The following is a 275,608-nucleotide window of genomic DNA, read 5'->3' on the forward strand; positions in this document are numbered from 1 at the left end:
CATCAATGGCCAGTTTCATAGCTGCTGGTTGTGTAGACAACTTATTTGTTAACAAGTTCGGTTTGCCAAAAGGTGATAAGATGCCAGCATTGTGTTCACATTCTACGGCCCTCTAATGGCCAAGAAATAATTGCAGGTTTACGTAGTGACATCTTGTGCTTTGTGAGCAGTCCCCTGAGTGGTGACAATTGTAGGTGCTACTGGACTGGATCAACTGGAGAATGGGAGAAACAGCAGCCAAATAAAGGAAATTAGACAGGAGTTTAAATGTCAACCATCTGGTAATCTCTTCGTGGTTATATGCTGTGGCCATTGTAATTCTTGGTGAGCCTATAGCCCCATCCTAGCTCCGCCTCTGACAGGAGCTGAGTTACAGCACACTGGTCTGGACAGGCATATGGGGGAATGTAAAGAAAGGGACACTGCTGTTATCTTGCTCTGCGTAGACTCATTACCATTAATTAGTGCCATGGTGAGGCACCGTATCAAGAGTTCAACATGCTTGCAAAATCAAAACATGAATTGAAATGCCAGGGAAAATCTGGCCCTCGTTGCAATCCCCGGTTAATCAGCAGTGATAATGTTTTGCTTAACTATCATCTCGTCTGTGAATATTAATAAGTGCTCTGAGGGATCTCAGCCGAGCGATGAGGGAACGCTGGTGGCTCCGGTCGAAAAAATGGCCAAACCATCGAGACAGATTGTTAAACCACTCAGCTCTCTCTTTGGCCGCCTGTGTTTCCCTCAGTGGCTCTCCAGTGTGAAAGCAGTACGTGGCTGTGTTTCAGTAACAGCAGAGAGTTTTTGTCAACAAACCGCCATTTTGCTCGCAACGCCCACACTGACACACACACACACACACTGACACACACACAGGCACGATTGAACACAATAAAATGGCATGCATGAGATTAGAGAGTGTACCCCTCTGCACAGTGATGCCTTTTCTTCGAACACGTTTGAGCATCCCAGGATGATTAGGAGTGATATCTCTGAAGGGCATCAGGAATGTTTACAGCCCACGTAGCCTTTGAGAATCGATAATGACATGAAGACCCTGGGCAGGTTAATGGTGTGTGAAGAGACTGTTATGTATAAAATCCAGATTGTTGCTTGTAGAAATGGTGCATGCATCACATCAGAGTATTGAAGTCTGACTGCTGCGGCTGATCTCAGCCTGGCCTGTGACCCTCGTAGAGATGCACGTCAAATAAGCAGAATCAATCACAGAGACAGTGTTCAGCCATTACAGGCCGAATGAGATGACCAACGCAGTCAGCCCTGTGGGTTTGCTTTGATTTAACAACATATTATAAACACATTGATGACAGTGGCGGATGAGTGTAGATGCCTCTGAAAGCACAGTCCCAGGTTAAGCAATCATAACAATAAACCACAATAGAAAAAAGGGTAAAAGCACCCTGAGATCAGCGCCGAGGGGCAATTGCAGAGTGCTTCTTGTGGCTAACCAACTATGGTTTGGTATCCGATGGGGGCATCCCCGGCTGATGGGACATGCAACCCCTTGGAGGTGAAATTTATTGGTATGGATTTTGTGCTGCTACTGGTGCATTGAATCAGTGTGACCAAACAGGCGGGCAGAGGGAAATGGGGCTGTTCAGAGAGTGAATTATACGCAGTCACACACTCAATTTACCCCTGCAAACCTAGTTAGGGAGGGAGCAGACATGGAGGCATACACATGCTGTGGGGTGGCATGTATGTACGCTGACATGCATGCATCTGTAAATATATGCACTCCACATTAGTTAACGGGATTAAAGTCATTAAATCAAGACAAAAATTAAATCCAATTTCTTATCTGTGCAATAAATTGAATAAATTATAAGGCAATGACTTGAAATATTTCAGCATTGAATGAAAATGTGTTCAAAACAAAATGAAACATAAAAAGGAGCATGTTCAAATGAAATAAAATATAGGTATCAGTCAGCATTTGTCATTAATTTGCAGTAAGAACAAATACTCCTCATGCATATTAAACCTCAACTCTACGCCAGCCCACCATATAATTGACCGTGTTACAGCCAGCAGCCTCGCAGACAGACAGTGGAGAACTGGGTTGCCAGGCTGTTGTGTTTGATCTGGATGACTGTGTTGAAACCTCTTAATGCCAGTTTATATAAAATATTCATCTTCATTTCGCAGGCCATGAATCATCAAGGTGTTTCTGGCCCTCCGCCCCTGCTCCTGTCCTGTGGCGGAGCAGACAGCTGTTTGAAATTAGACACCAGATTGTGTTACTTAAACCGCTAGCAGGAGTGATGCTGATCGCTCCCTAACCCAGCAAGCAATCTGTTAGCATGCTGAATCGTGGGAATGTGATCATGAGTGTGCGCTTGTAGTATTTAAAGCCTGGCGTCGCTCCCAAACCAAGACTTGCTTGAAAATATACAAATAGTGATGCTGCTGTAACCCACTGGAGAGAATAAACACGCTAAATAATGAAACTGACATTTTATACACACCTAAAAGAGGGAAGATGTGGCTTTTTTCAACAGCAGTCTTGGGCAAAATGATCACAGTTTTACTGCTTAATGACACTTTGTTGCCTCATCTATCCATTAATGAGATGAATGAATCTGCAGCCATGGTAGCAGCTCAGTCGGGCTGCACTTTGGCACAGCAGTGCTTAGAGCTAAATGCAAATGTCAGCATGCTAACATGCTCACAGTGACTATGCTAACATGCTGATGTGCAGCAGGTGCAATGCTTACCATGCAAAACATCTTGATTTGCTCTGCTATCATGATAATATTTGCTAATTAGCACTATACGCAAGAACAGCTGAGTCCCATTAGTTAACCAAAGCTCATTAATAAACCAAAGTGTTGGAAAAGTTAAAATTCTGACCCGATGGTACAAACCCCTTATGATTCACGATCAGGGCGACAAGCCTTGTTGAGGATATTTCACTGAAAAACCACGACTGTGAATCTGTTTGTGGTGCTACAGAAATAGCTGCTGCTGCACCAAAGTCATTGGGATTCATCCTCAGGGGACCAATGTCAAAATTTCATGGCAATCCATCAAATGGCTATATTGGAACCCACTGGCTAACGTCTGACGATGATAAAGCTTCTGGTTATCCGCTTAACCAGCATATATCCAGATAATGTTAATAACGAATATCCAGGCCAACAACAACAACAATTTTTCCTAAACCATCTTCAAACGACAGCTAATGAGTTCCAAGACTGCATTTCGACCGTTTGGTCAATACTACTCTCACAAATGGAAACCAGAACACTTCTGATACCAAACTCTCGTCCTTTGCCTGCAGATTCTGTGTTCATATGAAGATATCTGTGTATACAGATTACCAAAGTGGTTGTCAGACTGTCACTGCCCCTTGAGCCAACAATACTAGCTCATTGTTTTGGCTTTGTCTGCCTCCGAGTATCCTCATTCCAAACCAATACAAGCGTTAGTAGATACTTAAAATCACGAATTAGCATTTATAAGAGTGCATCAAGCAACTCAGAAATCTATAAAGTATACTATGATATTGACTAATTGGTGGGTTACTTCTCTGTTTTCTCTACTATTATATCCAAATTATACTGCAGTATTTTCTGCCTATATTTATTTTAATATTTACTGTATCTGTTTCCTATATTTTCTCAATTCGTCCTTACTCTGTAATGCTCAAAGATTTTAATTATTTAAATTAAACTAAATATGGCCACCAATTGAGTTGTGACCCCTTGAATGGTGATATAATATGCTGCCCATTACATCCATATGCTATTATTATTAATTCTTTACTATTTACATTTTACTTGATCCTGGACCTGGGCTCTTATTTTTTATTGATGCTGACTGCTGCTAACACAAGTCAATGCATGTCAACATCAGCGTTAAAAAAAAATAAAATCAGCGAGTCATTTATAAAGGGAAATAAACCTTAAACTCCATAGTCTCATGTTAAAGAAATGTCCTTAATGAAGGACCACGAGTTTATGTCATAAACTATTGTCCGCTTCTCTTATTTGAACCTCTCTTAGTGAGAAAAAATATTGATTATTTTGCGTTGCCCATCTAATCTCTTGGTTATTACTTTTCTGTTTCTTTTTTCTTTTTTTTACTTTCATTTGTATTCTAAGGATATTGACATTTTAATCATGATTTTATCAATTATTGACACGGTAATTATCCCAAGTTTTTGTGATTTTGGCCCTCATTTGTTTTGCTGTGGCTTTTTTTCCTATATGGAGATGTTATTGATGTTTTATATTGTGCATCTGATACCTGACAAAGGTCAATGAGCATAACATTGTATCGATTATGAACTCGGTGCTGTCAGTGTGCAGGAATTCAACCATTTCTTTTGCCTGACTTTTCCCCTTACTGTTTACTTTATGAACCATTAATAAAGCAGTTATTTACAAATTTAAAGTGTTTTAATAAGAATAATTGATTCTAAAAGTGGCACCCTGTCTCCAAACTATCAACAATTTTTAGCTTAATCTGCGCTTCAGATGAGGCTCATTGATCTTCTGCTCTTTTCGTCCACCAATTATCACTGATGACTGAGGTATTGTTGCTCATTCCTTCAATACTTGCTTTGACTATGGGTTAGCATTCGTCAATACTGTGCAATTACACGCAGGATATGATGCCAAATGATAATCCCCAGTCGCTGTCTTGTAAAATCAATCAGACCATTGAAGCCCAGAGACAATAGTTGTGAGATGACTAGTGAATGCTGTGGTGTAGTCAGGACGAGTGGAGGCTTTGATAGATGGTCGTATTCTCTGAAGCAGGCAGGGAACAGATTGTGATTAATTCTCTAACAGAGTGATTGGCCGGAAGTAGTGAAAAAAATTGCTGCTGTGTGTGCGTGCGTGTGTGCGTGCGTGCAACCACAGTATGCGCCTTAATGCATCTTTTCATTTTCTGCACACAGAGCCGAGCAGTTGTAATGCAAATCACAAAGCCACTTGCTCAGTCCGGCCTTCTTATCATTTTAGTGATCCTCTCATAATGACGTTTAAGAAGAAAATGAATAAGTGTCCCACACTGACAGCCAGTTTGGAAAGCATTTATTCATAACAGATGAAAGGGATCGAAATGACACATGAGCTAATCAAAACTGGATATTAAGTATTGAATTGAAGCAGGCCTCTCTCGACAGTCAGTTCTTATAAAGCTCTTTAATGTTTGGTTACTTGAATCAAACCCATATTAACCTTCAGCCCTGTTTCTCTTCCCTGCATTCACGGCTCACCCTGATTGTCACAGAACCCGCAAGCTGTGTTTTACGTCTAAATGTGTGCAAAACAGACAGCATTTTAGTATTGGTAAATGTGGCTTGTTTATCCTTCAAAAGAAACCATTAGTCAAACACACAAAGAGCGGTATGTGAGCAGACGTTACTGGCAGAAGCATTAAAATCCACTGCAACTCTCTGCCAGGTTAGTAATTGCTCTTTTTATGGTGGTAATTATTTCCTCTAAGGTGCGCACTGTTGCACACTGCAATTATACATGTGCTGCTATCTGTGAGGAAGGGAATGTGGGTGGAGAGATGTGGGAAGTATTCTGAAAAATTGTACGTTTCATGAGTGTGTGTGTGAGCGTGCGTGGGTGTGGGTGCTTGTGCGCGGGGATGTTCAGTCAGAAAGAAAAGAAAAACCGACGCCGCTGAGATCTGAATTGATGCACATTTTCAACCACGACAACAAAACAACAAAAATCAAACAGCGGTGTGATGTGGCTCCATTTTTTGGATCTATTTTGTGTATTCCCGCCTTCAGTTAAGTCTACGCTTCAGTAACACAACCCTGCTGAAAGGCATCGTACAGAAAAGGCAGCATGTAAGCATGATAAGGCCAATAACCCACTATTCATATTTCTGTTTGCTTTGTCCCCCCTGCCCTCTCTCTTTCTCAGTTGTTTTTGTCTCTGTTTGCTCCAGACAGTGTGACCTGCAGGACCAGGCTGCAAAACGCCATTACACAAACACCTCTCACAGATAAGGTCTCCACTGGGGAACGGTGCAGACAGCGTTTCCTGATGTTTCTCAGATGCTGCGAGGACGCAGGTGCCTCTGAGCAGGAGAACAGAGGGCAGGAATTCATATGGATGATTCTGTGAAAATGCAGCGACGGCAGTGCTCAGCGGTTTCAGCTGATCTAAGGAGAAGAAGTCCTATTTGCATATTATTCATTGAAATTTCTATCTGCACCTTAGTGCCACCTGAGTGAACAGCACAAGTGTCCAGGTGAGTTTCTGGTTTCTGTGACACCATTTATTTATTAATAAGCGACCATATCAAAAATACTGCAGTGTCCTACTCAAGTGCGGCCTGTACTGTGAGTGAAAGACTTCTGTCCCAGCTGGACAACATTCAAAGTAAAGTGCACAAGCAACTGTGTGTTGTGCTTATGGAGAGTTTAGATCATTTTTGCCCTTAATGGATGTAAATTCAGCAGTGGTGAAACACACAACTGCCTAATTTACGTAGACACATTTATCACAAACACACTGGTGTCAGCCAATAAGGGACCGTAAACTGCGGTACGGACCTGCCAAAGATAATGTATGTTTGAGGAAATTTAAAAACACTAGCATGGTTACATATTTTATCCACCAGGCAGCAATAAGAAGTTTATTTCTCAAATGTAATGTGTCCCGCTCAGAGCTTATTGTGGTCATGATTCTTTATTAACCAAATCAAAGGGTCCCTAATCAGAAATGTCTGTTGATTATGTGTTAATTCTGGAGGAGGAGAATGTTTTTTAACATCTGTCTCTAAGATCCGGGACCTTATGTTTTACAAGCTAATGTCAAAATGCCAAACCAATCAGCAGAATAAATGTTGGCATTGAGCATTTCAACAAACCACAGATATGTTGAAACTTAATGTTTCTTTACCATTGTTAGGTTTAGGGTGAGGAGAGGGTCAGGTTTAAAAGAGATGGTCTGTTGCTTGGCGGTCGCTTAGCTGTCATGCCACCATCCCCTCCTCCTCTTCCTCCTCCTCCTCCTCCTCCTCCTCCCCCTGATGACATACTCATACATGTAACATTGAAATGTTGATATGATAATTATGAAACAGAAGGTATATGTGGTTTGTAGAAAAGCACAATGCCAACATTTTATTCTGGTGCTGCTGTGCTATTAAGCCACAACAAGGCTATTTTCATATTTTCTTACATTTGTTTTACCCAATAACAGTTATGTTTTTAAGCTTAGATGCTCGTGTTGGTGTCAAATGTTCGGCTGAACACCAGAGTCAGTTGATGTTTTAATAAGTGCTGTAACTTATGACCATCTAAAGACAATATTTAAATAATAACTTAATAAATCTCTCAAAATGTGCCTTAATATGTGAGTACATGTACTTTATGTATCTTCCCCTGGCTTCAAAAATACTGAAAACAGCACAAGAATTACTGTGACATTACTTTGCATTTCACCCTTGACTTTGTCTGATCCAGGTGACGACAGTCTGAGCCCACAGGGCGTCTTATCAATCACTCACCGTGGTTGGATGGGAGGAGCTGTGATAATTGTCCCTTCTTCTATCTAGTACGGTATCATAACCTAATTTGGAGAGATACTGTCTCCTGGGAGGACTCTTTATGTCGTCACACTGCTCCACATTCCCATTCAGCTGAACTGGAAGCTATATTTATCCTACCCGCCCCTCCGTGTTAACATTTGGAGGATTTGTAATCATCATGCAACCTGAGATTTGCTGAGCAGCTGCCAATTAACCTGACTCCCCTCTCTCTTTGACCTCATCAGCATGCCATTAAGCTCACACGGTCACCAGGGCCCTGTGCTGTATCACAAAACTGTGCAGACAGAAAGAGACTGAGGTTAAGAAGGTAAATCTGAGCCCAAATCTTTTGTTTTATCCCTCGTGTGAAGGAACATGTTGGATTTGTGCTTCAGTTTTCCAGTGAGTGCATGTGTGCGTGCGTGTGTCTAAGTGTATTACTCATGTTGTGGAGACATAATCTGTTTTCACAGTCACATTGTGTGGACTCATCTGTCTTATGGGGACATGACACAAGTCCCCATAAGGTAAATCATTACAGTTTAGGCTGAAGACTTGGATTATGGTTCATGTTAGTGTCAAGGGGAAAAAAAAGTAAGTCAAAATAATGCCCTCTGAAGTGATGCAAGCACGACTGCGCGTGTGTGAGGTAGTGCAATTGAGTTGAACGAGGTCTCGAGGTAATTCAGCCTTCACTTGACTTTATTCTTCAGTGTATCTAAATTCTGTCCAACCTCTGTCCACCTCGCTCCAGAGACCTCTGTCTCTCTGATGTGTTGAATCTCATTACAGTGTGTGTGTGTGTGTGTGTACGTGTGCACATCTGCATATGCGTGTCTGCTGCATGTGTGTCTGTGGATTGTAATGCATTAGCTCGCTCTTCCCAGCGGAGTGCCAGTCTAAACTAAGCAGCACGATGATGATGCTCTCTGTGAGCTGACACAACCCATTTGGCCAAGAGGAGCTGATCTACACCAGCGCTGCTCATTTACAGTATGGGAGGGGGGATGGAGGAGGGACAGGGGAGGGGGGGTCTGTCTCTATCTGCCTCGCCCTCTTGTCCTTGTCTGGCTGTGAGCGGCGCTGGTGGAGAGCGAGAGAACGAGGACGCTACTTGAGCAGCATCTGTTGAACATCAACATTTAACCTCAAAGGAGACTGTTTCACTGTCGTTGAATAGAGACACATAAACCAGCCTGAAGTACTTTTCAGCCTTCAGACACTGAAGTCTTTTCTTGTCATGCCATGTTCCACCTCTACTCCACTGCATTTTAGAGAAAAATATTGTGCTTTTCAGTTCACTACTATCGTTTGACAGCTTTCATCACTTCAGATCAAGATTTTTGCACACAAAACAAACAAAGAGCCGATGAAATTTGATGTTTAAGTTAAACTACACAATTGTGATTGTGGAAAGCTGAAAAGTTCCATCTATTAATCATTTAGTTGATCAAATCAAACAGATTAGACAGAAGAAAATTAGTTGGTTTGATAATCTATGAAAGTCATTTTTGTTCCAGCTTCTCAAAAATGAGGATTTGATGCTTTTCCTTTAAATAATTTGAATTATTTTGTAATAATTTAGAGGTTTGGACTGCTGGTTGGACAATGAACATTGTGAAGGTATCACTTTGATCTCAGGGGTACTATTTCAGGTTTCATCACAAACCCAAACAATCGATTAATCACAAAAATAATCAGCAGATTAATCCATAAGGAAATGTAGTCATTGTTTGCAGTCCTATACAAAATAATAATAAAATAACTCAATTAACATCTCAACCAACTACAACACTAAAATCCTGCTTTATATTGATGCACGAGCAATAATAACCAGATGCATTTTTCTGTACTTTTACTTTTGATACTTTAAGTGCACTTTCCTGATTATACTTACGTAACTTTACTTTATGTTCTCAATGTAGGACTTTTACTTGTAACAGAGTATTTTTACAGTGTGGTTTTAGTACTTTTATTCCTCCACCACTGCGAGCAGGGACAATTGTTGAAGACTCCTCACACCCTTCACATTACCTGATGTAGCTTCTCCCCTCTGATTTATGCTATAGAGCAAAACAACTGGACACAAGAACTTCTCCTTTATGATAAGATAAGATAAGATAAGATAAGATAAGATAAGATAAGATAAGATAAGACTTTATTGATCCCACACCGGGGAAATTCAGTTGTTACAGCAAGCAGAATAACACACACACACACACACACACACACACACACACACACACACACACACACACACACACACACACACACACACACACACATTCACACACACCATCACATCTCATAAACTCGTTAAATCAGCCATGTCTGACCACAATCCCATGTCTATATATCAAAGTGTTATGCACTAATGTACATATTATGCATTTATTGGCTTTATGTACACTCAGTGGCCACTTTATTAGGTACACCTGTAGCATCTAATGCGACCCAATACAACAGCCCTGCCACAAGATCTTTGCGGTCAGTTTCTGATGATGGAAATGTGTAAATTGAAGTACAGGTTTATTATTGAGGTTATGGTTTAAGGTGGTGATGTGTTGATGTGTCTATTTTTAGTCCTTTCTATTTACATACACGAGGGATCAGAATATTACAGACCCCTCTGAAAGTAATGCAGTCCAATTAAACACCAATCTTAACTATGACATTGGTGCAAAAATATATGATTTATTCAGAACCTCTCTGACAATTTCAACAATAATTGAATATTATAGGCATCGTAAAAGAGGACTTTATAGCAGAGCTGTTGTGGATAGACTCTACAGGTGAACAATAAAAAGTGGACACTGAGTGGAAATCTATTCATCAGTCAACACAGATAAACACCTCTGTGCCTCACGAAATATAACCCTCCAATAAATACAATGTCTGGTTTTTAATATCCTTTTTGTTGTCGCTCTACAGTTCATTGAATGCTCAGCAACGTTTTCTTTTTTCTTATTCAGTGAAAAGTTTAACCCACCAAACAAACCCCTCCAAGAAAGATAAACTTAAGAAAAGAGAAGTAGTAGAGGTAGAAAAAATACAGATGTTTTGGGAAAGTATACTCAAAGATATATGAAGAATTATTACATTTCAATTCTGTGTTCATCCTGACTTTGTACTTTTGAAGAGAAAAAGAGGAGACATGTAGCAGCAAAAAGCGCATGTGAAACATGAAGGGTAACGTGTGTGAATGAAAAAAATGGCGAATGAAATGAAATAAATTATGTTTAATCGAAGCATACCATCAGACTGAAATTTGTCCTGTTCAGTTTTTGTTGCCACTTTGTCCAAAAGATGTCAATTCAAAAGCTTTAGCATCATCAGAGCTGAGACCCGATGTTTTATTTAATCATGTAAAGCTATTTTATGTATTTGTGTTGTGTTATCTAAGTCAATAAACTAACTAATTAACTGTCCTCACAATGTAAATAACTGTTAAGATGGACCACTGAAGCTGCTGTTTACTTGCTAAGTTGCAATGATTGTCATTATCGCTGCCACTATAAAGTGACTCTGTTTATTTGTGTAATGAGTCACATTAAACATCCAACCAAGCAAACTACAGTCTTAATGAGCCAATATCGTTTAGGAATCACGATCAGTGGCCCTGGAACCGTCTCTGCCTCCATATCCCACCACATTGTTACAGGAACAAGATAAAGACAGAGATGCAGAAAAACAATGCTGGGCTGGCCTCAGCTCAAGCAGGAAGAAAGCCTCGCGTTTGCACTGCCGAGATAAAATCCAGGTGGTGAAATTGCATTACCAAAGGTGGATGTGTGCATCATCTGCACAGAGCAGTTGCCAGCCAACACAGCTCAGGACTGCAGTTTACTATTTTAGTCTTTTATGCCTCATGAAGGTGCAGTAGACAGAAGACAGGGTGATATATTAGTAATGCTTTTATATAAAGGTCTGTAAATTCCTTAATAATTCCTCTGAAGTTTTGTGGAAAATAAATGCACAGAATATATAATATATATATATCATGAAATATATCATTATATGTTATTTGACACTAGTTATGAGAAAAACATGAGACAATTACTCAGTTCTGATTAATTGGTCAGCTTATGTAACTTCAACTCTTTTGTTCTTCTATTTAGTATCACGTCATTCTTCGCAGGAAACACGTGCAAAAGAAAATGTTAAAAAATCAATCTTAAAGGTGCTCTGTGGAGAAAAAAAAAAATTGTGTTTACTTTCAGCGTCACTCACCAAAACACACCATGTGTCTCCTTGAGGTCTAACAAGCATGTTGAATGCGTTTCATTTGCAAAGCCGTCCTCGTCGTCCTGGTGCCTGCTTCTTGGTTGTGTTGTTTCTGCTTCTGCCTGCCTGTGCATGTGAATGACAGCAAACAAAATGGGGATCCACTCTTAAAAATACTGCACCATAGCGCTACTAGTGGTCAGAAACTCCACAGAGGGCCTTTAAGTAATGACAGACAAGCAAGAGGGCTTGAATGACAATCTGAAAAAGAAGAAACTGGTGTTAGAGGGAGAAAACTGGTTCACCACAGAACAGATTTTATTTATGATCTTTTTTATTTTCATGAGCACAATGACTTAAAATAAAATAAATAACTAGATGAGAGACAGTATGTTCAACCACAAACTCCTTGTTCAACAGCTTCACAATAACAGCATTAAATAGCTTTTTTCCAACTTGTCGCCATGCGCACAGATTGAACTTCACGTCTTCATAGCCTGGATTAAACAGGCCCCTATAAACTCCCACTGCAGCCACCTTTACCAAATCAGCACACTGCTTCATTGTGCTCATAATTGTAATCCCTTGGACCAATGAAAGGGGCGAACTATGCTGGTTAATTAAAACTGCAATCAAATTTACCCCTTAAACTGGCTGCAAAAAGGGACCTCATTCAATTAAATCATGCATCGCTTTCTTTTCAATAACACACAAACAAACAAAGTGAGGGGGATGGAGTCGCGTAAATCCACACGCGTGTTGATTGCCTTCTACAGCTGGGATTTTTTTTTAATTTGGTAAACAGTGGCTGAGGTGGCGCTTGAGGTGCCGTGGAGGAGAGTCCGGGGATCAAAGGGGATTAAAGGTCCTTCCACTGCCCTTCTTCTGGCACTTGTCATGTGCTTAATTTGATGCTCTAATTAACTTTGGAAATCTCAAGGCATTCTGAAGCATGTGTACATGGGATTCTTTGCAGATAAATGCCGAGCGGAGGCTGATAGCACTGAGTAGCTGACGGCTGCAGAAAGCATTTCCTGTTTATCTCTTCCCACTACACGAAGGAGCATGATCCCGGGGCCCTCTGAAGGCCAAATGTTATGCATCCACATTGTGAGTGTGTGTGTGAGTGTGCTCATGTGCATTTATGTGAAAGTAATTATATTGATGGAATACCTTGTGTTTGCAGTGTTTTTTCCTTCCATTTGGTGCCTCTCTTTGCACAGCAGATGTTGTCCACCTGCTACTTGGTATCTGCCTGCTTGACTGAAAGAATATAAAACAGTCAAGGACCTACTTGGATGCAGTCAAGGGTATAAGGTATTTTTGTACTTATATACACAGACGCACGCACTGCACAGTGTGTGAACAAACACAGCACTCACACGCACACAAGGACACGCACGCATCTAGACACACACGCTCACACAGGTAAATCAATTCGTGCGGAAGTCCACAAGGGTTTAACAGAACAGAAAGCAGGCGACTTTTTCATGTGGGCCAGCCAATCACGCGATAATTGCTTTGAAATTAAGTACCTTTTGTATTTGAATGCTAATTAACTGATGAAAGAAAATACTCAATAAGTCATTAAGAGAGACCTAAAAGAAATGTTGACCAAGTAAGTGCTTGAAAAAATGTGATGTTCTTTTTCATTTTTAAGCACAGACGGCAGATAGATTAACTGTTTAAATGAGAGTAGCTAATGAATTGCCATTGACCTTGATACACAGTCATTATAGCACAATTCAATCAAATGCTGCCCTGTTGGTTATTTACTGTAGGTGGCTGTAGATTCAGTTTATCTCAGAATCCCATTGTTACTGTTAAAACTTTCAGCCTAAAATAAGACTGTATAATGTATTTGAACAAGTCTGGCTTGTAATTAATCCTTATGGAAAGGTTTTGGCCCTTCAGTGTTGCAAAAGTACAGTATTTGGATGGTTAATTTCACATTTCAACCCCGCTGCCCTCTGCCCCCTGCACTCCGTTGCTGAGGTCTGTGGGTTGCTGAAAATTGTCAGGCTTCCCTCTTTTTGCAGCCTCGAGATAAGAACGCATTGTGTTCTGGGCACATTCAGCCTCTCCCAAAAGTAATATGCATTTCTTAGAAAAGCATAAAATAAAACGCTGAATATCATTTGAATATCTTCTCGAGAAAATCATTCTGTAAAATGCATGGAAAGCACCCTGTTGAACTGTTGAGATGTGAGCAAGGGCAAAGCGACGTGACAACAGCAAGATAAATAGTCTCTGCTCAGTCTGTGCATTTCGATGTGTGTGTTATATTGACTTGCACATAAAAAACATGTCAAACTAGCAGTGGAGGAAAACACATTTACTCAAGTTATGATGTTAAATACAATTTCTCGTTATTTGTACTTTACTTTTTCTATGTCTTTCCTCCTCTACACCGCTACATTTCCTTCACTGACAGCGGTAGTTCCTGGCTAGTTTTCAGGTTAATATTTTGCATAAAGAAACACATAATAAGCTTCTAAAGCACAAGTGCTGCTAAAGATCAAAGCAGCTGTTTCCAACATTTTTGGACTGCGACCTCTCACAAATGAATAGTGTCGTGTCTAAGTTTCAGATGGTTTCAAATAAATGTTTGCTCAAATTATTCAAAAATCAAAGACCAAAGTTCAAAAAATGAATAGAAATTCGTGTAGCAGAATTTTGTTTTTCATCTTTCCCACCACATTAATCATCTCACAACCCTTCAGATTTATCTTGTGACTGTTTGGAGCAACTTGACCCCACTGGACTAAACTGCATGCTTGCATTAGTTCCACTTTAATGAGCCACAACAGAGAAATTCTGCTTACGCATTGGTGCATCTGTATTAATGATCTAATAATGTCATATATCAGTCGTCAGGAGGCCTTTTTCTGCAAATTTGAAAAAATTTGTTGATAGGAGCAAGTAGCTTTTGTGCATAGTGTTTTTACATTTGCATCACATTTTACATTTTACATTTTACTTTTTCTTTAAAGTTAACAGATCTGAGCTCTTCCACCACTCTAAATCAGGTACTGAGAGCTTATTGGTTTTATATTATTCTAATAGACAGTGTTTGTAAGTGTGGCGGTGTCGCTTCAGTTTACAAATGTGTGTGCGTGGCTGTGTTTAAGATGACTGTTATGTCCCCTCCTGATGCTCTTTGGCCCAGTCATTAACCTGGGATTAGCCTGGCAGAGATGGATGTCAAGGGTCAGGGAGTAAGTGAGTCGCCCTGCTGCACAGTCTGGTTTCCAAGCCCTGAATTGAAACTTAATGCTTCCCTCTTGGAGAAAGAAAAAAAAGCTCTCTTTACCTCAAGGGTATTTGTGAGGACGTGCATCAGTGCATCAAATTTGCTTAAGTGGATAGTAGGTATTTCTTGAAGTTGTTTGCTTCCTTTTAATCTTCACCATTTCTTTTTGTGATGCTCATAACAATATATGTGTAAAAAGTGCTGGAGAGTTGCACAACATGCTCAAAGTTTAAAGTGAGTTGTGGCTATTTGGCCGCCGTGGAGATATGTGGGTGTTGGGGGAGGAGGAGGGGGGGCACGTTTGGCTGAAGCTTCTGAAGGGGGCAGAATTTGTTTTATGAGGGTAATTGATGCTTTGCTGCAGGAGAAGAGGGCAAAGCAGGCATGAAATTGTGCAGGGGATCAGATCCGTATCGGAGCATACGGGAGAGCTGAGGGAGAACAACGGAGCCTGGCAGCCCGGGGTGGCTGGATTAGGGTGCCGCTCAGCACTGAGGTACAGTTAAGAGCCAATTTTATTCTCTAGCAACCCAATCAGTGGAAAAGCCCTGTATCCTATTAGATTCAAGTTTAGGGAGGAGAAGCAGAGCTGCTGGAGAACAGCCTATAAGACATTCATATAGCCATCAGAACAGAGTGGGAAAAGCAAGGTGGACTGAAATGAGAAAATTGTAAATATATTTTGAAGAAGCAACTTCACTCAAGTAACTTATCTACAAGTAAGTTCATCATCTCGATATCTTGAAACTAAAGCAGAGAGTGAGGATGCTTACATTCAGGGGGTCATCCAGCACTAAAGGCTAAGAAAATGAGGATCTGAGCAAGCGGTCGGTTGGTCATTTTACACCTGAATAACCAGCTGATCTCTCATTGTGCACAGGTTTACACCGTATGAGTGCTGAACAGGGTCATCGGCCCAATTCCCCCTGTGTATTCTTGTAGCGGTGCAGTGTTATTGTGTTTGCAGGCAGCGTGAAGCTCGGCGTTGACAAATGCATAGAGGGCACAGCTCATCAGGATTCCCGAGCTGTCCGTCTGTGAATAAGAAGAGGGAATTGGCTGTCAATCCCTAATTAATAAACTCTGCTCCTCTCCCCCCACTCTGCACAGAGTTGTCTGATCAATAACCATTGTGCGCTGCCTCAGATGGAAGCCATTCAGATTTATCTGCTAATATCCTGGGTGATAGCCAGAGCTAGACTGGAGATGACAGTAGGCTCAAAGCCCATTACCTCCTTATTTACTGTTTTAAATTCTGCTATAGTCACAGCCAGTTGCTGTCTCTCGAGTAACAAATAGGGGAAAATCTCCTCTCTCTTCCTGGGACAAGTCAAGGACAAAGCAGATAGAAAACGTATGGGTGTCTCTTCATTTTACCTCATTTTCTGGGCGGGGAAATGTTTGTAAACACATGTGCATGTAGAGACGAAGACACATTTCAGTGCTCTTAACAACATATGTACAAGTTGCAATGCAAAGATTTTATGGCCATCAAACCGCTCCCTGCTGCCTCTTTTCCAACCTGAAATCAATGCCCCATCTCCTCTTAAAATGACACCCCATTTCAAAACAAGCTGGTTAATTTCAAATTTCTCATCCTGTTATAAATCCTGCTGTTTCCTTCCCTTTATCTTCAGCCCAGTCAGCACCAGTCGCTGTCCTGTCCACATCCTGTTCATCTGTCTGCCAAGTTTGACAGTAGGACAGATATTCTCGTTATTCACAGTGATCTACAGTCGGTGAATAAAACCATGCGTACTTAGCAGAAGCACAAGCTCAGAAACACAGACGGAGAGCCTCACATTTAAGAGCAGCACCGGGCCTGACAACAGTGTCATGTCGAGAGCTTGAGAGTGGATTAATGAGTCCGAGCCCTCGCTCTGCAGTCCAGTGTTTATTTGAATTAAAAATGACTTCCTGGTTGTACCTACTCAGCACTGGGGTCACTATTCTCTACAGTCCTCCTTATGTTATTTGCACAGTGAAGGAAACCTGAACATGTTTAAACTATGAGTCTGATCTGATTATAATATAGTTTTGCTCTGTAAATGCGGTTGTATGCATTCTGTTTCTGCTCCAGTCAGCCAAAGGGGCGCTCCATCAATTTTACACTTGAAGTTCAGTTTACTTTTCATTAGGAGAACTACTCAGCCTGTGAAAACAGTTGTAAATGTCTTCTGTGGCTCGGGAGAGAGATTTCCAAGCTTTGAAAAACAGCCCTGATGACGTCTCTTTTGAGTCATCCAACTTTGTGGAACCGCAATGCTAAATCACAGGAGGAAAGTTCCACTTCTTATTTGTCTCATTGTCTTAGTTACCATGTGTCCCCTGTTCCTATGATGGTGGTAATAACAACACTGTACTCACCATGTTGTTTCCTGAGATCTGGGAATGTGTTAACGCTGTCAGAAAGAAGTCAAACAGGGCAAGAAACAGAATGTGAGGTGATATTAAACAGTCTTTCAGGTTTGCTAAACCTTCTTTGGAAGAGAAAACAAAAGCAAACAGTGAAATGCTCACAGACTGACTTCCAGGTTCAACTTGTATATATCATACTTGTGCATGCACACAATTTCCCTTTGCAGTGAGCGATTATTACTGACACTTTGGGTTCACTCACCTTTGGTTTCACCTCCAAATAAAGTGGTTTCGATAATCAAGCCCAAAGGACCACTATGTAATGTGGTGGAAATTCTTGTGAGCTGAAGGAGGGAGTTCATCAGGAGACTTCAGATGTGTTATGCAGAGGTATTCATTGCAGGCTTGATGCATCAAGGAGAAGGTGATGAGCAACACAATGTCCACAAGTGAACCAAGGTAGTGCCACACCAAATTCTGAAGATATTCGTTCTAATGGGGTGTATTAATACCCCCAATGTCACATGTTTTCCCTTTTACTCCTTGAACTATTTCCCTATTATGGATATTCTGTACCCTCTTTCTACATTTCTGGTACTCTATTGGACAGTCAAATCCATACAATAGCTCATACCATACTTACGTATGCCCTGACATCCATCCCTCTAACTGAGGACACTTTTGACCTAATTCTCTTAAAATGTCACCTCGAGCATTCCTCCTTGAATTGGTCCAGTATCAGTCAATACAGTTTATCTGTAAGACCTTGGCTACTTCACGAGGAGAAACTTCCTATCTACTGTCTGCTAGAATGGCCTCCAAATATTATGTTAATGTGTCTCTGTCTGAGGCCTCTGTGTTGTCCAACCCTGAGACTTTTGGGCGCCTAACCGTACAGAAGGCCTGTGATAGAAAATTCCCTCACATGTAGGATTTAATGGCATCTAACCGTGAGGCTGCACATTGCAGCCAACTGAATACCCCTCGCCTCACCCCTCCCTTTCCAAGTTTGTAGGGGAACCTGCCTTTGCTGCACTAATGAAAACATACTTACAAATATAAACTTTAAATCTTACATCCTGGTCCTTTAATTGCTTGCTGTTTTGATATTAGATCTGATCATCTGACTGCTTATTTTGTTATTTTCCTACTGGGCTTTACAGGAAGTGCCCCCAGGTTATCAGATCTCAACAGTGACTTTGGTGAGAGACATGGCATCATGACCTGTGAAACATTAATAAATAAATAAAACTGCTTAAAAATAAGACCAAAGTTGTACGTTAATCTTTAAGGACGGACTTTAAAGACAGGCTGGTATTACTCTATCATCATAATTGCATGCGCAGTCATTTGCAGGGCGGAGGATTTTTCCGAGGCTGGAGTCTCCTTGTTCATTGTAGCCCAGGACATGCTTCAGGTGGTCGAGACAGAGGAGGTTTTGATAAGCACTCTTCCTCAATCATTATTCTTGTTCAATGGAGTTGAACTGAATTATCACAACATCCAAGGAGGGATTTGAATTCGAGGTGTGCCTTTGTTTATGCTCTATCACCCAATTTCGTTGGCAAACTTGTTAGTGCCGTCCTGCAGAGCGAGCTCTCCTTGATGTTATCTCCGCTGATCACTTGGGCATGATTACAGAGGCTGGTCTGCGATACCACGACGCACAAATTCTGAGTGATGAAGAGAGGATTGAGGCACCCAGGAGACGTCTGCTGAGGGATGACATGTTAGTGCCCGCAACAATCACTTTTTACATTGTTGCTGCAATGTTTTAAAGTATCTGCAGGATCACAGCCTGGAGGATTATTCTGCATCTGCTTTGAAAGCTTCAATGTGACATTTTGGCAGAGTGTGTGATGTGTGTGACTTGTAGAAGTCGTCGCTTGTGTGTTTTTAATCACCAGCTCAGATATTGCAACTAGCAATAAAGTGCATATGGCGTTTACATAAACATGTTTGTTCAATTAGATGAGCTGTGGTGGTTAAGAGCACATGCACATACACCTCCAAAAACACACACTCGCCTACCCACCCACCAACACACAAATACAAACACACACAGGCCCATTAATCTGCTTTTTGATTCAGGTCTTAATCTCCTGTCTGCTACTCCACTGGCAGGTCCCGCCTCCCAGCTTAGTGGTAACAAAGAGGCTGGAGATTCGTGAAGAGGCTCAAACAGGCAGCATGCATCATAAAACCTGTTTATCTCTGTTGTAACCTTGGTGCTCATGCATGTGTGTAAAGGGACGGGTGTTAAAAACATGTTGAGCTTCAGGTTTGGTGGTAGGTTTACTCATTATGCAGAGTACTTCACCGATAAACATTGCATTGCACACTCACTATGGACATCTTAAAGAAAGTATTCAAATCAATGTAACAGAACCAGAGATATTACTCTTATTATCAAATGGGTTTGTTCCGCACATTCGTCTTCCTTGTCACGAACATGGGGCCTACATTACCCACAATGCAACTCAACTGCTGATGGTTTGGTGGGAGACTCAAATGTGTTGTGCCGGTAGCGGCTAATGTAGCCTCGAACTGCTAGCCTCAAGCAGACATGAGCAGCGGCAGAGCTGCAGAGATCAGGTAAGTTCACGTCACGCCCAAACTTTTTCAAACTTGAAGTCTTCAGCCCCCTTTCTGGAGCCACTTCACAGTGGTACTCCTTAAAACCTGTAAACAGACTTTGATGTGTAAAATCTGTGAAGTTCCACTTGAAGACAACTGTGAAATGTCTCAGGTTTGCTTGATTTCAGTTTACAGAGCATGTGCTGTGTTAATAAATGAATATTGCTGGTTAGATTTGGCTTACTGCTTTTTGGACTTTGCGGTATTGAGCAAATAAACCGGAGTTTGATGTTGATCCAAAATGTAAAAGCCTGATGATTTGCTACTAATAACCATGAAGGGATTGCCAAGGCCTGTTTACTTGTGTGCAGATGTCTTGATTACCGAGCCATTAGATTAATAGAGATAAGCTTTACCATGTTGCTCATAGATCCTGAATATCCCCTACACAAATAATCAGCGTTTAGTGGTGCAAGGTTAATACAACATTCGGTAGAGGCCGGTGAAAGCTGACAGCCCAGCAGTCCAGAGGCAACTCCAGAGGTGAAAGAAGACACCCGCCATAAAAACTGCAGTGAATCATGTCTGCAGCCTCACGGGACCAGCGGACCATGTCCTGGCACTGATGGTTTGACAGATGATACATCACCATCAACCACAAGATCTATTGTTATGACAGCAGGAAAGATGGTATCATACTGCAGCAATATCCACAATCTGACAAACACAAACACACAGATGTGCACAGACGCACACACCAGCATACTGTAACTGCAAATACGCACAAGCTCTGGAACAAATGATAAATTCACTTTTTCCCCCATTAAAATAGTTTCTGGCAGATCACAGATTAAATAAAGTTTTGTTTTCATTGTTTAAAAATACAATAAGTCACAGTTTGCAAGGCTGATTTTTATCGTTGTTATTGAAGTGCTGCACATTTGCCACTAGATGTCTCACTCCGTGCTTATTTTTTAGGCCACACTTGCAGCACACACACACGGTCACATGCAGGGTGCACATGGTGTGTTTAATATGACCAGCCTAGCCACTCTCCACATGTGTTGCAGTCTCCTCTGGGAGGACAGGAAAGCATCTGCCTCCCTCTGTCTGTCTAACACATTTCTGGGAAAATAGCCCAAACCTGCAGCTCAGGAGGAGGGAGAGAAAACACACACACACACAAGCACAGGCACAAATGCACATGCACACCGACACACACACAAACAGTTATACACCTACATGTCTGAACAAAAACAACAATGTTTTGTTCAAGTATATATTTGCACACTAATTTTCATTGTATATTATGGAGAATTAGATTGCACTGAATGAACATAATGCTGCTTATTGCCACATGCTGGAAGTGATGCAATAATGATACTGATAATAGTGATTTCTGTGCTTCTCTAAGGATAAAATAACCATATAAACAAACCATTAGGTGTAATAAGAGAAGACCCTGCTGGCTGCATTAGGTGCTCAGAAGGAGCATCCCCAATAAGAGTCCAGCTCTCTGTTTCACCTGGTTGGTTAGTTTTCTGATTGTGGTGTTTTGTATTTTCATTGTGTTATGCTGTGGGGAATAGGTGCCCTTTGGATCATGGAAGCCTGCATGAAGGCAATGTGTGCTTTAGAACAGACAGTACAGTAAAAAATCATGAGCCAGCTCCAGGTTTATTTCCAGGAAGAAGATTAATGGATGCATGAATAAAATTCTATTGAAGGATTTAAAACAGAGTTCTAACAGCACTGTGCTGTCAATATCAGAGCTGGAAAAAAATCAGTGGGTGAATTGATTGACAGAAAAATAATCAACAACAATTTTGCTAATCAATTAACTGTCATTTATCCACTCAAACTGACTCAGATGTGAAGATCTACTGCTTTTCTCTGTTTGATCGTATGTAAATTGAATATATTTGTGTTGTGGACTGTTGGTCAGACAAAAACAAGCAACCTGAAAATGTCTCAATGGGCTCAGGGAAACTACGATGGATATTTTTCACAATTTTCTGGGAACGTTATGGACTAAACAATTAATAGATTTGTTTCAAAAAGAGTCATCAGATTAACCAATAATGAAGATAATCCTCTGTTGCAATACACCAGATAAACCTCACCTGTGGTCTTCATTTTTACTGCAAATGTTGGACACACGTCTGTCCACAACTTAGATTTTGAACTGCACATTCTGCGGCGCGCGCTGCCACGCATGCACCGTGCACTTTGCCACACCTTGATGCCCCTCGTGTAGCTTGTGTGTGCCGACTAAAACCTTCTGCACATACAACAACAATAAAACCAGGGATCACGGCTAAACTGAGGCGGCTTTATCAGGCAAAGGAACAGGCCTGCAGAAGCGGGGACAGTCTCCTGTATAACCAAGCCAGAAACACACGGACAAAGAAGATTAAAGTAGCAAAGAGGTGCTACACCCAAAAGCTGGAGGACAGATTTTCAGCTAACAACCTTTCATCAGTGTGGAGGAGCAACCACCAACCGGTGGACGACCTGAATACGTTTTACTGCAGGTTTGATAGACGCCAACACCCATCACCAAGGCCGGCTCGGACATCAAACAGCCATTCACACCCTCTGCACCACTCTTACCGCTCCCCACGGAGCCCCCACCAACACTCAGTATTTGTGAACAGGATGTGTGTCACCTCCTGTGTGTCAGGAAGGCGTCAGGCCCAGGTGGAGTGTCCTCCTCCCGTCTGTAAGGCTGTGCCGATCAGCTGACACACATCTTCACACAGATTTTTAACAAATTGCTGGAGCTGTGTGAAGTCACCTCGTGCTTAAATTGCTCCATAATAACTGCGGTACCAAAAAAAAAAAAAAAAAAAATCCTCCATTGAATTAAAAAACTACAGACCTGTCGCCCCGACGTCTGTGGTCATGAAATTCTTTGAGAGACTGGTGTTGAAGAAATCTCAGGCCCCCTGCTGGACCTGCCTTACGGGCAAACAGGTTGGTGGAGGATGCAGTCAACATGGGACTGGAACCACATTCTGCAACACCTATTCAACACGGTCATCCCAGAAATCCTCCACTCAGAACTCACCCAGCTCACTGTGCCAGCCTCCACCTGTCAGTGCACAACAAACTTCCTGACAGACAGGAAGCAGCAGGTGAGGAGGGGGAAAATCACACCCAGCACCTGGACCATCAGCCCAGGAGCCCCCCAGGGATGTGTGCTCTCCCCCCTGGTCTTCTCCCCTGTACGACAATGGCTGCACCTCAGGCGATCTCCTGAAGTTTGCAAGTCACACAATAATTTATCTGTTGAAATGAAATATATCGATAAAGTGATGAAAACTAGGCGTGAATTCCAAATCCACATTTTCAAATCCAGATGAATGGGATGTAAAACAGCAGATAATAAGCCTGCACACACATTATTGAAGAAAGTATATCCCCGTGTTACTAAATTAACAGCCAAAATAATAAAGATATCCTACAGTGAAGAATAGTTCAACCACAACTACCACAGCCTGAATTGTGTAATGATGCAAACTGTCATTGTTATGCATCACTTAAAATTAATAAGCAGCATTTCTAATAACATTAATAATAACCAGCTCTGACTGTGAATTTAACAGCCCTTTATTTTCATTCAGTGGTCATTTTTACAGTTATTTTGATACATTCACAAGCTGACCAGATATGTACTGCAGCATCTATAGCAAAAGTGTAGATGTGACTTTCACAGCTTCTGACCTCTTGTGTAGGATTTGATGGACTGCAGTGCTGCTTGGAGAAGGTGTAATTGTTGAGCTGTGTCTGCTGGAAGAGACTTTATTTCTACCACTCTTTGACTTCCCCAGTAATTTTTCTGTGAAGCCAAACTTAGTTTTGGTGTGGCTCATTTTTTGCCATTTTATATGGAAGACTTCAACAGGGATAAAATGATTAATTGTTGGACTTATTTCGATCATTGTCCCTGATGTTATCAAAGTCCATTAACCTTTATCAAGAGCGAGTCATTCTACAAGACAGGGTTGCACAATGAAATGTAAATTGTAGTCCCTTTATGCTCCAGGAGGAGAATTATTTATCATGGTGGAGTATGGAGGATGAATTGAGGAAAGAGGCTGTTCTGTAGTCGTGCAGTACTCCTGTACTGCTTGCCAGATGGCAGCAGGGTGAACAGACTGTGGCTGGGGTGGGTGCTGTCTTTTAGTATCCTTTGGGCTCTGTGCAGACACCTCATCTCATTTCACTGATATCACTGATGCTCCGTACCAAAGATGTTCTGGGTGATTTTAATCAGATCCCTCCTGTCCTGGGCCGTGAACAAATCCTGTCAGTTAGTGATGTTTCCAGTTAATGTTCCCAGTCAGGATGCTTTCTGTTGCTCCTCTGTAAATGTTGATAAGAACTCTGGAATTTTGCTCTCTAAAGTTTCCTTAGGAAATACAGTCGTTTCTGAGCTCTCCTTACCAGGCCAGAGATGTGAGATGATCATGACAGGTTCCCTGTGATTCCCAGGGAGCTAAAACTGTTCACCTGCTCCACCTCAGCTCCACTGAATCTACTAAAATCTACAAAGAGCTCCTTGGTTTTGTTGATGTTGAGCAGTAAACTGTTCTCTGAGCACCACCCCGCAAGATGGTTGATTTCCTTGTTGGTAATCTGGCCGATGATGGTGGTGTCATCTGTAAACTCCACAACAAAGTTGTCTCCATGTCTGAGGTTGCAGACATGGGCGTACAGCATGAACAAGAGGGGGCTGAGCACACAGCCCCGGGGGCACTCTCACCTCCTGAAAAAAAAAAATCTGACACTGTCGGAAGTGAACAATCTTTGACTTCATTAGAAACTGCATAACTGTTGAACTGAACATCTAAGTCAAAATAATGAATATCTAAATAAATATTTAAATCTGGAACTGAACATCAAACTAAGTGTAAAAAGTAGGTGGAGTGATTTTAATTCTTTGAGCTATTATTTTTCCCTCAAAGTAATTTGAGTTGAGAAGCCTGATATCATAATAGAGGAAACAGCTCCAGAAAGGCTTCTCCACTCGTCATATAGGTTCCCAACCTTGCTGAACACTCGTTCACTCAGTCACTTCTGTAGCTGGTGGAGGCTGCGCAGCTATCAGCCACTGTCGTAGTCAAGTTACGGCGATAACAATATAAAACATCCCACTGCTGCCGATTAGTCACCCAAACTGATTAATCAGTCCTGTAAAGACTGAGTGGAGGGTAGTGGAGATGGCATCCTCTGTGAATCTGGTGGTTCTGGATGCAAACTGGTGTGTTTTTCTTGTTTTCTGCGTCCCTTGTTTTCAGTTTCTGAGTTTTGGCAAGGAGATGTTATGTTGGTCAGACTGTTTTCCATCCATACTTTGATCGATGTAGCTAGCATAATGTTTGCAGAAGAGTGCTGTTCTATATTTTTTTTTTTTGTCATTAGAGCATATTCAGATGGTGTTGTGTTTACAAGGTTCTGGGCTGACCGTGGTGAAGCAGCAGGTGGTCAGTCGGACTGATTGTGTTATTCACACATTTATTTATTTGTTACAAATGTTTGTTGAGTGGCACCTCCTTGATATTTCCCATCATATTCAGTTGATTTCCTATATTTTCTACCAGGAAGGCTTCTGTGAATGTGTTGTGTTGGGAAAAGGTTACCCCTGAACCATTTGACCACGTTGTGCTGTCATGTTGCCTACCTGGAAAAAAAAGAAGTATTTTTTGTGGATCGCTCTGGTGTTGTGAATTCAGTTCTCAAGTTGCTTTTCTAAGTTTGTGTAGAAGGAAGGGAAGGTTAAAAAAAGTGCTTTGTTCTGTTTTCATGTCATTGTTTCCAGCTACATGGGAAAAATGTGTCTTAATTACCAGAATATATGGCATCCTGTGTTGTGCAGCCTGTAAATTAATTGCTGCTCCAAAGTCCTCTGGTATGTACTATGTCACATTTACACAACCTAGTACACCACATCTCCTCTTTTAAGTATACCAAAACAACACAGTGTCTACGATGGTGTAGTCAGAACTATTAGTCCTTGCTTTTTCCAGGCCGATGAACAAACATTTCCTGTACGCAAAAAGCCTATTTATCGTTTTCTCACAACACAATACCATAATGCAGTTTTTCATTGTTCCTGTACTGCATATTTTCTTACACTCAGTTTGTATCATAAAATATTAAAATAAAATGAAATAATTCTGAATGTTTGTATATTATTTTTTAGTGGAAAATTTTTCTGCATCAATATTTGTTTCAGTACCAGTACAACTTTTTCCAATGCAAGTGTTCCACTGACAGTGTTTCCTTTTTAAATGCCATATTTTATTTTTGATGCCAGAATTTACAGCCAGTGTTTTATCCTGACACACGTTTGGGTGCAGGCGTCTGACTGTCCTGTGTGCTCTGGGGTCTGTCCACAGGGATAAGGTGATGGCTGTCCCTGCAAACTGTTCCATGAGGCATGTCCACCAAGTATGAACATGGTGCTGAGTGTTAACAGTTCTGATTTCTTTTGCCTCACCCATATTTGTTCCCAAGGTGTTGAAGCCTTTTTAATCTGTACTGCTCTCCTTTTCCTTTGAAATGCCAGCTGTTTTGGATATCTTGCCAATGCAAGTGTTTTTATTTTAATTTATCATATATATTTTACTGTGATAGGTGTTGCCAAAAAATAGTGCTCCCATAGTATTTGGATAGGCCAGGAAGTTTGATAGCTGCCAACTAAAGGTTAGAGTTCCTATAATTTTCAAACAGATCATACATTTTGATAACTGTGACAGCTCACATGTAGTCTATTGGTCTTTCTGTAAAGCAGCACTAAATATTTGGTCTACAGTTTGTTAATAATACTCTTAGAATGGAACAGAATCTACCGGGTAACTGACTTTCGCCTAAACGTCAGCACGTGAGAAACGTCTCGTCTACGTGGAACCTGATTGGACATGTCCCGTTAACCAATCCGTAACTAGTACTAACCCGTAGTAGCGAACGTTAGCGGTATGATACAGTTAGCTAGCAAATGTAGCACGAAAACATTACGTTGAACGTGCGTTAGTCAGTGTTTTTTATATCAACGCTGAATGAAATGACTGTAAAAAGAATCGCTTGTCGAGATGAAATGAGTGAAAATCATTGCCCAGCTCAGCAGAGTTGATGGAGACCAAAGTTATATTCTTCAGGTGACCGGAAACGACATGCTGCTTTCAACGTCTGCTGAATTTGTAAGTAGCTAGCAAGTTGTTTTGCTAACACATCCGCTTGAAGAGTTTTGTAAGTTAATAATATGTCAATAATATAATAATAATATGTCTGTGTCTACTTGTGTCTACTTGTTTTGGCTTCTGTCACTCCAGGTGATAAACATCAATTAATTGTGGTCTAGGTTTATATGCTAAGTTGTACTGCATCAAACAAATAAATGCTTAACACGGACAAACTGCTAACATTGGCCACAAGTAAACCAAAAAGATCGTGATGGGATGATTTTAAACGGAACACAGGATTATAGTAGTTTAATTGTTTTCATAATTGATTAATATACTGAATGTTTGAGTTGAACTTTGATTAGCCAGCTTAAATCTGAGAAAATAGTGATTCACAATTTCTTAAAGCTCAGGACTGTGTTGTTTAAGAAAAGCTGGAACTAGGTGATTCTTGAAAAATAGTTAATTGATGTAGTAATTGTCCAAATGGTTTCTGACTTATCATTTGACCTCTATTTTATTGTGTCAGTGTGTGTTATGTATTTTTTCATATGTGTTTTCAGCTGAGTTGTGTGTGTCTGTATAAAGGTCTATAGGGGCTGTTATCGCATACCAGTTTAGGCTATAAATACTATGGTCTGTCGCGCTGATCCATTCTATATATGAACTTCACTTTATCAAGATAAACTGTTAGCGAGTGAATAACCCAATAGGGATACGAGTGATATACAAAATGCACTCTCTATAAACTCCTTTTTCATGTCATGTTTACCTTGAAACGATATCACTATCAAATAAAAAAACCTGTTTAACAGCTCAGAGTGATGGCAGTGCATACCATCCCACACAAGCCAAAAGCTCCAGCTGCACAGCCTGAGAAGGTTAGCTGTTGTCATGCAAGGTGATGTGATGTATTAGAGGCTTTCAGTCTTGGTCCTGCCTCTCGCTACAGGCCACCCATTTCCCCATGAATTCTTCCTTCACTCTGTCTGTGGTTGTAAAATCTGCCAGTTTGAGTACAGCTGTGTGTGTTTATGTGTCTGTCAGAGTGTGACTGTGGAGAATAAGCTCCAGAATGTGTGTTATCTATTAATTCCTTCATTAAGCGCTTATCACCAGTTTTAATGCCAATTAAGATGCGCTTTAATGTGACGGCAGGGCGGGCAAGCGACTGTGCACTTCTCACTCCACAGTAACAAGAGGAGTAGACCACGTTCAGAGAGGACCACCCGCTCGCCTTATCAAGCCACTAAGGCGCCATAGGCCTGTTAGTTTTGCCTCTTCAACCCTGCACTGTTTCATATGCTCTTTAAGGCGCCACCTAATATTTAACTCACTGCAAATGTATTGAAGGCCAATTTGATGTTGACGTGCCACTGTAGAGAAGCTTGAAGTAACTCCTGCTTCATTTTTTACCCATATTCAATCCTTTTCGGATCGATTTATCCCATCTCATTTTTGAAAGAAACACATTTGAAAAATAGGTGTACTGAGTCTTGCTTGAACTAGGGGATGAAATCATTGCGAGGGGCAGAATTCACATGCTCTACTGCATGGTGTAGGACATGTAGAGGTCACTGCTTTCTCTGAATGTGGTTGAGCAGTGCTGTGCTGTATTTACTCACAGGAGAGAGGCCACATATAGAAAGATAGAATAATACATGCTCACATAGCCTACATACAGACAGGTGGTCACCTTCTGTGCACCTAACATATAGACAGAACTTTTGCAAATGCAGTCAGGGTCACAGTGAACAGTTTTGTGTGAATTATAATTAAGTAGCATTGACAGAGCTGCAATATGCAGACTAAGCAGATGGCTCATGGACAGTGAGGAGAGGCGGAGGTGTTGTGTGGCAATGGACTACAGGTCTCTTGTTATAGCAGCTGGCTGACAACTGGGATACTGTGTGTCAGCAAGGAGAAAGAAAGAAGAGAGATGGATGTAGAGTGAATGAAAAGGAACAAAGAACTAGAGGAGGGGATTTTTACACTAATGACAAACGGCTCAAACAATTTAGTGATTGTGAAATTTTCACATTAATTTCTGTCGATTGACTAATCAGTTAATTGATTAATCATTTTAGCCCAATCATGGGGGGGGGGGGGTAAACTGGATGAATCATTGGGGAAATATGAAAATAAGACAAGTATTATTTGAAATCTTTTGGTGATGTCAAAATGTTGTCTATACACAGGGAGGCATATAAGAACTTTTTGAAATAAAGTATTCTATAATTGGCAAAATTATCATTAATTTAGTAAATATCTGACCAAAGAATCAGTAAACAAGACTGCAAACCTGACGAGACACTCTCGATACCCAGCCCTGTTTTTACAGTGCAATTACAACATTAGTGTAGCATGCTGATTATTTAAGTCAAAAATATGTTGAATTGACCTTGCCATGAAAATCCTAACAAAAAAAAAAAAACTCCTGTAAGACCTTCCTTTTAACATGGTAACTTCTCATCTCCTCTATCCTCTCGCTGTGTGGTGCTGATGTCTCTTTCCTCCCCTCTATTTTCCTCGCTCTATCCTTCTCAATCCCAGCTTTGATGTATGCATGAGGGAGGATTTCCTGAAGACCAAAGAGGCCATTACCCAGGGGCCATTAGGCCTCTAGTAGAGCATGTCAATGAGTGCTGAGTCTTGCTCTGTTTTCACATGCAGCCACTTTTCTACGTGGGTACGGTGGGTGGGAATTCTCTGGGGGTGATAAAATGTCGCCTTAAAGTATATATTTCTATCATAAATATCTGTGTTTTATCAGAATAGCTCTGTGTGCCCCACTGTAGCATTTGATATAGTGGTTGTTTTCCTACTGTTGCACGTGAGGAGGTTGGGTCATTAATTGGTGCTGTTGTTCTTTCATGCAGACTAAGAGCGAGGGGAGTGAGTCATCATCATCAGGATGAAACGCTCTGACATTTGAGCATGAAAGTCCCAGAGTGCCTTGCGGCCCAACATCGCTGGGTATGTTTGTATTTTACAGTAAAGGAGGTATGCAGAGCGCTGCAGTCTGAATGAGATTTTTTTTTTTTTTTTTTTTGCGTTGATATTAGCCAAGCGTTGAGGTCATGCAGGTAACAACCACATTACAGAGCAAAGCAAGTAATGAGGGATGCGGGATATACAAATATTTATGTAAACATGGAGGTCTGTGTGTTATTCAGATGGGATCTTTCTGTTGTGGTGAGTAGATGAAACTAAATGGGATGATATGCTGTGAGGTGAACAGGGAGTAAGCTGAAAGGGACACAGAGGGAAGATAACCTTGATTGCTGGAATCACTCTGCCGATCTCTTCAGTATATCCCCGTAGAGGACAAGGACACACCGACTCTGCTGTGGTTTAAAGAAAAAAAAAAAAAAAAAAGCCCTCAAAGAAAGTGTGTGGCAAATGAGTGACAGTATATCATGCTCCTGTTTTTACAGAGAGCACTTGAGAGGATCATTGAAGTTTGCTGAGAGCGTCGGGACTCTCTCTCAAGGGCAGCTGGCTCTATCATCTGTGGTGAATGCGACGCGCAGTCCTTCTCTAATCAGAAATATAAAATCTTAGCATTCAGCATGCTGACTAGACTAGGTTTTACAGAGTATGAAGCCTCACTTTTCTGTCCAGCGCAGCAGAACATCAGCATACAGGCCACAGAGAGAGAGACAGAGGAGGAGGTTAGGGAGGGAGAGAAAGATGGATAAGGTAGAGGAAAAAAAAAGATAAGAGGCCTGTTTGTGTGTGTGGATGTGTGAATGTGTGGGCTGCGCCTTTACTGGTGACTTCCCTGAGGCCTGGAGACAGGGGAAACAAGGAGTGATTAATTTTACTCCAACCTACTTGGCCTTCGTCTGGGGGAGCGTTCCCCAGAAAGTCCGATACGAAACAACCAGGCCTGTCTCCTTCCGCTCAACTCCCTGGATCAATAACAGATTGGCGGGTCAATCTCTTCAGGAGAAACTGCACGGCCAATGAGAGGAGGCCCTGAGCAGCTGAGACCCGCCTCGTGTCTGCCTTCCTCACCATTTGGTGGATCAGCAGAGCTTGAGGTCATTGATCTGTGTGTTTTCATTGAGCGGATCCCTTAGTCGGCCTGATCGATCAGCTCTAATAAAGAGTGGATTCTCTATATGCGTCGCAGCATGTTCAATGAGATCCAAGGCCCCAGGGTGGCAATCACCTCTTTTATCTGTCATTCTTCCACCCACAACCACCACCACTGAGCACATATTCAGGCAGATGAAATTTAATTTGCATTTAAGGTATCGGGGTGATGAAGTCGAGTGTGACAAAGCCATACATCAGAAATTATTGCCTAAATTGGTTGCTAATCCCACCAACCGCACAATACCTGGAGGCATCTTATCCATCCAGAGACATCTCTACCCCCTGATGTTTTGTTTGCACAGATAAAACCCTTCTCCACTCTGGACAGCTCTTTCCGTGAGAGAAAACTACATTTTTGTGCATTAACTCAAAAAATGAATTTACATTTTTTTTCCTCCAGGCACCACGAGACAGGTAAATTGAGATAAGTTTGCTAATGTATGTTTGAATGGAGGGAGAAAACAAGGGGTGCCTGTGAGTCAGCAGAAATGTTCAGTGTGAGTCAGCCAACCTACATCACTCTACCAGTATCTGTTTGTTGTTATCATTAATGTCATGATGGCAAGTGCGGTACAGTAAATTAATGTGCAAGAGTGGCCATCAATTAAGGTTATTTTTCCCTGCAAAGGAAATAATAATAAATCAACACGACTGTCCTGCTTCTCTGCCACAGATTTGTTTGGAGGGGTGGATCAGAGGGAGTCGCTTGCTCAATATGTCTCAGAAATTAGTAGCTCCGGGGAATAAAAGCAGATATTCTTTCCACTTCCTCTGGAACAAGCCTAGATATTTGTTCTGACTGAATGATCTGTGACATCTATGCACATGAGTGGGGGACCGTTGTTGTAGCTCTTCATCCCTGCCATCAGGTGGGTTTTTCCCCTCCTGCTGAGGTCTTTACCCCGCAGTGTGTCCTCTCTACCAAAACAGCCCGTCTTCCCTGTCAGTGAAGAGACATAAAAGCTGCGTCGCAACCCTGCCGGCTGCCGTGTGGCTTTCTCTAGCAGAGCACCTGCATGTCCCCTGCTGACTGGCTGAGCCAAGGACAACGCTGCCACAAGACCGGCTGTCTCTCCCCGTGGCAAGCAAATAAACTGAGGAGATCTAAAAGCAGCTGAGATTACTGAGCATCCTGTACCTGGGCTTTAACTGGGAAACAGCTGGAAAAAACCTAAAGCATTGCACACCTTTACCCCTAGTCTGCGTTTTGGAAAGGACTACGTTGCCTTTCCCTAATAATGGGGACAGAAACACACCTGGGACACCTTAGGTACAGAGCTATACATCTTTATTGTTTGTTCTCCATCACATGGGCAAAATGTGAAAAATGTGTTTAGGTGCAAATGTGGTGCGCCCACTGTGTCCTCCAGTTGAAATAGAAAGATCAGAAAACAAACAGCAGTGCAGGAAGAAGACAGGTAGAGGTGCACACGCATATGCGCACAGCCCAACACACACACACACACACACACACACACACACACACACACACACACACACACACACACACACACACACACACCTGATATAGAGAGATATTCACATCTCCAGGGGGTAACTTCATGCTGAATTAGATCTACTCTGAGGTTTCAGTGCACCCCTCCTCCTTGTTTACCAGTAAAATGAACAGTATCTGACTTATGTCCAGAGGAAAACTTGCTCCTCTAAAATATACCTTATTAACAAGCTTATGATTATGCAGAGGCTCCCAGTTATGAGAAACAAGGAGACATGCCCTTCCCCTTCTGTAAAGTTACAGTTTAAACATTTAAAGCCGCCCTGGTCTAAATAGCCAGTGACTGCGTGAAACAATAGCCAGATACAGTATTTCCAACATGAGGTTATTAATTCTCCTTGCATTCATTTAAATGTTCATCCACTGGACCAGATGCGCTAATAAGTAGAACAAATGTAGTCGGAGAGCAGCCCCAAGGTGATTGCTGAATGTTTACACTCCAGTTAATACAATCCGCCCCTCTAGAGTCATGTCGCTAATTACCAAAATAAAGCCTTGATTTCTGCTTATAATCCCGAGTTTGAGGAGGACACAGTGCATAGAGAGTGGACATGAGGAGGAAGAGGAGGTGGCCTGATGCGCGCCCCCGTCTGTCGCCCAGGAATAGGCGATTTCAACAGAGGACGGACCGCTTGTGCCAGCGGCTAAGTCAAGTGCCACAGATAGACTGAATAAATGCAGGAAGTCGGGCGATTGGACCTTCAAAATAAAAATTATTCACGCAATGAAAGCCCTCTAACGAATACTCCAATGTTGTGCCGAGCCCGTGCGCTCAAATGAAGGTATTTTACAACAGCAGCCACTTTCCAAATCGCCTTGCATTTATATTCTCTGAAAATAAGAGCACTACCTGTGATCACCCTAGGCTACTACCATGAGCAAGCACTGCGTTCCTATTAAGGCTTTTAAACTGGAAATGCAACAGTTAAATCTGATATCGGGCAAATGTGTCGCTGCACTCTTCTGCCATGATAATGTCGTATTGGCCTAAAAAAAACAGAAATTGTTTTATTTTGAAAGCCGGGGTGGGAATACCACCTTGTTGTCGTGGCTAGCTTGACTCTGTATGGTCGTTACATTGGAGAGAGTGGGAGAGAAAAGGAGCAAATGTGCGCGGCGGCGGACAGGGAGGGGGGACAGCGAGTGCGCAAATAGGCAGCCAGGCACATCAGCAGCAGCGGCAGAGCATCTTCCTGATCCTGATCTCCCGTGTCTTCAGCTGCCAATCCTCTGTGCGTCTCTGATTGAGATTTCACTGCCGGCTGAAGTGTCCAGAAGCCTCCGCCAACCATCACCTCCCACAACACACTTTCTCTGGAGCTCGGTTATTCTTAGCTCAGCTGCGAGAGACTGTCCTTCCGGTCCTTCTCTTATTTATCCCAGTTTCTTGAATATTTAATGGAAAATGGCGATCTGCGCGCAGTCGTACGGTGTTTTCTGCCTCCTCACAATCCAAACTGTACTTATCATATGCGTCTCCACGCCGACAGACGGGACCCACCTCTTCCCCCAGCACTACACGTAAGTACCCTGCACCGTTTGGGGGCTAAACCGGGGTGCGGAGCGCGGAACTAGGACAGGTGGCCCCGACAAGCCCGCACATGCTGCGCCGTTTACCTTGGTGCGCTGCTGTCCCTGATGTTCACACACAGACGCAGTTTCCGTCTCTGATGCTGCGTTATGAGCTTCGCTCGCAAAAGCCTGTATTGTTGTTTTCGGTGTTGGGGGCAGTGGCATTTAATACCCAAAGCCTTATTCAATTTGTCATAGTCAACATGCAAAGAGGCTACGGGGAGCGTGCACAGGTGCCAGTGGCGAGCCAAGCAGAAATGTATTAGAACATCCACAGAGATGAAAATAAAATGATAGTAGTCGATGTGTTGTTTTGCTGTCACTGCATGGGGGGAAGAATATCCCATTTACGCATGATGGATACGCTGAACCACAGCGAGGCCAGTCTTTAAAGTCCTCCACTGGATACTCAACACGCACCGTGAAAATCATCATCTCATCCCGCTGCGGGGCACACTGACGGTTGTAACTGGATGGTTTTGATTCAGAGACAAAACCAATTAGATCATATCTCAGAGACACGTTTTCAAAGCTTCAGGTGAAGTCCCCGCATCTCTCACCTCAACTCCAAAACTATTTGCTTTAGACTCTGTTCGGGGAGGAACAGCCCAGTGGCCTTCAGATTCATATCTGATCATTTTTGCAGTCATCAGAGATATTTATAGTAGAATTTAAGACTCGCCTACGGCCAGTATCAGGGTTGCTTTATCTAAGTGACCGCAGGTGGAGAAAGTAAGCGAGCATGCAGCTGTGTGGAAACTATGTCTGGACTTTTTCAGCGTACACCTGTTGGGAAATTGATTTGCAGCAACATTTGAAATCAGTTTCTTCTAAGATGCGAGCACTGCAGCAGTTTCACCTTGAATGACACGCGGAGGCAGACTGAAACACGTGTCCGCATGCAGACGCTATTCAAAACGAGACTGACAATAATTAGTGAGAAATACTTTTTTTTTTTTTTTTTTTTTGCTGGAAAGTGATCGTTCCTCCGCTCGACATTTCCACACTGTGCAACAGTTACCCGCTCCTGAGTGCGTGATGACGCGCTGATGTGTAGCCTGTAGTGATGATTAAAATGACGAGAATCTAAAAGCTCCCTGATGCATCCATCCGATGATCGCTTTGAAATCTGGAGGGCTTTGTTGTTCCCGGTGGCCAAGGTGACTTTGAAAGGAAAATCACTCGTATTACTGATTGACGCAAAACTACAATTAGCTGCGTCGTTGATTTGATGGCTTTAGAGCACCATGAAGAAAAGCCATGTGGAAAATGTTGCTTCATGTGGACGTTAAATTTTTTACTGCATTTGAATTTCTCCTGTAGATATTGTTATAAACTTGCAGCATCATCTCCTCCACTTTTCCCTCCGAATACACCTCATGTTGTTTCAAAAGTACTCTGATTATTTCGTTAATTATGCTGGATTACAGTTACTATTTTTAGGCAGTGTTAATCTCATTACTTCTTATTGTTAAAGTGCGCCAGCTCCTTATTTAAGCAGATAAAAATAAGATTAATAGTCTGGCAATGTAGTCTATATTCAGACATCTCTTGGGTTTTAAAAACTGGGTTTTGTGTCACCCTCATCACTGTGCTATTTGGCAGAATTTGACAGATACCTAATTGGGGAGACGCTGTGGCTGTTTATCAGGTGTATAGGCCTGACACACACACATGCACACACACATACACCGGGTGGAGCTTGTGTGTGTTGGAGGTCTAGCTGAAGAGATGTGTCCGTAAGAAAGGGCATAATGTCCTCTTGTTTACAGCAATATTTGACAGGGAAAAGTCATTTTTCTACAGCTTGACACTTAGAAGGCTGGTCTAATTTCTATGTGGTTGCTGTATTTCAGTGTTGTTTGTGCGTATTGTACTCTGTGTGTGCATGTGTGTGTGCAGGTAGAGGAAGAAGGTGAAATTATTTCCACATTTCTAAATTATGTGGAGGAAACCTATTTCGACAAACGCTCTCTGAATGGACAGATGCACAATCTCCTCTAGGAATGTAAAATATCGTCACTTACCTCGGCCGGAATGAAACTCAGAGCAATCTCCCTCAAATTTTGTTGTTTCCACACGTACGAAAATAGCCCACCTTTTGCCCTCAAAGATATTTCAGCGTCGCACTTGGAGGGACGAGATCCATTGCAGCAGAATGAACGCGGTGACGGTGTGTGGCTGACACGCAGGTCGTCCATCCAAACTCATTTCATCACATTTTCTGCTTTTCCACAACCTAACATAAATCATAATACATGGGGGAAAAGCCATCAACAACGCAGGTGCCAAATAGCAAGTTTTAATACTACACAAGACTACAAAGAGCATCAGACAGCTTTGTGGTCCACAATGACAACTTCTGTGTTTTTATGAGAGATCACAGCTTTCTCAACACAGAAGGACTGAACACTGCGCCTCAGTAGTACATATAATTTACCCAACATGCATCGTCTGATATCTCTTTGTTGTTACTGAATGGAGAGCTGTGCATATTTGGGACTGTAAAATATTTCTCCTTTGATCTACTATTAGTCCAACATGAATCTGGAGCCATCGTGTAGCATTTCATCGAAGTGCATCGTGCCTTTAGATGACGTCAGGTCAGCTTCATGTGATCTTGCCTGAGGCAGGTCACTCGTGTTAAAGCTCCATGGTTGACTTTTGCTGCCCGTCACTGCATCATGGATGTCAGTCTGCACATTTCAGTGTGTCATTGATTAATACTTGACGTGTCCAATGTAATGAAATAGATTTAGAAACTGAAAGTGCCAGAAGGGAGGAGAGACGAGGCTAATGTGCACAGGTGCATCTGTAGAGCTTCTTGATGGTATTTAAGAAATCGTGCTGTAGCAGTTTTTGTGAACTCTGTGAAAAAACATATCTCCATATGAGGATTGTGTCACTATTATGCCATTGAACTATTGCCATATTATCCATCCGAGTGAACCATGTGATAGACAAAATCATTCATCCCTAGTTTAGATGAAATATTGCATGAAATTACCAAGAGAAATGCCAAAATTATCATAATCTGTATCAAATCTTGATTGGATGTTGATTGGATCAACATTGTGATGCTTGACCTCACTAAGACCGCCCAGCTTTATGGTGTGTGTGTCTTATATATATATATAGTAAGACATAACGTAGGACCCTCTCAGTGCATGTCATTCTGTCAACGCTGTGTGTATGTGTGTGTGTACAATGTAGACTAATGAAGTTGCGTAAGAAGTCTGCCTGGCTTGGGGCAGAGGTATTGTCCCTCACTGTTAGTATCACTGCATCCTGCTCGGCTCTGCTCTCACTGTAAGCTTGTTTTCATTTCATATCGAGGTGACCTTTTCATAGTCAGCGGCCTCTCCCCAGCGGTCCCGCTCTGCACAGTCCTTTTGGAGGCCCTCTTGCTTCCTCTTAATCTTGTCCCTGCGAACGCAGTGCGCACGCTCGCCTTGGCTCCGCTGTTGCTCTCCCGAAGAGGCCCACTCTCGGCGATTATGGCGAACGTCGGCGCTGCCTGGCAGATTTTGTGCAGTTTAATAAATCTGTCTTCCCTCTTGTCTCCTGAGCAAATCTGACATTTAAAGATGACATTTGTTTCTGTCATCATATTAAAAGACAAACGACTCTGTTGTGTTGTGCTGTTGATGCTAGTGATTAGCTATCTGCAGGCTGCTGAAAGGAAAAGGTTGGCCTCCAAAACCACATGACAGAATTTATTCATCTGATTGCTGAAAGAGTTCTTTAGTGAGGATTTCTTGTTGGCCATGCGTGTGGATTGTTCAGTGTGTATCCAGGTTGGCAGGTTAGCCCCTGCTGCTGCTTTAAAATGATCTAGTGAAAATCTTGATCCATTAAGTCATTTGTTGCTTGCTGGGAGATATACAGTGATGAGCTCGAGCCGTTTGATCTCTTAATTCCAAACTTGGCTCCGTCTAACCGGAGATCAGCTCCTGCTTAGGGTGCATTTCTGTCAGACCTGAGCAGTTTTATTGCAGAGCCGCTGATCCCAGCCGAGCCAAGACGGGCACGTTCACCGCCAGTCTTGCCAGGGCCGACCAGATATTTGCAAAGATGTGATCAGGGGGGAGAAGGTGCTGATGCCTAACCCAGACTAACATTAGGAGAGGGAAGACAGAGATACTTCCAGACATGGATCTGGATAGGGGGACAGTTGGCAGGTTGACAACAGCAACAAACAGAAACACACTCACATGCAGCGGCAGAGAAACAAACGCTCGTGTGATGATATACTCAGGTGATATTATCAAGTGATGCAGACTGAAGATGTCTGATTTTACTTTCCAGAATGATTCACTGGGCTGGACGCATTGAGAAGGAGCTGGAAAAGGTCCTGCAGCACGTCACCGGAACTCAGCAGATGAGATCGGTAAGTCGACGTCACGCTCAAACGTGACGCGCCACATTTTCCTGCATTTTTAATCAGTACAATTTCACTGGGCGAGGTTGGGCAATGTAAGCTGTCACGCTTGTGTGTGTGTGTGTGTATGAGCACTGCAGAAGTGTTGATATTTTAGTTGTCATTAATTAATGGATTTTTAAATGCACAGTCTTCCAGTGGAAATCAAGTTTGAAAAAAATAAATAAATATTATTTCCTTGAGTGAAATCTCACTCCTGATACTTCTGAACTTTGTGAAATCTGTGTTTTAAAGTGAAGATACCCTGGAAAAAAAGTGAAAGGCCCTAAGCAATGTAACATTGTTTTAAGGAGTATAAGATTTTAAAGTCATAACACCAAATGACGTGTTGAGACGAACACATTTGGCAGAATATAGCGTAGGCTGCTTGTGTCTGCATCCTTGTATGAGGCCGTGGGTAACACGTGTCTGTCTTGTGGTAGAACAGATGGTTGAGCAGAGTGTGATTGACACCGTTTCATTGTATTTCTGCCATGTGCGCATGTTCACCGTGCTTCCAGGGTTTGTAATGCACCCTGAGATAAATGCTTCATCATTGCTGTATGGGTGAGTGTGATTCATCCAGCCGGTACGCTGCCTGTGGCAGCTTTAATGCTAGCAGGAACAGTGGTTAGTGTGATGGCTGTTGGTATGGTGGCGACATTGATGGATCCCAGAGAGGAGGAAGTGAGTTGACGGGAATCGTGCTGGTTTAAAGGTTAATGACCATTAGTGAATATCAGGCAGACGCTCAGACTGCGTGATAGAGATGGGTTGATTTTAAGCACATCCAGTGTAAACAAACCTAAACTGAGACTGTTCATCCATCCAAATATCTGCCTTTTGCAGTTTGTGCAAGTATTTTTTTTCAGTATTCCCACTGAGCATTGAGCGCTGAGATTTCCAAACAGCAGTCGACTTCTAAAATTATGTTACGTACGGTTTAAAGGTGAAAGCATGTTGTTGCTGTCTGAGAAACAAATCTGTATCCCCAAAATGTCGTTATTTCACAAACTGTGAAAAACTTGCTTGCTTTAAGTTGGTGGCAGTGAGTTTTTGAGGTAACCCAAAGAATTTCTGAAAGGGGTTTAAGAGCCAAAGAGGAAAGAGAATTTTCATCCTTCAACTTCTCTGAAACTTCAATAAAATCACTGCACTCAAAGACACATTGTTTCCAACAGAAAGTCCCAATATGTCTCCTGTTCACGTCTACTTTTTCAACCACTTTTTAACTTTCCACCGGATATATGATACAACCCATTGCATGTGCAGCCTTCGGTAATGATTATCTTTAATATTATCTATATCTATATATTTAAGTGCTGCAACTGATGTTTATTTTCCCCCTTTTCATTCATCTGCTGATTATTTTTCTTAAATAAATTGATTTGACTGATTTAACCATCACATAAGTTGAAGAAAATTAGCAAATCCTCACAAAGGTGAAGCTGGAATTGGAGAAAAGTTGATAATTAATTTAATTCCTGCCAGTCGCCTAATCGATTAAATGAATAATTGTTTCAGCGCTATGGTTTTTAGAGGGATACATAATAGAGACATGTTTTAAATATTTTATGGTGTCTCTTGACTGCTTGTTATAAAACTTGTGTGTGCACAGCTGAATAATCTTGAGCTTAATGAGACCTCAAGCTGAGATGTGACGTTGACATGACGTTAAGTGCTCAGTGGGCTTTAAGTTATGTGGGTTTAAACTAATTTACACGTTGCTGAAGTTTCCTCTGTGGGCCAAACTCAGCAAAGCCGGTCTCTCTCTCTCAAAAAAAAAATATTCCATCCATCCCTGTTATGTCTCGTGTAGGGTGTCCACATGGCTGTGTGCATGTGTGTGCTGGCCTGACAGTGTGCGCAGAGCGGGTGTGAAAGAACATTTATCACGGCCCCAAACAGGAGTCGTCACAGGGTGTGCTAAATGGCCCAGCATGCCTAGAAAAGCCATTTTCTAAATGGATGCCTCTCTCTATACGTGTGTCTGATAGAAATCTTCCCAGGGCTATGCTGGCTGGTAACAAGATTGCCTCCCTCTGCGCCCCTTCCTCTTCATGCGCAGTTTATTCTCATAGACAAAAAAAAAAATAAAAAATGTTAAGTGTGTGCAAATTACTTTAGAGTTTGTCTTACATCGAAAGAGACAAGGAAGTAAGTTGAATATAATAAGGTGGTCTTTTCAGCTCCTCTCTGTCGAGATTTTATTTTTTCTGACAAGCAAGAGAGAGAGAGAGAGAGAGAGAGAGAGAGAGAGAGAGAGAGGCCAAGACAGGGCAGCAGAGAAATAGCTGAATATGTTCTGAATTGCTCGACTTACAAAACAACACAGAGATATGCACTGTTTTGTAAAACTCAAGTTATTTCCATGTTTAAAATCAAATTCTAATATATTCTGCCCAGGTTTGGTCAAGATGTTATTCTCCCCTGGGGGGGGGAGTGGAAGGAAGATAGAGGGTGAGTGATGTGTCGGAGGAGTTGGAAGTTTGGAATGGAGGAGTGTGGAGCACGGATAGACAAGGAGAGTGGGCGGCTTTTAGAGCGCGGGGGGTGGGGTGGGGGGGTCGGAGAGAGAAAGGATGAAGAATGGCTTGACAATTGAGATGGATGTTCAGGCGGGTTTGCGTGTATATTTATAGTCAAACTACTTAAGATGGATGAAATGATAGAAGGGAAGGATGAGAATTGGTAAATTTAAATGTGAGCAGACGGATGCTGTTTATAGTCCTTATCCTCCTCATTATCCTGCGTGCTGCTGTGTTTGATGTGTTACAGTATGTGGTGATGAGAGGCGGCAGTGGACTCCGGCATTGTTTCCATATCCTCAGGCTTATTCAGAACGGTTTTAATATGGCACATATGAGCAGTGCGCCGTCACCCACGTAATGTCATTACCGTGATTTGATGGTTTATCAGACACACACACAGACATTATTATTATTATTATTATTTTTGTGATGTACATATTCGGACATCAGGTGGACACACGTTTGCTGTATTTGCTCATACACCTGTGATGGAAGAAGTATTCAGGCAATAGTAGCAGATCTTACTTAAGTAAAAGTACTATCAGCTAAATGTACAACCCTGATTCCAAAAAACTTGGGATGTTATGATTTGTTATGTTTTTGACAAATACTCAACTGAAAAAAGTGCAAAGACAATATATTTAATGTTTGACCTTCATTGATTTTCGTAAATATATCTTTATTCTGAATTTGATGCAGCAACACATTTCAATCAAGGTGAGACAGGAGCAACTAAAGACTGGGAAAGATGTGGAATACTCCAAAAACACCTGTTTGGAACATTCCACAAGTAAAATGGCTCACTGGTTACAGGTGAGATGATTGGGTATGAAAGGGGCGTCCTGGAAAGCCTCAGAAGGGAGGTTCACCACTTTGTGAACACATGACTGTATGAAGGATTTTACTACATGGGCTATGTTTTACACAGTCAAAAGTAAGTAAAAGTACTCATTCTGCAGCAGAATACCTCCAGTGACTGATGTACTATCACATATGACATTATTAGATAGTAGTAGCATTTTATGTTTGTAGCTGGTGGAAGTGGAGCTAGTTTTCACCACTTTTCTATATAAAGTTTAGTAGTTAGTCCAATGGTTCCCAGCCTAGAACTCAGGCTGAATCTGAAGGGTCAGGGCAAGATTAATAGGCTAGGATTCATTTTTTGGTCTTTTCTCTAATCTTTGTTTTTTTTGTCAACTATTTGACCTCTTTGGGCCTTGAGCTGTTAATTTGAATGAAACCATCTGAGACGTTTAAAGGGGAAATCTCATTACGGTGGAACTACTGAAAACTCAGACATCTGAAACGTGACAAGGAGCCCCAATTCACTGCTGCTTTTTTGGTAAGGAGTCGTAGGCCAAAGAGGTTGGCACCCACTGGTTTAATATTTAATGATACTTTGTATTTTACAACTTTATTAAATGATTTGTAAGTAAAATCTCGAATTGTAAAGTAACCAGTAACTAGCTGTTAAATAAATGTAGTGGAGTAAAAATTGCAGTAGTTCCCTTCCCTAAGTACAAGTACCTCAACTTTGCTCAAGTGCAAGACTTGATGTATTTTCCTTCACTGCCTTTTATTGGACACATACATGCACATAAAGTAACTGCAGTTCCCACCGCTTCAACTCAGCTAGCCTCTTGCATGGCGATGCCGTGCAACATATGTTGAACTCTCTCCAATTCATTTCAATAAGAAGACTCTAATCAGCATGAATAATTTAGCCCGGCTCACATGACTGCTCCCGAACCCCTCGGTTCAGCCTGGCCCTAGCCTTTACAACCGTGCACTGAGGATCCGTCCGCCCGCTCCACGCCCACTCCTCTTGCTGTGTGCTGCTCTTGATTACTGGAAACCCGAGAACAATGCAGGTCCAGATCAATACACCGACATGTGGAAGCAAGGCAAAAAGACTTTTAATGTGTGTTGGATTCATCCAGATCTCAGATGATCTTAAATTTTATATCTGACCAAGTGTGTTTTTGGCTCTCTTTGCTTCACTTTAGCTCTTCACTCTGTGTGTCTCTGTGTGTGCTGTGTGGTCAACACTACATCAGAAGGCCCGCTGACCACATGCTGGCTGCAGGTTTATCTCAGTTCAACACAGACCTTCTTGCCTCTAGTGCTTCCAGTGTGTGTGTGCATGACTCTGTGTGTCTGTATGGAAAAAGTCTTCTCCTCCGTCGGTAACATCATTGAAGCCTCTGGTTCAATTTGATGTGCACAGGTATGTTTTTATGACTCGAGGGAGATGTCGTATGCAGGCTGAACACAATTCCAAATGTCTCTCGTACTTTTCCAAACCTCCCTCCTGCTTCCTCGAAAAAGAAGGTTGCTCAAGGCCAAGACAGCCGGCCCCAACAAACAGATATCTCTATAAAGTGCACTGGTGGATTTACTCACTATCGCTGACTACAGAAATTTCCAATAATCTGTCTCAAATGCCCAGCGCTATACTAGACATCACCCCTGCTCTCACTCCACAACCCCCACTCCTCACTTTCTACAGCTGATGTCAGCTTCACCTCTCCTCCCAACCCCCGCCCCCCCCTCAATATGCTGATCCATCAGTGGACGATGATGTGAGGGCTGATCAGCGCCATTTGTTTCTTGATTTAATAGCTCCTTACGCCTGTAGGCAGTTTACAGGAAGACTTTAAGGTCCCTCCTCCCACCGTGAGCGAGCAGTTGCCTTTAAAGGAGAGAGAGAGAGAGAAAGAGTGCTCAGGCCTCCTCTCTCAGCTTGCCTCTCCTCCCCTTCCCTTCCCCTTCCCCTTCCCCTCCATCTTCTGGCCTGGACCTTACACAACAGCAGCTTGTTATCTGGCTGTGTGAAACATCACAGGCTATTTCTGCAGGATAGATAGTTTACTCCCTGGCTCCGGTTTTCTCTCTTGCCGGCTTGTCTTAAGTATCCCTGAGTCATTGTGCAACACGTATCAATACACACCTCAGTTTACTCTTACTGAGGTCTTTAATTTAAAATTAATGAGCAAATAATGACTGCTATTTTAGCACATCTACAGCAGCAGCAGACCTTGGACAGTTTTGGCAGCTGGAGGTAAAGTTTCTCCAAAACAGACAATGATGCGTTTGAGGAACGTTTTCATAATCTGATTCATTTTGAACTCCAACACTAAGCTGAGTTGCTTGTCTCTACTGTACTTATCGCTGTAGTTTTTTTTGTTTGTTTCTTAAAATAATATATGCATGTGTCTCCTTTTTCCATCAGGACCCACTGGTGTCAACACCTTTTCTCAGTTCTTGACCATATGCACTGGAAGCACTTGATATACACTCTTGAAAGCACACTTCAGGTATAACAGATAAAGGCTGGGCATTGACAAACTTTTTGGATTCCAAACTTTGAGAAGTGCAAAACATTTTTCTACAGAACTTTGCTCAAATGAAAACTGTCAAAATGCACCATCTTAAACTGGCAAAATGTAGATTTATATTTGGAGCTATCTTGTCAATGAATGAGCAGACGAGATCTCACCAGACATTTGATGCCAGCTTTCAGCACTTGACAGTCTTCAATACTCAGTGCTAAGTGGGTGTTCTGACCGAAAGCAGCCCTGCGTCAGAACACAGCGAGAGCTGCGTTGGTGGGGGTGGGTTGCTTCAGGTATTGCTGAGACAATAAAAAGTTGAGCAACAGATGAATGTATTTGTAAGCTTAGAGACCAAAACACTGAGAGAACTCAATATTATGATAAAGAGTTTTATTGCTCCCTAAAATTTCCAATCACCAAATCCTGAGGATACACACAGCCTTTGTTATCTATCCATTTGTCCTCATGGATCTACTGTCCAATAATTAAACCTGGCCGTGTTCCCATTCAGGCATCCCAGTTGCCATTCCCAGGAGGGGGAGGGGGGGGGGGGGGGCATTAGGGTTGTGAGAGCTTAGGCATGGTCTGTTAGTGGACCACTCTTTATTTAGTTTGAAACCCTTGTGTAACCTGCCTTTCTGTGGTGGTGTGCTAACGCTGGCATTTCCCATGAATTTACCCCAAACAAAAACAAAATCAAACACACAACAAAAGAACTGTGGACATTTGAGGCACATAAAACCAGTGGCAAGTATGTGTAAGCAGTGTGTGAGCTGGTCAGCACCATTACTCCCAGCCTTAGACTCCCCTGGGCTGACAGCAGAACTGAAGGGCACACAAACACAATGTATTCATTTTTCTGCCTTTTTATTGGTTTTCTGACACTGGGGAAGGTTACAAGGATTCCTCAGCTCCCCGGCTTGATGGCCTGGCACTGGTTGCCGGTGTTTATATAAATGAAAATACATATATCTGCAGAGTGCAGCCCTGCATGCAGATATCCCCGGGTTGGTGTTAGAAGGAATTACTTGAAATGGCTTTGCAATAAAAATGTGACAGTTTAGAAAAACTCGAACCAGATTATACAGTGTCAGTGCCCTGTCTCCAGTTTCATAATCTGTTTTTTTATTTTGTTATTTTGTAACCGTGAATGCTGCTGATATTTTGCCCAACATGTAGATAAAGTTTTTCCTTTTTGTGCTGAACTACTGCAAAACCTCCAGAATTGTAACATATTTAACTTGCATTTAAACTGAGAATGAACCCTGTAATGATATGTATTTAAAATTAATGGATTGTGATGATTAGGTAATACTGTATATTATGCCAGCAGATTTGTCAGTTCCAAAATATCGCTGCCTTGAAACCAAAGTGTTATGTTTTTTGTATTTATTTTTTTAATAAGCTTCTTCAGGTTTTAACTGCTCAGCATCAAAGTAGAGCCAGCTGAATGAAATCAGTAATGCAGGCTATTAAAGACGCAGTGCAACATGGTGCATGCTGCTTGTGCAGGGTTTTACATCATTTCTGGACACATTTTCGAACACGTCCATGGTGCGGTATGTTACTGTGCACGTGCTTGTTGATTCTAGTGCAGTGAATTACTGGGTTGGAGCTGTAAAGGTCCACCGGGAGGAAACAACTCCTTAAGTGTCGCCACAGAAGACACAGAAATGGTGTCTGAATCTCACTGATGTTCCCTGTGGTGCATTTGGGGACTGTATTTGTGCAGCTAATTGTTGCTGGATGAATTCAAGGAAAACAAAAAGTGGATGCATTCATGCTACCAGTGGCTTTTGGGGGAGAAAAGAAGGCCTTGCACTTGTTTAAATGAAGACAATGTGGCATTATGTGTCAAAATAGGATTAGAGGTCTGCTAAAGCTCCAGCCCTGTCAGAGGAAGATGCTTTATTTTGCCTATGCTGCAAATCTTTTCTCCTTGTCTCCATCTAGCTACACTATTATTTGCAGAGTGTGTGTGCGCATGCTTGTGTAATTTTCAGCCGTCTTCTGTTTGATGTTTCAGAGAGGGCATTACCTGTCTTTGGTACTATCTGTGCTTGACAGAGAGAAAAAAAACTGGTTACAGTTCCCTGAGTGGGTTGCAGTGGTAATGTAGAGTGGCGTGATGCCCTAGAAAATTCCAGGTGTGAAGTGCTTTATTCATTCCACTGCAGAGGGAGTGCTTCTCTGTGTGAAGTGGTTGGTGTGACGTTTATTTTCCATTGTGAACAAAACGTATTTTGTTTTTGTGTTGTTGTTTTTTTTCTTCTTCAGGGCTGTTTGTGTGTGCATGTGAGAGAGGCTGGGCGTGCGCTGAAGTCTCAGAGGTTTTGTCCTCCTCTTCTTCTCTTCCTCCTCCACCTGCACTGGTCGGTGATTGATTGGTCACAGTTCTGAATAACTTTAATTGGCTTGCCTCAGCAGTGGGTGGTTCTCAAACGCCGAACTACTGTGGAAGTCCCAGAAAAGCGTTTTAATTTTTGATCATGTAGGCAGTAAGGACTCTCTACTGCCATCTGAGCGAGGTCTTCAGAAGTGCTACCTACATCTTTTTAATTCTGCAGATCGTAGAGCCGTCTGCCTCACTCTCTCTCTCTTTCTCTGCAAAATCTGGAAGAGAAGCTCCCCCCTCCCTCCACAATCCGTCCGCCCCCTTCTTTGGCTTCGAACTGGACTCCCTCTCATCTCCGCCTCTGGCCCTTTTCCCAGGGCGCCGTTGTTTGATGGGATTTGTGCTCCACCACTACAATGGCTGCGTTACACATATACGCAGGCATGTGCATGCATGTGCACATATACTTGCAAACACAAACATTTCACTCGTACAGTAGACCAACCCTGTCTCCTGGAAATGACATTTACATGGCACTAATTTTCAACAGCAAGCACATTTAGAGAAAAACCTATTGCCACCCGAATTAAGATTTTATCGACATAATGAGGAAATTAAACTATCTACTGTATCCTGTTGCAAAATGTTCACACTGAGCTTATCTGTAAAATGTATTGCAGCAGCTGAGGCATGATAAATGTTTTCATGGTAACATTTAGCCATGCATTACTTTTATATTGCCAGTGAACTTATAGTAAACCAGGCAGCAACTAGATTTCCCTGAAACATTTGGCAAAGCAAATCAGCTGTGTATGATTTCACTTAAATCTATAAATGTACATCAAATAGTTTGCCCCATATATCGCCATATTGCTTTTACTAATACAGTCACAGCTATGCTTCTTGAAACAGGGACATGGTAGTGCACTGTTGCTCTTTTTTGACCATCAAAACCAGCAGACCTTAAAGAGTCTCATTGATGCTCGTAAGTATAAAATATTGATGGAGCTCAGAGCAGGATGTAGTAAAAGGCCTGAAACTCACCATCACACATTAGACTGATTAGAGACAGAGAACATCATTACCTCCCTGTATGTGTTATTTCACAGTAAAATTGAAAGCTAATGAAAAACGTTTCCAATCCACCAACCAACATTACCCTTTATTTTTCCAGACTGAAGGTGTTTATTACTTGTATGTGTACCAATACAACATGCTGTTAATGCTGCTGTGTTTTGCGTTATATTAGCAATAGCTGCACTTTCAAACGGGTTCAAAAGTGTGCTACCTCAAAACCAAATCAGCTATTAATTCTTACATAAGCTTATTGTTTAGATGCATGGACACAGCAGTTGGCTGTATAACCCAACAGCTTGTCCAGTAAACTGAAACCCATGCTCAGAGTTTGTTTATTCGTAATTCTGGCATTCAGACTTACTTTTTATTTATTCTTTTCTCTTGCCAGTGTAGATGTGTCATTCCATTGTTACTGTTGAATATGGCATTTTCATTTAGAGTGGCGTCACTGCTGTGATTACCATCTCTCAGCATATATTTGTAAATGACACAGTCGGTCTAATTGAATTCCAGTATAGGTGTAATTATACGCTCTATAGGTCTAACTTTGAAGGCTGCAGATCTGTGGGGAGAGCAGAAATCAATCATACAAGCGTTTGAAGGAAAAAAACTAATATTTGATGAAAAGGTATATTTTGTACATGAGAGTTAAAATTTTATTCTATTATTGCTGTGTAGCTGCAGTTTTACATAAGCATTGTGTGTGTGTAAGCCAGTAGTCTGTTTTTGCCTACAGGCAGCTTAGCTCCCATTGTCATGTGGATGTGGATGGCACGTGAGTGAATGTTTGGGATGCTCAAGAGTTAAATCCTGAAAAGTGCAATGGAGAAAGACTCCCTGACACCGTAAAATTGAGCCTTCATTGGTGTTTTGGTGCCGTACAGTATGTTATATGAGCTGAGGCATTTCCTTTGTGTTTGGATTCATGTGTCTACACGAGTGGTCTCTTGAGTTGTTTTTTTCTGTGTGATGATTACAACACGTGTATATTCGTGCACGCCCGTGTACATGTGCGTGCTGGCGCGTGTTTGTGCGAACTCTGGACCACCAGCTCATTTCACACACAGACAGACATCAAAGGCGGTTTGAATTAACCCTGCGTGTCGGGGCCGCTCTGCATGCCATCCGCAATTTCACATCTCTGCCGCTCCAGCAGCACCAAACTTACATGGCCCATTCATATTGAAATGAACAGATGGAGTTTTGCCATGCACCGAATCGCCATCCTTCACTGAGAGAAGATAAAACTTCAAAAGAACAGAGATACATTCGGATCTGTTTGCAGGTGGTTCGTCTGTGTGTCGTCGCCGCTGAAGTGAAGGTGTTCTGTGTCTCTGTGAAAGTGTGGGCAAAGTGCAGGTATCTTGTTTTTCTTATTAAAGCAGGTCAATTGTGTTTCCATTACAGCCCTCTTGCAAAAGCTGGGTCCCTTTCTCCTTGATTAGACACTGCAGAAATGATATCATGGTCACACACGCACACATGCGCACGCACACACACAGGTACACACATCAAAGCATATGTGCTTCACCTCTTTTAACTTGCTTTTAAATCCAAAACAGGAAGCTGTGGCCTCACCATATTGTTTGCTTGCCTGTCCAAATTGTGTTTTTGATTGTTTTGACTGGATAGCGTTACCTCTCCCTTCGCCTCCAAACACTCATTTTCACATTTTCACCCCATCATGGCAGCTAATTTAATTTTATATTGTATTTATTGATCTGGCCAACTTCAATTTCCTGCAGTGGCGTGGTGATTCTGTTGCACGATGAATGCGATAATGTAGATGAACAGGTGACGATGGCGGGGATGGAAATGGTGATGAAGAGTGTGATGATGATAATTTCTGTGGGTGATTGTGATTGCAATGAGTTGTATGCTGATTAGAGCAGTGTCTGAAGATGGCTGGGGTCGCTGCTGTATAGGTGAAGCCATCAGCTCCACTATGTAGTTTTTAATATCCCCCGGCCGTCAGTAGGATGCATGACAGCTATTCAGTAAACACATTCATATTTCATTACTCTGGCCTCTGCCCTCTCCTCCCCCTGGTGGCCTCTTATTGTCTCCTCCAGAGGTTGTTCAGTAATCCACTGAGACCTTACCTCATCCTACTGTGTTACCTGCACCCACATGCATACGCACTCAGATCTAAGTGCTCTAGGAGGAAGTCTTTTGTCATGGTTATTTAGCATACACTTACCGGGTCTATGATGGTTAAATTTAACAGTGCATAGGGCCGCTGTTAACACAAACACACCCACATACTGTGTGCATGCACCCCTGCACTTGAATTTAGTGTTACCTGTAAGCACACTGACACAGAGGTGTTAATGCCGCTGACACACCAACACAAGCAAATAGCTGAAACTATGTAAAACAAGTGGGAAAAAACTTTTCAAACAAAATCTCCCATAATGTTTGATAGCTGCCTTTTTCACATTGAACATCTGGAGCGATGTAATGTGTTTGTCATGAGTGGAATGTGTTCGGGCGTTTTCTTTTAACTTACTTACCCATGCACAGTTTCACCAGTGCTTCTCAAGCCAGAAGACAACCATTTAATGAAATGGCATCACACAACTGGCCTGACTGGCCCCCGAAGTGCAGACTGAATGAGGGACTTTGTGGTTGACAGTTCATTGTTGACCTTGGAAACAACGTTTGACAAAGTAATCTCAACTCAGGGTCCACTTTTTTACTTGCTTGGCCCGGAGACACTCCTTAAAAGACTTACAATGTGTCTTAAAATCAGTGTCCCATACTGACATCTGTTGATGAAGACTATTTGTCATGTGAGGAGAAAAATGAAGTTGAGCTGATATAGGCTTTGAGATTGTTTTGACAACTGAATTAATGATATTTGAAGGACAGGTATTCTGAAGTTTGTACACATCTGAAATCAGACCGTCACTTAATAGCCTATGGATCTACTTCCATTTTGAATCTTTAAACACAGGTGTTGTTTCCCAAAAGCTCATTTGTATTTTCGCCTACCCACAGCAAACCTACTGCACTCAATTGGAGACAGTATTTAAAAATAGTACATAATCTGTTCCTACTGGATAAAGAGAATGGCTGCCAGTAACCAATAGATATACGCAAGCTTTGCACTTAGTCACCCAAGTGATTAAGCTAATGAAACATCTGAGTACAAATCATGTTGAGTCCTTTTATGCAAATAAAATTTAAACTTAACCCACGATTTGGCACTAATGGTCCATTACCAACCATCATTCAAGATTTAAAGATCATTCTGATATCTGAAGGAGGACATGACCTACCGCATAGAGACTCGTCACTCGGAGGCAGTTTATAAAGTTTGGCACTTGTGTCAGGACCTTTACTGTATATGTCAAATGGCATCCATCAGTTAAGGGAACTCATGTGTTGTGCTGTTTTCAGAGTCATGCAGAAAGCAATTATAGGCTTGCAGAGTTAATTTCAGAGTAATTTCTAGTGTAATTTATTTATGCATGTCAATAAAATGGTAATGAGTCATTGCTTATAGGGTGGCATTTTAGTTAAGGCCCGTGCCACAGTTCTCGTACCCTATTGAACACACATTTGTCTCAGCTCATAATGAAGGCTGGCTGTAAATTTTTACTCATATGAATTATTCAGTTGCACTCAGCTGAACTGATCTAGGTGCGTTTGTACATTGTGTGCGCGTGTGTGTTTGTTGCTGTTCCAGATAAAGATGACGTTACTGGTCTGCAGAGCAGGAAAAGGGATAAAGCTGTTTGTGTTGGATAGGATTTAGCGTCAAATAAGGAGGATAAATAGTCCATCCAGGACTGATTGAGCTTCATAATGTAATACGGACGCGAAGATACAACAGTGTAGCGAGGGGTATGTGTGTGTGCCTGTGTGGAGCTTAGGTGCATGTTTGTGTGCTTGAGAAAAAGATTCAGTTACAGTTGTATCACAAGGAAGGAGACATACAGTATGTATTGTGGCAGCGAAATCCCTTTTTTGCTTGCCAGTGTGGCGTATTTGTGAAGAGATTTTGGCACTGAAGGTGGCTCAGGAATATGTTTGTATGTATTGGGGGTTGGGAACAGTCTCATCTACCAATGATGTTAAACCCTGCATAGCCTCCAGGGTCTGCAATGTTAAATTCACTGTTAAATGTGTGGAGTTGTAAAGCCTTCTGCTGGGACTCCTCTCAGCACCTCGGCTCCACCAACAAGACCGGCCGACATTAGCTCACGACACACAGACATACAAACGGCACAGTGACTCTGTGAGCCATACTCACTCCAGAGTTGATTCACTCTACTTCTGCTGCCCTTATTACCTTTTTATAACTATGTCTACACGTCTATTTTCAAACTGGCTGCTAGTCACTTGCTCTTCTATGGCTCTTAAGCCGTTAAGATACGGTTGACTATTGTCTCAAAAGGCATGTGTCTAACGCAGTTAGAGTCTCTCTGTATCTAGTGGACTGCTGCACTCAAATTAGCAGCTTTTAGTCACAGCTCTCTGTGTGACTCAACAGCCTCTGTGTGAGTTGATAGCCAAGGCTGAGGTCAACTGTGCACTTCTCGCTCTGTATATAACGACATGCTTTAATATAACTCGCGCTGCAGAGATGCCAAAAGAATGCATTAGTTTGTCAGCGGACTGTTTTTTGTCTTGTTGTTTGGAATAATGTGGGGACCCGTTCGGAATCCAATTCAAATCCAATTTGAAGTACTTAAGTTTCTTGCATGGATATCAGTCATAACGTCACCACTGTTCTTTTGCACTTGCAAGTTGAATCCAAGCACGGCTAATGCAACAGCCAGGCCGAAGGCTGTACAATAAGAAGTGTATGGATTGTGCAGAAAAATATACACTTGGGAAATGGGGAAATTTTAAAACCTGCAAATTATGTACAGTATAGATGCTATATATGAAGCCTACATATATAAAAGTCCATTGGTACGTCTTTTGATAGGCCAGTTTCCTGGATAAGAATCCAGGAAAACAGGACAGTTGGCAGCTATGCCAGCACTTGTCCTCCACATGACTGGGAAAGTACCACGCACTCATAAAGAGAGTGTGGTCACTGTTACAGTGAATGAGCATGGTTTAGTTTATAAAAAAAAAGAAAAAAAAAAAAGAGTTCAGTTCTGTATTGGCTTTCTGCTGCAGATGTAGATCAGGCAAACCACAAGCACCAACACTAATAGACAAGTTGCACACAAAATGATCATTACAACAACTATATAAATCTGACACTATCATTATATAAATCATTTTACATCATAATAACAGTATATATCACAGTGCAGTTCTTGTTCTGTAGATTCAATTAACAAATGGTTTAAAATAACCACACCATAATATACTTCATCCTATTTGATTATTTTCTTCTTTTATTTGCAACTTCCCTCGCACGAGACACCACTTGTGTTTAAAACCAAAACACTCAGAGCAGTTAAACTAACTTATTTTGGGAAAATGGAAGCTTTAAGGTCCAAATGAGTCCAACAGAAATGCAATCGAAATGCATTATAGCCACCAACTGTCGCTCTCATGTCACGTGGCAAGTAAGCCTGCTGCCCGAATCATGTGACCTTGCAAGGCAGCTGGACTGCTATATTGCGCTGCCTGCCCCGAATATAAAACAGGAACATTAAAGCTGTTTTCTCAAATGAACTCTGGACAATGTCTGCAGAATCAGGTCTGGACATTGTTCAGAGCTGCCCTTTCACACATGTAGCACGTTTGTTTATGTCACATTCATTCTCAGTGACTGGAAATACTCTGTTTGGTTTAGGCGAGTTTTGGCGCCTGGGCAGAGCGTGCAAGAGGACGACTCATCTGTTATGACGGCTGTTTTTGCGTTGATATCAATATATATGTTTGGACGTACCTGCAATATCAATGAAAGAGTTGAAAAGCAATATACAGTCTAAGGGACAGGTAGATACTTCTCAGTTATTTGCTCTTGATTGTGTGAATGCACTAGCTGAGATGCAGCTGAAGTCTTGTAAAAGTGCACATTAGCCTGCAACTGGAGACCAATTGAAACTGGTTGATATTACCTCAGTCTTCGTTGTGTTTAAATGGCCACATTCTGCTTCCCATTATCCCTGCAGTTTGCGAGAAATGATCTAATATTTGAGAAGAAAATATGCAACTCGGGTATAAAAGCCATGGTCAGACTTTTGTGTCTGCCTTTTTCTTTTCCTCGCAGACATAAAGAGACCACAGTGACAGACTCACCAAAGTGGAAAGTGAAACTTACAGCTTGAAGAATGAGAATTTTATGAAACATTTTCCTTTGTACTGTAGCTTTACAAATTTATGCACCAAAGCGTAAACTTTCTGGCTCTAAAGAGGATCATTCTTTTCAGCCATCAGTCAGGCTGGTTCACAGTCCCTCTGCTTCAAATATTTCTGACACACACAAACACTCGAGCATACGTTTGAGACATGAATGATGAGGCAGGGACATCTTTCATCAGTACCTCTCTGCCACTCTCCAATATACTGTACATTAACTAGAACCAAGGGCAATGTTAGTTTCTATCAAAATGTCTGATTCTTGTCCTCATGCTTGATCTTTTTTGTTGATATTTTCTTGATGATATACACTCTGATAAATGTTCTGTCACAAGGGTTTTTATTGGGTGACCCACATATTTGAAACATCTTGTGGCTTTGTATGATCCAAAACCAAAATGTTACAGGCTGCAGTGCAGGTTTATGTAAGGTACTCTTGCACAGATGTTTTATTTAAATTGCCTTGATTATCCTCCACTAGGGAGTAAGGGAAGCTTTGGCAACCTGAGGATTATTTTGACATTGGAACACTTTCGGGAACCTTTTCATTCTCCCCAAATCTAACTGTGGGTTTTGTGAAAAATTGTTTGATAAATTGAACATTACAGCACTCATATTGTGAAATAAAAGCCTCTCCAGGCGTGACATTGTAGGTACTGTATAGAACCACATGCTCATTACTCAGACTCACCGCCTTGATTGTGAGAGGTTGTGTTAAATGTGTCTTTGTCTGGTTTTTACAAGTAGAAAGAAGTTGTTCGCACTTGGCATGCATGTATGTATGTTGTATGATAACATAGTAAGCAAGGCCCAGCATTGATCTCTATTTTAATAGTGTGTTTGTAGAGCTTTTCAAAGAGCAGCCTGCATGTTCAAGGCATTGATTGTTGCACACTTTGTACAAATGCTGATTGACAGCTCTTTCTTGAATGTTGTCTTCTTTATGCCACACAACTTTGAGGGATTGAAGCCGTCTCTCTGCCACTGTGAATTTGTTGTTGTAAACCGTCTCTCATCAAAACTGAGGATCTGTTGAAAAGAATATGGCGAGCAATGTTGGCTCATAAAACGAGAGGTTTTTGGTGTAGTGTCAGTATTGTCAGCCTAACAAAGGCAACTAAAAGCTTGAGATGTTACGTCTCATATCTGTTCTCCTACGAAGGACTTCAAATGCCATATTTGTCCTGCTCAGCCCTGATTGGTCAACTCTTGAATTTCCACTTGTGCACAATTTTTATAAGAAATCAAAACAATTTTTTTTTTATAATATTGTTAGAGAACCTCTAGTAATTTTTTTTTTCCTCCATTGATTCTTCAGTTTCATAAACCTGTATTGTTATGCATGTGAGTGTGGAGTGCAATGAAAATGTGGATATATTCTAACCAATTTACAATGTCCTCAAAGTAAAGCTTAAGTTTGGTTTTGTATGCCAAAAGTGTGGCACTGGTATTAGGAGGCCAGTGAAACAGGAAGACAGATGTACAAAACACAAAAGCATGTTTTTACTGGAAGGCTGTTGGATGGAGGCTGGAGGAGGAGATCATCATTACCCATTTAATGTTAGGGCACAGAAAGCTCAATTACACAGTTCATAAAACAGGTAGACACCCAACACGAATACACACACACTGTAATCAGTTACAATCACTTAAACCTGTCTTATTGGAAAGAAGTGGAGGAAACTAGTATTATCTCTGAGGGAAGCAAAATATAAGTAGAAAGTATCTTTGGAAAGGCATAATTTAAAACATACTGTCATTAAATGAGCTTCTTAAAAGAAACAGCTCCAGACGGCAGCTCAGCAGGTGGTGGTAATACACGTATAGGCTGCTTTTCCAAATGCCAAAAATTGCAAAAAAAAGAAAAGAAAAGTGCAAGCTTGTAGATACTTAAGCAGTAGAAGGGTGTCAGTTTCTCAATCTGTGTTGTGATTGATGCTGTGTGGCATCAGCCTTTCTATGCTTAGTTTTATTAGGCTTCAAAGCTGCTGTATATAAGTTAATAAGACTGCTGCAGTATATTAACTTTAGCTCATTATCTCATTTTGCCCTCTTTAATGAGCAAGAATAATTGCTTTGGTTGACATGGTTCTGCTAGTTTGAGGCAAAGGCCCTCTGTTAACATGCATATTTCAAGAAATAAAGCCAAGGATGTTAAAACTAAGAGCATTAAAGCTGCATTTTATTTATACATTAACAGCATTTGTTGGGTCCCGTTCAACCTGTAGTTTAAACTTTTACTGTTACATGACATTCAATGGGCCTCATTGATTTGGGTCAATTAATTGTCACTGTTTTCAACATTCTGCAAGGAAATCAAAAAAATGTGGTGTATTTTTTTTAGGTTGTTTATATATATATGTATATATATATGAGATGAATCATGACTCATCATATGCAGTCCAGAAATGTGCAATTCAACTTTTTCCCATGACCTAGAGTTAAGAAATCTTACAAAAATTGCAGTAAATTTTAATATTGAATCGAGATACTTTTAGAATCGCAATACCGAAGAATTGCAATACATGTCGAATCTGCACCCAAGTATCGTATCAAATCGGGAGAGAAGTCCCAGACCGAGAGCTTCAGTAAATAACCTGAACCATGTGACCACTTCTGTTGATCCCAGTTTTTTTTTTTATTTGTACGTTCAATGCATGTGTAATTGCTTGCTTTATGAATAATCAGATCAGCATGCAAAGAGCAGTGAAATTGTGGGCTTTCAACAGCCAAGTGGCATGCTGGTTCTGATGAGAGGGATCAGACCCAGTTATGTGGAAACCGGCGTCAGAGCTCCACAGTGAGACATCAAAGCACACTGTTTGTGCGTTTGCTCCTCTCTGATTCTTGATCACACAGGGCATTTTACCTCTGACCTGCAGTCTGTAGAGTGAGGGCTTGACGCGCTGCACACAACTGTCCTGTTGTGTCAAATATTTAAATGTTAACGTCAGACCCAGAGGGATCAGTAGCCTGGACTGTCAAGGGTAAAGCCTTGGATAGGCTTATCATATGGGTTATTTTGATTTACAGTTTTGTCCGGCCCAGAGTTTAGTCCCTCAATGGGAGAAGCTTTTATTTTGATGTAGATGTAGATGCTGTTAAATCATTTGTTTCCATCTGGTTCTTGTGAATTGCCATTATGGGAATGTATAGAGAAGAAACTTCGGACAACACAAAGATAGTTTTCTAATCACTACATTATGCAAAGAAACAGATTTTCGATGTCCTGTTGTTTTGTCACTCCCAAACAGTAAGTTTGCCATTAAATTAAATGCACAGTAAGCTCTACAAACGTATTGTCTTGAAGCCTTCAGACAGATCAGACTCAGTGAACTAGTGTCCTTGCACAGTGGATATGATCTTTAAAGTGCTCAGTTTTCCCCTGTGGTTATGGTTTGCAGAGCTGTGGGATTGTATTTTATACATTTTATACTGTCAGTTGTTCCTGTTATTTTGTCCGCTGGATGGAGAAATAACAGGCTTCCTCCCAATGGAAAATAAATATATCAGAAAGGCATTACTATTTGCTTGTATTTTATTTATTGTATTATGCCTGGATGGCAATAGATGTCAGACCTGGGCATAAAAGCAGTTTGAAGTATGTGATTTATTGTATATCGTCAGTCAAATGCTCAGTTTAAGTGTTGAAATAAGTATCCACAGGTAGTTGCCACAGCCTGAAGGTATTATTTTATTGTATGTATTTTTGATTGTTGATTTGATTTAAATTGGTTGAGTTGTAATATATGTTGTGCTGCTGAAAAGCGCCTTCTTTCCATCCAGTTATGGGTGTTGGTGTGGTCTAAGCTCTGTATTTTATTAAGGCCGTGGCCGCTGTTGCGGGCGTGCCCATTGAAATGGTTAAGCTCTGGCTCTCTTTCTACGGTGCAGAATGGGTAGGCATTAATCTGGCCCAGCTGGACAGAGGGAAATTAATGATCATTTACACTGACGACATAATCAGGCTTCACGCTGTCCTCCGATACTAAATTGCTTCTTTTGTTCCACAAGATCTCCGTCTTTCTCTCTCCATCTCCCTCTGTCATTGTCTTTGTCTCTCGCTCTCAACACTCTCTCTTTTTTTTTTTTTTCTCCCAGGTCGTTCTCAGTTATCGGTCATTAAGTGCTCCGTTTCCATGGAAACAGCCAGTTTGGCAGGAATTGGCATGCTATAAAAGCGTCCCTGTGATGTTCAATATGGAGAACTCTCTTCCTTCCACTGAGAGCTTGTCCAGTTTAGTATGCCGTCGCAAACCTGTTAGGGCTGCGAGTCGCGCTGCAGTGCCCGGACATTTTCGGAGACAAAGAACAAGGACGGAGCCGACGTCTCTCAGCAGGGGTAGATATGGAAGGTTGTTGAGGGCGGACCACCACCCACACAAAGCGTACACATGGCAAGCTGAAGATGTCCCTTATCTGTCAACCAGGGTTTGTGTAGCTGTTCCCTTAATGCCGTCACTTCTAAGAGCGGTGACCCTGTTGGCAGGTGACACGGGGGCCGTCTGTGTGTAATTAGGCTGTGCTCTGTATGTAATGACTTAGCATGGAGCTGCTCTCTATCAGGCCCAGCAGACGGCCACTGTTAGTGTCAGACGGCGGTGGAGAAGAGAGGAAGGGGGCTCGGCCATCACCAAGGGCAAGCCTATAGGACGTTTCGGCAGCCTCATCTCTCAGAGGGGAGGTTAAATTGAGTTCCTGAATCAGTGGAAATCCCCCTATCGCTTATCGAAAGGCAAGAGGGTTAAATATTCAGTCTGGGAGGTTTGAAATGTAATCTGCACTGTGAGTTTAAATTGTCTTTGGATTCCTCTCTCTCTGCTCTGTTTCGCCTGTGGTAAGACAGAGATAAGTGGGACAGAACAAAATGGCTGTCATAGTGGCTGTCACTCAGGTATGTGCTGGACCGGCGCAGTCGGACATAAAACTCAACTTGCCAAGTATGTGTTGTGCTTGAATCCCTTTTTAAATAATAATAAAAAAAAGTTAAATTTGGGAGCTACTTCAAAGCCAACATATACAGACTGTGTGATTCAGTGTTGTGAATGTGTTCACCGCAGAAATAAATAAACTAAAAATCAAGCCAAGATAATTAATCTCAGACTCAGCCATCCACGTGAAATGACTTCAGATGACGTAATGCTGTTTGTTCCTAGGGTAAACTAAGCTAAGGTGAATGTGCCAGATTGCTGCTTATTCTGGTGGTTGTATCAGTTGCCAAATTCCCGCGTGTTCAAGTGTCCTTGAGTGACACTAAACCCAAATTGCATAAAAACATATGAATTGCAATGTAATTTAGAATCCTAAAACGTACACTGATTCTTGATAAATTAGAAGAATTAAAGTTAATTTGGATTGACGGTTTTTAAGACATGGACTTTTTCCCGCATTGAGCTGTGCTAAACAAAGTCTGTATGTTTGGATAATGAGCTCCGTATTCCACTGCTGTGCATCCTAAGCACGTTATTTTTGCCCATTTGAATTATATAATAGCACTCCATTGACCTCTGCTGCTCTAATACCTCTATGAAGTCTCTTCTCCAAATTATAGCTGCTCCACGCTCGACTGTGCAAGTTGCTTCCCCTCAGCTCATTATCCATTTCATATTTACTGATTTCTTTTATTTTAGGGGACTTAACAGTGAAAATTTAAGAGATGATCTTTTTAATAAAATTCAACAGAGTGAAAACAGAATCGTTTAGGGTTCAAACCTGGTTGTAAAGCTTGGCAGAGATGGTCAGAGATGTGCGGAGCAGCGGTATTCACCGTGTGGGAAAGATGATATGAGCTTTAGGATAGGACAGACAGACAGATGGTGTGGAAGAGCAGCAGTGTCTACTGCGTAGTTTCTGGCACGGATGACCCAGGACCAACATTATGAGAGCGAGCAGTGAGCTGCAAACGAAAAATAATGCAATTGGACATTGATTATCTGAAAACATAATGAACCAAAAACATTGCCTTTGCTTTAATATTATCAAGACGCTGAAATGTTTTTGAAAGAGCTGGCTTTTGCATTGAACTTTAAATATTAGGAGAGAGCCCAGGATGAGACTGTGTTTAGCTAGCAATTTGTATCAATAGACTGAAACAAGCCAAGCTCACACTTAGACTGATGGACAGGTGCCAGGCTTCATCAGTGGCGTGGAAGTGGTGCAGTAATTAGTCAAATGAGGAGGAAGTGGAGGAGATGCTACAGAGAGAGAAACCCCCCGGGGATCTGTCTCCTCAGCAGGAGGACCTCCACGGCCCACTCAAATACACACAGAGAAAAGCACAACCATGCAAACACAAAGTCACGCACATACCAAAACATAATGTGCACAGCTTCACACATTAGAAGTCTTTGAGGGAGAGAAACAAGCAGCAAGTGTGCCACAAGGAATAATGTACACTCCCAAAAACACACAGATAGACGCACGCTCATCCCATCCTATTTTGCTACTGCGGTGACTTAATGCGATGGGATGGAAGATGAAATTTGGATGATTGTATGTTTGATATATGGCAGCCCGGCCTGAGACATTACTATGGCAATATGTAGGCAGCTTTAGAGCCAGTATTGAATAGGGGCTGGGGATGTGGGAGGGTGTTGAGGAAGTCAAGAAAATAAGAGAAATAGTGGAGGGAAGAATTATGGGGAGGATATTTGTGCGGCTGTCTATTTGAGAAAACCTAGTGGATGGGGAAAAACAATTCCCCACCATCAGCAAGTTAATAAAAAGGCTGCAGTTTATCTCTGTCTAAAAGACAAATACCCTGACTGAGGATGGAAGGGAGGAGAGGAGCAGGGGGGGAGGCTGCCCCACATTTCCCCTCGTCCTTCCCCGATCCAACAAGTCACTTACTATGAATCCTTCTGTCTGATTGTTGCCAACTGGCTGGCTGGTTTTCAGCAGGCCAGTCCTGTTGAATCCTGCCATCTCACACCACTTCTGCATGACCCTTTGGTTCTGCTGACAGGGCTAATTAATGAATAGCTACAAAACCGGGTAGTTAAAAGATCGCTGTGGGCTCCATCTGTCCAGCTGGTCCTGTTTGCCTGTTGGTTTGCACCGTCTGTGGCTTGGCATAGCGAATATCCCCTCGCACACTGTCGTACTGGCATGCTCTATCTGTTTCAGCTAGATTTTTATTTTTTAATTTTTTTTATTGGTTTTAAAGTTTGCTGTGCTCAAGGATCTTGATTATCTCTTGGTCAGTTGTGCCGGACGACTGCGATGAATCAGTTATTGACTCCGTGATTGGAATCTCCGAGTCATGGCAATCACTAAAACTAGAATTACAAGCGCTTTCAACAGCCTCTAGATCTCGTATAATGTGACACAAGAGAGCTCTGGATGAAGATGATAATCGCATCACTTAGGATGTTGGTAAGATGCAGTGAAGCAGTGAAGACAGCAAGTTTAAATACACTGATTACATTTGAATGAGACCACACAGTTCCTGCAGGTGAATATGCGATTTCAGCGTGGAGATTAGAGGAGGCTGAGTGTATTCAAACTTCTGTCTCTCTGGGGTGTTTGTTCACGTGTGTGTGGTGGTTGCGGTCGTGTGTGTGTAAATGTTTTTCTTTGTTCAGACCGGCTTGTATCACCAGTTGACAATCCCTCTGATAATGTTACAGAAGCCAACCCACCCTCACCACCCCCCATGTCATCTTTCTATTTCTTTCTCTCTCTAATCTCAAACACTCCCTAAGGGGTGTATGTAAATATTTAGCCCAGCCTTTGTTTCCTATGATGAGTGCCCGGATGCAGCTAGCTCTGAGTAACTTGGCTGGCACTGTCACGCTGTGTTGCCTCTGAGGCTGCCTTACAATCATGTTTCTTTTGCATGTGCTGTTACATCACTGGCTTTCTATTAAAATTTGGTCATTTATGCATCCTTTATAATAAGTAGACGCTAGGTCTTGGGTAGTTCTTGTAAATAGCTATCATTTCACAATTAATAGGATGTACTACCTTTGGTCTAGCTGGGATGGTTGTGTGTGAGTATGAATTAACTGGTCATTAAGCCCTATCCCCCCATGGTTACTGTTGCATGTCAGGCTTTCCCTTCTGGCCCTGCACAAGCCACATACTGCACGCAGGTTACACTGATAATGGTGCCAGATTTATCACTCAGACTCAGTAAATTGTGAAACACTGGGCCCTTGATTTCACATAGACGCAGACACAAGCAAACTCGTCATTGCTAACTGTAGCTAGCTATCAAATTGAAAATGCCATATCTTGCTGACTGGCTAATATTTCCAGCATTTGATACACTTGATGTGCAGATTGCATACTGCGTACGTGCAGAGTCAGTTTCTGTTTTCGGGTGGTCCATATATCCGTCTGTCTGTACGTACCTCCATCCCTCCATGCACCTTGAGGTATTTCAGTAAATCTGGCACAAACGTCAGCTTGGATTCAAGGATGAACTGATTAGAATTTGGTGGTCAAAGGTCACTGTGACCTCAAAAAACACGTTTTGGCCGTAACTCAAGAATTATGACAAAACGTCAGATAAAATCATGAAGCGATGACATTTTATATCCCAAAGGTCAAAGGTCAGCTTGACTGTGACATCATAGCGTTCTGCAAAAACACTTTAGAGGCCATTATTCAACAACATAGCTCGGGAACAGAAGGGGAGACTGTGACCATCTTTCACATTTGTTCAGATACTGAATTGGTGACACTAATCTTGGGTGCCCACCTTGAAACTATCCTGTTTGTTTAGATCTTCTGTGCTGCTGGGTTGAAGATGTGTGTGAAGCATCCATGTTTTACAATTTGTAGCATTTTTTCAGCAACATCCATATGTGAAGCATTACTGTCTACTAAAACTTTGTGCTCTATCACAATGAGCTTTATTAGCTATTCAATTCCTCCAGTCTTCACTATATATGAGTCTGGACAGACATGGATGTGAACTGCGACTTGATCGATTGGCGGAGGCATACAACCGCAAGGCAGTAATTCTAGTTTTCTGTTGCAGTGATGATGCAGTGCCAAGCCCTGGTACGCTGTGAGGAGTATATGCCATCAAAGCAGGTGGCAGATTAGCTGTATACATGTTGTCTGCTGCTGACACACTCATTTGTCTTTTTTCCTCCCTTGTCTCATTGGGACAGAAAACCTCTCTGAGACACTAGCTTCACAATAGCAGTCAATGCTTGTGCTTTTTCTCCGTCTGACTGGACTCCTCTGGAGGCTTCCAGTCCTATTGAACTGCGAGAGGCTTCTGGTGTGTTCTGTCTTATCGAGTTCCTCTGAGGGACTGCTGCTCCCTATGCGTTCTCTCTTATTGAACTCTTCCTGGGGCCTGTGGAAGCTGGGTCTGCTCGGCAGAGCCCACTAATATTCCTTAATGATGTGGCATCTGTCTCTGTCAACCTCCGCGCTGCAGCAGCCAGACGCGGCCTATTGTGGCTGACTTCACGGAGAGATAAGCAGTCCTGTCTCTTAGACACAGATGAAGGGACAATAACATCAACACTACCAAAGAACATCAGTTCTACCGGCAAACACGGCGAAAAAGTCAACAAATAAGTCTTTAACAGAGTGCCGTAAGAAGACAGAAATCTTTTTCATTTATTATCACTTTTGCAGTTTTGACTTTGCTCTGCTGTGTCCATGACAGGAGGAACATTTTGAAAAGTCCAAGGTTTTTTGCCATCATGAGCGCTTTTTTAAACTTTTACGCAGCAAGTTTTTTTTTTGTTTTTTTTTGTTCAATGCTCCTGAAGTTAAGGAGTACAGGGATGGACTTGCAAAACAGTGGACATCTTAGATGAGTTTTGGGAGCCAGCTGAATCTGCATACCACTTTTTAACAGTAATTTTCTGGAGCCTTGCCACCCTCTGTCTTCCCATCTGTGTGTTTACAGTGACACTCAGAGCTTGGCACTCTGGAACCAGTCATCATGGCTAATGATGAGAATGTGAGTATGTGTGACATGTGTGAGCTACACAGAGGGCGTGAATGTGAGTTTGCGCATGCTTGCGTTTGCATGTCTCACTGTGTGTGTGCGCGCGTGTGTGTGTGATTGTCAGTGTGTACTTGACAATCCTGACTGCCAGAGAAAACATATTGGTGGCGATTGGCATAGTTACTTCTGTTGTATCCTGTGTGAGCGTTAGCAGCAGAAGGTTCGATTGGCCGTCAGTGGCGCTCTGCAGAGCCACCTCTCCTCTTTTCCTGTGAGAATGACAGGCCTACACAGAATGCTGTCCAGGCGTCACAGCCTTGAGCCAACAGCATAACTGATTAACACTGCTAATTTGCTCCACAGCCTTTCCATTCCATGAATTATCATTCCTCTTCACAAAAGGATGGACACCACAAAACAGTCACATCCATTTTATTTTTTTTTCTTTTTGAGTATGTTATTTTTGTTGTGCTGAAAAATGCTGCTTAGAGCTGGCATGTCTGCATAAAGAGACTTAACGGTGCCCATAATCTTCCACAGGAAAAAAAAAAAACATGAATCATCAACATGCTTTAAAGTAAATACATGAATAAATTAGTGGGTATTTGTTCCCTTTAGCTTGTGTGCTCACATTATGGGGATGTACACTGCAAACGCAGTACTATACACAGTGATGGAAAGTAACATCGTACATTTACTCAAGTACTGTGCTTAAAAATTACAGTACTTTCTGCCTCTTTATTCTTCTGCTCCAGCAAATTTCAGAGGGAAATATTGTACTCCAGCTCCATTAAATGTATTTAACAGCTATTGTTAGTAGTTACTTTTCAGATTGAAATTTTTCATACAAAACTTTATAAAATCTTAAGTCTTATCTTATCTTATCTTATCGTCTTATCTTATCTCATCTCCCTTAACCAACAGTAAAGTGCTTCTTCAATGTTAATGCATCAGTAAAAATAGAATAATATAACACAGACAGAAGTTTTCTGTATAACGAACACTTTTCTTTGAATACTCTGAACACATTTTATTGCCAGTACCTTTGCGCTTCTACTTGAGGACCTATGTCTATTATGGAGTACTTTCATGGTGATGTATCACTGCTTTGCATTGGTAAATGACCAGAATATTATTTCCCCAGCTAACAGCTCTTTTTCATATTTGACATTGTATACATTGCAGTAGGCTAAAGCAAATCAAGCCACGGCTGGAGGCATTATGTTTTCAGGGGGTCCATCCGTTTGTCTGTGTCTCGCAAGTTGGTAATTCCACTTTTCCTTTTTACAGAACTCTGTTGTTTATTTTTTACAAGTACCCACAAGTGGTTTGCCTCGGCTCAAACGCTGCATATGATTAACAGTAAAGTTGCCTGCCACGGCGCTTGGTTTTTCTCCTGTTGCTGCCCCATTACCTGTGAGTGAGTCAAGCTCTAAAGCCCTCAAATATAATTTCAGGCGGGCTGATGTGCTTAGGGTCCTTCAGCGATGATGGTCACTCATCTTCAACCTCTAGCTGAAGGGGATTTAAAGCTCCTCAGGCCTGTCGTGGCCGGCATTAACATGTGCTGTCAGTCTGCACCCAGTGCTCCTCCAACCTGTTCATTGGCCGGCTGCTTCTCTCTTGGCTGGAGCTCTGTCCGGTTGACAGCACCGCTCAGTCTTCTTTCAGAATGGACAGGGACCTCATTTGCCTGTTACAGGAGCTTGTAATGGCCAACCTGTCAGAGAGATGAGCATCCTACAGTACTATCTGTCTTTGTCTCTCTTTGTATTTTTAATAGTCCATGTAGAGTGAAAAAGAATAAAACCGACTTCGCTCAGGAAAACATCCATGGTCACACACAAAAGGCATAGAAACTGATCCCAGTGCAGTATATATGGTAGTACGTAGTGTACAAAAGACACAGGTCACTGGAGAGGGGGACAAATTGTGTAGGTGGATACAATACACTGATGCCATGCCCATTTACTCTTAGGGAGGACATGCCAGCTCAGTTATATGATACCAATCTATCATCTCTTACATCTGTTTTTAGTACAACAGAACCACTTACTTAATAACATGCGGTAACAGATTGTGATTAAATTGAACTTGTTATGCATTTAGACATCAGGACTATTAACCACAGTATTATACACAAAGGTATGTGCTGATGATCAGTGGTAATATTGATTTATTGTGCAGCCCTGTATGGTTTTATTTTTGTCCCTTGGCAAACAGCAGACAAGGGTATTTCTAACAGAATCCATTTATGTCAATGGGCAATAAGCTGCAATCTGTAGTTTCTTTCTGGACCAACTATTGATATTAAATGAATCAATTTAATAGTTGCCCTCGTTGTGGACGTGTGTTGCAGCAGGTAATTTTCATACATTCTGGACCACAAAGACAGTGGTTGACTTAATTTCTCAATGGTTTGCTGGCTCTGTGCTTTGAGGAGGTAATTAAGCAGTGCATTTTCCAATGAGGCTGTTTGATGATTGTAGTAGCGGAGACTGCACAATTACGCAGTACACTGGAATCATTTTAAATCCCTAAATACAGAAGCAGAGTGCAGGACAAGTAATGCAAGTTGCATTGGAAAGTTTTTTTTTTTTCTTCCTGAAGAATACTCCCTCAGCCCCTTATTTTCTGAAAAGTGTTCACAAAAAGAAAAAGTGGACCTTACTGCCTATGATAACAAATAAAAAATATTTTGGAATCCCCACCAGCAGTATGAGTCTTATTGATCTCTGTCTTTGCCTTTTGTTTTTTGTTTCTATGCTCAGAGGCAAGAAGACTCTGCCTGTAATGTCCCAGTGACTGCCATGAATCTTCCAGAGAGAGGCAGACCCAAAGAGCACTACCACACATTAAGGGAATGAATATTGATTTAAAAACAAATTTGACATGGTTTTTAAATCGACTTGAAAAATGCAGTGGTTTAAAGAGTCAGGGGTTTGTAGTCTGTCAATGGAGCGGAGAAAACTTCGCTCTTGTTTTATGGTTTAATAAGATTCCATTAATGGCTTCTTCCACCTTGACAAAAAGCCCTCTGAAATGGTGTGTCACTGTGTATGTGCAAATGTGTGTGTATGTTCATGTGTGTAAATACTCACATGGTTATTGGTCTCAGGTCTGAGGACAGTCTCATTGAGAACTGAGGGGTAATGACGAATAATTCCTTTGTGTGTGCGCGTGTGTGCTCGCATGGACTGTTGAAGTGCAGACTAATGACTTTTTCAGGATGAGCAGCTGAGGGACGAAATGAAAGAAACACAACTCAAAGAACTGAAGCACCTGTTTTGCTCATCAAAACACATTTAAAAAGTTTTTTTTTTTTTTTTGTGCGAGTATGCAGATTTCACCTTCACGTTTCACTTTGAGAAGTGGTTTAAAGTGTTGTTTGAAACTAAGCAGGATCCCTGATCCCTCAGAGGGCGGCCAAAATAAGACACCAGGCAATCTCGTCAGAGTGCTTGGCTGGCATGGTCTGAGATTCTGGGACCAGGTTTGCCTGCTCAGTGGGCCAGTGGAAGGAAACTGCCTCTGGCTGCCTGCCCAGCTTTCAGCTCGACAGAGACGGATCATATAGACGCCAGTGTTTTCCTTCCCTAATTGCTGCACATCAACACATCAATCCCACAGACACGATATTTCATAAGAGGCCAATAGATCCTCTCTTTGGTAGTTTTCAAAGAAATACGAGAATATTTGCTCTGTAAACAATCAATCATGAGACTTCAGAATCAGGTGATGTGCTGATTTTAATCATGGTTAATCTAATTGATGTGTGTGGGGCTCAGCAGTTGACTCTCCAGGTAGTCACAGAAAGCTAAAGCCACAATAGCCTCGTTAATTGCTTCATAACCTTAATCACATGATAAACACAAACAATGACTTGCTTATTGTGAACAGAGCCAACTGATCTGCCCACAAATAGCAGTGTTACTGCAGGGGACTGGCAGGCAATGCCTACCCCCACTTTGTTTTACATGTACAGACCACGCTCCACCTGTTTTCAGGTGTATTTTCCCCTCCATCATTTTCTTTGTTTTCAGTGCACGATAATGTGCACAAGCTCAGGTAATTAAATGCTCCTGCCAGCTTTCATGTTTATTTTTTCATGATCTGGGGTCTATGACCTGAGGTATGTGGTGCTGGTACTTTGTTGTCAGATTGTGCAGACTGTGTCTCAATCAGTGACTGAAGGAGACATTGGATAAAATAAGAAATAAGTATAGTGTGACTCAATTGTTACTGGTTGTTTAATCACACATAAGAAAGCACTGTTGCACAGATAGATTTTGGCTTTTGTTGTAATTAAGCTCACACTAGACCAATAAAAACAACTATGGATGCAGATAGTCAGTTTCGGTTTATCTCACTGCAGACTCCGTCCTCATTTACGTGCGGTGGTTTCTCTAATTGGAATAGAAGTCATACTTCAGGACCTTTCCAATTGCTGGAATGGAAATGGTTACGTCAGGCTGAAATAAAATGAAATGAAAGCTAGCCACATCAGGCAGTATGGGGCAAACAAAATAAACCGTTGCTCCTCAACATTTAAACAAAACAGCATATTCCAGAATGATGTGTCATGCACACTAATGGAAAGCATAAAGTTGTTAAACTGTTGACAGTTTAAAAAAAAAAAGCTCTTTATTTGATAGGGCTAACCATTACACCTTTTTCCTGGAGACAGCCTTGCTCACAAAGTGTGATTGTATCAGTTCTCAGGGCAGTTTCTCATTACAGAGTTATTTTCTGTGTGTGTCGTGCTGTAAGGCTCAGTAAGCATCATCCATGAGCATGACATTACATTTCATTGCTGTGCAGATGACACAGTTTTGCATATATGTTTTGCTAAACAATGTTGGGCTCCTTCTTGAGCTAAATCTGTGATGTTAATCTGCTGTGCGTTTGGCGTATTACTCAGGCCTGAAAAGAACTTTGGTGATTTAATTAAAGTGGATAAATAGATTTTAATACTCCCATGATTTAAACTGCACATAAGGATCAAACAAAAAAAACATTTGGCCACCTGAGAAACGCTGTAAAGGTCAGGATGTTTGTCAGATGTAGGCTGAAAAACCAACATGCTTTCATCAACAGACTGCTGCTGATGAAAGCACCAATCACAGGTCTTGCTGAGAACACAACAGGAACCTGAAATCAGCCTCTCATACATTCTTAATTGGACCTAAGAAATAGCATTTAAATTCCTTTACTGGCTGACTGTTAGTTGTAGTAAATAGATCAAGATTTTCTCATAAATTTTGAAAATGTCTCTATTATCTTTCTTTGCTTTTTAGAGTATGTTCAACACTGATTCTGAAAAAGTTGGGACGCTCACCTGTTACCCATGAAGCTGTTTACCTGTGGAATGATCCAAACAGGTGTTTTTGGAGCATTCCACATCTTTCCCAGTCTTTTGTTGCTCCTGTCCCAGCTTGTTTGAAACGTGCTGCTGCATCAAATTCAGAATAAGCATATATTTACAAAAATGAAGTTGATGAGGTCAAACAATAAATATATTGTCTTTGTTCTGTTTTCAATTGAGTATATGTCAACAGTATGTTTTTCACAGCATCCCAACTTTTTTCGATTTGGGGTTGCAATGACACGACTCCTAAATATCCTCCCACCAAAGCATCTTAACATCAACCGGTCTCAATCATTAACTACTTCATGCAGAATAGACAGTTGGGAGTCTTTACGATCCTCAACATCAGTTCTACATGCTAGCATACACGATCTTTCCTCCTATATGCTTACATGCAATGGAAAAAAAAAGAGAATTGGAAAGGGATTTTTCATTTTCTGTCTGGAGTCCGGCACATTTCTGGCTCCTGCAAAGCTTAACACTGGAACCGACCTGTTACCTGCAATGATCTCAAAATCAATTCCGGACCCGACCTGGCCTGACACGTTGATATACTGCAAGACTTGTGAGCTGACCAGTAGGCTAATCAAATCCTCTCAGAGCTGGCTGCTGAGTGGTACAGGCAAACACTGTTGGGGCACACAACAAGGAGCTAAAATAAAAAGCCACCTGACTTTTGACTCAACACATTGATTTCTCAGGACAGACACTCGTACCTCTGCAAAACTATACGTATTGTTGCACACAACTGGCACAGCTTGGATACCTTTATTAATTACTTGAATATTCCGATGCAACGTCGGCATTTAATTGTTGACCTTGCTTGCTTTTCTGATGCGCGGCGAGAGATCTTTTTAGAATAGCAGCAGGCTACTAAATCTCCCAAAAAGGATCTGCAAATCCCATGTTTTATTCTTGTTATCATTTTCAGATTTAAGACCTGTTGATGAAGTTTTCGGTGCAAGATAAATAAGATCATAATAAATAAATTAGGCTTTGAGGACGAGCAGAACTGAGGTCAGAATATGAATTATCTTATGTTTACTGTATAATTTGCAGATTTATAATTGGTGTCAGTATCTTTATCACCACTATAGGCTATTAGCTGCCTGTCAGTCACATTTTCTTTGCTTATCCACACCTCAATACTTAAACATGAAAATACATTTTACAGCATAGATACATAGACAATAATTATGTATGAAAGGATAAATATAATGTGTGTATAATCGAGTGAATGATTGATTGCGGACGTGAGTTTATACTACCTCAAACTAAGGGTAATTACCTTGACAGACAACCAGAGTAAATGCAGCATTTCAGCCTCGCATTGAAGATTTAAAAAGACACTAATTGCTTTCAAATATTCAACAACAGGCTTTTCTTGGGTTTTTTTTTTTTTTTTTTGGAAGAACTATACAAAATGGTTTTGTGGTGTGGAAGTGGGTCTTGCAGTGTCTTAGGGCAGCAAGATAAGTGGTAATCCCTCGGGTGGTGCTCTGTTGTACACTACAGATCCTATAGAGAGGCTGGGCCGCTGAGTCAGCCTTCACAATTCTTCCAGGGGGAGCAGACTAATCTCCCAAGTACCTTCCTCTGTCAGCGGTCCAAGAATCTGTCGTCCTGCCTCTGGATGACTCTCCTTTCCAAGCATCCCCGTCTCTTCTGGCATCCAAAACCCATTTCTCTTACATGTTTTTATGGTTTGCAGAGTCTGTGTCTGTTAAATGGGTCTTGAGTGATTTTATTCTGGTAATGCACGAGTAAGAGTGCTTTGTAAATCGCTGTTTGAGGGAAAACGTTGTAATACTTACTTCAACTATGAGATTATGGTCCTTCACAGGTTGAAAAAGTTTTGCAGTCTGTTTAGCTTCAGCTAGTCTTCAGTAACCCATTGGATTAAGTCACAAATACAGTGTCTTGTCACCAAGCTGTAAATAAGGCTGCTTGTTTTACTTCCAAAGAAATTAACAATGTGAAGATGCGAGGTGTTCACCCAGCAGTGAGTATCTGCTGGAGTGTTTATTTAATTTGATCCTGACTGCCAGACTGCAGCTGGCTAGCTAAGTGCTTTACCATTAGGGCTCTGTTCTGTCTTTAATTCTGCTACAGTGCTGAGGCTTATGGGTATAATGGCAGGCTGCATACTGCCTGCTCTACAGTAAATGTTTACCATCTTGTGTGCTACCTTGAGAATAAGCAAACAGCTCCTCTGCGATCTTCTTAATTAAACCAATGGCTCGGCTAACCTGATCTTTGTTTCCCTGTGTTCTCCATCTGCAGATTTATAATGAGAAGAAGAGCCAGTTTGAAATCAAGAGAAACAACCCCAAGGACTTGGTGGAGAGAGTGGCACGGGACATCTCCAAGCTGCTCAACAGTAAGAGGAAAGCCCTGGAGGTAAGAGGATGATGCTGCATATATAAGAAAACGTTCAAACACACACTGTAACCGAGTGCACAGATACACACATACATGGTGGATTGTTTGACCTTGTGTTTATTACTCGATATATGAAACGCAGCGCCTGACATTTCAAAACAAATAGCTCTGATTTGGTGCACTTTATTTTCCTCGGCTTCTCAAAGAAATATTTCCTAAACTCTTCTGCTTATGGACTAATTCGCCAGTGTTACTTGAGGTCTTGGCCATAAATTATGCAGGACGAGTTTTGTTTGAGACCATAAATAATCAAAATAACACCAAACAAATGGCAGGCACGTTTTTTTTTTTTGTCACAGCCTCATCATCTATAATTGAACTCGCGCTTGTCTGACGGTTTTCTACACGCTCTGAATCGGCCTTCACCTCATAGCTTTTATTTTGCAGTCCTCCTGTCTTTCTCTACTCAGTGTAGCCTTCTTTCGATGTGGGCACACAATTGGGTGGTGGAAGGAGATCAACTTTATTCCTTCAATCTGAACTCTCGTTGAAAGCAGTGTAATTCCTTTTTATAGTTGAAATACAATTTTAAGCCGATTATATTTTGTCCATGACAAAAAAACGGAGATAATCATCTTTATCATTTTTTTACCCAGTGCTCGTTTTGATTTTTTTTTTTTTTTTTAATGTGTATGTGTGTGTGTTGGTGTCTGTTAAATAGAGTATATTCTGAAAGATAGTTTGGGTGGTGCATGAGAAGACGGGTTATTTCAGAGGTTATCATTTCAATGTCCTGCATTTTGGGATATAATTATTACCACTGTTATGCTCAGACAGTCCTGTGATTAGTTAGAAATTTGTTTTGCTCTCACAGTGGGGAACCTCTAACCCCTGAGAGAGGAAGAGAGGGGAGGGGGGTACAGAGGCAGGGAAGATGAGTGACAAGGAGAGAAATGAGAAAAGCATACACAATTAATTTTTTTTATTTCTTTAAGGCGGAGATAAAGTAAAGTAGCATTTGTGCTAATCCTGAAAATGTGTATTTTAAAGTCAAACTGTTGTCTTCTGTGTAGTAGTCTAACACAGCACAAGTAACTTTTGTGCAAATCATCCTCACACATGAGATCACCGGACGTGACGAGAGCATATAATTCCCAAATCACCTGATTAGAATTTGTGTTTATTGCTATTTAAAGCTAAATTTGTTCTTTTTTTCTACAATGGAGGTGAGACTCTCCTTTTAATCAGTCTGAGGATTCTCATTACCTCCACTCACATATACACGCACAGCTATGCACACATCTACACACAAACACTAGTTCATTTCAATCACTGTGATCATGCATGAGCTCCACACATACCATGAAACCGCTGAGGCTGTAATGTGCTTTAAGACATGTCAGCTTTACCCTGCTTTTAAATATGGATATTTTCAATTTAACATGGAGGACATAGAAATTAGAGCAGCTGTGCAGTCATGTTTTTTGTGTGTAATGGTCTCATCGGTGTGTGTTGAGTACATGCAAGGTATAATTTCAGCCTCACAGCACCTTATATAAGGATGAGGCGATTGAGGGACTGTCCACTGTCCTTCCCTCTGTTTCTGGCCAGATATAGTCACTCAAAGCGAAAGCATTGACATTTTTTAACACCGTTGAAGCCTTACGGGGCAGGAGTGTATATCTTTTAAATGCATGAGGTCTTGCGGGATGAGGCACATTCATGCCAAGGAGCAGAAGTCTCTCCGAGGTACGGTTAATTCTACAGCTTGGATCCTAAAAGGGAAGAAGGCGTTGCTGTACATCTCCTGTGGTCATGTGTAGGATTGGATTTGGAATGGCACTGACCCTCCACCCCCGTTTTTTGGATGAGAGGGAGGCTGTACAATACCCTCACCTTCACCCCCTCCGCCTCGCTCAAACACACGCACACATACACACACCACAACCCCCCCCCCCCAACCTCCACGGGCCACACTGTCACCTCACATCCTGTCTGGGAGATTCACTCAGGAGGGAGGAAATGAGGTGAAAAAAGAGAAGGGCTGGAATGAGAATGTCTCCCTGGGGCGTGGAAAAATCAAGAAAATGATGTTCAGAAATTCATAGATTTAAAAATGAGCAGCAAGCGGGAGGGAAGGAGAGAGGCAGCAGAAGGGGTCGGGGGGGTGGAGGGAGAGGAAGAGTTTGGTGAAGAAATTCAAAAGAGGACAGCAGACAGGAGAGGAAACGAGAGTCAGATGATAGAATTGCAAAAGGGAACGAGCAGAGCAAAGAAATGAGGAGTCATTATGTCATTATGGAATACAAACCTTAAGAAAAAGTACGCAACGAGTTAATATGTTTCATTTAGGCAGGTGAGGATTTATTTTTTTCCACTAAAACTAAAAATTCAAGACTGTAGGCGAAAGAAATTCATGTGGACTTATTATTCATACAGGGAGAAAAGTGAAAGCCATGTCTTAATGCAGTCTGTAGATAAGAAGGTCTCAAACTCGGCTCAGCACAGTATTGACAGCGTTTTATATTCCAGCCTGTTTCTTCCCCCTGTAATGGTTATTTAGTCCCAAATATTCCCTGCCAAACATTTAAAAAAGAGGATCTGTGTGTGTCTGTGTTTGTGTGTGTGCGTGTGCGCAGGCATGCAAGAAGAAATTATTCTCCTGCAACCTATTTAAATACTGCTCGGGGTGATTCGTTGTAATTCATGTTTATGTTACTAATGAGAAAATACACATTGACTCTAAATACTCAGTTACTGATATAAAGTGGGGAGGGAAGCATTTGTCAGTGCTCTGGATTTAGTTGCTTTAGCCTTAATTCCTAAATTAGCAGCAAATTTTAATAATTTAAATGCTGCTCTTGTATAGTTCAGAAAGGGGTGGGGAAGGAAAGCACAAATCCAGTAGGTAAGTGTTTATTTATTTACCCGCCTGGGCTCACTCTGTAGCTGGGGTTATTACTGCAGTGAACAAGATGCAGTTTGTGGCGTGCAACAGTTGGAAAAGAGTCTTTTTTTTGTCCTGCATTTCAGCCACAGGATCCACATTTGGATTTTATGCCAACTAATGCAGCAATGTACACTTTTGCCTATTGAAATATCTATCCATGACATTGAATGCGGAGTGCAGTGAACTTAATGTTCCCCTCACCCTGAAAGTAGAAACCGCATAAGCTTACTTAACTTTCTGTCAAAAGCCTCCCCCCCTCCCTTTTCTTTAATCTCCTCCACTCCATGTTCCTGTCTGCTCCTCTTTTCTTGCCTCTGGCTTCAGCCGTCTTTTCAAACAACGATCTGATTCTACGGTTGGTGCCAAAATTAAAATGTAACACAAACTCTGGTCGGCTGACAGGTTTGCATGTTGCCACTGGACACTTTATAAATCTCTTTGTTTTCTGAGGCAGGTTGAAATATGACTCAGGAGTGCTTCCTCTGATGTTTGAATTTTGGCTTGTTGAATTGTAGCTGACACCTGGACTCGTTTTTCATTTGAGGGTAGATGAGCTGACTTTGCAGCCGATCAACTTACTGTGTATCCCTGAGGTTGTCTGCTTGCTGATGTTTTCTGTTCTGTGCAACTTCCATTATAAGCATCTTTTCCTCAGGACACATTCAAGCAGGAAATGAAGATAATCTTCTTCTGGTCATAACCTCTCGACATTCATTTTTTTTCTTGAGGGCTTATTGGTAAAAGTTTATTTTCCATAATTTTAGATAATATGCCAATGATTTCCAAGAAGTTTCCTGGAAAAAAAAATATGCTGGGGAATTCATGACAAGGAGAATAGATGCGTTCTAGAGAGTGTTCCATTCAGTTTGTTCCAATCGAATGCTACCATCTTTCATTTGGCCCACAGCAGATCAGCAGAACATGCAAACATGAAATTAGTCATACAGTTCGGTATGTATGGAGAATAAAGTCTTAAATGAATAATAAATTAAAATTTACTAAATACATATTATGTTTGTTTTCTTGTAAACTATGTAGGAAATTGTTTGGACATTATGGACTTGTAAAATAAAGCCAACTTTTTATTTCTCTCCTAAGAAAATGTCTGTCAGACTACTATTTCTGCCTCTTAATCCTGTAATATCTCAGGAAGCAAACTGCTATCTAAGAATCAATGCTATCTACGAGCCCCTGAATAATCCTTAAACGTAAATAGGTATCACTTCCCCTTTAGCCACAGTGTGAAATAATGTAATAATAAATACTGGAATATACTGGCGCCAACTGTTTGAGGTTGTGTTAGTTGAGAAGTTACAACATGCTGTTCAGCGAGTGACTGTTTCTATATGCACATTGCATGCGCTAGTCTGCGTACTTTCATTGTGTCTTCCTGCGTGTGTGTGTGTATGTGTTATCAGAGCAACAGGCTCACACCTGAGCGATGCTACAAGAGTGTCTGTCTGACAGGCCTTTTAACCCAGAGCAGCCAGAGAGAACACAGCCCTCCGTGTAACCTGTCATGTGTATAAAGCCAAACAGGTGTGATAGACCTCCTAGTCTGATCTGAGCCCCCATCCATTCCCGTGCTCCTCTTTGTGTTGCTCCATATGATCGCCACAGAGGCCGAGATCAGTTGGGCCCCTCCGAACCATCAGAGGGTGCACAGCATCCCGTACGCTGTCAGTCAAAGGCAGGCAGAGTCGAGCTGTCAGTCAGACCGCTGCTGGGATTTTCCAGCCTCTGGGAGGGAAGATGAGGCCACAAGCTACAGACAGAGATCATGTTACATTCCCATCAGCTGCTGCACAGCAAAACTACCATTGTCAAAGCTCTTAAGTTATGATTTCACAGAGGGGACTGGTGAAATAGAGAGGGGACTAAGGTTGGTCTAATCCAATTACACAGATCTCAATACTATCCCAATACCACTTACAGGCTGAAGGATGGCTGCCTCTGGGCTGCTCGCTGCCTGATGGATACACACCCAGCACTCTACTGGGTTGGTTATTGAAATGGTTGCAGGGTGAAACCATGGAGATGAAGCAAGAGGGTGAAGGGATGAGGCTTGGTTTAATATTCTTACAAAGTGCAGCCAAGGAAATGTACTGACAAGCAGCACAAGTTAGTGAAGAAACCTCAGCAGCGGACGTACAGATACAATGGAAAGGAAAAAAAACACTGCACGCACTGGGGCCTCTTAGTTAAACAAGTGTGCGTGCTGAGATCTGCGGTTCACTCCACCGTTATGGGAAAAAAAAAGTTTGACCCATATAAATAGATATGATTCACTCTGAGGTTTGTGTGCAACACAGCGACAGCAGATGTGCAGCAAATACCTTTAGACTAGAAGGGGAACTGATGTGCAGTGTAGTCGCACCTGGGATGTTTACACCTGAGGTGTATTTGTACCTGGTAGAGCAGCTTCCCTCGTGTCTTCTTAAAATGTACTGCACACAGTAGCCGAACGTTTATCCTTTAATATTGTCTGTCTTGAAACAATATGGCTAATACTTTATAGCTCAGTATATTTTCCCACATAACTTGATACTTCCCTCTTGTTCTCTGTCCCATCATCTGCTGGTCCGTTGTTTTATGAACAACAATAGTAAAGACACTCTGTAAGCAATTTGATCCAGTACCTTTACAGTGTTTACCACCATTTAGACCGTTTAGACTTGGTTAAGTGTAGAAGTATACACATCAAAATTGGGTTAGGCAATGCACTTAAATTTTCCCACTTGTCAGTGTGAGCCCAACACGTGGGGCGTCACCAATAGCCATTTGTCCAATTGCCCAGCGCTAGTTGTCATGAAAGTGCCTCACTGAGTTTTATGCCACTAAGTGGACCTTGAGTTGAGTCAGATTTGTCAGATTTTTCTGGTTCAGAACTAACAGTGTACATATTATATCATGTGTATCAGAAAAGAATTTGAGTTTAAAGGTTAATTTTTCCAAAGTACACTGAGCTTCCTCTGTAGTCACAGTAAACAAACCGGGGTTGGTGTTACGCTGTTTGGAAGTCAGACAATTTTAAAAATACAAATGGGACGTGACAGTAGGCCTGTTTGGTTGAAAAGCAATATAAAGTAAATTGAAGAAAATGGTGGATGGTGGGCGGGTTCACTTCCAGGAGTGACGGAGATGTTCTGTGACTTTGCAGTCATGCTGATCGTGATTGCGAGAGATTGCAGGAGAGCTCGGACCGGACACTGTGCAGGGACAGCAAAAGTGTGCTTGACAGAATTAATCAATCAGACTGCGTGGGCCTCCGTCTCCTCCTGACCGTGGAAACCAAGACGACACAGCCGGGTCAGGGATGGGGAGGGACGGGCCGCTCTGAGTCATCTGTCATCACGTTACATCCATTAATAATTCACTGAGACAGACTCCCGCGCGTGACACGCACGGCCGACACGCATGCTGAAAGGGTTTGAGCATGTGCGTTGGCACAGGTGTGAACATTTGGATCTACTCACCTGTGAAGTTTGCGACCTGTTCACACTGAGCTCACCTGCCAGATGACATCTGAAAATACCCACCAGAAAGTGAGGGAATTGGAGCTGACATTGAACAGTTATCAAACCGCAGCAGGCTGTCGGTTATGCACTTACTTTGCTTGCTCGTGGCCTCGTTTTCAAGTCAGTCATTCTGACAGCTTCGTACACTTTGCTATCACAGAGAACACAACAAAATAGTATTTTGGGGGGAAAACCCTCAATGTTTGTAACTCAGCAACCACCAGTTTACACCTCTAATAGTTTTGATCTCTGAATGACCACCTCAGAGCTGTACCAGCTTCGTGAGCGGACACAAAACTCTGTGAAGGATTGTCACAGAACATACAACCCTTGCAAACACTGGAAGAATGGCTGTGCAGTGTGAGGAAACTTCCATGGGGGAAATGTAGCTTTAAAGAAGTGGGGTGAAAACACACACCCGTTTGATGAGGTACTGTCTTGCTAGGATGTAGACCAATGTTTCACCTTCACTGCCTTCATCAGAAAAATACAGCTTCGATGATTTAGTGCTTTGATAGTTTGATAGCATTTTGATAAGTCATGCTTCACACACTTATGTGTAAATGGTGGCCCAAAAAACAACAAGAAAACAACAGTTTAATTATTATTACTTGCCGTAACACTGGGAATTAAACCACCTCCTTGGAGTGTGTGGTTGATGACTTGAGTCGTCATCCCAGCGAGATCTCAGACGCCTCAGTGACTGGCTTTAATTGAACAGGCATCCGGCACAAATAACCAATTTATAACAGCTAAATTTAGCCCTCATTCTTTTAAAGGGCCCCCAACCCTAAAAATGAGGCTCCCGCCATCACAGCACTGTGAAGTGCGAGATGTCACTCGGATCTGGATTGGCCCTCAGTGGTGGAGTGTACTAGAGCTGGAGGATTACTGAAGCGAAGCTCTGTCTTTGTCGAATGTGGCTCTGGTTACTGATTTTAATACCATTTGTTTCAATCAGTGCTGTGCTGTGTCGTATGTTGCCTGCTGTGCCAGTAAATCAACAAATACTGTATGCATACTTTAAAGGAGATCTTTAAAAATATTGCCAAGCTTTCTAAATCACTTGAATTCTAAGTTTCTGTCATTCCCAACAGCAGCAGCGGGGCAGCAGCTGGTGTGCACACAATGAATTACACCACCGGCAGCAAGTGATTATGTCCCTCCTGTTGGCGTGAAGTGATGACAAATGAAGGAGTTGTCTCTCACTTTGAGAGGGAGCGAGTTTTCCCTGCAGCCTCGCTCCCCTCACACCTCCGTTTGGGGTGCCATTGATGTTAATTTTTGACGAATATGTGGAAGTGTATGCTATGATCATTATTACCATCAGTACTGAAGCAGTCTTCTTGCCTAGAAGTTCATTTTATTGCAGGTGTATGTGTATCATTTAATATATTTTACAATACGCACTCAATGTTCCACAAAATCTGCATGGACACAAAGTATATCTAACGTCCAACCGTGCCCTCATCATAGCATTAGACCTTGAACCACACACTTACTATTAACCTCCCGGAGGCCTAGCGGTGCCTCTCAGTAATAGTGTGCACCCCTCTGTATGGCTTGTGTTCATTTAGGGAGCTTAATGAATTACAAGGGTCTCGTAATGAGTGTGTCTGAGCAGTGCTGTGGGAAGGTCAAGTGGTTTGAATAACTAATGAACCCAATCACCAGTCAGAACTTTAACATGCGTGGAACATTTTGTATATGCTGTTGTAGAAGACATAGCTACATATTACAACCCCAGCCCTCCCACCACCACCACAACAGTGAGAACCTAACAAAGTAATTTGGCTTCCATTTCCTGTAGGCCTTTGGAGAGGCAGTTATAACTCTCAGGTCCCATCAGGGAAGAACAGGAGAAGTAGGCCGAGCTCTACTTGGGTAAAAATAGAAGAGAAAACTTTACAACTTTGCAGTGTGCACTGATTGGCAAAAGCATATCAAATTTCTGTCAGCATAGTTCAGAGAGAATCCATCATGTTCCTGTGGACATACACCATTTATGGTATCTTTTACGTATGCCTTTAGGCTCCTGGACTGTGCTGTCAAAGAATGATGTTTTGGCATTTTTTGGCACAAGTGCAAAGTGTTTGAAAACTGTTATATAATATCATTCAGATGCAATATTGTAGCAAACGACAATTTTTGACATTTGAAATGTCTCTGCAGTGTTTTCAGTACACATGACAATTATTGAAACGTAGCAAACATAGCAGGAGGACTGTCTTTGTTGTCTGTTCTTATATCATCAGTCATCATCTGTTGTTTTAGTGTCTCTGCAAATCATACAAAGCAATTGCTAGATCAGATTTCTCTCTTGAGAACTACCTGAGAATGTCAGCAGAAGTGACAGTTCCAGTTTTAGTGACAGACAGACAGACAGACAGACAGACAGACAGACAGACAGACAGACAGACAGACAGACAGACAGACAGACAGACAGACAGACAGACAGACAGACAGACAGACAGACAGACAGACAGATATTGTTCCCTAAAGCTACACCTCTAATTTAGCTACAAACTTCTGTTTAACATTTATCTTCCTTTACCCAAGGACAGAAAAACATCAGTTGGTCTACTTTCTTAGGCATATACACACTAATTGTGCATGTGTACAGAAAGGCAGACACACTCCAACACACGCACGCACACACACACACACACACACATACATACGTGCACTGAATCACACATCCCTTCCAATAATCTCCTCCCCAATCCCCTGGCCCCTGTCATTCAGATCTATGAACTTCCATTAGCAACCATCTGTTACAACCTGCAGCAAAGCCATTACACGTCAAACACACACGCTCACACACACGCACACACACACACATATATGAATGGACACACTTACCTCACTCAACGTATGGCTGACTAACTTCTTCGCGGCCTTGAGAGAATTTGCTGAAGCATCGGCTGTTTAACCTTCAAAGGAGAAGTCACCTGTACACAAACACCTGCTGTAGCATCACCTGGCTGCTGCCCACATCAGGTGCGTGAGAAGGTCAGCAACACGCATGCTCGCACTCACAAACAGAGTGGGAGGTCATTACAAACACACACAGGGATTGGTCACAGCATCATGTTGTAAAAACAGATTGTTGTGTCTCTCGTTTATTCTATCTATAGTATTAGGTCATTCTGTCACCCCCACTGATAAAGGTCACAACATCCCACCCACTGCTCCTTGGCAGAATTTCACATTCGGCAAAATGTCAGAACCTGATCTGTTTCGTGGCAGCACGCTGCCTCCAGCACTTTTCTTCACATCTTCAATGCACACATTTATTTTAGCTCTGAATGTACCATTTTCAGCCCCATTTGAATGCTCTGCTTTCCCTTTTTTTTCCCTCCTAAACAAATGTCAGTGTACGGATTTAAATTTTTTTGCCGTGTTCCTGCCTCACACAAAATCATTCATTTGAGTGACAATATGGGTTCTAGGCAGGAAGTGGGGGGGTTGATTCAGCATCTAATTATCCAACTTCTTCTTGAAAGGAAAAAAATGCTCTCTGTGTTTAAGCAACTTGTTCACGTAGCAATAGCATCTGCTTCACTCCTTCATTTCCCCGTCAGCGAGAGACAAATGAATAGAAATGACTGCTTTGTGCTTTTATGCAGCCGTCTCTCCAAGCTGCATAAAACATATATTTCTAGTCTCCCATGTGCGATTTTGTATCTGCAGCGAGGGAAGAGAAAAGGAGGGATAGAGACACTTGAATCAGGAATAGCGGTGCTAAAACGCAGACGTTCTTCTTTTTGTTGTTTCTTTTTTTCAATTGCAAGGCAGTGCTCTTGTCTGCTCGTTGTTTTCTTTCCTAGAGGGCACAATTGAAAAAGATCATTTAAGGGGCTTTTGAAAAACGCCTCAGCAATCAAATATAAAATATGTTATACTGCTGCGGTGAAAAAAAATGAAATAAGCACTGCACAAAAATAGTGCCTTGTTCGAATAGAAAATTGTATTTTCAATGACAAAACGGCGCAGTGTGGTCATCTCCTTCTCCAAATGAGACCCTTTTGGAGAGTGGCAAAATGATTTTTTTATAAAATGTCATTATGGTTCGCTGTTTTAAGCAGGGCACAATCCACCCCACCTCCAATCCCCCAGCCCTCCACCCTATCAGACCCCTCCACCTCTGCTATCTCCTCTTCGTCCCGGCGATTATCCGCCAGCTCCCTCTTATCAGCATCATCAGCTGAGAGGCCATATAGCAAAATGGTTCCCATGGGAGGAAGTCGACGTGCAAACTTTTGTGGATACGGACCACAGAGATGGAGAAATAAGGCTCTTTTGCCTCCCATGTTTAATTAATCTTGTATTATCTGTTTAATTGCCTGAGTGGTTCTTTGCAAAAAAATCTATGTTGCAGTGAAATTGCACATTACCTGTATAAATTGGGATTTTCTTAAGTTCATTTGGGGTCAATAACAGAAGTGTTTGTGCTGTTTGTTGATGAGACGGTATTTCTTTCGCGAGTGGGAGGCCGGATGTTGTTTGTCGGCAAAGAAGCTGTTGGTGGTGAGGTAAATAATCCCTGTCTGAATGTTGGCCTGGTATCCATAGCCTGCTTCTGACCCCAGGAAGCTTAATTCCAGTGAGATGGAGAGTTGGGTTCTGCTTGAGTGAGCCCCTTCTTTCCTTCTTTCTTTGTGCAATGGACAAGGCAAATAAAGGCCTTGTGTCATGAAAAGGAGCTGTTATTTCCTGACAGACCGTTGATCAGAAGAACAGGGGCTGTTTTCACAGTATGGTGCTCTTACATAACCAGCTACACACATGCACACACACTTGAAGTAACACCAAATTTATGCAAATCTATGAACAAAACAGATTTTTTTTTAAATTTTGGCCACAGAAATTACATCTAACAATGTTTTCTTTCTGTTCTACAGAGCATTCAGAGACACAGGGTAATCAATGCTATTTCACTGAGGTTTGAAGCTTCTGAGAGTATCAGCCCCACAGCAGAGTAGCCTGCATCCTGAATGAAGGAACATCATTTATTACATTAGCATGCACACAAGAAACAAGTTACTGGGCGAAATCAGGTTATGGAAATAAATTAGAGACTATGTTTATGTACAGTGCAGTACAGTACCCTAATTACTGTAATACGGCTGTTTACATGCAACTGTTAAGTTCTATCTATATTGTACCATATTTTTTTAACCATGCAACCATTTGACTGTCATCGAATGTAATTACTTTGATATGAAGATGCATCGCCTCATGTCTTACTGTACATATGGCCAAAATAATTAGGTTTCACCAGCAGAAATCTGTATGTGTTAATCTGGATTCTCTGATCCCATATCTAAATTACAGAAACTGAAACATACAGTAGTGACAGCTTTTACTTAAGTGTGTGTAAACACAGTTTCAATTTGAGAAGATTCTCAATCTATTTTTTCATTCCAGAGAATAAAGACAGTCAGCTGTTGGTTTGATGATAATAGCACAAATCACTGCTAGTTAATCTTTTCAACCATGTAGAGGAATGGTCTTGTGGTTATTGCATTATGGGTCTTTTCCAAATGATTGAAAGTCAGAAGCAGGGTTGTGCTCTATAAAGAGGAGTGGCTATTCACGTAAAAATGGAGAAACCGTCTCTCAGCAGAGGTCGACTACACCGCTTCTCCCCCACCTACAGTACAGTGGTATCCTTTTCATCCCTTCCCAGGACATTCAGTCCTCATTGACAACACACACAACAGCTGTCATTTGCACTTGACCTCTGATGTTCCAAGTGGCCCAAGTGGTGCCAAAGTCTTTGATAATGATCCCACAGAGGTTAAATACCTGGGACCCCCCACCAGTCTGTTAGAACTGAAGAAGCCCCTCGCATAAGAGACCAAATGTTTTTTCTACAGAGAAATCCATTTACCCTTGACTCAACCCTCCTTGGATAACCATAACCTGGATGACTGAGAATCTTCACAGACATCGTACTGTATTCCACTGACAAATCCATCACACAAAGGGGAAAAAAAATCCCTAAAAACTTGCTTGAGCTGCCAATGTTGGTGTTCTTCTGTGGCAGTGAAGAAAAAAAGAGCCTGGGGTAATAGGACAGATCCATTCTTTGCAGAGCTAACAGAGCTTCAGACTTGAGCTCAACTACACTGGAATGATCCAAAAAATCATCTTCACCGGACTGCTGTAGATCATGCAGAACAGCTTGGTTTCACCAAGAAAGCTCCATCTTATTGTAACGTCCGTGCTTTAGCAACTGGATGGGCTTAGACAATGAGAAGTGATCTTCAGAGAAACTGCAGGTGTGCCCACCAAGGCTATTGTATAAGCATTATTAAGTATTATTGCAGTGTAGGACTGCGGGAAATGAAAAGTTTGACTGTGTGTGAAAGACAAAAAGGATGAGTTTGAAAGGATGTGAGAGGTCATGCAGCTCATATTGCTCACAGGAGGAATGACATTAGTTTCTTTCTGCCTGAGCTGGTGTTGTTTAAACATTCTCATCATGGTTAATGTACACAGTCCCCACCACTTGTCCCCGAACAGTAAGGACACTCACGCAGAGAGGCCAAGGGAATCAGAGGTCGGCTTGCCTTTATTTTGCTCTTCCATCAGAGCAAGCAGTTAATCTTTGCTCGGCCCCAGCTTATCTGGGCGCCTGCCACCCTAGCCCTGCCCAGGGAGAAAGGCATCACACGCCTCAGCCCTCTCTCCTCCTACTCCTCCCTCCCCTCGCCTTCCCCTCAGCTCAGTTCTCCTTGGCTGACTGGAGGAGGTGGCTGCAGATTGAATTATTCTCTCCGTTCCATTTCTCCCAAGTTTGCATTCATTTGCGGTGTGCTGTCACTTCTCTTCTGTTGTGTTTGTTTCTTAAGTGGAAGCCGTTCAGAGTCTGTCTTAGCTCGTTGGATCGTCTCATATCAGTTGTGGCATTGGACTGCAGTCGTGGTTATGCAAAAAAAAAAAAAAAAAAAAAAAAGAAACTGGCCTTTTATTGGTGTTAGAGCACATTTGCAGAGGCAAATGCCCAGAGCATCCCCAGCGGCACTGTTTTACACTTGCTGTGTGTGTGCGTGTGTGTGTGTGCGTGTGTGTGTGTGTGTGTGTGCGTGTGTGTGTGCGCCTGTATATGTGCCTGTGTGTGTCTTGGAAGGCAGATTACCCTCAAATGAGTAAATTCAGTTCAATCACATCTATTTAAGTTTTGGATCTAGTCACAGAATTGATATAATCTATGTATTTATGTTGCTTAAGATGATGCATGATGATGATGATGATCTCTGTGGCAAAAACTTTATTTATATATATATTTGTAGCCACACCCACTTTGGAGTGAAAGTGAAAGACTCCTTGACTGAAAGTGTCTTCATCTCTTGTGGACTCCAGAGTTCACGCTGTCAAACTGTGGTTCACCTGCCTCTCCTTTTCAGCCCATTGCCCCTCCTCTTCTTCCTCCTCCTCTTCCTCATCCCTGACTTCTGCCCCACTGTCTTGAGCTTTGACAGCCTGTCATACCATAATGACCTAACACTTTTCGTGATTGGCAGGTGTTTTTCCTTACAGGCCAATGAAGTAGTGGCTGGGAGATGTGGTTTTGATGCCCAGTTACCTTGTTTCCTTCACTGACTGACAGGTGGCTCCCCAGAATACACAGAAAGGAGGCCTGTTTGTTTGTTTATCGCCCATTTAATTCCGCCTGTGTTTGAAAAGCCATACGGCAGCTGTCGGCTGTATCTTTGGCTCATTCGAGGCAGTGACCAGGGGGATGGGACACAGCCTTCCTCTGCTGAATGACTGACAGGGAAAAGGTGTTGCAATGGGAGAAGAAGGGAAGGCAAGATAGGAGTTTGCCTGGAGGCAGCGGTGTAGAGAGGAGGTGATGAAGGGTGGGGTTGGGGGTGGCAGGGAGGGTTATGCTTCGGAGAGACAGTTGAGGAGAATCTCAAATATTGACCTTGGAAAACCACCTCTATGATAATAATTATCTCACTCTGTCCCCCTCTCGTCTCCCCCCTTCTCTCCCCCACTCTACTCTCTTGCCTCTTTCCTGTCTCTCCTCATGTCTGTCTCTTCTCTTTCTCCCTCTCTTTTTCATGTGTGTCCTTTGCTCCTGTAATCTTAGCGACCTCAGATAAAAGCAACCTGGCTCTTTTTCTTCTCTTTGATACACATTAATCCCCATCATTGATTGCAAACTTACAAGCTAAGGTTCAGCTTATCACAATAAGCCTCTACCATTTGACCCCCCCACCCCCACCCCTCTGCTTCCCATACTGTACAGTTTGTATTACTGAATGCTGAACATTACAGACATACACTCAAGGGTGTAGGTTTGTTTTCACAGGTTGAGGGTGGAGCATTCAGTCAGTATTTGCGGTATTACACGATTGTCAATTAAGATCAGTTTTGTTTACTCCTCTGTATGATAAATAATATATATCTTTACTACAAAGAGCACTGCCACATACTGCATTAGCATCTTTTTAGCAGAATATTGACTGCAAACAATACATAGATTCAATTTTTATTTATTTTTTTACTTGGAAAAAGTCCAACGAGTCAAAGATATTTTTTTTTTTTAGCCTAGAGTCTTGCCTGGAGTCCCCCTCCCGGGGCCTCAGCTACAACCATCCACCAATCAGAGGGAAAGGTAGAAGATTCTTTGTTGCCTGAGAGAAACTCCTTAAAACACTCACTTGTGCTTGTAGTGTTAAGTGGCTGTGGGCGCAGGAATAACTGAAATCAAATAACATAAGCATAGCAATATTTTTATCACCTCTGCTGATATATTTTTGATAAGTGATGCCCACTGGAAATCATGCTGTGTGTATATGCAGTAGAGCATGCCTGAAACACTTCTGAAAGGTAAAATGGTAATTTTCCAGTCAGGCCTGCATAGAATAAAAGGTACCAGTGAGTATCACGTCTCTCTTGGAGAGAAGACCGCCCAGCCTTATCATATAAAATACGATGATGTGTATCATAGACATCACTGGTAATAAATCTCAAGGCAGAGTGGAAGACAGTCCAGAAGTTTAAGGGGTTTAAGAGGATGCCTATAAATCACGTCACTCTTGTTCAGGACTGACATGAAACCTTCCTCGACAACACCTTTCCGACAAAACGTTGGAAAGCTGGTTTTATTTCTGAAGAAAGAGCCAGCTTTTTTAGTCAGCACACAAGGTTATCTATGTGAAGTTTGAGTCTTTTATCAGCCAGATGCCATAATATTTACGTTCTGTAACTCTTCCAACAGGAAGTCTGTTTGTAGTGGAAATATTAAGATAATTATAGTCTGCAGTTCTGGCTATGGAAATTAGCATGAACTTTGTTTTATCAGCATTCAGTACAAGTCTTACGTCATTAAAAGCATAACGCTGCAGGTTTTTGACTGCTAAATGCACAGAATCAGCAACATAATGCTGCATCATCTGAGCGCAGATGGACATGACAGTTTGCCAAAGATGAAGTTATAATGTTGATGTAAACAGTGAAAAGAACCACTGATAAAAACTCTGAATGGTAGCCGCCCAATTTAACAGACTGTTGTCTCTGTGATAGGTAGTTCCTGAACCAATTGCATGCATTGATATCAAATCCGATATTACAGTATGTAGCCTCTGAAAGAGCAGACAGTGGTCTACAATATCAAATGCTTTGGATAGACCAACAGAAAGTGCTGCACAGTGCTTTTTATTATCCGAAGCTGATACAGTGTCATTTACGACCAAAGTAACCGCAGTTACAGTGATGTGCCCTGCTCTGAAAGCGGACTGAAATTGGCTCAGAATGGAGGCTCTGCACAGTAATACCTTCAACTGATCATTTACCAAATCTGATGCTGATACTGTAATCATGGTTTATGTTCATGATAATGACACATTAAAGAGGCATGGTTCATTTTGTCCTCGCTCTTGTTTTGAAACCTCGCCTGCTGCACTACTATTTCCGATGACACCGTGGAGCTGCTTCTTAAAGGCAGCCATGGCAAAGTATACTAAGTGAAGGCGGAGGAGAACATCTATTCATTTAAATTGGTGCTAATGGCTGACTATTTAAAAGTCAATTAATTGCTAGGGGCCAAATGCGCAGTGGCAGTTAATGCTGTCACAACGCTGAGTAGTAATTGGATGTGTCGATGGGACGTGCCTGTGTGTGCTAGTGTGTATTCCTTGTGTTTGAAACCGGGTGGCCACCAGCTGTACCTCCAAAAACTCAACAAAAGGATCGTCTGTTGTCTGGTGAATATTTGTCATGAAGCAGAGCATCATGGGGGAGCAGCATAATAGCCTGGATTCAGTTTGAACTGTAGTTTGCGGAGACGCATCCACTGCTTTGTTATAAAATGTTTGTTTTCAATTTTCAATAGCTTTCACTCTGTTTTCTTTTACCTTGCACTATTACTCCTCAAATCTGCTTTTGAATCTTTTCAATCCCTTTTTGTTTTTCTCAGTTTGACATCACTACCCGCACCTCCATTCTCTCTCACCTTTTCATCCTCTTCCGTGCTTCATCGTGCCGCTCTGTATGGCAGAGAGAGGGAGAGAAGGCCTGAGATCGATGTTGGGCCTGCACACACAGAGACCGGCAGCTGGCTGAATCGGAGTGATCGATCAGGCACAGAGCATTTGCTCTGCCAGACTGCTGGGCCTTTGTGGATGGAGATTATTTCTAAATTATTACAGGAGGCAGATGCTTGTCAGAAGATGCTCTCTGTCAAGGTTAGACTGCTTCGGTGCTGCCTAGTTCTCACTTTCCCTCTCTCCCTCTCCGTCACACTTTTCCTTTTTCATCGTCTTAAATTCGTCCGCTTTCCCTCCTTTTATCTCTCACCATTTCTTTGTTTCCTGCAAGGGTTTTTTTCTGCAATTTTACATATTCCACATTGCTCTTTTATATCATGTTGCTGTCTCTCGTGCAGTGTGTTGTTTCCGTAACAGGAGATATGTTTAGCACTATCATAGGTGAGATAAAAGGCGCACAGTGTGTACTGAAGAGAAACTGAAAATGCCATCTGGTAAATTGACTTCATACACATAGACAGGACAGGCTGTGCAGTATAATCTTTGAGCAATGTTAGTCTATAATGATACTGAATATACCAGCAGGCTGCTGCGTGTTTGAAGCTTTCTCGAAACTCAGTTTGTTCTTTCTGGAACGATTTAAACAAGGTGTTTTCATTCTCTGCCCTTCGCCAATGCTGAGTGCCTGCGTTCTTTAAAAATAGATGGTACGTAGAGGGCTTTTTGTGCATCTTTGTGCTGGGTGAGTGCCATATGTGTGCGTGCTTTTGAGTCTGTACATGTGTGCATCGTGTTTAAAATGGATAATTTGAGTTTAAGACGTCCCCAGTGTGTGTTTTTGGTCCTGTTAGGCTGATTAGACTTGGGAATGGCCTTGTACGCCTGAGGCTCTACCTCTTGTCATCTCGTTCATTTATCCCGAGCACTGCTTTTTTCCCATGGTCAGATCTACAGTACAGAGGAGCTCGCTAACAGCCGTCTTTAATTCCACAAAATCTACAAATAAACTGACATAAGGAAAGAAACTCCGGGGTAGTTCTAATTAACAGCCTGACCCTTATTTGTTTTATCCACGGTCGGGTCATCACATCAATTTCGTGGGTCCGGTACAATGTGTTTAGCCTACTGCAGGTGAGCAGCAGTAATTATGTTTCCAATCAAATGTGCACCGGTTTTCAGCACATTTTCCAAAAAGAGAATATGTGAATATTTCCAAGAGGATGTAAAAAGAATTAGATAAATGAATTGCCCTGTCACGCTTGTATAATTACCATGTTTCTCACCTGAGCATGCATGAATGTCAATGTATTGAATTTGTCTCCTCTGTCGTCATGCATCATTTAGTGTTTTTGTCAGCCAGCATAAGGGACAGAGAGGTGGGTGACATGTTGGGAAAGACGATTCAATGGATTTGAACTAGGGCAGAAATTTCACATGCGTCTTGGACCCAATGGCTGGCTTTTACTAATTACTTTTTAGTCATTCCTGTTTAGTGTCAGCATGTAACAGTGGGTAGACATTTACTTTTTATCAAGGTCTTTTCATACATATAATTAAAATGTGCATTGAAATAAGTGGAAACATTCAGTTTGCTTTGATCTATCAAATGTGAAAAATGCACATTCCAACTACCCTAAATATGTCTTATTTACTTTTTTCTTGTTATCTAGCAAAGCTTGTCATTAATGCATCCGTGTGTCAGCTGGCTTGTGTTTCTGGCAAGTTACAGCAATGACAGATGACAGGAATATAGACATGCTGTTTACAGTCTCTGCACCCAGCTGTTGTATATTCATTTTTCTATGTGTTAACTGAACAAGATATAGACAGCACCGAGGCTGTTGAAAGTCATTTCTGTGCTGTGCTAGGTTTAACAGTATCTCGATGATGACTTTGAAATTGATTTTCTCATTTGACATTCTGAGTGACGCAGAAAATGGGCCCATTTCAAACTCTTCCTCGATATGTAGCAATCCTGTTTATACAATCTGCGTTGCTGAAAAACACACAGTGTGGTTTAACTGAGTGCAGGTGGATTTTGGGTGATGCTTTGAACATGAGATTTCATTAATAAATTATATCATCACAAATTGCCCGTCACTCTCATGAATTAACCGCTCAGAAAATAGAGCACTCCATCCACATCTGACATACATGAAAAGAAAGCTGTGGGATTATTTTCTTAGACAGGACTGGGGGGAGAGTTTATAATGAAAGAGGAAGAATTGAGATATGATTTGCACACAGTAACCTGGGATTGTCACATAAGGCACAGTATTACCAAATTATTACCAAACCTTTACACATTTTGCCATTCTTAAGACAATTATCCCTTTATTGTATGTATTCACTTACATGTGGACATTTTTAGAAACCGTCCCATTTTGCAGATCCTACATTATGTTACCACCAGTCGCAGCACTTGTGAATGCTGAGCATCAGCCCCTTGTTGAATATTCAGAGAATCATCTCTCGGTGACCGAGGAGTGAAGAGTGTTTGAGGACGAGCAGAGTGATCAAACATTTACACTGTCAGCCAGATGTTGTATGCATTAACATGTGAAACCTGCTAGCGTGCTAGTTACGCTCCTCACACTGAAATCAATCTGCTTGATTTGTTATTCAGAAGACATATTGACAGTGTGTAACAGATAATCGTTTTGAAATTTCATCTGCTACTGTAGTTGCAATCTGCATCTGATTATAGATCCATCTAATATTGTTTAATTGCTAATGAAAATTGAATGCTCAGATTGGATTTACAAACGCAGCAGGTCTAAAGTCGGTAGCTCATGGGGCTGAGATGACTGAAGTATCTGATCCGATTCTACAAAAGTTGGGACATTGTGCAAAATGTAAATTACAACAGAATGCTGTCAAACATTAAATATTGTCTTTATATATACAACACAGACAGGAAATGTAAAGGTCTGATTATTGCATTATAGTTTCTTTGCACTCATTTTCCCATTAGAAGACAATCGCGTAGTACAGTAAAAGTGATTTCAACACAATATATAATAGCAAAAATGCTAATGTAGCGTGGGAAGTGTTGAAATGTAAGTGTGTGCACATACTATAAGACCAGTGATGACAGAAACCTCATCGCTGCACGCTTTCATGTAGCTCCACAGTACGCTGTAGGTATTTAAATGCCAGAGCACTTAGCTCCGTTTCTCTCTAGTTAAAAAAAAGATCTCCTCTGGGAGAGATAGACAGTATGGTGGGGGGAGAGAAGAAGAAGAGAGGAACAGCTAAACGGAGGCGAGATGAAGCCTGGATGGGGAGAGAGAGGGTGATGAGAAGAAGGGAAGTGAGAGGGATTAATTGTTCACCCAGGAGAGGGAGATAACATCAGATGTTTAAAAGCCGCCACAACTAATCCTGTCATTTCTTGGACTAGAATAATGAAAATGGAGAAATGATATCTCGTGGAGAACTGGAAACTGAGCTAATCTGTATGCCTGTAACGAGCACATGTTTGTGATTTCTGAACGGTCCACAGATAATGGTATATTTCTACTCACATGGTATCATTTTCCAGTGTGATTTTTATGAAAAAAATTGTCATTTTATGCACGTGGTATCACTATTTTTCTTTATTCTTAATTTCCTCTGTGATTCATTATATTATTATTTCTATTATGTTTGTATAATTCTTCAAAATAGGCTATATTTAACTTAATTTGCATAGAGAGATGAGGCATTGTAAACCACATCCTGTGTTCAGAGAAGAACAGTATCAGTGGTCATGCATGTTTTAGTCCATTAGCTGCAAATCGCTTTTTTTTTTTTTTTTTTTTTTTACATTAGTCCTGACAATTTCCCTGAACGTATCATATGGTTTAGATTGATTTTCAGTCATGGATTTGTATTCAATTTATTATTTATTGCATGGACTGTACTGTAGATTAATTGGCCATATTGCACAGGTTGTGCTTTTAGTATTATATTTTGTTATGCCTGAAAGCTTTACATTCAGGAGCTGCAATACGCCGCTGCAAAATAAACCCAACAACACAAACAATAAACCGACATGGACATTAAGAAAAGAGATGAGTTTGAATTTGGTCATTTGCTGTTCAGCGGCCGACTCCTCAGGTCATTTATGTCAGGGGATTGTGACGAAGGTGACAGAACATTTACTGTGATGTATATCAAGCAAGTTTTATAGGCTGTCCAGCGTCATTCCTGAGTGAAATGAATGAAAGCCAGCAGCTGCCCTGAATGTGGGAAATTAGTCTAAAGACATATGGCGCGCTTTTGAAGTTAGTCGGCAGTAACATACAGAAAGCACATTTTATAGTTAATGGGCTAAAAAATGCAAAATCACCTGCATGGTCCTTTCAAATCCTGGCACAGACCAGTCCTGATGTTCTCTGTATGGGACCAGCACTCTGCCCTACTTCTGTCAGTGTTTGCTCTCCTATCCAAATAACTCTCTCTTCCTTCATGACCCACACCTGCCGTTCCCTCCAACATCCCCTCTATCCTTTGGTCCCGCAGCACTCCTCTTCCTCCCCTGCCATATCTGTCATAGACGTTCAGTCGCTGGTGTTGCTCTAGGCTTCAAATTTAATTTGGTTTCAATCTGCTGTAATTGCTTTGAGAGAGGGCCGTGTCTGCATGTTTTTCCTCTCTTATGTCTGCTGGAATACTGGATAGCGTGAGTGTGTGTGCAACTCTGAGTGCGTTTGTGTGTGTGGCTGTTTGTGCACGGATGAATATGACTGAAGGTGTGTACTCATGTGTGCATGTGTGTGTAAATCCTGAACAATTGCCTGGCCACACACTGTCAATGATACACTTTGTCAAACACCAGCTGCTGTCACTGGACTCTCTGGCACTTTGACAACGCTTTTGTCAGACACCATACACTTTCTCTTTATAGCTGAGACAGAGGAGGGGAGGCAGCGAGGTAAATCTACAAAACATGAAAAAATATCTTCTTGGTAACACGTCATGACCTTTAGCTGAATAATAACCCTCCCCACCCCACCCCCAATAAGCCCCAAAAGTGGGACTGCTTTCATTATTCTATCAGCAATCTAAAGTAAGAGGAAAGATGATTGAAGTAAAGGGCAAAAAAAAGCGGACAGCAAAACAGTTTGCCCTTGGACTGCAGACAGTGCTGTGTTGAGGTGAGGTTAAAGGATGGTTGCTAAGCTGATGGACTGAGATAATGTTGGTATGGCTTTGTGTGAAAAAAAAAAAGCCACTGCCTCCCTCCTATGGTGTGATTTCTCTTTTTTTTCCCCCCAATCGGCTCTTCTTCTCTGCCAGCCGTCTCTGAATCAGTCTGGTCATTTCTGCTTTGTGGACGACTGCGTACGTATAATAAACTGAAGACTTTGTTTCCAACAATGGATTATTACCTGAAAAACGTGACCGCTGCTCTTACAAAAATCACTGATTACACTTTAATAGAGCACATCTTTCTGTTTTGAATACAGAGTATTCAGTGAAATTTCAAACACAGGCAACATGATTTTGTTTTCTCGTTCTTCTCGACGATTCACGTTTCAAACTGCATCCCAGCTCTGCAGTCGGTTTGAGCCTGCCAAAGAAAAGGGCACAGGGAATAAAAAAGTGTGTATAATTGATTGCATGTTGATTAGTAAGAGCTCTTTTGAGCTGATTGCAAATATACAGTAAACACACATCTGAGTGGAGTTTTTGTGAGTGTAATATATGACCCATGGTGAATGACTGAAGGGTATGTTGTGACACATTTTACCTATTTAAAAAAAAAAACTGCGGCTCCAGCGGTTTGGCCATATTGCAATTTCGATAATATTTTGATTAATTGATCAGCCTGAGTGTGTTTTCACATAATCTAATGCACAGATTAGCATCACTGGAGATTTTGTGCAACACAAATTGTTGAAATGTGAAGTGGCACATCAGTCTGTCTCATTTGTGTCCCAGCGTCTCACTCCCACCTCTGATCAAGGTGACGTTTGCCCTGCATCTTGATGCCTTTTTGCTCCGCTCCTCCGCTCAGCCCGCGGAGGAGGCGGACAAAAACATCAGGTCATCCAGACAATCGCACGCACCTGTTAACAGATGTACCAACTAAAAGAGTAGTCGGGTGCTCCGTTTCTTTCTAGTGGAATGTCACTGAGTCTCTTTTGACTTATTTATTTTTAGCTATCGCTTGTTCCAGACAATGGGTATGCAATTTTCTCCTTCTCAGTCACCTGCAAGGTCGATGCCTTGTGGGCTGCTACGGAAACAAGACGTCTGAATCTTATTTTTTTTAGTAAATGGCGCCTTTAGGCTCCCTTCCTTTCTCACTCTGTCCCTGTTGTCTGACTGATGCCAGTAACAGCAGGATTGGCTGGGCGGCAGTTTGGGCATGTCTGTGACTATCTGTCAAACAATGGACAGTGAGCCCAACCAGCCAGACACTCACATGTCACTGAGCTGATCCTGGCCCCATCGACACATCGCTCCGCCTGCACGCTCACCCTGAGCCCCCTGCTGGCCCCTCTGTGTAGGACACTTGGCTACCTGCGAGCAGCCAGGGCTGCAGATCTGTGCTGTTGACTCACCGCGATGTTTCCTGCAGCGACCTTGTTTGACCTTTATGTCTTTCAGATTTGTGCTGGGTATGTGCGTCGTGACCTGTGTATACATGTGTGCTGCTGAGGAAAAGATGTGATAGCGCTGTTTGTAGCATTCATCCCATAGGAGGTTTAATTGAAATTACAGTGGTAGGTGCTCCAGTGAATGATAATGTGCAGTACAATGGTCTTTGGCCCCGTTCTGTGCTATGATGAGTCTGCCACTTAGCTTCAAAGGCTCTGTGGTTTAATGAGCGAAATGCATATTATTATGAATGGAGTATCTCAAATGAAACAAAAAGTGCCCAATTAGAAGAGAATTAATATTGTTTTTATGGAGATACTTCACAGTTGGTAATATATTAAAGTAGCTCATTTGTTCCTGTGACATGGTTGTATTTTGATTATATCCATATTAGAAACTAGAGAAATAGACTGATTAGTACACAAGAGCTTATGATCAAGGTTGATTATTTTCAGCGTAGCTCTGCAGACCCATTATGAGGCAGCTCAGCTGTATTGTTTTAAAGTAAAGACGGTTGCCTTTCTTTTCCCACTGAAGTACATGCAAACGCCTCAGCATAATCCTGGGAATCTACAGTGGAAATATGGCGTTTCTGTGGGCCTGTGTGGAGTGTAAAAAGCTGGTGTTTGATTCTGAAAAGCTGGTGAGTTGCTGCTGCTGTGGGTAGGTGACAGCTCGCGTCTTCCAGATCCGGTCTCCGTGGAAACAGCAGAGTGGAGTTGGGAATGCGCCGCGATGAGTCGGGAAATGCAAAAGAAAGTGTTAACATTTTCTGTTGTGGAGGGGGAAGATTATGGGGTGGGGGGGGGGGCAACAAAGGCAGGGATTATCTCAGCACATGCCACAATAGCACTACACACACAGCCTCTGCAAACAGGCCTGCCACAGGGTGCTTTGGATCACAGAACAAAGACAGGGTCTCCCACCCATCCACGCAGATCCTCTGTCAGAGCGAGCTAATAAGGACTACAATACCCAGCTGCTAGTAGCAAATCAACCAGGGACCTGGAATTAAGGGTCATTATTTCTGCTCATTATGGACTTTAACATTGTTTGGCCACTCTGAAGAGCAGAGTCTATTCTTATCACCGCTGTCCTCCTCACACCAGCTTGTTTCTGGACCTTGAAATGGGATGTTCTGTCTTTTCAATCACGCCACTGACAGGAATGTTTCATAATGCAAGCAATAAAAACATGTCATGAGTTTGCAAGCTGCTCCCCGTTTCACCCGCGTTACTGATAACTTCTGTCCCGTGTGAAGTCAATTAAACTGTTTTGAAGTTTGGTCTGTGACTGTGTTGTTGGAATTAATATGGCGTTAAGAGGAGGGAGAAAGTTTGAGGGCAGTAAACTGAGACAGATGGAGAGAAATGGAGTACAGCATATGATGGCAGGATAAAACACCCGAGTGAAGAGAAGAGATAAAAGGATGGCAAGAGAATGAAAAGGTGGTGGCGGGGGATGGCGGGGGATGGCGGCGGCGAGGGTGCGAGGCGAAGTGAAAGTGAGTTTGTCTGTGATGTTTTAAAATTCTGGAGTGGAAAGTCCCTCCATCTGTTATTGTGGGACGGTTCTGACTCAGTGATTTCTATGATTGGCCTTAATCCCGGCCGAGTGGAGAAGACAGAATGAAGAGCTTAAAGCAGACTGCTCTCACTCTGACAGGCTCCACTGGCTGCTGCTGCTGCTGCTGCTGCTGCTGGAGTCACTGGTACGCTCAGTCTGCTGCCCCCTAATGGGCTAACTGCTGCATGACACTGCACTTCTCTGCACTACCACAGCACACTGAACAGCTTGGAAGGCCACAACACAGTGGTGACATTTTGATGTTACATGAATTCGTCAGCAGCTGTGAAATGCAGCAGTTTTCACTCAACGTTTAAAGCTCCACATGACATCTGTGATGACTATGACCTCAGATGTCTTCATACGCCATGAAGGCAACACTGCCCACATATGCGTCACGTCCTTTGCACTGTCTCAAGGTAAACATGTCAAGTCTGATGATTCTTCCTGATCCTCGATGTGTCAGAAGATGCAGTCTGTAGTGATGCTGCGTCTTGATATTTAATTCAACAAAGTGCGAAGGACCCTTAAGAGAGCCTTTCTATATTTGGATATCGTTCCCATTATGATTGTCACTGTCCACAGCAGCCAATCATTGTAAAATTTACTAAGGGTCTTCCCTCGCCATGCTTCTCACTCTGAGAAGGTTAAGTGACCTCAGCACAGTCATTTCACAGTGTTTTGGTCCCCAAGGTGACTTAAGCATTGCGAGAAACTGAGCTGAGGGGGTCATTTGGAGCATGTTGAGTAGCTCGATTCAAGGCCGCAATCACACGTACAGACCGTGTCGTGTTTTCTCAAGTGCCCTCTCACTCAAACACACACATCGTAGCGCTGTTTTGGAGTGTCCCTCCAGATCACACAGGCGACAGTGTGGTGTGTCGAGTGCCCTTTAAGTTAATGCTCAGTGGAAGGGTCTAACAGGCTGTAGCAATCACACAGGCAGCCCGGTGTCGAGTTGGCGCTCGCCACAGCATGACGCTGTCCGTCCCTGGTGTGCTGTCATTCCCCCAGAAATAACATGACTTCGAGTGATTAAACTGCTCCCCTCTGGAACAGAGCAAACCGAACAGTTATGAATATTAAAGATCCTAATCGCCTCACGCTGAGCTTTTCGTTATTTTTTTTTCCCCTGCTGTCTTCTTGCTCTGTGAGTTCACAGTGAGGGAGCGCGGCTTTTCACCATCAGGTTTCTTGGACAGTGGACACATCACCAAGCTGTTACAGCGTGCTGTTTGTACCACTACAGTGTCTCCGGCACCATTATGCACAGTGTTTGCATACAATACAGCTCCGTGTGTGTTGTTTAAGGCCATAGACCTTGTGGAGGCACTTGACATGCCACTATCCATTACAGAGTTGTGTTTATGGTTCTTGACCTTGCCTGAAGGCTCTGTGACAAATGGCCTTACATGTGATGCATTTTGTGTCAAGGTTACAATGGCAATAACATTAGCGAGCCATGCTCATGTTGGCAACTCTTCTCTTGTCTTTGTGTCTGTGTGCTGTAGTGTTATTTGCTGTGTTGTGTGGGCCTGTACTGAGCTTATCTGTGCTGTACTGTGCTGATCTCACTATGCTCATCCAGTGCTCTAAGCTGCTTGGGTTCCAGCCACCAGCATAGATGATATATCCCTGCCCCCCTCCTTCCCACATCTCTCACTCTGATTCATTGGCTGTTTGTGTTGCCCATCCATCTGGGCCAACACAGAGGAAGGAAAGACACATGAAGACACATGGCTGTTTTGGAGCAGGGGGACTGCATTAAGCTGCTAGGGAAGAGATAGGGTCCCAGAGAAATGGTGGCCCACCAGAGAGGGAGGAAACATACCGTGGGAGAGGCAGCTGGAGAAACAGAGAACTGGTGGGGGGGAAAAAAGATGTGTGGGCTACTCAGGAGGAGAGAAATGGATTTTCTAAATGGACAAAATAGAGATTCTTACCGACAGATTAAATGCTGAGAAAAAGACACGTCAAGGGGATAAAAAGGTGCCAGTTCAAAGATCATGACAGAGGGTTGAGAGGCAAAAAAAAAAGTGTGGAAACAATTCTGCAGATGCTTATTTTTTATGTCCTCAAAGGGGACTTTACATATCAATAAAAACATGGTGAGTGTAATCATATGGCTTTCATTTTCAGTCTAATCTCAGAGCTGGAAGTATAGTCAGTTCAGATGCTCAGTGTTTATCCCTAATTGAAAAACACAGTGTTGATAGTTTCACCAAGAGATTACCAGTGTGGCGCTGCCCTTCAGCAAGGCTGACCCTCTCTTATGAAAAGCTGTACAATTGCTGTCTTTTCTAATGGACTCTTTGGTAATAATTTCAATGGGCTACAGTAATTAGATCCTCATTCCATTGTTTCAGTCGCCTATTGTCTCATTAGGAAATGAATGAAATTTTATCGTTGTTATTTAAGGCTTGTTCAGGTGATTAAAAGCACAATGCAAAAGCATAAGAACACAGAGGACTCAAAATGATCCAGATTTTCTGCTATTATGTGTCACAAATTAGGCTAGTGATATCACATTATGTACATACTTTAAACAATTATGCTGCACTAATGTCCCTATACGACACCCGTTAAGAGTCTGGACCGATATCCTGAGCCTGGTGTGTGTGTTTAGAGGAGGTGGAGCAGTATTGTGTCTGTGTGGCCATGAGTGGGAGGGTCTGCTGAAATGAGGTGGGTGGGGCACTCTTAATAGAAATAGGACAGCTTTTACTATAATGAGAGTTTATGTCTTGTGTGTGTTTTTGCTAGATAAAAAGCCTCCCATGGTGGAGAACTGGTTCCTTCAGTGTGGCTCCACAAATGAATGAGCTCTTAGTGTAGCAGGGGTCTAAATAGGGTTCGTAATTTCAGAGCCCTGGGACTTTACGGCTGATCACACTATTCTGGGACAGGAACAGGATCGCCCCCTAGAGGCCCGGGGAAACCTAGATACTAAGACAGGAGCGGTAGGGAGGGAGGGATGGGGGGGAAGGAGAGATGTAGAGAGGGAGAGTGACTCCAAGGCTTCACCATATTTGCCACTTGGATAACTTCCTATATGAGAAGCCTACATACAGCACTGTAAGCTTCTTCAGAGATAAGCCTGAGCCACATCATGGTAAATGATGTTAGACTATTAAAGTACATCAGTGGATAGTGGTGTTTGATACCAGTTAGAGATGAGAATGTTATTTTCATATTATATGAATTCCAAACAATATACAGACACAAAATATAGGTGTACTGGTATTTTTTTAGTGACATCATAATTATCTGCTCTGTAAATGGGATGTCGTGTCTCCCCTGTGTGGGGGTAAAAGCATCCCAAACAAGGAAATATTGATTGGTCTCATGAAGACACTCAAAGTATGGTGTTTATTATTCTGTCTTTATAGTGCACAGATGCTAGAAGTTCAAACTTGTGCATACAGTTTGTGTGTCAGTTTTGAAAAAAATATTTCATGCACCCATTAAATATCCTGTTCAAGTCATGATTTGCAGACATTTCAGTTGCCAACATATAGTCCCATTTACACCCATTTAAAACCCATTTACCCTATTTAAAATGTGATCTCTGTCCAGACTTGTGGTCCAGATAAGGAAAAATGAATACTGTATTAATGCAGGGTGTAAATGCATTGTTATCAGATCTGCCTGACCACATCTCGAGGTAGTTTGCCTCCCATTGTGTTTTGATCTCATGTAGGTGTAAACGCAATCTGCACAACATGCTTGCATACGTACACAACAGAACATTGATACATGATGTGTTGTTTTAGCCAACATAAAATATAGGTTGTTGCTTGAATTTAGAGAGCAAGCAAACAAGAAGGCTGAAAGAAACACGCCTCCAGAGATCTGATCTCAATGAGGATAACGAGGAGACGTTAAAAATACCAGGTGTAAACACAAAGGCAATATTGGATTTTTTATTATGTGGTTATGGGTCCCATTTTAATACCAGGTGTAAATGCGGTGATAGTCAATCAAACCATACATTTTGTGCCGTATTTGTATGTGACTGTAACACTTACCATCAACTTAACAACAGCAGCAGCTGAAGCCATGAATTTTAAATCACAGCAAACATAACCTTTGTAGCTAATGTCTGCATCTTATCTACAAGCATGGATGAATTTTTGTTGACTTGCCGGCAAACAAACTACCACCACCAGCGAAAAGTGCACGTGGCTTAAAAACTAACCTGCAAATGTCACGATCAGTCAGTGTGGATTCGGACTGGTGTGCATCTACCTCAGCACCACTGATGACAATGATCTGTGCCTTGGCTCGTTACTAGCACATGTTTGTTTACATTGTGTCTCATATCCCTGCCAGCTCAGCTGTCATTCAGGCAAACACACATATTATCACCTTTCAATCTCCATTAAGTTTTCGAGACAGAGCCAATTTTGAGATAGACTTTTCATCTTCTAAAAGCATTTAAAAGGTGTGTTCTGCTGGTTCACTGAGTGTGCAAAAGTCTTTGCTCAGGGCTGTGGTGCCATACTCTAATTTGGACTGATGCTGCACGGAGAACAGTGTTGTTGGGCTTGGCGCTCCCAAATCCTCTAAATTATCCAGTTAATTTACAGCTGTACTAGCTTTTGTAGGGAACAAGGTCACCATCCCCATCTTCCCATCTGTGTGTCTGTCTCTCGCGCTCACACACACACTCACACACAAATCAATGTCCTATTGACTTCTGACACTCACACTGCTGTTTTTGTGTTTTCTTGTAGAAACTGGCGAAGGAGGCGGAGCTGCTTCAGAAGGAGCATGTATGGCAAGACGGTGTGACGGTAAAGTAGGACACCCGCTCCTCTCCCTCCTTCTCCAAGACCTCATCTTTCGTTTTTCCTTTCCTTTTCCAGGCAGACTGGTCTCTCTTCCTATCGTCTGCCCATTCCCGACTGTTTTCCGATTCCCTCTCGATTTAGATATTTTACCCTATTTTACTTGTAACTCTTTAATGACAATGTGATCAGCATCACAGAGGCAATGCAGCAATAAAACCTAATTATATTCAAATGGAAAAAAACAATGATGCACATAAACACAGTCCTACATGTATGCACACTCACTATAATTGCTCATTTTTGGGGTTGTTATTTTCATGGTTTTGAGTATTATCTAAGAGCCTTCTGTCCATTTTGTTTCACAGAACACAAGAAGTTGAACATAGCATTCTTTCACAGCTGACCTTTAAAACACTAGAGATCTGCTCTTGAAATCTAAAAAAAGGAGAAATGGTATCGCTGTGGTTTGTTTGTCTGTGTGTGTTTGTGAGCCTGCGTGCTCCACTGACTCTCAAATTTGCAAACACTCAAATGCCCCACAAACATGCGTGCATACTGATGCACACACACACGTACACGCATATATATAGCCTCACCCAACAGATACACATGCACATTCCCTACTGTCATATCCTCTGTCTCCAGGGAGACGAGCTCGCTGTCATGGTACACTTCCCACAAATGGATTTTTAACCCAGCGCCTCCTGGGGGATATTTGAGAAAAGGCTTTAACTGATTTAAAACGAATAATTATGAGCCCTACTTCCCTGCAAAGTCCATTTTTATTCATGGTTGCTTACACTCTGAAGCTGTAGTCTTGGGGTGGTTGGGCTGCACCCCTCCCTCCCTGCTGGTCAGGGGGGAGGGACCTGCAGTGCGGCTGTCCCTTCATCTTAGGCCTGAGGGGGGTTGATGCCTGCCTCTCCCTGCCCCGCGCTGATGCACCTCGATCGGATGTGTAGCCATGCAGGAAGTGGAGCCTGGGTCACGGTGACCACACACAGCACACCTGTTCATAAGTAGCTGCATCCAGTATGGCATCAATACCTCCTCAAGTGGAAAAGCCAGCACTCTCTTTAATCCACCCCTCCCCAGCCAAAACTCGTCTCTCCCTCTGTTTCTCCTCTTTCTCCTTTCTGTCTGTTTCTCCTCCTCTTTCCTTCTCTCTGTCTGTCCAGCCTCATACCCAGCCTTACTCTCTGCACATCACATGCATATACGTTTTTGTTATCTGTATATGTCTTTAATCAGGCATGAAAACAGTTGGAATATATCATATTGTTGCAAATACTGCAAATGAATCCTAATGGCGCTCCTCTATTAATAATGTATCGGAGCTGATTTCATTTGCCTTTATAATCAGGCCAGGTAATGAATCTCAGCAGGGGCGACTGTGAAACCATTAAAAAAAGAAATCTCACAAAGAGGTGAAGTGGGGGGGAGGAAAGGAGGGGTGGGTGAGGTAGATATGCCACATGCTTGCAAGAAGATTTTTTCCTGTTTGTAGATTTTGTGCTTTCCTAATTTCTCTTTGGGTGAACACTCTGCTGACTGACACTCTAATTAGATTAGGGCTGCATGCTCTTTGGGCATATTAGGAGAAATGCGTTGCATCTTAAACTAGCGGGTGGAGCAGTCTGTCAAATGAAGAGAAAAGGTGTTCATGCATGAGAGACGGTGTGTTTTGATAGAATTTGTGAGTGTGTGTGTGTGTGCGTGCGTGCGTGCATGCGTGTGCGTTCCGGTGTGGGCTGGAAATGCATAATGTGGTTGTTTATGTTTGTCGATGAGTGGGTATTTATTTGTATGTGTTTATTAACGGCAGGTTCTGTACCTGGCCCAGCCCATCTGCTCACCTCGCCAAACTGGTGACATCATCGAATCTCAATGACACGCCTGTTCCTCATAGCGGCTGCCATCGCAGCTGTTACCGTAGCAATGGGAAGACCTCACTCTTTCCCTCTCTCTCTCTCACACACACACACACACACAAACACACACACACACACACACACACACACACACACACACACACACACACACACATTTGTAAGCTTTTTCCTGGTCTAACTGCAGAGCCAGTTTTCTGACCATCCTGACTGCTGGACATTATGGATGTCAAAATGTTGATCGTAACAACTGTTGTGTTGGCCGTTCAGGGTTTTAAATCCATTGGAATGAAATGGTGTGTGAAATAGACATTAAAGTGTTGGATTGCCGCTGATTTCTCAAGGTCAGGTGCCCATCCCTCTGTGACACTCCACTATTGTGTTGGCAGCAGAGTCATCCCAAGGCGACACAGTCATTTCATTGCTACTTTGCATTTCTCATAGGGGCAAAGAGAGAACCTGCAACTTCAGAGCTGAATATCAAAAGTCTGCTTTGTTTTGTCACTTGAAAATTGGCAGCCAGAAGCAGAGCGCTATAAAACTTTTGCTGATATCACTCATTTCTAATTTTTCTATTTCAGAATCAGGTTATGAAACAATCCTGGGTCCCGTATCTTTAACCCAGTGGCTGATTTTGTGTGTAAACAGCATTCAGAAAGAGATTTAGATGTTGCTTTTCCATCGAGAAAGCCAAAGTGCTTTTCTTTGGCTGATATCATTTCCTGGGTGTTTTCCAGTTCAAAATGGTGCATTGCTTTCAATAGGTCTGCCAGAACACCACTGAATACCAATGTTAGTGACTTCTGAAGCAGCATCCACACTAAAAGGGTCCAAGGGGCACATTTAAATATTTTACAGAAAAATGTGTTTAAATTGTAGACATTTGAAAACAATAATAAAACTGCATTCACGCAGTCAGCCAGCCAAAAGAAATGAGAAAAAAAAAAAAATCACAGCTGAAGAAATCCTCAGCTGACTGATATTCATAGGATTTCTTTAACTAATTGATTAGTTGACTGAAGCTGGAAATTCAATTAAACAATTGTGTTATTGTCCCTCTTAAGATTGGATGCACTCATACAGAATGATCTCTGAAAATGCAGGGCTTATTAAAGAGCAAAACACATTTGTGGATTTTACTGAGATGCCAGAAATGAGGCTGTCGTTTTCAAGTAATGAACACTGACTTATTCTCCTTATCAACTCGGAGAGTAGGCAGCCGCGTTAACGTCATAGTTCAGCTTCTGAGTCAAGACTTGGTACAGCAGGTCTTATAATACAAAATAAAGTACTAGCCTTGCAAAAACGTCAATTCCCTTATACACTGAATAAAAACTGTACTACTGCACAGAGGGTGGTTAATGAAATCAAAGTTGTGGAAAAGTCTTGACAGATAAGTTATATAATGTTAAGCCACTTGTGGCTGCTATGTATTTTCTGTATGTGTCACTTTTTCTTCATATTGATCATGAATATTGGTGCATATTCGTGGTGAAGCTTACTGAGCATGCTAGGTTTTTCAGGAATCTGGTGACCATGACACCAGATCAGGCTTGTGCACCATATGCCACCAGTGATATTGCCAGCTGGAACTGGCTGAGTGTGTATGGCAAGCTGATCAAACATTTATTGTGACAATTTAATATATTGTGACAAATTAGCATTTCAACAAGCTAAAATGTAATTTGACATATCTAAAATAAATGTTTTCAGGAGCCGTGGATGAATTATATGTCCAAGGTGAATACAGTCAATACAATACAGCCAACTGTAATTATGTCTCAGTAATGCATTTGTAGACATGTCATGGATTTTCTATGCCAAAGTTAGTTTTCCTCCGATTGTCAAGAACTTTCTGTTAAAGTGAGTCCTACAATTTTTGTCCAAACCTAAAAAAAACCTCTCAGGTGCTTGTATGTATATTCTTTAATGTCTCTGTTCAAACTGCATGTTTGAACGTATGATAAATGCTGCGCCTAGCCTAGTTTTTCTCAGGTCATGTGTGGGTTCAGTGACAATGACTAATGCTGAGAGTTTGATACTTCGTAATGGTTTGCCTGGGGTGAACAAATCTTTCCACAAGGACAGTCCAAACAATATCCTAATGATTACATAATCATCAGAAATAACTCCTTCCTTGTGGGAACATGTAGAGTATTCAACAAACCTGTTGCACCTTTTCTATCAGTCAGAATAGTTTTATTAAGGACATGCAGTGAAGTATTTTGTAAATATTTTTTAGAAAAACAGTGGATGATCTACAGTCTTTTATAGCTTCTTTCAGCTAATTGATTATGTACCCTCAGCGTCAGTGTTTTTGTTCACTCTCATTGCTCTGATAGCGTCATTTTTGGCTTTAGCATACAGCAGTTTTCAGCATGCTATTATATTTGCTCGTTGTGTGAACAGGCAACTGTTTGCTAATGTTAGCAACATAAAGCAATAATGTAGATAGATATAAAAGTAGCATCAACTAGTTTTTGTGAGTCCCAGTAAATTGGAAACTTTGATTGATATGATTGGCAATCATATCATTAGTTTGAAAATGGTATTGACCAGAAGCCAGTATCAGCAATATATTATCAGCTACATTATTATCAATCAGTTGTTTAACCACCTGTCTCCCGTCATATACTGGCCACAGATGACGACCACTGTCGCTTATTGCAGGAGCGTTGACACGAAATGCAACACATTGGAACCGAGACACGAGATTGGATGAAAGAAAGGACAGAGATTGTAGAGATTGGAGGAAGACATGTACTTTCCATCAGATTGTGATGTGGCAGCTGCTGTACGTTTGAAATGCATTAGTGCTAATAGCTGTGCCATTAGGGGAGAGAGAGGCACTCTGCTGATGGGCTGCCATGATGAAACCAGGGAGAGGGGGTGACAAAGAGAGGCATGGAAGGAGAGAGAGAGGCGCAAGTGAGAAAGCAAGTGAGTGAGGGAAAGAAGGTAGAAGAGACAGAGAAAACGGGAAACAGAGATGGAGCCATCTTCCAGGCCATTTACTGCAATCATCACTCTCTAATCAATCAAGCCTTTCATCATAGGACAACACAATCTCTTCTTCTCCCTCTGCCTCTTTCTCTCTTCATCTCCACTCAGCCGCCCAATCTCATACATAACGCAGTAGCATCCTCTTTCTTGCTCTCCACACATGTATGTTCATCTTCACCTGCAAATATTATTCATGCAGAAGGACTACTCAATTATGGCAGACATCTTCATCACGATTATTTGGGTCAATACTGAGATCACAGTTGTTTAACACGGTTCCTTTGGAAACATCATGCATTTACTGAACTTCTTAAAAAACTAAGTGTGTTACCCCAAACTTTAAATACAATTTAGCCTAGAAATAAAAAAGAAATTGTTTTGTAATAATTATACAGTACATAAATAGCAACAACACATTATATAATATAAATAATGTATTTTAATACATATAATGTGAGAATGGGTTGCTGAAATGTGACTCTATTGTCCTTGTCGGCTGCTCCGAGCACTGGTACCATAACAGTACATTAAAATCCAAGTGACAGCTGGCTTGACCTGGTTTTTGCTAACGAAGGCTCACTTGTCCGCAGTGAACTGAACTAAAAAGTTTGGGCTTTGAGCACAATGCTGTAAATGAATGATGTGCTCTGGATTTATAACACAAGACAAAACAAGAGGATCATTGCAAAATGGAGCAATAATTGTATCATCTCCACTGTTTTGTTTTCATAATTGTTGGGAGCCAAAATAATAACTGAAAAATAATTTTGACTGACTCCCCAGCCCTATCATACAGCACCTCGCCTACAGTGTCTTAATGCTAATGGCCTTTGCTGTTCTGAGTCACCTTTGTCAATTCTTGGCTCACACTTTGTTCTCATATATTTTAGTGGGCTCAACAGTAGCTACATTTAGCCAGTATTTCAGCCACATTTACTGTCACAAGAGGTCCCCTCAGAGGTGCAACATGACCTTAAGTGCTAGGGGCACTAGTTAGAGTTGAAAGGGTTTGTTCACTTGACCAAGTTCGGCTCCTTTCATAATGCCTCTATTTGAGATAATTGCCCCTTCAGAGGAAATGAGTGAGAATCATTGTGGCGACTTTCAGCCCAGCCCTCGAAGCTACCAGCTCCATTAGCCACAGAATACATTAGTCTTATGAAGGCTGCTTTTGACAGATTCAAAATCAGATTGTGGTAAAAATAGACAGAAATGAAGAGACGCCTCACTCTGGCTTTGTTTCATCTCACGCTTTCCTCGACATATTAATTTTCTATGCTGTTTCTCTAAACTGAAACAGGCATCATTGGGCCATTTGTCCAAGCACATGTATTTCAGTGTTTGTGATCAAATCATCTGCAGCTGAACTGGGATGTGTTTCCTTCCCCTTACTGTCATTAGTTGAGCTAAACATATAGGAGAATATGAATAGAGCAATAATTAATCTAGTTAATCTAGATTTATATTGTTCATTTTTCGCTGACCATCATGTTGTGCTTATCTTATCTGTACTTTCTTAACCTGAACATCTGTCGCTCATTTTCAAAGTTAGTTGCAGACCTTTTAAAGAAACAGTAGAAGTAAAATTGATTTCACCAGCTGTCTTGTGTCAGCGTCACAACAACCAAAACTCTGGAGGATCTCCATCGCGGAGAGACCTGAGATGGGGAGTTTGGAATATAGCTATGTGAGCCCTTTTTAAATGCACTGTGCTTATTTCAAACACAGATAAGCATAGCCACATTGTATGATCACAAATGAAGTGCATCTATTTTCATTGTGAGCAGGTTTTTTTTATTTCCCTATAGCTGTGCTGAGACTGAGTGCTCGCAGCCTGCCGAGCACGTAATGGAACTCATAAACAGTGTTATCACTGAATCCTGAGCCATGGAAAGGACTCCCATCTGCTCACCACTGGAAAGGAAAGAAATGAGGAGGGGCTACGTGGAGAGAAATTCCTACGCAGTTTACAATTTAGCAGAGCCTCCTCCCCATCAAATGCATCTGATGGCGAGGGTGCCTCAGTAGAAACTGGGCCGAGCTGTGCTTACGCTCAATACTGAGATGCATCTGTAATGGATGCTAGCGCACACACACACCAACAAAGAGACAGCTTGTACTTTGTGCTTGTGTGGATCAAGCCACATCCAGCCACACACAATGCAGACTTCACCTTAAACTCCCATTTTGACTGCAGCCTCTTGCTCTTCCTGAGCTCTCCTATTCTTCTGCCGTCGCCTCACTTTCCATCAACTGCTGCTCTGCTCACATCTTTGATCAGGCTTTTGGTTGCTGTGGTGACCCAACAGTTGGGTAATTTCAGCTTCTTGATTGCAGACCGCTGTAATTTGTTTAAGTGGTGCTCTCCAAGGTAGAAATGTCCTTTTCTCCTTTTTGTTTTTCTTCTCTGCTCTAACTCTTTTCTCCTTACTGCCTCTTCTCTGGCTTTTTTTTTTCTTTTTCTTTTTTTGCACATCTCACCCTTAATGTTTCTCTGCTGCTTCAAGAGAGACCTCTTGAAAACTCATGCTGTTCTGCACTCAAGTAAGGGGACATTAGGCGAAGTCTGAGATGACTGAGAATGAAAGAAAAACTGAAGTATGGGAAGAAATGATGAGAAACACTCACATACAAAGAACACAGAGAAGGAGAAAAGTTCAGGTGTGTAGGTGAGCCTTCAGTCAGTAGGAGTTTGGCCAACTGTGATGCTGCATGCTAGCCAGGAGGGAGGGTTGAGAGAGTGGCCCCCATGTCTAAATCCCACTGATCGATCCCCCTGCCTCACAGGAGATGGGAATCAATAGTCAGAGAAATCCAGCCAACCAGGCTGCAGACCTTGATTTTTCCATTTCAACACATGGCCAACACCCATGAAATGTTATTTTAAAGGCCCTTCTGGTCAGAGCAGGGTCATTAAAGACAGAGAAGTAAAAATGCACTGATGGCAAACACTCGAGACATAGTTTTGTGTCTTTCAGTATTTACTCTCTCTCTGATTGGGACGTTGACATGCATTGTCTTAAATCTTTTGGTGCTAAATTAATTTGTTTACTGAAGGAATTTTGGGGGGCAAGGGGCATTTCATGCCTTTAATTAGAGTTGACAGTAGATATGACAGGGAATGAGGGGAGAGAGAGATGGGAAACATGACAACAACAACAACCTCAACTTGAACAGGGACATTGTGGCTCATGGTCTCTTCCGTAAAGGCCAAGCAAGCAAGGATGGAGCGAGGTTCACCACTTTGCATAAAGGATATTACTGCATGGGCTGAGGAACACTTTGTTAAACGGGTGTTGGTGAACACAGATTGTTTGCAAATGATTGCATTCTGCTTTTATTTAGGTTTTGCACAGCATCCCAACTTGTTTGGAGTCAAGGTTAAAAGTAGATAAACAAATTGTCTTAACCTACATTGTCTGATCTAGTCTAGTAATTAAAAGGGATGTCTGCAAAGAAAAAAAATTCTACATTTTATGTCTGAGGCTTCCTCGTGCTCCGGTCTACCACAGTGCTCCAGGAAAGGGATGTGTCTGAGTGGTCAGGTTGTCATTTTGTGAGTGGTGACAGGCTGCTTATGCTGTAGCAGAGCAGAGATGCCTGCTCGCGTTTTAGTGTTTGCTTGCTGTATTGTGTCCCTGCTGTCCTTGGCACCTGTCTGCAGATATCTTAAAGCAGGCTTCCCTTTGTCATTTGAATGTTCGAATCATTGTGACGGACAGCAAGGCATCTGATGGAAATGATTACGGGGTCGAAAATAACAGGTTTCCTTTGGCCGGCGCTGATTGTTGATTGGCCACTCTCAGTCAGCCTGTAAAGAGAGGGTGGTGACTTTTCAGGACTCCATGGACTAGCTCTGGTAAAATGGCTGAAAAACATGAGTGAAATGAGAAAGCTGTAGTCAACCCTCGAGGAAAAATGGAACCTGGAAACATTTCACTTGGATAAGTGGAGCTCCAGTGTCATACGGGGCTGCATTGTGATTGGACGGGGAGGCCCGGACCGAGTACCAGATTGTTTGTGATAGGTCACACCAGCTACAGATACCGTAAAAATCTTAGACATGAATAATTGCATTTGCTTTATCAAATCCCTCCGGAATCCAATGATAGCGTTAATATTGCCATAGCCTGTTTATCTTATTTGTCTTTATTTGGTGTTACAGCATCTCTTTCCTGCTTCTCCTCTGATGATCAGATTGGGGGCTTGTTTGGGAGGTGTTGGCATGCGTGTGTCATGTTGGATAGGCTTTTTATCTGGCACTGTGTCCACGCACTGTGGTGATGCTATCAGCGTTAAAACCTGCTCCTCAATGGAGCCCTGTCAGCCAACAATGGAGAGCAGCATTACCAAGAGTGCAGCAGGACAAAGCCCCCTTTCCTTATCGCGGGATTGGAATATTCACAGACTGATTTAACTGCTTTTACCGAGGGGAAGTGTCAGGCTCTGAAAGAAAGAGACAGCACAGCAGAGATGGGAGAGGGAAAGAGAAGAAGGGAGGGACAGAGGCGGGAAAAGAAGAGAAAATAGGATTCTGTGACCTGCAGGATGTTTACAAAGAGACGTTTAAAGAGCAGAAATTGCAGATTCATGGGGGAAATTGGGGGCATGAAATATAGCCATGCCATATGTAACCTTAATATTTTTTAAATTACATATTTTTAATTTCACAATAATCAAGACGTCTCTCTTCCTCAATTGTTCTTCCTCTCCTCCCTCGCTCCTTCTATCTCTGGGGCTGCTGCCCATCTTCGTGAGAGGCTTTGAAGTAAGTGAGCAGTTAGGGGAGGCACGGTGCTCCAACTGAAGAGGAGCACGACATTGATGAGATGCGCATGGAGAATGCCATTCACTTTGCTGAATTTGCACTGTGTATTGGAGCTTTAATCTGGGGGCACATTTGTTTATTGGCATACAAATGAACATCTGCATGGAGCTATGCTTGGACGCCATGGTCTCAGCAGCTCCCTAATCGCTTAAAAGCCTGGAGATGCAGAGCATGCCAATGAGAGAGCTCGAGAGAGAGGGAGGCAGCCGCGCCCAAGGCCTCCGTCATGCACTCCTTTATCTGAGTTTCACTCTAGCTCAATAGCTCTCTCTCCCTCTCTCTGTCTTCCAGGCCAACAGTTTAATTTCCAGTTTTCTGGTTGACTCTTTATTGACTTGACATTATAAAGAGGCATTTTGGTGACCTTCAGTGGTTAAGACAACAGCCATATTTTTCAGACCAGACACCTCAAACAGCATGTCTGCATTTATTTGTGAAGTGATGTGACAGGGCACCAAATGGCTTCTTCCAGGATAGAGGCGCTTGGCGAATTAAGTTTTGAGTATAAACAGAAACAGTTTAAAGGGAAAAGCAGTGACTGCAAATATTGTTGTTCAAGGATAAATCTGTATTCTAAAATTGAAAATCACATCTCATTTATTGAAAAAGTAGTTAAAAAAAAGTCATTTAAAAAAGTTTTTACAGTCACATGCTGGAGAGTTGGTTTGTTTTTCCCTTTATGTGACTTTTCAATATCTGCATTTAAAATGTTGTGATATCATCAGAACACGAGTTTTATGTTGTTTTAATGCTTTCAGAGTTTTACTCATTTTAACTGTTGCTGGCTTTTCATTCTTCCTGTTCTTGTTTTACTTTGACATCATGGTCAGAGGAGTTTGTTTCCCTGAACAATTATGATGAAGATGAAGACAACAAAAAGCACATACAGTAGTTTTATTGGTCAATTGTATGGTTCTTTATTGTTTACAATACATGCAACTTAACCAGCCTCATAGAGGCTATAGTCTGTGGTGCTGCTGAATTGCATTTTAGGTTTTTCTAATATTTCATCTTCAGCATCTGCTAACACCTCTTTAAAACATTTTGAACTAAAACTGAGCCTTATAACCTTTATGGAAGACGAATATACTGCAGGGCTGTTGAATTAGACTGCTTTCATTTCAGTTTTATTGGACTGCTGGCTGGAGAGCAGTACAGTAAAAGGTTGTATTTCAGCTCCATTTCTGGCTGCTGGAGCCCCCCCCGTTTTAATTACAATTTACAGTTTAAGAACAAGTAAAAGAACTTTTCTCCTCACTGTATTTCTTTCACTTTTCTGTGATTAAGCGTTACGCTTGCACCCAGCAAAGGTTCAGAGTTAACATTTCCTGAATCAAAAACGCACATCCCCACCAAAGCACAAGAATCATATTTTATTCACAAGCAACCTCTGCAATTCCAGATCAAAGTGGTTAAAGAGCTTTTAGATCTCTGACAAATTTCGACATGCCTATGATTAATTTGCCTCCGTTTGAAAAGCATATTTCATGAGCTCACCTTGTGACACTGGTGGGCCAAACCAAAGGAAAGAGCTGAGCAGATTTGTTTCTGATGGCTTATTGTGATCTCATTTTGACCTCTCTAATTTTAGTATGAACGCCCTTGTGTATATATTTCCTTTACATTTCATTCTCCACATGAAATTAGCTGTCAGTCACTCCTTAGTGAACATACGTAAATTGTAATGCACCTGTGTGTCGTGAGCGGAGTCAGAGCGCACGAGTGTGTGCTCAGCCTGGAGGATTGCATTCCCCCTCACACTGGAGAGGTCTGACCAGAATGTCTTGAGTTTCATACCATTTGACATGTAGAGATGGGATATAAGGATGCTGTGGAAATGGAAAGACAGAGGGAGAGATGGGTAGAGACAAGACGAGAGATTGGAGTGGAGGAGATAAGAAAAGAGTTAGAATGTATGGCTCCATAACGACTTTGCTTCAAACTTTACATAAGCGCTTCTTCTCTGCAGCCAAAACAAATTGTTTAGCTTTTCCTTCTGTGTTCTCGTTGCATTTTCACACTAAGTGAGCTGTGTGTGTGTGTGTGTGTGTGTGTGTGTGTGTGTGTGTGTGTGTGTGTGTGTGTGTGTGTGTGTGTGTGTGTGTTTGCCCGTGTGTGGGTGTGTACCTTATGGGCTGATGTGCGTGGGTTAATGAAGAGCAGTAAATGAAATCCTTTATTGTGTTTGATATAATGTCAGCTTCCATTAGGGAAACTGGTTCTACGACTGATTGCTAGGCTATCGGGGCCAGGAGAGCTGTGTGTGTGTGTGTGTGTGTGTGTGTGTGTGTGTGTGTGTGTGTGTGTGTGTGTGTGTGCGTGTGTGTGTGTGTGTGTGTGTGTGTGTGTGTGCGTGTGTGTGCGTGTGTGTGTGTGCGTGTGTGTGTGTGTGTGTGTGTGTGTGTGTGCGCGCGCGTGCGTGCGCGCGTGCGTGCATACCCCAGGGCACGGCAGAGGCACCGAGTGTGTTCTGTAATTATAAAATCATTAGCAGGTGTCCAGAGGAGATATGAATATGACTGTAATCTGTCCCCACCCATGATGGAGCGCTTGTCTCACACTAAAATGTCAACCTGTCTCAGCCAACCCATTGAGAGAACCCACAGATGGAAATTCAAAAGATTTAGTCCCAGCAACCACACTCAGTCATTACATGAACCCAGACATATGACAGCCTTTATGTACCAGCCATTTTTCAATCACGTATTGTTGCCCTGTGCTTTACCAGATAAATCATCTGTCAAGGTCCTCTTCAGATTTTGGGCTTTAAAGGCTCCGACCTTCACTCGAAAGGGAATGCTGAAGTTTAAATGTGTAACTACAAGCCGTGGATGACATTAAAATAACATGCAGCATGTACCAATGACAAGAAAACACAGTGGCAGATGAACAGCCTCCTAGTCAGACAGACTGACAGGCGTTCAGACAAACAAAAGATAGGCAGCCATGTATCTGGTCAGACATAAAAACGAGCAGACATTGTAGCTCTGGCGAGGAGACAAAGTCACATTGTAATCTAGAGCAGAGGGGCGGTTTCTATAGCAACAGTAGGCATCTAACCTACGCGCCGCTGCTTTTGCTGAAATCTGAAATTGGCGAGAGGAGGCTGGTATTGAGGATAGAGAGACTGGGAAAGATGAAGATAAGACAGGGTGGAGGAGGAGACGGGGCAAAGGGAGGAGAGAGAGGAGCCAGATCGAGATAAGAGTGAGGAGGGCGGGAGGAGGGGAGGAGATGAGCGGAGGAAGATTGATATAAGGGGGGGGCTGGAGATCATCACCTGACCTCAGTGTTTGTCTCCTGTTTGGAATTTGTTGGTCCACTCAGCATGATAGATTTAATTTACTGATAGCACTTTGTGTCAGTAAGACTTTCTCAGACTTTGTGTGTTCGAGTCCGTACGCTCAGCCTTGAGCATGCGCCGTCTCTATATGTTCACAAGTACATAGTGTATACAATATGAGTGTTAAAGCATGCGGTTAGATATCATATATGTATATATGTACACAGAGCTTGGTAGAGAGACAAGTGTGGGAGGATTGCTGGCTGGGTGTCGTATCAGATGTGTGTTTAACCCAGACCTTGAGCCCATAGAGACCTGTGACCAGCCACAGCAGATGGCCATGCAACCCTGGGGGCTGCTCAGAGGGTCATGGTGGCCGAAGACTCGTCCACATGGAGCCACCTCTTCTGTGCACGTCTGTGTGGTGCGTGTCAGAGTATGGTTGGAGGCAGAGGTTGTAGTTGTTGTTCATGAGTGTGATCCGTGTCAGTCTCAGGGCTCCTGTTTATTTTCATTGTTGCAAAAGGCAGTGACTTTATACAGTTTAATTATTTCATGTTTTCTGTTTCTGACAAATAGTTTATTATTGTCCTCAGTAATCCTGTAGGTATTAAAGTGAATTACTATTTCCAGTCCAATAAATATCAGTGCTTTGCCCAATCACACCCTACCTGCAGTAAATATCTATATCTATTCTATTACATTTTCTGAAACCCTTTCCTTTTAGTCCCCATATTTCTTATTTACTGTGTAAGTGGCATAATAAACATTTAATAAACATATAAAAATGTATATATTTGTCTGTAACTCATCCTGTGGGCAACAATAAACAGCTAATGAAAGGCAATAAAAACTTTTCATATGAGAAATTCTAATTGCTGACAAATGCTATAAATGAACCTGCTTTAACTGCCACTTCATGCTGTAACCCGTTTATTAGATGTTTATATACTGCTCTAAAAGCTAAATAGTGGGATTTAGTATAAAATTGGTAATGTGATTAAAGACAGCTGCACAAGGAAGAATTATATGCTACTAATGACTTTTGCTATTGCTACCAATATCAAGGATTCACTGTATGTGATGACTTCTGTATGTACAAGGTGCAGCACGAGTAAGTGATATGCACAGGGTAAACAGTAAGGTAGACACAGCTGTCCAGCTGTGCAAACAGACATGATACCGATGACAGATGGGTGACAAATAAAAGGAAAAAACAACTTAACATGTCTTAAAAAGGCATTGGGCACCACCAGCTACCAAATTTGCTTCAGTCTCTCTGAGGGATAACCTTTCATTTTGTTTTTTCCTGAGTGCCGTCTAACATGTCCTTCCAAAACCTTGAATGGCTGTTCGGCTGGGATCTAATCTTTTCCAAAATTCAAACATTTTCATGCTCAACAAAACCGTCCAGTGACCCCTCGTGTCCTGTATTGATGCACCTGCATTCTTTGCTCATTCTCAACTCATTTATTCAGATTTTGCCTTTGATTTGTCACCTGCCTTTATTTTATATTATTATTATTATTATTATTATTATTATTATTATTATTATTATTATTATTATTAAAGAGCAGTAATAAGGGATGGATACAAAATAACAGTACAATGATGAAGTGTAAGCAAGGGAGCTCTCTTCTCAGTAATGTGTGGTATATTTTTTTGAGTGCATTATTTGTTTGAGTAAAGCTGCTGGCCGGTCCCTCGGGTGCAAGGAACCAAGCGTTTATTTACAGGAAGCAGTCCTGAATAATGAGTTGTAATGCCGCAGTAGTGAGAGTAAACTCTTTAGAAGCGAGGGACCAGTCTAAGCAGGACTGGGCTCCAGATCAATCCTGCTGGCAGACACAACAACACTGTTGCTCTGCCACAGTCTCTCTCTCTCTTTCTCTTCTCTCTCTGCAGAGGCACAGGCTATTTTTAGCCCTGGCAGCTCTTTCCCCACTGCACCCACCACCACTACCACCGCCACCCATCTCTCTCCTCAGTTCATCCCTTCATATCGCCCCAACCTCAGCCTCCGTCCTAACCCTCCAACTTAACCCAATGTACTCCCTGAACGGTCCGGGCTGATCCCTCCTCCACTCTGCTCCTTTCCTTCCGTCCTCACTCCTGATCTCTCTGACAGAGCTGGGGAGGCAGAGGGAGTGCTGGTAAGTTGAGGAGATGTGTCAGGGGGCAGATTCGGCTCCTCCTCTATCTTGTCCACGCTCATTACCCCAAGACACAAGCTGCGTCCAGCCTGGTCGGCCCCATGTTTGATGTCAGTGTGAGTTTTGATCATACTGTGTTTCTTTGGTGAGTTGTTAGGGACTGAGCTGAGCTCATGACTGACTCCCTGATTAGCACTGGAGGCCAGCCAAGAGCCTGATCGTGGTGTGTAGAGAGGCTCTCATTGCTGAAGGCAACCGAGAGAAGGATGGGAGCTGACAGAGAAAGGGAGTATTTGTGCCGTATAGGTGTGTATGTGTGTGTATGTCTTTCTGTACGAGTTAAACAAATGCAGAGAGCATGCGTGTGAGACAGCGGGAGAGAGATTAAAACGGTGAAAGCGAACAAGACAAACAGAAGTTGAGAGAAAATAAGTCAGACTGAGTAAATCATGTGTAAGACTTGTACAGTTGGCTCTCTCTTTCTCTGTCAGCCGTCCTCCCTCACTGGACCATGACCACAGCTCCTCCAGTGAGGGTGGGTCAGTCACCGTGGTGCCCTTGAGAGCGCGTCCTCAGCCAGCCTCCTCACGATAATGAGGCAGGCCCCACAACCGCTTCTTGCTGCATGCAGCCCCTGCCCGCCCTCGCGCCTGCCTCTATGGGAGATAAGGACGCCAGTTCAGAGGAGAAGAGGACAGGAGGGAGGCTAACAGCCTGAGTATGGGGGTCTTTGCTCTGGGATAAAGGCCGGGAGCTTGGTGGCAAAAGGCTGAATCCGAGACTGCAGTTGGCGACGGGTAACTGTAGTCAGTAATTAGAGCAAAATAGTGCAACTCAATTAAATATATTTGCATTCTTTCCTTATTTTCTTTTTCTTTACTCCTGTGAGAGCTCTTTGCCCAGACTGAAAACACAGCCAGTGGAGGTTGATAAGATTCCCAGAGAGTAATACTTTGTTTATTCTTCTCTCACTGCAGACCACTTTACTCCATGTCACATCTGAGCTCATACCACAACCCCACACACACACATTTCTTGACAGTTTTCCACAACACATAAAAAAATGTTCCTACGGTGTTTTAAACACAGGTTCGAACATGTGCTGCATACATGGCATCATATGAGTACAATCGATGCATTACATCCTTCGATATCTCTGCAGCTATCTGCTCGCCTTCTCATGACTGTCATTCCACATCACACTACTCCTCCTGTGTTCTGTGATGCTGATTATATTCTCATGCTGAACAGTGTGATGGAATATAACCATGACTCTCTCTAGCTCACCACCGCGAGGAGTCGGGGCTGATATAGACGCTGCTATATCTTCTCTCATCACCTGTCTTTTCACTTTTCTTTTCTGCACAGGAGAATGCCATTTCATACTACGATTCCAAAGCGGATTCAGACTATGTGAGTACAGTACGGACTGCTCCTCCCTCCCCCGTCTGCCTGCCTTAAACCCCAACTCCTACCCACTCCACTTCCCACCCCTGCCAGCCTTTCCTGCAACCCCACCCCACCCCACCTTTCCCCGGCCTCCTCGGTGTTGATGACCGCCCCCCCACCCCCCCACCCCCACCCCCCCGGTCACAGGCCCCTGGGCTGTCTGTGTGTGTTAGTGAGGTGACGCTGCTTTATGGTGAGTTGGTGTGACAGGAGCAGAGGCACGCCGACGTGCATGTGACAGTGACTTCAGCTGTCCTCCCCCAGTCTAATATTCAGAGTTTTCTCCCTCGCCATGCACCCTAAGTGTGTCCACTGTGGACCTGAACTGCAAGGGTTGTTTGACCCCCCTCTCCCATCAAGACATCTCACAACCAAAATACAAGTCATATCGCACTTTCAGACACCAGGTCATTCATACTGAAGAATATGAATGATATTCAGGGAAAGATCTGCAGGCCGGGTGACCGTTTCCTCCAGACTCACCATGCCACCAGTCTGGCTGCAGCCGGCACTTCCTCCTCAGGATAGGTCACACTCTGAGTCCATGTCCGCTGATTGATTAAGTTTCAAGGAAGAGTGCAAGAACCCCCCCCCCCCCCCCATCACCAAAGCACAAAAGATGGGAAGAGAGTGAGATAGAGAGGGGAAGAGACTGAGAGAGGGAGGCGGAGGTGCAATAAATCATGGTGTGATTTTCTCTTTGTGCACGCCACTCCTGTGATTAATGACACAGCGCTTTAGGGCCTGTCAGCACATCTAATTGGAGAGCATCAGTCATCATTAACATGGCACACTAAGGCCGAGCAAGTGACACACCCCTGACCCCCACTCACCAACCCCACACCACCCAAAGACGGCAGCAGAGGTCAGGCAGAGGTCATTCCTCATCCGTGCAACCCCAGCAGTCACCCACCGGTACTCACCTATCTGAATCTCGGTCCTTCACACAATGACACCTTTCTATTCAGGCTCTACCGCTGGAGTGAAACCCTATACTATTAGGAAGATATGATAAGAATTCAGTTGAAAGAAAGGTAAGTGATTGGTGGGCTCTCTCTTATCCAAGCCTTGTCTCTCCTATTCCCTATCCTGTGCTCTATACCTGTTAATTTCTCCTCTTGTCACTGTACCCTTGATATAAAAGTGCAATGTGGTGATTCATTTTAAGTCAAAACTGCCCACGTGCCGAAGCATGTCTGATGTTCATTCCGGTTCGGTGGATGAAGACCATTTTTATTTCTCTCATTCAGCTACCTATCAGCCTCCTTTGGGTTCTTTGTATTAATTAAACACGCAGATTTTAATGTGCCTTTAATACCTTCCTTTCTGCACTGCCCTCTTCCTTTCAAGTCTTATTGGCCATTGGTTAGAATAGAGATCAGCCCCCCACACACCTCGTCCCCCTTAAAAGATTAGAGCGTACGCTTCAGCAGGGAGCAGACAAAGCGTCCTGGGTGAAAATGCAAATATTCTTTGGTCTGCATGATCCCACTTTCACTGCAATACTTTTATCTATCTGGTAGAAAAAAAAGTCTGTCTTGTCTCTAGGTGGTAATTTCCTTTGAGGACAACCCAAAAGTGTTGAAGTTATCGCCACAAGTTTGATTCTTCTAATGTTTCAATCAAAATCTTTTTATTTCTTGTGCTGTTTTTCTAAAAGAATCCTTTCAATGAGGCATTTACAGGCCGTATTTCCTATCTCACTCTTTCCTGCTGTCATTCAAAGAAACTCCCCCACACACATCCAGGGTCATAAGTAACACATTTCAGGTTAGCCCTGGGTGGCTGAAGGCGGGAATGAAAGAATCTTCAAAATGTCATCTCTGGCCTCTTCAGCCTTTAATTAAACCTTGAGAACAGGGAGATAAAATTAACAAATTGGGTAATGAATCGAGCAAAACAGGTGGTGGATGGTTGAAGAAAATGAACCAATCAGTCTTTCCTGCGTGGATTTATTCAGCTTCTAATTAGACGCTGCCTTGGTTAATTATGATTGGGCTCTTCTGAAGGAAAAAAATCCCCTTCCTGCCTGACATTGACAGAATAAGAGTCAGTCTGAGTGATAAACAAACACCTCAACCTCACACTTAGTGCTGTTGAAACGCCAGCATCCTTAACCTAATAAGCTTTATTATTAATGTATAGTCAGTCTGCCCCTAAAATTTACTTCTCCACAGTACACTGTGTTAAGAAATCTTAAATTGAGGTTACGAGTTTGATAATTTTATCACTCATTCTTGTTTCTGTAAGTCTGCCACAGTGACATGAAAAATAAGCAGCACTGTTAGTTTTAATAACCAGCTTTTGACAGTGCATTTTATTGAGCTTTTATTCTTTCATATCATTACAATTACTTTCAGAGTGGTGTGATTTCATTATGAAGCTAAAAGCAGATTTGACGTGAAAACAGTCCTCATTTTTTTATTTCCTTTTATATTTTTAGATCTCGCTCAGAAGGTGCAACCCTGTTTAGTTCTGCCTCAGTCCTTCCCTGTTTTAAATAACACCACCGCTTTAACATCTTTGGTTAACTGCAAGTCACAGATTTTCAAGAACAAGGAGTTTTAGCGGAGGAAAGGCTTGAATCTCTTCAGCCTTGTTAGTTACCAGATTGCAGCCTCAGGTCAGGTCCCAAAGGTGTAGTCTTAAATCAACAGGCGAACAGGCTTTTCTCAACAGGGCCCCAGATTAAAACTAATTAAAAGAAATCATGTCTAACCTAAGGACCCTTTCCAATAAAATTAAAATATCAGCAAGCACTTGCCTCAGAACCTCTCTCATCCAAATGAGCTGTCTGGTGATTAACAGGAACTTTGTGAGACAATGAAAGAGCCCCAACTTGTGAAAATATGGAAAAATGCTGCAGCTGTATCACTTCTTAGCCTTCTTGGTTTTTTTTGGAAAAAATAATGCAAATGTTTACTTGTTTTTTTTTATGTAGTCTTGTCAGCTGCACATTAAAATTAACATAAATTTTCTGCCATGGTTATTATTAGAACATCTGAAGTAAAATGCTCTCAGATTTCATGTAAAGAAAAGTCTGATTTGATGAGGCCAAATCATGTGTAAATAACTGTTGGATGATTGGTATTTAGGTAGTAATTTATCTGTTGAATGTCAAGTGTGTCGGATCAGTACACATTTCACTGTGAGTTTCTTTCCGGTCGTATGCTGTGCCATGATGTTGTAAGTGTTGTAGAAACGAGAGCTGGCCTCTCTTAACACCACGTTGTTCCTCACTGACTTTCAATGGGACTTCAGCACAAGTGTCCCCCCACTCGTCCCAACAACAGCTTGTAATTGCATTTTAATAGTCAATTAAAGTTGGCCCATCAATCAATTTCTGTCGTGGACATGGGGTTTTGATTTAATTTCTCCCCAAAACAAACAGTTTTTATCATGTCAGATCCAATTAACCCATGCTGCTTTATTAAAATGAAAAGTGCATATTGCACTTGCACATTTGCTGCACTCAAAAGATTTATTTTTGAAGCGCTCGAGGAATGATCAGAGATGAGCTTTGTTTTACAAATATTCAATGAATGAAGGCTAATGAAGGATGACTAATAAAGGAAGAATGATAGAAGCATGATGCCAGACTGTGCTGAGGGCTACTTCTGTATGGCACTGTATCAAAGAGCGTGGTGCATGAATACACATTAATTAGATTGTGTTTGTTTAAGAAAGACTCCTGCTATGACCTCCTACATTTTAATTTCTGAATGCTGATCTGTAAATGTGACCTGCTCACTGTGCCGTTTCCAAAGGATGAATCTAACACGGTTTTAGTGAGCGCGCTAAGGATACGCACTGAAATCAGATCAAGCATAAGCTAATAAACTGAGCCGCAGAGTGGGGTTATATCTTGCTGCCATTTTATTTCACAACCCACAATCACTTCCTCCTGTGGGAACAGGCACAGATTGTACTGCATTGATAACTTATCAAGATAAAAAGCTTAAATGTCACTTTTGCTTTTTTTATCTTGTGCCTTCCTTTGATATCTGACACTTTCCTAATGCAATATGTGTGTCAGGCTTCCTCGTCATGCACAATGGCCAGGCTGAGAAGCTGCACAAGTGCCAAAACATATTTGAAATATGCAGCATTAACACTGTTTTTGTTGAAACAATCACAGGCACAAGAGAAGACACAGCCTGATATGAAATATGCTATCATTCGAGTGGGTGGCAGACTAAACAGTGATCAAGTGGTGTTGGTTGCTAGTTATTGTTGGGGTTAATTTGTATGGCACCTCATGTGTCTGCGATACTCATCTCGGGTACTAATGACTTTCTCTGTTTATTGTCTGCTCTGATACCTGCTGTTGTTCTCTGATGAGAGGAAGAGTATACAACCATCTAAATCTGAAGGCAGACAAAAGGCGGAGTAATTGATATTTTGTGCTTGACATTATTCAAACGCTTTGTGATTTTATGTGTGAGTCAAGAAGAGAGACGATGTCCTCTGTGCACCACAGCTGCAGATGGGCGCTGTAAAGCCACAGTACGGAGGTGGCAGAATGCGGTACTATATTTGCATGTTTCCCCTGTTTTTCAATCCACGTGTTGTTATTTGTATGCTCACTCAGATTTGCATGTGTGTGCGTGTGTGCGCGCATGTGTGTGTGTCTGCAGGCGGAGGATGGAGAAGAGGAGAACCCGCTGGAGAGCTCAACGTCTTTGGAGCTGGAGTTCGTGGACGATCCTAATTTTAAAAACAAGGTCAACTACTCTGCCAGTGCAGTCCAGATTCCTACAGACATATACAAAGGCTGTAAGTAAACAACAAAAACATTTTCTTTATTAGTGTTTCAGACTGTTCTCATTCCCGGGCGTTTCGTCACATTCCTCAGTGCCTTATACAGACAACATACCCTTCCCATCTTTATGAGATGAATTTGGCTTTCGACTAGCACCAGTATAAATCCATCTGTGGCAATTTCAGATGCTTGACTTATTTTAACTAACACAGATAAGTGAACTTACCTAAGTACTTAAATTACATCACATACTGAATTAGCCACTGCAGTTAAAAATGACACACCTGCTGACTTACCTCAAGATCTCTGCCTCTTTATGTGGCAAAAAATGCCAGCTCTCTAAAAACTACTCATTGTAAGAAAGTCCTATACTCAAACAACCATATAGGAAATGGGCTTGTGGCTGCATGCAACAAGCCACGCGTGGTTTTTAACACTGACAGAGTTTGATCTTAGCTGAGGTTACATTAAAGGCCCAGTGAAACCCTGGGTAGAGCGTCTTTAGCTTCCGTAATGTGACATATTTCCAAGTTAAACCGAATTAACCAGGCAAGTATTCATTCCAGAGGGATTTAATCAGGCATTGTCCGGGGATTTGATTGCACTGCTCAGAGCGGGTACAGCATAACAAGCATATGCTTCTGGAGAATCACAGTGATATGAAGCTGTAGACGAAGACTGTTTACCTTCACCTGCTTTTGGAAATCTTTTCACCGAGTGATATCTTCAAAAACATGCGGCAAAACCCATGATATGACTCCAAATGCTGTTGGAGATTGTCGGCACCCTCAGCAGTTTTACCTGTGCCACGCACGCACCACGATGTCTCCTCCTGGTTTTCATACAGGCCGCTGGGCCGTAGATTGATGACAGTCTTCTGTTTTGACTTGACCTCTCCCCTCTCAGCATGTTAGCTCAATCTCTTCCTCCTTTTGCATCAGCCAGCACTTTAGCACACTAACATGATTTTAGATGACAGACAGTCTCTCACACCAGATCCGCACTGTATTTTTTTTTCTCCTGCGTGGGCACGGTCGTCCCAGCTCATGGACCCTGCCCTTCCTGCCTGGCACCGTGCTGCCCTGCGGACATAACAACCTCCTCAGTCTGCAGCTGCCAAATGGACAAAAGGGAACACATGTACCTTCCAGGACTCTGATTTCGCTTGACATGTTTCCTCTGTTATCCACCTCTAACCTTTTGGACACTCTCTGCCTGCCTCTTTAAAGACTCAAAAACCAGAGCATGTGCAGACAGACAGCCACTTTCACAGTGGCAATTTTTTTTTTTCATTCTGTTATTGTCTAGCTCGTCGCCTTCTTTGTTGAACAGGCAATGTATGGCACCTGTCTGTAACAATGCCCTCCAGCTGTGTCTCCAGACAAATCTTGTCAGAATTAGACACTCTTGGTTCAGGAGGAGATGTCAAAGGCCACAGCTAACTCACAATAGAGCAATCAGGCCTGCGTATTGTTCCCGGAGCCATTTTGTGCCAGCTCTGGTTCCCCTGTCTGAAGATATGAGTCAGAGAATAAAGGCCTCTTGATTGAGCCTGGTGGAGACTAGAAGAGTAGGTTGGTACAGTGCATGGAATTAGTTTTTTCTCTTCTCTGGAAAATGTTTACTATTGATGTTGTGTTGTTAGCTCCCATTGCGCGGTCTGCTGTGCTGAGATTGCCAACTGCAGATTTTGTGCCAACTCCATTATGAACATGTGTGCTGCATTTTAGTCGTCGTTGATGAACAGTGTTGGAAAACAGGTTGTAGCCCAAATGCATAGTAACTCTTAAAGGAGCTTCGCCACCAAACAAGATATCACAGCCGCAAATGTAGATATTACATGTAGACATACATTGTGAGATGTTGCACGTGCAATGCAGTGTAAGCAAAGGTGAAAAAGTTTGTTTGCAGGTCTCGAGTAGCTTAACGATGAACAAAATCTGGGGGTGTGGAGTCAGAAAAAGGTGATCTTAATAGACCTCTGTGGCCTGCTCCTCATCTCTGCTTGAGGCTAGCTGTGCAAAGCTACAATAGCCAGTACTAGCATAGTGTCAGTGGTCGAGATGCATCGTGGGTACTGAAGGCTCCAGGTTTTGACAAGAAAGAAGGATGTGTGGAATAAAAAAGACAATATCTCTTTTTTTGCTGCATTAAATTTGATCCTTTTTGGTTAACTGTCCATCATTTGTTCAACAGTGTTATGGGAGTTCAGTGCTAAATCAGTGGAGTACTCTTTATCAAACTCAGCTTACAGACATTTACATCAGGTTCATGTCATGGGAGCTGCATTTGCTTTAGAGAGATGGTGAAAGGGGATTATTATCTGTATGTCGTGTTTTGCTCCGGTCCCACCAGTGGGAGCCTGCAGGGTACCTTGGAGAGGATGTCTGAGGAAACTAATGTGGGCAGACTGTTGTCCTCTGGGTCTGGAGAGGTCTGGATCTGCAGTATATCTGTGGGTTTAGGATTAGCAGAAGAGAAGCAGTGTGAGTGGGTAGATTCAGCGCTCGTTCCTCAGGGGGAGGCCAGAGGAAAGGCAGAGAAAAGAAAACTGTGGGAAGAATGGAGCACAGTCCAAAGTACAGCATAATGTTCAACAGTTGTGAAATCTCAAGTGTTGTTTATTCGCACTTGTGCACTGTGTTGCTGGAATCGCTTGCTTTGATTTGTGCATACTGTTAATGCACTGAATTAATTGACTGTTTTCCAGAAAAGGGCAGCATGAATTGCCAGTCACAACTAAATGGGAATCCTTGGAGATGGACTGAGAGAAAGACACAGATAGAAGGAAAGATAGAAAGGGGTGGTTGTGAGAGGAGAGACACTTTAATAATAGCAACTATTTAGAGCAAAAAGCATTTTTTTTATTGTGATTCTTTCAGCAGCTAAATGAGGCAGTGCATGCGTCCTGGTTTGATTTGTCTGCTTGGCCCCATGTCCGTTTATTGAGATTGAGAGTGTTCCCTGAGCGCAGTAATGAACCATTTTATGATTCATTATCCCACTGCTGATTCCTGCTGCCAAGTCTGCAAACTTTGTAATTAGCTTAGGTCAAACATTCATACAGCTTTCTTCTAATTATCATCGCTTATTACAGAATGGACATCGCAACACAGCCACAAAGGAATAAATTGATGTGGGTGGTGTCGTCTATGGAGAAACAGGTTTTGTTCTCCCAGTGAATGTTAGAGAAATAGTGAGGAAGAGGCAGGGATTTGCTGAATAATTGCAGAGGAAGGGCTCTGGGAATATAATCTTTAAAGTAATCACTGAAAAATAAGGATGAAAACAGCGAGGGAATATACAAATTATTCTCTGGCGACTATTTTGTAGATTCAGTGGAATCTTGCCGGTAATTGGACCGAGCTCAGACTGCAGATAGAGGATACTAAGCCAGATTGGGTCATTCTACAGATGCATGTACATTATAACATGTTAAAAACGTAGAGGCTTGTAAATCAGCCATTTAAAAAAGGTAGTAATTATGTGTGTATAGTGTACACATAGTGTGCGACTACATTCGTGTGTGTATGAGAATAAGCAGCCACTGTTCCCAGCAGGGAATAAAGCAAACCCACCAGTGAATGTGGGAAGGCCTTTCAATAAATTTGAAGTTTAAATCCGCCGCATGCAGCGCCTTTTCCAGCGGCCTAACGTCATGTTGTCACTTTGCTATTGTAGTCAGGCACAGTGAGAAACTTGGTTGTCAGAAATGAATGGCGAGGACTGGCTTAACTGTGTGTGCAGATGAAAGAGCAGAGCTGAAATGTTTTGCATGGAGCGATTAACCCACTCAACCCCACCCTGCCCTGCCCACCCCACCCTCCACACACACATCAATTACCACCTTACCTGTACTTGCCTGTCGAGTTGCTCCAGCCATAGGACCATACTGGTCAGTTGACGTATTTTAAGTACTAATGAAAAAACTAGATTTACTTCACACTTTCCAAATTATACTAACAGATTTTTTTTATGCCATTAGGGCAGCAGAAAAAAGCTGTTAACACAATACAGGCATAATGATCTTTTAAGCTGATATGGCCAACTTTTTAGCAAACAGATGCTTGTTAACACATCCTGCAGATGGCCACAGCAATCTTTTGTTTCTGTTTTGTTTCTGTTGACCTGATACTTGTAAATCCATTATTAATTCTCCTTGTAGTTTTTGGTCTCCTCCCAACTCCAGAGAAAAATGTCTGGCTCCTTAGCTGCTGAATGCCTCACTGTGTTCACCAGATAGTTGTTCATGTGGTCTGTCTGCCGCTGGGCAGGTGATGTACAGAGGATTTTAAGAGCTTTTCCACTGAAACCGTCTGGCTACTGCGTCTGGAAAACGGGTTTGTGAGAGTGAACCAAAACCATTAGCTGAAAGATGCTAAAACGGTCCAGAGAGCTGAGGGGAACTTCAGAGATGGTTAGACTGTGAAAACTGGTGTGGTCATTCGATCCTTTGATAATATAAAGATATTAATTATAGGAGCTTTAAGAGCTGGCTTCAGTAGAGTCTCTTTCATGCAATAATGCAATAAAAACACAAGGTCATGTTATTCATCTGTGACATTTCCATCCAAAAGCTTGATGCATGAATGTAAGTTTTTCAAGCTAACTTTCAGATTTCCCTAGTCGGAGTGTCCTTGAAGGCAGCGACGAGGATGTTTTTTATGCAGCTGCATTGCCACATGACGTATGACATAAGACGTATTTTCACCTGAACTATCTAAAGCTATGAAGGTAATTATCTAAAATGTTATGGTTTGGTGAGTGGTCAGCAGTAATGTAAAGTATAAGCAATGTGTAGGCTAGGCAGTGGGTTAAAATGTTCAATTATTTATGAGACTTCAATTAACAAAATAGACGAAAATCCCTCGATCAGTGCCGACACCAGCAGCAAGCTTGTACTCCCTGCCCTTTGACTGTTCGCCTCCATTTTGCTGCTGCACTCTCTGGTCCGTGGTTGGATCCCCTCTGGGAAGCTCCTGGCAAAAAATCCTCCTGTTCACCTTTGTAAAGAGCAAATTGCATGGGCTGTATGTAATGTGCAGTGGAAAATTGAGTGCAACAGATACAGCAGATAGAGAGTCATTGCAGTGTCGAATGAGATTTGAAAAGAAGAGAAAGATTTGCATCTGCGGGGTTTCATTTGAGTGAAACTGCCTCTGAAGTCTCTCATCTTTTAAAATGGATCTGGAGAGAAGTCAGCTCGCCTGGTACTGGAGGGACAAAGGCGACTTTTGATAGACAGTCTCAGGTCTGTTCACAAAAGGAAGGGGACGTGATAATGAGAGGAATGAGAGTTATGCTTTGTTACGTAGTCGAATTATACGCCATGGTTCCAATTAGCGAGTGTTCCCATGTTACTGCGTGCCACATCTGTCATCTTAAAGTTAGAAGCTGTGAATCTTGAGATTTGCTTCAGCTAAATGTAAAACGCTGTCTTTGTGTGTGCGTGCGTGTACGCGCGTGCAGTACATGCAGCCTGTATTCGTCTCACATGTCCCAGGTCCCTTCCAGTGGAGGAAGCTTCCCTGTCAACTAACTCACGCCACACTGGAGATCAACTCAGCCCCTCTCAACATCAAACCAGATTTAAATGTGTGGAAAAAAAGCAAAAGTGATTTGTGAAAGGAAAAAAAAAGAGAAAAAGAGTGAAAGTGGCAATAAAAAAAAAGAAGAAAGAAGAAAGCAATCGAGAGAGGGGGGATAAGGGAAATGGGATTTAAAGTTAAACCAAAAGAGAAGAAAGACAGTATAAACACTGCGGGCTGTATTTCTGTCGTTCTTGACTTTGCAGACTCCATCTTTCTCTCTCTGCCCCTCACCCATCCACCCCTATAGTGTGTGCCCAGTGAAGGGGCACTATCATTTACCCACACACTAATTAGAACAGTCTGCACAGCAAACTCCACTTCACTCACCACCAGGCTCACAAATTACATTTCATGTGTTTGTTATTTACTGCTCTTCTTTAATTAGAAAAAATATTTGGAGGAGCACTCTGGAGGTGCAGTGAAATCTCTCCCTTCTGTCTTATTCTGTATATTGAATAATCATCCCTCCTCAGAGAAATTTCCATTTGTCTCCTCCCTTTCACAGCCAGAGATTACCATTTAGCAAAACTGAGGTCCTCAATGGCAAATTTGCTCAAACTAAATGCTATTGCCAAGTGAAACTGCTGAAATCCTGCACGCATATTTTAATTATAATTAGTTAATGCTGCTGTTTCAGTTGCAAAGGAATTCTTGGAGACTGTTTTAGTACATGTAAAGAATACAAATTCGGTTGTACAGTATCTACTGGATGTTATTTTTCTCAACCAAAGCTACAGAAAGACACGTTTTTTTTCTCTGGGAAGGCTTAGACTTTGTTTTAGCTCGTCTTTGTGGATGTGCGAGCTGCTGCCAGTTCCTGTTGCTGCCGTTTACTCTTCAGGATGAAAGGTTTAAGGTTCAGGCTCTTAAAGACTCAGTCAGGTCACAAAGCAGCCCTGAAAGCAGGAGAGATGGAGAGGAAGCCAGAGAGAAGACACCGACAAGAGGAGATGATACTGTACATGCAGATGCAAAGATGCTGGTCTGCAGGTTTATCAAAGTGCATCAACTAAAAACATTTTCTCACTTATCTGGAGAGTTATTTGAAAACTGCTCACAGTGAGGTCTTCAAATTATCCAGCGTTAACTGGGACACTGTTGCTGGAAAGCCGTGTTGCTGTTTAATTTTGTAAATGTCACTTTCAGTGGTTTGAGCACCACAAACAAATCCTATTCAATTACCTCCATTGTTTCAGAATGCAGAAAAATTGGATCCAAACTATGCAACATTCTGCATGGCTGGATTACACAAGGCTAAAATATGTCTTTTGTAATTAGTGTAAATAAGCCTTTCAGGGAAATGACCAATAGCTTCCTGATCTGAGTCTCTCCTTACTTGATTTTACTGGCAAACATCACGTGGGAAGCTTTAAATTGTCAGTGAATTATAGAAAACATCCACTCTTATGCATTACCTGAACATGCATTGTAAGAATAATAACCTTCCCTTTGAGATCTGACTTTGGGAAAATATGCTGTCGTAATATGAACTCACTAAGATTCAAAATAAGCTTCTATTTTTATTTTATTTTTTGATATCACCTATATGTCAAAGTAAGTAGACTTGAACTACAGCACCACCACTTAGTCACTCTGTTTAAAGAGTAGAATATGTAAACGCTTTATTACAATGACAGTGATAATGGTTATGACTCTTCAAGGGGACTTGGCTAATAGCGTTAGCTATTAACATTATGGATTTCTTATGAGGGACCACTTGTGTTTCACCAGGATATATTACAGGCCACTGTGCTTTTTTTTCTGCTCTGTGTGTACAGTAAACGCACGAACCTATTTATAAAATGTTGGATTAATACAAGGCATAAGGCGCAGATCGGTTTGGATGGCTCTTTATCTCGAGTACATCAGTGTGAATAATGTGTGTATGAGAGGTTGGGGGGTGGGGTCATAGGATAGAGGTGGTTGTGGAGGTTGGGAGGGGTTGAGAAATGATCTCACACAGAGATGCTCCATAAATCCCACTCATAATTGTTTCCCTACTTGGTGTGCAGTCTTGCTCCATAAAGGGGTAAAGCCAAGGGTGCTCTAAATGTCAGGGGAGCGGCGCGTTGATGAATTACCTTTTAAAGATATCAGAGAGAGGCACGTTTCACGTGAAAGATGAGCCCAACACAGCGCTCGGAGGCCCTGTCTGCTTGTGTGAGCATATTTCCCCCCCAGGGGAAATTTGTCTTTTTATCAACTGTCCAGAGAAGTCACGGCATATCCTCACTGAATAAATCAAAGAGAATTAGTTTGCTGTGTTCTCTTATCTGTGATGTGCCCGTTTTTCTGGAGAGATCACCTGCAGATGTGTGGTTGTGTGTGTGTGTGTGTGTGTGTGTGTGTGTGTGTGTGTGTGTGTGTGTGTGTGTGTGTGTGTGTGTGTGTGTGTGTGTGTGTTTGCAGAATTGGCCCAGCGGCAGAGGTGGCTCATATCTGCAGGAGGGCCTGAAAGACTGAGCCACACTTGGGTGTGAACAAAGGCGCACAAACACCATTGGCATCATCAGTAGATCCATCATGAACACACAAAAATTCAGGAAACACACTGTAGCTTGTATGTGTGTGCGTGTGTGTATTTGCAGCCCTTGGCAGCAGTGCGGCTGATAATCCCTGCATTGCAATTCCTGCATAGCCAGAGTTTGGTTAATACCTTGATGTTAGTCAAGGTAGCTGAGATGGTGCTAGTTTTAAACAGAGGTCGCAGGATGTCTCTTTGCCCTTGGCCTGTCTGGGACAGCTATCATTACAGAACCAGTGCCTCTCCAGATAAGAGCACCCAGGACTTCACTGCCTCCACAGCAGCCTGCTCTGATAGCTCATGCTTAAAGGATAATACTTTTTACACATTAATCAGATGGCTCTTTGACCACAGAGTATTGCACGGCCCAGATGAAATTGAAATGCATGGTTTGGTTCCCCGATAATCTCCACTCACAAACATCAGTAATATATAGCCACTGGTCTCTCCCAAGTGAACCGGAGTCATGGGAGGACCGCGGCAAGTTTGCAAAATCATGGTGAAAATAGAAGAGACAGAGTGTCTCACGAATTTCTTTCTCCTAGTTCAGTCTTTCTAGTTCTTCACACCATCTGGACTCTTGGCAAATGTAAACACTGTGCTATCAAAGATAGAACATAAAGCTCTTTTATTTTCCAATTCTGGTAGAATGCAATTAAGTTTGTTGCACAAATGTCACTGGCAGACACTTTTCAGGAAGAAATTGTCAAACAACCACACAAAGAAAAAGACAACACATTTGATTGATAAGATATTGAATATTGTTATCCAATAAATTAGAAATAAAGTTTTAAAATGATGGTGCTGCCTAACAACTCCAGAACGCTGATTAACAACTTGTGGTTATTCAGCTGGTTGCTCACCTGTGAAGCAAAGTACAAAGATGATCTGACATTTGCTGCACTTCAAATAATCAATTCTTTGACCTCAATGGTGTCTTCGATTCTGCCATTTTCAATTAAGGAGTTTAAGGTGAAGTTTGTTTTGACGTTTTTTTTCCTCCCCTCCTCTCTCACGGGCGAGAAATTGCCTTCTCAGGCTGTGAAAGCAGCCACTCATTCGTGTTAATTTCTCTGTTGCTTTCCATCAATCGTCCTCCCCCTCTCTCTAGGTTTTTATGTTTATCCCCATCTGTAGGGCTGCCTCGATCCTTCTCCATTCTTCCTTTGTATTTATGGGTATGAATTTTGAGAAAAACATGTTGAGGAGCTCCCCTTGGTGATGGCGGCAATTTGGCTTTCATATATTCCTATCCTCCAGACACTGCTTAGTGCTGCGGTCGCGAGCGTGTGTGTTCGCATGCATTTGTTTTACAGGATGCTAGAGAGTAATGAAACTTCGCTTTTGTTCTTAGCTGCAGTTTCAGCTGAGGGAGTTTAGCAACGTGGAAGGAAGCATTCAGCTGAAGAAATCTTTCAGCTTACAGGAGACGAGCGGTGGATGGGGAGGAGGTCAGAGGCGTGTTTCTTACCTCTGTACTGACAGCTCGTCTGAGGCTGAGCAGTAATTGAAAAACATGGGAAAAGTGGATAATGATCGTTTATTTGTGTGAAATTCAAACGAGTGGTAGAGAAAAGCTGGACTTGACAGTTCAGAGGCTTGTAGCTTTGGTTGGCTCAGTAATTAAATCAGAGAAGCAAGTGAAGTTGTCTTCAGCTCACTGCCTCGTCTTGTTTCCTCTTTAATCAGGTGGCTATTAAACCTCTGCACTCCCCGTCCTCTGACTTCACGTCCGCTATTAAACTCAGACCGAAGGTGTTTACGGTTTGTGTGTGTAGATGTTTTTTTGTTTTTTTTTCATGTAATAGGGATAGAAAAAACAGCGTGGATCAAAAAGGGAAAGCAGAAGAAGGAGGACAGTGTAAATACAGTATGAGTTATGGACGCCTGCCGGAGAGAGGAAACAAGACGCGTGCTGACGTGGTTGTAGTGTTATTCCACCACCAGCAGCGTGTTATTCCACTTCTTGTTGACTAGATGATGAATACTTCTCTCCACAACCATAAATCCATTTTACGCAGCACCGCTGACCTGTGAGATATATCCGCGACCCCACGGTTTAACTCCAAACACACAAGTCGACGTGGAGCCGCACGAGCAGAGCAGAGCAGAGCAGAGCAGAGCAGAGCAGCACTCTCCGTCTTTCTTTCTTCTCCTCTTTCTCCTCTTGTCTCTCCCGATCATCCAGCACCCACACATCCTCGAACACAAACACACCTTCGTGCTTATTTGCAGAGACAGTTTGTGTTTCTCTGCAAAAAAAAAAAAAGGATTCTTCTGCCGCCGTATGCTGACACATGACCTCCTCCAAGGTCATCTCAGATTCCTCCTCTGCTCTCCTCGGAGATCACCCAGATTAGACTGAGGCCCTGCTCAGATGGCGACCGCCGGTCGAGCCGCCTGCGTACATCCGTTCTTATGTCCTCGGCTCACTGCTGCTGGCACAGACAAAGTTGTTCTTCAAGGGGAGCTGACCTTTGGGTTCCCAACAGGGAACTTTGGTTACGCTATATTTAGGGCTAATTATTTGATTTCTTTTTGTTTGAAAATTAGGGAATTTATATCAACAATGCAAAACTGTGTTTAAATCGGATTATACTAAACTATTTTCAGCACCTGTGGTTGAGTGTTTTTTTTAATACTTTGAGGGACTATGGCACATAATCAGCTACTCATTTACATTTCCTCTCACTTTATTTTTCATCTTTATAACCAGAAGCGTTGTGCTCATTGCGGGAGGACCATGTTTATTTGGAAATGGTGTCCTCTTTTATGGTGTCCTCTTGGAGCAGGAATCACAAAAATGTCTGGATGCATTGGGACATGAAAATCTATATAAAAACCTGTTTCAACTCGTCCTGTCCTTTTGAATAACTGAGCACTTTTCTATGTAAACTGGTCAACCATAAAACAATGAGCCTGAACTAAATTTGCCATTCTGATTGAGCATGTTTATATGTTTGCATCTGTGTGCTCCAACAGCCCCAGTCATCCTAAATGAGTTAAACTGGACCCAGGCACTGGAGAGGGTCTTCATTGATAACCGTCGGGAGGACAGCTCTCTGCGCTGGCAGGTGTTTGGCAGTGCCACAGGAGTGACCCGATACTACCCAGGTAGGCTGCAGGGTACTGAGTCAACAATCTGCCTTATAACCCACGGCAAGATAAAGTCTAAATTGACCCTAGGGCTCCTCGGCTGCAGAACATTGGCAATCTCTTATCAGATGGCTGTACCTGGTAACTGGATAGACAGAATGAAATTATGATTACTTTGATCTAATCTGATCTGACATATCCTGCACCGCACTGTACTGCCTTTAACTTATTTTCCTGCTCTCTCCAGCCACTCCATGGAGGGCACCCAACAAGATTGACCTGTACGACGTCCGCAGAAGACCATGGTGAGTGCCATCTCAATGACGTACTCGTAAGGTTTTTTGTCTCCGTAATCTCAGCAAGTAGCCTACTGGCCATTTTAGGATGAATACTAAAAGAACATCCATTATCCTCATCGTGTTTTAACCTAAATTTCAGAAGTGTTTGTTTCCTAAATCGACACAAATTCCAGAGCATTAATTGCGTTAGAGAAAATTACACTGGTACTGTGCTTCTGAATAATGTTGCTCATAAATGTAGAACAGGCTCAGGCCAGCTTTTAATAATAATGGAAGAGGAAAAGTTGAGTTGCGGGTTCCTCACTGATAGCATCAATAAATAAAAAGTATGTTTAAAACAATTTTTAGTCATGATGACTAAATCTTTGACGGCTCTAGATGTGGTAAATTCTTCAATAAATGTGACACATTTCAAAGAACATTCATATTAAATTGCTGCATCATCCCCGTCCAGATGAGTGGTGGAAAGTGTGAGTTTCGGGCACCAGGTGAGTTCAGCTGAGCGTTGAGAGTGCAGAGGATTGTGTAGCTCAGAGCAGACAGCCTCTAACCCATACAAACAGCATCAGCAGCCGCAGAGTAAAAGTGCAGAAAATTGCCAAAATTTAACTTGTCATTGCAACACCTGTGCTGTCAGCAGCAGCAGCACTGTCATGCTGTCTTAAAATTGTGACAAACTGTTCTGATCTGATCTGGGTCTACACACATGCTGCAAACACATTTGAATTTTGATTTGTGTGTCATAATGGAGGCGTAATTTTGTGCCCATACACTGCGTATGCTTTATTTTAAGGTACACATATTCAACATTAGCGATTTCTTTATTGGCATGCATATTAGAGGGATATTGGCTCCTTCTAAGCAGTTATTTAGGGCTGCAACTAACAATTATTTTCATTGTCAATTAATCTGTTCATTATTTTTTCAATTAATTGATTAGTTGTTTGGGCTATGGTAAAATACATATATATAATGTATTTTGGTGACTATATGTACCTTAATAAAAATTGTTACACTGTTTTGTTGTTAAGATCATTTGAGGTCTTTTCATCTTTATAATCTTCATAAATCTTTGCCTCAGAGTGAAAAGGACTGTTTTTCTATTTTGAATTATTATATGCACTTGCTTAACTGCCCTACGCTAAAATTCAAGGTTATTGCTATTCTAAAAATGCTTCTGACAATTCCTTTATAGAGAAGAAGTTTTTAAAAGGACATAATTTTTGTAATGTATTTTTCCTAAATTGGCTGCTTAAGGCATATCTGCACATTAGCGTGCTTTGTGAATGTACAAAAGAAAGGCTTAACTCCAGCCTTACATTACGATTCCTGTACAGTGTTTTGTCTCTGGCTCTGGCTAAAGGATATTCTTCAATGGAATAAGATCAAAACGCTTTCCTGCCCTGTATTTATCTCAGTAAGTGATAATGTTGATGCATTGTCTTTTGCTACAAGAACAAAACAAGATAGGGGCTAATGTTTCTGTTTAAAGTACCACCTTTGCCTGTGGTTCTCTGCGCAACAGCTGATCTGTGCACAGAGGGCCGAGGCTGGCGAGCGTGACGGGCTGGACAGAACTAGGCTGCATTGGGCCAAGCAGCCCCCTCACCCACCCTCCCGAGCTTCCTGTCCACCCTTCCACGTTCAATCTACCTGCCGCTGTCACATCGGCTTTGTGGCAGCCCTGCCTGTTGCCTGGTTACAGGTTGGAGTGAACTGGACATAATCATGACAGCAATGTTGATTAGACCTGACCCCGTTTTCCATCTCTGTCTCGGTCCAACTCAGTCTGAGTGGCTGTTTGAGGTCAGGCCAGGCTTGTCAGATGAAGTCAACGAGCTCAGACCAAACAAACAAAAGACAGGAAGCCTTTACGTTCTGATTAAGTTCATATGAAGATCCAAAATGCGCAATTTTTAAAGTCAGTCACATCGTATAGAGAATGAATGAATTCATTATTAGAAACAATTCAAATGTAACATCAGTTGCTCATGTGATGTGATGATTAAGGGCCCAGTCAAGGTTCAGCTTATTCATGCATGAAAAATTGGTGCTCCAATCATAAGCAACAAGACCTGGTTACTAAAAGATAGGAAATAATTTATATACTCCGAACTAAAACTGCTGGCAAGAACCATCTAAAACTAAGATTCAGATAAATTCATATCATGGTTCATCCTTCTTCATGTACAAAGTTCAAGCTCAGTGTATATATATAATCATCAGACTAACGAGGCATTCACTGCCAGTTTCTCTAGACTGTCATAGTAGCCAACACTCTGACCAAGAAAAATGCTGGAAAACACAAGGCGCTGTGTAGCAGGATAAGTTAAAACAAGGATCCTGTCTCTGATCTGTCAGCACAACAACTGAAGTACGCCCGAGTTTAATTCTCCTACACGTGTTTTGAGTGGGGGGACACATCCCGCAGACATGAAGGAACAAGCAAAAAGAAATATGAGGGCAATGCTGAGCAGCAGCAGCATGTGTGACAAGGTTAGACAGAGAAAGGTGTATTTCTGCGCAGAGGAACACCTTGTCACCCGCCCCGGTCCTCCATGTTTGTCACTTCTTCGAGCTTCTCCTCACATCGGAGCCTTCGACGTTCCTGCGGCCCGTTGCTTAGCAACTTGTGCCCAGCCACGCTGAGTGGCGGGGCCGTGGCAGCGAGTGTCACGATATGTCAGGTCAGACTCGTGTGATTACAGTCTAACATGCCGTCTCTTCGACTGACAGTCTCTGGAGAGGATGGCCAATCGCACACATTACGAAAACAGTCCACAGGGGTGACAGCAGTGGATAGCAGCATCCGTCGTGAGGACAGTAACACAAACAGCATGAGCGTTCACACAAGGCGACGCTAAGATGAACACAACTCAGGCATCCACTTGGTGTTATAGGCAAACTGAGATTTAAGTTCTCCTTGCTTTTCGTGCAAGTAAATCTCATAAAATGATACTACAGCTGTTGTGTCATGTTTTTTACCCTTTTTTGGGGCATGTTTGTGGAAACAGAATCTAGGCTTCGAGTGTTTGGATGGGTGTTTCCCCTGGCAGCAGAGAGACACACACAGTCAATTTCATCATGGAATAGCCTGTGAACATTGATACTAGAGAGTTGCACAAGTAGATCAGAGTTGTCACAGACTGCAAAATGTTGCACAGCAAGTCAAAAGAGGAAAAAAAAGCATCGGCTTCAACCATTCGGCTACCAAAGTGCTGCAAGGCCAATGAAGTTACATTGAAAAAACTGAAAAAATCATGCCCCTTGAATACAATAATGTAGGTACATTTCAAGTAAAATGCAGGTTTAAATGACATACAGGCCAAAATAAATGTATATGCATGTAAAATAAATAATGTGTAAGCACAGACGCACAGTTTCACACACCCTCCCACACACCTATCAACTCTCCTCCCCTCGCAAACTCAAAGATACATCAGATCACTTGGACTGATATGCCAGAAAGATACTGCAGCTCCACAAATGCAACCAGAGCAACAGAAATGCACAGACGCAATCGCGGGAACGTGCTTCATTAACGTTTGCGCTGACTCCATCTCCGGGAAGAGTCCCCCTGTCAAAGATGTGATTTACTATGAAGAGTGAAGGTAGCGGCCAGGATTCATGGCCGGTTTGTAGTGCAACAGACCTGTAGCTTTCCTGGGACGGATGGATGGCGGCGTGACTGACCAGGTGCTCCTCTGAGGAAAAAAAAAATCAGAGGGCCGCCTGCCTCCACAGATGGGCTCTCCCCTCATCTGCACCCCCACCGATGGCCCCAGGAAAATTAATGGTCCAGTCAACACACTTAATTGTCTCCAATTGCTCTGACATTAATTATTAACATTTGTCCATTATAATGTCTGTTCGTGTTATCAAGGGAAGCGAAGCAGAGGGTGAAGCGAGGGAGAGGGAAAAGTGAAAGGGCGAAGAGAGAAATAACCAGAGACAGGCATGGAGTCCTGTTAGCCAAGCGTTGCAAAGATCCCATTACCTCCCAGGCTCACAACAGCATGTAGTCTATATCACATATTGATTTCTTCAAAAAGTCAATCTAACCTCTTTGTAAATATTATGACTGCTGGTCAACCCTTGAAGCTGAGGCTCCCCTAAAATACCATTCCCAATATCTAGAGCTTTGCATCCTCCTTCTTTCACTCTCTTCGCCCCACTTCACTTCAGGCAGAGGCAGAGTCACGAGAAAGACCAGTGTGTTATTGGTGAGACTGAAGGTGACACAAAGCTTTAGCAGTTTTAGTCCCAGTAACATATTTGACATTTCAGTTTGAGCCAAGATGTGAGAGACACAGCTGGAGACTTTTTATTCCATCTCACAGAGCAACAGTAACAGACTAACACCAGTCTGCTAATAATTGATGCTGATTTATTCCAAAATGCATGATTAATTCAATATTCTTCTTCTTTGTTTTTTTTTTTTTTTAGAAAGGAAAGTGGTTGAAAAATTGAGCATAAAATTTTGTGTTTGTTCTTCTTAAGCATAACCGAAAATATGGAAATGTGAATCTTGGTGCCAACACTTCCAATAATCAACAGAAAAGTGGAATAAATAAACGGCAGACAACATCTCTTTCTCCTGCAGGCTCTCTGGGCGCCGTCCTCCTATATTTTTATCTTAATTCAATCTTTATTCGCCTGCCACATCCACAGGAGCACTAAGAGAGCAGTAGTCCATAAAATAATAAGCCCATCAGCACAACACAAATCCACGCACACATGGGACAATGCACACAAACACACCTACATGCGCGCGCACACACACAGATACTAGCAGTCTCTCTGTGTTATATGCAGTTCTCCCATTATTCTGCAGCTCCTCTGCTTACATCTACTGTATACGATGCATTCATATCACAGCCTCAACTGTGAAGAAAGTTCACACATTACAATGGACAAACACACACAATACAGATGGCACTGCATATACATCCTACTTATTATTAATATGCACTTTACAATTGACCAATCAACATGGTCAACAGCAAAAAAAAAACACACACTTGCTGCTCCTGCACATTAAAATGAGCCCGAGCCACTCCATGTATCATGCTACATGCTTCTATTGCATGTTTCTGAAATGTATGTAATAGATAATTCCTCCAATTTAAATGTAATACACAACATTTTGTGGAATGGGTCAGGGTGCATAAACACAATCTCCTGAGAGAGTTAGCCCCCCGGCACAGTTAATGTATTGATTTTGCTGCGCTGCGCCATGATAAAACTATTTCATGAATTCCAATGAGACTCCTTTACCAGACTGCTGCAAAAGGAGCAAAATACAATCACCCCAACGCAGAATATGTCATTGTGTTCATTGCTTGTATAATGCATTTCTTTTAGATTTATGGGTGGCGGTGGCATGTTGTGAGGGTGGGGTGCCAGTGAATGTTGCTGCTTTAATCTCCTCTCATTTAGAGTGATGCTTCATTCCACCTCAGTGTAAAGAGCACATGTCCACTGCACACGCGGGTCAGGCTTTATCTCCATTGTACATATTGTAATGGTGTGAACCAGTTTATATCATGACATACATGATATTTTATGGCTTTCTGCTATTTTTTTCATGAGCATATAAAAAGCTACTGCTGCTGTGGATGGACTTACTTTTCGATTGACTTGGTTGATAATGTATCACAGAATGAAAACAAGCTTTCGCCAGTTCAATTTAGGCCTTTGCATGTTACTAGCAATTAGCTGTTAGCTGAAATGCCCTCTCTTACAGTTTATAATATATTGCAAACTTCTGTATTTTTTTCAAAGGGTGATTCAATGATATTTTCCCTTATCAATTAATCTGGGGATTAATCAACATATTGTCAAAACTGCTCATCACAGGTACTTGGAGCTCCAGGTGATGTCTACATATTGATTGTTTTGTCCATCCAGTGGTCCAAAAATAAAAGATTAAATCTCCAACCATATAAAACAGAAAAAAGCAGTGAATCTCTACATTTGATAAGTTGGAACCAGTAAGTGTTTCTCATTTATCAGTCGACTGATAATCAATGCCACTGTTCTTTGTAGTGGTTACAACCTGATCATCTGTACAAGATACAAGGTCCTTCTGTGAATAGTACATTTGAATATAGATTTTACACCAAAACAAATTGTACAGTTTCAGTTAAAATTAAAAGAATATATTTGTTGTTCCCGTATTGCAACGGTCATCAAGTCTGTCAGGTTTTATTGCATGTGTTACGGTTAATGTACTTATCTAACTCACTCACTTAACTTTAATTTGCTTGTTGTTGTTGTAGCAAGCAAATTAAAGCAGCCAATACTTGTTTGACATTATATGTACAGTATATACGACTATGAGATGTGAGGATGAGGATGAGGTTTCACTGAAATACCTTTATGTTAAGGGTTGACTGATTGTGACTGATGTAATTATGGTAATTTGGAAAAGAGAAAATCCATTAGCCAAATAACCGCCTGATATTACAGGCCTGTCGACTGGTTAATCGGTCAAACCAATTAATCATTGGCCTCTACTGTTACTGTTCGACCTCCACTCTGCTTGATTGACAGGTAGAAATAGGCTGAATTAAATCATGTCCAGGAGAGTTTTCACCTCAGTTTATCTTCTGTAATGAGCTGCTCACAGAAGCAAACACAACTGACACATTCTCATATGTAAGTAAAATAATGGTGTCTGAGAAGTGCTCTCACTAGTTATGATGGTTCAGGTCAGTGGTTAGATACAAGTCATAACTCTGAGTGAGCGGACAGCGAGGCCATAGGCTCATATGTTGTGTCTGCCGGCTGGTGGTCGTGTCACGGTGGGACAGAATGGGCGACAGGGCTCGGTTCAGCACCAGCCAGGCCCATCTGCTTGTCACCTGGCCTTGGCATGCAGGAGACTGGGTAATGACAGGGAAAGAATGGCATCAGTGGGCAGAAGCTGAGAGGTAATTACTGACTGGAATCCATGCAGAAACAACACATCTGGATCCATGAGTCAAAATGTGCAGAATTACACCCTGATACCAGCCTCAATTCATGATTTTTATCTGTCAGAACCGTAGAACTGCATATCAGCCTAGAGACTGAAAATCCTTGACTCCATGCCGCTCTCTCTGATCCTGATGTTCTCTGCTCAGAAGCACGGAGAAAATTCAATTGTACTTAAGGCAATGGAAAGGGAGAGAAAGAGAGCAGCGCTGATACACCAAGACAATCTGCGGGGAAAATCAGCCATGGCAGCACTATAGCTTCAGTGTTGAGTGACGCTATCCTGGCTCATGTGTTACTCTTCTCTACTTCATCACTGCTCACACATTCCTCCTAAACCCCATTACTGCTGATCAATGCTGCCTCTTTCACAGCTCGAGAGAAATGATCTGCTTGAAAGCGATATTTTCTCTGCAGATTTTAGGGCCAAAGCTAGAACAGCTAGCTTCTCCATTGTGAGATTGTACATTGGGTGTGGAGGATGACCTATAATGACTGGTAGTAATAGAAGTCTGTATTGCCTTATAATTAACATTTAGCCCCCTCAAAATAACTTGAAGTCCCATTAAAGGACTATTCTCCTCTATGAGAAATAGACTGACCAGAGAAGTTAATGAAAAGCTGCAGTTGGTCTGCAGCCATCAGCCGTCGCTAAATGACCCTCCTTCAAACTCCAGACGGGGCGTCTCTGCCCATGAGCCCGAGGTAGTGGAGACATGGGCCACATTCTGACCGAGTTTCAGCCCTGCATCGATGATCGCTTTCACGAAACCCCATCCGCTCCAGAGAAAGAAGCCGCCACTGTGGGTAGTCTCAGCTCTCTCTCGCTCTCTCTCTCCCTCTCACTCCCTCAAATTAAGATTTCAGTAATTAAATTGATAAAAGTCATGCATGCCAATATGCCTCATGGTTCCAGACCTGATTTCATACGCCACACAGTTGTGGAGAGCTGCAGAAGTTCTACCTTTGATGTGGCATTCTTTATTATTGAAAATAATTGGATTCCCCCCCCATCACATACTCACACACACACATACACATACATTTTGCCTATGTTCACTCTAGGCATGCTCAGTTAATCGACCTCTTGTCAGGCGGTGCTGATGCAGAGTCTCCATTCCATTGGGGGGGGGGTTCAGTCGGCTTCTCAAACAGAGTGGGACCTGGGTTGCTTCTAGGAAAAAAAACAAACGGATTTGAGCAGCCAAGGCGGCGTGCTGAGGGACGTCACTTCAACACGGGTCAGGGGTCGCGCTGCAGGTTGGAGTGGCGCCTGCCAGTGAGTGAGAGCGGTGAGACTTGCGGGAGCAGTGGCGAAGCCTACCGGGGCTCTGTTGCTCTACCTCCGTATCAGCTTGGCCGAGCATAAGAAAAGAGCCTCTCTGGCCCACAGGCAGCTGGCTTCTCTCCACACTCAGCGGAACCGCTGATAATCAGCAGAAAGAGACCCCTGATGATTACTCTGCCTCTGCCTAAGACTGCTGCTAACTGCTTGCCTGCTCACTCCTCAGAATGTCAAACTAGTGCTCACATTTGAAACCCCCCCTTCCCTGTATCCCACAGAAAAGTCTATAATGTCCATCAATCTCAGCTCTCTTTGTATCAGAGGTAAATGTGAATTTAATTGCCACTGGAGCAGAATGAGAGGATTTTTGATTTCCCTCTGTATGCCATCCTCTATCAACCGTGGACAGATGTTATGTGTGCGTCTCTTCCAGGACACAAGTTATCTGGCCTTGCTAGTTCAGTGCTGTCTCTGTCTTGTGGGCCCACGCTGTGCCGTGGCTGACACACACCCAGAACAGCCCTATTTTAGGAGTTTCTTCGCAGCACAAGCATAATGGTCTTAAGCAGCGTGTGCCTCCCCCCAACAAAGGGACCGCCAGAGTAAATAATGTGTCTGACGCCCAACTGATGAGTCATCAAAGGAACAGAACGTCAGCTATCTCATTTTACTGACAGCACTTAGCTCAGCACAGGCTCTCCACAGCACAGGTCAGCACCACTCAGGCTGCTCCTTTTCAAGTTTATATAAATTTCAAGTGACTAAATATAAAGTGTATTAGGCTGTATGAGTCAACATAGCGTGGATGCAGAAAACTCCCTTTCAGTATGACATTTATGCTCATTTTAAGTCTGAAAATCGTTTTTTTTTTTTTTTTTTTTGGGTGGGGGTTTGGTCGGTAAGTAATAACAAGAGCAGATGCTTGTGTTTCTTAAAGCAGTAATCACTATCCTAAACAACCAAGTGAGGCAGTGTAAGGCAGTTTACTTACCTATTTGATCATGTTGATTGCAGAAAATAAAACATGTTGGCAGATTTTGAAGAAAACTCGACTTTTAAAGCGATAAGCGACATTATGTGACTCTAATTAAATGCCACCTGAAAATGAAAGAATTCCAACATCAACAGGTCTCTAGCACAGCTTATGGTGGCTCATAACTGATATGAATAATGTCACATTTTTGAAAAAGAAAGAAGAAACTAGCTCATTTCCGCAGGATCTAAGATAAATATTTAGCAAAATGATCCTATCTGAATGTCAAAAGCCTGTTTGAACACACAAAAGTCTATGCTGGATTATTGATACTGATTAAATGTGAGTCCTCTGTTGATACACAATATGTTAATTTCTGCACCTTTAACACTCAGTGCTAAACTCATACAGCGGCTATTGTTACAGTGATGGCTTGTGTGTTCCAGAGCACCAGTGCAGACCAGTGCAGTGAATGTGTACTTAGACCATAAACTAGCAATTACTTTGGCTTATGCAGTAATTATTTAGAGTAGCCATTGTTATTCAGTAAAGAGGAGTATCTCTGTTGAAGTCATCCGACAGTAGCTGAAGCCAACACTGAAGTATATAACACAACTTATTAACTCTTCTAAGCACATAAGCCTTTCTGTAGCTTAAGTGGGCTCAGCCATGGTCGCTCCATATTATCATGGCTCAGCTCATTGTGGCTCACTTTGGCTCCTTTCTTCAGTGCAATTCTTAAAGATTATGGGAACAAATTAAAGCCATTTTTGTGTCTTTTGTGCAGGTACATCCAAGGTGCATCGTCTCCAAAGGACATGGTCATCATCGTGGACGTGTGAGTATCTCACGCCTCAGTCTCTCTCACTGCCCCCACTTTTAACATTTCTTCATGGCTGGAGTGGAAGTCTCCTTCAAAGGGCACTAGTGCCACCTGTTGGTGTGAAGAAAGCCTAAAATTAGAGGGAGGCGATCACTGCTCATGTTGTCGCCTTAATTGAAGTCCACTTGTATCAACATCTTAAAACACGCAGATGTGATTTTGAATGCATGCGGTTAAACCAGACAGAAAACTTAGCAGGATGAGGATCTGTGAACCTCTTCTTTTTTCTACTTTTCTGCAGGAGTGGAAGTGTCAGCGGACTCACTCTGAAGCTGATGAAAACCTCCGTAGTGGAGATGCTGGACACCCTGTCGGATGACGACTATGTGAATGTGGCCAGGGTAAGCAGAAGCTCGCAGATCTATGATTTGCCGTCAGTGATACAAATCAGTCCTGAAAGCAGCAATGACACAAATATTGGTTGTATTCATTAAGCAGGTGGTAATCAAGCAGGGAGTTGGTAAACAGCACAGTGTGCTCACAATGCTCCCAGTTGTTTGCTTGCACTGGAAACACTGCATTTCCCTCATTATAGTGTATTTGCTTTTCCTCCACCACCATTGTCCACGTGGGATTGTGTCCGTCTCTCTTTCACTCTCTGCTGATTAACAGGCTTTCTATTTTAGGACTGATGTTTCGGGATATATCAAAGTTATCCTATATTGCAGGACAGATAACACACACAGACACATCCGCGTGCTCGGTGTGGTGGCTCTGTTTGGAGACTTCCTTCAGTAATCCTTCATAATCCATTGCTTTTAGCCACTGTATGCCTCTAAATCCCGGCTCTGAGAGCAAGAAATGAGCATGGTAATCTGGGTAGGAACCCATCTGATTTTCACCCCTATAAAGAAAGTTAGGGCTTACAAAAGCTTTCTGTGAATTATTTGCAAACACAAAAGACATTAATAAAAAAAAAATTAAATGAAAATAATCATCAAGCACTGTCTCTGGCGTCTACATGCTTCAGTGCACTGTGCTGTGGCCTCGCTCACTCTGTAATGGCAATATAATTAGATTTAATAATACAGGCTTTATTTCATAGGACTTTATTTCTTATTTATTTTAGATAGTAGATGTAACCCAGCTTGTTTTTTTCCTAATCTCGTTTCACAGCTTCTTTATTTCCTAACATTTTAAGACGCGAGAGATGTGATATTAAGAAGTGACACAGCGATGAATATTGAATATGTGTGGCTCTGCGTGGCTTTGTGCGTTTGATTTCTTTGTGTGACAATTTAAATATGACACAACACCAGCCCATGAGAAATGTCAGCTTTTCTCGCATGTAATGTTTTACATCAATCTGTCCTGAAAATGTCAGTTGATTTTGGGGTTGACCTTCAAGAAGAAACAGCATTTGAAACCTGCTATTACCGACATTGCTGCTGATATTCTAATCGCACATAGACACTGCGCAGAGGTAGAAAAATATATGCCACATGCACACCCTTACACCTGCACACACACACAGATAGTGTTAGGCTAATTTGGTGGATGAGACGAGACAGATGATATTACCTTGGCTGGGTTTCTGTTCAGTGGCTTGCACTGGTGTTTCAGGTGCACCTGTTCTTTGTGTGGAAAGTTGTAATTACCAGTGTTTACTGCCAGCCAGAGAGTAGCAGGGCAGCTTACATCTGCACACACCCACGTCTGCATCCTGCCGCCATGAACTACACACACGTGATATGGAAAACACAAAGAGATCCACAGTCTTACAACAGACACAATTTTCAGTTTGTAAATTCAGTCGTATTTCTGTCCAGAAGAAGCGTGTATGTGTACACAGCACGCTCATGTGTCTCTTTATGCTTCCTCCTCTAGTTCAATGAGAAGGCTGATGCTGTCGTTCCGTGCTTCAGGACTTTGGTCCAAGCCAACGTTCGTAACAAGAAGATCTTCAAAGAGGCCGTCATGCATATGCAAGCCAAAGGAACCACAGATTACAAGTCTGGCTTCACATTTGCCTTCGAACAGCTTCTCAACGTAAGAGCCAACAAGCCTGTCAGGGAAGGGCGATGCAGGGGTGGTTTGTTTGCAGCCGAGAAATTGTGTGCGCCCCCAGAAAGTCTTCAATAACATGTTGAAACTGTGTAACCATAGCTCCAGCATGTTATTATACATCCTGTCAGGGCTACTGTCTACACCAATTAATAAAACTGAATTAACAGTGCTAAAGCAGTGTTGACAGCGAATGGCCCAGACTTTTCCAGAGTTCTGTCATTGTCAAAGGTAGGTCTGATAATAACCACTGCTGCGGTGGAGTCACGCTAACGTTTGCAGCAGCCTGCACAGTTGTGACGTCTGTCAGCAGCAGGCATCCACGTGCTCTCGACACAGGTGCTGCCTCAGCTCCGTATGCTGCTGTGTATTTTAAGAGGCTGCCACCCTAATGGGCTCTGATGGGATGATTGATGAGCGCAGCCCAGAGGAGATCAGCCACAGACACTTTATATTCCTCTGGTGGGCTTGGAGGCATAGAGCCAAGTGCCAGCTGCCCCCCTCCCCTTCCCTTGCCAGCAGAATGAGAAATAAAAGGCCCCTTTAATCGCTGTCTGTCGCAGACTCACACCCATGATTGGTGGCAGAAGCACAATAAAAATATGTAATTGTAGCAATATTATTTATCTTTATTAGAATCTTGTCAGATTGACATGCCGCTGGCCTGCATATCAATGGCAGCTGCTGTGCAAGCGGGGGGGGTGCGGGGGTGGGGAGTGTATCAAAGCTGAATGCTAAAAAGTGGTGCCTGGCTATGAGCATGTTATGCAGAAATGCTTGTGAAAGTGCTTCTGACACAATCAAATTTAACGCTAGAGTAATGCTGTATACTTCAAATGAAATCCTAAAATTACGATAATATGAGGAAGCCCATGCCTACCAACTAGGAAATTTGTAAATGAATGATGAAAAGCTGAAAGATTAGATGGGTTTATTGCTACAAAATGTAGCACAAAGAATAATAAATGAATAGTATGCAAAAAAATTATATGCGGACAGTGAATAATATTTTCACCTCAGTACGGACGAATGCAGATTTCCAGGGTAAATCCCTGCCTTCTATCTTCCTTACAAGATGTACTGAAAGGCATCTTTTAAACACTAAGGATGTTAATTTATCTGAGAATGACAAAAATGTCCAAGATGGACTGTAAACCCTCTCCATCCCACACTGGAAATGTTCCAGGTTAACCATCAGTATTAATGATAAACACAAAACACAACCGTGTATGTGCTTGCACTCATATTAAATCATAAGGAGCAGTGCATTTCTTGGATAATTGGATTTTTTTTTGGTACTTTTTCATCATTAGGAACAGAAATGGCGTACAATTACGATTAGTCATTTGGCAGATGCTTTTATTTAAAGCGATGCACATATGAATTCACACACCGATGGCCACTTAGCATGGACTGTATCCTATGAAGAGATTCCACGTTCACAGCTACTTTTTAATCTAGTGAGGTGAGATATATGAGGTGAATCTATGAGATCTCTACCTTCGAATTGACCCAGTCCTAGAAATCTGCAGGTATTTTCAAATGGCTGAACATTATTGTGGGAGCTGTAATCATATTGACACACAGTACCACACTGTTTTAAGTGATCGCCTTCCCCTTTTATCCTTGTGCGTTACCTAACCTGTCTCCTGCAATCTTTCCCTCTCTTCCTTTGCTCCTCTCTCCTCCCTCCTCTCTCTTCATGTGCCACAGGAGAGCAGTGCCCCGAGGGCCAACTGCAATAAGATGATAATGATGTTTACAGATGGCGGGGAGGATCGTGCACAGGAAATCTTTGAGAAGTACAACTGGCCCAACAAAACGGTGAGTCTGTCCCCATAAGGCTGTTAGCTATTCATCTACTGGCTCTGCCAGCCTAAGACATGATGCATATCCAGAAACTGTCTTTGCAGGCCCTTCTCCCTCCCCGTCTCCCATCAAGTTCTGCTGACATTGTCTCATGATTGTGCAGGCAGTTGTGTTAGTTAGGCTGTCAGACATGCCAAACTGCTCCAATCTGTGCGTTTAACTTCAAACTTTCTTCACTTCCATTTGGCTGTATTGAATCTGGATTTTCCCTCTTGTGATTTGTCTCCGTGGTCTTTCTTCCACTCTCTCCCTCTTTCTGACTGCGTCTCTTTCTTTCTCCCTTCTTCTCTCTTTTGTTGTTTTGCTACTGGTGTTAACAGCTCTGACCTTCTGACTAATTAGCCACTTTATCAACAGAGCCTATAAAATCACAGTCAGTAGATTCACAGTTTGCGCCTTTGTTCCAGTCTTGCTGTCACTGCCACCCCTCCTTCCCCCCATTTCACAGCCCCACCAATATTTATTCTCATATCCATTACTATCTGGTTCCCTCATGACGGCTGCTGTCATAAAGGAATAATCTGCAGTTTGACAACTCTCTCACTGCTGTCTTGTGTTGGATACAGTTGTGAGTTGACTGCGAGAATAATCTAATCACACTCAAGATTCATACATTATAGTTGTCACATGACAGTAACCTCGTTGCCATCCAGAAGTAGGTTTGCAAGATATTGTTTTGCTCTCTCTGCAGGAAGTTTGTTTTCATTCTTCAGCCTTTGTGTGACTCATTCTTCTGTCCTCGTCCTCCTCCTCCTCCTCCTGCAGGTTCGTGTGTTCACCTTCTCTGTTGGCCAGCATAATTATGATGTCACCCCTTTGCAGTGGATAGCTTGTGCCAATAAAGGTAAGTGGATGAGGTGTTTGCATGTACTGTGAAAGAGAAATATGGGTTCTGGCTGTGGCTAAGGAGATTCAGAAGGCTGTCTGTTCAAATGCAGAGTTGGTGGTGTGATTAACACTGTTCCTCACAGTGATTTTATAGATGGATGCAGTTTTCCATCACACTGAACATCCATTGGATACCCCTGAGTGATATGATGTTAAATGAAACACCAATAAAAAAAACAAGATATAACTGGTACAAATAAATGATTAAGCCATTCAGTTTTCCAGACTCACTCTTGCTGTTTAAGGTCACTATTGTGACACTGGTGTTGATTCTTACCTTATCTTAGTTCATTTATAACTTAAAGAGTGATTTAACACCCCATAAAAATCTTATTCCCACTGATCCAGTGCTTTAACCTCTCACCTCGTTACAGTACTGTTCAGGTGTGCTCCTGTGCCTCGTGACATCACTGTTAGGTGTGGTTACAGGTGCAACAAAGCACACATCTGACCACACCTATCAGTGAGGCTGGCTATGTTCAGAGGTGAAACAAACACTGCTTAGTTACTCTTTAACTATTATGTAAATGTTTCTGGAAGAAAATGTAATATTAAAACCTGCTACACCATCACTGATATTCATCTAGGCGTTTGTCTGACAGCATGTGACGTTAAAATCGATATTTTATTCATCTAAAGCAGCCGCAGTCCTTAAAATAAGCAAACAGGCAGCCCTGCCTCTGACAGACTGTGTGACAACCCGTATGATTCAGCTGCTCTTCCTGCCAGCTACTTTGTCTGCGTGAATCTCATCTTGACTCAGCTCGTTTAATCCCAACCTAACTCAGATGGCTGTCGCTGTGCTCCGTGTTGAATTTTTTAATCCGTAACCCATTTCTCTCCCTCTCTTTTGTGGCTTGATTTAATATCGTTTCTCAGCGTTGCACTTTATTGGAAGCTGCTCCTTTATGGGGCCTTTAGCTGCCTTTTTGAAGCCTCGGCTAACTTCTGCCGCTGATTAGCTTATTGCCAGTGGAGCCAAGTGCTTCAGAAGTATCTCCCCAGAAGTTGTTATTAATTAGCAGGAGGAGTCTGGTAGCGAGATGATTACTGTGCCATCTCCCTGTCAGACTGGGGAAAGTTCAGGATTACGCCTCTGTGCCAACATGCTCTTTGCTGTTCACGACTGTAGTGATTACAATGGTACTAAAGTCTATGCCGTCATAAGACAATAGAGTTGACACACCAGTCTCAATGGAGCTGTCCTCTCATATCTTCAGTACTTATTACTCTTTGGTATCTCACTCCAACAGAGCCGGCTCCCTGACAGGCCCTAACCCTTCACCCGTGACATACACGCATTGACAAACAGCAGTAACACACACACAGGCGCAAACACACACAAGCAGGCCTCTTGGAGACGTTGGCTGTTGTCTCACTTGAGCTTCAGTGCCATCTTAAGAAGAAAGCAACCTCTCTGTGACTCTGAGGACAATGAATCCGTTTCTCCAAGCTCTCACACAGTGGAACAAAATCCCAAACAGAAGGGAGAGTTATCTTTAGAAAAATAGGTGAAATGGAGGATAAAAGCAGCAAATATGATATACCCCATTGGTGGTCCTAATTCTTGCACCAAAGTGCCATTTATAATCCAAAACTAGGAATGAAATGTCCCCCTAAAGTCATGATGGCCATCCATTATAGAAGAAAAACCCTTGAGTAACTGAATTACACAATGAAATTTGTTTGTACAATTTTATTGGATAAGCCTCTTTTAGTTCAGTTTAAATACAACAAGTTTGATAAGAAAACTGAATGAATAGAAAGTAGTGCATGCTGATCTACAAAGTCTAAAATGCATACTCATACTTGGCACAGTATGTACTTTATCTGAATTACATTTGATCTACATAACAATGTTGTATAGAAGACACAGTTCAGTCACCAAAAGGCCTAATATTTGATGATATTTGAGGAAAAGTGGCTTCTAATTGTGCAGAAGCATTGTGTTTATTATTTTCCCCTCAGACAGCAGACCTCTGTGGGTAACCTGCAGATCTACAACCATGATTCCAAAAAAGCTGTAAATAAAAACAGGATGCAATCATTTGCGAACAAACTGTTTACCAGCAACAGTTTTTACAAAGTGTAGTTTACACAATCGTGTGCTCCCAAAGTGGTGAACCTCGCTCCATCCTCGCTTGTGAACGCCCCTTTCATACCCAGTCATGATGCTGTCACCTGTTACCAATGAGCCTGTTTACCTGTGGAATGATCCAGGTGTTTTTGGACTCTCCCAGTCTTTTGTTGCTCCTTGTTTGAAATATGTTGCTGCATCAAATTCAGAATAAGCAGATATTTACAAAAATCGATGAAGATGATGAGTAACACATTAAATATATTGTCTTTGTTCTGTTTTCTGTTGAGTATATGTTAAAAAAAGATTGTTTTCCACAGCGTCCCAACTTTTTTGGAACCAGGGTTGTACATTGCAATCGTATTTTTATAGTTACTGTGTACATTTTCCTGTCTTCACCTCTCACCGAGCTCTGCCTTACAGCCACAGATGCCATCTCTCTGGCACGCTGCCGGCTCTGAGACAAACTACTGCTCTGCACAAAACTATGACAAATAGCTCTTCCCTGCGTGCGTGCGTGCGTGCGTGCGTGCGTGCGTGCGTGCGTGCGTGCGTGCGTGCGTGCGTGCGTGGGTGGGTTGGGGTTGTGTGTGTGTTTGTGTGCATGCAAGAGAGCCACAGCCTGTGTGTGTGGACGTGTGTACATATGAGCATGTGAGTGCGTGATATCTGCATGCTTGTGTGTGCAAATGAATGAGACAGTGAAGGCAAATCTTGACACGAACCACTGTGGCAAAGTGTATAATGTATCAAAATAATGAGAGTCATCTCTGCCTGTTAACATTCTGGGGATGCTGTCTCCATTTCGCGGCTCTTTGTATAAACACTCATAGCTTTAATAACTTGGGGAGCGGCGTGGTTATTGACCCAGTCGGTCACTCTCCTCCATTCCTAATCAGCAGCAGTGCCTGGGGCTCAGCATTCCCAATGAGCCTCCACATTTACATCCTGCAGCACAACCACGAGTGTGGAGAGGTCAGTGGCCACAAGCTGTATCGTGCCTGCTTGGCACATCATCATCAGCTGGAGATGATGGCATTACATTACATGTGCCTAATAACATGGAAGAGATTAGACCCCAATCTACAAATGGATCTCTTTTGCCCACACTGTGACTGTTTAACTCTTGAAAATGTGGACAGAATATGACACGGGCAAGCACCGTGAAGCAGCCTGGATACAGCAGCGTTATTGTTGGAATAGTGTATTGATTCTCTTTTCTTAATCTCCAGGTTACTACTTTGAAATTCCATCGATTGGAGCCATCAGAATCAACACCCAGGTAAGATATATGTGTGTGTGCAAGCTGAGTTAAAAAAAAAAGAAGAAGAAGAAAAAACAGCAATTTTAAGCAAGAAGCTGGTCCATTCTTCCTTCATGGTTGCTTTGATGATAATTATACAGATTGTAGATATGCTTTTGAATATTCCGTAACAAAGGGACAGAAGAAGACACAGCTGGGTGACTGCAGAGAGGACGTGACAGAGTTGGAGAAGGAGTGATAACAGTGTTGTGGTCTTTCTATAATAATGTTTCTGCAGGCTCTGAAGTTAAGACTTTCAGATCTCTTTCTTTCTTTCACTCTCTCTTTTACACACACACACACACACACACACACACACACACACACACACACACACACACACACACACACACCTCAGGTTTCTCACACACTCCGGGCCCTGCCACCCCCCTCACTTGCTTGAGGCTCTACGAGTTTCTAGAGGCCCTTGGGATAACCTCATTCCAGCTGTAGAAATTGACTCAGTCGCCAGGAGGTGGGAGAGCTACTGCGCACCCCTCCTCCCCCTCTCTCTCCTTCCCTTTCTCCTCCCCCAATACCCTCCCATCTCCTCCTCCTCCCACCCACCACCGCCGCCGCCCCCATCAGCCCCGGTGAGCGATCGGGCCCCTGAATATACTGTCAGCTGTTCCATTAACTCTGGCATATTTATATTCTGAGAACTGCCACTTACTCTAATAGGTTTTCTGAAGGTGGGTGACTACAGCTCTCTGTACAGGCCCAGAAGACACATTATTTAATCGTACTCTGCCCTTCAACATCACACACTCATCACATAGTCTCACTTGACTAAGGTGGCAACATTCAAATAACAGATCGACCACAGATGGCAAAAATATTATTATTCATACCGTCCTGAGTCATGCGATTATGTAGGAAGAGTGGAGTAGTTTTGGGAATAAGTGGCACTATATTTTGTGTTTCTGCATGGTGGTGACTTATTACATCCATTCTGGCTTCTTTGTTAAGGATCTCAGTGGAGCAACAATAACAGGCCAGGCTTTAGTTAGGATGTTTGTCTTTAGAGGGAGCGTGCTGATGAGATTGTGGTCATTACGCTGCCCGGGGAGACAATAGCATTTAATCAATGTACAGGGATGCTGCTGCAGTCTGTATGGCAGTGGTTCCTTTGGACCACACATCTCCAGTTGCTGACTTTTTATGTTTCCTAGATTGTTCTAGCCAGGCGGAAAATTCCCCCTATATCCCGTGAAAAGGTCTGGCTGTCATTGTCCTGATGGAATATCTCCCTGTGGCGCGTTAAACCGGACTTTTATTGAGCTAATAATAGAATAGGTTACGCCTGTCAGCACCTCACTGTTCAGGCGATGAAAAAACAAACGGTCAAAAGCATAATACTGGAGTAGCTGTGTGCTTATACAGGGCACCCCTTTTGTGTATCCAGGATGGATACAAGGGTCAGAACCTGCGTTATGTTTCCCTTTTCGCTGCAAAATGGATGGAAATTTGTCATCTCCTGAAAACGGCTAATGTTTTTAAAATTAGCATTTGACCCCGAGAGAGAGAGAGAGCTGCTGCATTTCCACTGATCCTGTTTTTACATTTGAATATACTGCGCTGATGCATAAAGATAGTCGTCTGGCTTTAGAACTCACCGACTGCTGAATGGGATCATTTGGAGCTTTAGTAAATGCTGGCAGAATTATACACAGTCAGTTTGATGAGAAGAATAATTTTGCTGTCTCTGGTCTTTATATGAACAAGACACTGAGGGCTCACAGTGCGACCGTCCCATCCCCGGAAGGCTTCTTTTCCAAAGTGTGTGGTCACTTCATATGTCATGAGGTCACTCGCTCAATAATTTCACCAATTACACACGGTCTCTAAAATGACAAGGATCAATAGGTTGTTCACATAAAAAAAGACATCTCAGCTGTTTTGTGAGGTGCCTCCTGAGAACAAAAGAATATAGTGAATTTGATGTATTATGAGTAGACATAACCCCTCACCTCTATTCACCATCGCTGTGGGACATTCTCACAGTGCCCGCGATGACAGTCGAGCCTCTGGGAGAAGGGCCTCTTTACACGTCGTGCCATTGACACCCTTAATGTGTTTTTAATAGCTCCTTCATAACGATGAAAAACGGCCCTGAGTGTCTCAGGACTGGAGGCTTTATGGCTCGGCAGGACCAGGGTACTGCTGCTGGTAGCCCACTGGTTTATGTGGTGACAGAGAGGAGGCCGGTCAGGGTCTTATAGTTTTATGACAGATTGAACGTTGGACGGTTCTTCCAGCCCCCGTACATGACAACCACTATAACTGTCTGTCTGATTATGAGTGTTTATTGTGTGTGTTCACACTAGCGTGTGTGTTTTTGCCACTGCAGGAGTACCTGGATGTCCTGGGTCGTCCCATGGTGCTGGCTGGGCCCAAAGCGAAGCAGGTGCAGTGGACAAACGTCTACCAGGATGCTCTGGTGAGAGAGAACTTCAAAGGGCATTTTATATCATTAAACTATTATTTCTGTATCATTAAAGTTTAAATTTCAGTTGATTAAACTGCAGCTTCTTGCGTTCAGTGCTTTGGATTTTTAATTATACCGCATGTAAAGATGCTTTGAAACACAGCAAAACATTTTTAATTTGATTTCTCACGTCTTTTATCAGGGTTTGGGCCTTGTCATCACTGGGACGATGCCGGTTTTCAACCTCACTGCTGATACTGTAAGCTCTCAGGTAAGATCAGCACTGACATACACTGCACAAGACATAGAGCTTGAAATAGCTGGACTTTGTGTCACTCACACAGCTTACAGAATGACTCATGCCCCTGCTCACCCTTTGTATTAATGAGTCTTCACCGTTATCATTATGTAAGAAAAAATTTTTTTTTGTCGTTCATGTGGTGAAGGCTACAGCTGCATATGGTTATTCGCACAAAAACAGGAGCTGGAGCAGCAGGAGGGCTTCAGGTTTTATTTTGCGTCTCTTTGCTGTTGTTGATCCTCATCAGTCATTTTATAATGGCGTCTGCCCAGCTGCTGCTCTTCTAGGCAACACCTCCCCCCTGAGGTGACAGCAGACATCACCGCCGCCCGTCTGTAGTATCTTTTATCATCCAGAGAGCACAGATGCATCCAGCTTTCAGTATCCATGACCAAAGTATTTACTCTGAGCTTATCACACTGGCTTAAAGCAGTGACGTCGCTGCAAGTGTTTAAGATGCTGTAGACTGTAAAAAAAAGAACTAATCAGATTCCACCTAATGTGATAAGTCAAAGATGGCGTGGAGATGTTCTTGGTAATCTCACAGCGCAGCTACCTGCTCTGTGAGTCTCCAATGCCAGTGCTGTGTATGGATAAAATGCCAGTAATTACCTCATATGTTCTTCCTGCAGAACCAGCTCATCCTCGGAGTCATGGGAGTAGACATTGCAATCAACGAAATCAAAAAGAAGACACCTACATACAGAGTGAGCATGCTGTACACTCAGTATCACTCTCATGACACTTTCATATTGCCATCATTGTATATAAATCTCCATTCTCTCCTTTTCTGCACAGCTTGGAGCCAATGGCTACACCTTTGCCATCGACCCAAATGGTTATGTGCTGCTGCATCCCAACCTGCGACCCAAAGTAGGTCTAAGAACAAACGCCGCCCTGCATCGAATGAGTTTACCTGCTTCTGATTCTAAATTTGGACGTTATTCCTGCTGACTGACATTAACCCTCCTCCTCCGTCTTCCCCCACTTTCCCCGTCGCTTCAGATCATTAACTTCAGGGAGCCCGTCACTCTGGACTTTCTGGATGCAGAGCTGGAGGACAGCAACAAGGAGGAGGTAAAAGCCAACCTCTCCGAAACGTCATCATTACTATCAACTCCTGTATTTAATAAATGTTTCACATAATCATTTCATTTGTCACTTTCTAATGTATCTGCGTGCCGTCTCATGCTGCAGCATCGCGCTCTCTCTCTCTCGTCTTTCAGATCCGTCGACAGATGATTGATGGCAAATCAGGGCAAAGGAAAATCAAGACGCTCATTAAGTCAGTTGATGAGGCAAGTCATCAATATATGAGACTCAATCATGATCCAAAGTAGCACCTTCCTGCATGGTGTTGTAATGAATCGGAATCGCTCAGTATGTTCAGGATCCGTTGTTTCCCTCCAATTACGGGACGAGACATGTGCTGAGGTTGACGGTGTTACTTATCAGGGTCTCTTTGCGGCTGTCGACAGAGATACATCGACGAGGCCATGCGGACGTACACATGGACGCCTGTGGAGGGAACAGATTACAGGTAGGTTTGAAATCAAACGTGCATCACCTGACCTGACCAAACGATTGCACAACTTGAACCCGCGAGTGAAGTCCAGCTTTGATGCTTTGGATTTGTCCAGCTTGAGTCACAAGTCTCACAAGATTTTAACAGCTGTTACTGATCAACCAGCTGTGTTTGGTAACTGTAGCTGCCACTATCACACATTTGGAAGAGACTAGACCTGTCACTGAATAAAGGCAACATGCTCATTTGCCTCCTGAATTTGCAGTAATTCATCCCAATCACCCAAATTAAAGAGCCGTTTTTCTTCTCTCAGAAAAATCTTCAACAGTACTCTCAGCACAAATTAACTTCACAGTATGTTCATCTTAAAACTTGCTTGAACGTTTGTGGTTGCATCATAACAACATTTCCTCCAGGCAACACTTTGCAAATGACAGTTTGATATTCAATAGTCCTGCAAATGTCTGATGTGTGTCTTTTAGTACATCTGCTGGCAGCGCGCCTGGTCCTGGCTCAGTCCATATGAGGCTTTCTCTGCACAATTCTATTAATATTCAACTCAAAGGGAAATTCCAGTGTATTTAACAATACTCATGTGACTGCTGTGGCCTGCAACAGTCAATTCTAAGTCTAACCAGACATTTAAAGCTCTACTTTGTCATGCGTCCTACACTTCAGAATTTAGGACAGCACGTGGGACTCTGGTGGGATGTTACTTTAAATCTAAACGAGCTTGATATTATAGATAGTCGACTGTAGCTGATACTGTCACAGCCTGATCTGTTCAATTAATCCTCTTACTGAGTTATATTTTAGCTTTTTATGGAACCACAGATTAAGAGATGGGACATGTATTTCTGTCTTCTCTCTTTAGTGTCTGGCTGTGGTAGTACTACAACGGCGTAGTGGTGGTGACATACTAGAAAGCGAAGCTGGTATTTCTTTTTTATTTTGGAACATTTATTTGAAACATTTCACAGATAAAGTTGGTGGAGACTAAACAAGAGCTAAAGGGAGAGTGAATATTGAAGTGATATTCATTACCTGGTCAGAAACAGGACTATAAATGAATGCCTCTGTTGCCCTGTGTCTGCCAGAGGCCACTGCTGGTTAACATATTCACCAAATGGACTTAATAAGGCAATAATGTGTCAGTGTTAACAGCTTCTTGCACTCCCCCACAGTACTAAGAAGTCTGTTAATGCCGGTTTAACACTACTTGAGCCATGTTTCACTTCAGTAAAAATGCAGACGGTGCTTTGTACTGCTGGACAGTGACACGATCAGCGATGTGTCGTAAATATCAAGCATGTTTGATATAGTACAGTGGGTGCTCACGACAAGTGCAGTTGCTTTTCTTGGGTGGCATTAAGGATGTGTACTCTTTGATTTGAGCTCAACTTAAAGGTCTCCTAAACTGGAAAGCAGTGCGTTTTCAGTACTGACTTCACACTGCTCGAGTAGGTGTAAGTGAAGTGTTTCTTTTGTGCACGCGTCTCGACCCCAGCCTCGCAAACTGTTCGCTGGTTGGTTTGTTCACAATGAGCAGAGCTGGCAGTAAACAGGCAGGAGGCCGTGTGTCACTGACTGCTACACTTACTCTGAATGCACTTTATGCATATCCAAAGAAAGCTCCCAAAACCTGATAAATATCAGCATGTCTACGACGTCTACGGCATTCAGAATAAGGCCTCACTCAGAGTAGCCAAACAAAATATGCTGTTTACATGAATAAAATTCAGAATATTAGTAGTTATGTATATGTGGAATAATTAGTGGAATATGACCGTGCTCGCAGATGTAGTCAGTTATTCTAAGAAATGCATTTCCTTCCTCACAAACATGTGGAAAAGCTGCATTATTACTATCCATAAAGACACCATATTATAAGAAGCAATGATAACCATTTCACGCAGCCCTGCTGAATGAGTTGCGTCTGAACGTGACCGAGCCCAGCTGTGTGTGTTTGTGTGTCGGAGAGTTTATGTGTGCATCCATAACTTGTTCCTGATTTTCTGCCTCGTTACCTCAGTCTAGGGTTGGTACTGCCCACATATAGTGAGAACCACATCAAGGCCAACCTGAGTGACCAGATCCTTCAGGTGCAGTGTAAGTACCCGGGAATACCCAGCATCCTTCACTCTCTGTCTCTCTCTCCTGTTTCTCTCTTTCCACTCTTTCCTCCTCTCTCTCTCTCTCTCTCTCTCTCTCTCTCTCTCTCTCCCAAATATGACCTTATGCTCTTATTCAGTCCTTTGTCCTGGGTCTCCAACATCATCATAGGGAGTGTCCGAGCGGAGTCGCCTGCCCCGCCCTCCCCCCCTCCCCTTTTCTCTCCCCTCTCGACACTCTCTGATAGGCAGGATCATACCTGAGTCCCCTGACTCCTCTACTGCCCCCTGTTCCCTCCTGTCTTCATGCTGTGCTGTAAAATGGTGATGTTTTTTCTTCACACTGGCTGAAGAAAAAAATAACTGAACTGACAGAAAGGTGAAAGCTGTGGTTTTACTGTGTTACTCAGGTGAAAATAATGGTGACCTTTGTGCTATTATTTTTTTTGCCAAATGCTCTCGCCTCTTCTCCACCAAGTAATGATTCTGAAGCATCTGTGTTTAAAGTATTTGATGTTCTGGAAAACTGTGAAAACACGCATGCTTTTCACTCCTTATGATGAGTTCTATGATTTGGGGAATTTTCCTTCTGTTATGTGTGTGATTTTTTTTTTATTTTGTCTTTATTTTATTTTATTTTTTTGTCGTTGGATTGTGTGAGATGTTTCCCAGCTTTGGAATCATTCAGTAAATAAACTCCCACACGGCCCGGGATAAGGGCTGGACAAATGTGGGAGTTTGGGTTTTTGTGGGTCTGAATGGGGACACGTGTTGTCTCTCTCATTCTTTCTTCTCCAGACCCTCTTACTCCACTCTTTTCCTCTTTCATTTGATTTCGTTTTTGTTCGGCCATGGTTATCTCTCGTAATTACTGGTTTTGTCTTTACTGTTTTCCTTTCCTGGATTTCCCAGTTTTGTTCCTTTCTTCCGTTGGTTTTCCGTTCCCTCGTTTGCTCTTGCAAATAAGATGTTTGCTCTTCATTTCTTTTTCTCTCTTGTCTTGTTTGACTTAAATTGGTTTCTTTCTTTCAAGAAAACAATATTTTTATTCAAACAGTAATTGAATAAAATATTGTCTGTGATCCCCCCCTTCCCACCCGATCCCCTGTTTCTTTTCTTGCTCACTCCTTCTCTGATGGATCCACACAGTGCCATACAGCAAGGGCAAGTATACTCCATATTGGTCCACGTTCCCTTCCTTTACTTCCTATTCCCTACCGCTGCCTCCTTCCCACCACTCTCGTCCTGAACCTCTTCCTGCTGCCCCCCCCACCCCACCTCCTCCTACCCTCACCTGTCCCAGCCTGCTTGCCTCTGTTCCTGCCCGTCTTGCCTTCAGGACTTCCTCCCCTTTTCCTCTTTTTCCTCCTCCCCCTCTTCCTCCTTTTATCCCTCCTTCTCCTCTTCACCCTCTTGCTGCAGCTCAGATCCCACATTTCTCACGATGGCTCCTCCGGTCCTCCAACCTCACCCTCCTACCCACGTAGCCGCTGCTCCAGAAGCAAAAAAAAACACACCTACTGCACCCAAGGAAGGCAGATATTCATGTTCTCTGTTAAAACTTGTCTTTTGTCCCCCCCTCCTAATCCTTTTCCTTCTGTGGAGAGCTCCAAACGGGTTGTGTCTGCCTCCTTTCTCTCTCTCTCTCTGTCTTCTCATTTTCTTATACCATATTTCTCTCTTTTCCTCATCCTCCTTCTCCATTTCTCTTTCACCCTCCTCTCTCTCTCTCTCTCTCTCTCTCTCTCTCTTTCTGTCTTTTTCTTACAGTGTCATTAGTTAATAAGTGTCTTAACTAATTCTCACACTAGGGCTCAGGTACTGACTTTAATTTAAATAATTCCCTCTCATTGATAAAGTTAGAGCATATTGAGCTCTACAGCCGTTTAATTTCATATGTTCATAATGTAGGAAGGTAAACAGACTAATCTGAAACTTTAATTTCATAGTGCTGTACCTTAGCTATAATAACGTCAGCATAGAGATCTGTAAGTACTGCTATTTATTTATAGTAGAGTAAATAGGGATCTCTTGTGGTAAAAATATTTTAATGTAACCATACTTTATTGATCTATATTATATATTAAAGCTACATCTATTTAATGTTTGTTAGCTGCCGTAGTATCTCGTCCATAGCTGGAGACGTCGCAGCCTGCAGACTGACCCTCCAGGGCTGAGCTATGTCCTGCCCGCCCAGGTCCTCCCATGTTGTCAGGTGTCAGGGTGCCGCTCGGCGCAGCGCCTGACTCCCGTGTCGTCCCTCTGTTCTCCCTGTCTCCATCAGCTTGTCTCCCTCCCTCCTCACCCCTCAGACTGCCAGGGGCACGGCCCAACATTTCCTCAATAAGCCCGACCCGGATGTGCACGGCATTGTGGGCGGAAAACTACCTGGGCACTCGATTTTAGCTCTAAAATGAAACCTTTCATTCTCATCTGCTTGTACAGTTGCAGGTCATGACATAATGAGAAAATAACATGTTGGATTCACCGCAGACTCACCTGCTGAGGCTTTAATGACGGTTGATATTTTGTGTTCTGTTTTGTCTGTGATGGATGAAATGAAGTTGCCCTTCGACATGCCCTTCACAATGCAATGCATTTCCTCTGATTGTGTGTCTCTCTGAGCCCTCTCCCCTGCCAGTCTGAGGGGTGACCACTTCCATCAGGACCTTCACCCACCTCCCCCTGCAATAGTTGGCCATGTTGATGCCTGCCTGATCTGAAAGCACTCACTGTGTTGAATATGTCTGAGAACTTGCTTCCTGACACATCACGTCTCACAAGTCAGTTCTCAGACATCCAAAATATGTTAGAGTGAAACCAAATGAATCAGAAAACGTTTGTTGACAAAGTGACGGACAAAAAGCAAAAAAAAAAAAAAAAAAAAGATGGTGTGAGTGCTTGTGAAACTAAAGCAGTCGTCCATTGAGAGTCAGGTTCTATTTTAGGCACCATATTGGCTAACGCTAGTGTTCCCATGATACCTCAGTGTTGCTATGGTAAACTCCCTCCTGCGTCCCTACACCTTTGAAGAACAGCTGCCGTTAACCCACAACTCCCCACTGCTCTGCCCACTGCCCTTCCCGGATAATCTTCCCCTTTCTGTTGCAGATTTTGAATCACTGCTGCCAAACAGTTTTGAGTCTGAAGGACATGTATTCATTGCTCCCAGGTAGCCCTGTGTGTGAATGCTTGCTGTCGTTGATGGTCACCCGTTTTTGGTCTTCTGTCTTTGGTGGTCTTGCACTGTGTGGAAGTGGTTCATTTCATTCATTCATTTCTTTTTTGAGTGGTGTGGAAACTTGGATTGACAAAATATAAAATTCATTAAAACCTCGTAATTTGATTTTATCTTATTTTTTGCACTCACCCTCGTTAGTTTTCCTCCTTTACGCAAAGTATTGAAGCCACATCAAATCTTATTTGCATGCTGTTACATGTTTGTTTTGCACAAATACTTTTAGGGCCCATCGGTTTGGTTGTTCAGTGTAAGATACGAAAAAGAAATTGTAAAAAGAATAAAACTGATATTGGATAACGAAATGTGTAACTAATAAAAAAAGTGACATGATGTATGACAAATGACTGTAAGCTTCTTCGCATGTGCTGTTCAAACCCTCATAGCCTCCAGCTGCAGCCTCGATTCTGAAACACGCTGATAAAATCACTCCTTCATTGTGATGCCCAGCCACATTTTGTTTTGACTGACAGGCATCTTGGCATATTCGTTTTAGGCTTTAAGACATGCATGCTGCACACGAAAGTGTCAAGTGACACGTGTATTCGTGCATCTTCACTTTGTGTTGTGTGTCCCTCGTTAAAGGACAAATAAGGCTGAGTGTAAATGTTGCATGAGCGTGTTTTTACCTTCTTTCTCTGACTGAAAAGGCCTTGTCTGTTCCTCAGGGAGTACTGCAATGATCTGGAACTGTCCAACAACAACACTGAGTTCCTTCTGAACTTCATTGCTCTCATGGAGAAGGTGACGCCGGACTCCAAACAATGTGAGTTTCAAGTCTAGATGAAATGAAAAATTATATCCCTAGTCATATTGTACACCGATTTAACAAATTATGGCAAACAAAATACAAAAAAAATCCATTTCTTTGTATTCTCACATCCAAAACCAACCATGTTTTCTTCCTGCAAAACCAAATGTGATGTGTGATTACACATTGCATCCCGTCTGCATTTCCTCTTTCACGGAAGTTCTCGAAATGCTGTTTCATCTGGACATTCATTTCTTTCCACTCACACAAAATTAGTATTGTATTAGTTTTAAATTAGTTCATTCAAGATTGACTTCAATGGTTGGCACACCATCCTGCTGTAAATACTTACTAGAGCACCAAATGTGTGGATTAATCTGTTGCAGAAAATAGTAGTCCATTACTAAAAATTCACCACTTTTCACCACAAACATCTCTGATTATCAGGGTCGTCAGTTTTTATTGGCCGCCAAATTGAATGTATTTCATTTTTTCCACCATGTGTAACAACACCAAGCCTGCACAGAGACAAAGTGAGTTTTGTAGATGTACTCGGCTGAAATCAGGAAAAAAAAAAAAAATTATCTTCTGTGTTCACTATAATCATCATTTCTTTGGCTGAATAAAATCTCATCTTCTCTACAACTGGTGCAGCTTTTTGCTGTTTGCTGGAAGATCTGATGTGCTCTGGACACACAAATCTGCATCTGATGTGCATTTGAGTGATACTCTGATAATATTCTGTTTACCTGATCACATTTAGGTGACAGTTTGCTCCTTCATAACCTGATCCTGGACACTGGCATCATCAGGCAGCTGGTCGAGAAAGTGTGGAAGAATAAAGACTTAAACACGTGAGTAGACTCGCCAGCGCTGAGCAAACCGCGTCTTTGGAATTGACTCCGAATCTGACTTAGGTTTGATTTCTGCGTCTTATCTCCATCCTGACATTTAGATACGGCTTTCTGGCCGTGTTTGCTGCAACAGATGGAGGTATAACGAGAGTGTTTCCCAACAAGTAAGTGCGCCCGTCATCGAGGCTGTGCGTCCGCGCTGCAGCTGCTCTGTGGTTCTGTTTCTCACTTTCATTCTCTTTTTAAAGTAGTATGTCGTGAAGTGACTTAAAATGTTTCCTAAACTGGTAGCAGGAGGCTTGTGCATCAGAGGTTTACAGCTCCATGGTCTGTGCTCTTAAATCTCAGGGCTTCAGAAACCTGGGACGAAGACCCTGAGCCGTTTAATGCCAGCTATTACCGCCGCAGCCTCGACAACAAGGGCTACATCTTCCGAGCACCTTATCGAACAGGTGAATGATGCTCTCGGTCTCGGCTTGTATATCTCACGCTGTGCCTCATAATGTGCTGTGGCTCTTTGTTTCTAACCCCCCACACACACACCCCTGGCTTGTTTCTCTATTTGTTTCCCTCTTTAAGTCAGGGACGAGCTGCTGAACCCAGAGAATGACACCATAGGGATCCTGGTCAGCACGGCGGTGGAGATCACGGTGGGAGGGAAGACCATCAAACCTGCAGGTGGGCTCAAGCTCTGAAAGAGGACAAAATCCTTCTGATGATAGCTGTCAAGGGAAATGTTTCAGAGCAAAGCGCAGATAATTACACGTCTGTGTTTGTGTTTATCGTCACTTTGTGTGGACGCGTCCATCTGCATCTATTTTCTGGGCCTTTTATGTGCAGCAGTCTTTTTATTCTCTCTTTTCCCAACCTGTCTTTCTCTCAGTGGTTGGAGTGAAACTAGACCTTGAAGCCTGGACAGATAAGTTCAAGATTCTTGCCAGCAACCATACAGACAACCGCCATGGCTCAAATACGGTAATGAAAGAAGCAGAAAAAGTGTATTTACCAGCTTAGTCTTGAGCAGTATTAAGATGTTCAGCTGCTTTGTTTTTTTTTTGTTTTTTCTCCATGACAGTGCGGACCAAACAGGGGCTGTGAAATGGACTGTGAAGCTAACAGTGAAGTAAGTATGCAGATTTTTAATGAGCTTCTTAAATTCAGCTCAGTCTCCTGCACTGTATGTTTTTCCACTGTGCCTCTAATTAGAGTCCATCTTTCGCCTCTGTGTGCAGGATCTCCTGTGTTATTTAATAGATGACGGTGCATTCCTAATCATGTCTAATCAGAAGGAGGACTGGAACAAGGTGAAATTAATAAGGAACATTTCACGCTGACCGTGGTCTCTCGCTAATCTTTAAGCTCAGTTTGACCGGAGCTTCTTCTTCTCCACAGGTGGGGATGTTCTTCAGTGACGTCGATCCCTACTTGATGCACGCGCTCTACAACAACTCCTTCTACAACCGCAAGCAGTCATTTGACTATCAGTCTGTGTGTGAGCGGGTGCCCAACAGTGAAGCTGGAGCTGCACCCAGAGGAGTGTTTGTGGTGCGAAGCCAAACTTCTCGACACCAGACAGGATGTAGACCAGATGATAATGCTGGATTAATGGCATATAGAGAGACTGACATACACATGTAATCCATCTGATGTGACGTTCTTGCTGTTCTCTGTTTCTCTTTCTGTCTTTATCTGCAGCCCACAATTGCAGATTTTCTAAATCTGGCTTGGTGGACATCAGCAGCTGCATGGTGAGTCCTCAAGCTTGAATGAAAAGCAAACCCAAGTGTAACACACAATACACGCATCCTGCACCCGAAGAGACTCGTGGATACTCTGAGTACACGATAAGATATTTAAGCCCCATTTTGTATTCTCACTTCCTGTCTCCACAGGTCCTTGTTCCAACAGTTTATATATGGACTGGCTTACCACAGTTGGTTTGTCACAGGTGGGTGCAAACAAGGCACGCTCAACCATTAAACCCATTATGGCGCAGGAACATTTTTGGAAGGTCAAAATGGATCTATGAGCCGAGACTCTAGAAGTGCACAGAGCAATGGTGAAAAAAGATGAGATCAGTATTTTCAGTGCACAGTTCACTTTTCTAGCCTCAGTGCTCAAACTGTAAACATGCAAATAAACAAGGAATGAGGAGGAAATTTTTTAGCTTTTTCCAGGCCAAGTGTTGCCATGCATCTTTGTAATCCCATTTTCAGAATCATAATAAATCAATTGAACTGACAAATGCCACTCTTCTTCTTTGTGCTGTGGCGACGCTGCAGATGAGGTGGATGCAGAGGGATTCGACTCCAAAGAGCGGAGTTGTGTTATGATCCAGACCCAGTACTTCTTAAGTAACCTCAGCAGCTCCTACAACATACTGCAGGACTGTGGCAACTGCTCCAGGTTTGTACACATGTAAACACACACACACACACACACACACACACACACACACACACACACACACACACACACACACACACCAACACCACAAAGAATGGCACCATGACGGGGGCACAGTTAGCAAGACAGATTCGTCTTTCTGCTGGAGCTAATAAACTCTGCTGATGATTAAACCGTATCAGCTTTAATGAAACGGTCACATCATTGGCTAAATGAGCCTTATGAGACTCTCTCATGAATCTCGCTGATCCATTAGTAAATGAGCCTGTGATGTGAGTGAGCAGAGGGGGGTTGTTAACAGAGTTGTCTCTCTCTGCAGGCTGATTCATGCCAAGAGGATAAACAACACCAACTTGCTGTTTGTGGTGGCGGAGAAGATGCCGTGCAACACCTGCGACATAGAGAAGCTGTCCCAGGAGGAGGAGGAGTGTATCCTTTTTCTCATTGTACACCAGCTGGTAGAGAAGAAAACACACTCTCTAATCGCTCGATGCTATCTCCTTATCTAACATACCTGTGGAAACGCAGATGTTTCACATTCATTTCAAGGTTATTTTTATCGAGACAGAATGAATTATGACCAGTTGTTTACATCTGTAGCAGCGCCTGAGCGATCAGTGTGTGTGGGTGGATGCAGAAACACAGCAAAAAAAGCAGAAATTCAAAGGATTTTAATTTTCCTTAATTGAGTCAATTTTCAGTCAAGGAGGAGAACCCATGTGATGAAATGGCTGTGGCACGCTATCGAAAAGGACCCTCCACCTGCTTTGACAATAACATCTCTGTAAGATTTCAGACATCAATAAGCAGAGTTATTCAAATAAAAACAATTAGGCAGTTCAGCATTTACTCGCTGTGAGTAATGCAAGTGCACACAAGTATGGCTGATAATTACAGGCCGTCAGCAGAATCATATTGTGATGATGAGATCTTAAAATGTTTCGTTTCTCTCGTCCAAATTAATGACTGCGTGCAAGCAGCAATCAGAAACTAAACACCAATCCTGATTTAAACATTTGATTTCATGGAATACAAAACAGAGAACGTAGTTCACGAAATCAGGCTGATTATTTATACGTGTGCTTTTTCAAACATTTGCTATATTGTGTTAATCGAAAAAATCTTGATATCATGACGAATGATTTCAGCAACAATAATTCTTTGTCTTTAAGTGAATAGTTTGACATTTTGGGAGTTACGTGAGAAGATTGATATCACTCTGGAGTCTTGTCATCACAGTGAGGTTGCCTGGCAACCAGCCTCTGCTGGTGTCACTGGTCCCGTCATGGCTGGAACCAGTAGGCTGTGTTAGACATCCCTCCCTATTTAAATAGTGCACCCAGATTTTATTTGAGGGTCTGAAGTAGGCTCTGAGGCATGTACGTTATACTTTGTGTTGACAATCCCGCAATGCAATGCTCCGCAGTTTTCTAGATGCTAAAATCGCAGTTGTATGATGGACAGTGATGATGATGATGATGATGAGCACTATAAGCGTTTACTGCTCACTATTGAGTAAACTACTGAGCATCTGTTGTGCACGGCCACAGTCCAACGTAACCCTCGGAAAACTGCAATCTGTCATTTTTTACCTTCTGCACAGATTAAACAAACCAGTTACGACATGTTAATGTGTGACCTTCATGTGGATTCTGTTACGTTTGGACAGAGCCAGCTAGCAGTTTCCCCCTCAGAGTCGTATCAATCTTCCCATCTCACTCTTTGGAAAAAAGTGACTGAATGTGTCTCACAAAATGCTGAACTGCTCCTTTAACAGTCCATAGTTGCAGGCTGCCTCCTGCACTGTGAGTAAAACGCTCATCCTGTGTACTGGACGTGTACTTACAGCTACGTTTCCCCCCTGCAGGAGAACACGTCAGACTGTGGACGAGGACACTCCTTCCGTCCATCCCTCTACACCTTACTGCTCATCCAGCTGCTGCTGCTTTATCCGGCCGTCAGCCCCCATGTTCACTCAATACTACATTAATCCATTTTCCTCCACTTATCCCCCTTTTAGCCCTCTCAAGCTTATTTCCCGACCTAAAACCCCCCCAACCCCACCTCTCACCTCTGTGCCCCTCAGCCCTTCCCTCAAGATATAGTCATAGGTAATAATGGGACTTCCCATCATGGCAAGTTGGAAGCCCTGAGTGCCGTGCTACCCAGCTCGCTTCAGTTCGTGTCGCTTAGTGACAACTGCCGGACATTTGTGTCCTCGGCCAGTTAACCTTCATCTGCAGGAGGAGTGGGTGGTGCCGGACCACCTGGATCATCAGAGGCAATGTCAGAAAAGAGAAAACAAACATCCCCGCCCCATGACCACCCCGCCACCTCCACCATCCAGAGAAGGGAGGGGAAAGAGGACAGGTGGAAGCCCTCGTCACAGACCTCCCGCCTCATACAGACTGGAGAGTCGAGGTCGTCTGTCCGCCTTCACCTCCGTCTGTCAGACAGACGGTGGGACTTCTCCTCCTTCTTGTCTCCTCCATCTCAGAGTGTCACCGCTCTGTCACTGACCTCTCGTTAGAGGCCGTGGACCATTCAGCCAGTTATAGCCACCACAAAAGAAAACAACAGAAAAAAAAGAACTGTCAAGTATACAAAATGTCAAGTATAAACTGCTGAAGTGATGAGTATTCCAAACATTACAGTATAATTAGTTTTTAATTTGAAAAGGAAGTCGTTAGGTGTTAAGTTAAAAAGACATGGATTCATTTATGCACTATATCTACTTGCCAAAATGAGATAGACTTTCATGTGGTCTTATTTTTATAGCCAAAACACGAAGAGGAAATGGCTTCTGATTTAGATTTAGGATAAACCATGAGAGGAAGAGGAGACACTCAGAAACTGAATGCTGATTCATTCCGTGCAGCGTCTAATTACAGATTAATGCTTTTAAAAGACGTCCACTGGGGATTAATGTAATTACATGATGGTAATCGCATTCCTTCAAGTACTTTTCTCTTGTATTTACCATTTAAGGCTAGCGCTATCTGACTTGCACACCAGTGACAGCTGTAAAACATGAATCAGTGTTCGGTTGCTGCAGATCAGGAGCATTGTTGATGTCGTGTCGTGTTCTCCTTTAGGATTAATCGACCATTCTGACCTCCGGTTCGGACCGAGTGTTAAAAAAAAGAAGCCCCTGTGCTCTCTGATGCGAAAGCTCACCTCTGCCAACCCTCATGAGGCTTCTCCAGTAACCTCTTCTAACCACGATTTGTACATGTGCTTTACTTCTGTTCACCCGACAGACGCATCAAGATCTCTGCCTCATGACTGTATCACAGTAGTTCCAGGTGGGTTTTTTTTTGTTTTTGTTTTTTTTTACTTTTTATTTTCTCATGGGTGGCTTGCATTACCTTTGACTGATGCTGTTCAAACTTCAAAACCATTCGCTGCTGGGGGATAGGGGCTTATCAACATTTCCAACAAAAGTGCAGAAGAGGCAACTAAATATGGTGATCGCATACAAGTAGTAGTGTGGTTGTAATCCATCACAGTTCATCATTTGATCATTTCGATGTGTGAAAAGTCATTTAGACTCCCATGTTTAGGAGCCGCTCTGTTTCATAGTGCCTTGATGCACTTTGTTTTGGACCACATCGGCTGTACAAGAGTAGAGCTACTGTATAGTACCTTTATAAAGCAGCCATCTTTGAGGCTTTGGATAACACAGGATTCTGTTGGCTATAGAAATAGCTTTACACAGAGCCACGGCACTGACCGGCTCTAGCTTAATGTATTCGCCCTCTCGGCTGTGGTCGCTGTACCCCTCCAGAGCCACCTGACTGCCATCATATGAAGTTACTATACCGTTCCTTTACGAAGCCATGTATAGAGCTACGATACACTATGAGTATACAGCGACTTAACTGGCCGTAGAGCGTTTTTAGGGCCACCTGACTGCTATAGTTCTGCCTGAATCGTATGTGTTTGCGTGCAGATGTGTGTGTGTCAGTTTGTGTTGAAAACCCTCAAAGGGGAATGTCTTTTACATGAGTTGTGGAGTGTATGAGGGACAACAGTTGTGGTAGCATAGCTGTTTTTTCCTGTTCCTACGTCGCAACTGACGAAATCCAGCGTTGTGGAGAAAAAAAAAAGGGTTTTACTGAAACAAAAATAATCCATCTGTAACCATCAGTCTGCCTAGATGTTAATCAAAGGGAGCAGAGGTGTCTGAAAGAATGTGTAGTTCATCAGTGTTTTCTGCTTCAAATGCAACATAGTTAACAAAGCCTCTCTAAATGCCTTAGTGTTACACAGTGCGGAGCTCTCCAACCTCCCCCTCCTCATCATCATCCACACACACACACACACACACACAAATAGATCCTCCAAAATATTCACTCCCCCTGGGTTTTCTTGGTGTTCTGCAGTAAGTATAGTGAGCTCTGATTTTGTATTTTTACGTCTTGGAATGATCCGTTTCTGACTGATGCCTGTTCGATTAAATGCCTGAAAGCAGGTGGGAATTTAAAATTTCAAAACGCCTCCGACCTTCGATGTTCACACCCACCAAAAACCTTCACTGCTCAGGTGGGACGACTCACACGACAATTTGAACCCTATCTACACACTCTGTACAGTTGTTGGTACTATTTGATGTGACAAACATGCCGGCACAGTAACTGCAGGCTCGGAGCAAATAAGTTAAAAAAAAAAAAAACACTGTTGAAAACTTGAAATTGAAGTATTTCCAATTCGGCTCCTTTCGGTGTGGAGTACTGAGCGGATGCAGTCTCAACTTTTCTGGCATTTGTTTGTCTCTGTCCTGTGCCATTAATTCTGTCTGTATATCCCTGTTTCCACTGTCTGTAAATGAGCGCTACACGTGCCTGTGGAAATGTACCCCCTGCAACTTCCTCTCTTTTCCTGGCTCTGTACACTCTCACACATGAACTCAATATGTAGGCCTACGGTTTTTGCACCTGCACCGAGACATTATGCACACACACCTATAATCAAACATGTAAAGACACTTATTCATGCCCAGCTGGGAGATGTCAAGCACCAGGCAGAAGTAAGCCAAGGATGTCACTTCCCAGGTGTTTTTTTTTTTTCTTTTCTTTTCTTTTTTGTGGGTGAGCGGGTGGAATGTCAGAGGCAAGCTCAGGGAGTGGGTCTCCACAGAGCAGCACGGGCCTGTCAAACTGAAGGTCATGGAGGAATCACGTGGTGACGTCTGTGTGTGCATCCCGACGGAAGGACTCTTCTAAAGGGACACACGTCTGATTTCTGTGGTTTGACAAATTTACTTTTGCCAAAAAAAAAAAAAGAAAAAAAAAGAAAATTGGACCAGCTTGGGGACGAGAGGGAGGGGTCCGCTTTAGGACACGACCCTAAAATATACGGGACGGTTTACATAAAGCCCCCTCCCGACCCTCGCTGCATCTGTGTTGGTGCGTCTCTGTGGGAAAGACACGTGTGTATGTGATTCTGTAGTCTGTAGTCTGGTGCTATGTGACCATGTTTGACAAGTGTGTGAAAAAATAACAGCAACATTTAGAGAAAAAAAAAAGAATAAAATCAGTCGAATTTTAAGTGAAGTTAAAAAAAAATATAGGAATACAGCACTGTTGATAAGTTTGAGATCTGAAGTCAAAATGTTTGGAATTTCCTTTCAGTTTTGTTTGATTTCTCGTGTGTGAGCGAGCGTGAATGTTGGTGTGCGTGGAAGATTTAGCTCCTTCTTTTCTGGGCACTGGTCCATGTCGCTCCATTCTTTTGTACAGATGAAGCTTAAAGGAAAAAAAAAAAAAAAAAAGAGGGCAAAATTTGTAAAATATTGTGTCTGTGACTCCTTGTAAAATATTTTCAAATTGTTTATTACAGAGAATCAGTTATTAAATAATGTTCATATTTTTCACTTCATTTCAGCCTGTGGTGTTTTGTTTGGTAGAGGTGGAGATTCGTTTCATTGCATAGAAAATAAAGCAACTCGTAATCATCGCTTTACTACTAATTAGATTACAATAGTAGTTTCCTGGTATTAAAAGAAAAGTTTGACATCTTGGTAAATACGCTTATACCCGTGATAAATCAATTAATACCACTTTCACATACTAAATATCTACTCTCAGGGTTAATGCTAATAATAAAAATAATGATAATAATGTTGCTGCTCGACTTCATGTGATTTCCAATTGTTCTGACACCACTGAACGCACCATTTGATTCTTCCTAGCAGCCTGCTAACTTAGCTTAGCACAAGGACAGGAAACGGGCTAGCCCAGCTCTGTTTCAAGATAACAAAATTGTTGTTTTTAAACCTCAGTTTATTAGTGATGAAACAAACGCGTCAAGGTTAGCCGGCTGACAGCAGCGGCTTCATATTTAGCATATAGACATCAATCTTCTTATCTGTCTCAGCGGCAAAGTGAACGCACGTATTTCTCAACATGTCAAACTATTCCTTTAGAAGTTTGCGCCTCATCTCCTCTCATCATTAGAAAAGTCTTGATTTCCGGTTTCATTACTGCCACGATTTAAAAAGCCAAAATGAGGCCATGCAGGAGGACGTCTGTGGCCTAAATTTCTCATGAATGAATAATGTGTTTATTTGTGAGTCACTTATGTGTGACTGATACACAGCGAAGAGCTTCACAGCGTTTTAAGGAAGCCTGTGAGAGCTTTGTGCCAAGTGTCCGGGTCATCCATGTAGCAGGGGTGACCCGCTCCTTTCATCACCACCACGCTGTGATTGGCCAGATTGCGCAGGTTGCTGAGTGACAGTTCTCCGAGCTGAATGTCCTGGTCACCATAAACGATCAGCGTGGGGACCTGGAGGAGAGAGGCGACACAAAAACACAAAGAGATCCTTAGGATGAATCATCTCCGGACTCCTTTCTCCCTTTTTTTTCCCTTTTGTTTTGAAATTCAAACCCGTAGCTAAAGGGATTTTGGTGATGTCCTACATTTTACCTCAAGTTTGAAAAAACTCAAACAGGTCTTATAGAAAGATAAGAGGCAAGCTTTTTATTTTTACTCAGTGTGACTTATTTATGTTTCTGGATGTCAATAAGGATAAAAGTAAAGTAAATAAAAGAGGTGAGCGGTGAGACGGACCTCAATATTAGCTTTGAGCATCTCTGCATAAACTTAAAGTCTTGATACACAGATGTAGGTAAATATGCTCCATTACAAAGTAAAAGTCCTGCATTAAAGGGGTGCTACAGCATTTTAGTTTGCATTTACATAAAACTGTGGGACACAGAAGAAAGAGCAGTTTAATCTGAAGCAACAAAGGCCGAGTTCATCCTGACTTAAAGCACCAGTGTACTCCATCAGATGAGGAAACCTCGTCCTCGCACCTTTCCAGCACTTGATTAAGGTGGAGCAGTCTCCGACCATTTCTGTGAGAGACAATCTGACCCACGCTGATCGGTCAGACAGGAAAACGTGTCATTATCTGCATATTTCAACTATGATCACGTCTCCCTGCTTTCTTGGACGACTCATGTTTCACCCCTTGTGGCCGTTTGAAAGTGACAGAAAAACTTTTGCCTCAGATCAGGTTTAAGGGATCAAGCTCTGAAAACGCTGCAACCTGCAATTTCTACAACTGTTTTGACGGGCTGAGGAATGCCCCCTCCCCATGGCCAGTCAAGAGAAGAACAAATTATCAGCAAAATATACACAGTAGTCTATAGTATCAAAAGTAAAAGTACTGTAAAAATGGCCCGTAAGTGACATCCTATCGCTTATTTAATTATCATGGAGCTAATCTGAACCACCTCTCATATGTTTTGCATGAAATCTCAAAATGCAAAGTAACCGCGGTCTGAGTTCACTGTTTAGTTATTTTCATATCAGCGTCTCACTTTGAGGTCGCATCACTTTCCGCTGCGACATTTCCCCCAAATCACTGAGCAGCCGTGACACTTCTCCTCTTTTTGCATTTACTCAGACACATGCGCTTGTTTTTAAACTTTCCAGGAACAAACACGTCTCCTTCATGCTTAGTGCACCTTCACTTGGTTTGCCGTCTGAGAAATTGAATTTTGAGCTGCTTGGGAGCCGGATGAAAGCCGGCGGCGTCTGTGAAAGTGTTAAGTCACGTGATATTTGCTCCTCTCGTGGTCGCATGTAAAAATCCACAGGCTCTTTTGAAAAGGGAGAGAAGGAGGTGCTGGAAAATGTGGTTGACATTCACGGTTGCTCGAGCTATCCTTTAAAGAGGGAATGAAGAGCACACATACTGTAAAAAAAGAAAGTTCTGCAGGACAGGAAACTACAAAGGAATTTAAAGTAGAGGCATAAAAAGGCCGTACCTTTACGCTCTGGTACTGCTCTGCTGTGAATTTGTCAGTGCAGATGGGAGCCACGGGGACGTAGGCTCGGACCAGGGCCTGGTGCTGGAGGAGGAAGGGGAGGGAGTAACTCCCGCTGAGGGACGGGCTGATCAACACCACCGGGCTCAGGCTCAGCTGCTCACACACCGCTTTCAGGAAGCCAGCAGGGGCCAGTTCTCCAAGCGCTACCGGGGGCTTGGCTGACTTAGACCGACCGAGTCCTGTGGACAGACAGAGGTCACGATGCTGGACGCCACATTCTTTAGATCAGAAGAGACTAACTGCTTACCAACACCGTCAGCATTCTGGGCTGCTGCAGTGACATTTCATTTGAAACCCTTAACGCCCAGTTGCCCCAGTTTGCATGAAGCACAGCACTCCTCATCGGTCACAATCTGAACACGCAGACATGACACACATATTCTGTGACTTCCATTTCCAAAGGGTATCATTATCTCCAATGTCCATCATGAATAAACATCCATAAATCCATTTAGAATAAAAGACACTGCTTAGAACACCAGACTTGGCTGAGAATCATCACGTTTTTAAGTTTTCAGCAGGATCAAAGTCAGCCAGTGAAAGCCGTCTCTGCGTTTATGGGTGCAATGCAAGCAGGAAGTGCTGATAGCTAATTCGGCATATATTCCAATGGTGACGACTTGAAAAAGGCTTTGCCTGATAGGATGTGAGGCCCCCTGGTGGGCTGACTTTGAAAACGCTGCATTAGGAGAAAGAAAACTGGCAGATTTCATTTTTGCCCAGTTGGTGGTCCAGGCATGTGTGAAGCAGCGAAAACGGTGGCGCTTGTTCCCGTCGGACTCACCTGGCAGGTCGATGGCCACGGCACGGCAGCCTGCTTTGGCCAGAGTCTCCAGAGTGCCGATGTTGAGCCAGTTTTCTGAAGAGAAACGGATGCCGTGAAGGAGCAACACTGACATCTTCACTTCCCCAGAGGCAGGTTCACTTTGCCTGTAGAAGAGCGGCTCATTGCAGCACTCCAGCTGTACGCTCCCCTCCGTCATCTTCACAGCTGACATCCTGAGCAGAAAAACAGCAGAAAATCATGTTTCTGTTTCTACAACTCAGACTGTGCTTTAACACTCAAAACCACTTTTACTTCAGGTCCATTCTGAATGCAGGACTTTTTCCTTGTGAATGAGTATTATCATAGTGTGGTATAACTACCTTAAATTAAAGGAGCTTGATACTTCTTCCACTGTGGTGACAGCAAAGAAAGCCCTCAGGTTTTATTTATATATTAAAAAATGTCTCTGAGACAACAACTGTCTTAGGCTCTCGACTGAGACGAGGTAAAGACCCCAGAGGACGTTGCAGATACAGGTCTGACAGGTTGGCAGAGTTAAATATGGAGAAACACGATGATAATTCTAAGAAAATAAAGTAGAGCTGAAGCTGTTAATCAATGAGTCAGTGAGCAGAAAATGACAGTTTCAACACTCAATCAATCATTTTGACACACAGTCTCTTGGTCCAGTTTCTCAAATTTGAGGATTTGCTGCTTTTTTTCTGTTTTATATTATTGTTCTTGAATTATGCGCACCTTCAAAACATCACTTTATATCCTGTTTTGCAGGCGGTACATAGACATTGTAATAAACAGTTTAGAACACACTGTAATGGAGCTGTAAGCAGATAAGAGTGTTGAACCATGGATTTGTCAACAGCTTCGAGCCCCTCTGTGGACACCCACACACGGAGGCCGCTCGTTAACACATAAAGAATGATTATATACTAAAATTATGTCTTCATAGGAGAATGTATAACTGTAAACAAATACTGCCTGCTGCTTATAGATGTCCATGTAAAATACATCCTTCTCAGATGTGGTGGAGTAGAAGCATTTAGAAGCAGGAAGCAGCTTGACAACAAACTGCCAAATACAGCAAAAGGTTTCATATAAAAAGTGCAGGTGGAATCAGGTGGGAAGTTTATTTCCTTCACTTTTAGCACAGAAAGACCATCTAACTTCATCTCACCAGCAGCTCCACAGTGAAGGCAGCCACACCTCTGAAACTGTTTCAAGCCAAACATTGTGAAACGCTCCACAAACGACCTTCCTGTCAAACTGTCCCCGTGCACTGAAATAATGGACTTTTATTCTGCTGTCCACTGCAGGTCAGTGAAGTTGTGCAGTTTGAGAGCAGACCAGGAGTTTGTGCACAGCTGGCGCGTTAAACAGCCTGATAACAGTCCAAATTGCAGCGTTTTATTTGAGCTTTTGCTCTGCGCCACAAAGACGGTGAGAAAATCATCTTCTTACCTGACAGCTTCCAGTAATTAGCGACGGCTGATTGGCAAAACGAGGCAGTTTCGCCCTGAACCAGCTGCAGAGTGATCTGACTGAGCTGACTGGGTGAAAGGCGGACGGGGCTTCTGAGGACTTGCGGAAGTGCGTTGACGCTGCATTATCTGTGACGGCCAGCAGGGGGCGACTCCACCGGCTGCAGCGGTGAGTCAGAGCACGAAAGCATGTGAGAAAATGACCCCTATGCTTCTGCTTTGATGTGTTACCTCAGCAAACATTTCCATAACGAGTTTTACTTTATTTTAAGAGAGGAATAAAAACTCTGGGAGTTATTCTGCGGTCATCCAGCGTTTGTAAACAGCTGCTTTTGTTTCAGCAGCAGTATAAAACGCAGCTCAGACGTCTGTGTTGGCGCAAAACATGCGGGTTTATCGCTCCTTTGTTGTCAGACTATTTGAGTATCATGAAAAAAGTGCATGAACAAGGACTGATGTGCCACTCTTCATTAATGATTGATACGCGTATTGATTGGCTGTGTTTTGGGGATTAGGGCCTCTGTTTGTGTAAGGGCTCAGTGTTCGCCTGTGGGTGGTTGTCTTTCAGTCAGTGTTTTGTGTTTTCTGATTTTTCTGCCCGGATTTCTCACATCCTGCTGAACTTTTGAGGTTTTTTTTTTTATTCACCCATTGCCAGCTCGACCTGTGATCGCACGTTTAACATCCCAAACCCGTCAGAAGAGAAGGGGATCTCAGTCTGACTTCATCCAGTGTTTTAAAGTCTTCATCGTCCACAGACCACAAACTATGAAACTGTGGCTGCTTCATTTTCTCCTGACAGTCGGACTGGCCACTGGTAAGAAACTTTTATGATCCTTATTATATTCAATTATAAATGGCTGATCATTATGTAATTATCTGAGTTATTATGAGGAGTCTTATCTTTTAGTTTTATGTGTATTGTAGCACCAGATTACGACTAAAGGCCTGTTTAGTGACTATAAAGAACATCTGTATCTGTAACATCTGTTATTTTCAATGTACTATTTTTTGTGAGCACTAGGATTATTATGCAATAATACTCTATGATTGTACACCAGAATTAGTAGTAGAAGCAGTGGTCTGCTTCAGTAACCAGATGTGTACTTTTTTCTGCTTTTTCTGCTCTCTGGTCGCACAAACCAGCAGCAGTGTCTTGGTCCAAAGGTTATATGTGTGCAGGCTCGTGCCCAAAATGTTGCAGCTGGTACCAGTGACCATCTGCGCTCCAACCTGGAAAGCAGAGATGTTTAGCCCCTTTCCTGACTCTTCTGTTCTGCATTAACAGGCTACCGCAGTCCGCTGAATGACTTCCAGCGCTCTGAGGGCAGAGAGCTGGTGCCCACCTCCTGGAACTCAGCTCGAGTGTTGCTGTTACCTGGCCTGAACCTGGAGGACTGTGCCACACGCTGTTCACAGTCTCTGGACTGCAGGTATCCAGACTTTAACCACGTTAATGCAGCAGCCTGTAAGGCACCTTTTTTCCCCCAACAAGGCTATAATTATAATAGGGCTTTTATTTTTAGTTGATGACTTTATTTGACAGCTTACAAAAAGATCTCATGAGCTCATATTTGTGTCAGTCATTTGTTGAGCTACAGAGCATCCTCAGGGCCAAAACATGCGCATCATTGACTTTGAGTACCTTACAGTTTGCAGCCTGTAAACTTAATGGTTAACTGTAAAGTGAATTAAAGGATACATCTGGTGTGAACTGATCCATGAACAAATATTCTCTGTGTGGCCAAAGGCTGATTTATCCTATCTTTATTATCATCCAGAAAGTGATTAATGAGAACTTAGGATACCTCATTGTAAATTTGAAGGTATAAAGCTTTAACATGAAGATATCTCTCACCACCAGAGCGTTCAACTACGAGACACGCCCGACAGTCACCTGTAAACACCTGCCCTGGGTGGGCGACGGCAGCAACGCAGAGGTGAAGAGAAACGTCAACTGTGACCTTTATGAAAAGAAGGGTAAGACTCGTGTGATGTCAGAGATCGATGTGTCCATGCTGGAGGTGCTTGATTGTTTGCTTTTCTTGTGAAGTCTACGTCAGAAAGTGCATCGTGGGTAAAGGAGAAGACTACCGAGGGAAAGTCTTCACCACAAAAAGTGGGCTCACCTGCCAGCAGTGGTGGTCCAAGTTTCCCCACGATCACAGGTGAGACACGTCTTCCTCTGATGAATGGTTTTAGAGGCTTTCATACAGTATTTGGACACACTGCACTGCAGCTAAAAAAAAGGCAAAAACAACTCCAAAACAAGCAGGAAGGGAAGATGGCTACAATACATCATGACCACTTTAACATTTCCGCTGCGGTGCTGCAGGTGCAGAGCTGTATGATAACTGAAACAGTCCGTCTCAATGCCATGCTCTGTCCGGCTCAGGTGGACTCCCACTGCTACTAATGGTCTGGAGCTGAACTACTGCAGGAATCCTGATGGGGATCGAATCGGTCCGTGGTGTTACACCACCGACCCCGAGCGACGTTATGAAAGCTGTAACATCCCCCAGTGCAAAGACGGTACATGCCTTACGTTTATATGCATCCCCATGCTGTACGAAAAGAGCGTGAACGTGTGTTTTTCCACCATTTTCTATGAAGTTTCTTGGACTGAATGAAATAATTTGGTACTAATTACAGGGAACATAGAGACAATTCTGAGAAGTACACACAGTAATGACTCATTCACTCATTTGAGTTTTTAAAGAACTAACCGGGAAAATAAATGTGTAGTTTCATAGTTGAGTGCAGTTTATAAGTGGGTGTTCATTTCTAGAGGAGTTTCCTTGAAAGAGCTGATACAGACCCATTTAAACCCAAGAAAATATTCATTTAGCTTGCTGTAAAGTTTACTCCCCGCACTGATTTGTGTGTGTACACAGAAAAACAAATGTCACATTTATTGCACGTTCAGCTGCCTGCTGTGCACTGACTAAAAGATGGTTACTTTGGTAAAAGAAGGTTGTAATTACCAAGTGTACCAGCTGAACGCAGCCTGCGTGTTCCCTGCTGTAATTAGTACTAAATCAGCTCCTTTCAAGGACATTATTCGCAAATTATGGGACCTGTCACATAAAGTGTTCCTGTGTGGGTGATGTTGTTGTGCCTTTTTCCTCATGCCTCTGACTTTGAAGGACTTTGAAGGCGTGTTTGTGGTTTTGCTTGCAGAGGTATGCATCACATGTAATGGAGAGGACTACAGAGGGCAGGTTGACCACACTGTGAGCGGCAGAGAGTGTCAGAGATGGGACCAGCAGTACCCTCACCAGCACATCTACCAGCCCGAAAAGTACTCAAGTATTCATCGCTATATTACCTGTCATGTGCCTAATTGGCCAAATTAATTCTAAATTACTGTGAATCAATGTCAGACAGGATCCGAACTGCTTCTAAGCTGTTTATGTCACTTGTTGCAGTCATACCCAATCATGATGCTATCACCTGTTCCCAGTCAACCTGCTTACCTGTGAAGCTGAACCTTTTTGGAGTCGGCTTGTATTTGTGTTTTTCACTTTAATGTGTGTTTTAGGTACCCTGATAAGAGTTTGGATGATAACTACTGCCGTAACCCCGACGCCTCTCCAGTGCCCTGGTGTTACACCACAGACACTGAGGTGGAGAGAGAGAACTGTGAGATCAGCAAGTGCAGTAAGATGTGGCTTTTGTTCACTACTAGAAATGCTCATAATGAGGCGAGAGATGGAACGATCGGTTGATTCATTGATAAGCCGATCAGGAGAAGGATAATCAGTGGGGCAGTTTGAGAAAAAACGCCAAAGATTCTCCGTTTCCTCCTCAAATGTGAAGATTTGATTCGTTTCTTTCTTTGATAGTAGCCTGATTGTCTCTGGGTTTTGGACTAATGATCGTCAGCTTGTACTCATTTTTCACAGTTTTATGACAGTTTATAGACCAGCTAATTAATTGATTAGTTGAGATTAAAATAATGAAAATACACGTTGCTGACTTGAATAATATATTACTGTAATGTTTCGTATCGCAGCACTCGTTTGCTGGATCAGACCATCCTGCTCGCTCCCTCCGCTTTGTTTTTGTAATTAGTTTTATTCGACGTGAGCTGAATTGAGGTGATTCCTCTCGCATTAGGAGACACAGGGGAATTAGGGAGTCTCATTAATTCGCTGTAATTAAATTTAGAAAAATCACCTTTTCTGTGTTTGTGCAAATTACTTCCCAAATTGTTGAGACACTTTAGCACAGTTGCCCCAATGATTGTCTTTGATGTGAGAGTGAATGTGGCTGAAGTGTGCACATGTTTGTCAGTGATTCGAGCCCTGCGTTGTCTCACAGGGCTGCAGGTTAATGAAATGTTAATTACAGTGTTTTCTTCTTATTTTATTTCTCTTTATGCAGATTTTCATTTCGTTGTGACCGCGCTGAAGCTTTCATTTGAAGTAGTAGGAGTACATTTATTTTACAAATATACATAAAAACTAAGTTTAAGGTATGATAGATGGTGAAAGGTATTTTTGGACTTGTTTTCAATGTGCTTTCTTTAAGATGCAATTGATAGGAAGTTAAGATCACTTTGTTTAACGTTTCATAAATGATGCCCTGCCGGACTCAAAGGCTGAACTTTTAGTGTCTGAACTTGAGTAAATAAACAAACCCAAACAAGGCGTCAGTGTTTTCTCCAGAATTTCAACATGAGTTGTGCAACATGATATTGGCAACGTTGGCACTTCCATCAAGGACAGAGATCACTGCGGCCAAAGCGCTTTAGGACAGCACCATCTTGTGGTGCAGCATTGGGCAAAAAAACTAAACGCTGCTCAAGATCAAATATCCTGAAACAAGTCAGCATAAAGATAAAAATGTCACAGTTTCATTCTTGTTTGGGGATTTTTACACGAAGAGGACAAACTTTTATTTCTTATGTTCAGAGTATTTTTTCTGTTTTTGACAAAAAACAAAATCAGAAGAAAACTGGGAGAAATCTGTTATAAAATGTCAGATTCTGGATTTAAAAAATGAGCCAACAGGGAAAAAAATAAATTAGAGATCTATACAGGGAAATTTGGCTCTCTGTATTTGAGGAATTTAAACAGAGAATTTAAAATCCTGGATTTAATTTTTTATTATTATTATTTTATTATTAATTTAACACTGGCAGCGACTGGGGATCATTCTTACATGATGACAGATAGATTAATTGATCAGATTCACTAAAGATCTGCTGAGGTTTTTCAGACATAAATATAATCATTTGGGTTGCACCAAAAGCTTGGATCACCTTGTTAAGTGACATCTAGTCACTGAAAAGTCAATTCTCAATCTGTGTGTGTGGAAGTTACATACTGAACCATGATTGGCTCTCAGTGATTGGCCACTGTGATCTCACATAAACCTGCTCGTACGTGTGTGCATCTTAAACTTTCCACCTTCAGAAGCTTCACTTACTGTGGACACACTCAGTTGCACAGCCGCCTACATTATGCAGCAGTTTGCAGCTTCAGTCATTCTGTATCGTCATATTGAATGCACTGGAAAAGAGAAAGAAATAAACATCAATACATACATGTATATTGTCAGTTTTGACTTTAATTTCACTGCAATAGCAGAGCATAAGTTCCAGATTCCTCTCTGTCCTTCACTTTGCTCATATTAACATTAACCATATTAACTAAGCTCACCTCTGTGAAGTCCAGAGGTGACCTGCAGAGTTAATTTATTTCCTCCTCACCCTGCTCCTTCCCTCCAGCTGAGGTGCGGGTTGAGAAACGCCAGCGCTCCAGCTTCACGACCAACTGCTTCCGCGGCCGCGGGGAGGATTACCGAGGCAAAGTCAACGAGACGACATCAGGCATCCCCTGTCAGCGGTGGGACGCCCAGCACCCTCACGAGCATCCCTTCTACCCAAACACATACGAATGCAAGTGAGTAAGACACAGAGCGATGGAGGAGGGAGAAGAAGTTGCTTTGGGGTTATTGTCTGCACTCATCGCCTCTTAGTCTGATCTGTTAGTCTCTCTGTTTTGCTTCACGCATGAATATTAATGTCAAGATGTCTTCGCAGTGGAATTTCTTGCGATCTTATTTCTCTGCTGACAGTTGACAGTTGATAATAGATGGTCAGCAGTTCCACGTTAAAAAGCAGGGCCGCGCTCTCAGTGGCAACGCGGATGTGAAATGGATATAAACTTATCTGTGACGCGGTGATCATTCATCCTGCCAGAAGTGATTACAAGTGTCTGAATCAGCAAGTTTTGATGGAAGTTACAAGAAGTGTGTTATTTCTGCACAACTTTTAGATAGATAGATAGATAGATAGATAGATAGATAGATAGATAGATAGATAGATAGATAGATAGATAGATAGATAGATAGATAGATAGATAGATAGATAGATAGATAGATAGACTGCAGTATGTAACAGGTCATTTAATGCATCAGTAATGAGACACTGGACATCATGATTATCAGAAGTGAAATGCTGCACATTTTGAAATAGAAAAAACGTAAAGAAACTTTCATATCTATGATACAAAGAAGAATTAAGTATGCATCTAGTTTCCATGACCATGGTCTGTTTAAACAACAAGAAACCTGCTTACAGAGTGCACAAAATAAGATGATATGTCTTTGAGTACAATAAATGAACCTATGAAAGGCAGTGAATAGGTGAATAGGGTAAAAGTTTGAAACAATAGATATCACCATTGATTTCAGTTGATTTCTTACATTGAGACAATTCTTTTTTAATTTTAAGTTTTCTGAAATATTAGATATTATCTGTTAAATATGCATTAATTTGCATTGTCCAGAACCACTAAAATAAACAGAAATAAAGACTTCAATCTAAATTTTCTTACCGCTTGTCTGAAAGGAGACGTCTCAAAATTGACCAGAACATGAAGAAAACAATGTTTTCCCCCGGAGAGTCTCCCCTTTTAAGTAGAGGACATTTGAAGTCACTACGATGGTTAAACATTGCTAGCAGGGTTCGGTGTCTTGCAGGAAGTCATGTGTGTAAATGCCTAAATGGTCAGGTACCAGACTATTTATAGGCGTTCAGCGTACTAGAGACCAGCAGAGGTATAACACGAAGCACAGCTGAAATTCAGTCAAAAGGCAAAGATATTTGTGCAACACTTTGTTTCATATGTTGTTTATAGTTTGTTTTGTTTTGGTCTTTTTGTGTTTCTTTATGTCCTTGGTTTATATTGGATTGACTGTGAGTTTTTTAAGCGAGCAAGTAGAAAAGGGTGCTATGTGTAAGTTGCTTTATGACAGAAGAAACCAAACCCCTTCCCCCTACCTGTGCACCGTGCAGGGGTTTGGAGGAGAACTACTGTCGTAACCCGGATGGGTCGGAGGCTCCCTGGTGCTTCACATCCGTGCCCGAGATAAGGACTGCTCTCTGCTTACAGATCAAACGCTGTGCAGACGACATAGAGGCTGAAGGTACAACTTCCTGATTCAGATTTGAGCAGAACGATGAGGGGAATTTATTGCTACAGCCTTAATTGGTCTGGTCTGACCAGCAGCTTCGGATGATAAACGTTAGCAAGTTTTAGCTCATTTCTACTTGTGCAACCATGACCAAGTCACGTTATCGCCAGTTGTGGTCAGCGTGACTGCTGTTCAGCAACAGTTAATGAGTCTCACTTTAGGTCTAAATGCAGTTTTGAGGAATAAATCCTTTATCTGTTTGTTTGTTTGTTTGTTTGTTTGTTTGTTTGTTTGTTTGTTTGTTTGTTTGTTTGTTTGTTTGGTCTTAGAGTAGAAATGTATTGAGTCAGAAAAATCCACTGTACATAATCAGTGTACATAATGCCCACCATGTGTACGTTTTCTACTAACTGCCTCAAGGAAGAAAACCCCAAATTCCAAGAAAAAAATGCTGAGGGTATGACCTCATTGTCCTCAGTGGAAGCTATGGCCCTGAAAGAGGAGGGAGTTTCACTGTTGTATCTAATTTTTACAGCGTTCACTTCACTGTCGTGGTAATAATGTCTTCTCTTTTCAGATTGCTACCACGAAAATGGAAGAAACTACAGAGGCATGGTCCGCAAAACGCGCAAGGGGATCACCTGCCAGAAGTGGAATGTTAACACACCTCACCTGACCAAGTAGGATGATCGCGGTGCACATACGCACACATACAAATTCACAGTGCATACTAATTGTGAGCAGATATTGAGCACGTTGTGTGACTAAATTCAGTGTACTCCAGACGGACCAAAAATCAACACCAGGAGGTCACTTTTCTCCCACAACGCATGGAAATGATGCGGCTTCTCACTCGCTGTTAAGGATGGACAGCTTCAAGGACATTCCCCACAACAAAATAACAAAAATCTAACTGGCAGACAGTTTGAAGTATTACATACAGTTAAATATGCTGGTTTCTTTTATTCTTACTATAAAAATAGTGATATAAAGACTAGTATGTGGTTCATACTGCATAGTTAGTATGTTTTGGGATACTTCAGCCAGGAGAAAAGACCAATGTAATCACAAAGAAGTGGGGCAAGCACTTGCTAATTTTCATTCTAAAACTCTTTAAAAAACACACAAATTGGAGAAGAAAAGGTGGTCACGCCTCCTGTTTGTAACATTTTCTAGACACTCACAGCTTGAAAATATCTGCATTATATTCCAGGATAAACCCGAGGACGCATCCTGACGCCAATTTGACGGAGAACTACTGTCGCAACCCAGACGGGGACCAGCACGGGCCCTGGTGCTACACCACCGACCCCAAAACTGAGTTTGACTACTGTGCCATCAAACAGTGTGGTACACGACTCTGCTTTCTTTCATTTCCCAAGATCCTCAGTGCGGTTTAATGTTCTGTGTGGTGACAGTTCGGCCAGAGCTTCCGTTTTCTGACAGGCAATTTAACGATTCATCTGTTTCCTGTTGTTTCCAAACAGCTGGAGAGAAAGTGTCCATGACTGAACCAGTAGGTTAGTTTCTGAATGAATATGAGGCAACAGTTTGACGTTGATGACGAGCCGTCTCGAGGGTTTTTTACAATAAGATTTTGTCTTTTTGTGAATGCAGAGAAGGTGGAGTTCAGTGAGTGCGGGAAGAGAGACGACCGCTTCCAGAGGACGAGGTTGCGCATCGTCAACGGGATTCCTGGGAACTCACCTTGGACAGTGAGCCTCAGAGACAGGTGAGTCTGACAGCTGATGGCGTTTCAGCTGGCCATGAACAAATCAAATAGACTCCGCCATGCTGTGTGTGACCTCTGACCTCTCGTTTACAGGAAAGGAAACCATTTCTGTGGAGGATCCCTGGTAAACCCCAGATGGGTGATCAGCACCAAGCAGTGCTTCTCCTCCTGGTAAACTTTATTTAGTTCAAAGTTTTTTGAGGATTTTGGAGCGCAACCCATCAGCAGGGTGCATCAGTGGGGTCATTTAAATTGATGAACTGCCTGCTGCAAGCAGCCAAAATCCACCAGCATACAGACTGAATAAGCAGAAAACAGTGGTACCTCCAAAGCATAATCATGTACGCTGAGGCGCAAAAGAACCATGAAAGGAAGATTTCTCATGAAAATGTAAGTAAAGTTGTACAAGTTTTTGTCATTTACGCACCACCAACAAGAAAGATAAAATCTAATCCACACAAGGGACTAAAAGTTTTGGATATCTCAGCCTCTGCTGCTTTTTTAGCCGTGCTAGCAACAATCCTCAAGGCATGTCAGAGTCTGTCTGTGGGTCAGTCAGTCCAGACTGAAATATGTCAACAGCCATTGGTTGGATTGGCATGAAATGTGGTGCAGATATCCATGGTGCCTACACTGCCTATCCTAAACAGTTTTAGTGATCCGCTGACTTTTCCTCGAGTCCCGCCACAAACTTCACATTTGTTTCCTGTGAGTGAATTGTCTTCACATTTGTTGGATGGATTGTCAAGAAATTTGGCACTGACGTTCATGTGCCTCTCAGGATGAATCATAATAACTTTTGGCAATACTAATGACTCATCAACCTCAGCTGTACTTTTTTTGTTTAGTGCTAATTAGCAAATGTTAGCATGCTAACACACTATATTAAGACAGTGACATGGTAGACATTACACCTTATTAGCATTAGCTTACTTTATTAACATTATTATTGACTATTAGACTATACGACATGAAATAAAAGTGTTATACTTGGTGCACAGCTACGTGGACCTGCCCGGGTACTCGGCCATGATGGGAACACTGTTTCGTGATCCACAAGAAGGAGAGGCTGGCGTGCAGACCATTTCTCTCACTAAGATCGTCTGCGGACCCTCAGAGTCTCAGCTGGTCATGCTACAACTGGAACAGTGTGTAATCACACATGTCCCCAGCACACACACATTCACACACACACACACACACACACACACACACACACACACACACACACACACACACACACACACACACACTGAGACATTCCAACAATCTCCCCCTGACTCTCTCTTCTTTCTCCAGCCCTGCCCAGTTTAATGAGCGTGTCTCTCAGATCTGCCTCCCTCCTGAGCGCTACATTGTAGCTGAGGGGACGACCTGTGAGATCGCAGGATGGGGTGAGACAAGAGGCAAGTATAATCCTCTGGAAGTGATAGCTTGGCACAGAAATCTCTACATGCTGCGCTTCATGCAACTATGATATGCTTCTTTTGCAATAATTAACAATAGATGGCTTCCCGAGACCAAGCATCTTGTTTCTGCCCTTGAAGTAATGTTGCATCTAAATGAGAGATCCATTTGGACCGTTGAGCAACAGATGGCGGTGCTATTTCCAGAAGCATTCAACATCCGTGCACCTTCCTCTTGTTTTCACCATCTCTCTCAACACAGTAGCCGCTAACTCGTCCCTCCTTCTCACTGTTTTTCAAGGGACTGGAGATGAGACCGTGCTCAACGTGGCCCACATACCAGTTCTTAGTAACAAGGAATGCAACAAATACTTCAGAGGTCGTGTTCGTGAGAATGAGATGTGCACGAGCTCTTTCCAGGGCGGGGTAGGCGCCTGTGAGGTAGGTGTCCATGCAAAAGTGCGCTACAGCTTTATTGTCCATTTTGATAAAAATGTTTTTTACACTTTATAGCAGAGTTTCATCATTTGACAAACTGATTTTTGTATCTTGCTTTTTGCCTTTATTAGATATGTTACATTATAGCTGCAAACAGGATCCTTGGGGGGGGGGGGTACACCAAAGCTACAGCCAGCAGCCCGTTAGCGTAGCTTTGCACAGCTAGCCTAGCTTGCAGGCACAGAGCCCTCTCCAAAGTTTTATGCTAAGCTAAGCTAACTGGCTACTGGCTTTATTTTATATTCAGCATGCAGACATGAGAGTGGTATCAATCTTCTCATCTGGCTTTGGGCAAGAAAGCAGATAAGCGCATTCCCCTGCTTCAAATACTGATGGCGAGGAAAATCTTTTGATGATGGAAATTGCTCTAAAAGCATGCTATTTATATGTTCCTCTAAATCAAACACATTCACCATTTGGATAATGGAGGTGGACTGGACAAGATGTGACTGCAAGATGTTTCCAACCTCAGCAGTGACAGTCAGTCATAACAGAGACAAATAATGACTCCAGAGTGTTGTTCTTGTGTGTCTGCAGAGAGACTACGGCGGCCCTCTGGCGTGTCAGAACAGGGACTGCTGGGTACTCGAGGGTGTGATCATTCCCATGAGGCGCTGCGGACACCCGGGGCAGCCCAACATCTTCATCCGGGTCTCCGTCTACGTGGACTGGATCAAGAAGGTCATGGAGATGGCTTAGAGACACACACTGCTATCCAACAGGAACTGGTCAAATCCGCTGTTAAAGCCCTCAACAGCAATTATTCGCTTCACCATTTAAACTTTTGCCTTCTCAGATGTCTGTTTTACATTAAGAAATATTACAAATACATCAAAATGTGTAACAACATTTCTATATCATAAAACAGCTTCAAAAAGGCTTGAGAAAATATATCTGCTTGAAATGAATTTTTATGTGCATTTATATTCAGCATATCTTTTCAGCCAGAGTCGCTAACTTTTAACAGCATCAGCACGGGCATTTACTGTCACGATGTCCTCATTGTGAGCAGCCAAAATCCAGCAGACAGAATGAGCAGAAAACATTTCCCATGATCGCGTGCGTTGAGACGCAAAACAATGCAATGAAATTATTTTATTACCATAAAAATCTAAGTAAAGTTGTACTTTGTATCTTTGGGCAACACTTTTCATCTAACATTCATGTGCAGTATTCTACATTTACCACACTGTAATGTAGTTGTAAGCAGATATAAGAACATCTCAAGTGATAATTGATGCACACTATTTATCAGGAATTATTTCTTCTCCTATAAAGACATATTTTGTATTACTGCAACTGTGTTTCACCATATTTTCATCCATTATGTGTTCATGCACCAGCCTCCACTTATGAGTTATTGTTGTTGACAAATACATTAAGAAACATTCATATCTGCTTACAGCTGCATCATTGTTTGCTACAAACCATTCATTAAATGTTTCCTGGATGTACCGCTTATGGATTCTAAATATGGGGACTAAAAGTAAGTAAAAAAAAGTAAGTTATTTGTTATTTATTCACCAAAAACCAAAAAGGACACAAGGGTAAAAACTAATTGTAGCCCCACAGGTTCAGAGGAGAGTAACTGGAGCTAAGTAACTTCCAATAATGGGAAGTGTGGGGGGTTTACAGCACACATTTTAAGTTCCTAACATCCCCTGGAAATGCACCCTTTACCACAAAACTGTACGCCTCCCCTCCTCTCCCTGGCATTGAATGGAGCTCCGAAATACCTTCTTTGCCCCCAGCCTCTAAAGAAATCCCTCCTCTGCCTGTCTTTTGATGCCTGCCCCCACCTCTAAAGACATGCCTTTGTGCCTTATGCAGAACTGTATGCGCTGCACATTCTTTCTAGTTCTATAGGAGGATTTTTGTAACCCGGTCCTGATGAGCCCACGGAATTCAGCTTAAATAAACCTCAAGATCAGAGTCCAACCGAATCTCAGACACACCAGCCTGCAGAAGGCCACTGAACTCTCTCTCACACACACAATTTCTCTCTCATGCAAACCCTCCCCCCTGTCTTATTCCCCGCTCTATCTCTCTGTTTCTGTCTCTTGGAAATTTTCACACCGACATTTTTTTCTTTTGTCTGGACAATCAGAAGATTCTGACATTTTCTAAGTAAGTAATAGGACTGAAGTGCAGAGCATGTTCCCTCTGGCTGATGATGGTCAGTAAATGCTGTGAACAGCATTGGAAAATGGCAGGTTGACAGTTATGATTCTCATTCTGTTCACTTTCATTTAGTAATATTTATAGTGGATGACTAATCAGATTCATGTATGACTACCAGTTCTCAGCAACTGTTGCTTCTGAGAAAGCTGACTAAAATTTTTAATAAATGCTTCCACATGAATATGCAAATAGTTTCTTTGTTATTTTGTTCCATGCATGCTGTGGTAATGGCCTGCGTGTAGGCTGAATGACGTCAACATTTTGTGACTTTGAACTCAACATTTGATTATGGATTTTTCTAAATGTAATACTTGGGTTTCACAGGACATCTAAACTGTGGTTACATCATGAAAATGACACTATAAACCGTTCAAATTCAGCCCTGTGCTATCCGCTGTAACTTAAAGCTTTACATGTTGGTCTCATGCCAGCAAGCTCACCTGACATGACTCCATGAGCAGTCCAGCATTAGCCGTCCCTGGAATGTGTATTCACTGTGGTTCAAACATTTCTGTCACTATTTATCAGTTTGTGCAAATTTACCAAGTTACCCCTGAAAAGAAATATTTTCACTATAAATTCAGCCAAATGGAGCCAGCATAGAAGCCCAAAATGACAGAAACATGTAAAAACTACAAATATATATATATATATATATATACTGAAGATGGCACCTAATAAAAACTTCATATTAATTAAGGTACATATATTCATCATTAACTAGCTGCATCTCAGCGTGCATTTAAGTGGCATATTAGCTCTTTAATATTAATTCATTATTCTACATGACTATATTATACAACCACTAGTCAATTAACTAAGAGTTTTCCCTCAATAACCCTCTGACTAAGGCATTAATAAGTGCTTTATAATGACTAATGAAGAGCCGATATGCTACTAATAAGCAACTAGTTAATGGTGAATATGTGTACTTCAATAAAAAGTGTTAGTGAAAATTAAAAGGGGAAATATGTCCTTTTGCTCACACACGTCTGTCGTCTTATTGGCCACTTCTAATGATGTTTGCATGTAATTATGAGACTAAATGAACTAAACTGGTGTCGACTTTTCCCTTAAAAACAAATGCGCATCAGACGGCTGCCCTGCACACTTTGATTTGTGCGTCCTTTGTTATGACTGACAGAATTACATCTCTAACAATGTAGGTGGGGATCTCACAGCAGGGGGAGAGTGAAACCTCCGCTCGAAACAGTCTAGACGGTCTGATCTCACCATCATTTCTACCGAAGCAAGCTGAACCTTTTTTTTCTCTCTTCTGTGGGGAACTTCCCAGCCCCCGGACCCCAATTTGGGAACCCCGGAACCAGGCTCTACCCTCCTGTCTGATGCCCGTCTCTCTCTCTCTCTCTCTCTCTCTCTCTCTCTCTCTCTCTCTCTCTCTCTCTCTCTCTCTCTCTCTCTCTCTCTCTCTCAAGTGGGTGGTCCAGTGAGCTTTTCGGGGCGGGGTCCTCTGATTCAACCCTCCTACCCTCGTTCTTTCTTGAAACATGCTTTAATAGAGAAAGTATGCGATGCATACTGCTCAGCTACAACCCCCAATTATACTTCAACTGGGGTATTCGTGACTGGACGTCTGGGGGGATCACACACATTTCCGATTAGAGGAGGAGGGGAGAGAGAGAGAGAGAGCGAGAGAGAGGGAGGGAGAAAGAGAGAGAGGGAGGGAGGGAGGGAGGGAGAGAGAGGGAGAGTTTACCCTTTCATTCCAACCAATGAGACGGTCGATACACTAACATTTTCATAGTTGTGCAGGAGCACAAAGTGAGCTGACTGTGTGAACTTCCAGGTAAAACTGCAGACCGACTCAAGGTAAGTTCAGCCCTCTGTGCTCTCACTCCTGCATTTGGCGCTGCCTGCATGAACAGGGCTGCTCAGCCTGAACATGGAGCCTATAGCTTGAATGCATGTATGCAGCCTATGTGTGTATGTTCAGGGCTGGTCTGAAAGGAGAGCTTTTGCACCTGTGTTGCTCGCCTTTGTCCTCCTTGGTAAAGTTTTTGCAGGGCTCGCAGACACTCGGTTCGTGCACTTCGGCGGACCTGTTATCACTGCAAAATCCAACACATTTAAGATCGATTGCGCAAGTGATGGAAGCTGGGGGATGTTGTGTAGTGAGCGCCGACTTTACGCGTTTAAACACTGGTGGCCTCGACTGTTGTTTTGGCGTTTTCCATGTGCCAGTTTGCTCGACCGAAGTCGGCGAAGTCGAGGAGGTTTGAACTCGCGGCTTCGCTGCAGGAGCGTTTTACGCACGTTCTTTAAACTCTCTAAAACAAAGTGCTTTTATGATCGCAATTGCCGCCCATATGCAAAAAGTACATTCAGTCCCGTACTGGAGTGCCAAACACAGGCGAGTAAAGCGAACGGTGTGCTGCTGCAGAAGGAGAGCTGGACGCTTGTTGTGTTGCTCCGAAATGAGTTTTAAAAGCGACGAAACGACGTCGTGCGTCTCGTTTGGCTTTTAATTCGTTTCAGCGAGGACGTCGATTTCTCAAATTACTCCGACTTCCTGCTTCGGTGCGGCCGTTTTGATAGGCTGTGTTGGCAATTAGTGTTTGGCACATTCCTGACAGAGCTAGACGCTATGGAAAACGACCACCTTGGGACACACCGACAGCCAATTTAAAATCGGCATTTAGGGTTTACTCTCTCAGTAAAAGGTCAATTAACCAAGTAGGTAATCTAGTACTTTTTTATAGAAAGTTACGAGAGATTTAAGAATATAAGAGGCTATAGCCTATTGTTTCTAGTAATATGGGTGCTATTAATCAAACTTACAGTATGGGTCATGGGGCTGGAAGAATAAATGGATTCATCTATTATGAGAAAATGAATCAGCTATATGTATGATTGAGTCATTGTTTGAGTCATTTTTCAGACAGAAACCAAATATTTCCTGGTCTCACATCTTGACCTGTAAAGCCTGGTTGCCTCTCTTTGTCTTATGTGATAATGAACTGATAAGCTTTTGGTTTTGAACTGCGGGTGGACAGAACAAGCAGGATGTCACCTTGGGCTCTGGGGAACTTGTCTGAGGCAGTTTTCGTTATTTTCTGACATCTTATTGACCGGATGATTAATCAGTTCAGGAATAATTGACAGATCAAGACATTTTATTGAGAAATCAGTGATTGGTTTGGTCTATGAAGTGTTGGAAAATTGTGAAATATGTCTCTCACAATTTCTTAAAGTCCAAGATGATGTCAGCAGAAGATTAAGGACATCATCTCATAATAGCAAATCCTCTAAGTGAGAAGCTGGAACCAGAGAATGTTTTGCATGTTTCCTTGAAAATTTTCAGTTTGGAAATGATTAATTATCAATATAGCTGCTGATCAATTTTCTGTCCCTTTACGAATCAATTAACTGACTAATCACTGCAGCTGTAAAGCTGACAGGTCTGCAAACTGAGATTTATCCATAGTTTGTCATCTTGTTGAGATTCTCTTCATTAAGATTCTCCATTTAGTTGTTTTCTGTCTGCTTCTGCAATCCTGATTCCAAAAGTTGGGATGTAAAATATAAATAAAAACTGAATGAAATCATTTCCAAACAAACTGCGTTTACTGACAACAGTTTTAGGAAGTGTTCCTGAGCCCATGTAGTTACATCTTTCATGCATTCATGTGTTCACAAAGTGCTGAACCTCACTCCATCCTCACTTGTGATCGACTGAGCCTTCCCAGGATGCCCCTTTCATAGCCAACCATGATACTCTCACCTGTTACCAATGAGCCTGTTCACCTGTGGAATGATCCAAACAGGTGTTTTTGGAGCGTTCCACATCTTTCCCAGTCTTTAGTCGCTCCTGTCCCAACTTGTTTGAACCCTGCTGCATCAAATTCAGAATAAGCAGATATTTACAAAAACCAATGAAGCTGATGAGGCCAAACATTAAATATATTGTCTTTGTACTGTTTTCAATCGAGATTATGTCAAAAAAGGATTAGCAATTTCTCAATTTCTGTTTATTTCTGTTTTACACAGAGTCCCAACTTTACTGGAACTGGGATTGTAGATTATTGTCTCAGCTGCACAAGTTTGACAGTGAAACTTGTAGCAGCATCAGACACACCTACAACATGCACAACCCCATTGAGAAATACCTCACAGAGGGCAGATGGAAAGGCAGCGTACAGTACAGTAGATGCAGATTTTGGATGGTAGATTGAGTTGTGAATATCTGTGCTACTTTTAGTCGCTGGACACCACTCTCATGTTTCCCTGCATTTGCCAGACCCCTGTCTGTGTTCCGATGAACCCGGTGCCAAGGCTTATGTTTAAGCAGTTCCCACGCTTGCTCTTGGAAAAGAGTCCCTGAATCATCCTTTTAATGATACATTAACCACTGACTGAAACTCACTTTTGTAATTGTGCAAGAAGAAAACGATTTTATGTGATACAGAATAGCTGATTCTTCATAAATGACCGCATTTAAAATTAACTTATTTTTTCTTCCATTTTCTTTGCTCACATCTCCAGCTCCTGATACTCAGGTCTTCTCCTCTTTAAGCCCTCGAGGCCGCTCCTCCAGGCTTTGATGCCCACACTCTTTGACGCAGGTGGACAGACACAGGCATGAGTAACAGTGGGACCAAAGAGCCGTCTCCCCAGCCGAGCACCGCCCAGTCACCTCCTGAGCCTCAGCGCAGGGGCAGGGGTCGGCCACGGAAACAGCAGCAGGTATGTATTCAAATCAGGTATTAAGAGGTCAATCTGAAAAGCCACGTTTGTTGATTGTGCGTCCTGGCTGTAGAAAACATGCAAACAAGCACTGTTAGTTATTGGCTCCACATTTGATCCCTCTCTGCAGGAGCCTGTTGGACCACCAACTCCAAAGCGGCCGAGAGGACGACCGAAAGGCAGCAAGAACAAAGGCCCCAGAACTGCACTGAAGGTTGAAACTGATTAGAATATCAGAATTTTTGTAAAATCACAAGAAATGTTGCATATTTATTGCAGGTGTCCTAACATTAGAAGATATGATAAGAAAGACCTGATCCTGAGTTAATTTGGACATATTTGTCTTACTGTACAATTGATGGTAGCACCATCTATGTCAGGGGTCGCCAACACAGTGCCGCAAGGACCACGTGAGTTGCCCGCTGGCCTGTTCTAAAATTAGCTCAAATAACGGCACTTATCAGTGAGCTGCATCTATTTATTTAATTTTATTTTTTTATCTTGCTTGTTTAAATCACACTTACATGTGAACTGGAAATGGCAATATATTCATTTAATTTTTAAAAAATGATTAATATAAATGAACTCTGACCTACTGTAGTTCAAAGTTCAGTATTGCGCGCGAGCCGAAAACATAGCGTTTGTGGAGCAGCAAAAACACGATGATTGACCCCAAAGAAGATGGCAGAAAAAAGAAAGAAAACCTATCATTTCCACAATGAATGGGAGGTAGAGTTTTTTTTTACCACTGTGAAAGGAGCCTGTGTGTGTCTCATTTGCGGGGCGACTGTAGCGACGGCAAAGCGACACAATGTGGAGAGACATTTCACAACTTGCCACACAAGCTACCATGCTAACTACCCACCGGGCAGCGCACTACGAGCAGAAAAAGCTCACGACTTAAAGGCAGCTTTGAGCAAACAGCAATCTTTTTTCATGAGACCCGTGAAAAGCTCCAAAAAAGCAACCGAAGCCTCATTAAGAGACTGAAAAAAACACTGAAACATGAAAATATAGAAATAAAGTGTTGCATATTGATATTAATTTATTTCCTATCTTGTTATCATTGTTATTTTTGGTGAGAAATCATTAACATGATCAGTGTCTTTACACAGCTAAATACCATTAATTATTAATAATAACATATAGGTAAAGCTAAATTGAGCAAATTGGCTTTTAGAAGTGTGTATCAAACCGGTAGCCCTTTGCCTTAATCAGTAGCCAGGAAGTAGCCCTCGGTGTCAAAAAGGTTGGTGACCCCTGGTCTACGTGTTTATAAAATACTGTATATGATCTTAATAGTGTTGTTCTTTGCAGTACATCTGTGTCAGATGCACCTGAGTTTTTCCACTGTAATACGCCCTGAGATTTCTGTCTTTTTGCAGGATGCTATGAGACCGTCACCAGTCATTATGAGGGCAAATGTCAGCTGAAAACAGAAGACAAGCTGTGATTAAATCAGTGCAGTATTTATGCCTCAGCTGTTATTTTTCTGAGCAATGAAAGATTGTCTTACAGAGACATATCTGCCACTAAAGGATATTTCCACTGTATGCTTTAGACTTTGAAGCGTAAGCATTTTTTTGAACTTACTCCGCTGCAGTTATTTGATATTTTTACCTTGCAGTTTACATTTGAAACACAAATCATTTTCTAATCTTCTAAAAAACCACAGAGGCTTAGTATATCTGCACGATATTAAGTAGTTAAAATTAGCTCCATCTCGATGAGTCCATCTACGACAACTAAAAGTCTGCTTACACATAAATGCGTCACCGATTTGACAATATACATTATACAGTAATCAAACTCTCTGAAAGGAGATATTTTCTATGATGAGCATTACTTTTGATACTTGAGTACATTTTGAATGCACGACTTTTACTTATAGTAGAGTATTTGTACACTGTTGTATTATTACTTGTTACTTAAAGGCTCTGAATGCTTCTTCCACCAGTGTGCTCATAGTGCTCAGTAATGATCATCATGATCATTTGTGAAAATTGGACTTGGCTTTTAATCAATTAAAAAAACTTAGAGCTAAAAACTTGTCAGTTTTGAGTGCCATTTTTTTTTAAATGACAGCTGTTCAGTATACATTTGAACGTGCAAACATGCACTCATATCTATACTAATCAGCAACATTGAGGTTTATATTGCTACTGAAGAATTTGCTCATATGTAAAAAATAAAGTGCTGATAAAGTTGAAATTGAGGTGAGTTATCTCATCCACAGTATAACACAAGATGTATAAGACACATTTCTCTTGTTTTTTTGGATTTGTAGGGGGATACACAAAAGAGACTTAAAAGAAAAATGTTGTTTTCTCGCATTGTCAATGATACTGGAGAAGCAAATAAGTAAAAGCAAAATATGTCATAAATATGTGCACTTAAATGTTGATATTTTACTATTTGATTATTTCAAATCCTTTTCCTCTGGCTGCAAGATTTCATCATTTATACTCAGATAGACATGCGCTAAAAGAAGGATTTCATTGAACAGGCGGACAGTGTGCGTGTTGACATGTCCTGGGATGATTTGTCTGAGAGAAAAGACATTTCTGTCCATGTTCATCACCAAAGTTTAGTTTTGGTGCTGTTTTTGGCAGTGCCAACCATACAACCTGTGCTTGTGAAGTCAAATCAAAGCAACAAGCTTTTTAGTGATTACTTCAGTTTCTGAAACAAAACTTCTATAGCTGACAGAAATGTTCCTCATTGGCCAGTAGAAGCGTTATCATTTCAAAAATGCTCCAGCCAAAGTGTGCAGAAACTGCACTGCTCAGAAAACATATAAGCCCTTAATCTGTTAGTGATCAGTGTGACACGATTGTAAAAGTCTGAAACCTCCTTTTTAACCATTCATCTGCTCTTTCTCAGAAAGTAGAGCCTGTTGGAGAGCGACGACCACGTGGGCGACCGAGGAAATGGGTATGGAGCAATCGCTGACAGTTAGAGACATCATGGAGTTAATTGTAAATGTGTCTCCAAAACCTCCAAGGTGTCTGCTGCCGCTGTGCAGTCCTTGAGGGATGACTTCTTCCTCATGTCTAATTAAGTCTGTTCTCTCTCTTTCCACAGCCCCAGAAAGTAGTCCAAGAAGTAACTGAAGAGCAGCAGGTGAGGAAAATGAAATCTTTAAAAGCGGGTAGGGTGGTCCAGTTCTGTTATATTATGTATACCGCCTTAAGCCACAGCTTCCCTCAACTGAAAACTTACTGAGATTTAAATGAAAAGGATGTTGGTGAAAGGCCGAGATTATTCAGGCAAAGTGTTTTGCAGCAGTTGCAGTACAAAGTAGGAGTGCAAATAGAAAATATCAATGAAAAGTTATTCAACCCCCCCAAAAATGACTGGAATAAGGTCTGTATAAGATACGCTGAGGTTCATGTTTCAGAGCCATGTTCACTCATGAATTTATAACAAGTGGCTTATAATCTAACAAACTGAGCAGCAAGTTTTTTAATCATTGAAAGCTTTAAATCCTGTAGCCTCTATGCATGTGCACTCTTCAGTTCAGTGCTCTTCCTCTGCAGATTTACCGATGAGTTAGCATTGCGTCAAACTGAAGTTAAGCTCATGACAACGCGGGAGTGAAAGCTCTGCTTCAGTTGAACAGAAATCTCATTTTGTGTCACACCTTTATCTTTTGACTAGTATCAGTTACATTTATGATGAAGCACACGTAAAAGCAGCTCAGAGATGATGCCATTCATGAATGTCGTAAGCTTGCGTTAAGCATAGAGCTCGTTTTCAGCACCAAACCTGAGCTACATTCAAAAGCACTTCGAGCTCTTTGTATAGCTGCAGCCAACATGCCATGGCCTCCATGATTCCAGTTGTTTTCACTAGTTCAGTACATAATGTGTAGTCATACATAGAGGAAGGGGAGTAGATAGACTAAGATGCCGTACTCTGACCTCTGACCTCAGTATATCCTTTTTTTTAAATGTTGCATTTATATCCTGTATTTTTCTTCAAATCCATATTTTTCAAACTAGTCCTGCATATTTACATTTGTATGTTAACAACAGACATTTGGATCCCAGCAGGATGTCATTATCAGACACGTATACAACTGCTAAAATTGCTATGGCACATTTGATTTAAATAGCAAAACAACCGCTGCACACGTTTCTTGTACTTTACGTAAACTGACTTCACGAGGATATGACGAGTTCCTGGAAATGCACAGATGGCGGTGCTGAATTCCCCAGATACACCTCCAAACATCCTTTTGTGGCATCCAGTTTTGGTGTATCTAAGACCAGCGTTTCTGAGAAACTTTGGTTCTTTTCGCCATCTTGTTCATTTTTCAAACGACAACATTGCACAACAGTTGCCACCAAAGCGGGCCGGTCTCTTGATGCCCCTCGCCTGCCTTATCGCATCCTCTGCACTGAGCAGTTTGTCAAAGATTCTTCAAGAACTGAAACTGTTGAGACAGACTCCCTTTCTCAGTCGCACGCACACGAAGGGGAAGAATGAGTCAATGTAGAGAGGGGAAACCTGATCTAACTGTTGTCTTCCTCTGTCTTCTTGGTTTCCTGACATAACCGTCGTCTTCCTCACATTTCACGGTCTGACAGCTGGACCTGGTTCCCCGCACGCAATCACTCAATGAAATTTTAACACCCATTCTTGTTTTCTCGTGCTCTTTCAAGTATTGATTCATTGCCGTGTGCACAATGAGTCACTAGAGATCAGACGATCAGACAAAATGACGGTGGTTTTGGTCCCCTGCTTTTCCAGGGCCCTTCAGAAGAGGCTGAGGAGGGTCCCTCGCAGCGTGAGCCCTCTACATCTCAGGTCCCAGCGCAGGAGGAAGGGGAGTAGATAGGATACCTCTCTACCTACCTCAAGGTTTGGCCTCAAACAAACAGGGGTTCAGTCTGACTCCTATCTGTGATGGGGATTCAGGATCACACACACGCACGCACACACTCACACAGACACACACAAAATCTTTGCAGACAGTGGTTTCCTCTCCTGATCTGATACTGTACCCTGGTTTTGTTGGTTCACGATAGGAGTTTGGTGAACAAACTCTGTTTTAACATTGGTGGATTGAAAATATGGCTCTTTTTAGGGGAATAGTTCCACATTTTGGGAAAGTTTGATGCCATTCTCATGTCTGTAGGGTCACTGGCAGCAGCTGATTGGCTTAGCTCAGCACAACGACTGAAAACGGGGAAACTACAAGCCTGGCTCTGTCTAAAGGCAACAAAATCCTCCTACTAGCGCCTCTAAGGCTCACTAGCTACCGTGTTATATCTCGTTTGTTTAGTCCGTACACAAACCAAAGTGTCAAAATTGCAAGTTTTGAGGGGGTCACGTGCCTTTTAGTTTTAGAGGTGCTGGTAGGTTTTTGTTACCTTCAGACAGGCTCTGTCCAGTCTTTACGCTAAACTAAGCTAAGCTAAATTAAGCTAAACTGACCATTTTTCGATGAATCAATTGTCTCATCTAATTCTAGGCAAGAAAGCCGAGAGGTGCGCAGTATTTCCCAGAATGTCTAACTATTTAACCTTTCAGGATTCCTGCTTTCCTGAACCTCTCAGCGAGTGTGTGTGTGTTTGTCCGTCTGCGTGTGTGTGAGCATGTGGAGAGGGGGCAGGGCTGCGGGCTAAAATGAGAGGGGGGTTTCAAGAAAAAAAAGGAACCAAACTAAACCGTTTTATTGGAACCTGTTTCTAAATCAACTGTCATGAATCCTCACTTGAAACAGGAGCTGGACGGTGCTATTTTTAGCAATGTTACAATATAAACATGGTGCTCTGAAGTTGTTATTATGAAAGTAGGCGTGAAAGGGTTGATTCCAAAATGAAACATCCAATTTGGGAGGAGGGTAATGTCTTACGTTCTTTGCTCGGAGTGAAAGAAAGCAAAGGTTTACATAGCTCTGTTAATGTAAGTAAGAGTACAGTGTTCTGGTTATTAACCTCAGTGAAAATCTTTTTTTCCTTCCAACCAGCAGCTGTTTTAAGAAAAAAAAGCACCCAAAGGATTAAATCGATGTCTCATTTTGGATAGAAGCCTTTCATATATACTTCAGTCAACAACAGCGTTGATGTGTCATTTTACCACACTCAGGATTTTGCTATTACAGTGCTTTTACACCATATTGAAACCTCAGGTACAAAACTATTCAGGAACATGTTGTCAGTCTACTCAGTAATAATTATTGTGCTGTGTTTGTTGTGCATTTCTGATCTGTATTTGACATTACCAGTATGCCTTGACACAAAGACCTCATTTAAACCTCAGTTGCTCTCAGTTTCTTAATCTCTCATTCTACCTCAGTAACACAAAAGTCAGACGATCTCCAACAGAGTTATACTCCACTCCCTCACCAGCAAGGAGTTACACACACACACACACACACACACACACACACACGTGCGCACACACAGGTTCATGTGGAGATATACAACAAAGACAGGCAGAGGGTCTTCAGGCCTACACACACACACACACACACACACACACACACAGAAGCAAACAGTACACTCCAGCAGAGGATTTTATCGGTGTACAAATCAAAGCATCATTGTCATTTCTTCAAAACAAAAAAGACAAAAAAAAAAAAAGAAAGAAACTGTATGTTAAAAGCTGAAGTGAGACTTGTTTTGTTCTCCTGGGAAATAAAATGCAGCCAATAGTTTACAACAAATTGATGAAATACTTGCTTTTTAGGGTGTAGTTCTTTATGAAATACTTGTTGTTTTTTTTTGTTTTTTTGTCGCTTACTCTTTTCTCGTTTTTACTACATCATGTATTTTCTGATTCTTACACTGTAAATTGTATGTGTGACACTCTTAATTCATGTGATTTGGGCAGCACATAACCACACAGTGCTGAAATACATGATAGTTATGGAAAACAACAATCGCCACAGTTACCTTGTATGAAGATGAATTCATAGGAAATGCTGCATCATTGCTTGTCTTTGTTTGACCGATTTCTAAGTTGTCCCGTTCCTTAATTCTTAATTCTTCATTCACCTTTTCCTTAGTGGAAAAGGGCCAGTTCACTCAAATTCCAAAAATAAACATATTTTCTCACGCGGTGGTGTCCGGCCATGCAGGTAGTTTTAGTTTTATTTGGCCTGGTTTTAAGATATCTGGTTTTTCTGCACCTCAATACAATGGAAATGGTTTTAATGCTGTTTGTGGTTGCGGTGTTGAAAAGAGAAACCAATCTATCTGCATGATACGACCCAAACAGGTGAAGAGTAAGAGTGTTTGTGATTTGAGAAAACCCACATTTGAGGGTTAACTCGTTCAAAAAAGTTGAAAAAAACAAAAACAAAAAAAACTTATATGCCTGTAGAATAATACAGGTATTGATAGTTTTTCTTTGTTGGCCAGGATTTTGGCATTTAAACTGACAGCCTGTTGCAAATACTTCAACCTCAAACTAGATTCTGCCCCGAGTTATCCAACAACTGCGCGTCACTTGTTTCGTGACTTGAATATCACCCATCACTTACTGTATATATCAAGAGTTTCTTTCACCTACATCTTGCTTATTTGTTGTATCCCAGTGATTCTCTGTATTTCAGCATTGTTCACTAAATTGCTGCCAGATGAGCTTAATTCATTTACAGACAGGTATGTTTTCTTGTTCAACTGCATTGACTTTACTTTATTGCCCTCTGGACTACCTCTGAAAACGAACAACCCTGGGACATCTTTGAAGAAGTGTTTGGTTAGTTGTGCCTAACCTTTTCCACCAGACCTGCAGGCCATGTGGATCACGAAATCTTGAAATAACTGTCAAACTAGAACTGTTGTAGTCCACTCATCTCATCTCACTACGTTCATGTCACCACAATGAATGGGAGTCAGCCTGAAGGGTGCCTGTTAATTTAACTACAGCTGAGTCAATGTTTGTTACTTTACACGAGCTATGTCTGAATATTTACTCTCTATATGGGGACAATGTTGTTCTGTGATCTTACTGATAGTGATATAGTTACATACAGTACTTGATCCATTTTCAACTATTGAAAAGTTGAAGTGTAACTTGATAAATCATCTTTTATGCGTTACTTTTTAACACCATTTTGTAGTTATGTTATTGATGTGTCCTCATCCACTTCATTAATACAACTCACAAACCTGTGATATATATTTTGTTATGATTCTTTACCATGTGATTTGTGTTATTCTGCTTCTTTATCGCTTATCAATAAAATATCACACCTATCAGCTCTCTCTTGTCAAACACTCGCACAACGAAACAGCCATTGTTTTGTTTGGTTTAAATAGTTTTACTGTATACGGACGGAAACAATCCTTCATTGGTCAAGAAAGAAGAAACAAAGTAGAGGTGGACAGTTCACTCAAGGATGGAAACACATCCAGTGTTCAAGCTCGTCAGAGACGCAACACCACAAAATCAGGAGAGAACACAAATTTACACGTCTCTCTTATCAAACATGGAAGTAGATACTGAAGCTCAGAAGAACTTCACTGACAAGCTACCAAACATTTTAACAGCAATGACACAACATGATTCAAGAAAAGTGCATCACACTGCGTTGGTGTGCCAAATGATAACAGTGCAAGATCATATGTGATGCTTCCTGTTAAACTCCCTTATCATACATGCACCCTACACCTGAAAACCGCTACCGTTCCACAGACTGTGTCTTAGTGATGAAAACCAAAGCTCCAGTTGTTCCCAAAAACGGTCCAGTTGTCCGTTTGTTCTCCTTCCTGAGCGACGGTCTGTATGTCGATGAGGCCAGTGGCCCCCGCAAAATGAAATCAGCTAATGGAGGAGAGCTGTTAAGCATTGAGAGCTTTGGCTACATCTGTGAAGACCAGACGACTGGGCCTCTGCGTGGTCCCCTGGGAGGTGGTGAGGGTCTGCAGATGAGATAAAACTCTTGGTGACAATAGGATCAGATGGCGGCTCCAGCCTTGAATTTGTAAGAAACAGCTCTTTGTTCCAGTGTAATATTTTATTTTGTTGATTTTAGGACCATCAAAATAGCTTAATTGACTTACTATTTTCAGATTTAGAATGTGATTTATTACTAAAACCAGAAAAAATGTGTTAGGACCAGAAGCCACATGTATTAAACCAAAGAGTATGCAAACTGTTCAGGGTGTGTCGAAAGTTCACGTAATAAAAATGACAAACTCATTGTGATGCTCATGAAAAACAAAGGCTTCGCAAACATCTTCTCTGAGGTCCACTTATAGGATATTTTGGGGACTTTCAACTGTATTTCATGCACTTCCTCCACAAATCAAGTTTTCTCAGTTGCCATGTGTGACATGCAGTTGAAAGCTGGTACATGGCCTCGAGCTTGAGATGGTGAGATCCAGTTCATTTTATGAAACTTTGGCTGCTGAACAAAAATCACCTTTCATTATTATGTAAATATAAATAATCTTATTTGTTTTTTGTTTTTTTTTCGCTATTTGTCAACCCCTGACTGTGATGAAAAATACTCAAAATTGAATTGAAAATAACATAAAAATTGGTGTTTTGCATACTTTCTGTACTCATGTGGCCACTGGAATATTCGATGTTAAAGTATTGAGATAAAGGAGCAGCAAAGGAAAGGATGACAGATTGTGTGGATGTAGGTTCGGAGTGTGTTGTGTGTCCTCTGTTAGCTATCCTTTAACATAGATTAGTTAATATATAAAATGACTATATGATGAAATAACTACAAACATCTAACCTACTGGTTTTTGTTTGAAATGATGATAGTAGGACAGAATGAGGATTGTGGGGGAAAAGAGGATAAGAGAGATTATTCAAAAGACGCACAGGTCATACTTTACCATGTTTGCCTTTTACCATTATGCCATTGTCAAAACTTTAGAGAAATAAAAGAAAATGAAGATAAATTATGACATTAACAACTATTATATTAATGGAACAAAAGAAGTGTAGATTCCTTCATCAGTGACCTAAAATAAAGCAAAGATCTACTGTGGAATGGCAAAAATAATAACAAGGTGTAACAACAACATGTAAAATATACAGATTTAATTAAAGCTGACACCAGCCACAAGAATCAGTTCAATGCACTGAAATGTTTTGAAAAATGTGACATCCTACTTTCATACTTTGCTAAGAGTTTGATGGGAAACATTGTCCAAGCCGCTGCTCAGAGCTGACCATTAACATCTATTTAATTAAATATGGTAATCATGGCTTAATTCTAGATAAAACAGTTGTTGAAAGATACAGTGGTCCATTTGAGGACACAGAAGATGAGCAGCTCACCTTGGCATTGGGACCAGTGAGGCTGCCTTCCCGGCCGTGGTCCAGTAGTTCCTGTTCCAGCAGGTCATCTTGTTCTTCGGCCGGGTCAAAGTTGTACATGGGCATGAGCTGGTGCCTCAGCTTCTCCAACCTGTGTGATGAGTTTAGACTGCAGTTTGTATCTACTGTTGTCTCCCATTAACTCTAGTACAAGTGCTTCTTTGACGGACTGATCGTCTGTGTTTTGACACAGGGCCCCTCTACAAGGCCACAAAATAACCCAATGCTTGCTTTAGTTGATACTACATTTTAGTGGTGCAAACACTGTAGCAAATAATCCAGTTACTGAGCCATGCAGTAAATTTGGGGTTTCAGCAAATAATTTTTTTTTAAACTTACCGCTTCCGTTTCCGAATATACAGCATCTAGAATGGAGAAAGGCAGATATAATGAGACGGAAAAACAAGTAGCCCCATTGATAGAGGCAACTCAAAAAGAAATGATTGAGTGCAGGACAAACATACACAAATCTAAACATGATATAGAGAACACAACAGATAAAGACATTCCAACTCTCTCAAAGAAAATGCATTTCCACTGAATCAAATGCTGTTTTACAGATACCATTTAAATGTGTCCTTACAATTGCCACTGCTAAGCCAATGACAGTGATGATGCCAAAGGGCACGAGCACCATTCCCATCCCCGAGCCCTCGACCACCGCCTCCGGGAACGTGGTGGCGTTGAAGCTGGTCTCGTTTGTTGTTATAGTAACAGTCATTAATGTTGTTCTGGAGGTGACATTGTCTCTGGCGCTCGAGCCCGTCGAGAGGAAGGGGATCGCGGTGGTCGTGGCAGATGTGGGGAGAAAACTTGCCGTTGTCTTAGCTGCAGTTACAGCCATGGTCGGGTCGTTTCAACTGAAGGATGTATTTTCAATCTCTGTGTGGATGTTGTTGTGGCACTCAGCATCTAGTTAGTCTCAGGGTCGACGCAGGTGTCTTCCCTCTGGTTTGAGGTCTGCTGAGGCATTGATGATGCTTAGGCCATATGATCTGGGGAATAAAACCTAAAACGAAAAGGCAAAATAGTGTGTGATTAACACAGGGTGATTTTACACATTTTCAGCAAAAAAAGAGGGGCCAAAACTGAAACTTAATGGTGGGCCAGGTCCAAAAGCAAACACTCATTTTACTGTTTGGATCCCAAGTTCACAACCCTTCCTACACAGTGTCACTGCCCGGTGCGGTCAGATTCTGAAAAATAATTAATAATTAGGCATCCTACATATTTGAAAAGCATAAACAGCGAGCTATATGATACTTTTTTCATTAATTGTACAATTTTTTTTCTATAAACATCTGGCGGACCAAATCGAACCTTATGGCAAGCAAACTTTGGCCCACGGGCCCCACTTTGAGCACCCTGATCGGATGAAATGCATTGTAGGGAGTATGAATAAAGGTGAGGTGATCCTTTACCTCTAGCCAAAGCGCCAAAAATATAATTTCCATTTGGCTTCTCCGCACTGATTATTTAATGAAATCTTTGTATACATTTTTTTTTTTTTTTGAAACATTTCAGTTTTGGCACCCCCCACCCTGAAATTCATTCAAAGCTCGGCTGATTGTGCCAGCGGGGTTGTGGTAGGTGTTTCAGTTCAGGATGTGGGTAGTGAAGGCACAGGAGGAAAGTGGCATAACAAACTTGATAAAATACAGAGGAATACTAACCACTCAAACTGTAACGTACACTGTGAGGAAATGTGTTGGCAGCGCGTTCAAAACGTCAAAATCAAACGTACACCCACACACACGCACACACTACCACCACACACACTGCTTCCATAAATATCCACTGCATCCAGGACTTGGTACATGTACCTCCCACCCACCCACACACACACACACACACACACACACACACACACACACACACACACACACACTGTACACATCCCATGAGCGTGAAGAGCCATTTATCCTGAAGATCTAAATATGTGAGCAGTTTTAAAACACGAACATGCTTTTCATTTTAAAGCACTGTTGCATGTTGACACAGGAAGGCAGTGAAAATAGACACACAATCCATTCCTCTCCCCTTAGTGCATCCTGTCTGCTTGTGCTCTTAATGAGGAACATGTGCAGCCGAAGCAAACAACCAATGAAAACCAAGAGCTGGCTTCAGTCATTGCTGTTTGTCTGGTTAACAATCCCTGCACTGCAACCAAGACAGAGCCTGCAACATTTGACATCTTTGTTTGAATCATGCTGTTATGGTGTCATTACTATGTGTTACTGACACTTAACATGTTATTTTTAGTCAGGATGCACTCTATCTCAGCTGTCCTGTGCAGACAGCTGAACTACTAATCCTGCCAACGTGACCAGCTCCTGCTCCATGTGTCCTCTCAGATTAGAGATGCGTACGTACCTTAACATACAACATGCATGACTTCAGGGGTGAGCTGCGGCAGGCCGGGACTAGCTAGAGAAGGGAAAATTTCATTGGAAGAGGCAGCATTTCCTCCAGCGGCTGCTGCCCCTCCTCCTCCTCTTCTTCTTCTGCTTCCCCCCTTTAGCAATGCAGGTACTGCTCAGGCTGTTTACACTGACAAAACAGCCATTTTCTCTGAAGATGGACCCCACACACTAGAGCAACCTTATCCCGGCAGGCTCCAAGAGATCCCCTTCCCTTTCTCAGATTGCCTCCCAGGATCTACGACCCCCGTCTTGCCCTTTCTTGTATTTCACACAACAGAGGCTGCTCTAGGGATGCTGCAAACACAGATCAGTGCGGCGAGCTCCCTCCCCCCTCACTCTGCAATTGGTCTAATGGCTTCAAGATGACAGATGCGGTTGGCTCCTTCAGCTGTCTATTTGGCTTTGCAGGGGTGAGAATGGGATTTAATGGCTCTGCACACCAGATGCTGTCAGACCCTGTGAATGACTGCATCCGGGTGGCAGGTCTGAGGAAATTAACCCTATGATGTCTCAGCTCTAATCCTCGATGACCTGAATTTAAAAGAAACAGGCAGATTAAAAAAACAAAATCACACATAGATTTTTTTTTCCTTTAATGTGAAGGATTTGTACAGTTATTCACAACTTACACAGATATGTGATAGCACACATTTCTATTTGTATATTATATAGAATCTGGAATTTGTTGAAAACTACAAGAATGACTGTTACACATGTTAACATCAGCAGCAGAAAATCCACAAGGTCTGCAGCTCATTTGCAAGGCAATCATCGTGCCCACAAATTAAATCAGTGGTAGATAGCATAATATTCCTAGAATTTCCTTATTATCTTATTATCCAATTTATTTCAATTGAAGGAAACATTTTGTAAAATCCTAGTGTAATTGAATATTTTTCAATAAACCCCCCAAATGTAAACATATACAATCCTTGTCATAAAAACCTATAACATGATAAGGATCATAACTTTTTGCCATTCAGTTTCTTAATACACAACAATCGTTGACAGGTTAAAGAGTTCAGAAGTCAATCAGAAACATTAGCCAAAAAGAACGCATAATTTTTAATGAAGGCTGCATGCATTCATAATGTTTAACATCATTTTCATTCACCTGTATACATAATATTATTATTAGTAATCAGCATCACCGTCATCAGAATGGATTTCTCTTGTTATTTAATAGTAATGACTTTTTGACCTGAGCAATTGTGACTGACTTGAATAGAAAGAAATGGACATACAGAACAGCATCACAGATTACAGTACGGTCAAAATGTACACTGTGTAACTACCTTCATTAACATTATATGTATTTTCAGCCAAATAAAACTTTTTAAGCATGATTATTGTCTGTAATTTAAAACATGAAAATACATTCATGTCGTCACAATCAATGGTTCCATCTCCATCTTTATCATCTGCTCTGCCTCTAGCTCATTAAGTGGTTCGCCTGCATTCATCAGTGCTTGCTTGGAAATTAATAGTAAATATAAAGCAAACACGGAAAGAACATGGTGACAAACCAGTGTTAACACTGAGTGAACACCAACTGGTTGGCATGTTTGTGTTTACTGATTTTTTTTATTTCATATGTTTCACCTGGATTTTAATCAAAATAATTAATTGCTTGTCACTGATTTAGCTGACAGTGCAGTGCATAGATCAAATTAAGAGCTAACGAAAATGCACTCATTCAGTGTGGAGGAACAGCTTTTCTTCTCTGGTCAGTCAAGTTATTCTTACTTGAGTGTGAGTTCAGTTTCCTGGTTCCTGGTTCTTTTGTGATACATCAGACTCAGGAAACTGTTGCAGTTAAATATCCTTTTACATGAAATGTCACAAAAATAATTAAAACACCATTATTTGTGCACTGCACAATAACTTTTGTTTATTGTTTGTACACAAAGACTGATTTATTTATATAGATATAAATAAATGCTGCACATTGGGGAAACAGTGCTCATGTGATTTTTATGCACAGTGAAATTAGATATAATTAAGTACAACAACACAGCCTTTACTACAAATATCAGCTTCTCAAAATACTTTATCATTGAAAAACATGTGGTATTTATTTCCACAACAGGTTGGTTTTAGGAAGAATAATTGTTGAGTCATATCTTAGCATTAAAGAACATCTTCCACTATCTTAAATTTATATAAGAAACAAAACATATCATCATCAAGCACTTCAAGATTTTCGTTTTTAGATAAAAACCTTCATGTGTATGCGACTGAGACTGTAACGTAGTATGGAGATTTAGAAATACAGCTATGTTTTACAGCTAGAACCGAGTCAGCATTAAATACAAGTTATTGTGAAACAAAAAAATGTAATTTCTGCAATACATGTGTGATGTCAAAATGCCTAAATAGAATTAATGCAAATTCAATTTGTTTTTCCCCCTTTCAGCTCAAAGAGAGAAGATTAGGGAAAATGGTAAATTACATCCTCCAGCATGGCAGATATAATTTAGCTAATATTTGCTAGTTATGTTTCAGAGAAACTCAGTTGACATAAAAGCTATTCTCATAATATAAAAACCAACTTAAAAGATTTCCTCCTTGAATTAGAAGAAGGCAATATGTCAGTGCTGGCTACATAATGAAGCCCCTGTTCAAGTCACATTAGTTATAGCCTTAGATTTTTTTTTTTTCTTTTTATGACTTCTGCTGTGTGTGTGTGTGTGTGTGTGTGTGTGTGTGTGTGTGTGTGTGTGTGTGTGTGTGTGTGTGTGTGTGTGTGTGTGTGTGCGCGCGCGCGCGCGCGGCACAACTATGAGTGTCTTTTTATAAAAAGCGAAGCATTAGATATGAATACACACAGTAAGCATACACACATAGTGAAACACTGACACCTAGTGATTCACGTGGTGACCTGCAGTAAAAACAGACTACTGCAATATTGGATAATGTCGTGCTTTTCTGTAATGCATTTTGGAGGGTGATCCTCTCTTAAAAGGTTGCACATGGGTTTGCTTTATAAAACCTTAATCTATCTAAATTTGTGATTAAAATCCAGACTCCATCCACAGCAAAGGGTAATTCCAAGTTTGTTTTATGATTAATTTGTCTTAACCTTATCAGAGTGAGTGGCAAACACCCATTTTACCTCCCTTCCAACACTTTAGCTAATGTGAATGGCAAACTTAAGCTCATGTGAATGGCCAGGCAATCATTCCAGACCCCACTTTAGTACTTTAATTACTTACTTGGTTCAGGTTGAACTTTAGACAGATAAAGCTTCTGCTTCCATCCTCACCTCCAAGTACAGGTCAGAGTACATGCAAGGAATTGGTTAAATGCACTGAATTTAACACCATCCTACAACATAACAACATCAAATACACCACTACCACTAGGGTTGTTCCTTTGTGATACGGTTCTCTGGTTATTCAAGCTCGGCTGAGGAGAAGCACTGTGACAACACTTACTGTAAAATGAGAGGATGTCTTAGCCTCATGATTACTACACCTCTAATGCTCTTTCCCCAGAGCTTAGAAGAGTGTGCTTCAAGACCTTTCATGGCACTTAACGGATGGACTTGCTAAATGCTCATGAGGAATATTTCGATATTGATCTCAGCTAACAAATGGTAAACAGCATTGTATTGGAAAATAACTGCTTTGATAAAGTTGTAATTAGCTAAAATGTTATTCTGAAAGTAACCAAGGTACAAAGTGCAAAAGACAAGCTAAGAAATTATGTTAAGCTATAGCAAAGATGATCCTGCTAATCAGACTGATGTGGCATTGCCATTTTTGCTTATATTTCACATGAACATAGATATTTCACATGAACATTATAGATAAGCATTGTAGAAGAGGGTGAAAACTCAAAATTACTATACTCTACATATAGTACAACTAGTAGGTAAGGTTGTTTTGTCATCTACTGTTTCCATAGTCAGGAATGAATGTCAAATCTCAGCTTTATATCAGCACAGCATGGAAGACACCACAACATTTGATTCAAGGTTTAGTGATGTGAGACGGCGTTGGATGCTGAGGATGGACGGATGGACGGATTGAGGGTAGGCTGGTCTGGGACAGATGAACAGGAGGGTGTGGTGGAGGTGCGGTCTGAAATTGTGTCACCCGAGCCTACCTTGAGCCCCTGACAGTGTTTAAGGAACATAGAGAAATGAGAGGTATACAAAGGATGAAAGAGGGATGATGGAGGAGATGCATGGAAGGATGAGATGATGAATGGGTGTGGGGAGGGATGGGTGGAGGGTGAATGGATGATGGGAGGGAAAGGTGGGTGGCTTGAGAAAACTAAAACCAACAGAGGAGGAGTGGTTAACCAAGTGTAAAGAAAGTGACTAGAGGTGTGATTCTCACTATTTGTGATTTAATTTTAAATGAGTGTGTCTGTGTATGATGACTGCTTTGTGTGGCTGAACTGTCTTCTAATGTTGAGACAATTGCATGTCTGTCCAGCAAATTATTTCACAAATAAGAACGAGCTTACTGTGCTACAGATGGATCCTTTTTGATCAGTGATGCTTCAGGGAAATTGACATATTAACTGCTTCCTATAACTGCTCCACTAAGGGACTATTAGAAGGATTATTGGTTCTGAACTCCAATGAGAGGTGCTTTTGAAAGAGTTAAAGGGATATCTGAAATTATATCAGAACAGACATCATATTTCTGAGTCTATGTACCTCTGTAGGCTGCCTGAAACACACATGAACATATATTATAACACACTCTTTCCTAATTAACTAAGTCAGACTGTAGTGTTGACACTACTGTTATTAGGCAGCTACAGAGAGCCCTGCTGAAATCACGGATACCACTTCCTACTTTAGGAGCCAAGTTGGGGCCCGACTAACACTGACTCATTTCAAATAGAATGGATGCAGGGGGGGACACAAACGAACACCCTCTTTTCTTTCAGTCCAGGTCCAAGAAGTGTTAAATACTGCTCCAAGTGACTGATAACGCTGCCATCTCCAGCTGTAGTTAGATAAAACACCAATCGAACGTTTTCTAACCATCGCTGCTGCAGCGTGGGGTTTCCCAGCGCTGACTGCAGGGTTACCGCGCCCATCTCGTCGTTCGATGGCCGGACGAGAGTGTTACTACGGAAAGGGCAGATGTTAAGCTTGGCAAAAGGAAGACAGTAGGCTGTCTTGTTGAATGAGGTATAGTGACTTTAAAGATTAGCATTTTTGTCTGCCTGGGCAGTTTCTTCAGTACGAGGCTAGTGGGTGTGATTCCCCCCCCCTCCCCTCTCCGGTTGGTTGACTGAGGTTGTCAAGCTCCCTAGCCGTAGCCTGCGTTCGGGAAGGGCTGCTCCTCGGAAAACTAACGCTAGCTGGCTAGCTAGTTACTAAGCTAGCGTTGTGGTGTTCGTTGATGCGTGGATCGGAGGTGTTCGCCGTTTTGTTTTCCAGTCAATGCCAAAACGCAAAAACAAACGCAAATTGAATCAGGTAAGGTGAAATAAAAAGATTATTATGCTGCTTCTACATCTTTCATAGTAACTGTTAATATCATTAGCCGATGAATTGTGGCGGAATTGAACTGTCCGGGGGTGGGGTAGCGATAGCTAGCTTTCTAGCTATTTAGTTAGCTGCGGATAGCTAACGTTAAGTTGGCTATTTTATCACAAGCAAATACAAGTAGCAAAGGTACAACATTGTCTGCAGTGGTGGTTCCTGGCACTCAGTATTTGCTGTGGATGAGCAGATTACTATTAAACTTGTCTCCACGTAATGGTTCATGCATTCAGTCAATTGAAATAGGTTAACCACTGTTAATGTTAGCGAAAGCCTCTGGCTGGCGTTGAAGTAATGTTAATGTTGGCCAGTAAGGCTTAATGTCAGTGATGGCCCAGCGGAGGTGCCTGCTGGCCTAAAATACAGTACTTAAAGAACTAGGGAGTAAATAGCCAAATATATGCTGTAGACAGCCGTGATGATAATGTCATCTCTTTCAGTATATCAGTTAATGCTGGTTGCTTTGTACTCGAAACGTTTCATGTAAAGATGTTGCTGTCAGTTGATGATGACACACTGGGTTGGGCTGAAACAATAAACGTCCCGTAAACAAATTACCAGCAAATATTGATTAGTGGCGATAGCAGAGCAGCCAGCACGATCAGTCAACTTGAAAATTGCACACAATTTATGTAAAAATAGAGATCAGCTACACTCTACTAACGTGAGTTATCGTAACCGCGTTAACACCCTGTTTTTTTTTTTCTTTACAAGCCGAACTACTAAGTTAGCACATTGCTGCCTTCCTGCAACGAAACGCCCGCACCGGTGCAACGCCTTTAACTTCGGTTGGTAACGTTAGTTACTTATCACCAGTTAGCTAATTGGCAGTAACACAGCGATGAATGATAGATGGTCATCTGCTTTATGAAAAATCACCCGCATCTGTTATTGCTTTTCTTGCTTGCTGAAGTCAAACAGGCCATTGCCGCCCGACCTTGCAGTTTTTACAGGCTTATGTCTACTAAACCAAATAAATATACTGATTGGTCGTAATCAAATCAAGTGTCCACTGTTGGGTTTAACGAGATTGTTCGTATGTAAGTAAGTGGATTTCTGGAGGCCAAGCAGACACCGAGTTTGAAGGTTTACCCACTATGTTGGCTTAAAGGCTAACTACATAGCAGTCCATGTAATTGCGGAAGAGCTGCCTAGTCTACCCTTAAGTGGCTGTGGTTAGGTTTTTTGCATTAGAAGCTACTCGCTGTTTGCTTTATCGTCGTGAAATTCAGCTGGTCTTCGGTTAGATCGACCAGCTTCTCTACCGGACGTTGTTGAATTGCTAGTGAAATTGTTGCTAATGAAGTGACTGAGTACAGTGCTTTTCTTCAGTAGTAGCTCTGCCCTGCCTGCAGGCCTACACTGTCAAGCCTGCTAGCAAGCTAACTAGCGGACAGCAGTCTGCAAGATGGCGTTTAGCTGCATCTTCTCAGATTTCCATCAGTGCAAGTCGTATTATCATCAAACCGTGCAGCGTTCAGTAAATGTAAAATTTCAATTCGACTTCGTCTGATACTAACAGTATAAAACCTCAGTATTTCGCCACATTATGTTGCTGAATTGCAACAAAATTTCTCCTGAAATGAGTGTAGAGCCTCTGTGGCCCAACCTTACAAAACTGTTAGAATAACAAACTGAGTAAAACAGCTATCCGGCAGCCATTCAAATGCTATGCAAAATATTCTACTGGTGTAGGCAAATCACAGTACTGCACACAATGACTAAGTCAACTATCTGTACACTGCATACAGTGTTGGAAACCTGTGCACAGCCATCACTTTGAAAATATGCATGTTAGGTATGCTTATTCTATAGATTTGTATGCTTGTGTATTATATCATTATTCAGTTACATTTCTATGAAGTGTGCTAGTTGTGTATGTAATTCTTGGTTTAGTAAAGCAAGAGTGGCGTTAATTGTACAGTATCTGGTCAAACTGGACAAGTGGAGGAGAGAGACTGTATTAGGCTTGTGATTTCACTGGCGGCATGAAAATCTAGCCACTTGCTTTAAGCATGTTGTGTGTAAAAGAATTAAGATTAAACTCATCCTTTTATGATTGGGAAAACATATTTCTGATGCTTGGGCTGGCTTTGCCAGCTGTTTATGTTAGTGGACATGGATAGGATTAGAGACTCATTGACTGAGGATTTTAGCTTTTAGGATTATAGAGTTGCTCAGTGATATTGCTGTTTATGGCCTTTTCTGTGATCCAGCTTTAGACCTGTGAAACATTGCATTATCAACATTTAACAGTGCAGATAAGCTGGTTTGTCCTTAAAGAAGAGATTTATACCACTGCACAGAGAGATCCTTTTTTTTTATAGTTATAACTGGAAATGGAGGAGACACCTTTTGAAAGTAGGAGGCACAGACTGGCCTTAAGGGACCCAAGAACAGCTAGTGAGCTACAACTCCAGGCTGTTTGCCACTGCTCATTGTTTATCATGCAGTCAGCTGACCCTGATCAGGCGCTTGGAAAGGAGAAGTGATGAGGGAGAGGAACACATTAACTGTAAGCATCCACAGCGGTCAATAGGAAATAGCATTTCTTGATGTGTAATATTTAAATCTCGATAAAATGACTTAAGGCTATCCCACTATTTGATTTACCAACATTGCAATTTTAGGGGTTGGTATAAAAATAGTCAAGAATGAAAATCAATTGCATCTTGTAGTTATTTGACTGAGGACAAAGTGTTGTTAGAATTTAATATAGCACTAAAAAGTTTTTTCTAATTAATAACTACTCAAGGAGTTCGCAATTTAGCTGTGATAGAAACCTGTCAGGTTGATTCAAAAGCCTGTGATTTATTTAATCAAACCCACAGCTGAAAGCTAAATAATGACTTTGGAATTCAATTTTGGTAGCATTATTAAACACAGACAGACCTATAAACATGTCCATATACACAAACCCAAATGAAAGACATTTTAGATGTTGGCTTTTTTGACTGTGCATGGCTAAATACATGTTAGTACATTAATTATACTAAGTGCAGACACAGAAAACACACAAGATCTTTATCATATACTACTGGCCATTGGTAAACTTCATTGTGTAAAAATACAATTCAGCACAAGTACAATTGCAAGATGAGTACAATTTGAGAAAAGTTGAGAATATTCCTTTGAAATATCAACTGTATTTTCAAGGTGAGGATGGCATTCTGCTGTCACCTCGATGATACTGCATAATAATTACATTCCATGACACGTTTATTTGTGGATTAATAAGTGTAAGAGGATAACCTGTGTTAAAAAGGTCAACCAACCAGAGGAGCTAAAGGATAACATGGTCAGGTAGAGAAGATTTTCAGTCTTGTCCTGAAACCTCCAGTGGCATAGGCCTACTGACTGAAATACACCAGGTAAGGTAACTGGGAAAACTGAACAGTGCATTGCTATTCACATTCTGTGTTAAATCTGAATTAGATTTTAGCAGTCTCTAGTCAGAGTTCATCAGATGTGCTAATGATTTTTTTCCCTCCTTCATTGTAATGTTACACTATGAGCTATTTCATGTGTTATGCAAACATCTGTTATATGTATTTTTCCACCGTACAAAGGGGGAATTCATCAAAATTGATGTTTCTGTGTTTAAATATCGCAATCTCAAGTAAAATATCTCTGCAAAGTTGCCTTTTGAACATCATTTTTTAGAAGTTAACTTGTACCATAACCCTGAATGTGTAGAAAATCTTAACTGATGTTGCTCAGAGTTGTGGCTTTTCTTGTTTGCTAGCCAGTTTTCAGTATGACCTGTTTGATTTTGTACAACAAAAAAAGAGAATCTGTACCACTTTAAATGCTCATACACACATTGAGAATATTTTTAAAATTTTGTTTCCAAATGCTCTGTTTGACGTGCTTAAATAATTAATTTCATGGAGCTGAGCACAAGGGTATCCACTTTGCAGGATAAATTTTGTTTCCAAATGTCCTGTTTGACACACTTAAATAATTAATTTCATGGAGCTGAGCACAGGGGTATCCACTTTGCAGGATAACTGCAGTTGATTATTGATCAGTGACTATTTCACAAACTAATAATCCAACTATTGCAAGTTGCTTTGGATAAAAGCAGCAGATGAATTAACAGGCAGTGTATTAATTAAGATGCTCACAACTGTTGCTTGCAGTCATGTTGTAAACTGCTTTTCATTGTTTCAAATAAGTAGACTTGGACTATGCATGTGTCATTTAACAGTTGGATTGCGTATGTGACAGTATGCTGCAGAAATTGGTGGATATAAAATCCTCAGCAGTGTAACCAAAAATGAAATACTGGATTCATTTGCAGTCTTATTCCAAATTTTGCCTTTAGATTGGATTAAGGTAGTTTTGTCCAGTGATTGTCTTTATACTTAAAATACTACTACATAATACAGTTGTCTTGCACAGGAGGCGCCATTGAGGTATTCCCCCCCCCCCCCCCCCCCCCCCCCAAAAAAAAAAAACCTCCTCAAATACCTTGAAAAAATGCATCCATTGATAAACTCAATTCAAATTGATAAATGAGACTTGGTGTAGTTCAAGATATGATGATTATATTTGGAGCATACTATTTGGATTGTGCCATGAGTTTTTAAAATACATTTTATTAGATGAACTTTGAGAGTGCCTTGAGGCTCTGTATTAATATAAGTGGCTTATTGATCACTAAATTTCTTAGTATCCCAGGGATTGAGGTCAACAGGATAATGACTGCTTTTCGGATCACTGGAAAGTCATGCCTTAACAGGATTTGTCCTCTCAATCTAAATTGTGTGTCAGGATTATGTTGGCGACATTGAGGTGGGGAAGTAAGGTTGAACCATGAACTGTACATAACATATAATTATAGGTAAGCAATTCAGTTGATTGAAAAGTTGATAACTGACAGTGAGCTTGCCAAATGTCCTCTTCTACCATTCTGCTTTTCAGAGATTTGATTTCGTCTGAGCTAGGCTCACTGAGCACTCTTTACTTACTTTAGAAAATATTACCTTGAATTGAACAGGAGGAAGATTTGTATGACTGATTAAAGTGCATCTCTTTATTCCTTTTTAGATCAACAAGTTCACCGGTAGCTGGAGTAAAAAGCAAAAGTAGAATAAAATGAGTGAACTGGACCAGTTACGCCAAGAGGCAGAGCAGCTTAAGAATCAGATCAGAGTGAGTAACAAACATGTTTTAGAACTCTTCTTTTATATGCCATACCATCAATTATCACTAAAAATTAGTCCAAGGTAAACATGTACAACAGATGGATGTGATATGAAGAGATCCTTCCCTAAAGATTGGACTTGCTCTTTTCAGGATGCCAGGAAAGCATGCGCAGATGCCACACTGTCACAGGTAACATATCACACTCTGATATTTCTATTAGCCTGAAAGGTATTTGGTCTGAAATTAACCAGAGTACTTATTGTTTTGCAGATCACAGCTAATATCGACCCCGTCGGCCGAATCCAGATGCGTACAAGACGAACGCTGCGGGGTCACTTGGCTAAAATCTATGCCATGCATTGGGGAACAGATTCCAGGTAGGCTCACTGTCAGAGTTTCTGACTTATGGTACTGTACATAGGGACATTTTATGTTGTTGCATCCTGTTCTCACTTCATGTCAAATGTTGAGCATAGTGCAAAAATTAGACATTGTAACATAGTGTGAGAGTTATTACATTGATGCAGTTAATATATATCAGGAGACATCTTTTTCCTGCAGTCTCTTCTCCTCAGTTTTTGTCTTATAATTTTAGGTAAAAATAGATCTTGTGTGACAACTCCAGTTGTGGTGGTTTTTATATCGCTGTTGTCATTTGTGTAGGCTCTTGGTCAGTGCCTCTCAAGATGGCAAACTCATCATTTGGGACAGCTATACCACAAATAAGGTAAGTTATGTTTTTTTGACAGTGATTAATGAAGTAATGGAATGGATCTGTGTCAACTCATTGGAAAACAAAGTAATAACAGTGGCACTTTAGTCAGATGAAGGCGTGTCAGTGTTGCCGTCTACATGCAAATAAAGTAATAGCTGTTACGTTTTTAAACTTTGAAGCAGCTTTTTTCATATTATCCTGCAGCTCTGTATTTTGCGCCAAGCACCTATTCTTGTGGAATAGGTAATAGTAACATTATACCAGAATTTTGAGGGAGGGGAAACTAAGTATGCCCATACTGCATTCATTTGGAATAGCTCAGAAGGGTTGCAGATCAGCTGAGAGAGAGGCTCTTGCTTTGGGGCTGATGCATCTGGTGTGCAGTTAGTGGGATGGGAGGAACTGGTGAGTAGTTTGTGTGCATAATAGGCAATTTGGCCCTTGACCACTGAAAGAATATTTCAAAGGGAGAATTATTGTCTGTAAAGGTCTAGTGTGTTGAAGCTTTTGTCGTGACACTGAAAAACATTTACATTGAGCGAGATTCAGCGGGAAATAAATCCAACAGGGATTTAAAAGATTAAAGGGTCATTCCTCCAGTGTATCTCTAGACCTACTGAGTAGATTGCAGGTCAGATTTAGGTCAGACTTAAACATGGGATACTTTAATTCCTCTAGAGGCTCATATTAGAAACACTGCCTTTGTTAAATTAACATTATGCTGTGTCTGAGTGCCAGGACGTGGCAGCTTAGTTACTGATATATGACTGTTTAGTTTGAGTTTCAAATTGATAAGACTAACACCCACAGGTGAGGCTACCATATTGTGCATTATCATCTTATAATGGCATCCTGGTATTAAAGGAGTTCCATAGTGCTAAAATAGGCTGTCAAAACTCATCTTGCATATTTGCTAATGAATGACTTTTTTACTTTTTAGAAACCTTTACTGTCTAAAAAAATATGTCTGAATCCTTTTTTTTTTTTACTTAGCAGACACGTACAAGATATATTTAATTTTTTTTCTTTATTTTTCTTTGACAAAAATTGACTTTAAATTAAACCAACACATTTGCGTGTGTGTGGTCATTCTTGTTGTAGGTTCATGCCATTCCACTTCGATCTTCCTGGGTCATGACTTGCGCATATGCACCTTCCGGAAACTACGTGGCCTGTGGTGGCTTAGACAACATCTGCTCCATTTACAACCTGAAAACACGTGAGGGGAATGTACGCGTGAGCCGCGAGCTCGCTGGACATACAGGTATACGATCTGCTCCTCATTTTTTCCATCTGTCAACAGTGTATGAAGCATTACAGTGAAAGCAAATTACAGGAGATTGGTTCAGGTTATCACTTAATTGTCAACTAAAATGGATTATAAAACTAGAATCTAATTCTGCGTGCTTTAACCTCTGAAATTCCCAGCAGCTAAAAGTAACATGGACTTAGGAAATACAGAACTACTCAGGCAACACTTGTTGAATTAGACACAAGGAGGTACTTTGAAATCAGTTAATATCGATGTCCGTAATTTCCAGACTGGTCAGAAATCTGAGAGCATTCTGATGATGTGTATTTGTGCAAACATGGGAGTTGAATATACACTGCTAGTTTTTTTCCTCTACTGATTGTTGTACATCTATAATCATCTATTAATAACTCCTCTATCGATTCTTTGAATGTCAGGATACCTATCCTGTTGTCGCTTTCTTGATGACAACCAGATTGTTACAAGCTCTGGAGATACCACTTGGTAAGTGAAAGGATTGCCTACATTGAGTCGCTGTACTGTGTTATCAAGTTAGATTTTTTTTATGTAAAAACTAGGCTGTTGTACAAATACCAAATGGTATCTTAATTGTGTATTTTATTTCATAGTGCACTTTGGGACATTGAGACTGGCCAGCAGACAACCACGTTTGCTGGACACACAGGTGATGTCATGAGCCTGTCCTTGGCCCCTGATTCACGGTTATTCGTCTCCGGTGCTTGTGATGCCTCCGCTAAACTCTGGGATGTTCGAGAGGGCATGTGCAGACAGACATTCACCGGCCATGAATCTGACATCAATGCCATCTGTGTAAGTGTTTTAAACTCTACTGCAGCATTTTTTTTTTTGGATATGTGTTAAAATTTTTATTTTAATGGCTGTTCATATAGATAGACTTTTTGTTTTTTCACATATTCCTCTGTTGTGCATTAATGAGTTCTCATTTTGGATTTGTAGTTCTTCCCTAATGGCAATGCCTTTGCCACGGGCTCCGATGATGCCACCTGCCGGCTGTTTGATCTGCGCGCTGATCAGGAATTAATGATCTACTCTCACGACAATATCATCTGTGGCATCACCTCCGTTGCATTCTCAAAGAGTGGCCGTCTTCTTCTGGCCGGATATGATGACTTCAACTGTAACGTGTGGGACACACTAAAAGCCGACCGTGCTGGTATGTAGTTGAAGTATGATCTCAACTAGCAGTAATGCTTCCTGCGTGAAAAACACAATTTACTAAATTAGGCTTGTATTTTTCCAGGTGTGTTGGCTGGACATGACAACCGTGTTAGCTGCCTGGGAGTTACTGATGATGGCATGGCAGTTGCAACGGGATCCTGGGACAGTTTTCTGAAGATCTGGAATTGAAGCCTGAAGGTTTTCTGTTTTGTTTTGTTTTGTTTTTTTTGTTTTTTTCTTTTTTTTTTTAATTGTTTCACATTTTCTTACGTTTGTACCTAAAGCTATTCCCTGTAAAGTCCTAGTCCTAAACCTGTAGTTGCACGTTTGTTGAAGCCTCATCTTTTGTTTGGCTGGAGTGGAAGTTGATGCGTGGGTTCAGTGAATTGTCTCTGTTAGTCTTTTGCTGGGCTGCATATTTGAGACACCCATTAGCTTCAACGGATCTTGACATTCCCTTTGACTTGCGTGATCAACAAAACATTCTTGCCCCCTACGTTTTCAGTAAACTGCGATGGTTTCTGGCATTTGTTTAGGCTTAATTTTGTTTCATATAAGACATGCTGCATGGAGAAACAAACCCAACTGGTGGAGGAGCATCTGACCAATTAGTGCACCTCAAGTAGACAGTTCAACCACTTACAGTGATCTCAAACTTAACACATAACTGTACTTTTAAGAAAGACGAAGATTGTTGCTGCTGTAGACATTTATGGTTTTAACAGTGACTTGAGGGTTAACATATTGACATTTTTTCATGACGCTGAATTCTTAGGAAAAATAAAATTGATGTCATAGATTTGACAGGCTGCCCCACAGGTGAGCTTGCTCTGCTCAGGTTGTAGGTGTACGTTTAATGAACACAAGCAGCCTCCGGCAGTCTGTGCGATAGCTTTTGTTAGATCTCTGCCCACTCGGTCTTGAAATGACACTTGGCGGAAGGTTAATGAGCTAAAATTGTAGATCAGGTTAGATTAGTTAAATTCTAAATTTCATTTGTCTTTGTTTCCCAGATGTTCATTTAACTCCAAAGTTGACTGGAAGACCATTACAACTTCAGAATGTTCACAGCATCTTCTTCAACACTGTTTAAACTGACTTGGACACCACAAAAACGAAGGGAAACCAATGCCTTTCCTACACAAAGAAGAGCACAATTGTTTATCACCTAGTTAAGAAAGGATCTCCTGTGGTATCAAATCAGAAACTTGTGCATTCCTTCTTGGACCATTTTATGTTACCTTGAAAGAGAAAACAACACTATCATCCCATGCAAATGTGTGCGTCTTGAAAGCAAATGTTGGAGTGTAATTGTACAAATTATTTAACTTTTTTTTTCTTTTTTTTTTTCTTTTTTTAAAGAATTCTATTCTGATGGTTTGTTATTCTTGATGGCTTTTCTTTTTGTCATATTTCTTTAGTGGTTTTAGATATGTTTGAATTACAGCTTGTCTTTCTAATCCAGTTAAATCATATAAGACAGATGAGAGAAAACATGCAGCAAGTAATGCAAGTAAAAGCTTGGATCATATTACACGAGCAGCTTTCAAAATGTCCATGATGTATTTATATACTAGCTGTTTTTGTTTCATCACAGCCTTTTGCACATGAAGAAGCTTTGCCTCTCAACTAATACTATGTTAACTAACCAAGCACATGCTATAAGTTATGAATGCTCATTCCAGTACAAAAGGAGTTATTACGAGTAACTTATACAGTTAACCCCCTTAATTCTTGTACATGCCTTTGACTTTGGGTGGGACGGGGTGGGGTAGCAAGGTAGGTGCTGAGATAATCGGGGCATGGCTGGATTTTATTATATGGATGGGGGATTGTGTTTAGTATCCACTTTGAGTAAAACACCTCACCTGACTAAATAGACACTTCCTTTGCTTGGGACTGCAGTTGCAACTCTGTGAATGAAATGTACAAATCAATGTCTGAAAATAATGGTCTGATGTTTTAAGTTAAGACATTTAATTTTGTCTGCCATGAGTTAATTTAGATGTGCATGCTGTAGACTTGCTTTCAATGGTGCAAAATCCTAGATTTTTTTTTTGTTTTTTTCTTTTTTTTGGTTTGTTTCTCAAAGGAGAGTAACCTATTGATTGATCTTAATAGAAGCCAATTTTTTTTGGCTCCAACTCTGCATACATCATTGTACTAATACTGGTAACGCTATGCACCAGAGTGAGCAAGAATGGAGGAAGACTTAATATTGATTGCATACTTAGTGTAAATTATGCTTACCAGTTCTATTGATGCCAATTTTTGTAATAATTATAACAATCATTGTGAGAATTCTATCCTTGACAAGTCCTTTTCTCTCCTTCAAATCTTCACATTCAATGGAACAAAAACGTCCTCACATACTGTCCATACTAAAACTTTTGTACATTTTTTTTTCTTGGTCTTAAATTGAAAATCGGAGCATCTGAATGACAACATTTCACTGTATACAGAAGCACTTTTGTTAAAGTTGAGACATATTTTCACTTTTCTTTTTTCTGCGATGATGTACAATAAATGTGATGTATTCGTGTGTGGCCACAAGTGAAAATGCAATTCAACTGAGATGGATTCCCTTTTCTCTTTCCATTAATATTATAGAGCTCTGCACCCTTATGTACCTTTTCACTTTTTGTATTTCATTTCAGTCTGTTGGTGTTACATGGTGAGCTGGATGCAAGATAGATACTGTACTAAATTGTACTGTTATTGATTGAAAAATGTAATAAAAAGCTGTTTGAGATCTCTTTTTGTCGAGTTGAATCTAAAAGCAAATTTAAATTTAATATTTCTCCACTTTGGGATCAGTAACTGAGTAGTTTTGAGACCAAATTTAAAAGTAAAAAAAACACTAAGTATGCAGTTAGCTTTACTTATTTCAGATTGAATGATTGTTTCTGGGCTTCCTTTGTTTTTAAGACCATTAAGTGTTAATGCTCAACACCAGACTACATTAGCTACGTGTTAATGAACTGCAGTTCGCTAGTGTCACTCTTCTACCATATACTTTTACCTCAAGGTATCTTTGTCAGACAAACCAGCACTGTGAAATACTGCAGTTATGGAGGGCAGATACTTGTTCATATCTTTAAATCAAAAATAAAACTTATGTCGATGTTGTGTTCTGTTACGAACTTATGTTATGCTATTTCATACTAACTGTATTATACTAGATTATATGTGAAGGGGTGTATTTGCATTTAAACTTTTTTTTTTTTTTAAATATACAATTAATGTTGTTGTATGGCATTACAACACGCTATGTCAGTGTTTACCTGACAGTGTTTCTCAGTTATTGTTACGCACTGAAACGTAGGTTTTTTATTATTATTAGACCGAACGAACCCCAGAGAGGCTGATTCAACAATCGATGTTTATTTACATGCGCCGGACAATCGCGATGCTATTGACTAAAACGCTGTGATACAGCGTTTATCAGACAAGCCACTCTCTGATTTTAAGTTAGATCCTTCTGATCAAAAAAATGAAACTGAGAAATTTCGCTTCATCGAGTGTAAGTTCAACATATATTTTTTCAGAGTGAATAAACCTCACGGGGCAACCAACGTAAACCGCCATCTTCCCACCTCTGCCAACTAACCTAACAACTAGCTAACGGAAGCGGCTGTAGCGGATGTTCCTGGCCTCAGATACTCCTTTACAGAGGAGGGGTGAACAAAATTACATTTATTACCAACACTACAATTCATTGAGTTGTATTACATTCTGTAGAAAAAACAAATATACAACGTCATTGGTGAGATATTTTTTTTACGAATTTATGCTTACGAATTATTAAATTACAGCCTTTATCAACTACACAATCCAAACTCAATCACCCTATGAAAATGAAACCGTCCATTCTAATGACGTAGTTCCTTTTTCGCTGAGATAATGCCATTTTGGTAGGCCATACTTTGTGGTTTCAGCTTTCGCCTCGTGGAAAAATATCTAACGTTATATTTCTAGCTTTGAATTTGGGACGAGACAAGCTTTTTGTTGAAGTTGCATAACTTCATTGACCTGCGCGAGCTGTTTTGAAGAAGTCTTTTTGTCGGATTAGTTCGCGGGGGACCGTACGCAGTTTTATTAAGCGGCACAGTTGAACGGTCGTCGTCCAGTGTTGACGACACGGCTCCCCGTCCCAACGAACAAAGGAACAGTAAGGTCGATGCTCGCTCGTTAGCGCCCGCCTAGCGAAGTATTTTTTATGACACGATTTAAAATTAAATCCACCCTAATTCCATTTTTGTTATAGTATTTTCACTTGAGACGCGTTTCTCTCAAATATAACTAACTGATTAGCCTGACTCATTCAGTCTTGTTAGCAACATCGGCTAAGGTTAGCCGCAATTGTAGGCAACAAGCGAGCTAACTGCTAACTTTAGCATTGTTTTGATTAAAGCAAGAAGTTTCATTTTTGGGGAAAATGGCCGAAGTGTATATCCGAGTGGCAGAGGAGGAAAACGAGGAACCCATGGAGATCCCGTCTGAGGATGACGGCACCGTTTTGCTTTCAACTGTGGCAGCTCAGTTTCCAGGGGCGTGTGGCCTACGATTCAGGAGCCCTGTGTCTCAGTGCATGCGTGGAGTGCGTCTTGTGGAAGGGGTCCTGCACGCGCCAGAAAACGGATGGGGGAATGTTGTGTTCGTGGTGAATTATCCAAAAGGTAGATACGAGCACTTTGCATTCACTTGTCTTTATGTAACACCTTATCCGAACAGATGGCCAGATGTAACGTTATTTATAATTCATGATGTGGCTTCAGCTCACTGAAAATAGATGAGAATGACGCGTTGTTTGTCCACGCCCTCAAAAGTGCGCTTTGTGGCGCTAAATCCATTCACAGCACAGACTGAGCAAGATTAACGTTTTGTATGTTTGTATTCGAAGTAATAGCAAAGTTGGTGACAACTTGCCAAGGTGTTAGCAGCCTTGCTTTAAATGTTAGCCTTTTCGAGGTTATATGATTTGCATAAACTTTTAAACTATACTGAGAGGTATTCGTATTCAATTTAAATACCTGCACAATGCCATACAATTCAACAAGAGTTGAAGTGACACCTCTTTGAAACAGTTACAACAGAAACTTTAGAAACAGGATTCATTGAAGTGATACTGTGTTAAGAAAAGTGGGCCTAAAAGCCGTGTGCAGCTGTCGACTGTAGGTTGTTACAGCTGCATAATCATTGCAATTCAATGACATGAAAGACAAACAAATAGCAATATGCACTTCTGCTACACTTGCAAAAAGTACATTGACCAATATCTGTCTCAAAAATGTAAAAACTGTTAATTGAAAGTATTGGTTGTGTAGTTTACTCATCGAAAAGTAAATAGTTTTGCTCTTGTACAGCTTTGGTTTCGAAAAGTATGCACCAAGACAGACTAGCAATGGCATGGAAAGTTTATCTCATTTCTGTCCGTCAGGTTAATATACAATTAGTTTCTCTCTGTGTTGATCACATTTTAGACAACAAAAGGAAAATGGAGGAAATTGATGCATCCTCTGCTGTGAAAATGAAGAGAGGGGATATGAAGACATCTGACCTGATTGTTCTGGGTCTTCCTTGGAAAACAACTGAGCAGGACCTCAAAGACTACTTCAGCACATTTGGAGAAGTCATCATGGTCCAGGTATAATTTTGCTAACATTAATAAAACGCACATTGCTTTGTTTTGTATGTGGCAACATGCTGATCTTCATTATTGGATGTTTTTTGTTTGTTTTGTTTTAGGTCAAACGAGATGCCAAGACCGGAAATTCTAAAGGATTTGGCTTTGTGAGATTCACAGAGTATGAGGCTCAAGAAAAGGTGATCTCACAGCGGCATATGATCGATGGGCGATGGTGTGACTGCAAGCTTCCTAACTCGAAGGTGAATATGGTAATGTCCATGCGCATACCCACACATTATGGGAAAGAAAATTGAGTACACATCATGATTAACGCTCCATTACATGTAGGATTTTCTATTTTTTCCCGCCGTTTCTCAACAGCAAGGTCCAGATGAGCCATTGCGGAGCCGGAAAGTGTTTGTAGGCCGCTGCACAGAAGACATGACCACAGATGACTTACGGCAGTTCTTTATGCAGTATGGCGAAGTCACAGATGTCTTCATCCCCAAGCCATTCCGTGCTTTTGCTTTTGTCACATTTGCAGATGATCAGGTACAATGTTAAATGTGTATATAGTACTTCATGTCGTAGTGGTACCACTGCCCAGATGACCTGATTCATGTCTTTTTTTTTTCCCCCTCACAGGTTGCCCAGTCTCTCTGTGGAGAGGACCTAATTATCAAAGGTGTCAGTGTTCACATCTCAAATGCTGAGCCCAAACATGGAAATAGGCAGTTTGATCGTACAACACGGTTTGGAAATGGTTTTGGAGCTCAAGCATTTGGTAGCAGCCGTAGTGGGTTAGGGAGCAGCACTAACAGTAGTCTGGCTAATTTTGGTTCTTTCAGTCTGAATCCTGCTATGATGGCAGCTGCGCAGGCTGCTCTGCAGAGTAGTTGGGGGATGATGGGTATGCTGGCTAGCCAGCAGCAGACGTCCACCTCAGGTAGCACCTCCAGTGGAACAAGCTCTAGTAGGGACCAGAGTCAGTCTTTCAGTACAGGCAACAGCAACTACGGCACCAGCTCAGCCAGTCTTGGCTGGGGTACAGGTTCAAACTCTACAACCAGTGGTAGTGGGTTTAGCTCAGGATTTGGGTCCAGTATGGAGTCAAAGTCATCTGGGTGGGGTATGTAAGTTAAATGTTTGTATGGTAAGTATTGTGACAAAGATGAGTCTTTTCAAAATTTATTTCTGGTGTTGATGCGTATCTGACAACTTAACACTTTTGTGGAAGATGTTTTGTACATTTGGAAAAAATGCTAAAGATTTAATTTAGAAAGTGTTGAAGTGAATTGTTTATCAGGATGTCCGACTAAAGTGCTATTTTTGATGTCTCATTTGTTTGTATCCATTTCAACTGGATTCTCTAATGCATGTATTGTGAAATGTGATATAACCATTTTGAAAATGCATGAATGTTTGTGGTTCATCATTATCCGGCTTTGTCATCGATTTAAAAGGCAATCTTGCATTGGGAAGAATCTGGTTGAAACATAAATGTTTTAAGTGCAACTTTATTTGCAGTCAAGTTCTGTGGAAAAGCCTTCATTGAAATCTCTTCTGCAGTTCACCTCTCTTCCATTTTCCTGTGAGGAAGCTCCTCTTTGGCAGCATTCTTGGGGTGATATCGGTATCATTCTCCCTCTTCCCACCTGTAAATGCTATGCCATCAAAGAACGGCTTCACTCCGCATGTTCTAAGAGACGGTGGGTGTTTTCACTTTTATCCACTTTTAAATGGAAAGAACTGCGCAACTGACATTTTAAGAACTGATGAGTGCGTTTGCGGATGGCTTGTGGCGAAGAGTGAAGCGATGAGTGAGCGAACGGAGAGACGCGTGAAACGGACTGGTTGTGCAGTGAAAGAGCCCAATTTGACTGCTTTTTGAGTGTGTGAGTGGAAGCTGCAGATGCTACGAGCGCCTCCCCTAACATGGACATTCATTAATTAGTACTTCAAGATTTTTTTTTTTTATCTTTGCAAGTTTTTCCTTACTCTTAAGTATGTGGAAGTGCGGAAATATCAAATGTAGTGGAATGTTGTGCTGAATATTTGTATTACTTATTATCTGATTTGAATGCTGTATGGTGTGTGCTTTCATGTTATTGAACTGATCTGTAAGTGTGTACTTGATGTGGATGACACCTGCTGAAGACTCTGGGGGACGCGAGTGATAGTGTGAGAACGTGGAGTGGTGTGTCCAATGGTTCCCAGTAGCTCTTTTTGTTTGTGAGGTGTTTTAAAAACATGTCAAATGAAGGGAGTTCTCTAATAAAGTTCATTTGAATAGATGCTTAGTTGATATTACTTGAGTCAGTTTGTCAAATAAAAAAACATCTAATTCGATTCACATATCTAGGGACCTTGGGCTCTGCTGGTCGAGGTCTCCGTTTGAACCCTGACTGAAGTCTGTTCTGAAGGACGAAGACGGAAGTTCCAACACTTTCAGTGTGTGGCCTTCTCAGACATGACATGGGGTAGTACCTGTCTTTTTGCTGCTTTTGATGGCTTGTCAGAGTGAATTATCCCTTTTTGATTATTTACAGCTATTTTCAAGGTTAGAGGGGAGTTCTTGGGGGGGGGGGTCATTGTTTTTATTTGAACTTTAACAGATGAGCTCAGCAATGTGGCATCACCTCTCCAGGCAATATTTTTTTGTCCCATTTGGCTACAACTAATGACATATTGCTGAGCCGTGGAATTAGTGCTGGGGATTTTTAGATGGCCTTATACACTTAGGACCACTTTATAAGGTACACCTGTACAATTGCAATTCAATACAACTGCTCTGCATAGGTGGTATTTTTATGAAGTTTATAATGTTCAGTTCTTGCTGACATTTCGGAAGTGTGTGAATTCAGTTATATTGAAAACAGCTTCTAGGTGATGGTGTCCTGGATTATTATTGAGGTGTTTCAAAAATTTTGCCCCACCCTATTTACATACAGACTGAATAGGGTGGGGCAAAATATTAGAAACACCTGAATGTAATGCACTCCAGCACAACACCACTTGGACCTCAATGCTAAAACATAATTAACACTTAATGGCAGGATTGCATTCAATTGCACAGGCGTACCTAATAAAGGGGTCACTAGGTATATATTATGGATGGTTTGCCTGACAGTCTTAACAGTCCATTTGAGGGTTCTGCAAGAGCAAAACATTTATATCACCTTTGTTACATTTTGGAGAAAAATGGCAGGTGTATCATGTAGCATCACTCTAATAGAAAAAAAGTTCTTGCAGTCTGTCACTTTGACAGTGCTTGAAAAAGATGAAAAAAAAACAAAAAACAACCTACTTTCCAATTTGTCCATGCGTCATCATTTTTTTTAAATGTCCAACACATTATTTTGACATAACATCAGCAGGTCCCAGGTCAGATAAGTGGGTAGGTTTTTTGCTGTTAATCTGCAGAAAGTGTACAGAATACTGTCTGTGATATGAAATACGATCTCATGCTGTAGAATTCTTAAAAGTAGAAAATGCACAATTCCCATGAAAAAATGACTGTGGCACGTTTGATGACACTCAACTCACTGTCATGTATTAGTCAGCCTTCATGTTTATTTGAATGTTACACAAACGTGAGACACTGCAGGTCTGCCTGTGTCTTGTCCTTATTCTCTGCTTTCCTCTTCAGTGTCTCTGCTCTTCCTCTTCCCAGTATTCTTCTTTTTCAAATCCCTCTGCTCCTGGTTCAGTTCTTCACTTTTATTTTGTATGTAGTTGGACTGAAATAAAGGCAAATTAAACATTAAATGCGCTGTCTGCTGTAGAATATATACCCTCACACGGCTCCATTATACTGAAATATGAGGATGAACTGTGAGCCGCCTACAGTGACTACATGCGTTTGATTTGGTGGTTCGTTTGTTACCGCACAACACACGACTAAGTGTGGTTTAATTCCTTTCTGACAACAGTGGAAATTACTCACCAGTGCAGTGCTGCGACGGGCTATGAGCTTTACATCTTCTGTAGACACTGTGCTTCTTTTAGCATGCCTGTAATCAAATGTATTACGAAACAATTTAGAGATTATAATGGTTCTACTAGGCTGGACTATGACAAATGAACAAAAAACCTCTCAAGGTGTTTTGGTAAAATTAAATGCACAGGGTTAACTCACAGATTAATATGGTTACAGATTCTCACCTTGCAAAGGCCTCCAGGTCTTTAGCAAATATATCTGGAAAAAGTGAGCCAAACAGTTGGATGTTGAGTTCAGTTTGGCAGTAAAGAATCTGTATTATATTGTTAACAGTAACTAATACTTTATTGATGTCTATTTACATACACAAGGGGTCAGAATATAAAGTTTTCTTTTATAGTTAATTACTCATATCTTCTATTACTCTTCACACAGTCAACACAACAACAGTTACTTTAAAATTTCTTGTTTTTTCATTCAAATTCAACCACCAGGAAAACTGGTATTTAAACTGCATTGAAGTTTTGCTTGCACATTTTCACAAACCTTTTTTATATGAATAACACTAAATTTAAGTAGGCATCAATTTGATTCATTTAAGTGTAAACATTTTACATCTACAATGTCACAGTGGTTGTCACTATGTGTGGTTACAATGCAATGAGTGCTGCTTGAACATATCTGCAAGAGGGCAGCCAGGGATGGACCGGGCATGTCTCTTGTAAGTTGTGGCCAAATGCAGAAGACATGCTGTGGCATTTATCTCGTGTGTGTGTGTGTGTGTGTGTGTGTGTGTGTGTGTGTGTGTGTGTGTGTGTGTGTGTGTGTGTGCTGTATATACACGCATTATGTATTGAATCACTGGCATTTAGTTGTGTGTATTTTTGAATGACTCAGCAGAAAAGCTAAAAATCAAACACTTTGCACATTTCACACTGTAAAAAGTGTCAAACTTGTTTTATACTGAAATGTTGGTTGATGCAAGTGAAACAAATATCTCACAAAAGTGATAAATTGTAATGCCACCCTGTTTGTTTGGTATTTTTGAGATCATTGTTCTATGAGTAACTAAAGACATCAGAGAGTTGAGGTGAGAAAGATGGAGGTGACATGTAAAGACTGAAAGTTTTGGAAAAAGTGACCTCATTATTGAGAAACGCATGTAACCAATAATTAAGAAACCCTGCAAAATAATGCAATTCAATTTGACCACAAAGCTATGGATCATCATTGAACTGGACAAAAATGTACCAATTTTCCCAATAAACTGACACTTTCGTAGCATACATGTTACAGATAGATTCATGAAGATGTGTTGTACAACTAACACTGAACAAAGTTTGTTTTAGTGAACAAATCTAAAAGATATATCTCTATCTCGAGCAGCAAACTAGATGATATTCATACGTTGAAGCTGTGCACTTGACAGGGACATGTATGAGATTTTAATATACTTTTAATGTGTTGTATGTCTCTGATAGTAAAGCCTGGATTAGCATCCTTGCTGACACCCACCACATTGTCTGACTGCTGCCTCCGTTATCGCTGCTATGACTTGTCGACTGAACTGTCTCCGGTAGTCCCCTCCGGTCTTCTGACATAATCGACCCACAGTATAATGGACTGCTGCCTTTAACCTCTGGAAGTCAAACCATTAAATCACGTTAAATGACTCGATATGGTGCTAATTCGCCGCTTTTCACCAGTCTGTCGCTGCTATGCCAAACATTAAACCGTAACCTCGAAGCACATAGCTAACTTTAGCTAGCTTAAGTTTATATTAGCCATATGTGCCGAGCAGTTACACGTTAAAATAACGCTCACCTGATGCGTCTCGTCTTTATCAGCAGACATTTTCTTGTGGGGGGTTACCGCAACGGCTGAAATTACGTGACAAGTTGGGAAAGAAATCTCACAAAATCGACGTGTGACAGACAAAACAAGACGAAATCCGCAGAGACATATTCCCAAATTGTTTTCTTGAAGCCAAGAGTTAGCTTAAAAAAAAAAAAAACTCGCGGCACAAATTCATTCACAAACCAACAACTCTTGAGTTTAATGCCTTTTATGATGAACAAGTTGTAGAGCATCACCGTGTGGTCCGGAGGAGGTACTACAACACACATTTACTCAGTCGAATTACATGTTCTTTATGAAGCATTCAAGATACTTTGTGTGGGTTATTCTACCCCATTTCATGTAAATTCTGTAGATGAAGCTCTCTGAAATGTTTTTTAAAAGACAAGATTACAGAGTCCTTTTGAAAATTTGCTTGCAGACTTGATTCTCACAAGTAAGTTCCTGAGGAGAGAAAACATGAAGTCATGAATAAACATTAGTAAAAAAAAAAAAAAAAAAAAAGTAAAAGTGGGCATATAATTGAGTGAATTTTGCTATCCATTTCTTGTGTTTGCCTAATTAATTAAATATGTACTGCAGCTATATCACTTTCTATGCATATAAGTCCACAAAATACCAGAAATGAGTATAAAATTCTGACAAATGGGGAGTTACTGATCATGAACATGAACTACAAGGAGCCACCAGAATAAAAACTGCAGTCATACCAGATGAAGCTCATCTCCCTCAATCCAGTGAGTCCACCCTCGGTTCTTCTTCTCTCCTTTCTGAACACACACCAGCTTATCATTTTCCCAGTTGACCACAGTCTGATGAAAACAACAAAAATGACATCAAATGCTGCAAACTGCACTAAAGGACGGTTTGTGATAGCACAGAAAACAGGCTGGAGTACGAATTTGTATTAAAAGGCTTTTATTTTCTTATACTGTGACATTTATTGCAGAAACATGTTGCATATAACATATAACTGTAACTACAGCATTACATTTCACCAACATTTTACCTGGCATAGCCTGTTGTCCATGCCTTTGGTCACCTCTTTGAACTCCTCTCCGATTTTGAAGGAAGTATCGTAATTTCTGAACGAAGTCAGTGTCTTGATTGTGAAGCAGTCTCCATCTTGCTTAATCACCTTCTGAGGCTTCAACATCGAAGCAATCTTGCGTGTTGCAAAATCAATGCCTGCATGTCAAAATGAGAGGAACTTTAACCCGCTACCATGCCCATGATGCCCTGATCAGAAAACACATGAGCATTCAGTGGACATATACACGCTCTATGCCTGTGACAGCAACAAATGCACACACTGATGAAGTATCTCCCCATTAATGAGACAAACAGCTGAGAAGAAAAACTATACAAAAGGATTTCCTTCATATCATAATCACACATTCAATTAAAAAAAACAGACTCTCAAATGTGTATTGTCACAATCCCTCTAAAAGAACCAGTGACGCTTACCAAGTGCAACCATGTATGCCTCAAAATTGACATTGCTGGTAATGTCCCACGTCCCGGTGTAGTCGACAGGCATCTTGGATGTTTGTTTGGGTCTCTGAAAGACACGACTGCATGAGCATCACGAGTGAAGGGATTTAAAGTGAATGGGTAGGATGTTTCATTGTGTGTCAATATGGGGCAGGGGTGATATGATGCAGGCTGCAGCTATTTCGGCCACATACAAAAGAGGAGCACAGGAGGGCGGAACAGGACCTATTTTACACATAATATGAGGAAGCTATTCTGTTCCTGTTAAGATGAGAGCCTCTGTGCAGAGTGCTGTTCTAACCTCTTACTTGCTCCATCTTTAATACTTCTCTGGTCGGCATTAACAGCTTTGACCAAACACATAACAACCTAATCTTTAAGCTTAAATTCATGTGGCCTTTCAGGGAATACAGTATGCAGCATGAGTGTCTGTGCATGCGCAGCGTGAAACACAATCCTTCCTCCTGCTCACATGAGGAGCTGCTGGCTGTTCTTCAGATGAACACATCCAGCCATCAGGAGCAGTGTTAACAGCCTATGTCTGCCTGAATGTGCAGCCTCCATGTTCCTCTACATGTTAATCTTCATGGCATATCATAGCAGCAGATGGATACCGAGGAATCAGAGGTTAAAATTGTGAGTGCGTTTTTGTATGTCATTAAAAGATATTCGATTTTGATATGATAGAAAACTAGCCTGTATATTCATCCACATTTGACTGATGTTCCACTTGTAGTCAGATAGTGAACGCGGTGTTCACAGCGCTCGTTCTGGTCCCTCAGCTCTACGTCATGGGAAGGTAACTAGAACAACAGGCCGTGGCATCGAGCCATGGAGCTCATGGGTCAGTCGTACAAGAGGGAACTTGGCACAAATAACGGTGTCTGTTTTGGTTTAAAGGCCCAAATCCTCAAGATACTGCAGGCAGCCTCTTCTGAACAACCTGTCAGCCTCCATCGCCTTGTCTTTCACAGCTTCAGGTGATTTCCATCACGAGACACAGTTCACATGCAGTGTTTCAGCGGTCATCTATACAAACAGCATGACTCAAAACTCACACGCAAACAAAGCTTAATACAGACATAACTTCAACTCTTGCAACAGGTTTTTCAGTGGTATTCACATTGTTAGACCCAGTTCCTCAGAGCTTGTGGGCGTCCTGTCACGTGTTTGGGCTGCTGACATGTGGACAAGGACTGTGCACTGCCATCCTGACTCTGACTGCAGCAGCATGTGTAAGAGAAAGACTGTAATGTTATCAGTAAGTTCTGCAGAGAGGCCGCAGCATCAGACTGGTTCATATTTGTGTATTCACAGGTTAAAACCACCCCTGAGCTGTACTACATGTCCCTGGTTCTAACAGTCGCTTCTATTTTCAGCACAGGTGAAGTTCATTTCTTATAATATTGCATGGGGCCATGCATACACATTGTTTTCAGCTCAAAGGAGTAACACCTGCCTGTGTCTGTTCAGGGTTTTTCATGGTGAGAGGAGGACTCTGGTTGACCAACAGGCTGCCTGTGACGGACCTGAGCACAAACAATGAGCGATAAACTGGACCAGCTGTCCCGCGCTGACATCGATACTCCACATATTAAGATTTCATGTGGTTTTTCGTGGCAGCAGCAGCTCGTAACTTAAAACCATGGGAAGAAGAAAAAGAAGAAAAAAAAGGGAAAGCGACTTAATCCTGCTCACGTTTTAAAGCTCCCTTCAGGAAAATACCACAAAGCACACGTTTGTCTCGATTGTTCAAGATGTTTGTTTTTTATTTATGGATGGACAGTTTACATGTGTTGCTAATAAATATGTACTTTACACAGTAGATACGGTGTATAACAATAAAAATACAGGTGTGAGATTTATTTGTATACAGCGCTGAAAGTGATATTCACCTTATTGGAAAAGTAAAGACATTGAACTGATTATAGCAGGAATATTAAAAGTAATGCTTTATATTGATGAAACTAGGATGCAGACGCTGTTCCAAAGAGACCCACATCATCTAATACTCTTAGAAAACTAACTTAGAAAACAGCTTTGGTGGCAATACAAAAAACCAGCTCTTCTTCTTCTTATTATATTAATGCCAGAATGAATATTGCTCCTCAATTTGGCTTTCACCCCTAATGAGCCAAATTTTAAGACAACAGGAAACTAGTTATGAGAAGAAAATCAAAACACTGCAAAATGTAAAGAAGGCATATTTAATATTTCTGTGGCCCATGACAAAAAGTCAGCATTACGTCATGTTTCGCTGGAGTGATGCATCCAAGTATTCACCTTACACTGCATGGGAGAAATATGTAGTAGATGTTATGATTGTACATCACAGGCACTTTTTCAATGTTGACTTAAACCTGAAGTAAAGCTGCTCTACAAAAAAAGCATCTAAGACCAGAGAAAGAAAGTGGAAAGTGAGCGTGTGTGGGTCAGGAATGTGCTTTTTATTAGTGAAGCACCAAATATTTTCAATTACCTGAAACATTTCGATAACAGATGTTTGTGTTTCTATTAAGAACGTAGAAAATGTATTATTTATTGGACCACTCACATTTCTGTTTCTTTCTAACCCACAGATGAAATGTTAAGTGAGAAAACATACAATCAAGAAGTCACACGGTAAACTGCATGTCAGCAAATTCACACGTTCACCTGAGATCGTACAAACCCTCGGGCTTGTAAGTAAATAAATCTTTGTGTCTGTTGGGTTTTCAGCACCACATATTCGTACAGTGCTACGTACCCTGTGCTTTGTGTACTTCAGATATTTTCACTCCTCTCACACATAATTAGGCACACACACGCACGCATGCACACACAAAACACACACTTCTCAACCTTCAAACTGTCCTTTGAAGTAGTGAGGACTGTCCAAAATGTCTAATAAAAATAACTCTGCTGGTTTAAAACTTGCTCCCGTCCTCACTATGTAGCAAGTACAAGTACACAATAAAAAGGAACACACCAGTTGTTTTAACTGCAAATACTTCACATTCCTGCCAACACATTTTGTCTGAAACCGGACTATTAAGTTATTTTATCGTCACATTGTAATTCAGCTGCAACTCTTTCTTGCTGGTGAATTCATGTGTGGGAAAACACTGAAGCCTTCTAAGTTGGCTGAACAGCAGTGCTTTTAATGGAAGAGACTGTGCAGTTCACAATGTCTTTCTCACTGTCATTTTAATCAAAGTTCAGGTCTCTGCAGACAGTTATGACCTCTGACCACTGGCTGGAAAATGTAGCAGTAATGTTCAGTAGATGTGATTTGTGGTTAATTAGCTTTTACATGTAAAACAACTGGCCCTTTAAGTGGTTCATGCGCTCGTTTTTACAAACCAGCTGTCCGATTAAAGCAACTCCAAAAACACTGAGTGAAGGTTAGGAATGTAACTCCTAACCTAAAAGTGCATCATAGTCTATGTACCAAACAAGTCTGCCATGAGCGGGCTTCACCCCGGTGACAGGCCATTTGTGTGGGTTGTCCTTTACTCGGCTCAGCTGGGTGATCAGCTCATGCTTGCCTTTGCCCATCACTAAAATAGCGACGTTGCGGGCTCTGTTAATGGCACTGAGAGTGAGGCTCATGCGCTGGTGAGGCTTGACGGGGCTCTCAGTGAGGGCCACCAGGCTCTCCGCATGTTCATCCACTTTACTGCCAGGGAACAGAGAGGCTGTGTGGCTGTCATGGCCAACTCCCAGCAGCACAAAGTGGAAGCTGGAGCCATTAACCAGCTTGCTGAACTCTTTCTCATACAGCAGCGGCCCTCCATCCTCCTCCACACATAGACGCTGGTTGATCTGCACTGGCATGGGGTGGATGTTGTAATAGGGTATCCTCACATGTTGCAGTAGATGTTCGTGCAGGTTATGGAAGTTGGACTCCAGTTCGTTCAGCGGCACGCAGCGCTCATCCACCATCCACACATGGGTGTTCTTCCAGGGGAAGGAGAAGTGGTGCCGGGTCAACCTGTGGAACAGAGCGAGGGGAGAGGACCCACCAGAGAGGGCAAGATGGAACACACCGCCCTCGTGTACCGCTGCCTCCGCTGCTTCCTGTATGTCTGCAGCTAGCCTCTCCACCAGCTCCTCAGCCCAGGCAGTCACCATGTCGGCGCTGCGAAACTTGCCTTGCATCACTTGGAAACCGTTCGCTGACGTGCCGCCCATTTGATCATTGCTGATTATCACCACCTCACTGTTGTAGCTGATGTCTTTGCCTTTCACACGCACGTCCAGCAGGTCCCCGTTATCTGCACCCCCCGGGTAGATGCGGGGAAAAGAGCTGACGAGGCTGCTGAGTAGCGGTGTCCAGAAGCCCCAGGAAGCCAGCAGGTTTTCAGTACTAACAAAACTATTCTTGCGTCCAGCAAAAATGTGAGAAATAAGTTCTGAATAAGCTTCCTTCTGCTCTGTTGGAGTTTGCACATAATAGTCTGAAATAGGTAAACCTAGAATGTTGACATCTGTGTGCTCTGTCACTTCCTTCCACTCACCGTCCATCAAAACTGGCTTGAATAAATTCTTACTTACAAGAATAGCTGGATATCGAAGGCTGCCGTGCCCAAAGTGGAAAACGATCTGTTTGGGCTTGCAGTGAACATTGTTGTGGTTCTGAACACAAAAGACGTCATTCTTGAAAAGTATGCGTGCATATCCCACCCGTTCATCTAACATCTTCCCAGAGATCAAAAGAATTGGGACACCTTCATACCGGGCCTCATCGATGTATGCTAATACAGCTGAAATACACAAGAGGATCACTTATTAGCAGAGCTGTATTTGTTTTACAGCAAGTTTTTTTACACACTTTGCCAGTAAAGAATACATAAAATCATAATATTTAAAAGGAACAGTCAGTACTCACCTGCAAATGTTGGAGTGGGACTGAAGTGATCTTTTGTCTTATTCAGCTCCTGCTGAACCTCGGTTTTGTACGCTTGGTACTGGCCGACCACAGCTTGATTCTTTCCTACGGGCAGCAGGGAGGTGAAGATCTGCAGCTTGTTTTGCAGGACTTCCTCACTGCTGCTCAGATTCATGGGAAGCCTCATGGTCAACAGGGTCATGACCTCAGTCAGATGATTCTGTAGCACATCTCTGACCACCCCATACTGGTCATAGAAGGGAATACGACCTTAAGGACAAAACAACAAGGACAGGGACACATGATTGTGTTTTTTCATATCTCAAAAGAGTTCATTACAACAGTTTTGATGCAATATTTAATTACCTTTAACATCCAGGGTCTCTTTCAATACAATCTCCACTCTCTCGATGTGGTGCTTGTTCCAGATGGGATCCAGAAACTTTCTGTTCTCTACTCTGAATGGAAGTATCTTTGCAACCACCTTTTCACAAAAGCAGAAAAACACATGAAACCAGACGTCTCCATCACAGAGTGCTGGGTGAAAGGCACTAGCTGTAGGATATTCTCACCTGCTTCCCCAGGTAATGGTCGATTCTGTACATTTCTTGATCCTTTAGGGAGCTCCCGAGCTGAGATGCAAGTACCTGAGCGCTTCTGAAGTCATGTCCAAAAGGTTTCTCCAGCACCACCCTCAACCACGCCTCGCCGGTCGGCCTGCAACTGCTATTTATCTTTTCAGCAATATCTGCATATGCAAAGGCCGGTACTGAGAGGTAGAAGAGTCTGCCTGCCTCTGTCATTCCCTCTTGTTGAAGTTCTTGCTCAATGTGCTTGGCCAGATCCTGGTAGTCCTCTAGGTCCTTCAGCTGTCGATACTGTGAGAGCCGCAGGAACTGCTCTTTCAGCAGAGCACAGCGCTCCTGTGATAAGTCCTTTGAGCAGGACACTGCCTTCAGGATCTCAGAGAGGGCCGGTTTGCCCTTGTCAGCAGGCGACAGTCCTCCGCCATAGAAGGAAAAGGTGTTTCCACTTCTGACCTGGTTAATGTACAACTCGAAGAAGCCCTGCCACAGGTACTTCTTTGCCAGGTCGCCTGTGCCTCCCACTATCACCACCGAAACATGACCAGGTCTCTGTGCCTCCTCTCTCTCCTCGCCATTTCCTCCCTGGGCACACACAGTGACCAGAAGCAGGAACACAGTCACAAACATGCTCTGGTCTGAACGGTCCAACTCCTGTGTGAACACAGCAATATGTTACAAAAAAGAAACGCAATCATTTTTCACAATTAAAACAGTGGAAGCAGCAGATGTTTGGCATTTGTGTTTGAAAAATGAAAACAATCCATCATCAAAATAGCTGCTGATTAATATTCTGTCGACTAATTGCATAATCAGCAAATGTTTCCAGCTCTAAATGTTTGTGACAAAAGCAACTTAAACATGACTATTCATGAAATGTCCCCAAACTGAATGAAAGCAAATGAAAAATGTTTGCACTTTGCCTTGTGAAGACCATACAGCAGAAAAGCTACAACATATAAAATAACATCCAATTCATAATACGAATCTAACATTTCTAACAATGCACACATTGAACAGATGCTGCTGGATTTCTTTTGCGACCTAACAAGTCCTACGATTTAACAGCAGTTAATATAACATAAAACTTAAAAGTCAATTTGAAACATCTAAAAGCCAACACAGATAGATCATTTGAACAGCACGAATGTCAAGCAATAGTGAACGTAACCTTCAATTACTCTGGGACTTACACAAATCTCCAAAGATGAAATAGATAAGCAATAAATTACTTAGAAAAATCTCTCCCTCCAGCTTCTATGAAGTCCTCTTGAAAGCCAGTGATGAGGTGTTGTGATACTGTCATGAGTATAATGATCAGGGGACAGAGAAAGGGTGTAGACTTTGCACTTTGCTCAAGGGCTTTGAGCTTCCAGTACAACAGTTCTGCTGTTGACAGAGTGCTGGGAAAGTCCGACCTACTTATTTTGCAAAGACCTAAAATCATTTATAGTAAAGAAACTGCAACAGCAGCAAAAAAAAAGGTTTCACTTTACACATTCTCAGTGTATTCTAGGAAATCAGATGTTTTTTTTTAACAGTTATGACATTTGGATTTTAATGTGGAGCACTGGAGAGCTTGGAGCCACTGGTCTGAGGACGCTGAAGCAGTAAAAGATCTAAAAATATTGAATCCTTTGTTATTGACTCAACAAAATCTAATTTGCATTTGGCAAGCAACCAGCGCACAGTGGCCAGTGTTGAAGCGGAATCAAGTCAAGGCTCCGCAGGAAAGCAAAGCTAGGTAGGCTCTCCTGATCTGAGCGGATGTCATTTATTGTAGGTATCAGGGTCACAACAGTTTCACATATTTGCAGCCTGGACACCATGTCTGGTCATAAATAATCAAAGCAGCAGAACCAGAAATGTCATCTTTGCTTTTCCACGTATTCCTCTTTTTTTCCCCCGGCATCGATATGAACCACGATGCAACTCCACTGCTGACAGCTCGCTCGCACATTCTGGTGCCTCATGCTAACACCGGCTAATGTAGCCTCGAGTCTCAAGCAGAGATGAAGTGGGTCCGGAAAACTCACTCTTTCTAACTCCAAAGTTTTTTTTCTACCTTTGTAGTCTTCAGCACAACTGAGGCTTCACTTGAGGCAATTTATCAGATATTCATTTAGCCTTACAACTCTGATTCCAAGAAAGTAGGGATGCTGTAAAAGAAATAGAAGTAGATGCTACGTCTTCATTACTGCCTTCTCTGACATTGTGTTGTATGAAAAACAAACTCAAAATGTGAGTTTGTGGCTCTCAACATTCAGCTGTAGTTATAGCCGAGGCCCTGTAGAGGTTATAAACCTGATTAATGACAGAGAACATTTTAGTTTCCCCCCTCTCTCTAGGGAGACTGAAAATTGCACTCACAGCTGAACAGAACACCCGTAGTATGAAACTCATTTTATGACTGAGTGCAACATCTGGACTCCCTGAGTTCCACAACGTGTTTACACAGTAGCACTGCAAACAAAAAAGGCCACGTCATGGCTGCTGACTGCTCCAACAACAGCTGAATTTTAGTTCAGCAGTCAAAATATTTGATTTTCTATTGACAAGAAAACTTGTCACACTTTTTATTATCAACATCACAACTGGGAAATTATGTATTTGAAAAGCAGAGTTTCACACCATTTTGCTTTATTGCCATTTCTCTGTATTTTGCTCTTTTTAAACTACATATACTTCTTTTTCTCTATTGAGTTCTAGGCTCTGACTTTTTCTGCTAATTTCCCTGCAGGCTTTAATTTCATTCCTGTGCAGCTTTCAGTTTATTCCATTCATTTTCTATCAGCATAGAAAATCTTCCTTCACACCAATATTCATGCTCCTCGTCTCATTTATACATCAAATGTGCCATAAAGTATGAGCAAAGACAAAGAAAGGGCACCTTCTCCTCCCCTGAGCACACACAGGACATCACACATGACCTTCACACAGCCTTCACTAAACCTTCTGGTGCTGACTTTTATTCTAGTGAAATTATATGAACGTTTGTTCAAGGAACATCATCAAGCGGTGGCTCCTGGTGCCAAGTGAGATCATACTAACCAGACTACAGAGCCCACATGTACAATGAAGACTTGTCTGACAACAGAGCAGCGCTGTTCATGACTGAAGAAGGCACTGCTGAGATGGTTGGCTGTATGCTGCATGCTGTCTGCGTCTTTGCGGCCAGATTTGTCACAGCAAAGTGGTCTGAAGCACATAACACGAGTCTTCTGACATAACTGCAGGGATGTTGAAACTATTCACTCACTATGAAACTGATGAACCTATTCAACTGCCCGGCTTTGTGACTAATAACCAAGTTGTTAGCCTTCAGCTCAAAGTACATGTTTTTCATCAGAAATGGCCCCCAACCCACCTACGGCTGTGAACTTGTGACCCTGGGATAAATAATCATATCATGCATCATCACAACACCAGTATTATGTGGGCTTCGAATGGTGTAAGTGTTGCATAAAAACGGGGAGATGGGGCTGACAGAGATGTACATTATGTCCATCATTTATTTGCTTTGTTATTCAGACAGTTTTCATGACAATATGTTGAATTTGCAGCCGCATGTTTAACTAAAACCGTCACCTAACTGAAGACTTCAATGCATCTCAGCTAAAGGGATAATGCTCTACTATGCACAGCAGGACAATAAACTCTGATCCCAAAGAAGTTGGGACACTGTGTAAAACAAATAAAACAGAATGTGGACATTTCTTAACCCTTTCTGACATTTACTCAACTGAAAACTGTACAAAGACATTCAATGTTTTACCTCGTCAACTTCTTACATTTTTCGTAAATATATGTTTATTCTGAATTTGATACCCACAACATATTTCAAACAAGTTGCGACAGGAGTAACGAAAGACTGGGAAAGTTGTAGAATGCTCCAAAAACACCTGTTTGGAACATTCCACAGGTAAAAAGGCTCACTGGTCACAGGTGAGAGTATCATGATTGGGGGTGAGAGGGGCATCTCCGAAAGTCTCAGTCATTCACAAGCAAGGATGGAGCGAGGTTCACCACTTTGCGAACTGCTGTCAGTAAACACAGTTTGTCTGCAAACGGTTGGGGTTGTGTGTGTATTTTCATGTTTACTTAGTTTAAAATGCTGATTATTTTTAAAGATTAATTCAAATTGTTTGCCAAAGAGCGGGTAAGTGGCAGAAAGCGTTGTATATTTGAATATAACTTACATCTATGACTCGAATGTACTTCACAATGAAATGTCCCAAATGTAAAAATTATAGCACATCGTGTGCAGTGCAGGGCTTGATCGTGTCTTAGCCCCTGAACCTATCAGTGTCTGTATTTTCCGCCGATCCAACTCAGCCTTAAACACACCACCACACACACACTTTGACACGCTCCCTGAGCACGTCTTGTGTACATGTTCACCGCTAATTACTGTTACTCCGCACAAAGTGTTTTCCTGTCAGGGTGGTGTTCTCGATTCTCGCCAGGCAGGAAACAAAACATCACAAAAATAGACGTGGGGGATTATTTCTTGGTCACAGGCTTTCAAACGGTCGAAAAACACGACATTTAGCTGAAAACCGACAATCCGTTCCCGGCCTGTGACGTCATTGAACATACGTTAACATTAGCGTTGGTATTAATTTTATGTCCGACACAGGAGTCAATGATCTCTACAAACTTTATATACTTAGCTACTTCAGGGAAGCCCATTCGTCATTATTTACTTGTACTTTCTCCGCATATGTTTGCTTGTGTGGTAAAAACACAACTCACGCCCACTCTCTCTCTCTATCTCTCTCTCTCTCTCTCTCACACACACACACACACACAGATGAGCGGTGGGCAAAACGTTTATCCCACCTGCTAGCTGTCAAACTTCACTTCCGCTGACGTTACAAACACACGCTGCTCCACAACCTCACCGCTAAATCTTCAACTGTGATATCGCCAAAACACTTCAAACGACTCGAGTATACACACGTAGAGACAGCAAACAGACTGTGCACGAAGTTAATGAGATACGAACCTGCGCCGTGCTGGTAGCATGAAAGACTCGCTGCACCGTCAACGCTTCCTGCATCAGTCACGTGACACAGTTCCGCCGGCTGCAGATGGACGCACTGAATGTGCAAGATTTACTATAACCATAGCTTTATTTGGTCCAACGTGGCAGCCAATGGGACTGGGCCTGTGAAAAGGGGGTTTCTCAGTGTACATCATCTGCAGAAACAATAGTGGAAGCCTCATCAAGTAAAACATACAAGTAAAGAAAGAAAAAACATGATCAGGGCTTCTTGCCAGCGGATGCTGTGGAGAACAAGCCAATTGGGCTGTACAGTAGCCTGTATGACAGAAGGTCAGAAACAGTACAGCTTGCACAGTACAGCTTGTTCTCTTCTTGGTGAAAGTAAATAAGAATTAAACTGTCGAATGCCAACTTTTTGAATGAGCTCAGGTCAGGCCTCATTAAATACACATCATGAACTGTGATGAACTGATTGACATTTGTTAGACTGAATGTTGCATGGATTTAAAGTAATGCGCTGAAATTGCGGATGGCGCCCTCAGTGTGAATGGTTTGCCTCACATTTTCATCTGTCTTTCTCTGCTTTCAAGTCTCTACCAGGAATATCAGAGTAATTTAATCCAGGGCATTATCACAAAATTCTTTGCACTTTTCTGAATAAAAGAAACACTTCTTTTAATGATAGAAGCCAAGTGTAGATTTTAAATTATAAAGGTTAGAATGGTATAAGATTATCATCTTTACAATGGCTTGTTACTATCTAAACATAAGAGACGCCCTTTAGTACATTTAAATGGTTTTTCATCATTTTGATGAATAATTCACCATCTTATTTAAGCCTTATATCAGCTGCTGTTTGTGTCCCTGGCTCTTGTCTGTCACATGGGGGCAGATGTAGACTGCATTGTATTATTTACACAAGAGGGGCCTCTGTTGGTCTCTGTGTGGTATAGCTGCTTTCTACTTCACGCATACTTTCCACAGTCTGAAGCTGATCACATTGTCATCAATCAAATGCCGTCAGCTCTAAACGCTCCATCTCTAACTGAAAAATAACAGCTGGCCTTCACGATGTGAAGAAGCAGCCATTCTGCTTTCTGTTTGTTGACAATTTGAAAACAGGAGTACAAAAATCAGGTTAACGCAAACTGCTGACTTGAAGTGGATGGCCATCAGCTCCTGTTTGCTGTGCATTGTTCAGCTGTCTAGTGTCATCAACCTCTGAATCCAGGCCTACCTCAAACAAAGCAGGTGCCCCTTTTGGCCAAATAATGATCTGATTGTTGTTGACCACACTGCTAGTCGTCCTTTCTGGTCCTCCCTTATCCTCTTGTGAACAGTTGTGGTCGTTACAGCACAAACCTTGACTCAGCAGCTCCATGGCCCCATCTAATACACAGCAGTGGCTGCAATTAATGTCTTAACTTTTTGGAAATGTATATACTTATAATTGCAAGATTATAAATTGTGAGTTGCTCTTATTTTTACATTCCAGCTGAGGGGTTTTGTAATTGAAATATGAACATTTACCAGCACAGCAATCTCACCACAAGGTGCACTAGTAGCTGCAGTTTTAAGCTTTTGATCGTATCCACAGTCTTCCTGAAATGTTGTTTCCAAAGTCAAGAATGAACTTTCAGCTTCAATATTTAAGCCAACGCAGATGGGAATGTGCTCAAACGTGGACATTTAAACATCTGCCATGACAACTGGGCAAACTTTAGTCTAAAGTCTAAACTCCATCTGCTGAGGAAGATCCTGCGATATGACTGAAAGCTCCAGACTAGCTACTAAATGGACCTGGTGGTGAGATTGTTTAATCCACTGCTGGTTTCAAGGTTAAAAATGAAGATTTCATCTCAACAGTGTATCCCAATTTCAAACATGGGCTTCACACACACACACACACACACACACACACACACACACACACACACACACACATACACACACACACACACACACACACACACACACACACACACACACACACACCACTGCCTTAGAAACAGCTGTAATGGCTGTGATCACACTGTATGGCCCTCCCAAGTTGGCCAGCCACTGTGAAATGTAAACAGTAAACAGGATGGGCCATCCTGCCTATGTGTGTTTGTGAGTGTGTTTTAGTGTGTGTCACAGACAGCGTGTGCGCGCGTGTGTGTGGAGGGGAGGGCTTAGCTGCTAAAGAGAGAATGAGCCCATGCAGAGCGTGCTAGCCCAGCTGTCACTGCTATAACTTCAGACTTGAGAGACCACAGGATGCAAGCTGGAGGGCCACTGTGTGTGTTTAAGTGTGTGTGTGTGTGTGTGTGTGTGTGTGTGTGTGTGTGTGTGTGTGTGTGTGTGTGTTGTCGCCCCACACCCCCAGGCATTCTCCACAGCCCCTGGCTTCCTTCCTCCCCTTTGTTGAGCCTGCGAGGCAGACTTCGTCAAGCTGAGCACACAAATGAATGCATATGAATGTGTGCTGTCATCTTTATTAGGCCCCTTTGCCAGCACCCATTACATTTAACACGGGTCTTTACTGAAGGGGATTTCACTTGCAGTCATGTCCTCGCCCCCCCTCCCTAAACTCTTACTTGCCAGACGAGGAGGATTATAGTGACCTCAGCCTGGGATGAATTTGAATACACAACCTGTTACACTCTCGTCAGAACATAATACCAAGCAATGAAAAAAAAGGCAAATTTTTAAATGACTCTTTGTTCCTTTGAGTTATATTATGGTTGGATGTTTGATATATGACTCCAAAGGTAATTAGCTTTGGTTTTATATTTCAAAGATGAGACAATCCTGTCAAATGTCTTCCTTTGGATGCATCCTAAATATCTGTCTGTACCTGCAGTGTTGATTTTTTTCCCCTACAGCTGCTCTTTGATGCATGAGGTCAGTGCCAATGCAGGCAGCAATGACTGATGAGGGCGAAGCCACAAACAGACTTAACCCAGGTAAAGTATGAGTAATGCTCCATGTTTTTAACCACATTCTCACATTTCTTCCCTTCATGAGACGAAGACTTGTCGGAGCGCGTTCTTCCTTTTGTTTCTCATCGCTACGCCGCACACAACGGAGCCCACATAGGCAACAGACGCCCACCCTGAATTCCAGCAAGGAGAGGTGATGTTTTCAGAGGTGGCATGTGGGGCTTTTACAACGAGATGGCTGAGGACAGGGAGGAAAAAACAATGCACAGGCTTTTCAGTCCAGACAATAGAGCACAGAATGAAGAAGCTTCCACAACATCCATCCTGTTAGTGAGGAGCATAAAAGGACGGTGGTTTTGGTTTTATGGTTTTATTGTCAGAGGCACTTCTGTTGGTTTATATTTTACAGTATGTGGTCTTGCGTTTTTTATCTAGTTTTGGTGAAGGACTGAATGTACCTGTACCGAACTTGAGATTAGTGGCTTCAAGTCCTACTTCCTATTGTGGTTTATATAGTACTTATCAGTTCACGGCGTCTGAACAATGTTGTGGTTGCTGAGCTGAGATATCTCGTGCTTATGTCATCACATCTGATTGTTTTTGTTACGCTGTAAAACACAGCCTTTGCCTTGTGTGATCTTTATGTTATCAGATAAGTTAAGGGATTACGCACTCCTTGGTGGGCGGAAAATTCCTACCTCACAGGCTCATAAAAACCTTTTCAAACTCACAGGATTATCTCAAAAATGCAATGGCTCCCATACTCATGCTCTGAATCAGGAACTGCATGTCTGAATTTTTTTCAGTGATGTTGGATGAAATGTTGGATGAAAATGACTAATTCCAACTTTCTTAACAATAAAAGAGCAATGGAGGTAAAACAAGATGGGCAACGAATCACCAAGCACCAAGAATAAAAATTAATATACACAGGTACTGTTAACACAGGTGAAGCGTATTTGTGTACATTTACTCAAGTACTGTTATTTCAGTACAATTTTGAAGTAAATATTTCCATTTTATGCTACTTCATGGTTCACATTGCAGAGAAATATTGCACTTTTTATACATTCATTTTATCTTATACATTTAAAATGCAGGTACTGGTAAAATTTTGTTACTCGTTGACAATTTTCATGCAAAACATGAACATTTCATGAAATATGATGCACTGTTATGGATTAAACCACCCAACAGTATGTAAAGGAGTTAAAATTAGCTCCACGCCGGCCAACTACAACATTTAAGTACTGCTCACATGTTGATGCATCGATAATAATCATTCAATTATATAATAATGTTCTGCATAATGATCATTTTTGCTATTGATAGTTTTCGCAAATACTGTACTTTTACTTAGACATTTTGATTGCAGCACTTTTAGTTGTGATTGAGCATTTGTTATTTGTTTTTGTGTGGTACTGCTATTTTACTAAAGTAAATAACCAGAGTACTTCTTCCACCACTGATAGTTAGGCTGTAGCCACCAGAACGTATGAAGAAAGGTGCGACTGCATCATCTCTTAACAAGGGTTTTGGGGGCCCTCGCTCAGATGGTGGAATGGTGGAAAACAGTAGGTGCATTTTATGTTGGCAGTACACAAAAACTCCCCGGTGCTTTCAGTGGTGTTCCACCTCTCTGTTTGCTGATAGCTCAAGAAGTGTAAGGAAAGCAGGGGTGTGAGGGGAGCAGGGTCTGAATGACATGGCGTTGCTGCTTCGGCCGTTGTTCACTGACCCACAAAATGCGGACCCAGCCCCCAGTGTGAAGTACTTTTGTGTAGCCGTCGCCCTCAGAAGCCCGGGGCCAGAGTGGGGAGGCACGTTTGGACACCCGGAGTGCTCAGCGCTGTGAGGCTGCAGTCTGCTCTCAGGCAGCACGCATGCTCTGTTAGGTGGATAAAAAGAAGCCTGTATTGTAATGAAAGCATTTGCATACTTGTGTGTTAGAGAGGGTGTTAACCTTTGACACCTTCGAGAACTGGTTGACAACAGAAACCACTTCTCAGCGCCTAAGCATGAACACACTCGAAAATAACACCTTAGCGTACCTCAGTGTGTATCAAAACCAATAAAGAGGGGAGAGAAAGGCCTGCTTGAGTGCTTAAGATGGAAGTTTCCTTCAAGTGGCAGTTCACACTCAAAACAAAGTGTGGCGGATCATTTGAAAGTGAGGGATACCTGGATGTTAAAGCATGTCTTTGAGGGACTGAAAAGCAGATTTTTTTTTCCTCAGGAGACACATAAAACTCAGATTTATTTGCAAGAAGGAACTCGTATTTGAACAATCAACAGCAAATATTGGTGGAAGCTTAAGCTGACAAATAGTAGTTTGAATAAGACTTTAAACTGACATTTTTCTGCTTGATAATTGTGTTAAAAATATGACATCACATTTAGAGATACAGTTCAACCTGAAATTCATCAGTTAATGTTTAAAAACCACAACTGAAATCTCTTCATAAGAACAGAAAAGTGCAGTGAATTGATTTAATATGATGAAGGTGTCAGTTTTCTTCTCTTCTCAAGGGTGAAAATGTCCTGTTGGAATAAAAATGATCATGTTAAACTACAATTTGTGTTTGTAAGCAATTGAAGTGGTTGTCATTTGAAGGTCAGAAAGCCATAATTCAACCCACACTTAACTTGTTAATCTATTATTTCACCAACATCTTTCACTCTGTCTGTTGTATGATTAATGTCCGTGTATGGTAATGTTGGACAAGACAATGTCCGCCTCTTCAGTTGATTTTTTGGGGGGTCTTTGTCAGGATGGCCGACTGTGTTTGGCTCTCAGATCGAGGGGCTCTTCTTTCCGAGTACACGGTGCAAGACTTGACTCTAAAATTCCTCCAGATAAGAGTTGCTAGGTGATGCTATTGTCAGATCTTCTTTGTGGTCACATATTCATACCCAAATTGTAAGGTTCTTTATGAGGAGCGCCTCATTAGTAGTCATATATTCATACCAGACCACCCCCCCCACTTGACCCCTCCTTTACCAGTCGTGGGAAAGACAAGTCCTGGACGAGATGTGGAGGATTCAGGCAATTACTTGGAGGACCATCAAAAAAAGATTGCCCAACTTAAACACTCTTTCACACTGAAAGGCTACAAAAGTCCAAACATATTTGTACTGTATTACTCACACTTATTATTTGAAATTTTTAATACCAGTTAAAAGGGATTCTAGCACAGACTAAATATCCAGGATGGTTTCTGAATGTACGTTTGAACACCAACTGGAAGTGCACCCCAAGAGTGTTAGTATGGATTGTTTACATCTATGCTATGGTATAGCTTAGTGCTCCAGCTTTAATTAAGTTCCCACACAAGACAGGGCACCAACACTACAGTACAATGCAACTGCAGGAAAAACTAAAATGAAAACTGAAACACAAAAAATCTTTAGTCACTGTATTGGCCCAAATCTTTACTGACCTTGAGAAAATCAAATTGGAAATTTTTAATATTTATTTTAATCTTTTCATTAATACCAAAGTTTGAACAATCGTAATGGTTATTAGTAGTGGAAGTAACTAATTATGTTTCTAAAGTAGTTCAGTACAAATTTGTGGTAGTTGCATTGAACTGTAGCCTTCTTTGATAAATTTGAAGTACTTGTACTTGAATATTTCTGGATTTTGGTGCTTTAAATGTATACATATAGGAGGGTAATATCGGATCTTTTACTATATTTATTGGAGTAACTTGCAGTAAGTAGTTACTTTGAATATGATGTTGTATAGAAAACAGATGATCAACTGCTAAAAAAATGATTTGATATATCAAACTGCTACTACAATGCATCTACAATAAAAAAAATATGTTTACGGTCTATAATAATACAACACAAGGTGGAACTATTGATATTTAAAGTATATTTTATTTTTGCTGATGATACATATGTGCTTTAAGTTAGGTATGAGTAAAATACCAAATACAGGAGTTCTTTTATAGAGTATTTTTGCGATGTTGTAATAATTAAGATATGAATACTTCTTCCTCCACAGATTAGAAATAATAATATACTCAGGGAGGGTTCATTCTGCATTATATTAACTTTTTGAAGTAGACAACATACAGTTTGATGATACTATGATACTTTTACTTTAACAAGCTATTTAAATAGTATTTTTCATTCTAGCATTTCTGCTTTTACCTAAGCTATAGATCTGTGTACTTTTATCACTGCCTGACATTTATCTTTGCATTTAGCTTTCATTTGGTAATCAGAATTAAAATCAATCAGCTTTATTGGCCGAGAGCTGCTTGAATTTCACTCCAGTTTTAAGATGCTTACTTCTAAACAGCTACAAAAAGATTTACAGGAATGACAGAAATAGACACACAGGTAAAAACAAGGGCAATAATGCTGAACAAAAATAGATAAAAAAAAAAAATAGAGCTTTGGATGACCAACAACATACATTGTCTGTATACAAGTCAGTTGTTTCTGTAAATTATGAACAAATACAAATGGGCCTTCTGCACAGGAGTATATATACAGTAAATATGCTGTACATATGTAATTCATCATTTGTAGATAACATAAGTTATTGCTGATTGAGTTTTAATATACAAATATGCAAATGTGTGTGGTAATTAGGATATACGTAACGCTAAAGAAGAGTTTGATTTGCTATTCATGTATTAAACAAACATTTAAAAATCAATACAGTGACTGCGCAGTGTATCAAGGACCACATCCTTCTCAATGAAACAGGTGCGGTCAAATAGATGTGGCCCCGCCCCCTGACTACCATATTTGGATAACCTCGACATTCCAAAGCGCGCGGCTCGGGGCGGGGCGATGACGCCACCTGCTTCTCAATGGTGTGCGGGCTCGTGCTCACTCAGCCGGTGGAGTTAGTGGGACAGACGGAGGACAGCCGAGAGACTTCTGGGACATAAAACCACGACTTTTTAAAGAAAGTTGTGTGGAATCATGGAACTCCGTCCGGTCAACTTATTTTTGTTTTTATTTATGAACCAAGTATTAACCAGCCTCCAGTCGAAAGAACGTGAGTACTTTTTTACGCATTGTGTTAAAAGAAATAAAAGTGTAGTTTAGCTTTACCGCACCTCATGAGTCAGGACGTTGGAATTTGATAGCCTGCTTTAAGTTTTACTTACGTTTTTAAATTTTTTGGCATTGTCAGGAAAAAAATCTTACGGGAATTTTTTTTTTGTTTGTTTGTTTTTCGGTCAGTAAAAGATAGTAGAAATTGTTGAATGTCCGTACTGAATGTATCCCTTTCCTGTTTTAACTTTGTCTTTGAAGAGCTGAGAATGCGTTAAATGGTCGAAAAGTTCGATATTTTTCAAACTTTTCAAGTTTATGTGTAGCCTACCAGTCTTTTTAAACGAATTACTTAGTATTTCCCCTGTCAGCTCGGGGTTAAGGGCCACCTGTGAGGTGCCTTAACATGTCAGCTTTTTTCGTTTCACTTGTGGTTCACATTCATGTATTGCTCGCGTCATGGCAATTTTAACTGCCCACGCCTTTCTCAGACATTATTGGTCCAGTATCTTGGACCTGGAGGACACGGTCAATGAAGTCCTGAATCAGACCGACATGCTTGATTAAAATGTCAAAGCATGGCATGTGCCCCCCATAAAGCTGTTGGCCCCGAGATCAAGGCATCGAATTCAATTGTACAGTCAAATCATAGTCATTTCTAACTCTTTAACAGCCTATTAAACAGAAGATCTGTTGTTAAGTCTAGAAAGCATTTAGCTTTCATAAGAGCTATATATATATATTTTATTTTACTTTTTTTCTTGATGCATCAGGTGTCATTAGTTGTTTTTTTGTTTGTTGTAATTACATCCTATGTTTTTCTGTTTGTCTCTGTAGAAATATTGCTGGATATGAGCGCTTCAGGATCAGAGTTGGGGTGGTTGACGTTGCCATATGAGAACGGAGTGAGTATTTATACCTCAACAGGCATTTTTAAGACTTCAGGTTCAAGACTTGAAACCGTCTTTATCTGTGTAAGTCTAGAAATGGATGAAATGCTGCTGAAGATAAGTTGGTGTGAGCATTTGAATACTACTTAATAATAACAGAGGCCTCTTTCTGGCTCATCCAGTCCTCTAAAAAAGCTCCCTGGGAGAGATGGAATGAGTGGCAGCTCGATGAGGTTTGGCAGAGCTCCGCTCGTCTTGTGTTAAGGCAACCCTTTCATAAAAAACTTATGAATGCCATTAAAATGTCATGGTTTAACCTACATTTAAATTTACAGTACCGAGGTGCATTTTTACAAAATCACCGGAGGTTGTTTTCATTCCTTCACTAAACCATAAAACTCAATTTCAAGATTATTTTCCCTTGTCATTCCTCTCTGAATCCAGAGATAACAGCAGCGAGGTGATCTGTATAGTTGTGGCAAGACATAAGTAAAAGAGACAGAAAGGCTGGTCCATGTGTGGAGAACCATCCCTCTATCTATAGTTCAGTGGCTTTCCATCTAAAAAAAGCAACAGGACATGCCCACTTCCAATTTTTGGCCGACATTTCTTTTGTGACTCTTCTCAAAGATTGAAGGTGGCTTTGTTCTAATCCAGCTTTCAAAGTGTATTCAAATTTGCAGCAGGAGTGACCATTTTGAATGTATGGTCTTCAGGAAATGTATTTTATAAATGCAGTATAAGCGACCCGAATACACAATGGAGGTTGGATGGTAATTAGAAGTAAAGGCCAGAAATTCAGTATTTAATGTGGCCACAATGTAGAGGATCTAACGTGTAACTATGAAACTCACAGACTTAAATGATCTATGGCGCCTCACAAAGAGCTGCACTAATAATGCTACTAATGACTCATTTGAAACTGTGGAAATATGCCTTATTATACTGTTGTGCCTCACATCTTTTTCTAACAGTTAAAATAATGCGATTTATTCCCTGAAACACACCAGTACTGTTAACATGTAAGGTGTCACATTTTAATCTTGAATGGAGGCTTTTAATCTTTTGACTCGTCATTGCTCCCCTCTCTTAAAAACTCGTAATTGTTGCCAAGCCTTTACACTGTGCTTATGAAGCTCATTTAACAGCCATAAATCTTAGTTGGTTTTCTACAGTAGTATTTGCTGGATTTACGCGTGTCTCACACACATGCACCCTAGTGTGTTAGTGGAAAACCACACACGTTGTGAGCACCACACATGTTCAGGCCAATAATCTTAATTTGTGGAGAAAAAAAGCTTCAGCTCACTTCTGCTCTTTATGAGCTTCTCGCTCAGCATTGAAGACGAGGTGTCTCATCAATAAAACTGGTTTTCGGCAGGAACAAAGTCACTGGCCCCTGTACTTATTCCCTGAAAAAAATGCCTTTTTTCCTTTCATTATTGTAGCTTGTACCAGTGACTGTTGCCCCTTAAACTAATCCTCACCCTCTTTCTTTATCTTTTTCTGTTCTACAGTGGGAGATAGTCCAGACAGTAGTGAACGGCTCACTTTTCTATACCTACAGTGTTTGTAGCATAGACTCTACTGATCAGGATAACTGGTTACGCACAACATTCATCCAGAGGCGCCCGGGTACGACGCGTGTCTCTGTGGAGCTCCGGTTTGTTGTGCGAGACTGCAACACTTTTGAAGGGGCTTCTGTCGCCTGCAAAGAAACCTTCAACCTTTTCATCTCTGAGGCTGATGCCGACGTGGGAACCAACTTCCGTAAAGGCCAGTTCCGCAAAGTGGCCACCATCGCTCCCGATGAGGTCACACGGGGTCGCGTGTTGAAAGTCAACACAGAGACAAGGACTGTGGGACCGCTCTCTAGAAAGGGCTTCTACCTGGCTTTTCAGGACATGGGTGCTTGTGTGGCACTGTTGTCTGTTAGGGTGTACTACAAGACGTGCCCATCCACAGTGCAGAGCTTGGCAGCTTTCCCAGAGACTGTGGCGGATGCTCTCAGGGAGGTGGAGGGAGCCTGTGTGGAGAATGCCATCAGTCAGGCCACCCCACGCATCTACTGCACAGCTGAGGGAGAATGGGTGGTTCCCGTGGGTCAATGCCAGTGTCTGGCTGGCTATGAAACCACTGGGGACTCCTGCCAAGGTAAGCACTGCCAGAAATACGCCACGCACTCAACTGAGACATGTTTGTGTTGCCATGTGAGTTATAGTAAATGAAACACCTCCAACCACTACTTTGGCAAGGTGTGAGGAATGAGCGCAGAGGAATGTTAATTGTGTCTGGCTTGCTTGGATCACAAAAGCACTCCATATCTGTCTTGAAGTAGGCCAGGTACAACAGGACTGGGCATGGGACGCACTGTATGAACCTGTTTGTTTGGTTTAGGTTTTGAGGCAACCACATATTGCTCCATGTGATATACTGTAGATCAAAATCGCTGAGGATATTTCGACAGTCTCCCATCAATGCCTCATCTCTTGACATGTTGGGCAATCACGCATTCTTTCCACTGCCTTTCTCTCAGGATACTGGGGCTGGGCTGAGGCACTGTTTTATGAATAGGTCAATGGCTGGAGGTGGCAAAGTACAGTACAAGAAGCTGTGTCCCAATTCTATGCTACACATTTAGTCAAAGTGGAGTTTGTTAGAAATTTGACACACCTCAAGATGTAAATGGACTGTATTTATATAGCGCTTTTCCAGTCTGCTCAAAGATGTCAGTATGCGATGTTGATAGACACTGTTTTCCCACAATTTACTGCTCTGTAGAAACTGAGGAGCTATGTAAGTTTCCAAATTTCAAGCTTATGGCACTATAAAGATTAGTACATACAGACTGTGAGGTATTAGTGTGTGGTATGAAATAGGAAAAAGGTTGGCGTGTAAAGGAACATGAGGATAAACTTTTAGATATTCATAGCTACATAGATTTAAAAAACAAAAATACATAATTTCGAAAGTAAAAACAATTTGGGAACATACTGTTGAAGGTTTTTTGTCTATTCATATGAGTGACACCCAAACTAAGGTTAAGAATGTAAAAACTCTGCAGTATGTGCTGCCCTCGAGAAAGACCTGCGAGTACATGTGCAAAAAACAAATAGATGTGTACAGTAAAAGACATAACTGTGGCGTGCATACCGTGTGTGCTGCTGCTGTTTGTGTGGAAGTTGGTCTTTTGGCATTCTCGGGTGTGGTGTGCTGAACTGTCTGGAGGAAGCGTGGGAGGAGAGAGGGTACAGAGAGAAGAGGAAGGAGGGAGGAAGGGCACAGTATGGTGCGGGGTTTTCTGAAAGGAATTCTTTCACCCTCGCGTCACCTTCAGCGCTGGTTGACTAAAGGAAGGGCCGTGTGAATGTGTCAGGATGACTACCTGAGCGGTGTGTCTTCTGCTCGCAAGTATTTGTTTTGTGTGAGTTGCTAAGGCGACAGGAACCACAGATTACAGGGATGGAGCCGACACGCCTATCAGAGGTTGGACTGAGTCAGACTGTGGTTTATGACTCCTGATGGTCCGAGTCACCTTGACTGGCAGAGTTTGGTCTACTTGGAGCCAATTCCTATAAGTGAGACATTCTTACCGGATCAAACGACTGAGAAATTAATTGATGAACAGAGAATTTATCGGCAACTCTGTTGACAATTGATTTCAAGATTCAATATTCCTGTATTAGTCCTGAGAGGGGAAATTAGTTGTTTAAATCATTTTTTTCTACCAAAACAGAAATGAATTGCTTCTTTTTCTTTGTGAAGGTTTTCTACTTTTCAGTGTTTCATATCACTCTAAACTGAATATCTTTTATTACTGTTGTTCAGTTCATTTGGGCTTCAGGAAACTGGTCAAATATTTTTTTATGATATTATATAGACCCAATGAGTAATTGATAGATAAGCACTGTGCTTCAAAGGCAGATTAAGAGAGCTAGGCGTGGAGGAAATGAGGCAGAGGAATGTTTCCGTCTTTGTTGTTTCTGACCGCAGGCAGACTCAGAGTCGAACACCTGAAACGGAAGTTAGCTGAGGAAGACAGGAAATATTTATGATGTGGAAAAAACTGTGATTCCAAAGTCTGGAGGATGACCTGGTTGTTAGGATTCAGGAAACATGTTTCATTGCATAAGTTAAAACACAATTATTATGCTGTTGTTCCTTATTTCCAATTTTATGTTCACAAGAGAAAGTGATCTCCTTTGAGACTCATGGCCGGTATGTGGATTCCACTGAAGAGCCCAACTGTTGTGGGAAAAGGAAGTAAAATGAGATGAGGAGGAATGCTGACTGACACAAATAAGCAGGTTGTCGTTGGTCGAAGTCAGAGGGTGGGGAGTGAGTCGACAGTTGGTGCATGAGGGTGGTTAGCTTCGTGGCTGCTTAGTTAGGTGTGGAGTGTAATTTAGTCAAGAGGATTAGTGGAGCAACAGGACAGCTGTTAGCCAATGACATGCCCCACTTTGCCTCCCTTTGCTCTTTCATCCGGTGGTTAACACACGCAACGAGCTCCCTAATCCATGTTCCCACTCATTAGAACAATGGGCCAACACAAAGAGCAAAAAACAGATTCAATTAACAGATGCACCGGTGCGGAACACAAGTCCTTTTCACATGTGTGCTGTAGTCAAAAAGGAGCACGGGACAATTAGGATAAAAGTTAGCTGAATGAAAGTTTTGGATCAAATGATATTTCAACCATTTTTGTAGATATTAAAAACTCAAATCCAAAGCAGTCCATCTTTCCCAAAGTTTGCATTAACAATGTTTGCATTCGTGCATTGCACACATGTCACCATTTGCTAGCTGCATAATGAGTAATGCAACATATTTATGGCACCACTCTGTCCAATCTCAGAGACAATAGATGAATAGGGCTGGAGTTTCTTTGGTACGTGACAGAGGTCCTGCTGCCCCAGCTCAAGATGAAATGGGCAGGCCCCCTTTTCTTATGCGAAAAGACCTCAGCTACACCCCCACTGCCGCCAAGTGACTCCCCAGAGAGAACTTCTGTTGGTGCTCCAGACCTTTGCCCCCATCCCCCATCCGTCCATCTATTCATCTTCATCCCTCCTACTCAAACTCAACCTGCTCCTTCTCCTCCACCGCGGCAATACTTGGAGTGCAAAGGTCTTTCTGCCTCGGCGGTGAAGTAACGCGACCACGTCTTTAATTCAGGGTTCACTTGACCTCCTCTCACAGCCACCAGCACAGGAACCAGATGAAAGGCTCCTCCCGAGGGAGACAGCAGAATGAAAGGAGAGAGTGGAGAGCTTTCATAAGATCCATTCTTTTAAAGGGTTTTTTTCTTGCTGTGCTAGAGCCCTTTATCACCCCAGAAAGTATGTGCATCTGTTTCCATAAACGTGCTGAAAATCTTACTTGTCCAGCAGCTTTTCCTTTTTCATGACTCTCTTGTCCTCTAACTGTTCAACCTTGGATGCTGTAATTTGCGACTGGTGTCAGGGGTTAGTGGAAGGAAGGAAGAAAAGGAGGAAACATCAGCTTTCAGGCTGGATTGCAGCTCTTGCGTCCTGGTTTCTGTCCACTCTGCACGTTCATTAACCTCCGTGCCCTGGAAGGCTGTTTATCTGTGTGCTGAGATGTCCATCACAACACTCCACAATCAGTGTCCAGGGTGCCACTTCCTTTGGCAAAAACAGAAATATTATCTGCCAGAGAATATGAACCCGGAGTTCACAGGGGGAAGGCAGATCAGATCACCTGATGGATTTAGTGCTTTTCTGTCATCCGGTTGACACTGGCAGTGCGACCTGAGATTAGGCCTTCAGGCGAAAAAGGCGAGTGGAGGCAGATAGTCAGGGAAATCCCTTTTCATTCCTCTGCACACAAAGACTCAGTGATTATAGGTTAGTTGCAACAAATGCTTCCTGTCGGGTGGAAGGGACTGGTATTACAGAGACAGCTTCATTGTTTGCATTTTGATCAGTCATTCCTTCCTGTGTTTGTCTGTTTCACAGTTAGCCCTGTATGACATGTTTAAACTAACACACACCTTCTTGCTCTCACACAGCGTGCAAACCAGGCTACTTCAAGCCATTTGTATCAAGCCAGTTTTGTCAGGTTTGTCCTGATAACACCAAGCCCTCTCCTGCCGGCGCCACTGAATGTCAATGTGAGGAAGGTTTCTTCCGCTCCCCTTCAGACCCTCCTTCATCAGCCTGCTCTGGTAACAACACCCCCCAACTGTCATATTACTAGAACTATTACAAAATCAACTTTAAGCCCATTAGACACAGGTCAGAACATCAGACTAACTGTTCTGTGTCATCTACTTCCTCCCAAAGCTCCACCTAGTGCCCCTCATGACCTGAGCTCCACCACACTGTCAGCAGAGGGCAGGCTGCAGCTGTCCTGGAGCCCACCGCTGGTGACCGGGGGCCGCAGTGACCTCACCTATAGTGTGGTGTGTGAGCTATGCGACGGGGCCTCGTGTGTCCCCTGCGGTGAGAAGGTCCGTTTTGAGCCAGGTTCTACAGACCTGCGGGACGCCACGGTCGTCGTCACTGACCTGGATTCTCATCTCAACTACACGTTCACTGTGGAAGCTCACAGCGGCGTGTCCCAGTTTGGCACAGAGAAACCCACAGCGAGCATCACCACTGCTCTGGACTATACAGGTGAGCTCGATCACAAAACAGGCCTGTTGTTTTTGCTCTGATTCAAATTGACTAAATATGTAATGTTTCCTGTGTTAAAATGAGCTGTTTGTTATCCAATTCCTTTTGTTGGCCAAAAGGTAATTCACAGACATCCAAATGCATAGTATGCTATCCTCCATAGAGACATTACTTATGTTTGGAGTTAATTAAACCCCAGAGAGGTGTGACTAACCTAACTGTTATATAACTCCAATACCAGAAATCCAAACACACCTATTTTGGATTTGGGTGGTGTCAAGAAGTTATTCTCAACACCAACCACGGATACAGAGCATGTGAAAATCCGTTGTATTTAATCTTCTTTCTCAGCTAGAGTTTCTGAGGCCACAAACAGAAATAATTTGTCATTTTCTGTTGCAGATATTTGAAATGTCATCTGTTCAAAATTATGTGTAAGCAATTCTCACAAAATTAGAAAAAGTCAGCAACTGTGAAGGTGATAAAATTATTTGAAGTACAGCTTTTGAGCTGTCAAAAATGGTCTGGCGTTTCCATCGGGGACTCTAGAGTTAGGAGTGTTTAGACGTTTTTTCATGCAATAGTGTACTTGTCAGTAAAAACCACTGTACAAAAAGAAAGGCTTACTACTCAAAGAGGAATTCAGTCTGACCCACTGAGTCCCAAAGGCTTTCATTTCCAAATGTCCTTCCAAAGACTATGATTAGTCACTAACCATTATTTTGCTTTCTGTCTCTCGCCGACCGTTAGATCCCCCCAAGGTGACGAAGATCCATCTGGATGATCGCAGCCCCACCAGTCTGTCTCTGTCCTGGACTCTGTCTCGCAGGCCTCCAGCCCACATCAATCACCGCTATGAGCTTATGTACCGCAGAAAAGTAAGACACAGAAAAGAGTACGCTTTGTACTCTTTTGTCTCTCCTTCCCCTCAATTCAAAGTTGAGGTTGTTGCATGAAAGCGTCACAGATTTTCTGGTCAAGATAAAAAAAAAAAAATTTTCCTCTTCACAGGATGATGATGGCGAGCGAGATGTGACCACCTACACGGTTCTGATTTTGGAGAAAAGTTCAGTTCAGATCAACGACCTCACCCCAGACACTCCTTACATGTTCAGGGTGCAGGCAATGAGTCCTGAAGGCAGCCCTGGCAGCTACAGCGTGGAGCACGAGTTCCATACTTCACCACTAGGTACTAGCCTTAAAGTCTAGGGAAGATGAAATAGTCACTGCCCTTTAATATAAACTTTAATTTCACATACTTGAGTTGATAAATGTTTTCCTCTCTATGATTTGCACAGCGGAGTCTCAGATCCAGAACAACTCCACCATGGTGATGGGAGCTGTCTTTGGAGTGGCAGTTATTCTGCTTGTTGTGGTGGCCGTCCTGCTCCTGCGTAAACGGTTGGTAACAAGATAAATGGCATCTACAGGCCTGCAAACTGTGTGATTATGTGCCACAGGCCTGTGCACTATTTGAACTGTTAAAGGATATTCTGGTGTGACAGCTCAGGGAGGGTTTATCAGTAATAGCCAGTCCTGCGATTAAGTACAGCCTTGATCTTTTTCACCAGAGTCTGACCTGCAATTACCTCAGAGCCAGTCTGTATTCTGTTTAGTCCAATAGTGATTATTCGTGTTTTCCTCTCAGGAGACTGAGCTCTCGTGGCAGGGGAGGACCTGAAGATCCCTACTTTTCAACAGGTTGGAAAACCATTCTGAACATGTATTAATACGTCAGTATTATTTACAGATGGAACAGTTCTAAAAGTTATCATTCCCTCCTTAGATCAGCTCAAGCCTCTGAAGACTTATGTCGATCCACACATGTATGAGGACCCGAACATTGCCATCCAGAAGTTTGTCACAGAAATTGAGCAGGGTGCCATCAGCAAACAAAAAGTCATCGGTGTTGGTGAGCGCCTATCTTCCATTTCATCTAATTACATTTAATCAAATGTCAGAGCACAATTTCTAATGTTTCCTCCTGCTGTCCGTCTGCCCATCAGGAGAGTTTGGGGAAGTGTTTCGGGGCGTGATGAAGTCTCCTGTGCGAGGGGAGGTGGCGGTGGCGATCAAAACCCTGAAGCCTGGGTACTCAGAGAAGCAGAGGCTGGACTTCTTGAGTGAGGCCAGCATCATGGGTCAGTTCTCACACCCGAATATCATCCGCCTGGAGGGAGTTGTCACCAAATGTGAGTTGATGGCAAACAATCATTCGTGGCTCATTTGCTTCAACTGCGTTTCTACTTTTCTTTCACTAAATGCAACTTTTTGTTTTAATTTTCAGTCAAGCATATCATGATCGTGACAGAGTACATGGAGAACGGAGCTCTCGACACATATCTGAAGGTAGGTGCATGTATGTTACCATGTGCAGGAGTACAAATGAGCTTCAGAATTAAACTTTTTAATTTTAATTGCATACTTTTTATTGGCTGGTTAGTGTGAAAAGGAAAGTTGTATTTGAAACATTAAAATTCTTAATAATTAAGTAAAAAAAGGTATTCAACATGTGTATTTTTCCCTTTTAGGACCATGACGGAGAGATTCCATCATATCAGCTTGTGGGGATGCTGCATGGAATAGCTGCTGGCATGAAATACCTCTCTGACATGAGCTACGTCCACCGAGACCTGGCAGCAAGAAACGTTCTGGTTAACGGCAACCTGGAGTGTAAAGTGTCTGACTTTGGCCTGTCGCGTGTGCTGGAGGATGACGCTGAGGGCACCTACACAACAAGAGTGAGTCTAACATTTTGCAGCCTAAAGCATAGCAACAGAGAGCAACCCTTGTTTTTTCTAGAAACAAAGGCTCAACTGTTAATGGTATTTTCACTCTCAAGTGTCCAATCTAAAGTGCTGGTCTTTCAGCGCCTTCTGTTTCCACTCGATTCACCCATTAATTGCGATTTGTGAATGTTTCTCTTCTGTCAGGGAGGTAAAATCCCCATCCGCTGGACTGCCCCAGAGGCCATTGCGTACAGGAAATTCACTTCAGCCAGCGACGTGTGGAGCTTTGGTATTGTCATGTGGGAAGTCATGGCATTTGGAGAACGGCCCTACTGGGACATGAGCAACCATGAGGTATGCTTCACTGTCACATCGTCTTTCCAGCTCGTACGGTTGAGATGAAGGATTGTTTTGGCCTGTGTAGGTCAAACTTTAATGTGTGTAACCACTGAGAGTCTGCGCTGGGTAGTTGGTGAGAGAAATCTGCCTGACATCCAGTGTAGCCCCCCCCCATCCTCTTCAAATGACCTGTTACTGTCAACATACGAACACAGCACTTTTTCAGACTGCTTCGTCTGTCTCTGCAGCCATAAATATGCTTTGGATCTAAGCGCTGCCTCCACTCTGCCCCCGCTTCTTCCTCAGGTCATGAAGGCTATCAACGAGTCCTTCAGGCTTCCTGCTCCGATGGACTGCCCATCCGCCATCAACCAGCTCATGCTTCAGTGTTGGCAGCACGACCGCTCCAAACGACCTCGCTTCTCAGACATAGTCAACATTTTGGAGAAACTGCTCCGAAGCCCAGAGTCTTTGAAAACAATCGCTGACTTTGATCCACGGTATGAACATTACTTTTATTCATGTTCAAGTTGTGGCAACCGAGTAAAACAGACTAAATTAAAAGAAACACTCACTCAGTGTTCATAAAGTCACAGTAAGTGATAAGTAATCTAAATGTACTTTGTTCCTCACAGCGTGTCCATCCGCCTGCCCAGCACCAGCGGCTGTGACGGCACCATGTTCAGATCGGTGCCCGAGTGGCTGGAGTCCATCAAAATGAGCCAGTACAGCGAAAGCTTCGCTCGCGCTGGGATCACGACCATGGAGCAGGTGCTCGCCTTGAGGCATGAGTAAGTGCACATATGGCACAGGTGCAGCTCTGCCATGCTGCGCTGATTCAACTGGCACCGGGCCACATTTTGTAGTAACACAGAGAGAGTATTGAGCTCTGAGCTTGAACATTTGTTATCCAGTTTGTGAATGCAGAAATACTCCACTCTGCCTCTGCCCATAACATTCCTCTCATTCTCTGCTGCCATAACTTCTCCAGCAGCGGTTCGCAGCCTTATTTGTCTGATGTACGGCTACAGCCCTGTCACATGAGCTCAAGCAATCTTTCACTGGTACCATCTGCAATATACCAAATGTGCCCATTTGGCTTGAACCGGATGCTAAAAAATTCTGTTTTCAGACAATTTGATCATCAGTATATTTGGACATTTGTACTATTAGCATTTGCAGTGACAAGCTGAACATTTAACCATCTATCCTTTACTACCAATATATGGATATTATTTTCTATTCAAAACATAATTTCTTTTCAAATTATTGGAGCTACTCCTCAATCTTTCCTGGGGTATAAGAGTCCATAGCTGGGCGTCACTACTGTACAAGTAGCACTGTGGTCTCTTTGTGTAAAACACACTCAAAACGTATCATCTACCTTTTCCTTTCAGAGACATCAGGAATATTGGAGTGCGGTTGCCCGGTCACATGAAGAGGATAGCATACAGCATCCTGGGTCTGAAAGATGAGACCAGCTCCCTCAGCGTGTTTGCAGTGTGATCTAAGCATTCCTTCAAATCAAAGTGCACTGACCGACCATGCCATTTCACTCATGGACGAGGAGGATTGAGGCGGGGGCTGAAACTGAGCTACACTGCGGCCTTTTTTTGTCTTTTCTGTGGCACAGTGTGGCACGACTGAAGAGGATCCTCCAAGCTACTCAGAGAAGACTGAGATCAAAAACACTTATGTACTTTATGATATGAACAGAAGATGAATAATTTATCTTTATGTAAAAATGTTTTATATGTTGAACATAAACAAGCGATGTAGTAAGTGAAACTTTTCTAAGTGCAAAATGTGAGACAATGTGAGAGTGCTTGGCTCGTACTTACGGAATGACTGAAATATGTTGTGCTCTACATGATAAAGGGCTTTTTCTTCCAAGCACTCACTTAAATCCTGCCAGTGTATCTGGATCCTTAAATCTCTTTGTTTTTCTACAAATTTTGTGACCAGTGAGGCTTGCTTTTAAATTTTGGGATGATTATTCCACTCAGGGCAAAAAATCATACATTCTATGTTTTATAGTTAGTCTCCGTATCACACAATGTATTTTCCTCAACGTGTTTACATCATGTCTTAATACAACTGTTCATTTTTATTTAATATTTATTTTATTGTCTATTTATGTCATTTGTTACATGAGAAATAACTCTGATATGGCGCATGTTTGCCAGGTTGTGTATTTTTGTCTTTAAATAAAATCAGTGTTGCCTTGTGACCAGATTGATTGTTTTTTTATTGGTCCAGACTGAGATTTCTCAACAACCATTGGATGAACTGTCATGAAGTTTAGATATTCACGGTTCCCAGATGATGAACCATAATGACTTTTGCAACCTGTTGACTTTTCTTCTAGCACTGCCGGGCGATGTTTGGTCGTGAAATGTCTTGTCATCTATTAAATGACTGCAGTAAAATTCACTTTGGTGAACTTCGGTGATCCCCTGACTTCTCATCATGCGCCATCATCAAGTCAAAATTTCAGTTTGTCCTTGAAAATGTAAAAATATCCTGAACTCTGATCTTAGCGTACAAACGATTAGCGTGTCCACTTAACATGGCTTAAATTTATTTTAATTGTATTTTGTATTGTATTTTGAAGGCTTTCAGTGAGATGTTTGAAATCCAGTTTGACCCTGACCCAGTGTGTTCCCTCTTTGGCTTAACATCAAAGGAATCATGTGCTCTGTTTCCAAGTAAAGCCTCTGTGGTGACAGCTTTCATTACACTCCTTGTGAGACATCTGATCCCTTTAAAATGGAAGCCACGCACTCCTACGTCCTTTCCTCACTGGGTCAAAGATGTGACGTATTTCTTAAAGATAGAAAAAATTACATACTCACAGAGTCCTCTCAAGCCTTTGTTGAAATATGGAGGCCTGGTCTGGATTTGTATAACTCACTACAGGAACCACTTGCCAGCACAATACCTATAAACACTCCAATCAAATAAAAAGAGAAAAACTGTTCATCACATTGTTGGAGCTCACTTTTCACATCTTTGCTCACCCGACACTCAATATGATATAAAACCTCACAAGTGACTGGTCCGCTTACTCCATCCTCACACAAAGCACCTGTGCTGTACTACCTTACACATCTAACACTCTCATACCCAAAACTTGAGCGGCTCCTCTGAAAGGCCTTTCCTCTGACAACTTCTAACTGTTATCTTTCTCTCAAAGTAGCACTACAGCCTCACAGAACTTGTTTTGGTGACGTCTGTCATCCAGATGGAGTTGATTACCCTCGGTGACTTTGCCAAGGTGGAGCAGAATGTCTCACCTACACACAACTGTGCTCCATCATACACCGTCACTCAGCCACTGTATGTTAAATTCCCCCTCCGTGAGGTTTTTTGCTGGAAATTCATTAGTACAGTGTCATTTCTGTGACAAGTCTTACTGTCATAGCCTTGAAAAGTCCAATTACATTCTAAATTTGATCTAAAAGCTACTTAATTGTATCATATTGTCACTTTAGTGGCTTAAACTTGTGAATGACAGTTTCTTTAATATCACACTTGATAATCATAGGTTCGTCATCCACACAGAAACATTTCCACACCCTTTCTCACATAAACACAAAGACTCAAACTGAGGGGTGCGGCGAGAAATTTTGGACCCCTTGACAAACAGTTCAACAACATTTCTCACACAGTGAATATCTACGATCTGTGTCATGTTCCAGTGCACACAGATGACTATAAAAGAGGCCTATATGGGGACACTTTCAGCAGACAGAGGGGAGAGCCCTCTAGATTAGTATGACCTCTATGGGTTCCATACAGTAGATGCAGTCAGCTAGATAGAGACAGTCCACCTCCACAGCCTGTATGGAGAAAGGTCAGGGTATTTCCCCTGAAGATTCAGGATCACTACCACTGGAGGCCAGTCAAGAAAACAAATTTACAGGTCAGGTAACAAAATGGACAGATGTCATTTTAAAAAGCAAGTCCGACCCACTTAAATTAGTGAGAGAGATTTACAAGCTGTAAATGACTATTTCAGGCCATTCGTGTCCTACGGGGAAGATCCACGTCTTTGGAAACATTCTCCAGTTCACGGTCGATGTGAGCGAATTTTCTCCAGAAGATGTTATCGTCACATTCTCCAACGACCTAATAGAGGTGCATGCTGAGAAGGTGAGCCCTTCAGGTCAGCCTGGTGCAGAAAATCTGCACCACAAAACAGGAAAGAAGCATGATTTTTGATTTCTGAAATAGTTCTAAGACTTAAGCTACATATGTGCTTTGAATTTTAGGTGTACATTAAAAAAAACAAAGCAATTATTGGAGTGTAACTTTTCACACTGACCATCTCTACCTTCTGATGTTCTCATTGTTTTGTCATGCAGCTGGCAGAAGACGGCGCGGTCACAAACACTTTCTTTCACAAATGCAAACTACCATCGAATGTGGACCCCACATCTGTGACCATGGCCATGGAGAGCAGTGGGGTCCTGACTGTCAGAGCTCACAGGGTACTTTAAAGCCTTATGTCTGGTAAATGATGGAGTTTAGCGACATCTGGCGGCGGAAGAAGGAATCAACCAACTCAAGATTAATGTACTGGAAAAAGTCCCTTTCCAGTGTACTTGAAAGCAACAACATTGCGAATATTATTATAAAATGTGTGATTTTCTGTCATGGTCTTGTTAACATCATGTGTCATGTAAGGCCAAACAAACTGACTGCACAGAAACCTGTAAATGTTGAAATAAATGTTCACACCTTATGATCAATTAACTGAAATCTTATCAGGTGAGGTCCAAACTATTATTGAGGAACAAGATCATCATTAACACAGGAAGCCATCTTTATAATAATCAAAACTGTGTTGGTATGGGGGGGGGGGGGGGGGGGGGGCTACCTGGACTATGAACCAAAACAAAGACGTGAGCACGTGCTACCACATTTTAATAGCTATGATGGGTGATAAAGGGAGATAATATCAGTACAAAAGGAAACGTAATATTATATCAGTAAGTCTGCCACAAAAGGCCTAATGAAAAGTAAGGTTGTCTTCTAATTAACACTTTAAAAAAATCTCCTGTGGGTGACGTTAATGCATCTAGAGGTAGGTTTGCTAAAAGAGAAGAAGAAGAAGAAGAAGAAGAAGAAGAAGGGGAGGAAGTGACGTCATGCAGCAGCTGTATCTATGGCGGTTGTCAAGCGATGTTTTAGTTTACGGAAGTTTTCATCAGGTTGTGGCACTTCGAGACATGAAATGCAATTTGCCGGCTACACTTTTTATTGTTGAAGCTCTTATGATTAGAAAAAAATGTTTGCAGTATTAGTAGTACTACTGCCGCTCAACATTCTGCCATTTTTAATAAAAAAACTGAGTTCAGATAGTGTGATGCTAGCTGAGCGGCATAGCTAAGCTAACGATAGCAACATGGCTCAGGTTCCTCCTGCCGGTTCTGTCGTAGTAGCTGACTGGCATCGATGTAAAGACAGCCAAGAATATTTCAGCAAAATTTTACACAAGAAGAGGCGCAAAAAGTTTGGTATGACAAATAGACTTTACCAATTTGGTTGAATTACAGTGGTTTCCCTGTTTTTAAAACTGTATCTTTCATTGTACACGTATTGTACGCTGTAACCAGGCTTTGATTAGACAACATATTTCAGTAAATTTGCTCTCTAATTTTTGTGGGACGTTGATGTGGGTTTTGTTATTATGGCTTCTAGATGTATAGAGAGTTAGTTGCATTTTGAATACTAAATTGTCTTATGAGACTTATGTTTGAGTTAGGTTGTTTAAAGAGGAAATGGAACAGTGCGAAAAAGTAGTGTACTGTTGACAGTCAGCATGAAATAAAAAACAAAATGATAAAGCCACATCAATGGAATACCATAGCAGGAAAAAAGCTATGCTTGTAGATTATAGATTGTAGCATGTGGGTGATAGTTAGTGTTTAAAATCATTTGTGGTGACCTCTGATGACTCAGTTTTTCCACACTGAATATTGATGTATCCATGTACTTATATGGGAGCTACTTCCATGCTGTCAAACAAACATAGAGCACACTCCATATGACAGCGAAAGTAAACCTTACTGGTTGAATAATGTATGATAGTGAAAGTTATGATCATTAACCTGCAATGCAATAACACAACTGTGTCGATGTAAAAAGCAGAGTATGACAGTACTACACAAAAGTAAATATGTTGATGGTTGAACTTGTTTTACAGGCCTGTTGGAATCTCCCGTGATGCCCCCACATGTAGCTGTGGACACGGTTCACTATAAGATCTTCATCTCTGGCAAGAGTGGAGTTGGGAAAACTGCTCTTGCTGCACGTCTCGCAGGCCTGAGTATTCCTAACATGCACTATGAAACCACAGGTTGGTCCTAGCTCTACACCGACAAGGCGGAGTAATTTATAGTTAAAAGTGCGTCAATGTGAAGGTCAAATAAATATTCGCCCAGTTTATCTTTTGTTGTTAAAGGTATTGAGACGGTGGTGGCGTATTGGCCAGTGAAGCTGAGAGACAGTGGCAGAGTGCTTTTCTTCCGTCTGCAGCTGTGGGACTGTGGAGAGAACGCCTTGCGTCGATTTGACCATTTGCTTCCAGTATGTGTAAAATTGTATTGAGTTATGAATGTGAAACAGAAAAAAGATCACAGTCACATTATTCTAGATCACCATCAGACCAGATGTTTTGTCAAATCATTGTTTCCTGTGTCTTCCAGTCCTGTAAGGAGCAGGTGGACGCCGTCCTTTTCCTGTTCTCCTTCACTGACAGGACATCTTTTGATGATCTGTCGAATCAAATTGCTAAATGGTCTGGGACGTCTGTGGGTCGTGTTGTGAAATTGGTGGTTGGCACGAAGTATCCTTTTGTGTTCCAATTTTTTTAAAAGTTACATGTTGATTTTATAAAACAGTTTCAGTTTCAGTTTTCAGTTCAGTCATTTGATCTGCTGCTCTTGTGCAGCTAAAACATGCTCATCACTTCCTGAACCATTTTTTGATCTGTATCAGTACAGAGGTGGACATTTGTTCTTAATGATGCCTTCAGATTTGACCTTTTCATGCACTGCGATGTGGCAGAGAGAGACGTGAGGAACTTCCAGGAGACGTGGAGCTTACCGGTGCTGCGTATGGGCGGGGAGGTCAGTGACGGGCTGGGTGACGTAGCCCCTCTCCTCAACTGCTTGGCAGAGAACTTGTGGCATCAGGACTGTGTTGCAGCTGGATCAGCCAGCCACCACTCACAGCAGGAGACAGTGACTCTGCTTTGATACAAAACATGACTTTTAGGAGGCAGTTGAGAGTGAACTTGCTTTCAGGTAAAGTCAGATTCCTCAAGGTGAGATGGAGGAGATAAACAGACCATTTCATTTAATAATGCTATACTCACTGCTGTCAGAGTTATTCTGAAATGTCTTAAACTGCCTGTGTGTCTGTACACTATCAGTATTATAAGATATCACCTGGGACAGTGGTTATATTATGTGATAAAGTTAGAATGCTGTTTCTACCTTGTGTTTTCTGGGCCTAAAGCTTGTGAGGTACATTATTTTGTATTTATTGGAGGGCTTTTGCTCATTTGAAACAGTGTTAATACAGAAAAAGGAAAAAAAAAAGGAGAGCAATCAAATCCATAAGTTTATATGATTTGAATCTTCTTCATGCCATTGAGTGCTTGTATTTGACCACATGATTGGCATATCGTTAGCCTCATAGCATAATTGCCTAAGTCATATTTTAAGGTTTTTCGGGCGATAAGGCAGGATGAAGAAGCAGTGTCAGGAGAGTAGAGTTAGGCAGATATCTCAATTTGGCCAAAAAATGACTTAGGCAATTATGCTATGAGGCTAACGATATTCATTTTTTTCTGTTGTTTTTCATGGATTCCATTTAGTTTCATCTAAAACAACCAAAAGTCAGTCAAAACATTGTTCATCCTAAAAAGGTATTGTGTTAAACATTCTGTCAGTATTTCACAGTGAGAAAATCAGAGGCTGTTTTTCCACATGTCTTTTTACTAACTTTATTCATATTTGTTCCATTCGGCTGATCTGATGAGGTCAGAATTTTTTTTTTTTTTTTTTAAATGGTAAATAAAAGAAACACATTGCTTAAAAAGGGTCCAGTATTTTAATACAAGTAAAAAAAAAAATCATTCCCAATCATTGAACGTACCCCCTCACTCCCCTGTGTGTCTGCTAATGGTGACGAGTTCAGTGCGTGTTTGAATGCTTCATGTTGTGTCGTGTGATGCTCTGAAGTGCCTTTATCAAAAACATTAACGAGTGCAGTCAACTAAAATATATATATTAGTAACGTGTAAGTTAAAATGACCCAAGTTTGATGCACAAAATCAAAAAGCATAATCATGTTTCCGTCACTGTTTAGACGACAGCGCCTTCATCCACACCTCTTTATCTGACCTGCAATTTAAAGAAAACAAAACCCAGAATGACAGATGGATGACGTGCTGCGAAAGGAGATTTACTAGTCATTTAAAATGTGTAGATCACTCGTACCTTGTATGTGTGACAAGTATCATGGCGGTCGGTTGTCCGGTTTGACTTTTAGAGAGATGTAACAGGAAGGAGTCTGGGGGGAGACCCAGGACCTCAGTCTTCAGGTGCTCAGGGTGCACATGTGTGGGGAATTCAGCGTGATCCACAACCGTGAACCTCTGATCCCTGGCATGGGCAGAGAGACAGTCAGTCAGCTGATTCGGGTCATAACTATGAGTAAAGGCTTTACTGGTTTGCATCATTACAATAGTCAAACTGCAGAAGCAATGTGTTTACTTTGATCAGACAATTTAAATGACTTTTAATGCATTCATGAAAAGTAAGTATTAGCAGTCGCCTCATTTTGCAACAAGGACTGCATGTGAAGTACTTCTTTGAGGAGATGAGCAACAGGTCGTTGAAGAGGTGGAGGTAGACACTGATGAAGGACAGTCTTGCGTTGTAAGCAGCCTCCACAGTCAGCTGTCTCACAGGACCCTGGTGCACCAGAAAACGCCCACTTATGACCAGAGGAACTGACTGGAGGGAGGACGAGGCAGTCAGAATTTAGTGCCATCTGCAGGTTACATAACTGAATCAAGTCTGTTATGAAGACCGTTAGAAATCGTACAATGAGAGAGAGAAAAAAAAAAGTTGTCACCTTAACTTTGCCAAAATCCAGCAGCATTTCCAGGCAGACCAGCTCCTCAATTTGTTTCATTTTTTGGACCCCCTTGTCACAGTCTGTCACTATCTATTCAGAGCAGATTTTGCAGTGATTTAAGAGAATTCCTCCACAGTACTCTCACTTCCAGTAACTACCTTGTTCGCCTGTTCAGTTCTGTCTCAGCATGAATTCACAGATCTGAACACCTCAAAGTGAAACAGCATTACCTCATGAATGGCTTTGATTGCTTTTTCAAGATTTAAAATGGAGTCAGAGCCCGGCTCAGTCAGTTTCAGGATGCTCTGAAATGAAAGGAAACCCAGCAGAAGCCTGAGCTGACTTGTGAAACATGTCACAAGAAGTTAAAAATAGACTTGTGGATGCATATGATTCAAAGCTGTACCTCTAGGATGAGTTTAATACGCGTGATTCTCTGGAAGGGAAGGACGAGGAATGACTTGAGGCTCTGTCTTTGACACACTGGCGCACTCTCAAGCCTCCTGATCGAATACAGAAAGTCTCGGTTCTGCTGCCTTGAAAGAGGAAGAGGTGTGAGACGTATGAAAAGTCGAGGTTGGATGTACCATGTGCAGCACAGAGACTCACAGCAGCTGGTTGACGAGGGCCTCTTGGTACATCATGTTGGTCACATATGGCACATAGAGGCCGTGAAACTGTGGGCAGTGCTGAAGCACAATGTCTCCAACCTGAGATAGTAACACACTCTCTCCCAGTCGCATTTCCAGATCCATAAGAAACCTAGAAGAGCCGGGACACCAGCTCAGCATAAACACCTCCACGAACAGTTAAATTACAGACATTATAAATGTCTCACTCTTCGCTGGCTGCCATCACGCGGCTGATGTTGGAAAACAAGTAGTGATGCTCTAGTTGAGACAGGGTCTGTTTCAGTGCCTTCGATGCATAGAAGTGATTGACAGCAACGCCAAGGCTCCGTAGGTAAGACGCTTCAGAGCCGATCAGCTCAAACATTGCCTTTGGAGGAAGAAAATGAGAAATGATGATTTTTTTCCAGCTGACTCGCTCATTGTCACACTAATTATAAATTCATTATGATTATAACTGGAGGATGAGGCTTAAGAAAAGCGCAGCCTACAAACTGTACTTTGAGATAAATGTTAACATTTCAAGCTAACATGCTAAATGCTACACCCTGCAAGTTGCATGCTACATTTTAGAGTATAAAATGCAAACTGCAGATGCTGAAGTGCTAAAAATGCTAACACGGTAAAGGTTACATATCCAGCAGTAACAAACATGTCAACACGTTGAAAGGGGTGCAGCAGGTTCAGCCAGGTAATGCAACAATTCTTGTTCACATTTGATTATGATTTTGACGTCACTTGGTTTCAAATGAATTAAGACTGCTCTGGAGTGCAACACATTGATTATCATGTCTGAGGTGTAAATCGTGAATTATGAAAACATTTCACACCTCCTGAAGGCGAATCTCTCTGGTTGTCAAGCTGCTCAGCAGGCCAGATGCCTTGACCTCATCTAGATCTTGCCAAAGGGTACATGGAGTCACCCTGACTGGGGGAGGAGGTGAGGATGGAGTCGCTTCAGGAGGGTTTAACTGAGGGGGTGCAGCCACAGAGTGGCAGTGAGGGCTGAGACGTGACTGCAGACCCTGCAGATACTGGGGTGCAATTAGTTCAGACACAAAACTCAGTCTGTGCAGATCCTCTTTCAGCGCCCACAGGCAGTAGTCCTGATACAGTGGGACTGCAGAGCAGAAGACAGGGCACTTTACATTACTGTAAATAATTAATCATTATTCAATGACGGACAAAAGCCGAAGTAGAGAGGTTGAACTTACAAAAATCAATGTACTTTGACTGGAATGATACACTCCAGACTTTCTCCTCCCCTGGATCTGCTGCCCTGGGTTTGAACAGGCCACATTTAGTTCAAACTTTAGACATTACTTAGAGTATAGAGATTTGCAGCCTCTCTTACCCTTCTGTACTTTCATCCTGATCATCTAATGGAAACAAAGTTGGATTTTCCTCCTCAAGTCTCAGCACTGAGAACAGCTTGGGAACAGAGAAGTGCATTTTGTTCAAATCCAATGTGCACATTAAGGCCACTGACCTGAGGGCTGAAGACATGTCTGTTGGAGGACTTAAAAAAAAAAAAAAAAAAAAAAAAAAAAAGACATTTCATCATCATAACCCTACATATGTTTACTGAACATTTCCAAATGCACCATGCGGTCCTTACCTGCAATCCTCCAGCTGGTTCAGGGAGTCCCTCCTCTCATCAAGGCCTCCAGTGTCTGACACAGTGTTGGTTTCCAGAGCAAACCCTGAAGAAAGCTGCTCTGGCTTCATGGTTTGTAGTTGTGATAACAAATGATTCACTGGATGATTATTTCCAAAGGATGGGTGTAGGTTAGAGATAACGCTACTGCTTGAACACTGGCTGTTCTCATCTCTGCAATCATATTGAGCCATTGAATGCTTTAGTCTGGAGCTGGTCTCTCACACAAGGCTACAGTCTGAGCTTTACACAGCAGCAATCACAAAAACTAGAACCAGGTGTGGCTCTTTTTCAAGCCTCTGACAAACTCCTGTTGTGTCCCAGTTCCAAATTTGAATGGTGGCTTGCTGGTTTTCATTGTTCTTTATGGTAGCAAAGGCAAATATAGTTTTAGGGTTTTAATTTTGTGTCAGTGTCACCCTTTTTCGCTATTTTCAGACTTTTATACACCAAATGATTAATCATGAAAATAATTGGTTGGTAAATTGATAATGAAAACGAT

The 275,608-nt window shown here is 41.9% G+C and overlaps 14 protein-coding genes across 23 annotated transcripts; 8 read left to right on the forward strand and 6 right to left on the reverse strand.

Moving 5' to 3' along the window:
- The first annotated feature begins 33,807 nt into the window (after nucleotides 1-33,807).
- cacna2d2a (calcium channel, voltage-dependent, alpha 2/delta subunit 2a) lies at nucleotides 33,808-171,910 on the forward strand. Of its 4 annotated transcripts, XM_070959102.1 has the most exons (39): nucleotides 33,808-34,270; nucleotides 38,630-38,711; nucleotides 71,863-71,979; nucleotides 101,831-101,890; nucleotides 118,412-118,456; nucleotides 123,130-123,268; nucleotides 134,352-134,483; nucleotides 134,713-134,770; nucleotides 144,788-144,838; nucleotides 145,125-145,224; nucleotides 146,711-146,872; nucleotides 148,601-148,711; nucleotides 149,522-149,600; nucleotides 152,954-153,003; nucleotides 155,375-155,464; nucleotides 155,655-155,723; nucleotides 156,386-156,460; nucleotides 156,552-156,626; nucleotides 156,759-156,830; nucleotides 156,980-157,051; nucleotides 157,232-157,293; nucleotides 159,311-159,387; nucleotides 160,539-160,553; nucleotides 162,501-162,561; nucleotides 163,296-163,393; nucleotides 164,142-164,232; nucleotides 164,334-164,396; nucleotides 164,581-164,684; nucleotides 164,812-164,910; nucleotides 165,116-165,207; nucleotides 165,308-165,355; nucleotides 165,465-165,536; nucleotides 165,625-165,777; nucleotides 165,928-165,980; nucleotides 166,125-166,180; nucleotides 166,515-166,638; nucleotides 166,958-167,067; nucleotides 167,340-167,422; nucleotides 168,506-171,910. In XM_070959102.1, the coding sequence occupies exons 1-39, from the start codon at nucleotides 34,155-34,157 to the stop codon at nucleotides 168,626-168,628; spliced, it is 3,339 nt and encodes a 1,112-aa protein (XP_070815203.1). In that variant the 5' UTR covers nucleotides 33,808-34,154; the 3' UTR covers nucleotides 168,629-171,910. The 4 variants fall into 4 exon arrangements, with proteins under 4 accessions (XP_070815203.1, XP_070815204.1, XP_070815205.1 ...); XM_070959103.1 differs by lacking the exon at nucleotides 160,539-160,553; XM_070959104.1 differs by lacking the exon at nucleotides 118,412-118,456.
- A 546-nt stretch (nucleotides 171,911-172,456) lies between these two features.
- On the reverse strand, nucleotides 172,457-177,340 carry abhd14b (abhydrolase domain containing 14B). Its single transcript, XM_070959106.1, has 4 exons — nucleotides 177,223-177,340; nucleotides 175,765-175,979; nucleotides 174,918-175,159; nucleotides 172,457-173,427 (listed from the first exon to the last, which is right to left on the reverse strand). Exons 2-4 carry the CDS (start codon nucleotides 175,976-175,978, stop codon nucleotides 173,248-173,250), a joined length of 636 nt encoding a protein of 211 aa, XP_070815207.1. The 5' UTR covers nucleotide 175,979; nucleotides 177,223-177,340; the 3' UTR covers nucleotides 172,457-173,247.
- A 647-nt stretch (nucleotides 177,341-177,987) lies between these two features.
- mst1 (macrophage stimulating 1) lies at nucleotides 177,988-189,016 on the forward strand. Its single transcript, XM_070959238.1, has 18 exons — nucleotides 177,988-178,059; nucleotides 178,531-178,675; nucleotides 179,107-179,222; nucleotides 179,296-179,410; nucleotides 179,638-179,774; nucleotides 180,423-180,543; nucleotides 180,784-180,902; nucleotides 182,977-183,151; nucleotides 184,549-184,679; nucleotides 185,245-185,347; nucleotides 185,881-186,017; nucleotides 186,155-186,187; nucleotides 186,285-186,399; nucleotides 186,493-186,570; nucleotides 187,401-187,547; nucleotides 187,699-187,805; nucleotides 188,107-188,246; nucleotides 188,841-189,016. Exons 1-18 carry the CDS (start codon nucleotides 178,011-178,013, stop codon nucleotides 189,000-189,002), a joined length of 2,130 nt encoding a protein of 709 aa, XP_070815339.1. The 5' UTR covers nucleotides 177,988-178,010; the 3' UTR covers nucleotides 189,003-189,016.
- Nucleotides 189,017-194,995: 5,979 nt separating this feature from the next.
- LOC139329002 (high mobility group protein HMGI-C) lies at nucleotides 194,996-200,115 on the forward strand. The gene is made up of 5 exons (XM_070959109.1): nucleotides 194,996-195,188; nucleotides 195,319-195,402; nucleotides 198,072-198,122; nucleotides 198,273-198,311; nucleotides 199,944-200,115. Exons 1-5 carry the CDS (start codon nucleotides 195,084-195,086, stop codon nucleotides 200,025-200,027), a joined length of 363 nt encoding a protein of 120 aa, XP_070815210.1. The 5' UTR covers nucleotides 194,996-195,083; the 3' UTR covers nucleotides 200,028-200,115.
- A 1,643-nt stretch (nucleotides 200,116-201,758) lies between these two features.
- On the reverse strand, nucleotides 201,759-208,363 carry c3h3orf18 (chromosome 3 C3orf18 homolog). 2 transcript variants are annotated; one of them, XM_070959108.1, is made up of 6 exons: nucleotides 207,858-208,234; nucleotides 206,068-206,493; nucleotides 205,824-205,849; nucleotides 205,446-205,575; nucleotides 204,998-205,032; nucleotides 203,454-204,067 (listed from the first exon to the last, which is right to left on the reverse strand). In XM_070959108.1, exons 2-5 carry the CDS (start codon nucleotides 206,326-206,328, stop codon nucleotides 205,027-205,029), a joined length of 423 nt encoding a protein of 140 aa, XP_070815209.1. In that variant the 5' UTR covers nucleotides 206,329-206,493; nucleotides 207,858-208,234; the 3' UTR covers nucleotides 203,454-204,067; nucleotides 204,998-205,026. The 2 variants fall into 2 exon arrangements, with proteins under 2 accessions (XP_070815208.1, XP_070815209.1); XM_070959107.1 differs by lacking the exon at nucleotides 204,998-205,032 and having other exon boundaries at nucleotides 201,759-204,067; nucleotides 207,858-208,363.
- A 60-nt stretch (nucleotides 208,364-208,423) lies between these two features.
- LOC139327710 (calmodulin-like protein 6) lies at nucleotides 208,424-214,844 on the reverse strand. Its single transcript, XM_070957636.1, is given in 8 exon segments — nucleotides 208,424-208,438; nucleotides 209,285-209,328; nucleotides 209,331-209,379; nucleotides 209,510-209,543; nucleotides 209,654-209,731; nucleotides 212,018-212,026; nucleotides 212,913-212,999; nucleotides 214,807-214,844. Coding segments are annotated over 8 exon segments (354 nt in total).
- Nucleotides 212,895-224,489, forward strand: gnb1b (guanine nucleotide binding protein (G protein), beta polypeptide 1b). 3 transcript variants are annotated; one of them, XM_070957722.1, is made up of 11 exons: nucleotides 212,895-213,062; nucleotides 218,472-218,576; nucleotides 218,721-218,759; nucleotides 218,841-218,947; nucleotides 219,234-219,297; nucleotides 220,387-220,549; nucleotides 220,975-221,041; nucleotides 221,167-221,368; nucleotides 221,516-221,732; nucleotides 221,820-221,935; nucleotides 222,751-224,489. In XM_070957722.1, the coding sequence occupies exons 2-10, from the start codon at nucleotides 218,520-218,522 to the stop codon at nucleotides 221,924-221,926; spliced, it is 1,023 nt and encodes a 340-aa protein (XP_070813823.1). In that variant the 5' UTR covers nucleotides 212,895-213,062; nucleotides 218,472-218,519; the 3' UTR covers nucleotides 221,927-221,935; nucleotides 222,751-224,489. The 3 variants fall into 3 exon arrangements, with proteins under 3 accessions (XP_070813823.1, XP_070813815.1, XP_070813832.1); XM_070957714.1 differs by having other exon boundaries at nucleotides 212,930-213,353; XM_070957731.1 differs by lacking the exon at nucleotides 212,895-213,062 and adding an exon at nucleotides 214,141-214,207.
- A 1,134-nt stretch (nucleotides 224,490-225,623) lies between these two features.
- Nucleotides 225,624-231,134, forward strand: tardbpb (TAR DNA binding protein b). Of its 4 annotated transcripts, none has more exons than XR_011603613.1 (6): nucleotides 225,624-226,416; nucleotides 227,221-227,384; nucleotides 227,486-227,635; nucleotides 227,748-227,918; nucleotides 228,012-229,075; nucleotides 229,729-231,134. XR_011603613.1 is itself a non-coding variant. In XM_070993908.1 (5 exons), exons 1-5 carry the CDS (start codon nucleotides 226,176-226,178, stop codon nucleotides 228,501-228,503), a joined length of 1,218 nt encoding a protein of 405 aa, XP_070850009.1. In that variant the 5' UTR covers nucleotides 225,624-226,175; the 3' UTR covers nucleotides 228,504-229,666. The 4 variants fall into 4 exon arrangements, 2 of the variants coding, with proteins under 2 accessions (XP_070850009.1, XP_070850024.1); XR_011603616.1 differs by having other exon boundaries at nucleotides 225,626-226,416; nucleotides 227,486-227,626; XM_070993908.1 differs by lacking the exon at nucleotides 229,729-231,134 and having other exon boundaries at nucleotides 228,012-229,666.
- On the reverse strand, nucleotides 230,915-233,350 carry cenps (centromere protein S). The gene is made up of 5 exons (XM_070993953.1): nucleotides 233,131-233,350; nucleotides 232,822-232,945; nucleotides 231,531-231,564; nucleotides 231,313-231,379; nucleotides 230,915-231,106 (listed from the first exon to the last, which is right to left on the reverse strand). Exons 1-5 carry the CDS (start codon nucleotides 233,158-233,160, stop codon nucleotides 230,993-230,995), a joined length of 369 nt encoding a protein of 122 aa, XP_070850054.1. The 5' UTR covers nucleotides 233,161-233,350; the 3' UTR covers nucleotides 230,915-230,992.
- A 65-nt stretch (nucleotides 233,351-233,415) lies between these two features.
- On the reverse strand, nucleotides 233,416-234,801 carry rbp7b (retinol binding protein 7b, cellular). Its single transcript, XM_070993938.1, has 4 exons — nucleotides 234,631-234,801; nucleotides 234,173-234,351; nucleotides 233,874-233,975; nucleotides 233,416-233,607 (listed from the first exon to the last, which is right to left on the reverse strand). Exons 1-4 carry the CDS (start codon nucleotides 234,701-234,703, stop codon nucleotides 233,554-233,556), a joined length of 408 nt encoding a protein of 135 aa, XP_070850039.1. The 5' UTR covers nucleotides 234,704-234,801; the 3' UTR covers nucleotides 233,416-233,553.
- A 418-nt stretch (nucleotides 234,802-235,219) lies between these two features.
- On the forward strand, nucleotides 235,220-236,210 carry LOC139327715 (uncharacterized). The gene is made up of 6 exons (XM_070957648.1): nucleotides 235,220-235,293; nucleotides 235,394-235,456; nucleotides 235,558-235,637; nucleotides 235,762-235,892; nucleotides 235,975-236,041; nucleotides 236,131-236,210. The coding sequence occupies exons 1-6, from the start codon at nucleotides 235,220-235,222 to the stop codon at nucleotides 236,208-236,210; spliced, it is 495 nt and encodes a 164-aa protein (XP_070813749.1).
- A 198-nt stretch (nucleotides 236,211-236,408) lies between these two features.
- On the reverse strand, nucleotides 236,409-245,172 carry h6pd (hexose-6-phosphate dehydrogenase (glucose 1-dehydrogenase)). The gene is made up of 5 exons (XM_070993891.1): nucleotides 245,120-245,172; nucleotides 240,100-240,765; nucleotides 239,894-240,011; nucleotides 239,528-239,797; nucleotides 236,409-239,402 (listed from the first exon to the last, which is right to left on the reverse strand). Exons 2-5 carry the CDS (start codon nucleotides 240,739-240,741, stop codon nucleotides 238,057-238,059), a joined length of 2,376 nt encoding a protein of 791 aa, XP_070849992.1. The 5' UTR covers nucleotides 240,742-240,765; nucleotides 245,120-245,172; the 3' UTR covers nucleotides 236,409-238,056.
- A 7,728-nt stretch (nucleotides 245,173-252,900) lies between these two features.
- Nucleotides 252,901-265,896, forward strand: epha2a (eph receptor A2 a). Its single transcript, XM_070959045.1, has 17 exons — nucleotides 252,901-253,066; nucleotides 253,903-253,970; nucleotides 255,473-256,109; nucleotides 259,990-260,145; nucleotides 260,264-260,596; nucleotides 261,347-261,474; nucleotides 261,608-261,785; nucleotides 261,895-261,997; nucleotides 262,245-262,297; nucleotides 262,383-262,508; nucleotides 262,603-262,788; nucleotides 262,884-262,945; nucleotides 263,128-263,337; nucleotides 263,530-263,679; nucleotides 263,971-264,164; nucleotides 264,300-264,455; nucleotides 265,062-265,896. Exons 1-17 carry the CDS (start codon nucleotides 252,991-252,993, stop codon nucleotides 265,168-265,170), a joined length of 2,925 nt encoding a protein of 974 aa, XP_070815146.1. The 5' UTR covers nucleotides 252,901-252,990; the 3' UTR covers nucleotides 265,171-265,896.
- Nucleotides 265,897-268,797: 2,901 nt separating this feature from the next.
- Nucleotides 268,798-271,257, forward strand: cplane2 (ciliogenesis and planar polarity effector 2). The gene is made up of 5 exons (XM_070959427.1): nucleotides 268,798-269,186; nucleotides 269,876-270,028; nucleotides 270,134-270,258; nucleotides 270,378-270,517; nucleotides 270,707-271,257. Exons 1-5 carry the CDS (start codon nucleotides 269,075-269,077, stop codon nucleotides 270,927-270,929), a joined length of 753 nt encoding a protein of 250 aa, XP_070815528.1. The 5' UTR covers nucleotides 268,798-269,074; the 3' UTR covers nucleotides 270,930-271,257.
- Nucleotides 271,258-275,608: the final 4,351 nt, after the last annotated feature.

The sequence above is a fragment of the Chaetodon trifascialis genome, chromosome 3, assembly GCF_039877785.1.
Source record: "Chaetodon trifascialis isolate fChaTrf1 chromosome 3, fChaTrf1.hap1, whole genome shotgun sequence".
NCBI lineage: Eukaryota > Metazoa > Chordata > Actinopteri > Chaetodontiformes > Chaetodontidae > Chaetodon > Chaetodon trifascialis.

Coding starts and splice junctions, on each gene's coding strand:
- cacna2d2a (XM_070959102.1), top strand. CDS start 34,155: ATGGCGATCTGCGCGCAGTCGTACGGTGTTTTCTGCCTCCTCACAATC. Junction 71,980..101,830: donor GTAAGAGGAAAGCCCTGGAG/GTAAGAGGATGA, acceptor GTTTTCTTGTAG/AAACTGGCGAAGGAGGCGGA. Junction 165,981..166,124: donor TGGACATCAGCAGCTGCATG/GTGAGTCCTCAA, acceptor CTGTCTCCACAG/GTCCTTGTTCCAACAGTTTA.
- abhd14b (XM_070959106.1), bottom strand. CDS start 175,978: ATGTCAGCTGTGAAGATGACGGAGGGGAGCGTACAGCTGGAGTGCTGC. Junction 175,160..175,764: donor CGTGGCCATCGACCTGCCAG/GTGAGTCCGACG, acceptor GTCTGTCCACAG/GACTCGGTCGGTCTAAGTCA. Junction 173,428..174,917: donor AGCAGTACCAGAGCGTAAAG/GTACGGCCTTTT, acceptor TCTCTCCTCCAG/GTCCCCACGCTGATCGTTTA.
- mst1 (XM_070959238.1), top strand. CDS start 178,011: ATGAAACTGTGGCTGCTTCATTTTCTCCTGACAGTCGGACTGGCCACT. Junction 185,348..185,880: donor AACACACCTCACCTGACCAA/GTAGGATGATCG, acceptor ATTATATTCCAG/GATAAACCCGAGGACGCATC. Junction 186,188..186,284: donor GTCCATGACTGAACCAGTAG/GTTAGTTTCTGA, acceptor TTGTGAATGCAG/AGAAGGTGGAGTTCAGTGAG.
- LOC139329002 (XM_070959109.1), top strand. CDS start 195,084: ATGAGTAACAGTGGGACCAAAGAGCCGTCTCCCCAGCCGAGCACCGCC. Junction 195,189..195,318: donor GGCCACGGAAACAGCAGCAG/GTATGTATTCAA, acceptor CCCTCTCTGCAG/GAGCCTGTTGGACCACCAAC. Junction 198,123..198,272: donor GTGGGCGACCGAGGAAATGG/GTATGGAGCAAT, acceptor CTCTTTCCACAG/CCCCAGAAAGTAGTCCAAGA.
- c3h3orf18 (XM_070959107.1), bottom strand. CDS start 206,328: ATGGCTGTAACTGCAGCTAAGACAACGGCAAGTTTTCTCCCCACATCT. Junction 205,850..206,067: donor TTGGCTTAGCAGTGGCAATT/GTAAGGACACAT, acceptor TCTCCATTCTAG/ATGCTGTATATTCGGAAACG. Junction 205,576..205,823: donor TATATTCGGAAACGGAAGCG/GTAAGTTTAAAA, acceptor CTCATCACACAG/GTTGGAGAAGCTGAGGCACC.
- gnb1b (XM_070957722.1), top strand. CDS start 218,520: ATGAGTGAACTGGACCAGTTACGCCAAGAGGCAGAGCAGCTTAAGAAT. Junction 218,577..218,720: donor AGCTTAAGAATCAGATCAGA/GTGAGTAACAAA, acceptor TGCTCTTTTCAG/GATGCCAGGAAAGCATGCGC. Junction 221,733..221,819: donor ACTAAAAGCCGACCGTGCTG/GTATGTAGTTGA, acceptor GTATTTTTCCAG/GTGTGTTGGCTGGACATGAC.
- tardbpb (XM_070993908.1), top strand. CDS start 226,176: ATGGCCGAAGTGTATATCCGAGTGGCAGAGGAGGAAAACGAGGAACCC. Junction 226,417..227,220: donor CGTGGTGAATTATCCAAAAG/GTAGATACGAGC, acceptor ATCACATTTTAG/ACAACAAAAGGAAAATGGAG. Junction 227,919..228,011: donor TCACATTTGCAGATGATCAG/GTACAATGTTAA, acceptor TCCCCCTCACAG/GTTGCCCAGTCTCTCTGTGG.
- cenps (XM_070993953.1), bottom strand. CDS start 233,160: ATGTCTGCTGATAAAGACGAGACGCATCAG. Junction 231,565..232,821: donor GGCAGCAGTCAGACAATGTG/GTGGGTGTCAGC, acceptor CACTTTTTCCAG/ATATATTTGCTAAAGACCTG. Junction 231,107..231,312: donor CCCGTCGCAGCACTGCACTG/GTGAGTAATTTC, acceptor CCTTTATTTCAG/TCCAACTACATACAAAATAA.
- rbp7b (XM_070993938.1), bottom strand. CDS start 234,703: ATGCCTGTCGACTACACCGGGACGTGGGACATTACCAGCAATGTCAAT. Junction 234,352..234,630: donor GGCATACATGGTTGCACTTG/GTAAGCGTCACT, acceptor TTTGACATGCAG/GCATTGATTTTGCAACACGC. Junction 233,976..234,172: donor TGGACAACAGGCTATGCCAG/GTAAAATGTTGG, acceptor TGTTTTCATCAG/ACTGTGGTCAACTGGGAAAA.
- LOC139327715 (XM_070957648.1), top strand. CDS start 235,220: ATGTTCCTCTACATGTTAATCTTCATGGCATATCATAGCAGCAGATGG. Junction 235,294..235,393: donor AGGAATCAGAGGTTAAAATT/GTGAGTGCGTTT, acceptor TTCCACTTGTAG/TCAGATAGTGAACGCGGTGT. Junction 235,457..235,557: donor CAGCTCTACGTCATGGGAAG/GTAACTAGAACA, acceptor TTTGGTTTAAAG/GCCCAAATCCTCAAGATACT.
- h6pd (XM_070993891.1), bottom strand. CDS start 240,741: ATGTTTGTGACTGTGTTCCTGCTTCTGGTCACTGTGTGTGCCCAGGGA. Junction 239,798..239,893: donor AGAGACCCTGGATGTTAAAG/GTAATTAAATAT, acceptor TTTGTCCTTAAG/GTCGTATTCCCTTCTATGAC. Junction 239,403..239,527: donor TCCCACTCCAACATTTGCAG/GTGAGTACTGAC, acceptor TGTGTATTTCAG/CTGTATTAGCATACATCGAT.
- epha2a (XM_070959045.1), top strand. CDS start 252,991: ATGGAACTCCGTCCGGTCAACTTATTTTTGTTTTTATTTATGAACCAA. Junction 260,597..261,346: donor CACTGCTCTGGACTATACAG/GTGAGCTCGATC, acceptor GCCGACCGTTAG/ATCCCCCCAAGGTGACGAAG. Junction 263,680..263,970: donor GGGACATGAGCAACCATGAG/GTATGCTTCACT, acceptor CTTCTTCCTCAG/GTCATGAAGGCTATCAACGA.
- cplane2 (XM_070959427.1), top strand. CDS start 269,075: ATGGCTCAGGTTCCTCCTGCCGGTTCTGTCGTAGTAGCTGACTGGCAT. Junction 269,187..269,875: donor GAAGAGGCGCAAAAAGTTTG/GTATGACAAATA, acceptor CTTGTTTTACAG/GCCTGTTGGAATCTCCCGTG. Junction 270,518..270,706: donor AAATTGGTGGTTGGCACGAA/GTATCCTTTTGT, acceptor TGATGCCTTCAG/ATTTGACCTTTTCATGCACT.